At 44.2% G+C, this 229,265-nt stretch overlaps 4 protein-coding genes, 2 long non-coding RNA genes and 2 pseudogenes across 9 annotated transcripts; 3 read left to right on the plus strand and 5 right to left on the minus strand.

Annotated features, from left to right (window-relative positions):
* Window positions 1-277: 277 nt before the first annotated feature.
* Window positions 278-4,898, minus strand: LOC132215637 (uncharacterized). Its single transcript, XR_009448569.1, has 3 exons — window positions 4,598-4,898; window positions 2,361-2,861; window positions 278-586 (listed from the first exon to the last, which is right to left on the minus strand). It is a non-coding gene; the product is annotated as an uncharacterized LOC132215637 (long non-coding RNA).
* Window positions 4,899-11,936: 7,038 nt separating this feature from the next.
* On the plus strand, window positions 11,937-66,463 carry CMTM8 (CKLF like MARVEL transmembrane domain containing 8). The gene is made up of 4 exons (XM_059664149.1): window positions 11,937-12,689; window positions 63,335-63,508; window positions 64,042-64,158; window positions 66,009-66,463. Exons 1-4 carry the CDS (start codon window positions 12,543-12,545, stop codon window positions 66,090-66,092), a joined length of 522 nt encoding a protein of 173 aa, XP_059520132.1. The 5' UTR covers window positions 11,937-12,542; the 3' UTR covers window positions 66,093-66,463.
* A 7,846-nt stretch (window positions 66,464-74,309) lies between these two features.
* Window positions 74,310-112,720, plus strand: CMTM7 (CKLF like MARVEL transmembrane domain containing 7). Of its 3 annotated transcripts, XR_009448570.1 has the most exons (6): window positions 74,310-74,542; window positions 102,927-103,100; window positions 107,051-107,149; window positions 110,132-110,213; window positions 111,936-112,455; window positions 112,668-112,720. XR_009448570.1 is itself a non-coding variant. In XM_059664147.1 (5 exons), exons 1-5 carry the CDS (start codon window positions 74,381-74,383, stop codon window positions 111,947-111,949), a joined length of 531 nt encoding a protein of 176 aa, XP_059520130.1. In that variant the 5' UTR covers window positions 74,310-74,380; the 3' UTR covers window positions 111,950-112,524. The 3 variants fall into 3 exon arrangements, 2 of the variants coding, with proteins under 2 accessions (XP_059520130.1, XP_059520131.1); XM_059664147.1 differs by lacking the exon at window positions 112,668-112,720 and having other exon boundaries at window positions 111,936-112,524; XM_059664148.1 differs by lacking the exons at window positions 107,051-107,149; window positions 112,668-112,720 and having other exon boundaries at window positions 111,936-112,524.
* An 18,313-nt stretch (window positions 112,721-131,033) lies between these two features.
* Window positions 131,034-152,497, minus strand: CMTM6 (CKLF like MARVEL transmembrane domain containing 6). Its single transcript, XM_059664150.1, has 4 exons — window positions 152,264-152,497; window positions 140,708-140,884; window positions 135,925-136,023; window positions 131,034-133,196 (listed from the first exon to the last, which is right to left on the minus strand). Exons 1-4 carry the CDS (start codon window positions 152,399-152,401, stop codon window positions 133,059-133,061), a joined length of 552 nt encoding a protein of 183 aa, XP_059520133.1. The 5' UTR covers window positions 152,402-152,497; the 3' UTR covers window positions 131,034-133,058.
* On the minus strand, window positions 145,516-145,668 carry LOC132215950 (U2 spliceosomal RNA; annotated as a pseudogene).
* Window positions 152,498-159,103: 6,606 nt separating the features above from the next.
* Window positions 159,104-192,223, minus strand: DYNC1LI1 (dynein cytoplasmic 1 light intermediate chain 1). 2 transcript variants are annotated; one of them, XM_059664151.1, is made up of 14 exons: window positions 191,989-192,223; window positions 191,708-191,781; window positions 176,297-176,413; window positions 175,350-175,580; window positions 173,197-173,366; window positions 170,811-170,904; window positions 167,967-168,102; window positions 167,342-167,453; window positions 165,937-165,996; window positions 165,491-165,535; window positions 163,424-163,544; window positions 162,592-162,747; window positions 162,360-162,419; window positions 159,104-160,042 (listed from the first exon to the last, which is right to left on the minus strand). In XM_059664151.1, the coding sequence occupies exons 1-14, from the start codon at window positions 192,132-192,134 to the stop codon at window positions 159,930-159,932; spliced, it is 1,635 nt and encodes a 544-aa protein (XP_059520134.1). In that variant the 5' UTR covers window positions 192,135-192,223; the 3' UTR covers window positions 159,104-159,929. The 2 variants fall into 2 exon arrangements, with proteins under 2 accessions (XP_059520134.1, XP_059520136.1); XM_059664153.1 differs by lacking the exon at window positions 162,360-162,419 and having other exon boundaries at window positions 191,989-192,222.
* Window positions 192,224-192,333: 110 nt separating this feature from the next.
* Window positions 192,334-211,510, plus strand: LOC132215642 (uncharacterized). Its single transcript, XR_009448571.1, has 4 exons — window positions 192,334-192,887; window positions 201,572-201,749; window positions 207,507-207,628; window positions 210,777-211,510. It is a non-coding gene; the product is annotated as an uncharacterized LOC132215642 (long non-coding RNA).
* Window positions 203,199-204,616, minus strand: LOC132215334 (dynein light chain roadblock-type 1-like; annotated as a pseudogene).
* Window positions 211,511-229,265: the final 17,755 nt, after the last annotated feature.

Genomic DNA, 229,265 nt, shown 5'->3' on the forward strand with positions numbered 1-229,265 from the left:
ATATCCATCCTGTCACACAGAAACTCATCTGTCAACCTTAAGCCCTGCTAAAGGAAGACCTAAGGAACTGTGGCCTATTTTCATAGTTTCCATTGGCTGCTCATCTAAGCCAGACTTGGGGAGATGACGAAGTTCCTGGTTCATTCAGTCTTTCTATGTCATCTCTGCCATATTCCACCTGTCACTGATTGCTGCAGGCCGCCTACCTCCCACAGATTTAAGTTCTCTGGTTTTGAGTTTCAACATCTGCCTCAACCCATCTTAGGTAACCTGACTCTTTCCCAAGAAAAGAAAAAGGAGGGAGTTGGGGAGATTGAAAGGTGGCCAGGATAAGCCCAGGATTGGGGTGATGACGGGCACTGGGGGAGGGAGGGGCCCAGATCCTTTCCTGTGAAGCTAATTTGGAGGATAATAAAGCAATGCCCGCCCCCCCCCCCTTTGTGAGGGTCACCTTGTATAAAAGGACAATTGTTCCGCAGTTGCTTTCAGTTGTTTCCCTCTGATGCTATCTGGCCGAGAGAAAACAGGAGCCTGCTTGATGGGCGCAGTCCAGAGGCGGAGATCGTAAGTAAAGTGGAAACTTGCCCTGGGTTCAGACATTGGATGAAGAAAACATGGCGTTCTGTGCTGTGGACACAGAGGGGAGCTCCAGGAGGCCTCATCTTTATTCCACCTTCCCCTGCCTTCAGAAAGCAGCCTGGAGAGAGCGAGCCCCAGGCTGACCCCTAGGGGTGCGGCTCTGGACTGGGCAGGGGTAGAGAATTAGGCAGGCAGGCAGGCAGACAGTCCCAGAAACGATTCTTGTAAAGATACAAGAGGAACCGTTAGGGCTGCATTCTTGCCTGGAGCGATTTACCATCCGTAAGCCTAAGTCCAATAGCACAAATAGGATAACAGCTTTCTTGGAACTCGCCATCCTAACAGAGATAGAATGTTCAGCACTGATTCCTTCGTTTTGAAAGTGTTCTTTGCTAAGATACATTGCAGGAAACCTACTGTGGCCTACAAAGAATCACCTGGGGAACTTTCCCCAAAACAGCAATGGCAGGACGCCACCCCCTCCAGACCAACTAAACCATAGTCTCTGGGAGTGGAGCTTGGACTTTGATTGTTCTTTACGTTCCCTGGGTGATCTTAACGTGCAGCTAGAGTGGAGTGAGGACCCCTGAACTGTCATCTGGTCCTGACTGATTCTAGGGGAGTGATCCTTCCCAATCCCACAGGATGCGAGTGCACCTGCCATTGTCAATGGGGCGAGGAGGCAGTCAGAAAGTTTAAGCTACACTATTGGGCCCCCTGCCTGGGGATTTGGGTGATAGATGCAAATGCCATCTCAGTCTGGCTGCCCTTGTTATCCCAGGAGGTTATGTAGTGGGAACTTTTGGCCAACATCCCCCACCCCCCCCCGTCCCCCAGTAGACCAGGAACAGAGACAGCTGGTCTCCTGCAGGAAGGAAGAGAGGGGGCGCCACAGGACTTGGGACTTGGGGGTCTCAGATCTCCCATCTTGAGGCCATCCTTGGGCAGAGTGAGGGAGAGCCTCGGGAACCATCACCTTTGTCTCCAGAAGAGGGTCAACTTCCAGGTTGGAGTTTTATGCGACTGTCCCCTGCAGTCTGGAAGGTCTGATGTGGCCAATAACCCTTGACTATAGTTAAACCTTTTAGGAAAAACCTCTAAAACTCAGGTTAAACACAGCACTTCTGTGTCACCAGCAACTGACCTGCCTCCACTCCCATCCTCCACCGTTGAATTCATACAAACAAGAAGACACTTCACAGATTTCAAGAATGAGGACTTCTGGGTTCCCAGATGGGTTCTATGTGTAGAACAGTCAACAGCCTTGAATTTCTGCAGCTGTGGCTTTTAAAACCTTGGCCTTCTGTTGACTTTGGGGATATAATTGTTTGTCTTGTTTTCTTATCCACAAAATGGAACTCAGAGTACCAATGTGATCAGATTGCTTTGAGGAGTAACTAATGAAAGGGCTGTGAACCATGACAGAGACGTAGACATGCCTCTTATGAATGAGTCACTATAGAATGGTGAGAAAGAGACCTTTGGGAAAGGTTTGTTGAAGTTTTAGCCAAACTCTCAACCAAACTATGTGATCTCAAGCAAGTGACTGAACCCCCCTGACCCTCAGATTCCTCATTGCAGATCCCAGCTAAGGCTGCCCATTTGCAGAACTTCTGTGTGGGGCGAAGAAGATAATGCCTGAAGACACTGGATACAGGCACACCTGGCTTTACTGCACTTCACTTCACAGATGTTGATTTTTTTTTTTTTTGCAAAAAAATTGAAGGCAAGACCCTCCACCAGCAAAAGAAGATCTCAACTCACTTCACTGCGACACTCACTTTATTGCAGTGGCCTGGGACCGAGCCCGCAATATCTCTGAGGTATGCCTGTAGACAGTTGGTGCTCAAAGACATTGTGTCTCTTCCTCCACGACCTCTCTCTTTACCTAAGGTAAGTTAGTTAGGATGTAACTTCCCTTCCTTCCCCAAATGCCAGAGATGAAAGTCAGATAAAGGTTTCCTTCTCTCGTGTGTGACAAGCTGAGCATCAGGAGTCCAGACTGAAAGGTTAGTCCTACGGTGTTGAGCTCTCAGGTTCCTCCACACGCGGCTCCCATCCTATAGTTGAAGATGGTGATTTCTAGGAATGAAAGTGGGGCGACAGAGAGCAAACCTCTCCCCTTCGAGGGCATGATCTGGAAGTTCTACTCACATCCCGTGGGGCTGAATGTGAGCTGGAATGCAACGCCGGGGCCTGCGTTTGGGGTTGAAAGCCCAGCTCCACCATTGACTTTCTGTGTGGTCTTGGCCAAGTCACTCAATGGCTTTGTGCCTCCGTTTCTTATATTTCCTGAAGTGAATGTGAAAATTAAATGGATTAATATACCCAAAGCACTCAGGATAGTTACCTGGCACATAGGAGTGAAAGCTATTATTATTATTTTCATTTGTTTAGCCACATGGCCACACTGTGAGGGAGGCTGGCAAAGGTCCTTAACCAGCTGGCTGTGTGTCTGCCTAAAAGCTTATTGTTCAAGGAAGGAGGGGACAGGGGACCTTCAAAGACATGTCTCTATCATGTAAGACTTGCTAAAATCACTAAAAAGACTGCTGGAGAGGATTTTGATCTCTAATTTGGGTCTTAAAAAAACCTATGGAAAGTCCTCCTTGTGTGATGGGGTGGGTGTGATCCAACCCTAGAGATGGAGACAGTCATAAAAATAATGAAAATGTGGGCGGCTCCGTCTCAATTGCCCACACGACCTGTTTCAAGGCCCCACAAAACTCTAGTTTTATGAAAAGTACCACTTTTTTTTTTTTTTTTTTTTTTACCCCATTCTCTCCCCAGATCTTACTGAGGGCTCATCTGCCAGGCGAGGTGTCCATGGTGAATGCCATTGTTGCTGGCAGTGCCACAATTCTCTCAAGTTTATGATACATATGAGGCTCTCCCAGGCAAGCCTCCAGGATTCCTGACTCTGAAAGGTGTAGATCCCATGAAGACAGTCCACCTGCTCCTTCTCCATCAGCCCCCACCGATGAGTGAGCCAGGAGATCCAACTGGCTTTTCGGGTTACAGATTCGCCACCGCAAGGAAGGGAAGGAACTGGAGTGCAATCTGTCATCCAGTCATAAACCTGATGCTAATATGACTTCAGCTTATGCAAAGGAGGCTGTGCTACCCAAGCTCAAAGCCTGTCTCCCAACACCCAAAGCAAGTACATGCTGTGACCAAAGGAACAGGTACTTACCTTTGAGCAAAGTGGAGCTGACCACGGAAATTTAAAAAAACTAATAAATGAGGAGGTGACTTGGAGCATTATAAATAGGCGATAGAATTTCTCAAGCAACCCTACACTGAGTTTTACCTTTTGACTTTTTGCCAGCAACTCTTCAAGAATGCATCCTTAAATGTATCCTTTTGTACACATTTGGTGTTTTATTGGTGCTTCTTGGTCATGACTCTTTGGATAAAGATCCCTGTCACCTTTAAATTTCTCAGCTCCATCATCTCTCCTCAATCAAACTCATCTATAAACAAAACTCTCCAATTAATCCTTTCTAAGGCCAAAGTACTTGGTAAGCAAATATCCACTCCTTAAATTGCTGGCCTACTATGTCCCTCTTCGAGAATCTTCTGGGGAGGCACATGATGAATATAATTACTCTGTGTTTCATCTCTGCTGCCCATTTTTTCTTGTGCGCTTCTGATTTCATTTCAGAAAATTCTTGGCACTTCCTCGGAAGGACAGGTCTTTGCTCATCCAGTACCGTGGGCAGAGGAATTCACGAGTGGGTGCATAATTAACACTAATAAATAGAAGGTGTTGGCATTAGGGTCTTCAACTTCACCTCTGTTTCGAATTGTTACGTGAGCCTGGAATTTTCTGTCCTACAATTAAGCCTGTAGGTTTTGGCCCATGGAACTCCGGCAAGGCACCAATAATAAGCACAAGGTATTTTTGGCAGCGCTGCCTTCCCATTTCCCATCACTCTGCCCCGGAGGGGGCGGCGTGGGGGGGGGGTCCTCCTCCAAACTCAGCGGATATCCTCCCTGAAACCAGTGTCCATGTCACTTGGGCCTCACCCTCAGATACAGTCCATTCATGGGTTTCCATCTGCTTGTGATTTCTGTCATCTGCTTCCTGGTTTGAATGTGATACATGGGTCCCTGCAAGACGTGTTGCCGGAAAAGCTGCCCGTCCTTCAACAAACCTCAGTGACTTTCCACTCTGCAACCTGCGTGGGGGGGCCACTAAGCCGCCCTGCAGGAGAAAGTTCATGGCTACCTTCCTTCCCCACCTCCCAGTCCTCTTATTGACCTTTGGTTTTGTAGACTATCATATATATTATTAATTTAATTTTCTACAGGCTTTAAAAAAAATTGCTAGGGAAAAAAAATGTATGCAGACCAAGAGTCTCAAGTATATGACCCTACTTTACTCATCCCTTGAACAAAAATTACATATACGTAAAAGACACACACACACACACACACACACATTCCCGCACCCCTCCCATGTCTCAAACGGGGGAAGGTATGGTATAACCTCAACCTTCATAAATGCTCACTGATGGAATCTCTCCACATCTTCCCCTTTGCCAAGCACAGTTTATTTATTTATTTTTTTAAAAAAATATATTGTATTGATTTTTTACAGAGAGGAAGGGAGAGGGATAGAGAGTCAGAAACATCGATGAGAGAGACACATCGACCGGCTGCCTCCTGCACACCCCCCCACTGGGGATATGCCTGCAACCGAGGTACATGCCCTTGACCGGAATCGAACCTGGGACCCTTCAGTCCGCAGGCCTACGCTCTATCCACTGAGCCAAACCAGTTACGGCAACCAAGCACAGTTTAATAACCACACGGAGAAGGAGCAGCGAGGGCCCACTGCTTTCTATGCGAGATGACAAGGGAGGCTGAAACTCCCTCTGGCCACATCTCTCAGCCAACACACTGGGCCGGTGGTTCCTGATCAGAGGGGTGGTGTCCTTCCTCCTGGAAATTTATCCTCTGTCCCCGTATTCTTGGCTTTGTTAACTTTGAATGGCCCTTGAAATCAGTTTAAATGTCTTCTCTTAGAGGAAACTGGCCCTGGGCCTCCTTGCCACCCTCCCCCTGTGTGGGCTGGCCTGGCAGGGATCCCACCGATCAGTACTTTACTGGTCACTCCCCCACCCTCTTAATGACATATTCATTAAGGGAAGGGACAGTATCTTACTGAGCTGTGGGCTGCAGTAGTGCATGGTACATTGTAGGTATTAAATGTTTTTTGAGCCAATGAACACAGCTAAAAACTTTGGGGAGCCGAGACCGGTTTGGCTCAGTGGATAGAGCGTCGGCCTGCGGACTGAGGGGTCCTGGGTTCGATTCCGGTCAGGGGCATGTACCTGGGTTGCGGGCACATCCCCAGTGGGAGATGTGCAGGAGGCAGCTGATCGATGTTTCTCTCCCATCGATGTTTCTGACTGTCTATCTCTCTCCCTTCCTCTCTGTAAAAAAATCAATAAAATATATTTAAAAAAAAAAAAAAAAAAAAAAAAAAAAACTTTGGGGAGTCCATCTTTGAGATCCCTAAGGTTTTTTTAAAAAAATCAGCGACTTAATGGAACTATTTAGAGTTAAGGCAGTGCTTCACACAAAATAGGCTAATAATAAATACGTTACTACTTAGTTGTGATTATTATTACCTCTTCCAAGAACCCCTATCTATACATATAAAAGCCTAATATGCAAAGTGTCCCCTTGGGAGTTTGACCGACCCGGGAGTTTGATAGCTCGCTATGATGTGCACTGACCACCAGGGGGCAGCATGGAATGAAGGAAGGCCCCAGCCAGCAGCTGGCATCTGGCAGCCACTAGGGACCCTACTGGTGCACGAATTTCGTGCACTGGGCCTCTAGTTTCTAAATAAGCTGATTCCATATTTTCCCAGCCTTACCCTTCCTTGGCTTCAGAAAATCCTCTTCTGCCCTCAGTACCATTTCATTTATTTCACATTTTACTCACCCCCTCCTCAGTATTTCCTCCAGCTACTCTGCTCTTGAGTCATCCTCTCTACCTAAACTCTGTCCTCCCAGGCAGCTAGAGGGCCTCCAAGGGGAAGTCGGGGTCTGAGGGGGCTGGGAGGGAGAAGAGGGCCTATCCCTTTGCTTGGATCTAACAGTGCCAATTGACGGTTCTCAGATACATTTTGTTCAGCCCACAAAGGTGGCACATTCAGTGTTTTTAAAAGAATGGACCTTAGTTACCAATATTTAAAAATCCGTATCCCTGGCAATGCTAGGCCCAAATTCTCACATTGTAACAATGAGATGATTCATTGATTCCACTTCAGGGTATATATCTGAAGAGACCCAACACACTAATTCAAAAGAATATATGCACCCCTATGTTCACTGAAATATTATTTACAATAGCCAAGATATGGAAGCAAACCAAGTGCCCATTACTAGATGAGTGGATAAAAAAGTTGTGGTGATATACACAATGGAATATTACTTGGCCATAAAAAAGAATGAAATTTTACCATCTGTGACAGTATGGATGGACCTAGAAGGTATTATGCTAAGTGAAATAAGACAATTTGAGGAAGACAAATACCATATGATTTCACTTATATGTGGAATGTAAAGAACAAAATAAACAAACAAAATTGAAACAGACTCAGACACAGAGAGTGGACTGATGGTTGCCAGAGGGTAGGGGGTTTGGAGGACTGGGTGAAAAAGGTGAAGGGATTCAGAAATACAAATTGGTAGTTACAAAATAGTCATGAGGATGTATAGCATAGGGAATATAGTCAATAATATTGTAATAACTATGCCTGGTGCCAGGTGGGTACTGGAAATATCGGGGGACACACTTTATAAAGTATGTGATAGTCTAACCACTATGCTGTACACCCGAAACTAAAACACAATAATATTTTAAAATATATTTTTATTAATCTCAAAGAAGAATAGAAGGGAGAGAGAGATAGAAACATCAGTGATAAGAGAGAATCATTGATCAGCTGTCTCCTGCATGACCCCTACTGGGGATCGAGCCCACAACCCTGGGCATGTGCCCTGACGGGGAATCGAACCGTGACCTCCTGGTTCACTCAACCACTGAGCCACACCTGCTGGGCCAAAATAATATTGAAAAATAAAAATTCAACTGAGTGCATGTAAAGTTCTAATTGGTCTTTTTAAGTGATTAATGAATTGGGCAGTGTCTCATCTAGCAATTAGAAGGGTGCTTGGAGGAGTTGTACAAAATGGAAGGGTCTTATAGGCAGAAAGAGTGGGATAAGCAAGTTAAAAGAGTGGATTATTTCAGGCAAAGCCACCCTCCCTTAGGAGAAGAAGCGGGGGGGGGGGGGGAGGGCTGGGGGGGGCAGTTATCAGGCAAATTATCTCACTTGGACTGACCAGGAAATTCCAGACTAATTGGTTTTAAAATTCCACTCCTGGGAGAGGCTCTAACTGCAATTAAGTTAGGAATTAAGTCTTGATGGGGCTTAGCAAGGGTGATTCCATTTTGGGTCTGTTGTTTATTTTTAACAGCTCTTAATAAAATGCCCCTTCATTTTAGCCTATCTGTTCTCTCATCATGATTAAATTCAGGATATTTATTTTGGTAAGAATACTACAGAAGTGATGTTGTATCTTCCTCAGTGCATCATAGCAGGAGGTACATGCTGTCTGGTGATATTAATTTTGAAATCTGCTGGTGGCTCAGAAGTTTCTCCATTGCAAAATTACTTATGAATTAGGAAGGGAGAGTAGTATCTTCTAGGGAAATACTTCGAGATGAGATAAAGATCCCTCCGCCCCCCCCCCCCATTATACTGTCACTCACTAATTCTAATATCCATTGATGATTCTTGCCTGAAACAACCAGAGATAATTTTAAACTAGAATAATAATGAAGAGAAACATGATCGGCTAGTCTATGAAAAGTACTTCATAAATGAGAATGCCCCTTAATCCTCTCTTCCTCAGATAGCAGGTGGAAGTCACAGGGTGTCCACTTTTTTCAGTGAATTATTTATGAGCCCAGGTCCCCACCGAATGGCCTGGGTTCCAGGTGGTGATGTCCCCGCCTGCCCGCCTTCTCATCCATTTTTACAAGCCATATGCTTCCCACAAGTCTCAGCTCAAAGCTCTGTTCTGCATAAAGTCTTTTATGGAAGGGCAGGGTCTACCCTTATTTCCTTTGATATTTTTCTGCACTTAACAATAACGTTCGGGTCTCAGCACTCCCCGGTGGCAGTGGTAGGAAACAAAGAAAGGTGATTCATAGTTCCCCAAGAAATAGTAAAGAGAAGTGCATGAAAATTAATGGATTCTAAAGAAAAGAACAAGCTTTGTGGAAATCCAGAGGAAATCATAGAGAAAGTGGCTTTTGAAATGGGACTTGAAGGATGCAGAATTTGAGCTGTGGCTGAAGGTAGGAGGCGTTCTAGATTGAGAAGAGGTGATTGTGGGCACAAAATGGTCATACCTGCACAAACATGTGACAATGTACTGGGGGCTGGGCAGGCCTGGCAAGCATTCTAGGCTGGTTGAGTAAAGGGCTGGGAAGAGATTCAACCACTTTATAGAGGCTTTCACACTGCTAGTGTGGGATGTTAGCCCAGATTTGAGCCTGGGGTTTCAGGACAATAATTCTTGCAGGAAGATGGGGGGTGGGGGGTGGGGTGGGGAAGGTGGATTGGATGAATATGTCATTGGAGGAACGGATGCCAATCAGGAGTGTTCTGGACAGAATATGAGCATCTGAGTTTAGGTAGCTGTTAGAAAGGAGCAGCCAACTGGTCAACAACCAGTGTTCCACTGCTTCTTTGTAATTCTGAAATCTAAAATGTTGAAAACCACCCGGCTGGTGTAGCTCAGTGGTTGAGCATCTACCTATGAACCAGGAGGTCACGTTCAATTCCCGGTCAGGGCACATGCCCGGGTTGCAGGCTCCATCCCCAGTAGGGGGCCTACAGGAGACAACCGGTCAATGATTCTCTCTCATCACTGATGTCTCTAACTCTCCCTCTCCCTTCCTCTCTGAAATCAATAAAAATGTATTTTAAAAAATAAAAAGTTGAAAATTTTTGAATTTCCTCTTAAGTTTGCAGACAATTTATTCGGGAGGAAACCCTGAGCCCACCATGCTGGGAGGAAGCCTAAGCTTCGTGGAGAGAGGCCCAGGTGGAGGAGCGCTGAGGTGCCAGCATGCGAGTGAACAGAATGAGTGAAGCCTTTTGGAGTTTTCTGGGCCTGCCCACTGGGAAGCAGCTGCGTGAATGACTCCAACCAACACCACATGGAGCAGAAGAGCCGCCAGCCAAACTCTGCCCAAATTCCTGAGCCACAGACTCATGAACAGATAAACACCACTGTCATTTTACACCACTAATGTTTGAGGAGTGTTTATGAAATTGCAACAGATAAACACACACTTAACGTCATTCATATATTTTCATTGCACAAAGTCAGTGTATTTGATGAAAAGGCCACTCCAGCCCTTACCGAGGGTGTTGTGGGGCACATGGTGTATGTACAGTTTACCTTTCTAAAAAAAAAAAAAAAATCTGGCTGCAAGGGTTTTTTGAGGAGGAATTGTCCTTTGTATTACAGAAATAGAGTTGTCTAGACTTCCTCCCTGTCTTCCTGCATTCACAAAATGTCACGAGTGATGCCATAGACTCCTCCAGGCATTTCACACGTGTATCTCATATTTCCCCAGTGACATTATCGCTTTCTCGAAATCAATAACTCACTTCAGTGTGTATCACAGTCACTTGGGAGGGCTGGTTCAAACACAGCTTCCTGGACCCCCCCCCCCCCCCCCCCCCGCCCCCAGCTTCTGACTCAATGGGTCTGAAGTGAGGCTTGAGAACTTGCATTTCTGACAGTTTCCTAGGTGATGCTGCTGCCGCTGGTCCAGGGTCCATACTTGGAGAACCACTCCGCCTGGGGAGAGTGCCATGTTTTAATTTTTGTTGCATTTGCCCACCAGTGCAAGGTGCTTAACAAATGCTCATGGACAGAATTTCCCCAAACCTTTATCGTTGCACTGTGTTTGAAGCCTTAACTTTTATTCCTGAGGTCCTTCAGGTTGGCCCTAGACTGAAAAGAAACAAATTCCTTGTTTTCTCAGATGGCAGTTTTTGCTCTTCTTAGTTCAGCTGCTAGGACATTGTGAATAAAATGTTACTTCTGCCCTCTGTTTTTTTAGCCTGTGTTGGAACAGATCAGAGCAAATGCCTTCCTGTGAATCCAAAGCTATTCTCTATTCGCGACCAAGGATTGTGTCCTTTCCTTTCGGTGGTTTCCAAATAACATTTGTTCCTTGTCATCCTTTCACGAAACAGAAGGAGGGGCCACCCAGAACACGCTCTTTTTGATGAGAAGTCCATCTGTCAAAGCCGCATTTTACAGATGGTACCATTGAGGCCCAGAGAGGTGCAGCCACTTCCTCAGGGTCGCACAGCTGAGGAAGGCCAGTGCCTCAGCGCTGGAGCTCAGGTCGAATTGACCCTATAACCAGGTGCTCACTAAATAGGACTCTGGCATCTCCCTCGTCTCGGCTCCATGGTCCCTGACACAGCCACTAAGTGCTTTCTGAAACCCTGACTCCCTAATGCATCTACCCCACAGCAGCTCCTTGAGGAGGAAACTGATTCGTTGAATGAAATGGTTTGGCAACCCAGCCCGCATGGCTCAGTGGTTGAGCATTGACCTTTGAACCAAGAGGTCACTGTTGGCTTCCTGGTCAGGGCACATGCCCTGGTTTCCGACTCAGTCCCCATGTGAGCATGCAATGATTCTCTCTCATCATTGATGTTTCTCTCTTCCTTCCTCTCTTAAGTCAATAAAAATATATATTTAAAAAAAAAAAAAAGAAGAAGAAAATGGCTTGGCGGCCCTTTGCACCTTGGCGTGCAGAGGCGCATATTCTGATACTGAATACGAAAAGCACAGTCCGTGTGTCATAACATTCCCTTTGCACACCCACACTGTTTGAGCTCCCCCCCCCCACCCCCAAACATTTCCTTCCGAGAGTGACGGGAGACCCAAGTACGCCTCCTCCCCCATCTCCGCGCCAGGAGCGGTCCCCTCGGCTCCACGGATCCCCGCGACGGGGCCACTGCGTGCGCCCGGAGGTGTCTCGCCCTCCGAGCCCGGCGATTAGGTCGGTTCCTCACATTGTTCCCGGCAGGAGGGGCAGGAAATACCGCCGGTGGTGGCGGCGGCGACCGCGGCGGGCGGGGGAGAACCCCCGCCGTCGCCTGGGCCGTCCTGGTGGCCTCGCATCGATCCCGGGTCTAAGGTCCGGCCGGGTCGGAGTTCCCGCCGCTCGGTCAGCGTGCGAGTCACGCGCCCCCCCCACCCCCCCGCTCCGCGGGCTCAGTCTGGAGGCCTCGGTGTCCCCGTGGGGCTCCTGCAGCCCCGGCCGCCGTCAGGTGGAAGGAGACAGGTCAGCGGTGGCTGCCCGCCCGAGGGGGGCGGAGCCTGTCGGAGGCCAGCGCCGGGCCGGGGGGCAGCGGGCGGCCGGGACCCCGCACCCCGTCCTGCGCGCGGCCCGCCCCGCGACCCTGGGCACGACTCCGCGCCCTCCGAGCCGCGCCGTCCCGGGCAACAGGTGAAGACGCCCCGGCCCGCGGCTCCCCGGCGGGGCGGTCCCTCCCCGCGCGCCCGGCGCCCGCCCCTCTCCACGCCCCCTCCCCTCCTCCCGGCCTCCGCCGCCAGCCTGGGCCGCCCGGCGGCCTCCCCCAGCTCCGGCCCGTCCTTCTCCGCTCGCGCCCCCTCGCCGCCCGAGAGCCCGCACGCCGAGGAGCCGGGGGCGCCGCGCACCCGCTGGACACGCGCCGCCGCGGGACCCGCCCCGGTTGGCGCCCCTGCGCGCCCCCTCCCCCGCGCCCGCCGCGCGCCCCTCCCCCGCGCCCGGGTCCCGGGGGCTCCCGGCCGCGCGTCCAGCCCCCGACGCGCTGGGGGTCCCGGCGGAGGGGCCAGCCCGGCAGAGGCGCGACGATGGAGGAGCAGCCGCGCACCCGCCCGCACACCGTCACCACCACCGCCAGCTCCTTCGCCGAGAACTTCTCCACCAGCAGCAGCAGCTTCGCTTACGACCGGGAATTCCTCCGCACCGCGCCCGGGCTGCTCATCGTGGCGGAGATCGTGAGTCCGGGGCCCCGGGGTGGACGGGGGGCGGGGGGGGGGGGGGCGCAGAGGGACCGGCGCGCGCGCCTCGGCCGGGAGCCAGCGCAGGTCCGCGGACGGGCCTTTTCGCTCCGTCTCGCCTTCTTCCCAAAGTGTGAAACTCAGAGACCACCTCCCTGAGCGAGGTCCCGTCATCTTGGGGAAGAGGCTCGTGACCCTCAGGATGTCAGTCGGGGGAGAAACCCAGCTTGCGGGGGGCCGGGGGGGGGGGCCCTGTGGGTGATGGAGGCTCGTCCTGGGAGCTGGATGGTTGGTGAGCCGGGAGTTTATGTTAATGAGAGTCCCAGACACCTGGTGCCGCCCTTACCTGCTCTCCACGTGGGTGGCCTCCTCCCTAAAGCAAAGCTTTCCAAAGATGGGGGGAGAGGAGCGGATTCATCCCTTTCCCTAATTACCTCCCTGGTAATAAAGTTGCGGCGAGCCAGGAAAGGTTCACTGAATACAAGCTGAGGGCCTCAGCCGCCGAGGACCCAAGGGTCTCCCGCTTGGGGCCGTGGCACATCCTGGTTCGGGCTGAGAACATTCCTGGGGAGGAGGCTGGGCATGTGCATTCTCCCCTTCCTAGGAGGACAGGGAGGCTGAGAGGGTAAGTGATTTCCTGCGAAGTCCCAGCCAGTCCTTCACTGCCTTTCCATTGAGTCTTCGCCATGTGCCAGGGTCTCCTCAAGCTCTTTAGGTGCCTTCTGCCCTCACAACAACCCTACCCTGCGAAGGTGGCGTCACAGTTATTATCCCATTTTACAGGTGAAGAAACTGAGGCATAGAGAGGGGAAGTAAGTCACCCCCGCCCCTCCCAGGTGGAGGAGATGGAATTCAAACCCGGGCCTGACTTGCCAGGGGCCTGCCCTTCACTGGTAATGGGCATTCCATCCAGCTGCCTAATCAGTGCCCCTTCCGCCAGGTGTCCTTTCCTGTGAGCACTAGTGAAATGAAAATCTAGCCTACGTGGGGGTGGAGAATGGGAGTCAGGATGGTGCAGAAGTGACTGATGACTCTGAGAAACCTTCAGCAAAAGCTGTGTACATCAAATAGCTTACTTGCTCCTCCATTGTCTCAGACCCCTCCCCGGGTGTACTGGATCCCCCACCCCACAGCTGGTGTGGAAGGACTTCAGAAGACCCAATAAAAAGCTAAGGGATTGGAATCGCCTTGTAGGAGGGCCTGGCTTATAGGAATTCAACAAATATTTGCTGTGTGAATGAAGGAGTTGGCAGGCTCCCCTGCTCTTTCAAAGCAAACAGAAGCTAAAATGATAGAGATGGGGCTTTTACTGTGGGGTGGATTTCGACCCGGCATAAAGTAAAATGCTTCTTGGTTTCTGATTAATGATCCATAAGCTCTATGTTCCACACTTTTTCAGAAAATAGAAAAGTGAAGGAAACCATGTAAATGGCCCACTATCCCATCCCTACAAGTAATCACCGTTGATATATTGGCATGTATCCTTTTAGATTTCAATACATTTTTTGAAAAAGTCAAAAAACGTAAGAAACGTTACTCTTATGACTGCTACAGTTGAGTTTTAATTCTGGCCAGAACTATATATGCACATGTTTACAGAGCCAACTATTCCTATAGGCAGACATGTTTCCCCACCCGTCTCCATACTAGAGGTACGAACATTCAACTCTCTTAGAGCTCTAGATCAGTGGTGGGGAACCTTTTTTCTGCCAAAGGCTATTTAGGTATTTATAACATCATTCAAGGGCCATACAGAAGTACCAACTTAAAAATCGGCCTTCTGTATTTGGTCAGACATTTCATTAACTCACCGCTAATGCCTTGGCAGGTCCAGACCCAGTGATTTCTCGGGCCTTATACAGCCCCCTCTTTACCACCCCATTATACACTCCGCTCTTCCCCTGCATTTTGGGTTAGCTCAATAACAAGTGTTGACCTGAGGAGACTGAGCCACTGAGTAGTCTATGAGCACTTTTCCTTGCCTGCCCAATTTCTTGTTTTCCCTGGAGTTAGTCATTCTTTCTTCCCATTTGTTTTTCGTTCTCTGGATATTTAGTCACTAGTTTTGCCTTAGTTGTCTAAATTTCCTCTTAGAAAAACTGAGACATGTTCTGAGACAGAGCTGAGAGGTGTTCTGTCAGGGTCGTCCTCACAATGGAGGGAGCCTCTGAGCGGCTCCCAGCTCACCTGGGCACAGCTGATGGCTGGGGTCTCCTGCACCACCCTGGGCTGGATCCCCTGCTTCCCAGGAGCAGTGTCCTCCCTGTCTTGCCTTCCTTTTGGGGGGACACACAGACTCTAGTACAGGGGTGGGCAAACTTTTTGACTTGAGGGCCACAATGGGTTCTTAAACTGGACCGGAGGGCCAGAACAAAAGCATGGATGGAGTGTTTGTGTGAACTAATATAAATTCAAAGTAAACATCATTACATACAAGGGTACGGTCTTTTTTTTTTTTTTTTAGTTTTATTCATTTCAAACGGGCCGGATCCGGCCTGCGGGCCGTAGTTTGCCCACGGCTGCTCTAGTAGTTTCCTAAGAAGGGATGCATCTGTAAATTGAGATGTGTGTCTTTCAAAATGGCTTGATCCAACTGTAACATAATGAATAGTTTGGGTAAAGAATGTTAGATTAGAAATTGTTTTTTTCCTCCAGAATTTTTAAAGTATTTCTCTGTTGTCTTCTAGTTATTCTAGTTATTTTTTTAAAAAAATATTTATTTCAATTCTTTAAAAAATGTATTTTATAAGTGTTTGTTTGAGCTAAAACTGACAACAGTTGCCGGGAAAGATCTCGAATGCCCTGTTTATTCCAGTTCGTGATACCTTTTTTCTTCTGGAATCCTGTAGAATCTTCTTTCTTCTGTAATATCACAGTCGTGGGCCTTCATGTGAGTTTGTTTTCTTCCATTATACTAGGGAGCTGGTGTGTTCTCTCAATCAGGAAAACTTACGTATCTTTAAGGAGAACTTTAAAATTTGTTTTCTTTTTGGCTGGGTTATATGGAAGCTCTATTTTATTTTTAATTCTTTATTGTTGAAAGTATTACGTATGCCCCCTTTCCCCTCCCCCTCATTGTCTTCACCTAGCCTGCCCCTTTCCCCCCTCCCCCAAGGCCGTCCTCCACCCTGCCCCCCATTGTCTGTGTCCATTGGTTATGCTTATATACATACAAGTTCTTTGGTTGATTTCTTACCCCCTCAACATCTGCCTCCATCCTCCCCTGCCTTCCCTTAACATTTTAATTTTTATCTTTGCATTTTTTTCAGTGTTTTGTTGTTGTTTTTTCTGAAACCGCTTTTAAACTTTTTTTCTATATATATGTGTGTGTGTGTGTGTTTTATTTTTTTTTATGGATTAAAGACCTGCTGTGTTCACTTACCATATACCATGAGCATTTTTCAGGGCCCGAGATCTCTCCTGCTATTATAGTTTCCTGTCATAAGGAAGTACTGTTTTGATTTCCTCAGTTTTCCATTGTAAAACTGGCATGTTTCTAGGTTTTACTAGGATAGCCAGTGCTGTAGAAATCTTCCTTGTTTGTCCCTCTTTTTACATTTGTCCAATGGGGGGCAGGTTTCAAACTATTGCTGTCCCAGCCCAGAGATTAAGATAAACCCAGAAGAATGTTAACTTTTCTGCCTTGAAAAAAAACAAAATACTGAGACAAAGAACTACTAAGAACCTGACTTCCCCCACCTCATCCCAGGGGAAATGAAATAATAGAGAACAAAACACAATGTTTCCCCAGATTTGTTGTAAAAATGCTTGCCCTGGCTTTCTCACAGGGGCGAATGGTAGCAGCTAACCTACTAAAACACTCTAGGCCAGGGGTGGGCAAACTTTTTGACTCGAGGGCCACAATGGGTTCTTAAACTGGACCGGAGGGCCGGAACAAAAGCATGGATGGAGTGTTTGTGTGAACTAATAGAAATTCAAAGTAAACATCATTACATAAAAGGGTACGGTCTTTTTTTTTTTTTTTTTTAGTTTTATTCATTTCAAACAGATCAGGCCCGCAGGCCGTAGTTTGCCCACGGCTGCTCTAGGCTGTGCCAATATGACATCGTGTTGAAACCAAATTGTATTTGTTCCCTTTTCAAAATTTTATAACAAACTAAAAGCAATCCAGTACTTGACCTGTGATTTGTAGGATGCTGTGATCTCATAACAATCTCCAGTTTTTATCTGAGACTAAAAGTGATTTGTCAGAAGCTGAGTTAGTTGCACCCTTCTTGTTATTGATGACTTTAAAATGAATTATAGCATCTGTGTAATAATGTAAGATCACCTTTCATTATTGTCATGAGCTAACTTAGTTGAGGAAGACAGAACAGGGCTTTCTGACAGCTGGAATCTGAAGTACTCTATCCTGTTGAGTTCCTTTAAAAAAAAGGGGGGGGGGGGCCATAGTTCCCATTTCACAAAAACAATACCTAGTCTTTGCAGAAAAAATTAGAAAAATGCAGGTAAGAAAAAAAGATGTAATTCTAGTCTTCCTAGTGGTTCCTCATGGGCGTGGTACAACTCTTTGTCTGGGAGTGGGTGGTTTTTTTATTTGTTTATTTAATGGTTATTGTAATGCCATTTATGGAGTTGAGTGCCCTGGGGGCCAGGTATGCTAAATGTCCTGAAGCACCTGGGACAGTCCCCAACAATGAAGAATTGCTTCACCGGTTGACAACAGCACCATAGCTAAGGAACTCTTGAGTGAACCACTGTTTACCTCTTGGAGTAAACCATTCTAGAATTTCTCAAGTGGTTAGATGTTATTTATCTGTAATTTTTAAAATATGTATATTTTTTGATTTCAGAGAAGAAGGGAGAAGGAGAGAGAGTTGGAAAAATCAATGATGAGAGAGCATCACTGATCAGCTGCCTCCTGCATGCCCCACACTAGGGATTGAGCCTGCAACCTGGGCATGTGCCCTGACCAGGAATCAAACCATGACCTCCTGGTTCATAAGTCGATGCCTGACCACTGAGCCAGCCAGTCAGGCTTTATCTGTAATTTTTAAAATGCAGTCACCTGTAAACGACGTTTTGTTTACTGCTGTGTCCATCTGTGATAGGTGCCTTCCATTTGTCCCTCAGTCTGCTCTCCACCTTGCTCTCCACCCCAAAGGCACACATGCATGTGCTGTCGCAAGAATTTCCCTCTGATGTCCCCCCCAAAGGAGGCTGTAGGGTGAGGGAGAGCAGGTCCTGGGTATTCATTCCCTGAGTCCCCCCTGCTGGTGCAGCAGTCTGGCTGTGTCCCTCCGTGGAAGGCCGGCTGTCTGGCAGCCCTCTGATAACTACATTCCCAGGTGCTTAGGTACTGCGCTATCACTTGTGGTTTGCTAGCACCCTGCTTTATAAGTAACGCCTTTATTAAACTCCACTCAACTTACCCAGTCTGAACGTGCCCAGTTTCCTGTTGAGACCTGATAAATTGCCTTTCCTCATCGATGATTAATTTCTTATAATATACTTAACTAGAGGCCTGATGCACGAAATTAGTGCAAGAGGTACCGCCCTCGCAGCCCTCTCAGCCCCTGCTTTGTCCAGAAGGTTGTTCAGCTGTTCGGTATAATTAGCATATTAGCTCTTTCTTTCTTTCTTTTTTTTTTTTTATTTTATATTTTATTGATTTTTTACAGAGAGGAAGGGAGAGAGAGATAGAGAGTTAGAAACATCGATGAGAGAGAAACATCGATCAGCTGCCTCCTGCACATCTCCCACTGGGGATGTGCCCGCAACCCAGGTACATGCCCTTGACCGGAATTGAACCCGGGACCCTTCAGTCCGCAGGCCGGCGCTCTATCCACTGAGCCAAACCGGTTTCGGCGAGCTCTTTCTTATATAGGATAGCCACATAGTATTCCATAACTAGCCAGGCTCCTACTGTTCCCTTTGTGTTTCTTTCTTTCCTTTAACAATGTTGTAATAAACATCCTTTAAACAAAATCTTTCTGGGTGTTCTTTTATTTTTTATTGATTTCAGAGAGGAATGGGGAGAGAGAGAGAAATATCAGTGATGAAAGGGAATCATTGATTGGCTCCCTCCTGCATGCCCCACACTGGGGATCAAGCCCATATTTGTTGTTAGGATTTCGCCTTATATTTTAAAAATATATTTTTATTTCAGAGAGGAAGGGAGCTGGAGAGGGAGATAGAAACATCAATAATGATCAATAATGGGAGAGAATCCTTGATCGGCTGCCTCCTGCACACCCGCCACTGGGGATTGAGCCCGTAACCTGGGCATGTGCCTTGACCAGGAATTGAACTGTGACCTTCTTGTTCATAGGTCTACGCTTAACCACTGAACCAGGAGCATCTAGTGGTTTCTTTTCTGAGGACAGGAAGTATTAATTTGTGGTTTATCTTTTGCGGGGAGACAATGGGGATAGGGGAGCTGCATGGACTTTCCTCTGAGGTGTGCACACAGCTCGTTGAAATGCCTGGCAGTCTTGAATAGTCAGGGCTATTTCCAAAAGTAACTGCTGGAGGAATGGGGAGAGAATGATTAACTGGACAGCTTCTAAGCTTTTAAATTTGTTCCTTAGCAGATGACCCTTGGTCCATTCCTTCTCTCACTTCTGTTATCTCTAATCTGTGGAGTTTTCTTAGGGTCTGCTTGGAAATGCACTTTTCTGATAGATTGGCTATTTTCCTAAAGACTGGAAATCCCATTGCTTATTTAATCATTAGTTTGTTCTTGCATAGCTCCCAGGAATCCCTCGCTGCTCTAGGCTGCTGCTGCTGCTCTTTCCAGTGTCTGTGTGTGTGTGTGTGTACATTAATATGTGTTTTTATTAATTTCAGAGAGGAAGGGAGAGAAAGAGATATAGATAGAGAGAGAGAAACATCAGTGATGAGAGAGAATCATTTATCGGCTGCCTTCTGCATGCCCCACACTGGGGATCAAGCCTGTAACCGGGCATGTGCCCTGACTGGGAATCAAACCATGACCTCCTGGTTCATAGGTCAATGCTCAACCACTGAGCCATGCTATATATTTTTAAATAATTTGTGGGTGTTTTGGGGTGAGAATTTGGGAGTGTGAGGAAATGAACATATAGGCCTCATCAGCTACCTTGAATAGATGTTTAGCTGTTTTGTCATTCACTTATCAGTATTTTTAAAAATTCACTTGATGATGTCTCCTCCCCCCTCTTCCTCCTCCTTCTTCTCCTCCTCTTCTTCCTCCTTTTTGCTAAGATTTATGACTACAAGCTATTCCCAGGAAGGTGGCAGTACTTTTCCTTAGAGGAGTGTGTTACCATTAATTTTCATTTAAAACTAAATGAATTTTAATTTATTATTTCACTTGATATTAAGCCAGCTCAGGTTTGAGGGAATCCCTTTCATTTCCATTTCTAGTTGAGCTGTGATCTGAGGATACAGTTTCTGAATTATATATGAATGGGTCAACCACACCCTTGTGGAGTGCGAGGTGAAACAAATCCCATCTGATTGCTTCTCCCTCTTCCATGCCCACACATGAGATTCATGGTAACCACCCCAGTAGAATCTCCCTTCTGTGGGAAAGCAGGATATCCATTGTCTTAGTCAAGGTTCAGTTGCAAATGCAGCGTACACTCCAGCTAGTTTAGTCAGCAAGGGTCTTATTGTACATCATCGGATGGCTTCCAAAAATGTTGGTAGGGCTGGAGGGAGCAGGCTGGAGGGTGAGCTTCTTGCAAAATCTCCCAGAATCACACCATGGAACTGGCCTGTCACAGGCAAGAAAGCAAGGACACAAGATTTATTCTCACAACTGCTGGGTCCTGGATCTCCATTGCCTCCATTGTATGACACATGGCTCCAAACAGCTGCTCCCCTGACTTGTCTCACAAGACTATGAAGCTAGGGATGGGATAGTGGGATTTCAATTATAGCTTTTTCCTCTCTCTCTCTCTCTCTCTCTCTCTCTCTCTCTCTCTCTCTCTCACACACACACACACACACACACACACACACTGACTTTTTGACTGAGCCTGTGGGGGCAGCTTACACATATCTTCTAGCTCCATGATGTTGTCTTTTGCCTTCTGAGTCTTGGATGGGTGTGTCTGCCAGCACTACATCATGTGTGGCATCTGAGCTGTAGTCTGACTTCCAGCCTCTAGTGTGCAGTAAGGCATCCTGCAAGGAGAACAGAGCGGAATTGGAGGGGGGATCCACATGTAGCACTTACCACTGTCACGTTCATCAGATTTTCCTAGCATCACTGTGTCGAAAGTGGAAGACCTCCTGTGATGTGTCATACTTCTATGACATTCTAAGGATTGGCCCTTTTCCAGTCTAGACGTGCATTTGATTTCTAGCTATGTGGCTTTGCACAGCTGATGTCCTGTTCCCTGAACTCCCATTTGTAATAATGAGGAGGGTGATGACGACTTCACAGGTTAGCTGACGATAAAATGAGCTAAAACACATGTAAACCCTGTCCCGGGGATAAATACTAGTTTATTTCTTGGGTGAATGTGGATTTATTCTTCCCTTCTTCTCTCAGTAGGTCCAGACTTTGTAGATTAGTCCCATTGGGACAGGGCTGCATTTTGAATGAATGGCCATATCTTAGCTCTGCTGAGTTTTTATGCATCAGCAATGAGCATGAGTAGAATTTAGCCTCTGTTATATGTACTGGGGTTAGGGTTGGGATCATACTTATAACTAAAGAAAGTTTAAAGGCTACATCGAGAACTCCAAGACCTTCTTATTTTAACTTTTAACATGATTAGTTCATTTAGACTGTGGAAGATTAGTTGCCTGATCCTACCACACTTATGAATGATGCTGGCTTTGCAGGTGCAGTGGAAAGATTTCATTGGATTTATGTTCCTGTGTAGACTTTATCCAAAGAAGGTCTACAAAGCCAGGGGGTAGGTCAGTTTTCCAAAGGTTTGAGTTTAATGGTCTGTTTTGGAAAGCATGCAAAGTTCTGACCTTGCTTCTCATCTTGCCTTCCCTTGCCTTCATCTATCCAAAATCTAATTATAGGAGGTGGCACTTTCCAGAGGGACAATAATTCAGAGGTGAGAGATGTCTTTGTTGTTGATTTATAACCTGTCTTGTTTCCAGCAAGGACTTGAGGCAGAACAGAAATCTTTAAATTAAGGTTTTAAGAAACCTATATTAATCAAGGATTGACAGGCATCAAAGATCACTTTTGAAAAGAAAAACTCGATCTGAAACACTAAAGCACGAGCAGACTTGAAGGAGCGTCTTTTTTTTTTTTTTAAATATATTTTATTTATTTTTTTTTTTTACAGAGAGGAAGGGAGAGAGATAGAGAGTCAGAAACATCGATGAGAGAGAAACATCGATGAGCTGCCTCTTGCACATCCCCCACTGGGGATGTGCCCGCAACCCAGTTACATGCCCTTGACCGGAATCGAACCTGGGACCTTTCAGTCCGCAGGCCGACGCTCTATCCACTGAGCCAAACCGGTTTCGGCTTGAAGGAGCGTCTTGACTAAGATTCTTTAGAGACAGAAAGCCGGCTGGGTTGCCTGACCCTGCGCACGGCAGTCAAGAGGAGAAAATAGTGGGACTTGTGCTCATCTCCCTTCAGTTTTGTAGGTTTGCTTAGGAAGAGTCTGTGGGCTTTGAGGCTCTGACCTTCTGGTTTCACAGGCCCAGAAATTTCCTTAGAATTGGAGATATTTGAGGAGACCTGTAATAGCTATATTTAATATTCTACTAGCTCATACTTCAGAAATCATGTCTGTGGTTCCTTTAACTGTGACAAGAATCTTGAGTGGCTTTCTTCTTCGGTCACACTTCAAATCCCGAGCTTATGCTCACTGCCCTGGGAAGCTAATGTAGGATTTTTTAACTTCCTTTCTGCGGGTAGGTTGATTTAGTGAAAGACCAAAGCTCAGTTAACTAGTTCACTGGTTAATACCAGGCTAGCTTAGCTACTCACTGGCGGAAAGGGAGCTCAGATGGGAGTTGGCACTTGTGTTTCCTATTTCTCAAGATACTTGAAAAGGTTAAGCCACAGCCGTTGAGTTGCTGACCTGCATAACGAAGGAGTAGGAGTTGCCTTCTGCAGACTTGTGCCATGCCTCCAGAACTAGGATGTAATGTTCAATGTTTTCTGGCCATTGTTTAGCCTTGACTCATTTTGAACTTCACAGAATATAGAATCACATATTTTCATCTATGACTTGCTACTTTCATTCATCATGGAGGGTTTTCCATGTTGCCTAGTACGAGTTGCTCATTTATTGTTAAATATTCTTTAAAAATATTTTTTTAATCCTCACCGAAGGATATATTTTAGAAGAAAGGAGAGAAAGAGAGAGAGAGAGAGAGAGAGAGGGAGAAACATCAATCAGTTGGCTTCCCTATGCACCCCACCCAGGGTTTGAACCCACAACTTAGTTATGTGTCTGACTGGGAATTGAACCCACAACCTTTTGGTATACTGGACGACTCTCCAACCAACTGAGCCACACCCGGCTGGGGCTCATTAACTTTTAAAGTTGTATTGCATTCTGTTATATGAATGTGCCATAATTTGACCCTTCTCTGTTGATGGCCCCGTTTTGCCATGTTTTAGAATGATTAAGTTTTCCTTTTTGTATTTCTCATCCTTTTTGCCTTCTCTTATTAGTTTAGAAGTTATGCTCTGTCTATTCTTTTAGTGGATTCTCTGGCTATCTGAATTTAACATGCATACTTAATCTGTTGATACAAGTTAAAATTAGTCAACATTTTTATCCTATTCTGAAACAAAAACAAAGAACTCTGACTTTGATGACATCCCTCACTATTTATAATATCCTCTAGTTGTTTAGTTCTGTCTTCTCTTCCACCCCCCCTACAAGCTAGGCATTATAATTGTTGTACACAGTCAACAGTTTCGTTTTATCTACAGCCCACATAGTTTGCTCATTGTTCCTTCTTGTATCTCGGGCCCACCATCTGTTTTTGTTTTTTGAAGATCTTTTTCTCCTCATTCTTGAAAGGTAATTACACAGGCTATAGAATTCTAAGTTGACAGCTATTTTTGTCCCCATTCACTGAAGGTGTCATTCTTTTGTCTCACTGGTTTCCATGGTTGCAGTGGGAAGTTGGCAGTCAAATTGCAATTTGTCATTCCTTTTTAATTTAGCTGCTTTTGCTGTTAAAAAGGTCTTTTCTTTGTATACAGCAGTCTCATTATGATATGTTGGAGGATTTCTTTTTATATATCCTTGGGTTTAGTTGGGATTCTTGGACTCAATTATTGATCTTTCAGCAATATTGGAAAATTATCAGACATTATCTCTGGAAATGTTGGAAATATTGTCTTTCTCATTGTATTTCATCTTGTTCTGAAACTCTAATTAAATCTCTATTAGGTCTTTAGGCTATATTGTCCATGTCTTTTAAATTGATAGTTATAATAAATTGTTTATTTATTTATTGCTAGTATATTTTTCATTTTAATAATTATTTCACTAGCTGTTTAAGCCATACCTTCAATTTTTAACTTCAGTTCTCTTACACTTCTACAAATTCTTTAACTTTTTCTGATCTAATGTGCCCTTCTTAGCCTACATAGACTCAGGCCCAACCAAATGAGAGACTGATTGTATCTCTAAATTGAGATAGTTGTTCTCCTCTTGTATCCTCTGGACAGGGAGTTAATTTCTTACCTGCCCTCACTTTGAGGGATGGCCTTTTCCGATCTCAGTTTTATATGGGGGAGGGAAGGAGGTTCCTGTTAGACTTTTCACCTTGGATGGGCACCTGGCTTTACTTATCTTCCACCATCCAGCACATTAATGGAAGCTTGGCAAGGAATAGGAATAGCAATTTCTCAAAGAAAATATATGAAGAGCCAATAAGGACTTCATAGAGATGCTCTATATCATTGTCTTTTGGGAAATGCAAATCAAAAGCACAATGAGATACCATTTCACACCCAGTAGGATGGCTATAATTAAAAAGATGGACAATAACAAGTCTCGGTGAGGATGTAGAAATTGGAACCCTCATGTATTGCTGTTAGGATTGTAAAATGGTGCAGCCACTTTGGAAAACAATTTGGCAGTTCCTCAGAAGGAAAAACAAAGTTAGCATATGACCCACCAATTTCATTCCTAGGTATATCCCCCCCCCCCCAGTTTAATAAAACAAATGTTACACACACACACACACACACACACACAAACTGTACATGAATGTTTATAGCAGCATTATTCATAATAGCCAAAAGGTGGAAACAACTCAAATACCCATCAATTGATGAATGGGTAGACAAAACATGATATACCCATGCAATAAATTGCTATTTGGCAATAAAAAGGAATAAAGTACTGATGTGTCCTATAGCATGGATGACAGTTGAAAGCAATATGCTAAGAGAAAGAAGCCATATGTTATCGGATTCCATTTATATGAAGTGTCTAGAATAGGCAACTCCCTAGAAACAGAATGTAGATTAATGCTTGCCAGGGGCTGGGGGGAGAGAGAGGAATAGGAAGTGGCTGCTAATGGGCAGAGGGGTTTCCTTTGGAGGCAGTGAAATGTTCTGAAATTAGATAATGGTCATGGTTGCGTGGCTCTGTGAATATACTGAAAATCACTGAATTGTGCACTTTAAAAGGGTGAAGCTTATGACATATGAGTTAGATCTCAAAAAAGCTTTTTTAAAATGATGGGAGCTCTATATCCTCAAGAGGTTTAACAAACCCTCAGCTTGAAAACTGGCTTTGGTGTTCAGCTACTCCCCAGGATTCCTATTTTATTTCATTTTTGGCCTCTTAGGATTCCTTCTTTTCATGCCAGCTCAGCAAACTGTTTTAAACTGTTTTCTATTTTATCCATACTTATTTCATTTGGGAGAATACCCAGCCTGTCACATCGCCAGAAATTGACAGCAGAATCCTTTCAAGTTTTTAAATTTAAAAATGTTAAAGTTGCAAAGGAAAATGGAAAGAATGGTACCATGAACTCCCTCTTCATTCACTGTGATTTCTCAAATGTAAATATCCTGCTTCATCCTTCCACTCTCCCAATCTGTCTACGTAATATTTTTATGGAGCCATTCAGGAGTAGGTTACAAACACCATGAACCCCAAACACCCCAGGTACTTTAGCATACATCTCCCAAGGACGAGAATATTCTCCTATATAACCACAGTATAACCATAAGTTCAGCAAATTTATCCTTTATACTAATACAGGTCATACTTAGACTTTACCAGTAGTCCCAATAATATCCTTTCTATTCACTTTTTCCTGCCCAAGATCTAGTTCAGGGTCACGCATTGCATTTAGTTTTCACATCTCTGTAGTGTCCTATAAGCTAGGATAGTTCTCAGTTTTTCTTTGTCCTTCAAGATCTTGACAATTTTGAAGAATCCAGGGGAGTTATTTTGTGGAATGCTCCTCCACTTGGGCTTGCCTGATGTTCCCTCGTGAGTAGATTCAGCTTATGGTGTTGTCAGGAATACTACTGATGTGGTGTTCTTCTTAGTGTGGCATGTCAGGAGGCACGGATGGTGGCGTGTCTTGTGATTCGTGAATCTAACCCTATCCCTTTTCTGGAAGCTAAACATGGACAACTAAAGTCTGAGCAGAAATGACAGACTTTATAATCAAACAGATCTGGCTCTCAGTCCTGCTCTGGCTACTACTAGCTTTCTGATGATAGACAAAATAGTTAACATTTTTAAGCTGTCTGTAAAATATATCTAATAATACCTACATCTTGAGATTATTGAAAAATTAAATACAAATTTCTGTAAATTGTTTAGCACAGTGGCACAGTAAGAACTCATAACTTTTAAAAAATATATATTTTTATTGATTTCAGAGAGGAAGGGAGAGGAAGAGAAAGGTAGAAACATCAATGATGAGAGGGAATCATTGAGAGGCTGCCTCCTGCAGGTTGGACCGAGCCCGCAACCCAGGCATGTGCCCTTCACCAGAATCGAACCTGGGACCCTTCTGTCCACAGGCCGATGCTCTATCCACTGAGCCAAACCGGCTAGGGCAGAACTCATAACTCTTGTTTTAGGGGGTGGTGATCTTACCCAAGTGTCCTAGGGGCCTCTTGTCTCTTGAGGGTATTGGTGATATTGCTCAGAACCTCAGTAGCTCTGTATGAGGAGCCTAAAAGCCTCCCATATATTTCCACTAATTTGCAAAGAGCCAGTGTTCTCTTGGTCTCACCCACCTCCTCTACCCTTGCTATTGCCCATCCCCGGTGTCTACAAGTCCATTTGCCTGAGTGTTGGGTTAGTTTTAAGTGTTGACCAATGATGGGGGTAGAAGTTCTTGGCAGATGCACCCAGACCTCCCACACCATTCTCCTTCCCTTCTTGTATTGTTCTGTCACCTTCCTTCTTGGATTACTCATCCTCCTCACCTCCAAATCCTTCTCCCTCTATGATGCAGAGAAACTCCCTCCAGCTTCTATCTTCAAACTTGGATATCGTAACCCAGTGAGGGTCCCACAGCACCAAGGCTCCATGCTGAACCAAGGACCTACTCCTTAGAGGGCAAATGGTGTGATATAAGTAGAAACTTATTTTTCTAGAACGATTGTTTTGATTCTGTTCATTGTGCTACTTGTGCAAAGTGATGCCGTGGTATTTCTCTTATCTTTGTATCACCTTGTGAGGATAGCACGTAATTTGAACCTGTATGAGCAATATCTTGACGGAGTTACTGCCCTGCTGATAATTAGAGTATTGCTTTTGGCTAACCATGGGCTTTTATACAGACCTTTCACCTAAATTCCAGGGCTTAGCTGTAGTTGCATCACACAGGATCTTATTTTTTAGATGTGAGTATCAGCTGGGGCCCTGCCTAGTGCCGATGCCACATAGGTTGTGTTTCTGTAACCTGTCTCTTCGGTGGGTCCCATGAAATGAGCGTTGGATGTTGCATGTTCTGTGTCTTATGCCACCTCCCACTCTTCTCCAAGGAGCGGTTTGTCTGGGTGAACTTGTTTGGTGAGGCTACTAGACCTTCCATATGAAACTGAGGGATGTCTTTTTCACCTTCAATGTTTTTCATAAATGGGTGACACTTCCACGATACTGTTGTCCGTCCCTGTCTCATGAGAAGGCGTTTGATCTTAACCAGAAGGGGGAAGGGAAGAAAGAAAGAGACAGTGTTTGTGGTGGTAAAGGCCATTGGTGTCTAGGGAGGCTCACATACTGAGGCATCAGGCGAGGTGAGACCCCAGGGTTGTCGCTGCTGATGACTTACGAGCTTGGACAGGAAGTTCTCCAGGGAGTGGAGCTGCCCTGGACACTGTATTTGAGGGAGATGAGAGTTTTGGGGACTGTCTTGTGTTGCCCAAACTTGTAGGACTTTGACTATCTAGTCACTGTTCTCCTAAATTATGTTAGTTGTCCCAGTGAAAAGTCTTCGTTTCAGAGAAGCCTGTGAAACGGAAATGAGACTGGTCCCCGGACCAGTTCTGTTGGCCTGTGTAGTGCTGAAAATCAGAATTAGTTGTCAGTATGTAAAAGTCAGATATTCTAAGGGAATCTAGGTTTCCATGTAAAACTGGACAAATGCACAACATTGGGCCCACAGTCCCTCACGGCAGTAATTTACGGGAGCCAAGAAATAGCTGCCGTAAGCATGTGAGAGTGTAGGTCACAATGCATGTTGGACTCTTGTGTCAAAGACCAAAATAAGTGGCTTTAAACAAGGGAAACTTATTTTTCTCTCATTTGGCAGTCAGAGAAGTGGTTGCCCAGGACAGACATGACGGCTCCATGGTGCCGAAGGTCTAGCTGCTTCTGTCTTGTTTCGTCTGTCCTCTCTCTACACTGGGTTCCACCTGGTCCCAGATGCTGCCTTGTTTCCAACCATCATGTCTGCGCCAGTCTATAATAGGAAGGGCAAGTGGAGGAAGCACCGATTCAGGACCCAGCCTGGAAGTTGCAGGTATCATTTCGTCTCACATCCTATTGGCCAGAATGTGCTGGTGTGACCACATTTGGCTGCAGATGAGGCTGGGGATGCGTGGTCTCCATCTGTATGGCCATGTGGATAGCTAACATCCAGTTCTTATTAAAGGGAGAAGGTGAGAGTGGGCAGTATAAACAGCTAGTATTCTCTATTGTGAATGGCCTTGCACTCACCTGTTTGCTGCAGTCCTGGGCTCTCTCATCTTCTCACGACTGAGGCCAAGAGTCATTGCCTTTCACTCTCACCTCTACTTGCTGTTCCCCTTTGCAGCAAAACTTCTTGAAAGACTTGTCATTATTTCCTAATTCCTCTCATCCTATTCATTTTTGAACCCATTCCAGCCAGCCTGTCAGTCTGTGATTCTCGTGCTCACAACTGAAAACCTACATTTTGCCCCACCCTGTATATGGGTCTTCTTTGGATGCAGACTCTAATGTTGAAAAAAATTATAAGACAATCAAGAGGTATTTCAATATTGACTAAGTATTGATATTAAATAGCCTTTTTAGCTGTGATAATGGTGATTTGGTTATAGTAGAAAAAAAAAGTTCAAAAACATTCTATCCAGACCTAGCTGGCATGGCTCAGTGGTTGAACGTTGACCTATGAACCTGGAGGTCACGGTTCGATTCCCATTGTGGGCTCAATCCCCAGTGGGGGATGTGCAGGAGGCAGCCTATCAATTATTCTCTCTCACCATTGATGATTGATGTTTCTGTCTCTCTCTCCCCTGTTCCTTCCTCTCTGAAATCAATACAAAATATTTTTAAAAAACATTCTACCCACAGTGTTATTAATTCTCACCACCTCCAGCATTATCCTCTCGGCCAAACTAACATCCTCTCAACCGATATCCCTGTTTCTCCTCCCATTCTCCCAGTCCCCAGTCTGTTCTCAACAGGGCAGCCAGAGAGCCTGCTCAGATGTTACATATGCCTTTCCCCATCTCATTCGGAGTCAGAGCCAACGTCTGTTCGGTCTACATAACCCCATGTCCTGTTCCCCTCCTGGGTCAGCCACTCCAGCCACTCTGACTTCCTCATACCTGCCTTATTTTTCTCCACAACATTGATCTCCATCTGACAGTCTGACAAATGTATTCTTTTCTTTTCGGTCTGATACTCCCACTATAATGTGTGCTATGTGAGAGCAGAGACTGTATTGTTCATACCATATCCCCAGGATTAAAATAGCTCCTTGTACATAATGGGCACGAAATACATGTTTGTTAAAAGGAAAAAAATTTTCATGGGAGGAAGAGTGGGGTGGGAGGTGGCGTTAGGAGAAAAACAGTGACAAGGGTCCTTTGGATGTGGGAGGCAATAATGAAAAAAAGGTTGAGAAATAAAGCCTTGGGCAGCACATGGACCTTCAGGGCCTGCTCTGACTCTCTTTTTTTTTTATATAAGACTAGGGTCCCTTGGCCTGGCCTGCACCCTCTCGCAATCCAGGACCCCTCGGGGGATGTCGGATAGCTGGTTTCGGCCCGATCCCTGCAGGCCCAATCCAGACAGAAGGGAGCCCAATCCTGTGCATTGAGTATCTGTCCCCTGGTGGTCAATGAGTGTCATAGCGACCAGTCAACTGGTCGTTCGGTTATTCGGTTGCTTAGGGTCATGTATATAATATATATAAACATAAACATAAATATAAATATATATATGGATGCCACTATTGGGAGAAGATGGGTCCAGAAAACCTCTCTGTACTATTTTTTTTGCAACTTCTTACAAGCTATAATTAATTCAAAATAAAATGTTTTTTTTTTAAAAAGCAGGGACAGTTCAGACTGTATCCCTTTCTATGAAACTACAATAAAGGGATGAATGGTCGCCTCATGGGGATGGGCACCACTGGATCCAGAGAAAAGAATGAATCTGGAAGCCTTATTTCTTGAATTTTCCTTTTCCTGAAGGTCTGAGGGTACGTAGTACCTGCCTGGTGAATGGTGAGTTAAGGCAGTGGCCTGGGCACTATAAGGCCTGGGCCCCAAACCTTGCCTCCTTAAGCCCCAGTTCCTCTCGTGTGAATTTATTTTTTACAGGAGGAGGGGACCTTTACTGTTGTTTTAAATTACTTGGTGATCGAACATGGGTTGTAAACTGTCTTTTTAAAAAATCTTTTTTGTTGAAAATATTACATGTGTTCCCTTTTTCTCCCCATTGATCCTTTCTAGCCTTCACCACCCTCTTGTCTGTGTCCATGGGTTATGCATATATGCATACAACTTCTTTGGTTGATCTCTTCCCACCCACCCCCGCCTTCCCTCTGAGATTCGACAGTCGGTTCCGTGCTTCTATGTCTCTGGATCCGTTTTGTTCAGCAGTGTAAACTATGTCTTGGAAGTAGAAAAAAATGTTAGGTGAGATTATATCACCCCTCCATTGATCTATAGCTGTCCTTCTCTTCGATCTAGATTTACCTTGGGGTTTGATTTTTAACAACCATGATCTGGAAACGGGATGTTTCGTGTCTTTCAGGTGATGATTGGAGACCATATTCAGAAAAGCGTGAGCGTTCCTGAGGTTGGGTTTGAGTGTGGTAGAAATGCCTGTCTCTCTCATTCAACCCACGTCACCTTGGATAGTGGCCCCCTCCTGCTGTGGGGCAGCTTGAAATTGGAGATTTCCAAGAGGCCTTGAGCTCCTCTTACAGAGATGCCTTTACAGATAAGAAGGCTTGGGCTTAGAGACGGGGACACATTGTGAGTTTTTGAGAGTTGGGTGCAAATCCCAGGCTCCTGAGTCCCAGTCTAGAGCCCCTCCTGTTGCCCACACATTGCAACCTGGTATTTGTCTCTCTCTCTCTCTCTCTCTTTTTAATTTTTATTTGTATTCTATTTTCTATCTTTATTGTTGGAAGTATTATATATGTCCCTCTTTTCCCCCCATTGGCCTCTTCTAGCCCACCCCAGGCCTTCATCTTTTCTTAGGTAAACTTAATTACCAAACGGGCATGTGCTAGTTACTATGTCTGCGTGGTCAAAAGGCAAAATTATAAAAAGCGGTGCGCAGAAACCTTGCTACTCCACCTCTCCTTATCTTGCCCCAGCCATTATCTCTCACAGATTTCTTGTTGACCATTCTGTTGTTTCTCAGGCCAGGCTTTCTCCACCTCAGCCCTGTTGACATTGGGGGCTGGGTAATGCTTTGTTGTGGAGACTGTCAGCATTCCTGACTTCTAGGCACCAGACACCAGCAGCACCCCCAACCCAGCATGACCATCAGAAATGCTTCCTGGGGGACAAAATTGTCCTTGGGTGAGAACCACTGCTTTAGGCAAATAGAAGCAAATGTGACTATATATCTTTTCTTCCCACCTATTTTTTAACTTAGAAGTAGCAATCTATACACATAGCTCCTCTTCCTGATTTTATGTGTGTGTGTGTGTGTGTGTGTGTGTGTATATATGTTTTGTTTTGTTTTTTGTTTTTTTACTGATTATATATACAGAGTGGAGTAAAAATAGCTTTACAGCTGCAATACAAATAAATAATACAATAATAAATAAAAATACGAAGATTAAACTTTGTGTTTCACATACTCAACAACTGTAAAGCTACGTTCGCCCCACACTGTATATGTTTTATACTTTACATGGGTAGAGATCCCTGGATCCATGCACGGAGGTGGTCCTCACCTTGGCGGCTGCATAGCATCCCCTGGTGTGGAGGCACCACCATTGATTCAGCCAGTCCCCGTGTTGCCGGTCTGCTACCCTGTGCTCAGCCAGTCAGCATAATTCTGGATCCTTCTCCCCGGTGCAGGCGTATCTGCGGCACAGACCCCCAGAAGTGGAGTGGCTGGATCAAGGGTAAATACATCTCATTTTTGTGGTTGCTGCCAGATTCCCCCTCACGCGGGCTATGCCCTTTGGCATTCCCATCAGCAATGACGGGGAGGCCTGTTTTTCCACGCTTCGCCAGCCATGTTATGAAACCTCTGGGTTCTTGCCAGGTCCGTAGGTGAGAAATGCCGCATTTTCCTGATAGCATCGCACTTATTTTAATAGTCTGATTCATCTTGAACAAGGAGCTCAGTGAAACTTGGCTTTGCCTGCTCTCTCCTGAGTGCAAGTGTCCCGGGCTGGACTCGGCTGTTTCCAGGCCTTCGCTCTGGCTGCGCCTTCCACCAGGAATGCGCTTCCTCCTCACTTTCAGAATTTTCACGGTCCTTTGAAGCTTCCAAATGCCATCCCCTCCGAGAAACTTCCTGATTCTGCTTCCCACCCCCACTGTCCAGTCACTTCCTTCTCCGCATACTCGCCTTACTACAGCCGCTCTGTGATGACACCAGTCACGTAGTTGTCAGGTTGCCCAGGGTCACGTGGGAGTCCAGAGTCAGACAGGTCTGGCTTTGAACTCCAGCTTTGCCATTAACCATCTGCAGGTCTTTGGCCAAACTTCTTAGCGTCTCTGCGCCTCAGTTTTCTCGCCTGTGAAATGGGAACAATGCTTCCCTCACAAAACTATAGAGAAGAGTAACGAGAGACCCTGAACAAAGAGGGGGACAGCAGACAGGCGTTTACACTGCAGGTTCATTGGGGTCGGGAATGCTGACTATTCTTTAAGGAACTTCCTTGGGGCCTAGTATGATGGAGGAAGCCCACACCCAAATTTATCAATGTCCACCCACTGCTTAACCCCCTCTACGGATCCTCATGGCCTTCACGTGCGTTCCAGACCTCTCCCGTGGCCTCACAGGCCCTATGTGACTTGGGCCTGCCTTCCTTTCCAGCCTCATCTGCTGTCTGGTGGCTTGCCTACCCCTGAATCCTGCATCTCCCCAGCTCCACTGGACCTCCAAGTTCTAGAACGCCCCTTGCTGTCTCATCTCTGCTTTTTTACACGTGCTGTCCCTTTTGCCTGGAATCGTTTCCTTGCCTACCTCACCTGGCCTGTATCCTTTGGGCCTCTGCTAGATGTCACTTCCTTCAGGAAGCCATCCTTGATCTCCCACCCCCTGGTCTGGGTCGTGTGCCTTCCTCTGTACTTGAGGAACAATCAGGACTTCCTTCTCTTCAGGCTTCCACACAGCCTTACATTGCAATGTCTGGTTTACTTGCCTGAATCTCCCTAATTGTTTAGCACACGCCCTGCCCCCTGCCGGGAAAAGGGGGTATATTTCTCATCTAGTAAAGTGCATCTGTGATGAGTGCCTGATACAGTGAGGGGGGGGGCGGAGGACGGATGGACAGATGGATAATGGAAACATAAGATAGGCCATCATCACTTGTTCTGATTTGTCTTTATTCAAGCCAGCCCAGTTGGAACCTGTTTCCCCTTGGAGGGCTCTGGATTTCTTTGCCCCTCCCTGCTCCTGGCCCCATGACTGGCCAGGTGGCCCTGGAGAGATCACTTACTCTTCTGGAGCATTTATTAAATGACCTAGTGGGGCTGCAGGGTTGCTTAACTGAGGGCTCTGTTGACACTGTATCCCATGAGAGTACAACCCATAGGGTTGCATAATGTGCTGTGTTGCTCCAGATTTGAGGATCCATAGTCAGGCCCCCCTGCCTTACTCACCCAGGTTTTTCTCGGTAAGAAGAGTGCCTAATTCAACCACAGAGGCACAGGAGGGCGTGTGCACCTTATGGGTGCTTTAGTGAACTGTTGATCCTAGCCAGGAGAGGGCAGCAGAGCAGCCCTCTGTATTGTCCACGTTTTAATTATTATTATTTTTTAAAATATATTTTATTGATTTCAGAGAGGAAGGGAAAGGGAGAGATAGAAACATCAATGATGAGAATCATTGATCGGCTGCCTCCTGCACACCCCCTACTGGGGATCGAACCCACAACCCGGGCATGTGCCCTTGATCAGAATCGAACCCAGAACCCTTCATTCCACAGGCCAACGCTCTATCCACTGAGCCAGACCAGCCAGGGCTACGTTTTAATTATTTTAATAAACCATTAAGAGTTTACCTTTTCAACTCTCACCCCATGTGTTTGCTCCCAAAAGATGGCTGTTTTCCTGAAAGATTTGTGGTCTGGTCATTGCACAGAGAGAATACATTCCCCTATTGTGTGTTAGTGTAAAAAGATGGTTTTAGGAAAATTGCCCTCTACTTTTTTTATTTTAATCCTCACCCGAGGATATTTTTCCACTGATTTTTAGAGAGTGTGGAAGGAAAGGAGGGAGGGAGGGAGGGGAGTGGAAGGGAGGAGTTTAAATTCGTCTTAGGCTCACACCTCAAAGGATCCTGATATATTTCCATCTCGAACAGTTCGTGGACCTAGACATATAGTGGGAGGTGATAGAATGTGAAGGCAATGTTTCCAAGTGTAACTGTTTCTTCCTCTCCTTTTTGGAGGAGAGGTCAGAAGGGATATTGGTTTGAACTGATGCAAATACTGGCTTAGTTTACCCTGTATTTTGTAAACATGTTGGAGGACTTTGGCTTAACCTAGCCAGGATTCTATCTAGCTCAGCTATCCCATCAATGGAGGGAGATTTCCTTCCTACAGGAGTCATTGACTCAATGGGTAAAACATCATAAACTAGTGGAAAGGTAGTTTTATTTATTTGTTGTTGTTTTTTTAAATATATTTTTATTGATTTCAGAGAGGAAGGGAGAGGGAGAGATAGAAACATCAATGATGAGAATCATCAATTGGCTGCCCCCTGCATGCCCCCTACTGGGGATCGAGCCCTGACCTCGAATTGAACCAGTAACCTTTAGGTGTCTGGGACGACACCCATCCAATGGAGCCAAGCCAGCCAGGGCATATCATTGATAATATTTTTATAAAGAAGAAGAAAAGAAAAGAACATTCCTTTTCAGAAGGCGTTAATGTGAAGAAGCCAGGTGGTGTGCCAGAGAGCACTGGACTGAATGGCAAGAAGTTCCTAGTTTTGAGACTGTGACCAACTGTGTGACAGTGGGTATCATAGCACTACTGTTTTCGCATATGTGCAATGAAAGGCTTGCACTCTATAGTCATAAATATTCCTTCTGATGCTGAACATTTTGTAACAAAAATAGACTCAAATTCCTTATGGTGAAATGGAGTGGTCACTCATCCCTAATTTTTTTTCCTAAATAAGCAGAGCATAGTCTGTTCAGAGTCTAGATTTCCAGGTTTGACTTCTTACGTAAAAGATAAAATATAATCATATTTTAAAGATAAAAATAACACTTTGAAGTTAATTTTCTACTTGGAAAAAAAATGGTGCTGGAAAAGTACAAAATGGAATCGTCTGCCTTTGTTTGCTGTTCGGTTTATGGTGCCAAGTGCCTCTCGCAGGATGTTTCTGTTCCCTATACCTTAGCGTCACTTCTCTGTTCAAAGATAGTTTTAAGCCTGGTCGAGGGAGGATAAGATGAAACAAAGCCCCAGGAAAGCAGGCTGGCACCCTGACAAGCCATAGCATTGATGAGAGGTGGAAATAAGATAAGGAACCAGAAGCCCTTTTGAATTTAAAAGTACACTTGTGGGTGCTTGAAATCCCCTGGGCATTTCAAGCCCAGAGAGGAGATTATAGCAAATCTCAAAAGGCATTGGCCCTTAACCTTCTTTTGCAGGTCAGGAATCTGTTGAGAACTGAGGAAAGCCAAGGTCTCTCTTCTCATACACACACACAGACACACACACACACACACACACACACACACACACACACACACCACGTTTTGCCTGTAATTTTAGAATCTTTTGAGACCCCCAGATCACTAAGAGATTGACTCGCTGAGTTTCAACAAAGGAACCAGGGCATTTGGTGTAGAATCTTGTCTTTGAGGAAGGACCTCGTCTCTAGTTTTAATACCCAAGTGGCCCTATTGAACTACTCAACTAATTTTGTCTCTCTAACCTCCAACCTTTACAAACAACCACATGCCTAATTGTGCAGCTTTCTCCTTCTTTCAGCAAATTGTTCTTGATCGCTGTTACATGAACTTTAAACAAATGCCCAAATTGCACAACTCCAGAACCCAAACTAAACAAATGTAGGTTGTCAATAAGTGAAGTTTTTCTAAACAAAATCTTTGCCTTCTTATTCTATGTTGCCGATAGCCACTGGTTGCTGGGAAATGGAGGCCTTTTCTGACAAGACTTCTTCAAATTCTTTTAAGAGCACTTGTGTTAACAAGTTATAGAGATTACTGTAATCTTTGCTTGGAATTCGTTTATTGTGTGCATAAATCTTCATGTTCATTATCGTATCTATGATAAATTTTTAGAATTTGAGAGCTCTGATGCATCAAAAACTACTGATTTCAGCTCATTCTTAATTGGTGACAGAGTCAAAACATGTTTGATTGGATTCGGGGATTTTTTTAAAAAAAATTTTAATCTTATGCTTCCAAACACATAAACTAAGGTTACTTATCTTCAAATTTGAGGCAAAAAATATTTGGTTCTTAATACTTTTTTTCTCCCCTGTGTGATGTATTTATGAAGCATTCTGGCTTGATTACATAGTGATAGCAAGACTTACACCCAGCATTCTCTTTCCCCCAAATTTATTTTTATTTATTTATTTTGTTGTTCATCTTTATCTGAGGATATTTTTCCATTGATTTTTAGAGAGAGTGGGAGGGAAAGGGAGAGACTGAGAGAAGCATCAAGTGAGAGAGACACATCCATTGGTTGCCTTCTGCATGCACCCTGACCAGGGCCAGGAATCGAGCCTGCAACCAATGTATGTGCCCTTGACCGAAATCGAACCCAGGACCTTTCAGTCCGTGGGTCGACGCTCTACCCACTGAACCAAACCAGCTAGGGCCCTCCCAATTTTATTTTTGAAAAATTTTGAATCTATAAGAAAACCGAAAGAACTATTGTGACTTCTTCACTTACATTTTTAGACCCCTTTCATTGAAACTTGCTAGTTAACATTCTGCCATATTTGCTTTATTTCCGTGTGTGTGTGTGTGTGTGTGTGTGTGTGTGTGTGTGTGTATTATTTTAACTTTTCTGTTGTTGCTCATCACTATGAAGTTGCAGACATGTCTCTTACTCCCTAAATAAGTCGGTATGTATCTCCCAAAAACGAAGACACTCTCTTACGTAATTGCAATACCTTCATCACACAGAAGGAAGTGAGCATCGTCTCAACCCTGTGTGATGCAGTGCATATTCAGATTTCCCCAAATGTCTCCATGTCCTTTACCTCCACCTTTGGTTTAAGGGTCCAATCAGGATCAAGAAGTGGCATTCGGTTGCCATATCTCTTTAGTCACCTTTAATCTAGAAATTCCCCAGCCTTTTCTTGTCTTGTGACATCGACATTTAAGGAGTCCAGGCCAACATCCTGATCTGTCCATTTCCTCATGATGAGCTTCCTGTTAAACAACCCTGCAGGGAAACACCTAGGTGGCGCTGTAGGGTCTGCTCCTATCCCATCAGGAGGCACTTGAAAAAACGGGTGGTTCCCACATCAGGTTGCTAAGTTGGGGCAGTTGGTATCTGCCAGATCTTATGAAAAGAAACCCCGTTCCTTTGTAATAAGTCTACAGAGGCCCATTTTGAGACCTTGCGAATGTTCTTTTTCCCCAAAATGATTTTAGCATTTACTCATGTTCTTTTTAGCTTCATTTTGATTTGTTGTTGGAGGCGGCTCAGGGGAAAGCATATTACAGGAGAAGAGTATCCAGTGAGGTCTGTGTAGAACCATCCCTCTGGCTCCTTTATTTGTATAATTGCAAGAAATGAAGGATGTGAGCGCTCTGCATTTTCCCGACTGTGGTCCACTCGGTCTATATGAACAAAAGAAGCTTCGTTTTTCCCCCGGTCTCTCCATAGAGAGACCTTCAAGGCAAATGTTTGTCTGGGGTCAGTAGCCGACAGTGATTACTGAAGGTCTCGATGAGGTTATTAAGACGCCCGATGTCTGCCCCGGCGGCCCCCACAAGACAAATGAGGCGAATTCTTTCAGCCTGGTTACACGCTGGTGCTTCACGTTTTAGTTAATGGTTCAGAGCAGGAGCAAACGCCTGTTTCAGCAGCCCCCACTAGATAAACAGCCTCTGCAGTGTCATAGAGAAAAGGCAGCGGCGTGTACTGTGGACTTACAGAGACAGCGTTAAACTGGGTAAATAAAAGGCTTGACTCAAACTTAGGCGGAGAAATATTTCTGCATGGATGGGAAAACTCAAGTGAATTTTGTATTTCATCTCTCCCCATAGGGTAGTGAACTAAAACATTAGTTTTGGGCCAGTGGGTGAGAACCATTTAAGAAGGAAAAATGTTGGCAATTTAATCCTCCTTGAGAAGTGTTATATAGAGCATAATGTAATTTAGTAACCTCAAACATTATTTGTTTCAAACATGTTAAGTGTTCCTACAGCGCCATTTTAGCGTTGTAGCGTCGTGTAGCCCAATGCTTTATGGCAGCAGTCGCCAACCTTTCAGACCTCACGGACCACCAGTGGCCTGCAGACCACCGGTTGGCAACCTCTGCTTTATGGCAATAGTTCTCAACCAGGGAGTGATTTTGACCCACAGAAAACATGTTAACATTTTTGATTGTCACAGTGGTAGGGTGGTATTGGCATCTCATAAGCAGAAGCCAGGGCAGCTGCTAAACACCCTGCACTGTCTCCTGTCCATCCCACCTTCCCCCCACACCACCACCAATAACAAAGAAATACCCGGTCCGAAATGTCAATGGTGCCGACTTTGAAAAGCTCTTTTTTTACAGATGGTAAGAGTTCTTTTATCGACATGTGTTAGAAGTATATGAAGCACTGGGTATGTCAAGAAAATAAGACTGGCCCTAACCAGTTTAGCTCGGTGGATAGAGCAGCGGCCTGTGGACTGCAGGGTCCCAGGTTCGATTCCAGGCAAGGGCATTACCTTGGTTGCGGGCACATCCCCAGTAGGGGGTGTGCAGGAGGCAGCTGATAGGTGTTTCTCTCTCATCGATGTTTCTAACTATTCCTCTCCCTTCCTCTCTATAAAAAATCAATAAAATATATTTTTTTTAAAAAAAGAAAAGACTGCACTCATAGCACATCATCTTAGGAAAGCAGACCTGTTTGCCACCTTACCTGTGTGAGAGAAGGGGGTGCAGGAGGCTGTAAACAAGCTCCGTTTGGGCTGGAGCTTGCAGGACCAGTGGGCGTTACTAAGTGTGAAGGTTGAGAAATCACACGCCTCAGTTCACACAGCATTATCACTGGCCCATCCGAGGCCTCTTCTTGTTTCCCTACTTACCCCTCCTTTCCCTCCACATCATTAGCAACCACATTTATGGGTAAATGTCTTTGATTTTTCTTTTTTTTTTCTTTTTTTTAAAATATATTTTATTGATTTTTTACAGAGAGGAAGGGAGAGAGACAGAGAGTCAGAAACATCGATGAGAGAGAAACATCGATCAGCCGCCTCCTGCACATCCCCCACTGGGGATGTGCCCGCAACCCAGGTACATGCCCTTGACCGGAATCGAACCTGGGACCTTTCAGTCCGCAGGCCGACGCTCTATCCACTGAGCCAAACCGGTTTCGGCTGATTTTTCTTTTTTAAAATTTTTTTTTTTTTTATTGATTTCAGAGAGGGAGAAAGAGAAACATCAGTGATAAGCGAGGATCATTAATCCCCTGCCTTCTGCATGCCCCACACTGGGGATCAAGCCCAGGTATGTGCCCTGACCAGGAATTGAACTGGTGACCTTTGGTGCCCGGTACGACACCCTGCCAACGGAGCCACACCTGCCAGGGCTGTGATTATATTTTAATACTAGAGGCCCGATGCATGAAATTCGTGCAAGGGGCTCGGCTCTCACAGCCATGGTGCCTTAGCCCTTGCAGCCCCGGCTTCATCTGGAAGGTTGTCCAGCTGTTGGGTCTAATTAGCGTATTACACTTTTATTATTAGAGATGGGGAGCTAGAGAAAGTGGAGCTTAGTGAATTGTAATATATTATGTTAGAACCCATGGTGTAACCCTTTTATGAAAATACAGTGGTAGCTCCTTTAGCTGTTTCACAGTTTAGGTCACAGCAGTCCTAACAATTAGAGATGCTCCTTGCTCCGTATGCTGTCTGCTGGAAAGTTGTCCTCAGAAGTCTTTAATCAGCAATGGATAGATGCGAATGGCACCATCTGGGGGCAGCCCCTGCCTGTGGGTTACGGCATTAGGGGGTTGGGAGGATTCGTGGGTTTGCATGTTTCATGGGTAGAAACAGAGGTAGCTGGGTGCCCTGGGGAGTCCTTGTGTCTTGGTCATGTGCACTGAGTTGCTTAACTCTAGACAATCGTCTTTAACCCAATACTGGCGCACAGAAATGTCGAGGGGTGCAAACCATTGCCTGGGCCTCCCTCAGCTTCTCCTGGGGCCATAGACAGACCAGGTGCTGTGAGTTTAAACTTGGAAGGGCTCACGCATGCCTGAGCTGAAAACCAGTTTCTTCTTTTGCCCCCAGGCTGACTCATCTGCCCACAAAGTGTTCCAAACTTAGAGCATCTTAGTGTCTCATTTTGTCTCAAAGGCCAGCCCAGTGAAAGCCCAGCTGTGTTTTCACTAATGCAGCTAGTCTAACCACGCCTTTGGTCCATCAGGAAGGCCGGAGGTAGTGTTCAAATTCTGCACTAGCCTTGTCTCTGTTCTCCAGGCTTTGTAATTTCTCAAGTCCCAACAGGGAATAGGAGCTTTCTAGGCAATGGCTGCCTAGTGGGGCCTCTTTGAGTTTGTGATGGGAGAGTTTGTTCGCTCTGCTGGGCATCTAATGGCCGTGGTTAGTCACCCTTGACCATGCTTGGTCAGCCCTGCTTTCTGCAGGATCATTTGAGATTCTCACAGCCAGTCTTTGTTTTCCTAGCTCAGTCTTTTTTTAAAATATATTTTTATTGATTTTGGAGAGAAAGGGAGAGGGGGGGAGAGAGAGAGAGAGAGAGAGAGAGAGAGAAACATCAATGATGAGAGAGAATCATTGATCGGCTGCCTCCTGCACACCCCACTGATCCTGCAACTCAGGCATGTGCCTTGACTGGGAATTGAACCTTGACCTCCTGATTCATATTTGACGCTCAACCACTGAGCCATGCCGGCTGGGCCTTAGCTCAGTCTTTAGAAGAGAAAAAGAAAGCAAGCAAAGGGCATTTCAAAATAGGACTAAGAGAAAACAGGAGGAAATTTATCCACTCTAATTCTTACCATTTCAGTTACATGTTACAAAGGAGTAACGGAGATATAAATGGTTTTTTACATTTTGGGGGGAGGGGGGTGCCCAGCCAGCATGGCTCAGTGGTTTGAGCATCACTATGAACCAGGAGGTCACAGTTCAATTCCTGGTCAGGGCACATGCCTGGGTTGTGGGCTCTATCCCCAATGTGGGGCATGCAGGAGGTAGCCAATCAATTCTCTCCCATCATTAATGTTTCTCTCTCTCTCTCTCTCTCTCTCTCTCTCTCTCTCTCTCTCTCTCTCTCTCCCCCCCTTCCTCTCTGAAATCAATAAAAACATATCTTAAAAATATTTTGTGGGGAGGGTGTTCTCAATAACTCAAATATGTCAGAGCTAATATGTGGCCTTGAAGAAGCCACATCTGTACTCATCTGCGGGGGAGGGTTTGGGAGATGGCTTCATTGGAAGGAAGGCCCCTGAGTCCTGCCGTGGTGGTGGCCAGCAGAGGGATTTTGCAGGTACTGTTAGGCTGCAGTTTGCATTTACAGTCCAGCCGTGTTTTTCCTCCAAGAAAAAATACACCTGACTTGTGGATACGCTGTCTGCAGGCGCTTTAGAAATCTCCCACCAAGTAAATAACATCTTACTAGGAGGCCTTGTCCTTGCCTGCGAGGGCTGCCAAAGGAAGAAATGAGTCCAGTGGAAGCAGGCTGGACTTAAAAGCAGCCCTTCACCGCTTTTTTCTGGGGTTATTTTCCTGCAACACGAGGAAGGAATCCTACTGTTAGGGGCAGCACTGCAGTTGTGAGTGCATTTCCTCCTAGGGACCCGAGAATTCCACCGCCAGGGTCATCTGTTGGCAATCCTTCATCGCTAGCGGTGGGCACAGGCTGCGGGTGGTGCCAGGTTCCCGGCGTACCTCTGAACGGCTAAATAGTTTAGGAAATACTCTCACCTGTTGTATGGCATTGTTTTGCATACCAATACAAAGAATTATAAAATTTTAGAAAAAAAAATATATAGAAATTTGGAAATGCAGAACAAAATTTTTAAATGTTTAAACATCTGTGCTAATGGAACTATGATTGCTGCTTTTCATACTGGACATTTTGTAGAGCATGGGCGTGATGCTTTAACAATCCATGAAGATCATGATAGAGAAATGTAAACAGGTGGGCCTGTCTCTCAATAGTTGAACAAATAAACAGTGGTGCCATAGCCATACAGTGGGGTGCTGCACAGAAATATGAGCGAGTGATACACATATGATACATGCAACAATTCAGGTGAATGACAGGCATTATGTTGAATAAGAGAAGCCAGACACAAAACAGTATATACTGTGTCAGGGCTCAGCTAACCACAGTCTGCAGCCCAAACCAAGCCCACTGCCTGTTTTTGTATGACCCATAAACTAACAATGACTTAACTTTATATAGTTATATATATACAGTTAATTAAATATGTATATTTAATTAACTGTATATATATATATATATATATTTAATTGATTTCACAGAGGAAGGGAGAGGGAGAGAGAGATAGAAACATCAATGATGAGAAAGAATCATTGTTTGGCTGCCTCCTGCACACCCCCTACTGGGGATCAAGCCCACAACCCAGGCATGTGCCCTGACCGGGATCGAATGGTGACCTCCCGGTTCATAGGTTGACATGCAGCCATTGAGCTACACTGGCTGGGCTGTACCACAGCTTTTTTATCCACTCACTGATGGCGATATTGACAGCCTTTTACACAGATCTTGAATTATGGGTTCTCGTGAACGTAGCCTAACACTTTAGCTAAAGTGTCAGAAATTCCCACCACAGCTCTCTGGTTTCTCTGTTCAAACTTCCTGGCTTTTGAGGGCCACAGCGAGCCTTTGGTCATTTGCTCAGTAGGTGAGCTAAGTGCTATGTGGGAAACAAATGTAGTTAAACCACAGCTTCTGTTTTCTGAACTTTACAGTTCAGGGAAAAAGAGATGTGGACGCTGACCATGAAGCACAAGGCAAGGTGAAGAAAGTGCTAGAACAGAGGTATCTGGCCAGGTGCTCTGAGAGGACTCCCAGAGTGGAACCCCTGAGTACTATATGCAAAGTGAAGAGGGTTCCATGGCCAAGTAAGTTTGGAAAAAGTCAGGTTAGACAAGTATTTTTATTACTGTGAGGACTTCAGAGGCTTTAATGTAATGCATTTCATGAGATGGCTAGAGTCCAGCCTTTCCCAGACCAGTATGACCAGAAATCCTATATTCATGGAGTACCTCTGAGAACATACTTTGAAAAACATGACTTCTGGTCAACTATAACTAAAAAATAAGTTTTAAGAAATATGACTTTTCCAACAGGCCTGGCTCAGTGGTTGAGCATTGATCCATGAACGAGAAGGTCACGGTTTGATTCCTGGTCAGGGCACATGCCAGGGCTCCAGGCTTGATCCCCAGTGGGGGACGTGCAGAAGGCAGCCCATCAATGATTCTCTCTCATCATGGATGTTTCTATCTCTCCTTCACCCTTCCTCTCTGAAATCAATAAAAATATATTTTAAAAATATGACTTATGGAGGAGGTGCCATATTTTTTGATGGGTTGTGGTCTTAGAAATTAATTCCTAAATTATCTGGAGTTGACAACCTATACTTTATTCGTTTTAAGAAAGCAAACTACCTCTCACTCTCTTTTTTAACTATTTAGTTCTATGTTGAGAAACTTGACATTCCTTGAAATAACTAGACGTCCTCCAGTAAGTTACAAAAAGAAATCATCAAGATCCAAAATTTTACTCAGTTCTTGGTTTGAGTTTACTTTTTCACTTGCTCATCCATCCACAGGGTAAGCAGATTTCATAAAGTTTTGACCATTGCCTCTTTTTTTTTTAATTCCTCTGAGATTAAGTGAGACTTTTCCAGATGCCCAGTGTTTACACGTTGGGTCTTGAACCTCAACAGATGGATGACTCTTTTAGAACAGCTGAGACGATGGTTGACAGAAGGCATGACAAGAATGCGGCCTTCGTTATTAGAAGGTTTGTGGCTAAACCTGGAGGGCCGTATGGAGGGCCTTATGGAGATGTCAGATCATTTGTTGAGCTCTACGCTCCCTGAATATGAAATCAAAGCTGAATATAAAAGTGCTTGCCTGCTTGTTCGGGGGCTGTTTTTTTCCTAAGACAGCAGCAGTTTCCATTGAGATTTAAAGCGTATATTCAAGGGGAATGATGCTTGGGGTGAGGTGGGAAGGTGAGTTGAATGACTTGATTTGAAAGTAAATTTTTCAGTAAAGATTTTAGAAACCAGTGGGTTATATGGCAAGAGTACTCTTCGGGGCTAAGCTTCAATTCTTTTTCTTCTCAGTTATACAATATATAGACTGTTGCTATTTTTTCTTCTTTCAATGTGAAACATTTTCCATTTATAAATATTTCAAAGCTCAACACTCAGGTCAAATCCCCGACTAATCGTGAGCCCAGATTTGAAAATCTGTTTACCAGTATGGTAGATATTTTCCTGTGATAGGAGAAGGCTTGTGTATATAACTTATTTCTAAAAATGCAGGGCAGTTCTAACCGGTTGGGCTCAGTGGATAGAGTGTCAGCCTGCGGACCGAAGGGTCTCGGGTTCAATTCCAGTCAAGGACACGTACCTCGGTTGCAGGCTCCTCCCCAGCCCGGGCCCTGGTCAGGGCGTGTGCAGCAGGCAACCAATCGATGTATTTCACTCACATCGATATTTCTCTCTGTCTTTCCCTCTCTCTTCCCCTCTCTCTAAAAATCAATGGAAAAATATCCTCAGGTGAGGATTAAACACACACACACACAAAACAAATAAAAATGCAGGACATACTAGTGTGTGAAAATTGAATACCTGGCTTGCATATTACTGTCAGAGACCCCTAGGAAGGGGCTTGGGTCCTAAATGTGTACCTTTTCTAACCCTCCAGGGGTTGTGTACAAACAGCAGCAGAGGGACAGGGTGGAGCGCGTCTGCTATCTGCTTGTCACTCGAAAGCTGTGGGACCTGGCATAGTGACTGGCCTCTGGGCTTCTTTTCTCTTCTGAATTGATGTTGCTAATAGAATTGACCCCGTGGCTGTGCCGGGATTAAGCGTGTTGCTACACAGAGAGGCCTCCGAGTGCTGCTTGGCCCTTAGGGGCGGCTCAGTAAACGTTAGTTTACTTTTTATGTAAACACGTAAAATACAGATTAAGCCGTAATGGTGATTACTTCTCTAAAGTAAATTCTTCATGTCTGACTAGTCCATCTTACTCAAAGTGACATTTAGTAGGAAGATAAACGTCAATAGTGGATGAAAGACTGTACTGCTGAAGGGAAGGAGGTAAGACATGGTCATAACTTTGTCCGGGTATTTTTCTTTTTTGAATTCGCAGCCTGTTGGTGGGAAAGTAAATGAAAGTAAATGGAGGTCTAACCTCTATGAAGGGCAGTTTAGCAATAGCCATCCTAATGACTAATGCAGATATTCTTGGACCCAGTGGTTACACTTCTGTATAAATGTGCCCTACGGCGAATCCAAACACATACAAAGTGGTGTTTGGACCAGGTGATTCTTGTGTACAATAGCAGGAGACCGGAAACAAGCAAACATGTCTGCCCATAGGGAACTGGCAGAAACAGTGAACACTCAGGAATAGTGGTAGTTGAACAAGAAATAAGGATGCTCCGTAAGTACTTAGGAAAGATCCCCAAAATGGGTGAAGTCAGGACAGCAAGCATTTGTTCCTTGGCATTTGTTGTTTTTTTTCCTGGAGTTGGGGTGCAGTGCAGCCTAGGTGGTAGGTAAGTGAGGAAGGAGATGGGGTTTCCTTTCTCCCTTGAAACTTTATGAAAACTTAGTTTCTCTTCCCTCCCCGCCCCCCCCCCCCCCATCACATGGAAAACAGTAGCCACTTTATTTGACCTGTGATCTTATTTTACTTCCCATTCTTCACTTGGGGCATGACAGTCATTTCTTTAGCGGATAACAGCTTCCTTCCATCTCTACTCACCCCCCAAACTTAAGGTAAAGCATCTTTCTCTTCTTGGATGACCATCAGTGAGTTCTCCCGTGTCAGAAATTGCTTTGATCTTCACAAAACAGTGCTGGCTTCGGCTACAGACAGACCTTCTATTTCTAGGACTCCACAAAAAGACAGGGTTTCGACACCACGCCCACAGCAGAGGTGTCTTTTCTTGTTGGTGCAGGAGCCACACCAGCGTTGTTTCCCTGGGACACGTGGCACCATTGAAACTGCATCAGGGACCTGCTCGAGGCTTGGGTCATAGGCCGGCGCATTCACCCAAAAAGCTGCTGAAAATGGGAAAGCCGTAGCGGGGAGAGAGGGAAGAACACACAGCTGGCAAAACGCACCTGCCGTGTGCGTGTCTGCGTGTGAGGGCTCTTCTCTGGTCCCTCCGTGGAACCTGGGGAGGAAGAGGGAGCGGTGAGTCCTGACTTCGTCCGTGACACGTGGTGAGGAGGAAGGTGCCCCCCCTCCACCATCCCGGACCCCATTCGATAGGAAGGGAAATGGTGGCTGTAATCTGCTCCACCAGGAGCTGGCAAACTGCAGCCTGGGGCCAGATCTCGCACGCTGCCTGTTTTCTTCGGAAATTCTTGCTCAAACACAGCCATGCCCATTTGTGTACTTAATGGCTGCTTGTTTTACTTTCTCTATGTGTAAAAAATATATATATATATATATATATATATATATATATATATATATATATATATAATTGATTTTTTACAGAGAGGAAGGGAGAGGGATAGAGAGTCAGAAATATTGATGAGAGAGAAACATCCATCAGCTGCCTCCTGCACACCCCCTATTGGGGATGTGCCTGCAACCAAGGTACATGCCCTTGACCAAAATCGAACCTTGGACCTTTCAGTCCGCAGACTGACGCTCTATCCACTGAGCCAAACCGGTTAGGGCAAAAAATAAATATTTTTTTAAGTTACAGACAGCAGACCGGGACTTCATACTTGGTAACTTTTACCCAAAATGTAGTTCTGTAGCTTCTGCTCCTAATCATTATTCCACAGAAATGCTCCCTGTTGTTCCTGAACAAGGGACAGGTCATCCTAAGGCCTTCCTTGGAGGACTCCCGAGGCTTTGTGATGAAGCGCCCTGCTCGAGCTGGCCCAGAGCGGGGCCTGGTGCCCAGAGCGTCTGCAGTGCGACATCCCTTTCTGGCTCTCTAAGCATCACTCAGAAGAGGTGACCAGAGATCTTGGCACTGAAAACCAGGTGCAGATCCCGCCTCCACTTGTTGCTGGCTTCGGGCAAATGGCCAGCTTTGCCTCTGGTTTTCCATTTTTAAAATGTGGACAAAATGACCAACATTATCAAGTTTTCTCAGAGATGGGTGGTGACACTTAGGGAGCCTTCAAGGTGTGCTAGGGTTCCAGGAATGCTAGCAGTTTCTTTTTTCTCCCCTGTAAAATGATGCAGGCCAAGGCCAAGACAGAAGGGTTCTGCTAGTTGCTAACAGCCATGCAAAAAATCGGGTGGGAGCTGCAGTGAATGGTTTTGAAACTGCTGAAGTGACTTTGGGGGATTTCTGGTAAACCGACGTGGCTACGCCAGCCGGTGTTCCTACAACCAGTTGAGTTGCGTATCTTAACCTTCCGTTGGGAGCCTTGCCTTCATATTTATGTAGTTCTCAACGATCAGACTTTTAATTTAGCAGTAGTTTGCAGCGTGACCTATTGCGCCATTTACTTACTAGTAAGAACAATGAAGTCCGTTGTCGGGCTTCTGGTTGTGAAGCCATTTGCTTATAATGTGAAAACATTTTTCCAGCCTGGGAGTCGTTCCTGGTGAGTTCTGAAAACCTACTTTCACCCGCAAGCGCTTTCAAGCTATCCCCTGCAAAAAGCGTTCTCTGGGTCCCTCCTTCCAAAAGAGGATATGAACGTGTTATAAATAGTTGATGTACCTCTTTGCTAAAAATTCCTGCCTCCAGTGGGCAAGCCACCAGTTACCTTAGGCCTCCCCCCGCAGCCCCCCCCCCCCCCCCCGCTTATCCGCGGTTTTGTTTTCTGCAGTGATTAAATGGAATAGCCCAGAAATAAACAATGCATAGGTTCTAAATGGTGCGCCATCCGCATAGCATGATGAAGTCTTGTGTCCCCCGGCTCTATTCTACCTGGGTTGTGAATCATCCTTGGTCCAGCCTGTTAGTCATTTGGGAGCTGTGTTGATCATCAAATCAACTGTTGTGGTACCACAATGCTGTGTTCAAGTAACCCTTATTGCTTCATAATGGCCCCAAACTCATTCATGTGACTTTTAGTACAGCCTATTGTTATAGTTGTTCTGTTTCATCGTTACTAGTTGTTGTTGTTCATCTCTTACTGGGCCTAACTTACAAATTAAATTTTCTCATAGGTATGTCTATACAGGAGAAGACATAGTATATGTAGGGTCCGGTATTGTTCGGGGTTTCAGGCCTCCACTGCAGGTCTTGGAACATACGTCCTGCGGATAAGGGAGGGCTGCCGTAACCATCTCAGGATTAGAGGCTTGTTGTGGGATGTCCTCTCACGTGAAACCCTGTCGTGCCTCTTGGAGAGGGGTGAAGAAAGTAGCAGGCAATCTCATTTTCCTCATTTAGGGGATGATTTTACTGTTAAACTCATTTAAGGAAAACGGACGCTGGGGTCTCCTGGGGCCATCTTGCCCAAGAAGGGACTCGGTGAACTCTTCAAAATCTCAGCTCAGTGGGCAGCAGCGTCTCATTCCAGTTTTTGGGGGGAGTGTTGAACTATGACTGTCCCCAGCAGATCATTACGATGCCTATTTAAAGTGTGAAACAGACCCAGGAGTGCTTTGGTGTAACTGAGTTACAGGGGGGGAGAGTTCCAAGAAGAGAGATGCGTTGCTATTGGCAGGCTTCAAAGAGCCTCCAGATGGCCCGTTCTTCAGAGAAAAGACCACACTGAGCCACCATCGTTATGACTGCTCCTAGGACAGGGAGGGGACTTGTCTTTTCTTAACGCTCGGTGGCAGGGAAATATCACGGTAGGAGTCTACATTAATGAGTCTGGTTTCTTTACTCCTGGGCTTATCCAGCTTTTCAACCAAAGTATCCCAAACTTCTGAGGGTGAACTTACTTAGGGATCTGAGGATGAATCCTGAACCTGCCCAGGTGATATTTCGGAGGGGCGCGGGGGTAGGAGGCATGTTATGCTTTATTTTTTAAATTCCTGTAAGCTGTCTTCTCCTCGACAATATTTGTGGTTTTGACTTTCAGTGAAAAGACACTGTCTTAGTCTGCTCTGCCTGCTTAGAGTACTACCTACTGGGTGGCTTATTCACAGATACTCATTTCTCACAGTTCTGAAGCTGGAATTTACAAGGTCAAGGTACCCAGCAGATTCTAGTGAGAGCCCACTTTCTGGTTCACAGAGAGTCCTCTGTCCCCGTGTCCTCACACGGCAGGAGGGGAGAGGGAGCTTCCTGTGGTCTCTTTTATAGAAGAGCACTAATCCCATCCATGATGGTTCCACCCTCATGACCTAGTCACCTCCCAAGGACCCTCCTGCAAATACTATCGCATTGGGGATTAGGTTTCAACATGTGAATTTTGGAGGGACACAAACATTCAGTTTATAGCAAGCACTTTATCTGCAATACTAGCTACTTCTTCCCTATCTCGCCCCTAAATCTTTTAGTAAAATTGATGCTAAGATAATGTGGCTTCCCTTCCCCCGGCACACTTCTGGGGCCCCCTGCCAAGACCAGTCATACACTATACAGTATTCGTTCTCACGGCCGATAGTCACAAAGGAAGCCGCACGGGACCGAGTGGCAGGCTCTTCTGGATCGAGCATTCCAACCCACTAAGCAGAGGGCTGTTACTCTCCCAGGAGCAGTGGTGGTTAATGGCATCCATCAGGATGGAGGCTTTGCAGCACCCGAGAAATAAGCCGGCTGGGGACAGGTGGCTTAGAACCTTCTCTCGGGAACGTGGGTCTGCTCCCACGATGCAAAGGCAGCCAGGAGAGGTGCAAAGGCCCGCCTGGCAGGGCCCCCCACCTGCACTCTGCCCGTCCGCTGGCCTCCGAGGCAACAGCCCATTGAAACGGGCCTTCCTGATGCCTGGTTCCCCCCAGGCCACCATTGCCAAAGGAGATTTTAAAGATGTGCCAACTCTGAAACACTGATGCTAGAAATACCTGTTTCAAAAAATGCCTCTGCTTCTATCACACCTGCCCAGTGAATAAAACCCTTTCTGAACTCTTTCACTTGCCATTTCAAGTGCCCCACAATGCAGCTCCAACTACCCTTGTCCACCCCCACCCCCACCCCACCCTCAATCTCACTGCCATCCCAAGTGTTGCCAACCTCCTGATCTTTCTGCCCACGTCCTTAAAGCAGGAAGGTGCCAGGTCGCAGTGTCACCTGTCCCTGAAGTGGGGCTGCTCACATGGAGGCCCTGGTCTCCCTGAGGACATGAGGCCGCTCTGAGCCCCCCAGGTCACTTATTGCTTCTCCTGAATGAGCCTCAGCATTTCTTGAAATGATTGCACATTCTTGGCCCTCACATGGGCCGTGCTCCAGTGTTCTTTTCTGTTTGTTTAGCTCCCTGGCCACACTGAGCATCCATCAAGGGGAAGCGCTGTGTCATCTTCCTTGTATGCATCGGCCTTGTGCCATGCTTGTCCGTTTGGTTGTCCTGGTGTCTGGGGATCTTCGTGGGCCTCATTCGGCTGATGGAAGAATGAGAAAATGGAGCTTTACACAGATGTGCTATAATAAACGCATTCCAGGAAAACGAGTTTACATGGAAACTCAATTAGAAAGTGATTATTCTCCCAGAAAGAGTTTTTTGTTTTGTTTTTCCGCCCCAGATAGTTTTATGCATCTTCTTTTGAATAGTACTTTCCTGAGGCTTTTAAAATAAATTTTGATGTATAGCAACTTGATAACATCTTTTAGAAAAAATCTCTTAAAACGTTGGGGCTCACTTATATTTGAAAATGTAGCTTTCGATGCATTTTAAAAATATTTTAGAAGGAAAACATTGATGACTGTCACATTTTAAAATAAAACTCAATAATAAAAAGACTAACCAATTTAAAAAATGTACAAAGGGTCTGAATTGACATTTCTCCAAAGATATACAAATGGCCAATAAGCACATACAAAGATGCTGTATATATTTTTTAAATGTCTTTTAAAATTACATATATATATATAATTCCCAAGAGGGAAACATTTGAAGCACTTTCACCAAAGTGTTAACTAGCAGTCGTATTCTCTTGAGTGACAAAAGAGCATGAATGATTTGTTTTCTTAATGCTTTTCTGGATTTTCCAAGTTTTCTGTCACAAATATGCTGCTTTTACAATTAAAACCAACATTAGCAAACTTCCATAAGCTGTTGGAATGCACATGCTGAATCTGACAAATTGCTACCCAGAAAAACCCTGACGAAATCATTGGGGCTCACTTTGAGGCAAGTCCAAGCCGATAAAAGCCAGGCCAGTATGTCACCGGGACCATGTTTCAGCCAAAGGACTCAGCTGTCACAGATACCATCTGAGCCTTCATGCAGTCCATGATGGCGGCTCTGTTAGTTTCTCTTGGCAGAGCCAAGGCTTGTTGAGTTTCTGAATGCTGGTTGGAATATGAAGCGCATGGAAAGGGCTACATGGGTTCAAGCGCCAGCAAATCTCAGCTTCCGTCTGGGGTTGGCACGCCTCAGTCAAGCATCACACTATTCTCCGCTGAATACAGTCAAGCATGTCATTGTATTCACTAATGATGTCTTGGATACCCAAAGCAAAGGCAGCAAAGGCCAAAAATAGACAAATGGGACTACATCAAACTTTAAAACTTCTTCGCAGCAGAGGAAACAATCAGCAGGGTGAAAAGACAGCTTATAGAATGGGAGAAAGTATTTACAAATCAAATATCTGAAAAGAGGTCAATACCCAGACTCTATCATGAACTCTTACAACTCAACAACAAAATCCAGTTTAAAAATGGGCAGAGGACTTGGATAGACATTTCTCCAAAGAAGATATACTTAAGATGATGATGGAAGGAGACTTGACTTGGGCTGGTGAACACAAAATACAATATACAGGTGATGTATTATAGAATTGTACACCTGAAACCTATATAGTTTTATTAACCAATGTCACTCCAATAAATTCTACAAAAAAAAAGAAGCAAATTTCAAAAAAATATATACTTACTAGAGGCCCGGTGCACAAATTCTTGCATGGGTAGGGTCTGGCCGGCCCCCCAGATAGAAGCCGATCAAGCCGTGCTGGTGGGGGGTGGGGGGGAGGGGACGCAGAAGGTTGGCCAGCCAGCCTCGCCCCCGATTGGGGGGGGGGGGCGATCGGGCTGGCGGGTGCTGGGGGAGTCGCCCCCTGATCAGGCCAGTTGGCCAGCCGGCCAGCCACAGTGCACATCATAACGAACAGTCATTCAAGTCGTTCTGGCGTTCCAGTCACTTGGCTGTTATGTATATAGATGACCAGAAAGCATATGAAAAGATGCTCAACATCACTAATCCTTAGGACCATTCTGTTACGTTGGGGTCAGGTGTACTAGCTGACGAGTGGTAGGATTCTTTGGTGAGGTGCGCATCTCCCATCAGAAGCAGACAGCTTGCCCAAGGGAAAGTCTCCTTGAAAATGTAGAGGTCAGGCTCCCCTTACTCTAAGGCTTGAGACTCCTGAGCTTGTTTTTAGGGGCCAGATGGTTACCTTTCTCCATATCTGCAGCTGTGACTTCACTGACCATGGCCATCGGACCCCACTGAGCCTGGTCCAGCTGGTGCCCCCAGAGCAAAGGCTAATTGGGTGGAACAGATGTGTTGAAGGTTGCCTGTTCCCGGTGTGTCCTGGATTGACTGTCACGATTGATGCCCTCTTCCTAAATTTCCTTCTGTTTCCAACAAAAGACCTGATAACCCAGGAAACAGAATTAAGAACGGATACAACAAAGGAGTGTAGATTCCTAAGAGGCAAGCCTGTCTGCCAGGGCCCTTTCAGTTCTGTGGAAGCCAGGAGGCCTGCAAGCTGCGAGGTCAAAACTCTCACTTGACGATGAATCACAGTCGTATTTCCTGCACCCAGAGGCAGTTAAATACCCAGAGGAGGACAGAGGCCAGAAAACAGCAGCCCAGACGGAGAGCTGGTGAGCCTCCCACTTGGAGATCAATGATTCTCCACCCGAGGGTGTGGCTTTTCACACCTGACAGCCGTGGGGCAGGCGCTCAGCATCTTTGGCGGAGGGAAGCATTTCATAATCCTCCTTGTTTGATTTTTACTTTGGTTCTTTTGAGATTGACATTACACAGTGGTTTGTGACTTTCGATATTGCATCGTTTATTTTATTTTTTTAAAAAGTATTTGTATTGATTTCAGAGAGGAAGGGAGGGGGGAGAGAGATAGAAACATCAATGATGAGAGAGAATCATTGATTGGCTGCCTTCTGCACACCCCCCACTGGGGATCGAGCTTGCAACCTGGGCATGTGCCCTGACCAGAAAATGAACCGTGACCTCCTAGTTCATAGGTCGACACTCAACCACTGAGCCATGCCAATCGAGCTGATGTTACATTGTTTATAACAGACCTTTTGGTCTGATCTCCTCCATCCCTGATGCCTCAAGGTAGGAAGAGAAAGGTGGAGCTGTCCCAGGTAGAAAGAAGCAGGTTCACCTGGGAGCAGTCCCCGCAGGCGACCTGCGATAAAATGGAGTTGGCACACACCAAGGCTTGTGCATGTAAGATTTTTTTTCTGTGACCTCAGACGGAGCTGTGGACCTGTGGGCAGTGCTGAGAGGTGCTGTGGCAGATAGGAGACCTCTATCTGCTGTGAGCTGTGGCTCCACCCTCCTCATGGACCATGGCTTTGGACATGGCCTTTCACTGCTCTGAGCCACAATCTGTCTGTCTAAATGGGGATGTCTACATCATTCAGCTGTCGTGCGGCCAAATGAGATGAGAGTGATGTGACTGGTCATACCTTAGACAAACATGAATGGTGGTGCTTATAGGTAAGACAGTTACTGTCATTATGGGATCATGAGTCTCTGTCCCAGGTAGCAGTAGAAGACACTTTTATGGTGACTCTCACCTCCCCCTCATTCCTTTCTCATCCTTCCTATTACTTCTTTCCCAGACGCCTTCACTGGGCTGCTGCTCTCTAGCCTGTACATCCCTCTTTTGTTCCTTCGAAGGTATCCTTTTTCCTTCCCATCTTTGCCTTTTACACCCCCACCCCTCACCGAAACAGAAGGGAACCAGCATTCAAATACATTTGCTTAAAGAAGCAAGTAGGGCTGAGAGCCAGGCTAGCCTCTGACCTCAAAGGGCTCCATACAGAGGCCTCGGGCTGTCACTGAATCCAGCTCTTCACTCCAGGCGTGCTGTTGCCACACAATTTGTTCTATTTTCTTGAAGAGGCTAATCGACTTGGTTAGGACTGGCTGCTGCTTTGCTTCTCGGTATTTCACCGATTCATGGAGAATATTGAGATAATGTGTGTTCTTTGTGAGGCCTGAGAAGATCTTTGCTCTTGTCATTGTCATCCAAGATCCCTCTTAAGTCCCTGGTGCAGGGGGCCTCGGTGGCAGAGAGTGTCAGGAGGTGGGTTTCTCTAACTCCAGCTGCAGGGGGCTTATGAAAGCACGGAGCTGGGCCCCTTCCCAGGGAGGCGGGTTCGGCAGAGCTGGTGGGCCTGAGGGTCTGCATTTCTAACAGGCACCTGTGGATGCTGACCCTACTGCCCTGGGGACCACACCCTTAGAGAAGCAAGACTTGAGGGCAGAGGTTGGCAAATGATAGCCCACCGGCCAAATGCAGCCTGCCACCTTTTTTTTTGTAAATACGGCTTTTCAGTGGAGCAGCTACGCCTGTCCATTTGCATATTGCCTCTGTCTGCTTTCAGGCTGCCATGGCAGAATTGAGTAGTTGTGACACATGCCATATGGCCCTCAAAGCTGAAAGTATTGACAAGTTGGCCTTCTACAAAGCGTGCCAACTCTGCTCTGATGATTCCTCAGTACCCTGAGCTCAGTGGTTCTAATTATGGGCACAGACTCCCCCTTTCTCTCACTGGCTAAGTACTCTAGGACCCTCACTGCCAAGATGCCCACCCACTAAATCATGTCTCCTGAAAGGAAAAAAAGCATGAGACTTGAAGTCGCTCTTTGCAGGTCACAAATTACCTTTTAGACCCTGCAGCAACCTAGATGGTGTTGTACCCATCTTAGGGAGGTACAGACTGAGGCCCAGAAGGTGACTCTCGCCTAACCTGTGCTCCAAAAGCAAGTTCTTGACAAACCTAGGTCTTCTGTCCTTTCTATGTATCACAGTGCCCTCTGTATACAAGACCAAATGGGTGGGACTTGGTGTATTAGTCATCTGTTGCCGTGTAATAAATACGCCAAAACTTAAAACAGCAGTAAATATTTATTATCACTCACAATGTCTGTGAGCCAGGAATTCGGAGTCAACCTGGCTGGGCAGTTCTGGCTCAGGTGTTTTCCTGGCCATCAGTCAGATGTCCTCTGGGGCTGCAGTCACTGAAGGCTTGACTGGGACTGGAGGATCCACTTCCAAGGAGATCACCTACCTGGCTGGCTGTCGGTGGGATGGAGCCCTCAGTTCCTTGCCATGTGGGCCTCCCACAAGACCGATTGCAACTTCCCCAAAGCATGTGATCCGAGATCAAGATAGCCAGGGGGAAGCTGTATCCTTTTTATGACCTAGCCTCCCAAGTCACCTGCGTCATTTCTGCTAACTCTGTTCATCAGAACCAAGCCCCTATGTGCAAGAGAGGCCTGTATTCTGAGTGGTGTGTCAAAGAGGTGTAGCAATATTTTAAAAGCAGCCCAGTACGCAGATTTCCATTCCATGGCTTGCTGGGAATATTGGGGTCCTGATGTATTGTCCCAGTGCAGGCCTGGTTGGTCATAGAATGTGAGTTCCAAGCAAGCGCAAGGTTAAGTCACAAATTACTAGCATGACCCACACCTCGAGCTTTGTTCTGCTCTGAAGCACCCAAGGGCACTTGGGGAGTCAGGGAGGCCCAGAGGGGGCACCTACCTCAGGGCCTGTATGCAAGTGGGAAGCAGACCAAGTGGTTTGAAATCCCCCTGGTGGCTCAGGGATGCTCCTCCCAGATGCTGGCCCCCACTCCTATCTGAGAGCTGCTTGTCTAACGCCATCCTCCGCCCTTTCCCAGGTTGGTAGGAGGCCTAAAGGGGCTAAGCTCCTTTTAGAGAAAGCAGCAGAGCCCGAGCCTCCTCGGCCACCCTGATCGATCCTCCCCACAGTCCCTCCTGTGGAGGGTCAAACAGTCTTCAGTAGACACTTCACAGGGGCACACGGAGACCATGAACTTGTGGGTTAAATTCGCCCTTCCAAGTCTTTGTGTTAATGAATCCTTATCTCAGTCAGCCGATAGCAGATCTGTGTGATCTGTCAGATCTGTCTCCAGGCAACGTCTAGTCCTAACGGGTGAGAGTACCAGACGGAGTTTATCCTTCCACATCCTGCCACCTCTGTGGACTGAGCTATGAATGCAGGAGCTCATCCAGACAGAGGGTAAATTCTGATCTCCACTGAACAGGGACTGTAGCGCCTTAATCGTTCCTAAGCAGAGCTTGGCCACCCTCTAGTGGATACATGGAGAAGGTCGCCATGCTTGCTGAACAGAATCTGTTAGAGATTCCTGGGTGGAGGACTCCCCTTGCCTCCAGAAGGGAAGTGCCCGGCAGGTGTGGGGAGCCTCTGCTTAAGCATGCTGTGGCTCCCTAATGGTGCGGGGAAGGGAGACACACTTTTGTCCTGTCATCTTCTCTGGCTGGATGTATTAATAGTCTGGCTTAGCCCGGCCGGCATGGCTCAGTGGTTGACCGTCGACCTGTGAATTAAGAGGTCACTGTTCGATTCCTGTTCGGGGCACATGCCCAGGTTGTGGGCTCGATCCCCAGTAGGGGGCATACAGGAGGCAGCCAATCAATGATTCTCTCTAATCATTGATGTTTCTAACTCTCTCTCCCTCTCCCTTCCTTTCTGAAATAAATATGTATTAAAAAAAAAAAAAGATTTCAGAGCTTGAATATTTCTCCCAAGCCATTTAACTCACATTACCCAATGGGGTCTCTGTCTCAGAGTCTTAGCATTGCCTACACCACACACATTTTGCTAACTCCCAGTCACTCATTTAAATCTCAAACTTCCTCTGACCACACAGATTGGATGGGTCCTTATGCTTTACATTCTCATATCAGCCCCATTTCCTTTCATGGGACTTATCACAGTGTGTGGTGAGATACCCATTGATGTACCTTCTCCAGGGGCAGAGACCATGTCTATTTCCCCTCATGATTATCTACCTGTGAGGCTTTTGAATGAATGAATGAATGAATGCTGCCCAGGTGTGCTATATGACACACCTGTCAGGAGAACAGCAGCCAGGCATGGTCATGCTGTTGGGTTCCCGTGTCGCAGGGCACATAAGAATAAATCTACAACAGCTGATTTCCAATGCCACTTCATTGCACGGAATTAACGCAGTAAGTGATCAAAAGCCCAGTGAAGTATTTCAGAAGTGTGCTGAGCTCACACCTGGTACAGTGCAGCTGCCCTGGGCAATGCCAGCTGGCAACAGCTGGAGTGGTGCTCCTAGGGCAGCCTCGTTCATTGTCAGGAGTCACCTGTCTGTTTTCAAGACTGAAATACAGATGCAGTCATGGGGCTTGTGCCAGTCAAGGCTAACGCCAGGTAAATCGGCCTGCCCTGTGCTACAGCAGTGTTGCACTTCCTGCCCCACCAGCAGCGCCTAGAGAAGCCCCTGGCTCGTCGTAAACGCTCAGAAGATATTTGAACAAATGAGACCCTTCAGCACCGCCATCAGGCGGGTCCTCTCGGCAGCAGAATAGCTGTCACGCAGCTCACAGGCTGCACAGACTGGCTTTACAGGCGCCTTCACAGACAGACTTACTGTGTCTCCTGTATGATTGTTAAAAATCTAAGACATCTGTGTTTTAGTCCCTACGATGTCCGTGGGCCTGTGCATGCAAGGGGCAGAGGAGAGCTGTCAGAATCAGCTCGCCGAGTCTCCAGCGGGGACCATGGATGATTTTCCATTAAAAATGTTTCTTGTTATGTTCAGCTGGCGTGGCTCAGTTGAGTGTCAACCTATGAACCAAGAAGTCATGGTTCGATTCCCAGTCAGGGCACATGCCCAGGTTGCGGGCTCAATCCCCAGTGGGGGCCGTGCGGGAGGCAGCTGATTGATGATTCTCTTTCATCATTGATGTTTCTATTTCTCCCTCTCCCTTCTTCTCTGAAATCAATAAAAAATATATATATATATATTTTAAATGTTTCTTCTTAGAAAAACACAGATATTTGGTACCATTCAGGAGCAAGCAATCTCATTTCATAGCACCAGGCAGTAATGGAAATACTCTGTTTGTGATGACCCTGGGTCGTCAAAAGGGTGAGCTGTGTCAGGAACACTGTACTTAATTGTAAAAGGGAGATACAGAAAACGCATTCAGCAGAGCTCATTACCCTATTGTTCAGGAAGGAGGTTGGAGTAGAGACCTTGCAGCGCACTAAACAATAGAAATCTTTAGCTTGATAAAGGGTGTTCACCACCTACTCATAACAGACATCATACGAATGTAAAACATCCGAGTGAACAACGACATAGAGTAAAATAAGGGTGCTCTCTGTCACTGTGCTCTGGAAGATGGTTCTGGAGATTCTGGTTAAGGCAATCACACAAGAAAAGAAACAAGAGGTATAAATATTGGAAGGCGTCCAAAGCACCATTCATTATCACAGGCATCGTAGCCAGATAATGCTAGGGGATCAGCTGAGGTCAGTAGGGTGGTCAGATACCTGTAGAACAAAAAGGCTTTATAGCAGCAGCAGTTCTCACCCCCAAGCCTCCTTATGCCAGAGGTCTCCCGCCCCAGAGGCAGCCGCCTGAGACACCTCTGCTGTACTCCCATTCGTAGTAATGAGTAATATGTGTGCTGCCGCCATCCAATTCAATTTCACATGTTGACCAGTAACTTCCTGTGACTGGCTGTCTTCGCTTGGGCTGCCATGGCAAGATATTGTGGATTGGGTGGCTTAAATAGTAGGCATTTATTCCTCATAGTTCTGGAGGCTGGAGCCCAAGATCAAGGTGCCTTCAGGGTTGGTTTCTGGTGAGGCCTTTTCCTTGGGCTGCAGATAGCTGCCTTCTTGCTGTGTGCTCACATGACTTTTCCTTGGTGCATGCTGTGTGTTTGTGGGAATACAGGGAGGTAGGGAGTGGGGGGGGACTCCAGTCTCTCTTCCTGAAACTTATTAATCAGATATAAGACCTCCTGAGCCTGTACTCTTAACTTCTTACCTTATCTCTCCTGGTTTTTTGTTGTTTTTTTTTTCATCTTTTTGCTGTCTTTTCTAGAAGGTTTTCTCAATCTTATCATGTAACACTTCTATTGAGTTTTTAATATCTGCCATCCTATTTTTCATTTCAAAAGCAGATTTTGTTTTTGGAAGGACTAGTTGTGTCCTCCTGGAACCTCCTTTTGGTGTTCCACTATCGTAATGTCTTTTCTCCCTGCAGACACTGATTTTTTAAACGTTTTTTTGGCTCCCTCTTCAAAGTTACTTTCTTCTGGTTTGTGTCTTGGTCTCAGCTTTCCGCCCTGTTGTACAGGCTGTGCCCTCAAAACAGATCTGGTGACCTTGGTTGTCTGACTTTGTTTAAAGAGGATAAAGCTGTTCTTCCCGTTGAGGAGGATGGCATGCGAATCCACTTTCTAAATCTTTCTAGAGACCTGGGGGCCATTCCACTTTATCCTAATCTAATCTGTTAAAGTCCTGTCTGCTTCTGAAACTTGTCTTGAATTCACTCCCTTCCCAATAGTCACTGCCATGGAGTTGGTCTTGGATACAGTCGTCCTTGGATACCTGCAGGGGAGTGGTTCCAGGACCCCTGACGATACCAGAATCCAAGGATGCTCAAGTCCCTTATAGAAAGTCGGGCAGTATTTGCATACGAGCGACGCACATCCTCCCATACGCTTTAAATCATCTCTAGATGACTTCTAATGTCTAATACAATGTAAATGGTATGTAAATAATTATTATACTGTCTTGTTTAGGGAATAATGACAAGGGAAAAAGTCTGTAAGTGTTCAGTACAGATGCAACCATCATAGGTCTAACTACATGGCAGACGTCAGCAGCCACGTAACCTTTGGTTGAATCCACGGCGGTGGAACTGCGGACACAGATGGCCGACTGTGTATCATCTTCTGCCCCTCGGATTATCGTGACCGTCTCTGAACGTGTCCCCTCACACCTACCCTTTCTCCTCCATGTGTCCATTTCATAAGAGTGGCCTTATGAAAACGTAGCCTGATCTTACCATCATTGTCTTGCTCAAAACCTTCCCTCCGCCTTTGATAAAATACAGAATCCTTAAGTGTCCACGTGGCCTGACCCTCCCCAACCTTCCTAGCGTTTTGCACTGATGTCCTTCCTGACTGCACTTTCTTACATGCCCTAGAAGGCAGAAGCCCTTCCCCCTCCAGACCTTTGCCTGTGCTGTGCCGTCTGCCTAGGACAGTGGTTCTCAACCTTCTGGCCCTTTAAATACAGTTCCTCATGTTGTGACCCAGCCATAAAATTATTTTCGTTGCTACTTCATAACTGTAATGTTGCTACTGTTATGAATCGTAATGTAAATATCTGATATGCGGGATGGTCTTAGGCGACCCCTGTGAAATGGTCGTGCGACCGCCAAAGGGGTTGCGACCCACAGGTTGAGAACCGCTGGCCTAGGATGTTTCCTTCCCTCCAGCTTCGGGCTACTGTGCAGCATGGCCTCCCCTGAGATTCCCAGGCCTGCTACAAGGTCCTGCCTTCCTGCTACAGTCCCTTACCAGCCTCCTTTTCCCTTGATAGCATTTCTTTCATATCTGTATTTACCCAAATACTTCTCCCCACCGACTGTACTTAGTGTTTGTGCCCCATTCTGTCACGGGGGCCTGAGAGTGGGAAGCCAGGCACATTAGGGGCTCTCAGCTGCTGAACAAATGAGTGAAAGCTCCGCCCCTCGCGTTGTGATGAAAAGCACTCCAGTATCCTGTTCCCTGTAAAACAGAAATGCAGTCGTTTGTCCCGAGTCGCTCAGCAAGCTGGCTCTCGCAGCCGGAGCCCGCCCTGGGCCCCTGAGGCTTCTCCTGGGGATATGGTTTAGAATGATACTAACTTTCCCCTTTCTTTTTCTTATTATTTTGCTGTTTTTGTTTTGTCTTTTATTTTGGCGGTTGCTAACTTTTTCGTGGCTTAGGAATAAAGTCCTCCCGGTCCTTGGGAGGCGCTGGGTGTGAGAGGTGTCCCTCGCTCTGGCCTTCCTGAGTTCAGGACTAAGCATGCCTGGGATTTAGGTCAGGCTCTTTGCCTCAGTGAGGTCCCCCTGTAGGCAGCGGTGACGTGGATTTGGCTTTGGGTTTGGTCTTGCTCCTCAGCAGTGGTGAAGCGTTGACAACTGTCGCTGGATAGACCTGCGACTTATGTTAAAACGCTGAGTGCCGTGCCAGCCTCGCTTAGCCTCCCTCCCGAAGGCTCTCAGGCCGCCTGTGAGGAGGGCGGCCGTAGCAGGTGCTGAATCCTCAGTGGTTCACCCCCTGAGAGACGATTGGTCCAGGAACCTGCAGTCTTGTTCCCTGGACGGGTATCAGCCTGTGAGCCAATGTTAGCCACAGATGAGTGTTGTTTTGCCCCTCACGATGTTTTTGTTAAAATATATTTTTATTAATTTCACAGAGGAAGGGAAAGGGAGAGAGAGAGATAGAAACATCAGTGATGAGAGAGAATCATTGATTGGCTGCCTCCTGCACACCCCCTACAAGGGATCAAGCCCGCAATCCAGGCATGTGCCCTTGACCGAAATCGAACCCGTGACTCTCCAGTCTCCAGGCCAATGCTCTATTCACTGAGCCAAACCGGCTAGGGCCCCTCATGATGTTTTAAAACTCTTGTTAGTGCCAACATTTAAAAATCAAGATGATCCCCCTACCAGCGTGGCTTAGGTTGAGTGTCGACCTATGAACCAGGAGGTCACAATTCGATTCTCAGTCAGGGCACATGCCCAGGTTGCGGGCTCCATCCCCAGTGTGGGGCATGCAGGAGGCAGCCAGTCAGTGATTCTCTCTCCTCATTGATGTTTCTATCTCTTTCCCTCTCCCTTTCTCTCTGAAATCAATCAAAATATATTTTGAAAAATAAAAATCAAGGTGCACATGTAGAAACTTGAGTTTCTGGTTTTTTCCCTGGGGGTAGGGTGGGGATTAGGGGTTGGGAGCAAAACCAGCTCACAACAATTGGCTGAGAAGAAATTGCCCTTAAAACAAGACATAGTTTTTCTTGGTTTCATGGTCTCTGCCCAGCCTACTATGTTCATTTGTTTTACCTTCCTGGTCTTTGTAGGCATGTAAGTTTGTAATCCCTATTATATTTGTAAAAGTCACATATATGTGTGTATGGGGGTGAAAGATGTAACTGACACTCTGTAATGGTTTTTTTTCTCTGTCTTCTTCTTTTTCTTTACTTTCTCCTTCCTCCTCCCTCTCCCACTGCCTCCATCATTTCACAGATTCTGGGACTACTGGTATGGACACTTATCGCCGGAACGGAATACTTCCGGGTCCCTGCATTTGGCTGGGTCATGTTTGTAGCTGTATTTTACTGGGTCCTCACCGTCTTCTTCCTCATCGTCTACATAACGATGACCTACACCAGGATCCCCCAGGTGCCCTGGACAACCGTGGTAAGGAAGCCGGGCGTGCCTCGGGTCCATTGCCCACTAGGTAGGATGGAACGTAGTCCTCCTCTGGTCGATTTTGCATTTTTAAGAACTTGCAGTGGCTTGAGGAACTGACTCAAATGCCCCTCCCTGCCTAGAGCGAGGGGCCTACTTTGGGACAGTGCTCTCCCAGGGCAGGTGCTGCAGGTGGGGCTCCTGCTGGGGCCACGGGCTGAGGCCCTTCTCGCTGGTGGCATCTTCCTAGCCAATACGTCGCCATGGCTGAATTGAATGGAATGGGGGTCAAGAGCAAGTTGAAGGAGACTGGGTGTGTTGGGGGAAAAAGGAGGGGTGTCTGGTTGTGCTGTGAATGAGATGGTATCAAACCCTCCCCTCCCCAAAACATGGGGGAGCTACCTTCTCGGAGCCCTCATCCCCAAGTGTCCAGAGGAGCACCTGACCGCAGCCAGGGTGCAGTTCCGCCCAGTTCTGAGGTTCGGAGGTGCCCAGACCTCCCCACTCCAGCTCCCTAAACACTCCAGCGTCTGTCTCCCCAGGGTCTGTGCTTTAATGGCAGTGCCTTCATCCTGTACCTCTCGGCCGCTATTGTGGATGCATCGTCCGTCGCCCCGGAGAGGGACAGCCACAACTTCAATAGCTGGGCGGCCTCCTCGGTGAGTGAGCCCCTCATCCCTCTGGGAATCAGGAGGACAGAGCTGTGGGCCAGAAAAAGCCCCGCCTGCAGTAGGACACACTGGCAATTAGCTGATTGGTTTGCAAGCGTCATAAATTGGTGAGGCTGTGCTTGCGTGAAAGCCAAATAGCTGGAACCAAGTAAGTAGTTGAGGGAGAAAAAAGTACTTGAGGCATTCTAAGAATCATTCCACTGACTGCAGTTTACTAGTAAGTGGGGAGAGAGCTGCAGGAAATGAGCACGCTGTGATGCTCTGTTTGTTTTTAAGTAGAAATGTCTGTGGGTGCATTGAGGACGCTTAGAAAAATAAATATACACCAACAAAGAGGTTCCTTTCAGGAACTGTGATTTGGGTGATGAGTGTGGCATGAGGGGCTTCTGCTTTTTAATTAGTGCGCTTCTGTACAGTGTGCAGCTTTAAACCATTAAGTGTATAATATTTTTCTAATTTAAAAACTTCATTTTGAAAGTTTGTCTAATATTGATCTTAAAATATCCCATCCGCAAAAGAAGTGTTGGCAGGGGGAGCAGGGGAAGGCCAGAGTGGTCATGTTAAAGCGGATTGATGATACACGGGTGTTCATTATATTCTTTGCTTATATTTCAAAATTGCCATGTAAAGGTAGAAAGCGCGGGGGCACACGTGATTAAACGCCGAGCTGTGGCGGCCCTGGGCTCACAGCATGAGTCCACTGAACTGGGTGGAGGTTGCTCCTTGAGAGGGGCCTGCGTTTTCCGACTCACCATTCACACCACACACCTCACGGGGGGCTCATCACTCCCTCCTGCTGCCTGACTCATTTACGGTAGCTGAACCTGTGGCAGTCTGGGGGTAAGCCCTGGTCTAAAATTGCCTGTGCGGTAGTCCCCATTGTACGTGGTTTTGCTTTCTGCCCTGTGTTATACCCTCAGTCAACCACGGTCCAAAAAAAAATCTTAACTAGAAAATTCCAGAAATAAACAATTCGTATGTTTTAAATTGCACACCATTCTGAGTATCATGCTGAAATATTACACCATCCCACTCTCTCCTGCCCAGGATGTGAATCATCCCTTTCTCCCCTCATATGAGCTCCCTGCCCCTTAGCAGCCTTCTTGGTTAATCAGGTTATGAGAGAGAGAGAGAGAGAGGGAGAGAGAGATCACATTTGCGTAACTTTTATTACAGAATACTGTTGTAATTGTTCCTTTTTATGATCAGTTATTATTAACCTCTTACTGGACCTGATTTATAAATTAAACTTTGTTCTAGGTATATATGTGTAGGGAAAAACATAGCCTATATAGGGTTTGATGCCACCCACGGCTTCCAGCATCCCCTGGGGGTCTTGGAATGTACCCCCTGCAGAGAAGGGGGAACCACTGTACTAAATTGGACATACGGGTGCTTTCCTCAGATCCACACCACCATATTCGCCCCTATGTGAATCATACTATAACTAAACATCTGCTTTTTCATTAGTGCGCTTCTGTACAGTGTGCAGGTTTAAACCATTAAGTGTGTATTGTTTTTCTAATTTAAAAGCTTCATGTTGAAAGTTTGTCTAATATTGACCATAAAATATCCGCAAAAGAAGTGTTGGTGGAGGGAGCAGGGGAAGGCCAGAGTGATCATGGTAAAGCTGGTTGGAGCAAAACTATAAACTTTCCAGATATGCCCCCAAAAAATAAAAGAGATCCAGAAATCACTTCAGAAGGAAGGTCATTGAACCAAGAAAGCCTGGAGTCAAGGAATGCTGTGGGTACATGATTCAATGGAGGTGGCATGATAGCGTTTGCTGACTACAATGTGCCCTAAACCCCGTTTCTATTCTGCTTTGTTTTCTCCAGTTCTTCGCCTTCCTGGTCACCATCTGCTACGCTGGAAACACATATTTCAGTTTTATAGCTTGGAGATCCAGGACCGTCCAGTGATTAGCCATTTTGAGAATTATGGGGGGGGGGGGGGTGGTAAGGACTCCTCTCACTGTAAAAACAGCTGTAGGTATACTGTATATTTCCAGAGAATTGTATTTAACTAATGTTTTTATATACTTAGTTAAATTTTGCTCACGGTGGTTTGTTACAATGAAACTGGACCCCTATCTGCAAAGAGCGATAGGTCATAGGTTGTAATGACCTCTTCAGGGTCTTGTCAGATGTCTTCGTAGACATTATTATTATTATTTTCTTAGGTGATGTATACATGGATAACATGCTAATATGAAGAATGTGTCAAGTTTGTAAACCTTGAACTTTTAAAATGCCAGATTTTTTTCGATTAAATGTTTCAAAACCTTGGATAATGTTGTATTGATTTGAGGAAGGAGACCCAGGTGGGGTGCTCTCCTTCATCCTCTCAGGGCTGTCCAGGTGCGATATTGCTACGAGATACTTGTCCATGGCCACTAGGCTGGGGTGGCAGCAGAGAGCCATCTCCCCAATTCTGGGGATCATCGGTGTCCGTGATTCTCACGTGCTCATCACAGGCCCAGAGAGCATCTCAGGAGACACTGGACCTGGCGCTTGGTCAGGAGCCCGCCCTAAGGCGTGCTGCTGAGTCCAGTGGGTGATGTATGAGTGGTACTCTTTCTCCTGATACCTATTAAAATCAGTGCATACCATTAAAAGGATAAATACTCACGTGTATCTTCAGGTCCTCTTGCTGACCACAGTGACATATAGACCATCTTTTGTGGGAAATAACCAGACTGGAAATTCTCATCTCCAATCTCCAGCACTCCTGCTTTATTTTTTGCTTTTTTTAAATATACATATATATTTTTTTTTTATTGATTTCAGAGAGGAAGAGAGAGGGAGAGAGAGAGAAACATCAATGATGAGAGAGAATCATTGATCGGCTGCCTCCTGCACACCCCACAGTGGGATCAAGCCTGCAACTTGGGCATGTGCCCTTGACCGGAATCGAACCTGGGACTCTTCAGTCCACAGGTTGTGACACTCTATCCACTGAGCCAAACCGGCTATTTGTCACGTGGATATTCGGTATTATCCGCCGGCAAGGCAGATGTGCACTTAGAGGAAGTGCTTTTCGGCGGCACAGTTCCTACTGCTGCAGTGTATCTCGGGTGATTTTTCAACATGAGCTTCTTGTGAAAAACAAAAAACCACAGAAACGTTAGTCGAGTTGATGACAGTGGAGAGAGTTTCAGCCACGTTCTCGCTCTGCGCACAAGACGCTGTGACCTCTGCTCTTCTGCTCTCGGTTAACCGAGCTGTTGCTTTCTGTTTGTGTTATTTTTATATGGTTTCTTTTTAATTGATTTCAGAGAGGAAGGGAGAGGGAGATGGAAACATCAATGATGAGAGAGAATCATTCATCGACTGCCTCCTGCACACCCCACACGGAGGATCAAGCCCACAACGCAGGCATGTACCATGACCGGGAATCGAACCGGTGACCTCCTGGTTCCTGGGTCGATACTCAACCACTGAGCTATACCAGCCGGGCTGCTGTCAGTTGTTTGTTGTTTGTGTTGGTTTTCCTACTTACGTGATTCTAATTCCGCATCCAGGTTCCATTTACCCCCATAGAGGAGAGATGGGATTTCTTCCGTGTCTAATAACACCTATCCCAGGCTTTTGGAGGAAACAGTGAAAAGTGTTCTTGAGTTGTGGGTCCAAAGAGGTAGTGGGCAGGGGGCACCACACATGAGGTGGGAGTGGGAGGTGGTGGGGGCACAGGAGGCCACTTGGAGTGCAACATCGAGCAAGCCGTGAGGGTTGAGCTTTAGCGACGCAGACCCACAGGTGACCGGGGCTGCAATCCTTTTGGATCTGTATCCCCAGTCATCACTGGGACAGCCTCTGGTTCATTCATTCTGCAAGAAAAGCAGAAATAACTCATCAGAGTGTGTGTGCTCTGCTCTGTTCATCGTTCACACTCACCGAGGCATATTCATCTTCCCTGTGCTTTTGAAGTACTTAATTAAAAAAAAAATTTTATTGGGGTGACATTAGTCAACTTGAACATATAGCGTTCATGTGTGGATTACTAATTTACAAACTCTGTATATAGGACCATTGCAATCAAATCTCCATAAAAGGCAGAAAAACTGTAACCTACAAAGATCTGTTTCTGGAAAACAGTCATAAAGAAAGAAGCCTGCTTTTCTTTCTCTCCCCCCCCCCCTTCTTCTCCCCACGTGTGTGTGATTTCTATGATCATGCCTGCAACTTCTGGGGTAAAAAGTTCCATAAACCACTTTGAAATATCTTCCAAATGGACTACAACAGTAGGTCTTTCTTGAACCGGTAGCACCAGACACACCTGTTTCAGGAGGACAGTGACTCGCCTGTGTCCAGGCAGGGTCACTTGCTGTCTTGTCCTTATTTGTGGTTTTTAAGGAGCATGGCCCTTTGTGTTGTCCTGAAAGTTCACCAAAACACAAATCAAAACAAACAAAAAAACAGCATTTATTTTTAACTGAAAGGAAATTATCTCCTCTTTTGAATACTGACTTTGTTCAAAGAATAGTTTTTAAGTGTGGGTTTTTGGACAACAAACTGAGTCTCTATAGTTCAGACCAAGCTGTCAGTTTCTAACTGGGTTTGCATTAATTTTTCTCTTAAGAAGAAAAAACAAAAACCAAGCCACATGCAGCACAGCCAACATAACGACAGAAATAGGTTTCTGGGGTTTTTTAAAAAAAATGTGGTAACAGGGGTAGTAAGTATACTGGGCGCTTAAACTCTTCCCCGCCATCTGTGATTGCTGTCTGCGTGCACCAATCAGCCCTTCCAAACCAATCTGATGGAGTTGGGTGGGTTTTTAATTTGATGTACTTACCTACTCATGGCCGATCAATGAAATGCTTTAGGCAGTTCATCCCTCTCCATTGGTATTTCCAACTCATAGCCCCCAAAGATAAATATTTAGCCAATATTTGAAAACTACAAGAGAAGCCAGAGACAAAAAATTTTCAACATCAGTTATTTTTGTCTATTTTTTAATTGCTTCCTTCCTAGGGAAATCCCTTCAGGGTATCAGCACACTAAAGATTTTTAAATACAGCCCTGGCCGGTTTGGCTCAGTGGATAGAGTGTCGGCCTGCGAACTGAAGGGTCCCAGGTTTGATTCCGGTCAAGGGCACATGCCCGGGTTGTGGGCTCAATCCCCAGTGGGGGACTTGCAGGAGGCAGCCGATCCATGATTCTCTCTCATCGTGGATGTCTCTATCCTTCCTCTCTGAAATCAATAAAAATATATATTTTTAAAAAATAAATAAATACATAAAGTGTCTGCGAAGAACACAGACAATTAAAAACACCAACTAAAGATGCAGCCCTGGGTAGGAAAAAATTCATTCAGAGTTTATATTTCTGTCCCCTAGACAATTATTATTTTAGTTGAAAGATGATTTTTCACAGAAAAAAAAAAATAACCCAGGCATGTAATTGGGGGAAAGTGCTTGGCAACACAGAGGTGATGACTTTTCAGACACTTAGGCAATAGTGAGTGGCAAGAAGGTTGTTTACCGGGGAGACATTTCATTTAGAAGGTATGTTTTGAGTCAACATCCATGTCACAAGCAGATTTTTAAAATAGAACACTCAGAATAACAACACCCAGAACGGAGCAGGCTTTCTCACTGTCTCCCCCACATCTCTTCTCCCTTTTGTTATCTACCCTCTTTTTATTCGGGATCCACACCACCCACTTAAGCCCCAGCTACTTAGGGGAGCTAACTCCACTGTGACTCCTGGAATGGAGCATGCGGCTCTGCCTAAGTAATCCCATGCCCTGGCCATACTGATTGGTTCAGGGATGGGATGTGACCCAAGACTTGCTCTGGAGTTCTGGATAAAGGAGTTCTGTAGGACCTACTGTTATATAGGCAGGAAGTTGTTGGCAAAAACTATATTGTGACCACAAGGGGGAGCCAGTCATAGGATGAAGGTGACTGAAAGGAAAAGAGATGAAACTTCATCATGATTATATATGTCACTGAGCCACTGAATTAATTCAGCCCTGAATGCAGGCACACTCTGGACTTTGCAATTACATGAGCAAGTAATTGTATGCACTTTGGTAAAACTAATTTCTGTTACTTGCAACAGTATGTATCCTAACCAATACCCAGGGCATTCTGGCAAATGGCTTTCAAGCAAAGGCCTAAGATCTTGGTTCTGGTTTTCTTTCCAATAGTAAGCCACCATAGGGCCTTAGGCAGATGGCAGTAATGGCAGGACAAATCAACTGTAGCAACAGGCTCATTGTCAGTAGAGGGGTAGGAAAGGGAAAGTTTGAGAGGCCACTTGAGAGGGTGATTCAAGCCCTCCTGAGGCTGTTGTTTAAGGGTGGTCATAGCCTGGGAAGACCCTAGAAAGAGAAGCAGCCGGAAGGATGAGTTCTCAAAGGAGTTTTTCTTGACCTGAGTGTGAAGAAGGAACGGGAAACAATCTGGCCTCCAACTATTCGAACTTAACGAGAACTCCACCTTGTGTCTCAAAGACCAGTTGTCACTCTTGAAAAGTGGCTTCCCTCTCTGGAAGTGAGTTGGCCAAAGACATTGGCCCTATCAGAGTGAGGATCAAACCTAAACTACAAACAGAATAAAAGGGCTTAGAAATAAATCAAAGGCGGTCCTTTTTCCCTCCCCCAAATTAAAACTATAATGAGATGCTATGTCACACCCTCTAGAATGGCTTACATGGAAAAGACTGCAATACCCAAGAGCTGGCCGGGTGTGGGCCATCTGGCATTCCCCTACATTGCTGGTGGGACTGTGCTTGCTGTCTGATCTAGAGGTCTGATCGGTGGAGCCTTTGTACATGGCCCTTGTACTGCCAAGCATCTTGCTCAAGCTTTTAAGTGATCATGATGAAGTGATTAACACCAAGTGGCCATCATCAGTGATTATTTCCTATCTAGGCTGGTGGCACCTTGGCCAACAGCAGTCAGAGAAACCCAGCAAAGTCAACTCCAGGGGTCTCAGGAAATGACAGTGGTTCTTAGACTCCAGCATGCGTCTGAATCACGGGGGAGGTGGGCGGACAGCTTATCAAAACACTCTGCGGAGCCTAACCCCCAGAGTTTCTGATTCAGCGGGTCTGGGTGGGACCCAAGGATTTGCATTAACCGCAAGTTCCCAGGTGCTTCTGGCCCGGGGAGCATACATTGAAAATCAGTGATTTAGAAGATTTACTGGAGAATCGGATGAAGACCACTGGGCAGAGGAGAAATGATCCAGGGCTTGGTTTTTCCGCTTCCCTGAAGCCTTCACTGCAACAAAGACTCCCTGTCATCTCTGTTGTGGGGTTTTGACGCTTGGGACAAGTACGCGATGAAAATGTAAATCTACATGAAAAATGATCCACAATGCCAACGTCATGCCTGGGGGCACAGGGCTGGGAATGTTACAGAATGCCTGCATGTCTATTCCATGGTCCCAGCAGCCCCTAGGTGCAATTACCATTGTTTTATAGAGAAAGAAATGATTGTACTAGGCACTGTGACTACTGTCTAAAGAGAAGACAGATATCTAAGACCATTTTTTTTTTGTCATGAAAATTAACCATGTCTCAAACTCTGTCAATGACCGGTTTTCAAACTGGAGCATTCACCAGAATCCTTTGGGAGACTTGTCAAAACAGAGGTTGCATGAGTAGCTCCACATTCTAGAACAATCAAGACGGCCACACTGACGACAGTCTTCTGATGACAGTATAGCTCTGGCATCCAATGATCTCATAAGGGAGATTTTTTTTTTTAATGTTATCTCCAAATAAAGTTACAAGTTTGGCCACAGGGACACTCTGCTCAAAAAGAACACTGATAACATATCTTGTGTGGTTATTAAGAAATAACCCAGAAGGAGTGCAACATAATATGCTCCTTGGATAACTGACAGCTTCCAGTGGAGGTAAACATATGCTCAACTTGTGACCCAGGCAAATTTACTCATCGGTATTTACCCCCAAAGAAAGGAGAGTGTATGTCCACCAAAAAATCTTACCAGAAGTTCATCACAACTTTATTGGGTACAACAGGATGAATCTCAGATGCACTGTGTTGAGTGAAAGAAGCCAGGCACAAATGAGATTATTATGTATTACTTCAAGTATATTGCCCGACTGGCATGACTCAGTGGTTGAGCATCAACCGAGGAACCAGAAGGTCATGGTTCTATACCTGGTCAGGGCACATGCCCGGGGTTGCAGGTTTGATACTCACTGTGGGGCATGCAAGAGGCAGCTAATCAGTGTTTCTCATCATGGATATTTCTATTTCTCTCTCCCTCTCCCTTCATCTCTGAAATCAATTATATATAATTGATTCATGCACATTAAAAGGGAATTAATTAGAGGAAATATTTTAATATTGCTATTTGCCCTTTCTCTATAATAGAAGTGTCAGAGATGAAAGAAAATTAGTAGAATGTATATGAAAATCTTCCTCCTGTCAGAGTCTGAGGCACACCCCAGGACCCAGAGTCAAGTCCCCGCCCACCCACGTGCACCTCGAAATCATGTGAGACCCAGACCTGAACAGCCTCATCCCCATCAAGCCCCGCTGGGTCGGGGAGCACAGCCTCAGGTCCCCCATCCAGGGCGGGGGGCACGGCCTGAGGTCCCCATCAAGCCCCACTGGGGGTGAGGGGTGGGGGCGGCACAGCCTCAGGTCCCCAGCCCTGGCCTGCCACCTTGCAGCCTCAGGTCCCTGCTAATCACTCCTTACAGCTCATTACAGGAACCCCACCTCTACTGTGGGTACAGCCATCTTGTGGTGGTGTGATGGAGTGAGGGTCAATTTGCATATTACCTCTTTATTATATAGGATTGAGAAAGGGTTCTTGGGAGCTAACTGGACTCAAATTTAAAAAACAAAAACACAGAGCTTACCAACTACACAGGGGCCTCTCATGCAGACTACCTCAGCGAGAAGGCTACTCTTAGCTGCCTGCCTCCTGCACTGAACTGCCTTCCTACACCTGCACTGTGTGCTCACCACCTGTGCCAGCCCTTATAAAGAAGTTCCTGGCACCCTGGCCGGTGTGGCTCAGTTGGTTGAGCATCATTCAGTGCACCAGGAGGTTGCTGGTTTGATTCCTGATCAGAGCATATGCCCAGGTCACTTGGCATGCAGGAGGCAGCTTCTCTATGTGTTCCTCTCCCTTCCTCTCTCTCTCTCTCTCTCTCTCTAAAAATCAATAAATTTTTTTTTAAAGAAAAAAAAGAGTTCCTGGATTTGTTTTTCAACCAGTACGTCTGAGGTTTTCCTCATCAGCATCTTCGCCAACCAATCAGGCTCCATTCTGACCAGTCAGGACAGTGAGTACGTTTTGGACCAAACTGTGAGGCTGTGAAGTCCTCATTTGCATGAGCATGGACCAGTTGGGGACCCGGGTCCAGGTCCATATAAGTCATCTCCCTTCTGGCTCTGAAAGGGCACTTTCCCTTTCCACTAAAGATGGTGTTTACTTGGCTGGAGCTGAACTGAAGATGAAACACCTGGGGGGGGGGGGGGGGGACAGACCAGAGCACCCCTCAGGGCATCCAAACAGCCATGTGTTGACAACCTTGCTGTTCACAGCTTTGCTGCTTCATACTAGAGCTGTAACACCACTGAGCTGTTCCACAGCCATTCTGTTCTCACAATCCAGCATCCATTAAAGTTTCCTTTTTCACTGCACCCCAAATTGGGGATTGCTGCTGGCACTGAATTGGAAAAACTATAGTGCAGAAAAGCAGACTATTTTGGTTACCTGAGACTTAGCCGAAAAGGGGGTGCAGTGAAGGAAGGCAGACTGAGAAGGAGCACCAGGGTACTTTTTGGGGTATTGGCATGTTCTATTTGTTGATCTGGGTGGTAGTTACACCGGGGTAGACACACAGAAAAGGTAACGGAGCTGCACTCGAAAGGTTTGGCAAGTTATACTTAGAGTAGGTGCTCTCAGCACCCACATCTGCACCCACACACCATCGCAGGAAGCTCAGACCCAGCTGTGGCCGGCCTTGCCCACTTAGGAAAGACTTACAAGGCCTTTCGGGAAAGCGCCGGCCGGCCCCTCCCCGGCTTAGTCGGCCACAGCTGGACGAGCGCTTCCCGTGCGGGCGGGGAACGCGTGCGCCCCGCCCTCCCACCGCCCGGGACCGCACGCCCGGGACAGGCCCCGCCCCGGCCCCGCCCCGCCCCGGCCCGCCTTATCTGGCCCCTCGGCGGCGGCCCGGGGAGGCGGCCGGCGGGCAGTGGCCGCGCGATGTCGCACGGAGCCGGGCTGGTCCGCACCACGTGCAGCAGCGGCAGCGCGCTGGGACCCAGGGCCGGCGCGGGGCCGCAGGGCACGACGAGCGCCTCGGAGGGGCTGGTGGACCCGGTCTACCCCCGCACCCACGGGGCCCTGCTGAAGGTGGCGCAGATGGTAAAAGGCGGGGCCGCGGGGCCGGGGTCACCGGAGTGGCCCCGGGAGGGAGGAAGGGAGGGATCCGGGTCCCGGGAGGGGGCGCGACGGGTGGCTGGAGCCTGGAGCCGGGCGGGACACCCCGGAGCATCGCGCCGCGGGCCAGGGCGCCGCGGTCAGGTGGGAGGGAGCCTTCCTCCCGGAAAGTTGGCCGTGCAGCCCCCGCCCTGGAGCTCAGCGCCACCCCAGGCCCTTGCTTCCTTGGACCTATCTCCAGGTCCCAAGTTCTTCCAGCCGCCCCTGTGCGCGGCCTCCCCCGCCTCCAGATGGAAACACCGGGCAGAAGTTCCTTTGCTTCTTCCTCTCCTCCGGCCGCCGCTTCGAACCCGAGCCGCGGGGGCGGAAGAGTCGCCCAGGCCGCGGCGCTGAGGCTGCGAAACCCGACCTCCACCGCCGCGGCCTCCGCCTTCCTTCCACCCAGCGCGCCGGGCTCCCTCCCCACGCCGTGCGCACTCCGCCCTGGCAGGGTGGGGAAAGGACTGGGACCCTGGTCCCCTGCCCACGCACGTTCAGAGGGAGGGCCCAGATCTCAGGGGGCCGTGGAAGGCACATGATCAACAAGGAAGGCCTTTTGTGAGGAGTCCGTACTTATTTGGGGGGAGCGGCGTCCCTGATTGGGGGCCACCTGTGGAGCCACGCCGGACGAAGGTCGCTTGGGAGTGTGGCCAGCGCAGGGGCCTTGCACCGGGGCAGATGTTGCCCGGCCTGTACTCTGGTTCCCCATTCTTTTCTCCCTTCCACGTTTTTCTTCTTTAAAAAAGTTTCGTCTTAAACCCCCTTTCCCGTTCGCGGTGGTTTGAAACTGGGTTGGGCTGTGTGTGACTCCAGTCATTGAAAGGTTTGCAGCAAGAACGGTGAAGGGGGGCTGGGCGTTTTGCAGAGGGGAGTGGGGAAAGACACTGGGCCTGCTAAGGTGGGCCAGCCCAGGGAGCTGGACACGGGGTGAGAGCTGCCCTGCATTCATAGCACTTACTCTGGGATGTGTAGAGGGGGCTGTCATTTCCTGCTTGGGCCCTCTCTGAAGGGAAGGGGACTGAGTTCCGTTTTCTCTAAGAAGAAATGGACCAAAAATTAGGAAGTAGAGGCACGTTAGCCACTACTAACAAAAACCAAACCAAACAAAAAAATTGTATTAAGTAGTGTTGATTTTGAGCATGGCTTTTTGTTCAGATTAAGAGAGATCTGATCAGCCAAATAAAGGGGACCAGTTTACCTCCCATCCTTAAAAAATATGGGGGGAGCGTGGGGGAGACAGGCTCTACCTGAGCCCTGGAAGCATGAGTCAAATGATGGTGGACAAAGGTTGGGATCAGAGGCCTCCATGGTCTCTTGGCCTATGAGTTTGATGAACAAAGGTAATGGGGAGGAGAGGCTCTGGTTGGTGTGAGCCCGGTGGACAAAAACTGGAGAAGAGAAACCTCCATTTCATTTTAAGCTCCTCAGTAGCTCTCGCCTGTGGCCCTTGTGCCAGGTTGCAGGCGACATTGACGGGGCCTGTTCCAAAGAAGAGAACAAAGACTTGGGGAATTGCTTCTCTGTGTGCCCCTCACAAAACCATGCCCAGGGGGTTGTCATGCCTCTTCCTTCCCTGGGGAACTCCCTGTGGCTGCAGGTTGATTTGAGCAGATCCCCTGGGAGCGAATTGGCCCTTGCAGGATGGTCATATTACAACAGAGAGACTATTTAGGACTGTCTACTTGGGCCTCTTGTCTAACTCCTCCCCGTTCTCCTATCTTTCTGGGGTACCTGCTTAGGTGTTGGATGTTCTCTTGTCTTCTTGGTTGGAAAATGCATAACCCCAGTTTAACATTGGGGGAGAGCAGAAGCAGCTAAAATGCTGCCACCCTTTGGGCATGCTATGGGTCTCTCATTTTGACCATTGATATCTCACTTGTATCCTGAAGAGGCTGAACCTTCTCTCCTAAACTTCCTCTAAAGGGTCTTCATCGTGGTCTGTCAACATATTACCTTAAGAAATCATTGACACCAGGCTGGCATGGCTCCCGCGGTTGAGCGTTGACCTAAGAACCAGGAAGTCACAGTTCCATTCCTGGTCAGGGCACATGCCCGGGTTGCGGGCTTGGTCTCCAGTGTGGGACGTGCAGGAGGCAGCCAATCAGTGATTCTCAACATTGATGTTTCTATCTCTTTCTTCTTCTCCCTTCCTCTCTGATATATATATATTTTAAATCATTGAAAAGGCTCTTTGGAGAACAGCTTCCTTTCTTTGTGTTGGGCCTCTCCTGGGTCACCACTACCAGAAAATGAGAAGGTGAGAAAAAATAGGAAATGAGTTTCTATGTGAATGTTAGTACTTGACATGTCATTTCAGTGAATCCTCATAATCCTGTGCCCATGATGGACTAGTGCTTTGTGGTCTCCTCTTCAGACTAGAGATGCAGTCACAGTTGTTGGCTCAACTGCTTTGTTGTTGTCGTTGTATTTAGCTATATTTTTTGAGCCTACTATTCTCAATAAAGTGCTAGGAATTACATACTTACACCGTGTGTGTTATTGGATGTTTTTGAGAATCCAGTAAAGTAACATGTTTGACAAATGAGGAAACTGGCCGAAAGTTTGAGGTAGTGAAGTCACACAGCTGTTGGCAGCAGAGGGGGCGACAATCCAAGCTTGACTGATTCGTATCCCCAGAAGACTGCAGAGTTATTGCTTATTAACGTATCTAGGGAAATCAGAACCACAGTGAGATGCCACTCACTTCACACTGAATAGGGTGCTGACAGTAAAAAAGACATAATACCAAGCAGCAGGAATGTGGAGAATGGGAAGAAGTCAGAATCCTACACTGCCAATAGCCACTGTGGCAAACCGTCTTGGCAATTAGGTCCTCCGACTTTGAGTCAGAGAGTTGCCATATGATCCAATAATTTCACTCCTAGGTATAATCTACTTAGGAGAAATGAAAGCATGTCCACACAGAAATTATACAGAAAGGTTCATTGCAGCATCCTATATAATAAAAGGCTAATATGCAAATTGTCCCCTCAGGAGTTTGACTAACTGGGAGTTCAACCGCTCGCTATGATACGTGCTGATCACCAGGGAGCTGCGCAGAATGAAGGAAGGCCCTGGCCAGCAACCGGCGGCTGGGGGAAGGAAGGCGCCGATCAGCCCTGATTGCTGGCCAGGCCTAGGGACCCTACCTGTGCATGATTTTATGCACCAGGCCTCTAGTTATTCATATTAGCCAAAAGGTAGAAACAACCCAAATGTTTATAAACTGATGAATGGTTAAATTAAATGTGGTATGTTCATACAATGGAATGTTATTCAGCAGAAAATGGAGAGAAGTACTGACACATGCTACAACATGAGTGAACCTTCTGGTAATGCTGTTCCCTCATCCTTCAAATACCTCTTCCTCGGGGAACTCCCTGTGGCTGCCAGTTGATTTGAGGAAAAAGAGGATAGGATGGGATTTCTCCCCAACCAGCCCAGCCACTCTCACTGGCAGAAGCCATTAACAGACAAGCCTCCTTGTCCCACAGACAGTGGATCTGAGTCTGGAGGAAGAAGTATTACTGTGATTGCAGTGGAGGGAACAAGGGTAAGAGAGGCTGGGTGGGACTGGAGAAATATACAGGGACCAGACCATCCAAGGCCTGCCAGATCATGGTGAGGGTATGCCAGATCACACTGGGGAAGCATGATGTCAATCTCAACCCACCATTGGGGCCTCACTGCTCCCCTACGGGTCATTTTTGAACTTCGTTGAAAGTCTCTTTTGGTTGTCACAGGGATTAGGATCATATGAAATACAAATTTTATTCATTTCAGGATAGTAATGAGGGCATTGCAAAAACTTACTATCCTACAGAGGTGTTCTGTCTGAAAGGAGATCGAAGGAGGCTAGCTGGGCTGGGCGGAACCTGAGTGGGTGTGTGAGTCTGGGGAGAAGGCCAGGGTAATCATGGGAAATCATGGGCTACCCTCTGGCATTTACAGCTCAGTTCCCAGATGGAACTAGACTGTGGGTGATGTCAGCCTCTGGTCTAGCTGTGAGTAGACTTATGAGTGGAGAATGACCCAGCATAGCACAGAACGGTCCACTCGTCTAAGTTCTGTGTGAGGTCTGTGTAGCAGGGGAGCACCAGTTTGCTTCCCAAGTGCAATCTGCACACCCCCATCCTATTTCCTGGAAGCTGGAGAGTTAAGGGCAGCAAAGAACCTCACTGCCAACATTTGTTGACTCCAACCCAGTCTTTTTTTTTTTTTTTTTAATCCTCACCTGAGGATATTTTTCCATTGATTTTAGAGAGAAGGAGAGACAGAGAGAAACATCGATGTGAGAGAAACACAGCAATTGGTTGCCTCCTGCACGAACCCCAACCAGGGTCCGGGCCGAGGAAGAGCCTGCAACCGAGGTACCTGCCCTTGACCAGAATCAAGCCCAAGACCTTTCGGTCCACAGACCGGTGCTCTATCCACTGAGCCCAGTTGGCTAGAACAGTCCAGCCCTGTCTTGATCTAAAAACAAGAAACTACTTTCCATTAATGGTCAAACAAATAATAATAAAAACACTAAAACAAAATAAGTTATAGGCTTTATTCCTAATAACAAAAGTAATATCTGTTCATTGTAGAAACTTTGAGACACAAAGAAAATACTTTCCCACTCATTCCACTTAGATTAATATTTTAAAGTAAAATTTCACACTGTTTCATGGTAGACATATAATTTGAATGTTTTGGGTTTTTTATGTTTTTTATTACAAAATTAGGATACTATATATTTTGTAAAATGCTTTTTTCACTTAATATATAATGAACTAGAGGCCTGGTGTGCATACTCGTGCACCAGTGGGGTCCCTCAGCCTGGCCTGCACCCTCTCGCAATCTGGGACCACTCAGGGGATGTAGTAGTGCATGAAGTGGCAGGTGGCTTGGTAGTGCTGCCGCGGAGGCGAGAGAGGCTCGCACTGCCACAGCTGTGCTCGCCAGCCATGAGCTCGGCATCTGGCACCCGTTGGACAGCTGAGTGGCGCTCCCACTGTGGGAGCGCACTGACCACCAGGGGGCAGCTCCTGCATTGAGCATCTGCCCCCTGGTGGTCAGTGCGCATCATAGCTACCATCTGGTCACTTAGGCTTTTATATATATAGACTAGAGGCCCGGTGCACAAAAATTTGTGCACTGGGAGGGGGGAGTCCCTCAGCCCGGCCTGTGCCCTTTCGCAGTCTGGGACCCCTCGGGAGATAACGCCCTACTGGCTTAGGCCTGCTCCCGGGTGGCAGAGGGCAGGCCCAATCCCTAGGTGCAGCCCCTGGTCGGGCTCAGAGCAGGGCCGATTGGGGAGTTGCGGCGCTGCCCCCTGTCATGCACAGAGCAGGGCGATCGGGAGGTTGTGATGCCACCCTCAGTCACGCTCAGGGTAGGGCCGATTGGGGGGTTGGGGCACCGCCCCCTGTCACACTCAAGGCAGGGTCGATGGGGAGGTTGCGGCGCCACCCCCTGTCACACACAGAGCAGGGCCAATCAGGGGGTTGCGGCACTGCCCCCTGTCACTCACAGAGCAGGGCCCATCAGGGGGGTTGGGGCTCTGTACCCTGTCATGCACAGAGCAGGGCCAATCAGGGGGTTGGGGCACTGCCCCCTGTCACGCACAGAGCAGGACCCATCAGGGGGTTGGGTCGCCGCCCTCTATCACCCACAGAGCAGGGCTGATCAGGGGGTTGGGACGCCGCCACTCTCACACTCAGGGCAGGGCCGATGGGGAGGTTATGGCTCTACCCTGTCACACACAGAGCAGGGCCCGTGGCGGGGGGGGGAGGGGGTTGGGGTACCGCACCTTGTCACACACACAGCAGGGCTGATCAGGGGGTTGGGGCGCCGCACCCTGTCACACACAGAGCCGCAGGGCAATCAGGGGTTTGGGGAGCTCCCCCCATCAGGCACAGAGCAGGGCTGATCAGGGGGTTGGGGCGCCTTCCCCTGTCACGAACAGAGCAGGGTGGATAGGGAGGTTGTGGCCCCGCCCCCTGTCACACACAGAGCCGCAGGGCGATCAGGGGGTTTGGGCACTGCCCCCTGTCACGCTGATCCTGGTGCTGGGAGGCCTCGCGGCTCCGCTGATCCCGGTGCTGGGAGGCATATTACCCTTTTACTATATAGGGTAGAGGCCTGGTGCACGGGTGGGTGCTGGCTGGTTTGCCCTGAAGGGTGTCCTGGATCAGGGTGGGGGTCCCCACTGGGGTACCTAGCCAGCCTGGGTGAAGGGATGATGGCTGTTTGCAGCTGGTCACATATCCTTCAGGGTGGGGGTCCCCACTGGGGTGCCTGGCCAGCCTGGGTGAGGGGGTGATGGCTGTTTGCAGCTGGTCATACACCCTTCAGGGTGGGGGTCCCCACTGGGGTGCCTGGCCAGTCTGGGTGAGGGGCTGAGGGCTGTTTTCAGGCTGGGGGTGACTGAAGCTCCCAACCGCTCCTTTTTTTCTTTTCTTTTCTTTTTTTTTTTTTTATTCTGGGCCAGCTTTAGCTTTGAGGCTTGGCTCCAGCTCTTAAACCTCCGCTGCTGAAAGTAGGTTTCTGGCCTTTGCTTACAATGTTGCAATTCTGCTGGCTGAAGCCCGGGACTAAAGCAGGTTTCTGGGGTTTTGTTTAGCTTCTATATTTGTTACATAGTTGCTTAGAGTTGCAGCTCAGAAGCCTGCAGCGACAGGCGGGGAACGTTGGAGTCCTCCGTCACTGAAGCAAGCAAGCCTCATGTTAGTTTCAAGCTGCCTGGCTGCCGGCCGCCATCTTGGCTGGCAGTTAATTTGCATATTGCCCTGATTAGCCAATGGGAAGGGTAGCGGTCGTACGCCAATTACCATGTTTCTCTTTTATTAGATAGGATGTTTTCTTATGTCACTTAATGTTTGTCTGCAATTTGTTTTTTTATGTGTGTGTGTTTTTAATTGATTTCAGAGAGGAAGGGAGAGGGAGAGAGATAGAAACATCAATCATGAGAGAGAATCATTGATCAGCTACCTCCTGTATGCTTCCCACTGCGGATCGAACCCACAACCCAGGCATGTGCCCTGACCGGGAATCAAACCATGACCTCCTGATTCGCAGGTTGACACTCAACCACTAAGCCACCGCGGCAGGGCTGCAATTTGTTTTTAACAATGCTACTGTAGCCAGTAATGCATGTACCGTGGTCTGCGTGACCAGTCCCTTCCCCCCTATTGTGGCTCAAGGAGCTTCCAGTTCTGCCCACGTACAAACAAGGCTGTGATGAACCTCCTTGCAGAGAAGTCCTCGTGCACAAATCCATAAATACTTCCTCAGAGTAAATGGCTGTGACCTTTCACAGAGGGAGAAATGAAGGGCTTCTCGCCCTTCCGAGCAGGGTGACATTAAACAGTTGTCTAGACTCTTTAACACCTAGAAATTAATGGGTGTCCTTTTATCATCCAGACATTTCAAGGAGCCTAATGGGATAGTAATCATATTTTAAGTCGTAATAGTCTGTTTGATGTCCGATGACTTGAAAAAGGAACAATGACATTGATGGGCTAGAAAATTCCATGGTACTGTTACAAATGCACTTGTTTTTAAGTGGTGGCAACAGCTTGTGCATACACTGGAAGGATGAGAGTAGCACACAGCTGTGAGGCCTTATTTATTCCAGAGCCTGTGGATTTATTTTTTTTTTGTTTTCATTGTTGTTGATCCTCACCTGAGGATATTTTTCCTTTGATTTTTAGGGAGAGTGGAAGAGAGAGGGAGAGACAGAGAGAAACATCGATGTGAGAGAAACACATTGATTGGTTGCCTCCTGCATGCCCCAGGCCGGGGAGGAGCCTACAACCAAGGTACTTGCCCTTGACTGGAATCGGACCTGGCACCCTTTGGTCTGCAGGCTGACACTCTATCTGTTGAGCCAAACCAGCTAGGGGCAGCCTGTGGATTTCTTAACCACTGGCAAGAATTCCCCTCCAGAGCCCCCCCCCCCAAATAACCACCTGCCCCAGCTTGGAAACCACTGCCCAGAGGAGATGGTACTGAGAACTACACACCAGCTGAAGGGGCCACTAGGGTGGAGTGTAGGTGTGTGTGTGTGTGTGTGGTCCCACAAGTTTTCTGGCATTACCATGCGTCCTGGAGACCCTCCAGGGCCATCCCAGATCTCCCTGGGGGGCACTCCCTATGGGAGTCAGTGTGTGTATTTAAATTCCTGTGTCAGGGAAGGCCGCCCCCCTGCTCCCTTCCTCCCAGCCCTGGTCCCTGGCTGTCAGCACTGGCACTTCCTGCTCAGCGCCCCTGGACATCCATCTGTTTCCTCCCCCTGCCATCTGCCTGGCTGGGCTGGCCCAGGCGTGCCGCCCGCCGCCGGACAGCCTCCCTCTGACCTGCCGCCTGCCACATGCTCGCTTTCTTTGTCACCAGTTTGGCTCAGTGGTTCCCGCGCCCGCTGCTCACTCCCTGGCATTCCTCACCGCGGTCCTTAGCAACCCCTGGCATCAGCAGCCTGGCTCAGAGCCCAGCGCTGGCTCTTCCTGAGGGGAAAGGAGGACGGAGGGAAAGGAGGATGGGATGGGATCTCTCCCCACCCGGCCCATCCCACTCCTGCTGGCGGAAACCATGAACAGACAAGCTCTCAGCCTCCTGCAGAGAAAGCAGTTCCCCTGGTTTGTGTTTAAACCCAAGTGACATAGCTCTTCCTTTCCCTGGGGCAGCCACACTCTTATTTCTTTTCTTTCTTTCTTTTTTAAATTTAAATTTTAGATAGAGAAAGAGCAAAGTCATCTATGGAGTAGTTTATATAGCTTACCCACAGAAAGCATTGCTGGGAAACTTGAGAGGTCCTCCTCATTTTTAAAGATGGAGAAAATGATGTTCCTTCAGAAGGAATGGCAAGGAGAAATTAATGGGAGAAATTAATTCAGTGCTTTCAGGTACAAAGTAAATTGGAAACTTCTGGAAGCAGAGAGAATTGCTAAAGACAGTATGACTTCAATGTCGTTTTACTCACGTCTTCCTCTTAGATCAGTGGTTCTCAACCTTCTGGCCCTTTAAATACAGTTCCTCATGTTGTGACCCAACCATAAAATTATGTTCGTTGCTACTTCATAACTGTAATGTTGCTACTATTATGAATCGTAATGTAAATATCTGATATGCGGGATGGTCTTAGGCGACCCCTGTGAAAGGGTCGTTCGACCGCCAAAGAGGTTGAGACCCACAGGTTGAGAACCGCTGTCTTAGGTTTTCTTTATCTTCCTAAGAAGGCAGCAGCAATGCCAATATTGGGTTGTTTTTTTAAAAATATATATTTCTTTATTGATTTCAGAAAGAAAAGAATGGAGAGGGCGAGATAGAAACATCAATGATAAGAGAGAATCATTCATCGGCTGCCTCCTGCACGCCCCCCACTGGGGATCGAGCCTGCAACCCGGGCATGTGCCCTTGTCCAGAATCGAACCTGGGACCCTTGAGTCCGCAGGCCAACTCTCTATCCACTGAGCCAAACTGGCTAGGGCTATGCCAATACTGTTTATGAAGAAGTCTTTTTTGTTTTTAACGTTTCCTCTCAAATTATTAAAGTAGTACTTTAATAATAACATCTGTGGTTCATTGAGTTCGGTGATAGCCACTGGGCTAGGTGTGTCACCTCATTTGATCCTCATGATAGGTAGGTCCTACCACCACCTGCATTTTACTGAGGTGCAGAGAGGTTAGGTAACATGTCCAAAGACATAGGAAATAGTGTAGCTGGGTTTTGAACCAGGAAGTTTGAGTCCAGGTCTTGAGCTCATAGAAGGACAATCTGGGGTCATTTCTTTGTCATGATCAGTATGCCATGGGTATTTTCCCATGTCATTCAATCTTGTTTGAAAATGATGTTGTGATGACTGCACATGAGTCCATTACTCGGTTGTACCACAATTTATCCATTTGGCTCCCTGGTGGGCACGCGGTAGCAGATCTAAAAGGAGGTGCTATGAGATGTGACGGTTTCAGGTGCTGGTCACAGTTTCACCCAGAGATGAAGTCAGCTGGAGTGGGGAAAACCCCTCACTGGGTATTGAACAGACAGTGTGGCCTAGTGTTTTCTACAGCATTTTCACTTGTTATCCACAGGGCTGCCGGGAGGCTTAAGAAGAAACCATTGATACAGGGCTAGGCAAACGCAGGATTACAGTTGTTCATATGGAAGATAATATAATAATCAATAATAATACAAGAACAAACTATGTTTCCCATACTCACGACTATAAACTACTTTTGCCCACCCCTGTTCCATCCTCGGTGGTAAGTCATGAGTTCCTCCAGATAGAACTAAGGTTTGAGCGTCTGCTCTACTGTCAGGTGATTTTACGTGCAGTTTCCCTTTGTTTAACGCTTCTAGAGACTCTGTGTGTTATTTGTTTCCTCCTTCTTATGGCTGAACGGAAGCTGAGAGGTTTACAACTTGCCCAAGTTTCAAAATATCCATTAAATTCTGGAGCCAGCATTTGAACCTCAGTGAGGCCAAGGCCTCGCCTGTTCCCACCGTGGTGTGCCATCTCTCCACGTTTGGCGGGCAGGTTCTCAGGCTAGCCCACTGTGGCAGACACAGCCTAGGGTGACTCCCACTGAGTCACAACCTTGTGTAATTCCATCCTCTTGTGTGTGGGTAGGACCTGCGACTGGGCTTCTGACCAACAAAATATGACAATGATCATGGGATGTCATCTCATGGTTATGTTAGTTACTAGAAGCCCAGTGCACAAAATTTGTGCACGGGTAGGGTCCCTAGGCCTGGCCGACGATCAGGGCTGATCGAGGCCTTCCGGCTGCCAGCTGGGGTCTTCCTTCACTCTGCGCCGCCCCCTGGTGGTCAGCGCACATCATAGCAAGCGATCAAATTCTCAGATGGTCAAACTCCCAAGGGGACAATTTGTATATTAGCCTTTTATTATATAGGATATGCCAAGGTGAGGGGATGTTTCAGATGTAATTGAGATCCCAAATGTGTTGGTTCTGAGTCCATCAAAAGGAGATTATCTCCAGGCGGGCCTGACTTAGGTGAAAGTCCTTAGAAAAGGTACTGGGTCCTTCCCGGAGGGACAGATTCTCTTCCTGAGCCTGAAGAGGTAAACTGCCTTGTTGGGAGAGAGCCACATGCTAAGCATCTAAGGGTGATGTCTAGAGGCTCATCAAATGAGGTGACACACCTAGCCCAGTGGCTGTCACCTAACTCAATGAATCATAGATGCTATTATTATAATTATTATTATTAAAGAGCAGCCCTCGCTGACAGCCAGTAAGAAAATGGGAACCTCAGTCCTACAGCTGCAAGGAACTGAATTCCACCAACAACCCTGTGAACTTGGAGGAGGGCCCCAGCCTGGCCAACATCTTGACTGCAACCTTGTGAGACCCTGAGCAGAGGACGCCTGCCCAGGCTCCTAACCAGTGGAAACTGTGAGATGATGAATGTATGCTGTCTCAAGCAGCTTAGCAGTAGATACTTCATAGGCCCATAGAAGCCCATGTACCATCAGATCTGCACCCTTGTGGCTGCATCGACGAATGGAGTGCCTGCTTGAGTTCCTCGGGAGCCATCGGAATTGCTTCCCGTCTGCCTGGTCTCTGCTGGGGCTCTCAGCTGATGCACTCTGGGCACATACCTGACTACAGCCTCCTTCTACCTGCAGAACCGGTTTATCAGAATGTTTGTCCAGGCGCCCTGTGGACCTACAATGGCAGGCAGCCGCCTGGCAGACCTCACTAGCTTTTGATGTTACTTTTTGCTGTCCACTTCAACGGTCGTGTTATTTTTTTTCCAACTCCTATTTGAAATGAGGCGAGAAGAAAACAGATCAGTGTTTACCGAATGCAAACTAAAAGCACGAGGGAGAAAAATTACTTCTGTAACCTTTCGTGGGAGAATTACAAGCCTTGTCATGGCGGGCTAAGTTGGACCGTATTTGCTTTAACTCCTTGGGAGGACCTAACGCCGTAACCAGGGGAAACGTTTCCTGGAGAACAGGCATCTGACTTCAGAGATAGGGCCCTCATTGACACATAGTGTTGTGAATTTCACATGGGGGGGGGGGGGAGACACCTCTGACCCTTGTGTTTATAAAGTGACGTTGATTTTCCGAGGGTTCCCTGCGTGTCACCGTGATTGAGCAGTGTGTCCTGTTTGCCGGCTGTCACTTTGGGCAGAAGAAAAACTACGGCGTTACAGGCCTCCCCCTGGGCCCGATGGGCGTCTCCTTGCTGACAGCTAAGTCTACTGTCACAGTTCATGGTGACATCAATCCCGTGTTTACACATGTGGTCGTTACTTCAACATATAGTTGTCTAGATTATCTGGATGAGCCCCAAATCCAATGACAAGTGTTTCTGTAAGTGACACACAGAGGAGGAGAAGGCGATGGTGATGTGCAGATGTGACGGAGGTTGTACCACGAGCCCAGGATGCCAGGGCAGCCACCATCGGAAGCTGGAAGAAACAGCGACTGGATTGTCCCTAGAATCTCCAGAGAAAGTGCCATCCTGCTGATGCCTTGAGTTTAGCCCAGGGATTTTTAATTTCTGGCCTCCATCACTGTGAAAGAATAAGTGCTTTCTTATTCTAAGCTACCATGTTGGTGATCATTTGTCACAGCAGCTAGAGGAAACTAATACAGCCAATGAAGGACTTTCCATTGTGGTCAGATTCTAAAAATCTCCAGCAGCGTAGAATGTTTTCTCTTTTTAGAAGGGCTTCTTCATTTCCAGGAAAGAAGTTTCAGAGAGGTGACGGCCACCCTCTGCCACTGTGGGTGGCAAGTACATCTCAGTCTTTCTTATTTAAGTACATCTCTTGCTTTAATAGCTTATTCAAAGAGAGAGGCAAGATTGAATTTCTGCTGGAAAAAGCAGAAATGTAAAGACAGAAGCATAAAAACATGAGAACATCAAAGTCATTCTCAGACAGCAACTTAAAAGCAAACGATGAAAGTGCTTTGCAAAGAAGCCCTGCTTAGTCTGCTTATTCAATATAGTTGCTATTTTTCAGATGTTTGTAGAAGTGTCCGATGTCTCTAAATTATACATTTATGTGTATACACGCACACACTTTTGTGACTTTTCATTTATAAATCATTTCAGATTTGCTTGTGGGAACCGTACAAAGAACTCCCATATGCCCTTCCCCCGGGTTCTTCAATTGTTAACATTTACTGCATTTGTTGGCTCCTTTTCCACTTATATACACATTCTTTTTCTCAATGAACCACTTCAATGTGCTTTCCTAAGACGGACCTTCTCGGTCACACCCACAGAACAGGTCGCTAAATCAGGAAATTAGTGACACCGGTGCTATTATCTAACCTACCAGCCTTATTCAGATTTCACTGGTTGACCCACTAACGTCCTTTCTCTGGTCTAGGATTGCATGAGGCCACATGTTCAGTTGTCCTGTCTCTTTAATCTCTTTCAATCTGGAACAGCCTCTCAGTCTCTCTTGTCCTTCATGACCTTGACGTTTGAGAAGAGTCCAGGACAGAGCAGCCCCATATTGGACGTTAGAGTTAGTTTTGAGGACCCTTCTGACTCTCAGCCTATTGTAGCTACAGTGAGGCAACAGGAGACGTGTTGGGATCATGGCACACCTTATCTCAATGTTAGTGCTTTTGTATTCACAAAAGTCCCTTTTGCTAACTTCCTATCCGAAGTTAGTTAATAGTTCAAGTTGAGCTTAACAGCATGTCTTGGGACAATGGCTAAAAGTTATTGAGGCCATTTCACCTACCAAGTCTCTTCTATGAGCTTGACATGAATTACCTCATTGAATCCTCACAGCAAGCAGCCCCTATCATTTAGGGACTATTATTTTTCATCTTTTTTTGTCCAGCCTTAGAATTCACAATAATTATGCAGCCAGATGTTGCCATATGAGGTCAACTTGATGGCAGAGATATTTAGCTGTTACCCCAAAACTCATGCTCCCTCTTTCACAATGTGGGCTTGTTTCTGGTGACCGAGGCGCCGACAGACATTTCCTGCAGCCTCGGTATTTAAGTGAGGCCGTGCGACTGACTAGCTCTCGCCCGTGGAACGACTGTGGAAGTGATATTGCCACTTCCTGTCTGAGGCTTCTACGAGGCAGGATTCTCTACTCTTCTTCTGTCAGCTGTAGGCAGAGGACTCCAAGATCTTATTTTTTATATTTAAAGATCAGGAAACAAACAAACCCAGGTCTGAGAGCCTTCCCCGACACCCCTCCACCCTGACACCACCCCACACCCCATCCTGTGGGCAGATCTGATTTCTTCACAGCCCTTCTCTAGCGGAAGCCCTCTTGTTCACTACTTTATTACTCATTTGTGGTGGTCTTCACCACCAGGACCGGGATTACGGTAGGGCAGCGACCTTTCTCTGTCTTGGTCACCACAGGATGCCTGGTTCCTAAGGGGGTACCTGGGACACAGAAGGCCCTCCTAGCCCAACTGGAGTGGCTCAGTTGGTTGTTGACCCATGGACCCAAAGGTCACTGGTTCGATTCCTGGTCAGAGCACATGCCCAGGTTGTGGACTCGATCCCCAGTAGGGGGCGTACAGGAGGCAGTCGATTGATGTTTCTTTCCCTCTCCCGTCCTCTCTAAAATCAATAAAAACAGCCCTAGCTGGTTTGGCTCAGTGGATAGAGCCTCGGCCTGTGGACTGAACGGTCCCAGGTTTGATTCTGATCAAGGGCACATGCCTGGGTTGTGGGCTCGATCCTTGGTGGGGGGTGTGCAGGAGGCAGCCGATCAATGATGCTCTCTCATCAATGATGTTTCTATCTCTCTCTCTCCCTTCCTCTCTGAAAGCAATAAGAATATATTTTAAAAATAAATAAATAAAATCAATAAAAACCTTTTTTTAAAGGCACTCAATCTTTTTTTATGAATGAATGAAAGCATACTTTCTTTGCCAAAGCCTCTGGTAACAGCACTCCTTTCAAAAAAGTCTATCTGGGTGAAGTGCTTGGCCAGCTTGGATCTTCCTCAGAAGACTGTGTTGGAGGTGCCTGCTGGGGGGTGCCATGTGGGCCCAGCTGGGGAAGGGCCCCAGAATGTGCTATGGGGCCTGAGGCGTATCACTTCAAGTCTCCGGGCTGGGAAGCGGGGAGTCTTAAGGGCAGGTGGGCCCCCAAGAAGGAGAAGGTGGGATGCCCAACCGGAGTTTCTGACAAAGATGCGGTTTCTGCACCGGCTGCAGGCCTGAGAGCACCTTCCCTTTTTGTCCAGTTGAGCTAACAGGTTTCCATTGACTCACACCCGCAAAACATGGGTTCCTGCGCCAAGGTAAACAGGCAGGCCGAGGGATGAGAGCAGCGTCTGTCAGGTTGTCAAGCTGTCAGGACAGGGTTCCTCATTTCAAACAACACCAGAGAACACTGAATAGTGGCATCACTGTATTGGATGAAAGGCTAAAAGAATCCAGTGCCAGCTCACTTTCAGATTTCTGTTTCTGGCTCAGGAACTAACCCTTCAGTTGGGTCTTCGTCATGTCTCTTTGCCTGGCCAAGGCTTTTAAGTCACTTTGTCAGATATTTATTTAGTACCTACTCTGTCCCAGCCCTGTGCCAGGTGCTGGGGTACAGCGGTGAACAAGGCAGGTCCGGACACTCCCCTGTAGACTGAAAATCTGGACACTAAACAGGTGTGGTGTTTCATCACCTCTAAGGCACCATTGTTTAAGGCACTGCTGAGGGAGGGAGGGAGGGAGGGAGAGAGGGAGGGAGGGAAGGAAGGATGGAAGGAAGGAAGGAAGGAAGGAAGGAAGGAAGGAAGGAAGGAAAGAAGGAAGGAAAAAAAGGGAAGGAAATGCTTTTAATGATATCACAAATCTGTTTTACCATTTAGAGTTTTTATTTTATGATTATTGAAGAGGTCGTTCAGACTTAATTAAATGGATATATATATATATATACTCTTGTAAATATATATGGGAAAATTGGTGAAGGAAAATAAATTTGTTAAGATATTCTTAAAACTTTATACAGTCAGAGCCCTCCTAAATTACTTTTTTTTTTAATGTATTTTTACACAGTGTCCTCTCAGTTTATTAATTTTGTTAGTAGCATGTCTCTCAGTTTAGCTTTTCCAGGTCACGTAGCTAGAAAGAGGCGGTGGGGTTCCCACTGCTTGAGTGAGATCTAGGGGAAGTCACCAAACCTCTCTGAGCCTCAGTTTCCTCATCTGTGAGATGGGGATGATGCTATCATCTGGTCCCGAGGGTTACCAGGCAGATCCTATGTGAAGTGTTTGCGCTCTGAGTAAACATTCGTTATTACTTTGTTACCTCCAGTCAGTGTCCTAGTGAGAGCTCTCATCTTAAATATTTTCCTCAGACGTCAACTGAACTCCTTAATATTTATGGTAGTTGTATTGCCTACTAGGTCTTCATCCTCTTTTCCCCTTCGCATGTCTCCATCTTATTTCTATGTGCCTGCGCTGGTCCTTTTGATCGGAATATTAGATTGGCACAGGTCAGTGTCTGAATGAGGAGGGAACCCACCTTCAGCCAGGGGATAGCAGACATTTTATTTCGCTATCAAGTGTAGAGCACATAGTACGTGCCAGGCTCATATTTTTGACTAAGCAGAGAGGTATCGAGGGGTCGAGTTGTGTCTTGCCTCTGCTGCCCATCAGCTGAGTCACCCTGGATAAATCATGTCCCTTTTCTTGGTCTCAAATTTATCTCCAGTAAAGTAGGAGGGAAATTTTCAAGATCACTAACTGTTCTAATCGTTATATATCTACAGGGTGGGGCAAAAGTAGGTTTACAGTTATTCGTATGGAAAAATAATACAATAATTAGTAAGTAGTGATACAAAAATAAACTCTTGTGTTTCACGTACTCACAACTGTGAACCAACTTTTACCCCACCCTGTAAACGCTCGAACATACAGGATCAGAATATGAATTGCTTGGCAAGTTCCCTAAGCCTGGGCGCTAATGTAGATGAACTGTGTGTTTTGGGGGTGAGGGGCTGTGCCATTCCTACATCAGGGGCTTTTCTGGAAGGTTTTCCTGTTGGTATCAAGAAATTTCAGGACAGAGAAAGTCTGAGCTCTGAAAAAACCCTGTGGAAATGCCACCGTGAGGTTTTTACATCCTGCCGTGAGGGCTGGGACCTCTGCTCTTCATCTTATCTCCATGACCTCTCACTCTGTGGTTTGACAGTGTCATCAGACCATCTCTCTGCAGATGTCTTTTCTTTTTTTTTAGTTTTTCGGGAGTTTTAAAAAGGTGTTTCTTGATAACAGCTTTGTTGTGATATAAGTCACATACCATACAGTTCATCCCTTTAAAGTATACAGCTTAATGCTTTTGAACATATTCACAGAATATGTGCCACCATCACCACAATCAGTGCCCCAACTGGTGTCATCAGTTGATGACAGTTGTGTACATTTTGGCAAAAGCATAGAACCACATCCCCATCAACACGGTGTCAAACAGAACAGCCTCTCACCCCAAAGTCTCCTGTGCTCTCACTGTATAGTCAACTCCTGTCCTCACCTCATAGCTCCTTTGTCTTTCCATATAAATTTTAGGATCAGTTTATCTACCCAAAAAGCCTGCTGGGATTTGAATGGGATTATGTTGAATCTGTATATCAATTTGGGGAGAATTGACATGTTGACAATATTGCATCTTCCAATCCATGAACATGTTATACCTCTCCTTTGATTCAGGTCTTCTTCAATTTCTTCCACCAGTATCTTGTAGTTTTCAGCATTTAAAACTAATAGTTAGATGTAAACCTAATAAATAGTTCCCCGTTTTATGGCTGTTACTGGAAATAGTCTTATTTCCAGTATTTCATTTCAGTGTAATGTTAACATATGGAAATGCAATTGATTTCTGTATATTGATCTTGCAGTTATTGAACTCATTTATTAGTCCTTGGATCTATTTCTGTAGATTCTTTGGGATTTTCTTCATGGGTCATCATGTTGTCTACAAATAAAAACGTTTTGTTTCTTCCTTTTCAATCTCTATGCCTTTTATTTCTTTTTCTTACCTTATTGCAACTTCTGAGGATATCTTGAATAAGAGAGGGCATCCTTTCCTTGTGTCCTGTCTCGGAGGAAAGCTTGCAGGCTCACCACAAACGTGATGCTCGCTGGAGTTTTGTTTTGTAGGTGCCCTTTACCAGGTTAAGGACGTCCCCTGATCTCCTGGCGTGCTGAAAGTGTTTATCCTGAATGGGTGTTGAAGTTTATCAAACACTTTTTCTGCGTCGATTGAATATTTGATTTTTCTCCTTTGGTGTGTTAATGTGGTGCGTTCATTGATGTTGAAACGTGTTTCTGGAATAAAATTTAGTTACTTGTTGTGCATTTGCATTTTTTATATGTTGTTGGGTTCACTATGCTGATATTTTGTTGAGGGTTTTTGATAGCCTGGAAAGAGTTTATCCATAAGCTTGCTAAGGACCCAGCCCACTTCCAGTCCTTCCCCTCGAAGACAGTCACATACTAAGCGTCCAGTGTGGGTCATTCTGAACCCTCCTCTCTCCTCTCTCTTTCCTCTTCCTGTGGTGGCCGCTCATTTGGGCTTTACCTGTTCCTCACTTCTGCTCACATGTTAGGAAAGCAGGACGTTATGAAACTCAGTTCAGAATCAAGATGAAAGAAGAAGCATGTGAGTCCAGTGGCTGATCTGTCTTGCCTTTCTGAGGTCCTGCTGCGTGCTGTCCCTGGAGGACAGTGCGTTTGTGTGGGATTTACCTGAGTGGCCCAGTTAGCTCCCCACATGTGAGCAGGTGCAGGAGTGGAGGCATTGTTGAGGGCGAACCTTTTGTTCGTGTCTTCCCTGCCTCTTCCCAAGGCACCCAGACCAGGGCAGCAGCAGGGCTGCTTCTTGGGAACTGAAAGGCCCCTGTGTCTTACCACCAGGGGGCTGTTGCAGGCCAGTGAGGGGAAATGCAGGGAGCGCCTGCTCCAGCCTTACCAGGTTATTTTTAACAAGTGAAGGCCAAGGGGGCGGGAACTTTCTGAAGGAAGGTCTTTGTGTTTACTAGGCACTCAGGTGACTCGCAGGTGAAACAGCAAAGGAGAGTGCGGCCTCCGAGAAGGGCCTGCCCCATGCCTGCCTCCTGAAATGACTTCCCCGAACCTGGGCTCACAGGTCAGGTCACAGTGAGTGATCTTGCCTTTGTTTTTGTTTTGTTTTTGCCAAAATAAATGCAAATTTATTTGGAAAACTATCATAAGACTTGTTAATACCAGACTCACCTACTCTGATCATAATGATTAGGAGGCATTAAGTAACAATTGTTTCATCTCTCTTCACAATTTGTGTTTATTCCAAAGATTTCAATTCCTTTATTTATTTTATCTACGCGGTCCGTGTGAGTTTACAATCCTTCAATTAAGTAATTATACTAGGTACCCAACTCATGATTTACCTATTTAATGGATTGAAATTCTGATAATCTGGACTTTCGTAAAATGAACAGTTGAGCGTGATCGTGTCTGTGAACTGAGGACAAGGTAGGTGGAGGAGGGAGGAAGAATGGGGCGAGGTGTCCACCCCACAGCCCCAGGTCCTGTCTGTCCGAGGGGGGCAGTCCACCACGCTGGCTTTCTGCTCCCCAGAGGCTCAGGCAGCGAGAGGGCAGGGGGATAGGTCCTCCCTGGGGTCTGTGCTCCAGAACTGGGGCCTAGAGCAGGGGTGAGGCGCGGTGCATTTTTCTTCAGTCAGTGGTTTTTGTCTGTGGAAATGTGGGACCCATGGAATTGCCAGCTCCTCCTGAGCAAGCCGTGGGCAGTCTGGGGAATGAGGCAGCTGCTTCCCTGCTGAGCAAGGGGAGTTTCCTGTTGGCCCCACCAGCCGCAGAGACCGTGTGTGTGCCGTGTGTGTGTGTGTGTGTGTGTGTGTGTGTGTGTGTGTGTGTGTCGGGGGGTCTAGTCCCCACATTGCTGTGCAGCCTGGATCCCCGGAGGCTGCCATGGGACATCCATGCCACCTGCTGTCCTCTGCCTATTCCTCTCCTCTCCCACCCCTCCGGCCAGGACGTCTTATCCTCGTTATCTCGCTGGGACTGACACCGCCTCACCCTGACTGACTTTTGAGCCTCCTCCCCATCCCTGTCCATCGGGACATTAATTTTCTGAAAGTGCAGTTCTGCCTCAGGCTCTTTTCTGCTCAGTAACCTTCTCTCACTCCCCATTGCCCACCAATGATGCCTCCTTTCTCAGCCTGGAATCTGATGCCCCGCTGCTCCCTGCCATCTTTGATCCCATTGCGCCCCTTCATACACATGTAGGGTTTGCCTAAAATGGACAGCCCCCCGGTTCCCACATATGCCCTGTTTTTCCACCCCGGTGCCTTCTTTTGCAGTGTTCTCTCTGCTGTCCTCAATGTTGTAGCCAAATCAGCTCCTTTAATCCTCATATCCGCTCCGTGTGGTAGGTCTGTTATTTTCCCCATGATAAAGGTGAGGAAACGGAGGCCCGGGAGGCTAACGGGCCCACTAGTGGTTGTGTTTGTGACATGACTATTTGACCTGCAGGGGTTGCCAGCCATGCCTTATGCTCCCGTTCATCCTCACTTATTCTGATTGGAGGCCAACCTTCAGCCAGCGATCAGACTTCCTTCCTGACTCCTCACTGGGCACCGTATGGCAAGCACGCATCCTTCACCACTGTGGTTTTCATCAGTGACACATGCTTACAAGCCCTTAATGGTTCTTGTGTACTTGCTTTGTCATTTTTTATCCCTGACTAATTTCTTCTTCCCCAGCCTGGCACTGATTTGGCATCATGCTGCCTGGGTTTTCAATGAAGGCATCCCATACCCACATTCTCACATTCAACAGGCGCCAACTTCTGGCAAGTGCCCAGGGCTGGAAGCCAGGCCTCCTGCTGAGACTGGCCCTACAGCTTCTCCTTAGATTTATTTCCCCAGGACAGTGGCCAAAGTCCTGAGCAACCGTCACTACTTTTCACACATCAAGGTTTCCTTAGGATTGTCTTGGGCAAAAACGGAAACCGATGTTGCCTTATATCGCTAGTTTTAAGCACAGGACTGAGAACATGGTTGGTACTCAATAAATAATCATTGAATAAATAACTTTATTCTTCTTTCCACTTTATTTTTTTTTAATTTTTTAAAATTTATTTCAGAGAGGAAGGGAAAGAGAGAGAGCTAGAAACATCAATGATGAGAGAGAATCATTGATTGGCTGCCTCTTACATGCGCTCCACTGGGAACCAAGCCTGCAACCTGGGCATGTGCCCTGACCAGGAATCTAACTGTTGACCTCCTGGTTCATAGGTCAATGCTCAGACCCTGAGCCATGCTGGCCAGGCTCTTATTTCTACTTTAAAAACTAGGGTTGCCTGACTGGGAAACCAAGAAAATTCTGAAAACGGATCTATCGGTTAGGTTTTGCTGCATAACAAATAGTCACAAACCTTGGTGGCATACAACAATAAGTGTTTATTACTCACATGACTGAAGTCATCTGGGGTAGGCTCTGATAATCATGAACAAGGCTGGCTCCCATGTCTGGGGGTTGGCTTCTGTCTTCTGAGCTGGGCAGGAGTCAGCTGAGGTAGTTGGAGTCACTCAGCACTGGCTACATGTCTTTCATCCTTTTGGGACCAGGAGGCTCATGACCACATTCGGCAGTAAGAGCTCACCAAACGCGAAAGAGCCTACCTGTGCTGCAGCACTGTGGAGAGAGTTGCCGCATTTAATTTAAAGAAAACCAATATGTAGATATCGTTGGTAGTAGGATCTTCTTTTCAAATGAAATCTTACCAGGAAGCATCCATAAATGGCCCTCCCGAGCTGAGCTGCTCGGGTGTGGGGCTGAGAGAATGCCAAGGCAGCAGTTCTTGCCCTCCGTACCCCTCTACGTAAGGCAAGCTCGGAGCCCCCAGGCTCAGCAGGTTCCGCCCCATCAGCGAGTGCCTCCGGTCTGCCGATGAGCATCCACTCAGTGATACAGGATGGAGGCGGGGATTCTCAAGTCATCTCCGCCACAGCGGGTTTCGTTACAGAATATTCAGTCACAGCGTTCCCAGAGGCGACAGCTGCCTTTCCGCTGAGCCTGCCCCAAGTGCATCTCTGCTGAGGGGACATTTTTAAGACAGAGTCCCAGGTGCAGTCCCAGATGTTGTCTCTCTCTCACCTGGGCTCATCACTGCCCTCTGGACAGAACTCAGCCTCTCTGTGCGAAGAATGAAAACATGAAACCCAGAACAATTCATGTGCTACTTTCAAAACAGAGCAAGTGGGACCTTTTTTTGTTTTTGTTTCGGTGCCTGCTCCAGACACTATGGTTGCTAATCAAATTACCGCAAAACAGCCCTAGCCGGTTTGGCTCCGTGGATAGAGCATTGGCCTGCAGACTGATGGGTCCCAGTTTGATTTCGGTCAAGGGTGCGTGCCTCGGTTGCAGGTGCGATTCCTAGTCCTGATCGGGGCATATGCAGGAGGCAGCCAATCAGTGTGTCTCACATCGATGTTTCTCTCTCTCTGTTTCTCCCTCCCTTCCACTCTCTCTAAAACATCAATGGAAAAATATCCTCGGGTGAGGATTAAAATAAATAAGCAAGCAAGCATAAATAAAATGGATATTTTAGAGGATATGAAATGGAGAGTCTCAGACACATGCCTTCGGAAAAACAAACTTTTTAAAAAATTGAATGTATTGGGGTGACATTGGTTAATAAAATTACATAGGTTTCAGGAATACAGTTCTACAATACATCATCTAGGACAAACTTCGCTGAGAGACTGATTTCCCGTAAAATGCCTAATTCACAGAAGACCCAGACTTATCTCCTGGCCAGTGAACATCTGCCAAAAACCCTGCCTTGGAATCAGTGCCTAGCAACGTGTTTGTTGGTTAACTTGTTCACTACCCTTCTCCCCAACTCGCATGCAAGCTTGGCGAGTACAGGGACCCCGTGGGTTTCACTCTTACTCTGCTCCCTGCTGCCTGCCCTGCACATAGTAGGTACTCAGTTCAACATCGGGTGAATGAATCGTGCCCTCCTCTGCCACAGCTCCATGACACTGATGATCATCTGTTTTGGCAAGATTTCCTATGCGGGGAAACTCATATCTTCTTTGGATAGCCTTTTGGCAGCAAACATCAAAATCTTAAGTGTAAAAATGCTTTCACCCAGTAATTTCACTTCCAGGAATCTTCTAGAAGTGCTCATACAAAGAAGTACCTCCAAGAATCCATTAGCAAAATTGTCTGAATTTGTCAGAAACTGGGGATGGGATAAACGCTCATTAATAAGAAGCTGTCTAAAGCGGTGGTTCTCACCCAGAGGACCTTTGAAAAGATCCGGAGACATTTCTGGTTGTCGCTATTGGCTGCTAAAAGTCCTATAAGACGGCCCCAAATGTCACCAGTGCTGAGGCTGAGAAACCCCGGGTCAGATAAAGCTGCAGCCAATTAAAAGAAAAGGGTAGATCTGCATATATGTGCCATGAAAGATCCCCGAGACAGGTCCTTAAAAAAAATGCTATTTTACAACTTAATCTGTGATCTTTTTAACACAGGAGAACAAAAGAAGCGCATTTTCTAAACCACTAAATCATTCTCCTCCCCAGAAGCAACCACTGTCCGCAGCTTCTTCCGTGGCCTTCCGGTAATGTTCCCAGCGGGACACACACCGGCTCCGCTGTTTTCCTTTACTGCAGGTGACTCTGTCCATTCAGAAACCAGTACATTACCGGCTGCTCGAGGCCTGGACCCCAGGACCCCTGACAGAATGTTCCCTCCGTTATTCCCCCGCCTTCGGGTTTTCTTTCTTTTTAAAAAAAAATATATATATATTTTTGATTCCAGAGAGGAAGGGAGATGGGGAGAGAGATAGAAACATCAGTGATGAGAGAGAATCGTGGATCAGCTGCCTCCTGCACACCCCTCGCTGGGGATCGAGCCCACAACCCAGACATGTGCCCTTGACTGGAATCGAACCCGGCACCCTCCAGTCCGCAGGCTGATGCTCTATCCACTGAGCCAAACCAGCTAGGGCCTCCCTTGGGTTTTCTATGGCGTTTTTATGTTTGAATGCAGAACAGAAGTGTGTGCTGGGCGTGAGAGGGTGGGAAGAAGCCCGTGTAGCAAAAGTCTGGTGTTGGTGAGTGAGACGGGGGCCCGGAGGAAGTGAGCCAGGGTGAGGCTCTCTCCCCGTGGGTGTTGATGAGATGGCACCAGGGCTGTTTCCTGGTGGTGACTCGTGGGGGCTTTACCAGGAAGGCGGGGTAAATTTGCCTGCTCCCCAGGGCAGAATTCAGCCGAAGGTGGGGGCAGTGTGCACACCTCTTCCTGCCGGCCCGCTGCCAGGCAGAGTCACCTGTGGGCCTGCTTCCACCCCCATGCCCTTGCTGCCCCGACTCTCATCATTCACGTCTCTGACGTGGGAACACGCCTGGCTTTCCTCTCCCGGGCTTTGGCAGAAAAGCCTCTTGGGGTTGGGCCTGAGACCTTTTTGTTTGTTAATCCTCACCCGAGGATATTTTTCTATTGAGAGTGGGAGAGAGAAAGAAGGAGAGGGAGAGGGAGAGGGAGAGGGAGAGGGAGAGAGAGAGAGAGAGAGAGAGAGAGAGAGAGAGAGAGAGACATTGACGTGAGAGAGACACATCAATTGGTTGCCTCCCACACACACCCGACGGGGCCAGGGATTGAACCTGCAACCCAGGTACATCCGTTGGCTGGGAACCCGAGACCCTTTGGTGCGACCAGGCCCGGGCCGGCCTGAGACGTTCTGATGTTACCTTTCATCCGTTACTTCCCCTCCTCCTGCCTGTCTCTCTCACTGACACAGTATTCCAAGGTCAGACTGAAAAACGGGGAGACGATGGGGTCGGTGACGTGCCAGAATCCAGCCCAGGGCTCTTAAAACAAAAGGTGTCTGGTGCCAGCTTCAGCCAGACACAGGCATGCTCAGTGGACCAGACCAGGCAGGGGCATGGAGGGGTCAGGCCTGCTGAGGGCTCAGGCTGCAGGCGGCAGGGGCCCCGAGCCCACCCCTGGCCTCTGCTGTCCAGCTCAGAAGAAGGCATCTCCAGAACGTACCTCTTGAGTCTTCTCCAAAAGTTGTCCGGCCAGCCTTCAAAATTCCATGCTTTCCTCAGGCTGTCAGGGAGGGGGAGAACCCCCCTCTGCCCTCATTTAGACCTTACGGATGGGCCAGTCACAAAATAGTAAAATTGTCACAAAGAGAAACGCCAGTTTAGAACGTGCGCACGAGAGAATCACAATAGGATGCGCGGATCGCAAACTGAGGCTCAGTGATGGAACCTTTTTATAAAACTGAAGTGTTCTGCCCTGACCGGTTTGGCTCAGTGGATAGAGCGTCGCCCTGCGGACTGAAGGGTCCCAGGTTCGATTCCGGTCAAGGGCATGTACCTTGGTTGTGGGCACATCCCCAGTGGGGGGTGTGCAGGAGGCAGCTGATCGATGCTTCTCTCTCATCGATGTTTCTAACTCTCTAGCCCTCTCCCTTCCTCTCTGTAAAAAATCAATAAAATATATTTTTTTAAAAAAACAAAAACTGAAGTGTTCTGTGAGCCTTTGGCTCAGGATCTCTCAGCTCCAATCCCAAGGTGGTCTCTCTCGGCCCCGCTGGGGCAGGAGGCACCTGTCACGGGGGAGGCGTAGTTCCTGCACTCGGGGACATGAGGGAGGGTCGAGGTGCCCTCTGGCACCGGCTGCCTGTCAAGTAACCTTCATTCAAAGTCTTCAGTATGGCGTTGCGGAGTATTTTGGGGACACCACCCGGCCGAGAACCTGGCCAAGCTGTCTGGCGCCTGGCTGCGGAGTTAGGACCAGCTTGTCTGAGTTCCCGAGTTCTTAGGGGACAGTTGTGTCTCTCAGGTGTGTCGGCCGGCTTCATCTCCTGTGAAATTGAAACCCACGGCTACTTTCACAAAAATGATCTCTTTCTGGTAAGAATTCCAACCATGTGGTCAGAAGGGACACAGTTTGGAGCAAACGGGCTGGTTTCTAATCTGAGGCGATTGGCTGGTTTGTGAGACCCTCAGCTGAGGGTCCTTGCAACATTGCTTTGAATGGACATTTATGTTAGATCCTTTATTTTCAGTGCCCATGACAGTTCAACATAGAAGAACAAACCTTGATGAGCCCTGGCTTGTGTGGCTCAGTGGTTAGAGTGTTAGCCCGAGCACCTCAGGGTCCGGGGTTCAATACCCGGTCAAGGGCATGTACCAGGTTGCACGTTCGTTCCCCTGCCTGGCCAGGCATGTATGGGAGGCAACCAATCTGTGTGTCTCCCTCACCTTGGTGTTTCTATCTCTCTCCCCTCCCTTCCACTCTCTCTTAAAAAAAAATCAATGGAAAAAATATTCTTGGGTGAGGATTACCAACAAAACCTTGACGAAAGGAGCTGGGGGCACTCCTTCACTCCATCCTGAGGTCAGAACTCCTACTCATCCCTGAATTCAGACGTGTTTGTGGACTTGCTTTTCTAACAGGGAACAAGAGGCGGTCCTGAGAGGGTCAGCCGGGGGTCGGGGACCAACACCCCAGGGCCTTTCTCTCTGCCATTGCTTTGTCCCTTCTTATGCTTCTCCTTCCTGGTGGCCGCCTGGGCATGGATCTGACGGATTCTGGGCCTCCAGCCTCTGCAGAGGCCACCCACTGGCCTTAGAAGTTCCTGAAAAGATCGCTATCAATCAACTCTTCTTTTTTTTTCTTTTTTTTTGGTCAAGTGCACTAGCTGAGATGTTGGCTCTCTAAACTAGGAATGGGAGAACCCTTGGGCAAAAAGGAAGCTTCCAGCAGCTTGCCTGCATGCACAGCCTCTGCTGTCTAAATAAGACTTTCCAGCATTGGGCTTGCCTAAAGCAGAGGTTGTGGTAGGCGGACTCAGGCCCAGTGGGTGGACAGAGTTCAGGAAGTCTCGTTTCACGGCGAGTTGCCCAGGGAGGCTTGAGGGGCTGTGGTGGAGCAGCGATGTGCTCTCAGCCTGGGAGCTCGGGGGAGACCTGCCCAGGCCCCTTTTGGTCACTGGGAAACCCCACACATCTCTGTGTGACCACAAGGAAGAGCTACTGTCACGGATGAAAGGTTGTAAGAATTATTCTAATTCTTGCGTTAAATTCGGTGCAGGACTGCTTCTTCACCGGGAACGCACTGCCTGCCTCCTGGGTTGTGTGCATTATGTAAGCGGGCCTTGAACTTACCGCCCCGGCCCCGAGGGGGTCGGTGTCGGACTGAGAGGTAGAGGAGACCTGGGCGTGGGGACCCACGCAGCCGAGCACGGGCCAGCACGCACGCTCCTGAGGCAGGCAAGCCTCCCCTCGGCCGTGGAACAACCTCAAGGCGTGAATCATTGTGTTACCACGGCTGGCTGGCCGGCCGGAGAGGAACTGAGAACATGAAAATACGTTGCTCATTAGCAAAGGGGACCAGGCCAGTGTGGAGGGTCCCTTCTCGTCGGTCACGCTCTTCTGCATTGATCTGTTGAGCAGAGCCTTCTCCGTGTGCACCGTAGGCTGCAAGCCCAGGGGGCCCTTCTGGCCGCTGTGCCTGTCCCGAGGGCCTGGGGAGCGTGCTAGAATGAGGGGCTTCAGGAAGCAAGCGTTTTTAGCCTTGACCGCTTTACCGGCGTTAGATCCGTTTTTGTGGTTTGATTCTCTCTACAGGCTCCCATGTCCTCCAGCCGGTTCTCCACAGCAGCACAACCGTCTGGGCCACAAAGGAGACCGGGGACCCTCCTGTGCATTGTGGGCTGGTTGGCAGCACCCATGCCTGTACCACTCGATGCCGATAGCACCCCCCACCACGGCTGGGACCGCCAAAAATGTCTCCAGACATCGCCAAAGGACACACCCCGCTCCCCACTATGCACACACCCTCTGAGAATCACCCTTCTGTAGGGATGGGGCAACATAAAATAAATTTTGTCCTAAATTAGTTGTCCTTTTAGAACAGATCCTGCCCTAGCTGGTTTGGCTCAGTGGATGGAGCCTGCGGACTGAAGAGTCCCGGGTTCGATTCCGGTCAAGGGCATGTACCTCTGCTGCAGGCTCAAGCCCCGGTCCTGGTTGGGGCACATGCGGGAGGCAATATATCGATGTGTCTCCCATCGATGTTTCTCTCTCTGTCTCTCCCTCTCCCACTCTCTGGGGAAAAAAAAAAAAAAGAGGAAAAATATCTTCCGGTGAGCATCAACAATAAAAAGAGAGTTTACAGGCTTGTACCGCAGGAAATTATACTCATCCCGCCAATTTGTAGGGAAACATCCTGAATTGCAGCAGTTCCTCGATTTTCGGTGGTGGTTCGTGTTTCTGTTACGCTGTTGCCGTTTGGTCCCGGGCGCCCGTCCTGGTGGCATTTCTCTGAGGTGTCCGTGCTTATGTCTCAGGTCAGCCTGCTGATCGCCTTCATCTGCGTGAGGACCTCTCCGTGGATCAGCCAGAGCGCCTACAGATACTTCGAAGTGGTCACCATCTGCAACTTGATCATGATCCTCGCCTTCTACCTGGTCCACCTCTTCCGCCTCTACCGCGTGCTCACCTGCATCAGCTGGCCCCTGTCGGTAAGGGAGTGGCCTGGCCCTGCCCTCGGCCCAGAAGTCAGGATGTTAGCTGGGCACTGAGACCCCCTGGAGCCCTCTCGTCTGCCCACCCCACCTCTTGCACCATCCTTCGCTGCTTCAGCCCTGAATTTCCCACTGTTTGGTGGACATCTCTGCTTGTCTGATGTCCCGCTGCTTCTAACACTCACCTTCCAGCCACGGGAAAATTCTGCCTCTCACCCCAATGTTTATCCTCTTATGCGACAGATAATGGGCTGTGTGGGGGAGTTGGGAGGAGGAACATGGAAGGAAGAAGCTGACAAAGGTGATGGATATTTGTACCGTGGTGAGTACTGGATGATAACATTTGTCAGCTAAAATGGACCGGCAGAGTCCAAGGAAAGAGTTCAAAGTGGCCAGGGTTTTCTCTTCCCACTATATTATTTTTTAAAACAGCTTTATTGATAGATAGTTCACATGTCATACAGTTACCCATTTAAAGTATATAATTCAGTGGGTTTTAGTATATTCCCAGAGCTGTGCAACCATCTCCACAATCCATTTTAGAACATTTCCTCACCTCAGAAAGGAACTCCATGCCCTTTCACTGTCACCGTCAACCCCTCATCCCCTCCAGCCCTGACCAGCCACTAATGTACTTTCTGTCTCTCTAAATTTTCCTATTCTGGATATTTCAAGTAAATGGAATCATATATATGGTCTTCTGTGACTGGCTTCTTTCACTTAGCAGAGTGTCTTCGTGGTTTATCTGAGTTGTATTGTGTGTCAGTACTTTTTTTCGTTTTCATAATAGCCAAGTAGTGTTCCATTGAACGGATATACCACATCTGTTCATCCCTGATGGGCATGTGGGTTGTTTCTACCTTTTGGCTATTACAAATACTGCTGCTATGAGCATTCATGTGCAAGTTTTTTGTATGGACATGATTTCACTCCCTTGGGACTGTAACTCAGAGTGGAATTGCTAGGTCACCTGGTCACTATGTTTAATGGTCTGAGGACCTGCCAGACTGTTTTTCCAAAGTGGCACATCCGTTTACATTCCCATCAGCAATGTATTCGGGTTCCAGGTTTCTCTACATCCTGTCAGCACCGGCTATTTTCCGACTTTCTCCTTGCTTTAGGTTTACTGTGCTCGTCTTTTCCAGTGTCTTAAGGTGAAGGTTAGGTTATGAATATGAAACCTTTCTTCTTTTTCCATTTACAGCTATAGACACCTCTCTGAGCACCGCTTTCGTTGCTTCCCATAATTTGGGTGTATTGGGTGTTCATTTTCATTCATCTCCAAGTATTTTTCTAATTTCCCTTGTGATTTCCCCTTTGACCCATTAATTAGTTAGGGAATGTGTTAATTTCTACAAATTTGTGAGTTTCCCAAATTTCTATCTGCTATTGATTTCTAATTTTATTCTGTAGTAGTTGGAGAACACACCTCACATTATTTCAGTCCTTTTATATCTATTGGGGTTGTTTTTATGGTTTGGCATATGGTCTACGGTAGTGGTTCTCAGCCTTCTTAATGCCGTGACCCTTTAATACAGTTCCTCATGTTGTGGTGACGCCCAATTTCATTGTTACAAATTGAACATAATTAAAGCATAGTGATTCATCACAAAAACAATGTGTAATTATATATGTGTTTTCCGATGGTCTTAGGCGACCCCTGTGAAAGGGTCGTTCGACCCCCAAAGGGGTCGCGACCCACTGGTTGAGAACCGCTGGCCTACGGTCTGTGCTGAAGAATGTTTTATGTGCGTTTGAGAAGAACGTATATTCTACTGTTGTTGGGTAGAATGTTTCATAGGTGCCTGTTACGTCTAGTTGTTTGATAGTATTGTTTGAGCCTTCTGTTTCCTTGTTGATTTTCTCCCTAGTTGTTCTAAACATTATGTGGTATTGGAGCCTCCAGCTATTATTTTTGAATTATCTATTTCTCCCTTCATTTATTTGAGTTTTTGTTTCGTGTATTTTGTTGCTCTGTTATTAGGTGCATGCATGTTTATAATTGTTATATTCTCCTGACGAATTGACATGTCCATCGTTATAAAATGTCCCTTTTAATCTCTGGTAACGTTTTTTTGTTTTAAAATCTACTTTGTCTGATACAACTACAGCCACTCTAGCTTTCTTTTGGTTGCTATTTGAATGACACGTCTTTTCCATCCTTCTCCTTTCAACTTATTTGTGTCTTTGAATATAAAGTGTGTCTCCTATAGAAAGCATGTATTGTAGTTGGATTTTTTTTTTTTAAATCTAGTCTGACAGCCTCTGCTTCTTGGTTGAATTGTTTAATCATTCACATTTTAAGAGAAATTCCTTTTATGTTGCTAAGTTGTAAGGCCCCTTTCAAAGTTGTGGCACCTTTTTGCTGCTTTTGAGGGCAAGCTCCTCTGGGCTTCCCTGACACTCACAAGGAACAAGCAAAGGAGAGAATAAAGGGGGGGGGGGGTACTGAATGTTGGAAGGATTCATTCAGCCACACAGTTTTTTAGCCCAGAACATGTTGGCACCTTCCCTTAAGACTCTCTCTCTCTCAAGTCATTTTCCCCAGAGAATCTTGGCGTAGGGAACCTCCAGTTACTGATCTGCTCTTGGTCAAAATCTCTGTGGTCCACCTTGCGATACTCCTTTCTCGTCGCTCGGGGAGAAGTCAGGGTCTTCGATTTTGCACGGCTTTGACAGGAGCTGCAGCCTGAAAGTGGGATGCTTGCCCAACATTGAACAGCCGCCTGCCCTGATGGCCAGAACTTCACAAAGGAATCTTCTCTGAACTCTCGCTGGAGACTGCACATGCATACGCTCTGGGTTCAGAGTGAGCGTTACGAATGGCCTTGAACCCCAGTCCTGCTCTGACCTGGTATTTACTGGGGAGGAAGAAGGAGGAGGTGGAAGTGCGTCCATGCTGCTGAATGACACCCTAATCCTGAAGAGTGAGTGGACGGCAACGGACAGCCCTGCGGACCCACCCGGGGGGCGGAGCAAAGGCGGAGTCAGACCCACCAGGTGGCAGAGCAAAGGCGGAGTCAGTCCCACCAGGAGACTTACCCGCAGAGCTTGGCCTCGGGTGCACTTCTGGAGAGAAGAGAGGAGGGAAGACAAAATGCGGACGAAACCAGGCGGGCTGAGGAATGAGAATGCCCACGCCACCACACGCCCGGGCACTTGGCCGGGACCACACTCCAGCCTCTCACTCTGGGCCGGAGGGGGCCGAGCACCTGTCAAGTCCACAACTAAAAAACGGCTCACAGGGCAGGCAGCCACCAGAGCCAGCTCAGTGAGCCCAGAACATTCTCTGAGGCAGAAGTGAAAGGCACCCATCTATCTTTTTTTTAAAATATATTCCCATTGATCTCAGAGAGGAAGGGAGAGGGAGAGAGAGAAACATCAATGATGAGAGAGAACCATTGATCAGTTGCCTCCTGCACGCCCCCCACTGGGGATCGAGCCCACAACCTGGGCATGTGCCCCTGACCGGAACCGACCCCTCAGTCTGCAGGCCAGTGCTCTGTCCACTGAGAAACACCGGCCAGGCCAGGGCACCCATCTCTTTAAGGGGCCTCGCTTCTCGGGGCTGGAGCTTTGCTTAAACTCTCCAGCCTGGGTGCTGGGAGAAGCTCGGGGGCCGGAGGTCAAGGTACTGTCTACAGGTTGATCTCAGGAATGGAGCAGTTTTTGGTGGATTTCTGTCCTCACATGGGAAGTATCCTTTCTTCCTGTCCCCTTCCTTCCTCCCTGCCTGCCTGGCATCTTTTCTCTCTTGCTCGGCCCCATCCTGGCCAGCCTCACGCATCATCCTGGCCACCTTACGCTTCTGTTTGCTGTGATCTGCGCTGCTCCTGTCGGGGGTGCTACACTCCCTCCTCTTCTGTTCATCTCTCCTGACCCCCGGTTGCCTCTCGGCGCCAGGAGCGGACCTCCCACCCACGGCTCTGCTTTGTTTTTGCCCCCAGGAACTTCTGCACTATTTAATCGGCACCCTGCTCCTCCTCATCGCCTCCATCGTGGCCGCCTCCAAGAGTTACAGCCAGAGCGAGCTGGTAGCCGCCTCGGTGAGGATCTCCTCGGGGCGCCTTCGCAATGAGTCCATGCTTTCCGGGCTCGTTTTCTTCTTGACGGGACAGCGGAGGGATTGCTTTCTGGGGCCTTTCTTTCTCAGAATCGGTACCCACCTTGATCCAGCCAGCCCAGTCCCCAAAGAGGCTTAAACGGAGGGTCTCAGGGGGTGAATCATCAGGGCTGTTGGCAAACAAATCGCCGCAGCGGCCGGGGCCTCTCTCTTGCAGCCGCCACTTACATCGGGCGGCAAGTGGATTTGAAATCACGTGTCCGTTGTGGTCATTGGCTCGTGGCTGCCTCGGCCAATATTCTGGAGCCTCTTGGCCCCAAGGGAACAGCGCTGTGATCTGCTGGTGACGTCAGCCATCCGTCCCAGCTTTATCAGTCCTAACTTTTAGCCACATTCAGGCCAGGAAGGAATCCTCCTATTCCTTTCAAAGGTGAAATTGGCCCCTCTGATAGCCTGAACAGAGGTAGCATGGAAATGTACAAAACTGCAGTGCTGTGGGATCCACTTATACCTACCACACAAATACACACGCATAGATACATATGTGTATGCCATTATCTTAAGGATTTATAGACGGCTGTCGTATGATTTCTGATTTAGCGAATTCTGGTCTGTGGGCCAGTACCGATTTGCCTCACTAAGGAGCAAGACTTTTAAAATGAGTTTTAGGCAAAGCTGTCTGTGTGGCGCCACTCTTTCATGTGCAGACTTTACCAAAATCCCCGAGGCTTTGGGCCAAGAGTGGGTTCGCACCTGGAATTCTACCGAGGGGTGGAGCCTGCCCTCTAAAGGTCGGCATGGGGCAGAAGGTCACTCCTCCGGACACTCATGCCACCAACAGCCCTCCCTCCCTCCACCACCTTGCACCCCTCAGGACCCCCTCCCTGCAGGCTCCCAGGAGAGGTGTGGTTGCCACCCACAGGGTTCCACCTGCAGACAGGCCGGTGGAGGGGGCACGAAGAAAAGTTGTGCCCACTGTGCTCCAGGCCCACATGGGGAGAGGCCCACTGGGTTTTATGATTCAGGTGGCACAGAACGGTGTGAGCCCTGAAATCCCATTTATCATACACCGTCTCTGTGCCTGGGACCAGGCCTGGTTCCGTGGAGGAGCCGGAAGAAATAAAAAGATAGGGTCCTTGCTTATGGGAGAGTGGTGATCCAGCTCAGGAGTCAGGGCCAAGGCGCGTGGTACATTTCGCAAACCAGGCATTGCCATCCGGAAGGGCATTATGTGGCCATAATGAAGAAGCTGTTCCATTATGCAGTGCGGACAGTTGGAGACCAGGACGGTGTATAATGTGCTAATTGTGCAGAACAGACAATGAGAGGCCGGAACAGGCTCGAACAGGCTGATTATGTGGTGCAGACAGTCGGTACAAAAGGAGCCAAGGGAACGGAGCTGGGGGGAGGGGAGAGGGTGTGTAGGCCGGGGGGCGGGAGGGGGTGCAGCCCCTTATGCAAACCAGCAGCCAGGCTTGAAGAGAAAGCCCAGCCTTGGAGATCCTGCCCTTCCCCTGGGCCCCTCCTCCTGGACGGCAGCAGTGGTTTCCAAGGGCACCTGGTGGCAGCATAGTGAGCCTGGGGCTCTTTGCCAGCCTGAGGTCAGCGGGGCCACAGGTAGAGCAGAGTGTGGACTCTGGAGCCAGGCTCCCTGGGCTCCCGTCCCAGGTCTGGCCCTTGCTGTCTCTGTGGCCCTGGGCAATTCACTGACCCCCTGACCCTCCATTTCTTCAGCTGCAAAGTGAGGGGCTGAGAGGGTCACACCAGGACCCACCTGGCAGAGTTAGAAGACTGGTGGGCGCAGAGTACGTGCCCCATAAACTAGCTGCAGCTGCCAGATTTGTTCACAAGTAAGGAAAATGGCTTCAGGCTTCGCAGTTCCATGCCAGACACCAGAGTGTGTGCCTGCTTCTCGCTTGCCCGTTTGATGAGCCCCAGGCGAGGCCCTTTTCCTGTCTGGGCGCCCCGTCCCCCATCCACAGATGAGGAGGTTGGACGAGGTGAGGGCCCCACAGTTGAGCACTGGGTGGACCCTCAGAAACTAAAGGAGCGCTCACTGCCTGAACGTATTTTAGTCCACTATTATTTAAATACTAGAGGCCCAGTGCACGAATTCGTGCACAGATGGGCTCCGGCCGGCTCGCCCTATGGGGGCCATCGGGCCAGGCTGGTGGAGGGGAGGGGCCGTGGGCAGTTGGCTGGCCGGCCCCACCCCCTGGTCAAACTCCCAGTCAAGGGGACAATTTGCATATTAGCCTTTTATTCTATAGGATGTGCAAACGTAAGGCTAGATAGCAAAGCCTCAGCTCATGGCTCTCACCCAGCTATGAAGCCAGACAGAAACCATCATGAATGAAATGCAAACAGTGCTATCACACCAATACAATCCATTTGAACATTATACATTTTATTTTATTTTTTTTAAAATATATTTTATTGATTTTTTACAGAGAAGAAGGGAGAGAGATAGAGAGTTAGAAACATCGATGAGAGAGATCAATCAGCTGCCTCCTGCACACCCCCCAGGGGGGATGTGCCCGCAACCCAGGTACATGCCCTTGACCGGAATCGAACCTGGGACCTTTCAGTCCACAGGCCAACGCTCTATCCACTGAGCCAAACCGGTTCGGCCATTATACATTTTAAAACCCAAGTTAAAATGCACGATTCCACCTTTTTCTTTCTCGTTAGCCCAGGATAACTCAAGTACAGTGGCTTGGCCCAGCTCGGTTGAAACAAACCTGAACATGGGCGTGAAGTGGCCCCGAGTGAGGAGGACGGAGGGGTGGAGACCTGGGTCCCAGCCAGGAGCCCTGGGGACAGGGCCTCGTCTCTGCACCCGAGCCAGGACGCAGTGTTTGGGTCAGGTGATGCCCCGGGCTCCCTCCCCGCCACAGTCAGTGCAGGGACAGGCGCGGGGTGGGTGGCTGGCCCTTGAGCTTCCTCTCCCTTCTCTCCTGTGCAGATCTTTGGCTTCCTGGCCACCTTCCTCTGCCTGGCGAGCGTGTGGCTGTCCTACAAGATCTCTTGTGTGACCCAGTCCACAGGTGAGTGCTGGTTGTCCGAACACAGGTGATCTCCGTGAGCTCAGGGGCCGGAGCACAGCCTGTTCCAGGCCTCACAACAGATCACCGGCCGCTGTAGAGGAGGCCGCGAGGCACAGGCGCCCGGGACCTCTGCTCGGCCCCGTGCCCGCCACGCCCAGGAATGCCCTGACGTGCCAGCCGCTGATGGAGAAGCATTTTCTTTACAGGTTTCCTAATGACAGAGAGAAAATATGGGACATTTGGAAAATGCAAATAAGAACAAAATGTTTTTAATAAAAACCGTCTGTCCTCACACTATCCCGAAATAGCACGTGCTGGGTGTCCTTCCTTCCAGGATTCCCTCTCTCTGAGTAATATACGGAGATGGAGATGGAGAGAGAGAGAGAGAGAGAGAGAGAGAGAGAGAGAGCGCTGGAGATACATATGCATACATGTCGCTTTGATTAAAAGGATCAGAACGGTGTGGGTTATTTTGTAACCTGATCTTTTTCTCCTACTTAACCATCTAGCAGACACTTTCCCCATGTTGGTTGGTGCTCTTTTCTGTCATCCTTTTCTTTATTCTTTTTATTTTTTATTTGTTGTTAATCTTCACCTGAGGATATTTTTTCCGTTGATTTTTATAGAGAGTGGAAGGGAGGGAGGAGGAGGAGGAGGAGGAGGAGAGAGAGAGAGAGAGAGAGAGACATCGACATCAATGGGTTGCCTCCTGCATGTGCCCCAACTGGGGCTGGGGATCAAACCTACAACCCAGGGACATGCCCTTGAATGGGAACCAAACCCTGGACCTTTTGGTGAGTGGGCCAACACTACCCACTGAACAACACTGGCCAGGGCTTCTGTCCTTAATGGCTCCCTGGGGTCAAACTGACCCTATTGCATGTCTGTGCTACAGTTTACTTGTCTCCTGTGAGGGGCATTGTCTTTTGTTGTTGTTATATAATTCTTTGCTACTAAAAAACGCTCTAATGAACATCCTTATAAATATATCCCCCTACCATAACTAATATTTTTTATCTTAAGAATCGCTGAAAGCTTGAACACACTAATTTAATTAATCCTTTCTTTCTTTGATCTAGCACTTCCTTTCTTCGTTCTTTTTTAAAAAATGCATGAAAAACGTGGCAGCATTTACATTACATTTCCTGCAGAAAGAGCTTCCCTTTCCTCCCAGGGCCGCTGGCAAAAAGCTCACAGGAAGGGTGCCAGTCTCCAAAGACCACACAGTGCAGGGTGCCATGGAGGCGACACGCCCGGAATAGACAGATCCAGAGACAGAACGTAGCTCCGCGGTTGCTCACGGCTCAGGGGAGGTGGGACACAGGGCTGCCCGCCAACGGGCATGGGGTGTCTTGTTGAAGTGATGAAAATGTTCTAAAGTGGTCGTGCAGTTCTGCGGCTACAGTGCAGACCATGGGTGAATTCTGTGGGATCGGATGATCTCTCCATAAAGCTGTGGAAGGGCAAACATGAATGATGAAAACACTGTAGAAAATGTGGCACCCTGGGGTGGGAGGAATAGGGATGGGCATCCCCTCTGCACTGTGTAATTTTTTTTTTTTTTAGAGATGCATTTAAACAGTAAAATAATCCCAATGAAAGTTGGTGCTGGGTGGAGGAAGGCAGTGCACCGAGCGGAACGTGGGTCACCCAGCTGGTGTGTGACTTCTGGGCGGGCCCCGCCCTGGCCGGCCGGCCTCACATTGCCTTTTCCTCCCCAAGATGCAGCCGTCTGAGGACACCGCGGCCTCCGGCCCGCAGAAGGACCCGCCGGCCGGTGACCTCAGGAGAGACTTCCGAACCTGTGTTCCTGTGCCAAAGCCCTGCCTGGCTGGCGGGCACGGAGGGCCTTCTCCTCCCTCCTGGGCTCCCGGGCTGCTCCGGACTTCTCTCTCTCCGGCCTATTCACCTCGGAGAACATTCTCCTCGTCCGGGAAAGGAAACAGCCTCCAGGGAAATCTGGTCTCTGCCTCCTGCTCTTCAAACGGCCTCCGGGACTGGTGCCTGCACCTAACACAACGGAGAGGTCTCTGGGTGCCCCTGCACAAATCCCACTCCTCGCGGGAGTGGCGCTGCCTTAAGTCTCCCCTACAAACCAAGCCCTCTCCTAATTTATCAGCGTGGGCATCTGCTCTCTTCACATGCGGCCGGCTGTGGAAGAGAAGCACTCTGTGGTCAGCCTGGCGCCAAAGGCGAAATCTCAGTCTCCTTTCCCGGCTCTGCCTTCGTGAGCTGTGTGTGTGTGTGTGGATGTGTGGATGTGTGTGTGTGTGTGTGTGTAGGTTTTTTTTTAAATAAAATATTGACTTGACCAATTGCAGAAGGATTCCTATTAAACCAGAAGAAGTGTGTGTGCATGTGTGTGGATGTGTGTGTGTGTGTGTGTGTGTAGGTTTTTTTTTAAATAAAATATTGACTTGACCAATTGCAGAAGGATTCTTATTAAACCAGAAGAAGTGTGTGTGTGTGTGTGTGTGTGTGTGTAGGTTTTTTTTTTTTAAATAAAATATTGACTTGACCAATTGCAGAAGGATTCTTATTAAACCAGAAGAATAAGCTGTCAGGATGGCCACCAGTCTCTAAAGACCACACAGTGTAGGATTCCGTCAATGTGAACAGTTGTAAAACCAGGAGTGAAGTGAGGGGGCCCGCGAAGCTCAGGGAGAGATGCTCCCCAGGGACCACGCAGGTCGGGGGGTGGGCAGGGGGTGAGACCAGTAAAGGATGCAGCCCACAGTGGCCTCTCAAGATTTGCATATTTTCAAAGTAAATTGATTTCAAGGGTGAAAGTCAGTACTGTTCACGAAAGACATAAAGCAGGACTCAAAGCAACACGGGCAGCCTTAAAAAAGGACATTCTCGTTCCCGGGTTTCGGCACCAAAAAAAAAAAAAAGGACATTCTGACACACATTACCCCAGGGACGATCCTGGGAGACACTCTGTTAAGTGAAATAGCTCAGACACAAAGCAACAAATGCTGTCTGATTCCCTCCCATGAGGGACCTAGCGTAGTCAAGATTCAGAGACAGAACGTAGGATGGTGGTTGCCAGGCCTGAGGCGAGGGGAATGGGGATTAGTGTTTAATGGGGACCGTTTCCATTCAGGAAGATGAAAACATTCTGGAGATGGCCAGTGGTGATGGGGCACCATAATGTAAATGTCATTAATGCTACTGCACTGTATACCTAAAAAATGTTAAAATGGTAAATCTGTTGTGTATATATATTTTTATTGATTTCAAAGAGGATGGGAAAGAGAGAGAAACATCAGTGATGAGAGAGAATCATTGATCGGCTACCTCCAGCATGCCCCACACTGGGGATAGAGCCCACAACCTGGGCATGTGCCCTGACTGGGAATCGAACCGTGACCTCCTGGTTCATAGGTCGATGCTCAGCCACTGAGCCACACCATTGGACTCCAATGATTTTTAGAGGGGAAGGTAAAAACACTGATGTGAGAAAGACAAATCGATTGGTTGCCTCCCCCATGCACCCCGACTGGGGTGGGATCCAACCTGCAACCCAGGTACATGCCCTTGATCAGGAATTGAACCCGCAACCCTTAGCACCAGCTGACACGCTAACCACTGAGCAGGCTGTCCAGGGCTGCCTGCCCCTGTCTTTGAGGGCCTGAGAGGAAGCACCTGAACCCTGAGCGAACCGGCAGTGGAGTTGGAGACTCGAGGAGAAAGCCGAGTGGACGTGAGGTAAGTGACAGAGCTGGAATGTGAGTCCAGGTCAGGTGCCTCCTGGGCCCAGCCTGTGCCCACCCCACCTAGGGCCACTGGGATGTTAGGGCAGGGCTGGCGCTGCCTGGCTTCCTCCGTGGGCAGTTGGCCCTGGCCTGACGCACCCCTGGGCTGGGCCTCCAGCCGGGACCGGGATGCTCAGTGACCCAGAATGGCCCATGGCCTGGGCGCAGCCGCCCAGCCTCTTCCCAGCATGAAAAGCAAACTCGTGTCGCCAAGGAAACGCAGCTGGTTTGGGGCCCTCAGCAACCGCCACTTCCCTCTGTGTGGTGGTTTCTGACCTGCATCCTGTGAACGCGGTGCTTTGTGTTTCGGGGGGCTCACAGATACCTGGTCTTATGTGCACAACATCCGGCAACACCTGAAACGCGCACACTGCTGTCATCAGCAGCAAACGCTGACACTGGGAGCCGCACAGCGCCCTCACCTCGGGCAGCCCTGGGGGAACCCTGCTTGTGGCCCGTCAGCTGCTAAAACCCCTCCCAGGCCAGCTGGGACCTCTCCGTCCTCCACAATTAAGAAAAAGCAGCAGCTAACCGGTTTGGCTCAGTGGATAGAGCGTCGGCCTGCGGACTGAAGGGTCCCAGGTTCGATTTCGGTCAAGGGCATGTACCTTGGTTGCGGCAACATCCACAGTAGGAGGTGCACAGGAGGCAGCTGATCGATGTTTCTAACTCTCTATGCCTCTCCCTTCCTCTCTGTAAAAAATCAATAAAATATTTTTAAAAAGCCAAAACCGGTTTGGCTCAGTGGATAGAGCGTCTGCCTGCGGACTGAAAGGTCCCAGGTTCGATTCCGGTCAAGGGCATGTACCTGGGTTGCGGGCACATCCCCAGTGGGGGATGTGCAGGAGGCGGCTGATCGATGTTTCTCTCTCATCGATGTTTCTGATTCTCTATCTCTCTCCCTTCCTCTCTGTAAAAAATCAATAAAATATATTTAAAAAAATCAATAAAATATATTTTTAAAAAATATATTAAAAAAAAAAAAAGCAGCAGGATGAATCCAAAGACGCTACAGCCCCACTAGCTCCTTACTCCAAACTGGGCTTTTCCAACTAACCCACCGTTCTTATGAACTGGTTTTATAATAAGTAAATGTTGCAAATTGATAGTTGTACTGATATCCTCTTTCCTGTTTGATATCATGGAGTTTCACATATGATTCAGATTGAAAAGGGGGGTTTCTCTGCTCGGGAAAGACACACACTAGGAAGCCCCTGACTCGATGGAAGGAGCTGCAGGCGGGCTGCTGGGCAGGGGCATGGACAGGGCACCGCCCAGGTTAGAGCCGGCGGGACGGAGGGGCACCCTCAGGACGACTGCCCTGAGCATACCTGGTGCCTCCGCACCTTGCAAGGAGGTTGAAGCCACTTGTATCGTTTGGGTTTTATTACAATTTTCAGTGTACATAGAAAATCATGCACATTTTTAAAAAGACCACGATTAACCCCAGGTAGAGTTGTGCAGAAAAGGGATGTTGTGGTATGAAGTGTGCCATGTGGCTCACGTCTAGGCAGCGATGACAGCCAGAATAGGGCCACGCTGGATATTGGCCAGACCAACACGATGAAGAAACCTCGCTCCCACTCAGGGGTGCACCGGGAGGGGACGGCAGCGCACTGTTGCCGAGAGAAGGGAAAATTGGATTTTTAGGGTAAACATTTCCTGATTTTTAAGTGTTGCCGAATTAACTTTTTTAAAATATATTTTTATTTATTTCAGAGCGGGAGATAGAAACATCAATGATGATAGAGAATCATTGGCTGCCTCCTGCATGCCCCACGCTGGGGACTGAGCCTGCAACTCCGGCACACGAACCGGGACCTCCCGGTTCATAGGTCCACGCTCAACCACTGAGCCACGGCGGGGTCAAATACACCGTTTTAAGGTACACTCCCTCCAGGCCAGACCAAGCCTGTAGGGGGAGTACATGCAGCCAGAGGGCCCTCCGTTTGCAACTCTGCCGGCCTCAGGGAGGTGGGGCCGCGCAGGAGGAAGTCGGGGTCAAGGCCAGGAGCGCGCAGAGGCTTCGCTGGGCGGGCAGCTGCTTCCTCCCGAAACCCCAGGGCGGCGCGAGGGCCGGGGGCCCTCCCTGGGGAGCCCCCGGGGTCTCCTGCCAGCAGCCACGCCTGTTTGGGCGCTGCCACGGCTCCCAGCTGGGCTCAGCTTTCCTTTTGCAAAAACAAAACCCTAAGGCGCAGGTGGCGGCCGGTGGCGGCGTCCGCGCCCTCCCCTAGCGGCGCGCGCCCTCTTGTGGCCAGCGGGGTGCAGCGCCGCCCTTGGTCCCGGCGCAGGAGCAGGATTTGGAAAAGTGTTTGTCCAAAACCGGGGTTCAAAATTGATGCACCAACTTGTGCATCCTCTTTGACCTGAAGTGCACAGATGAGTCATCATCCTCGGTTCATGACGCTCTCACACTGTGATCGTTGGTCCACGCAAGGCCTCCTTCCTCCCTTCCTGTTTTTAATAATGCAGCCACCATGAAGCGTATCATGATGTAACCTCCATTTAACTGTAGCCACAAGCTCCCCGGTCTCCTCTGCCCATTTCTCCTCTCCAGAAAGAACCTCCAGAATCGCCCATTCACCACCTCTTTGCCTCTTTTTATGTAGTTCTATTGTAGGGACACGTGCTGCCTACAAAGTGCAGATGATAATTGTTTGTAATTGATTGAAAAGGACGCCACGCCTGTAGGCAATCTTTTGGGACTTTGCTTAGCATTATATTGCTGTAACACAGCAATTTCCAACATTTTTCATCTCATGGAAAACATACACTAATTCCTAAAATTCTGTGGCACACCAAAAAATATATATATATATTACTTTTTTGCTGGCCTGACAACAAAAAATTAGGTGTAATTTTGATTCATTCACACCAGACGGCTATTGTTGGCTGCTTTGGTAAAAAAAGCTTTATTGTTTCCATTTGGTCCCAATACTTGGGAGAGGGCTTCAGGGTGGTTAAAAGAATGGCTAGTGTTTGCGGGAGAAGCTCAGGCAAAAGCCAGGTGGACGCCAGGGGAATGCAGAGGGGCCCCTCAAAGGCCTCTGGGCTCCAAAGGCTCCTAGTTGTGATTGAGGGTGAGTCTCTTGAAGAGATACTCGCCCAGCCCAGCGTGGGGGCCGGCCAGCCTGCGGAGGTGAGCCAGCTGTAGCCCATCTCTTTGATGAGTTTCACCTCCTCACCCAGGAAGTGGTTCTCCAGGAAGTCACGGAGATGAGGGTCTGCGCGGGTAGGACCCAGGGCCTGCAGCTCCCAAAGGGCCTGGTTCAGTTCCTCTCCAGGCCAGGGCGGCTTCCATGGCGTCCTGAGTTTTGCCCACTCCTCTTGGGGGACTTCAGCACGTCCTGGAAGAGAATGCAACCACCGCGCTGGTTTTGCAACTTTAAGAGACGCTCAGCGCCCCAACTCTCGGAAGAAGTGGCCCACGCCCTGCAGAGGCACATCCCAGCATCCCAGCGGTGGAACTAGAAGCCCAGAGAGAGGTAGGTGCGGAGGCCCGCAGATGCAGGTTGGCCAGGCGGTTGACGGCAGCTCCACCTCAGCCGAGTAAATTCTGACGAATTTGGGAGCTCATGGTTGTTGGGCAATGAGTTAAGGTAGAAAAAAATGGCGTGTTGGTGGGTCTCGGAGGTGGTTCCGAAGGTGGTGACTGGCTAAGACGCTGAAGAGCCGTCAGAGGCTGGAAGAAGGGGTGTCCTGGGTCTGTTCTATCCAAACACTGTTTTTTGTGTGTGTTTTTTTTCTTTTTTAAATCTTTATTGTTGAGTATTACAGATGTCCCCCTTTTTTTCTCCCATTGCCCCCCTCCACCTGGTTCCCGCCCCACCCCAGGCCTTCACCACCCTATTGTCTGTGCCCACAGGTAAGTTCTTTGGTTAATCTCTTCCCACCCCACCCCCTTCCCTCTGAGATTCATCAGTCTGCTCCATGCTTCCATGCCTCTGATTGTGTTTTATTCAGCAGTCTATTTTGTTCATTGTATTTCTTGCTCGTTTATTTTGATTTTTAGATTCAATTGTTGATATGTATTTGTTGCCATTTTATTGTTCAGATATTTTATCTCTTCTTCCTCCTCTTTTTAAAGAACACCCTTTAACATTTCATGTAATACCGGTTTGGTGGTGATGAACTCTAGCTTTTTCTTGTCTGTGAAGCTCTTTATCTGACCTTCAATTTAAATGATAGCTTTGCTGGGTAGAGTAATCTTTGTTGTAGGTCCTTACGATTCATCACTTTGAATATTTCTTGCCACGCCATTCTGGCCTGCAAAGTTGCTGATGAGAAATCAGCTGACAGTCGAATGGGTGCTTCCTTGTAGGTAACTAACTGCTTTTCTCTTGCTGCTTTTAAGATACTCTCTTTGTCTTTAACCCTTGGCATTTTAATTATGATGTGTCTTGGTGTGGACCTCTTTGGGTTCCTCTTTTTGGCCCTTTGGGTGCTAGTGGCTCAACCACCCCAGTCACCTGAGCTGGGCACTCTAGTTGCGTCCCTGTGTGGGCTGAGAGCACAGTCTTTTTGTAGTTAAGCCTTGACTGTTGTTGGCATCACTGGGAGGAGTTGACCTCCAGGCCAGTTGGCTGTGAGGACCAGCTGCAAGTACAGTGGAAGAGCTGCGGTACAGGAGACATCCCTGTGGAGCAGGCCTTGCTTCGGTGGGGCTTTGGCTCTCGATGAGTGTGTCACTATGGATGTGCAGAGTTGTAATCTGGAATGGTCTGAATCTGTCCACCGGGTGCACTGGCTCTGGGGCCTCCCAGGAGGGGCAAAGTCAGCCACTGCCTGGGGCCACTCGACAGGAGCTGCGGAGAGGTCGGCAGCTGCTACTTGTATTGGGCTTGGAAGTGCTCAGGTGAAGCCCAGCTGTGAAGCAAGGCAGGCTGGTGCTAGTGCCAGGTCTTGGGCCTTTTACTGATAGGTTTGGGGCATGCTGACACCAGTTGCTGCTTGTTTGGGAGATTTTAGCAATGTCGGAAAGGCTGAGCCAGGACAGGCCATTCATATGGAAAAGCTGCTGCGGGACCATTGAGGGCACTGTGTCAGGTATTGTGTGTCTTAAAAATGTATTGCTGCACAGCTGTTGAAAATCACTGCTGTAACAGACACCCCCACCCCCTTTATGCAACACTTTACATCCTCTTGCCCTTGGCCTATCTCTTGATGCTGGAGCTTTCCTATGGACACTGCCAGGGAACCCACTCAGCACCCACACATGTGCCACCTGCAGCGTCTGCCCTGCAGGGTAATATTGGCCAACGGGACACAGCAATCAGTGAATTCACTTGTACTCCTTCATTCCCAGGACTGTCCCAAGGCTGATTTCATACAGCTTCTCCAAGGACAGCCTTGTGGGCCCAGGCAGATGATCTCTCAGTGAGTCATTCTTGCATCCCTGCTCTCTCTCCTTCCCAGCTATAGCTGTAGGGACATGCCAAAAACATGTGCAGCTGCCTGAACGGCCTCACTCACTTGGGTGACCTCAAAAGACTGCAATGAAAGAAAATGTCCCCAGTGGGAAAAGCACAGTCTTGGGGGAGTGGTGCATGGACAGAGGCTGGAAAGAGAAAGACCTGTAGGTTCCCTGGGGTAGCTGGGGCAGAAAGCCACCAGAGTCCTCAAATGAGCAAGTGACTTGAAAAAAACGTGCGTTTCCTACAAAATAAAAATCCTGGGTAAAGAGGCCACTGGATGCTGGTAAAAAAGTACCCCAGACCTGGCCACTGTGGCCCGGTGGTTGAGTGTTGACCTATGAACCATAGGAGGCCATGGTTTGATTCCTGGTCAGGGAACATGCCCAGGTTGCAGGCTCAATCCCCAGTGTGGGGCATGCAGGGGGCAGCCATCAGTGATTCTCTTTCATTATTGATATTTCTATCTCCCTTTTTTCTTCCTCTCTGAAATCAATATATATATATATATATATATATATATATATATATATATATATATATATATATATATATAATTTTTTTTTAAGGTACCCCATGCCCTGGCTGGTTTGGCTCAGTGGATAGAACGTCAGCCTGAGGACTGAGGGGGTCCTAGGTTCAATTCCGGTCAAGGGCACACGCCCAAGTTGCGGAATCGATCCCCAGCAGGGGGGCATGCAAGAGGCGGCCGATCAATGATCCTCTCTCATCATCGATGTTTCTATCTCTTGTCCCTCTCCCTTCCTCTCTGAAATCAGTAAAATATATTTAATAAATAGATAAATGTACCCCAGAAAAAACCCTGCCCAGATGCAGATATTTACAACTGAAAGCCAGGGGACTGATAGAATTAAAGGACTAGCCGGGGGCTGAGGGTGCACAGAACAGCAGAAGCAAAAATCTGGAGTGCATGTCACCACTCCCGAGAGGCAAAGACCTAAGTCTGAGATGATACCACTCGGCTGGACAAATTACAGCAATGGCACCAGCAGGGACAAGAATCAGGGATGGGACTGGGTCTCCAGATTCACCCCCTGGCCCCCCAGAAAGCCCCAAATTTTCCTACACTTACTAGATACTGGCTGTGGTTTTGTGTGTGGTGTGTGTGTCGGAGGGGGGGGGGGGCTGTTTTTGCTTGTTTGGGGGATTTTTGTCCTGGACTGTGTTTACTGCTTTTTCAAGAACCTACTCATGGGGCACATTCATTGCGACCCCTGTTGGTAGCTCACATAAGGGTCAGCCACAGGCAGAAACAAGAACGGGCATTTACCCATAAAGCTTGCCAAGCATAACAGTTGAAACAATTCCTCTTCCTGGGAGAGGAAGAAAAAGTCCACATCCTCCTCACACAGCATTTCCTGCAGCCAGGCAGCAGGGTGTGCTAGGCAAAGCTCCAGAACTTCCTGTACCTTGAACACAGCTGTCGGGCCAGTGGCAGCTGGGGGCTTTGCTGTGGGCGATGGAAGCTTAAACAAGAGCATGGCCACCCTCGGGGGTTTCCACGAATGTGCTGCCACCATCATGCCTGGCTCTTGGTTTGCAGCCTCGGTAGGGGATTGCTAACACTTTATTTTTGAGATCTCTTGTGGGGGCCGGGGGGGGGGGGGGGGGGGTGAGGAGAGGTGGGGAGGAGATCAGCCGGCCTTCACCTGACACAGGATACAGTACATATTCATGGCCCTGAAGTCTCTAGTGATAGAGCATCAGTGGTTTAGACACACCTGGTAGAATGTGAAATGCAGGTATTTCCACAGTGGCCCCATGACATGCCCCCAGGCGCCGCTGAGGCAAGACAGATGGGCCCTGACTGAGGACAAAATCCAAGTGACTTGCCCCCCCAGGAACCACCTTGGGAACTATGTCACAGCTCAAAGAAAGATTTCACCATCCATTAAGGACAAACATGGTAGTCGCCACCAACTGCAAAAAGTGGCCCCGCGCCAAAATCGGCTGCTTTATATATTGGCTGTTGGAGGCAGTGCACCCCAAGCCTGGGACTATTCCTGCAGCCTCCACCCCAGTCACGTGGCCACGCTTGAGTGAGCACCCCAGTGACCATCTTGGAAGCGGTTCAGGCAGTAGAAGAGGCCTTCCCCTACAGCTCGTCTCCAGATCTCCCGGAACCGCAAGGGACCATGACCGATGACACAGCTGACTGGGGCGTTTCCCAACCAAAGCTCCTCCACTTCTTCTGGGACTCGCAGTGTTTTAGTCTGAGGACTTCCTCGGGCTGTGAGAGGCAACTAGAGCTCCACCCGGAACTGTCTCCAGGTTGCCATTCTCACGGTGCAAGCCTGAACTGAACGCCATGGCTGGGACAAGCTCCGATCCTGAGAAGATGAGTCTTCAAATGAAGGACCAGAACCAGCCCTTAACCGTCTTCACCAACAGCCGGCTGCCCGCGCATGAGACAGAAACGGTGTGTCTCCCCTCATGAACTGCTGGTCTAACGAAGGTCTCACCTGCAGGAACCAGCTGACAAGAATCACCGATGAAAGAGCCCACACACTTCCGAGGTGAGCAGGTCCCCTGCAAGCTGCCACCATCCAGTGACGGCAACGGCCGGTGGCCCACAGCAGTGGTCCACTCCATGCAATGGACTGAACATGTGGGGCTTCTAGCCAGAGAGCACCACCCTGAGACTTACTGAATAATATCTGTACAGAGGCTCACATGCTGTCATTAATGGCCTATCTGTAATGGTCAGGACAAACAAGGTAGTCGCCACCAACTGCAAAAGGTGACCCCACGCCAAAATTGGCTGCTTTATATATTGGCTATTGGAGGCAGTACACCCCAATACTCTTTGGGCCACCCAGGACTGAACTAGTAAAGACACACCATATACTAGGATTGGGTACACCCCTCAGGGAAACGTAGAACTACTTAATTATAGACTCAAGAGTTGTATGATTATGGATCAGTCTTTCCTTCACAGCAAGTTAAATGAATAGAAATCCACCTACATATCTTCCAGTAAATCTCAGTATCAAATGCAAAAATAAAATCTTCAAAGAACCCAAAATGATGTACTATGAATGGAGACTTTTTGCAATGGCAGAGGCCAGATGACAATGGAATAATATCTTTGAAGTAACAGAGAAAAATAACTGCCGATCTAGAATTCTACATCTGGCTAATGGCAACTAATACTTGTCAGAAGAAAATGGAGTGCAAAAATAAGTAGAATGCAAGGAAGCGAAGAAAAAATATATTGGCAAATCTAAAAAAGCCATGACTGCACAAACAATAATAGCTAACTTGAGGGAGGTGTTAACACAAGATAAATTTATTTATTTATTTTTTTTTTTAAATATATTTTATTGATTTTTCACAGAGAAGACGGGAGAGGGATAGAGAGTCAGAAACATCGATGGGAGAGATCCATCAGCTGCATCCTGCACGCCCCCCACTGGGGATGTGCCCGCAACCAAGGTACATGCCCTTGACCGGAACCGAACCCGGGACCCCCCAGTCCGCAGGCCGACGCTCTATCCACTGAGCCAAACCGGTTCGGCTACACAAGATAAATTTAAATCACTGGGCAATAACAACACAGTAAAGGGTTAGGAGTACTGATTAACTTTGGGTTTTCTTTTCTATTTTTTAAATATTTTTCTATTGTTGATAATATTACAGCTCTCTCTCCCACTCCCCCCCGCCCTTGCTTCCCTACCCTCCTCCCAGCCCCTACCTCCTCCCTAGGTCTTCACTACCCTATCGCCCATATCCATGGGCTATGCATGTAAGTATACAGGTTCTTTGGTTTATCTCTTCTCGTCCCCCAAACCCACATCAAGGGATGTCAGTCTGTTCCATGCCTCGGGTCTTACTTTGTTGGTCAATTCATTTTGTTCATTAGATTCCACAAATAAGTGAGATCATGTGATATTTGTCTTTCTCAGTTTGGCTTATTTCACTTAGCATACTGTATTCCAGATCCAGCCATGTTGTCCCAAAGGCTAAGCGATCCCTCTTTTTTGCAGTTGCATAGTATTCCATAGTGTAAATGCCCCACAGCTTTCTTATCCATTCACCTGCTGAGGGGCACCTGGGCTGTTTCCAAATCTTAGAACTTTATAAGTTTTTATAAAGTCGAATATGCATGCTAAAAATGTAACAAGTATCACTGAAGAATCTTAGCTAATAAAGGTGTCAGGAATTACAGAATTATAAAGTCACCATTTTGTGACCTCTGATCAAATAACAGATTTAGACAAAAATCAATGAGTGGGACCTTTTAGCTAAACCATTGATGGGAAACTTTACAGCAGGAGGGATCAGGCTGCAGGACCTGAACTGACTAAGTGTGCATGAAGTGTGGTTCTTCTCAAGAGGACAAATGGCCTGATAAAGTACACAGCATCGCCGGCAAGAAAACCTTGAAGAAAGAAAAAAAAAAAAGACAAGCCCTAACTGGTTTTGCTCAGTGGATAGAGCATCGGCCTGCGGACTGAAGGGTCCCAGGTTCCATTCCAGTCAAGGGCATGTACCTTGGTTGCAGGCACATCCCCAGTGGGGAGTGTGCAGGAGGCAGCTGCTCGATGTTTCTCTCTCATCGATGTTTCTAACTCTCTATCCCTCTCCCTTCCTCTCTGTAAACGATCAATAAAATATATTAAGAAAAAAAAAAAAAAAAGACAAACCTGAATTTAATCAAGCCTTTTAGAGCTTTAGAGGGAATAATGGGACTTCACTAGAGGAACAAGTTAAATAACACGAGGACACAACAGATAAACCCCGTGAGATGGCTTACAGGAATCCATAGACAAACTGTTAACAGTGAACAAAAGATGCCAGCAACACTGCTGAATCCAAGATCAGTAAAAATCCATCACATTTGACTATTCTAATCAGAAGATGAAAATGTTTAATAAGGATCCCATTCCGGTAGCTATAAAAATAAAGTATCTGGGATACATATGACAAAAAGATGTACAGGACTTTTATAAAGAAAGCCATAAAACTTTACCAAAAAACAATAAAGACTGAAATCAGTGGAGATCCTATGTTAATGACTGTAAAGTTCAGTCATAAGTCATGTTTTCTCAAATTAATCTATAAATTCAGTGCAACTTGAAGAAAAAAAATCAGTAAGGGCATTTTATGGAACTTGCCAACCCCACCTTAAAAATGTACAGCTTCCTCTTGATTTCATTGTAAATGTAAAACTGCCCTAAAAAACAGTATTTAAAGTAAAAAAAAAAAAAAATCCAGGAATAGAACAAGCAATTTTGAACTTGCCCTAGTAGATTTTTTTTTTTTTTATCAAGTATAGAAAAATAGCCCAATAAAGCCAGCACCAGACCTATGCATACAAAAACTTGGTAAAAGATAGAGGCAACCCTGTCTATCAGAAGAGCAAGGAGTCACTTGCTGAAGCAATAAATGAGATGGTATGAGGAACTTACCCAGAAAAATTTAAGGTAGAATCAAGTACTTAGATATAAGATGCAAATCTTTCAACATTTTAGAAAACAGAGAACATCTCTGACCTTGAGGTAACCAGTGAAGCAAAGTTAAAATATAAATCACAAGACTGCGAGGAAGTATTTCCAAGGCATATTACTAACAAAGGATAATATCCATAATATGTTGAGGACTCTCAAATGCAGAAGACCTCAATACCAAAAAAAAAAAAAAAAAAAGACAAAGGATATAAACAAACAACTCACAGATGTGTGGAAGCCTAAAAGGTCAACATACAAATGAAAAGGCGATCAGGCTCACTGGAAATATAAAATAAAAGGAAAGACCACTTTAGTTCACATTGGCAAAAGTTGAACTAATATTAAGTACAAGAGAAGTGTGGGGGAATAGGCACTCGGCTACACTGCTGATGAGAGGATGAACTGGTTCTACCGCTTTGGAGACCCGTTTGGAAATATTTAGGTACGCTGAAATTGCACATACCCTCCGACCCACTAATTTTATTTTTGAGTACACACTCAACACATAAACCCTTGCACATGAGCATGAGATGTTGAAATGTTTGTTCACTGTAACATTGGTTGAAATGGTCAAAAAGAAAACCACATTAAAATTTTCCTATCGACAGGGCAACAAGAATTGTGGCATATTCGTACAACAGAATACCAAACAACACTTAAAAGGAATGAATTAGATTTACATGCATCAGATACATTTCAAAATACTTAGGGAAAAAGCAAGCTGTAAAAGGATACATACAGCACAACTACCACGTAATTTGTTTATAGACACACCTGTATATGAACCTTAAAGCAAATATAGCAAATGTTATGATTTACTAAAGCTGGTGGTGTTGCCCAGCTGGCGTGGCTCAGTGGTCGAGTCACGGTTCGATTCCTGTTCAGGGCACATGCCTGGGTTGTGGGCTCGATCCTCAGTAGGGGGCATACAGGCAGCAGCTGATCAATAATTCTCATTATGTTTCTCTCTCTCTCCTCTCCCTTCCTCTATGAAATCAATAAAAATATATATATATTTTTTAAATTAAAAAAGTAATGCTGGAGGAAAACCAAGATGGCGGCATAGGTTAACGCCGGAGTTTGCTGCTTTGAACAACTACTTCAAAAGTGAAACCAAAAAACGGAAGGGACATCACCCAGAACCACAGGAATGCTGGCTGAGTGGAAGTCCTACAACTAGGAGGAAAGAGAAACGCATACGGACACTCAGAGGAGGCGCAGTGCTGAAGTCAAATTCTGAGGTGCGGAGTGCGCGGAGCGGGCTGGCGGCGGAGGGCGTGGTTGTTGTTTTCAATCGGGAGGGAGTCGCAGACTCTGAGCACCAGATCCGGGCGAGTCTTTAGGGACCCAGACTCAAACGGGAGAAGCGGGACTGTCTGGCTTCGGTCAGAGCGAGTGCAGCTTTCTCTCCCAGCTTTGCAGCGGGTGCTGGGACTCAGAGAGGCAGAGCCCCTTGGGACAGGACTGAGAGCCGCCATAACTGCTCTCTCCGGCCCACCCTGTTGATCCTGTGCGACCCGCCCCGCCCAAGCCCTGCACTGAGACATTTGCCGGATAGCCTCAGGCAAAGGCTAGATTAGCACCTCCCTAGAGGAGAGAAGTTCTCTCACTGCTGACACAGCTGATTCTCATAGCCACTTGGCCTGGAGGTCAAACCCTCCCTGGAATTAGCTACAACAATCAAGGTTTAACTATAAGACTGCGAACAAAGACCACTAGGGGGTGCACCAAGGAAGCATAACAAAATGCGGAGACAAAGAAACAGGACAAAATTGTCAATGGAAGAAATAGAGTTCAGAACCACACTTTTAAGGTCTCTCAAGAACTGTTTAGAAGCTGCCGATAAACTTAATGAGATCTACACGAAAACTAATAAGACCCTCGATCTTATATTGGGGAACCAACTAGAAATTAAGCACACACGGACTGAAATAACGAATATTATACAGACGCCCGACAGCAGACCAGAGGAGCGCAAGAATCAAGTCAATGATTTGAAATGCGAGGAAGCAAAAAACACCCAACCGGAAAAGCAAAATGAAAAAAGAATCCAAAAATGCGAGGATAGTGTAAGGAGCCTCTGGGACAGCTTCAAGCGTACCAACATCAGAATTATAGGGGTGCCAGAAGATGAGAGAGAGCAAGATATTGAAAACCTATTTGAAGAAATAATGACAGAAAACTTCCCCCACCTGGTGAAAGAAATGGACTTACAGGTCCAAGAAGCGCGGAGAACCCCAAACAAAAGGAATCCAAAGAGGACCACACCAAGACACATCATAATTAAAATGCCAAGAGCAAAAGATAAAGAGAGAATCTTAAAAACAGCAAGAGAAAGAAACTCAGTTACCTACAAGGGAATACCCATACGACTGTCAGCTGATTTCTCAACAGAAACTTTGCAGGCCAGAAGGGAGTGGCAAGAAATATTCAAAGTGATGAATACCAAGAACCTACAACCAAGATTACTTTATCCAGCAAAGCTATCATTCAGAATTGAAGGTCAGATAAAGAGCTTCACAGATAAGGAAAAGCTAAAGGAGTTCATCACCACCAAACCAGGATTATATGAAATGCTGAAAGGTATCCTTTAAGAAGAGGAAGAGGAAGAAAAAGGTAAAGATACAAATTATGAACAACAAATATGCATCTATCAACAAGTGAATCTAAGAATCAAGTGAATAAATAATCTGATGAACAGAATGAACTGTTGATTATAATAGAATCAGGGACATAGAAAGGGAATGGACTGACTATTCTTGGGGGGGAAAGGGGTGTGGGAGATGTGGGAAGAGACTGGACAAAAATCGTGCACCTATGGATGAGGACAGTGGGTGGGGAGTGAGGGCGGAGGGTGGGGCGGGAACTGGGAGGAGGGGAGTTATGGGGGGGGAAAAAAGGAACAAATGTAATAATCTGAACAATAAAGATTTAATTAAAAAAAATAAATAAATAAATAAAATACATTTGTAAAAATCATGACTTTGAGGACACCAAAAAAAAAAAAAAAAAAAAAAAAAGTAATGCTGGGTGTATTTACAACAGAAATTATCCTCTGAGGTGCTTTCAGTGCCTGACCTATTTTTTGTTAATCCTCACCAGAGGGTATTTTTTCTTAGCTGTTTAGAGAGAGAACGCAGGGAGGGGTGTGGGAGGAGAGAGAGAAACATTGATGTGAAAGAGACACATCAATTAGTTGCCTCCTGCACATGCCCCCAGCAGGGTCAGGGATCAAACCTGTAACTCAGGTACATGACCTTGTCCAGGAATCAAACCCAAGACCGTTTGGTGTGTGGGCCAAAGCTCTAACCACTGAGCCCACCAGCCAGGGCAGTGCCTGACCTATTTTAAAAATTAAAAATAAAGGTAGCCAAATGCAAAGATATCAGAGGGAAAACAATACTTCCCACCTTTTAGTAAACCAACTTTTTATCATACACATTATTTGTAGAATTATAATTTCAGTACAAAATAAAATTTGGGCCCAGACAGGGTGGCTCAGTGGTTGATCATCAGCCTATGAACCAGGTTTGATTCCCGGTCAGGGCCTGGGTTGTGGGCTCAATCCCCAGTGTGGATGTATGCAGGAGGCAGCCAATCAATTATTCTCTCTCATCATTGATTTCTCTCTCTCTCCCCCCCTTCATCTCTGAAATCATCTCTGAAATCAATAAAAATATATTTAAAAAATAAAACTGAGTTTTTCTATTTTAAAATGTTTTGGGATAGTCAGGCCCACAAAAAAAATGACTTAAATTGGGAATTTTATTTCTCCTAGCTGGGGCACAATCCTTACATACCCTATGACAGACACTCTTGATCCCCAATCCAATGGCCCTTTCTCTTGCCTCCAGAACCAATTTTGTCCAGGTTCAAAGGGTTTCCACAACCTAAGGGGAGGAATCTTGATTCTTTTAAGGCAATTATAGTAATTCCATTCTCTCTGTGCATGGGACAACCCTCAACCAAACCACAACGGCCAGGGCAGGAATTCCATTTTCTGTGTCAAGAAGTGATTTAGAGCCGAAACCGGTTTGGCTCAGTGGATAGAGCGTCGGCCTGCGGACTGAAAGGTCCCAGGTTCGAATCCGGTCAAGGGCATGTACCTTGGTTGCGGGCACATTCCCAGTAGATGTGCAGGAGGCAGCTGATAGATGTTTCTCTCTCATCGATGTTTCTGACTGTCTCTCTCCCTTCCTCTCTATAAAAAGTCAGTAAAATATATTTTTTTTAAAAAAGAAGTGATTTAGAAATGGGCATTTAATGTCTTGTAGTAAGCAAGTAGGTAAAGTGCACCCAGGTGCCTCTGTGAAAAAGGAACACCTTGCCCTAACCGGTTTGGCTCAGTGGATAGAGCGTCGGCCTGTGGACTGAAGGGTCCCAGTTTCAATTCCGGTCAAGGGCATGTACCTTGGTTGCGGGCACATCCCCAGTAGGGGGTGTGCAGGAGGCAGCTGATTGATGTTTCTCTCTCATTGATGTTTCTAACTCTCTATCCCTCTGTAAAAAGCCAATAAAATATGTATTTTTTAAAAATTTAAAAAAAAAGTAAGGAACACCTTAGAGACACAGAATAATACACAATCTCTCCTCTTCTGGTCTTTGGACATTGTTGTGCACGTAGATGCCTGGAAATGTTGCCACAGCCTTGCTACACCAAAAAGGGTCCATCCTTGGGGGGTGGGAATGGCTGGGGAGAGGTCACTGGGGGGGGGGGAGGGGGCGGACATGTAACACTTTAAACAATAAAGAATTTAAATTAAAAAAAAAAAGTCCATCCTGAGGACCAAAACTCGCAGCAGATGGGTGGGCAGAAAAACATGGAAAGAACGAACCTGGGTCCCTGCGCACACCGCTGAGCTGCCGAACTCACCAGTCTCAGAATTGTCCTGCCCCGACTTCTTGTGAAATCTGTTTTTCTTACTGTTTAAGACCCATTTAATTGCTCTTTAAAAAAACAAAACACAAAACTCTGAAGAATGCACAAATTCTAGTGAGTTCTTGATGACTATAAAGACCTTGTTATTCTCAAACTGGAGGCAGAGATTTTGCAAACCACACAAATAGTTGTAGCTGTACAGGCGCACCCCAGTTCTGCTTCACGCTTTCCTAACCATCGAAGGGTCCGAAAGAGAATGTGCCGCTTTGCTTTTTTGCATTGGTAGCCATGCTGAGAAATGTGATGAGTCCGCATTTGCTTCTTTGGTAGGATTTAAAGGCTGTAACATTCCTTTATAACTCTTCACCCTTAGCTCCCTAAAACTCTTCTTTGAATGTGAATGTGTTTTCCAACTTTCCAACAAAGAGGCCAAGCCCATGGTAGGAACTGGGTGTGTTTCTTTTCTACTTGTGCCCCACCCCTGTGCAGACCCACTCACTTGTACCATGAGTATACAGGTGCCAACTCCTACAACTCTGGAGAAAGCTTTCTTCTAAATGCCACCCTTCTGTAATAATTAAACAAGTACAAAGTTAGGGACAATAAGATGGATTTATTTAAAAAGAAGACTACAAAATTTGACATGAAGAGAGATAAAAAAGACCTCAGAATTTCAATTGATAAATACAAAAATGATTGGCTATAAACAATGTAAAAATACATTTCCCAGTCCCAAAACAGAATATAAGTACAGCAATTATAAAATTGTTATGTTGTAAGCATTTCCCTTATGATTTTTAAAAAGCATTCTAAACAGTTTATTTGTATAAAATATAACAATTTTATCATAGGTGTTAATTATTTTAACCTTGAGTTTACTGAGTCTGCCTTTTCCTGTACGTAACCGTGGTTTTGGTCTCAAGTTCTCCTTGAACTTTTTATTTACCACAATGGTCTTTTTACTCCTAATTTCTTCTACAATAGAAGAAGGAGGCTAACCAGTCATAAGTCCCATAAAAATCAATGTGAGGGAAGGTTCCAGAGAGACCAAAAATGCCAGTGAATATATCATCCTTCTGAAAAGGCAAAGATTAAGTGGTCCCATGCCAAGAAAACAAATAGAAGTGAACCGTCAGAACAGCCAGGGCTTAAGCTCATGCCAGCTCTGTGTGTGAAGCCAGCTGAGGACAAGGCCACCAAACCCAATGCAGGGGTGGGGACCCCGAGGTAGTGCAGACGGTTTGCTGTCAACTCGAGCTGGACTGAGGTGATGTTTACAATGGCAACGGTACAGTAGTTTGATGTGAAATTCCAGAACTTGCCCACCATAAGCTGGCTATTTTTGAACCAGTCTTTATTCTTGAGCCCAAGCCCCGGCTATTTCTCCTCCCTTAGATGGCACGCCCAGTAACATCAGCACCCATGACTGGTTTCCTTATCTCCCAAGCAGGTGTTGGTGACATCGCCACTAGCACCAGCATCCAAACTCTGATTCAGATAGGTAAGTCCTGAGTCACCAAGCCAGAGCAGAAGCTGTGCCTGGCCGTCAGGACTAATGTTTGAGAACCACATGAGCCACGTTGATGTAGCTAAAACCTGTCTACAACAGGCAGATGAGAAGTTAAGAAAGGATGGGATCATTAAACTGCCTCACTGGAAACACGATTCCATTTTTCAGACAGAAAACCTAGGATGCCTAGCCGGGGGGACCTCCACCAAAGTCCTTCCGGACCTGACGCACTGCTCAGCACCTTAACAACAAAGTCTTGAGTCAAAAATCTAAGAGGAGGACAAGAAAGATCTAGTCTGGGACCCAACAGCCAACAATTCTTCCTGATTATCAGAACTGGTGATGAAGTGTCTCTTGAGAATAGTAAGACTACTCCCTACACCATCAACAGTATTAACCTGGGCAAGATTCTCTAGATCAGCCGTGGGCAAACTACGGCCTGCGGGCCGGATCCGGCCTGTTCGGCTGTTCTATCCGGCCCGCGGAGCCGAAAGAGCGGAGGGTTCTCTTGCTCTCCCCTCCGCTCCTTCACCAGCAGCAGTGTTAACATGGCAACGTCGGGAAACACGGCCGCAGCTCCTTCTTCTGAGTCCAGTTTAAGAACCCATTGTGGCCCTCGAGTCAAAAAGTTTGCCCACCCCTGCTCCAGATGTTCACTTTAAGGTCTCCTCCAAAGGGAAACTAGAGCAGTGCCTCTGTGGGAACAAAACCCTAAGGACCGTGTTAACACGCTAGGCAACAAAAGAGCCCAAGATCCTGGGCCCCCGAAAGGCACTGCCAACAAGGAAGAGCCAGAGGCCCACCGCTGCTTGACGGGGAAGCAGTGTGCAGACCATCCTGGTCCGGAGACAGAAACGCGAGCATCTCAAACAGATGGAAAATCACAGGCTGGGGTTTTAAAACGGAATCTGGCTCCACAGAACACACCGAGGAGGACCTGCAGAGCCGCTTCGATCTCAGTAGAAATAATCATGTGCCAATAGAACGAACCCTCTCTCACTCACAGTATGAACTCACCTCTGCAGACACTTGGTGAGTGGCTGAAGCCTGCTCTTATAATTTCACTGTATTGCACAAAAAGTACGCCTTTATCATCTTTGGTCCTTAGGTGTGGTATCAGTTTCTTCCATTTTTCTATGTGTTACATAAAAATCTTTTTTTTTCCCCGCTTGATATCAATAACCACCAAAGTGCAGTATAAATATTGGGTTATACATATAAAATACCAATATTTCCCATACGCTTTCTATTAGGCAACAAAAGAACTTATAACAATTGTCTTAAAATGTTACAATAGAATTTTAAGGCCAAGGAAGATACAGTAAAGCCTAAGTATTATATTTGAAGGAAAAAACCTAGACCAATATTTAAAATTTAAATATACATTAAATTTTATCGAATCATCAAAAAACAACCTCATAGTGAAGCAAATTAACTTAAAAATGAAATAATATCTAAATGGATTAACTTAATCATGCTGTTTATATAGCTATAAAGAATCATCTGAAAGCTAAGCCTAGTAACGACAGAATAATTTATCAGTGAGCTGTGATTTAAAGAAACGGCCCTCCCCACCCCACCCCCCCAAAATAATAGACTGCATAATACAAGTTTTAAATGTTATATAAAAAAAACAACCACCCTGGCCTAACTTGTGGTGACTAACATACTGTCCAATATCGACAACATTGCCTTCTGACGCTTCCCCTTGCTCTTCAAAAGTGGTTTAGTAATTACACAGATAGTACACGTGCTTCTGCCCGGGCTCAGGGACCACGCAGTCGCCGCCATCCGTAACGCCTGCTCCCTAGAGTCTTTAAGCATTAAGTGGTACGGTGAGGGCCTCTGCCCTAACAGTGGCCTCAGGTTTTCTCTTCTGGGACTCCTGTCGTTTCTCATACGCCATAATGGCAAAGTCAGCCAGGAACATAAAACTTGCTAGAAATCCAAACACCTGAGGAGGAAAAAGTGGCAAAAATTAGATGAGGAATTTTATAATATACTCTCTCATTTCCTACTTGGCTTTGAGAGAGTTTCATACGAGCAAGATGATTTCATCAATTTTATCTTAACTTCAGTGGTAAAGAAATGTTGAAGGTCACCAAAAAATGGAAAGAAGTTACCAAAAAAATAAAATAAAATTCCAGAATGATAGCTATTAGTCAAAAAATCACAAATGCCCTGTCTTACAAAGTACATGTTCACTTGTGGGGTGCCAATCTATGAAACTAAGGTTAATAGATGAAAAAAAAATCCTATAAAATGATATAAACACGGGATTATCAGTAATAGTTAAATGGACCCACAGATGAGATAAAGGACATATGTGAGTAGGCAGCTGAGACTAGGTAAAAATGGAAAAAGTTATTAATGACAAAAAAAACCCAGAAATTCTATTTTGAAGAAACAGAATTATCTAAAAAATATATTTTCCAGTTATGTGTCACACTCCAATGACACAGCACCACGATGCCACTATGTACTTCCTCTTCCTTAAAACACTTCCTCATTATTGTACTTCTCGGATCGACATTCCGAGAATTCTGTCAAGAGACAAAATTCAAATTTAGCTCTTCACTAGCAAAACCACGAGGGAAAATGGGAGCCAAGTGCTCTATAAGAACGAGAAAACTGGCACAGGTAATGGCTAACGTCCCTTCCAACCCTAGACCCCATCTCCATGTGCTCTTCTCGCCTGATGGCATCTGCCCCCTCACTGGACTGGCTGATGCAGGACTAAAGGTAGACAGATGTCACTTTGTCTGTGAGGCCATCCCTGATCCTGGAGAGCTCCTGTCCATGCAGGGCCCTCTATGCCGTAGCATCCAGGTAGGTGACCTTCAGCTCTTTTGCTGACATAATTCACATACACAAAATTTTTAATGGATTCCCTCATTCATTTAATTCTATAAAATGTTTCAGAATTTAAATAGTGCAAAAGGTAATTTTCAGCACATTATAATGAGTTTTTAAACTGCCAGTCACTCTTAATCCAATGAAATCTAAATAATGTAACAATCTGACATATCATCTAATTTAAACAAATAAGCTCATTTTTAATAGCTGGGAATTTTATGCCATGCTTTCCCCCCCTAAACTCAACTTTTCCTCAACTTCCATTTCACTTCCTCCACAGGATTTATAGTAACATATTTCTATACTTGAAAATATTTTCTTGACCATCCTATCATCTTCCTCCACTACAAAAATATGTATATAAACTGAAATTGGCCATAAGGCTCTATTAAAACATTTAGTTTTCTCTTTAATTGGCTCATGTCTTCATGGATAAATATTTTTTTTTAAAATATATTTTGTTGATTTTTTACAGAGAGGAAGGGAGAGGAATAGAGAGTTAGAAACATCGATCAGCTGCCTCCTGCACACTCCTTACTGGGGATGTGCCCGCAACCAAGGTACATGCCCTTGACCGGAATCGAACCTGGGACCCTTTAGTCCGCAGGCCGACGTTCCATCCACTGAGCCAAACCGGTCAGGGCATGGATAAATATTATTACTGCTAGAATGAGTCACAGTGCTGCAATAATTTTGTTTTGTTTTTACCCATGTAAAGTGCTAAGAAACCGTGAATAGGTAGATATAGCCATGCAATTCCTGAACTCCTTTTAAGTTCTATCATAAAAAGTAGTTTTAATTATCTATTAGCTGACTACTTAATTACAATTTCAGTTTTGTCATGAACAAAGTATTAATTGGAAACTGTTCTCATTCAGAGCTCTGGTACCAATTCAGGTCCATGATCCTTGAGCTGCAATTCTGAAATTCAAAAACAAAGCTCAACGTTTTCATGATTTGCTCAGCTCAAGATTAACACGGGGTAGAACTATTTACAATCTTTACCTGTTCCTTTTACTGTGAATATTCACATGCTTCAGAAATACTAATATGCTGGATTACAGGATATGTCTCAGGCCGTCTGAAGGTATTGTGGAATAAATAAACTTTATGTACAGCAATTCCTTTCTAAAGTCTAATAAAATATTCTGAATTCTAAAAATAATCTGCTTCCCTCTGCCAAGGATTTCATATAAAAATCTCATCTCTTTTATTAGACTCAACTTTTGGATTTCTCCTGTGCAGTCTCTACACCTGGCATGCAGATGTTTTTGTTGAACCAAAAAGTGGAGAATAAGATAATAAAGTTGATTCTACCACTTGCATTAGCAGTAACATTCATATGTGGAGTAAATGCGTTTTTTATTAACAAAACTCAAGTTCTAAAGACAGGTTCTAGGGCCAAAACCGGTTTGGCTCAGTGGATAGAGCGTCGGCCTGCGGACTGAAGGGTCCCGGGTTCGATTCCGGTCAAGGGCATGTACCTGGGTTGCGGGCACATCCCCAGTGGGAATGTGCAGGAGGCAGCTGATCGATGTTTCTCTCTCATCGATGTTTCTAGCTCTCTATCTCTCTCTCTTCCTCTCCGTAAAAACTCAATAAAATATATTAAAAAAAAAAAAAAAAAAAGACAGGTTCTAGGCTCTTCAGGCTGTCATATTTAAAGCTATCATTATTTACTGTTAGGTCTCCTATTCAAAATTACAATAAAAAATAAGTTAAAAGACAAACTACTCTACCATATTGTATAACCTGTCAAGTACTTTCCAGATTCCATATTTCTAATGAAATGAAAACAAGCAAAGATAAAAATACAAGGTACTTACAATTGCAGCAATTTCAGCTGAGGTTTGGTCATGCGTGGAAACGAAAATGATGGACGCCAACAAAAACACACATCCTATCCCCAGAGTAATGTAAAAGTCCTATACATATATATAAAACACATAAGGAATACAGTAAGGTTAGGGTGATAGAAACAAATATTTTAGTTTTTTACTCTCAAAAAAATTTAGAGATTTATTTTCTTTCACACAACCCGAATTTACATACTTTGAGATTTCTAACTTTTCAATAAACACCCTGTAAAGGAACATCATGTATGCTTTAGACAGGGCGTATTCAGAGAATACGTTACAAAATAATCTTTTTATGAAACAGTTCCCAATGGAGGGGTGTGTGCGTGTGTCCCTGAGTTTTACCTTGACCCCCTCGTAGGGATCGTGCAGGAGGCAGCCAATGGATGTTTCTCATCCATGGTTCTCTCTCTCTATTCCTTCCCTTCCTCTCTCTTTAAAATCAATTTTAAAAATTTGTCAAAGCCAAAGGACTTATTAAATCCTATATCTTACTTCCAGCAAAAGAAAGCATTTTTCTTTCCTTTCAACGTATTATGTGCTAGGACAGCCTGAGAGGACTTTGGTGCTTTGAAAGCACTTTGGAAAAAAGAGAATCAAAAGAACTACCCATCGTTAACTAAAATCATGTCAATCATAGGTTTTTTAGCCACTTAAACTTTCTGTAATAACATACTGTTTTCCATTATTCCAAGTGGGTAGGCAATCCAAAAGGAGCTTGTATGATGGGCTATCCACTACCATAAGAGCTTCCATATCTCATCACAATGACGCTTACAACAATGGGTTCTTCAGGGATTGCCAAGTGCTCTCTCAGCATCACCTCATAAGGCTCTCTCTCTCACATGCCAACTGAAAACTGCTTGACATACATACTTGATTCAGAGGAGAAACGTAAAGGATAACCACTCCAAAGTGCTTAAGTCTGATACTTTGAGTTTTCGGAAGGGCAATCTCCACTAAACCTAATATCGATAAAACTATCCAACAGAGAATTCCGATACCACTGTCAATTTGTTCACTTAACATTTATAAAAAATTAAAGAGGTTTTCTCTTTGCTTCTAAAAGAGGTGTTTTTCTGGGGCAGGGGGTAGAGGTGGGAACTAAGGGGTCAATGGGAGAAAAAGGGGGACATATGTAATACTTTAAACAATAAAGTATTTTTAAAAATAAGAGGTGTTTTTCTGCAGTTCTTTGTTACTTCTATCCCCTTGAATATTATTTCAAATCTACAAACATATATAAAACCCTATTCACTAATATTTGGATTACATTCAAGGAGGTATTTAAACAAGACAGTCATTTTGAGACAGAATAATGAACTATTCAATAAGCATGGGTTCTAGAGCCAGACTATCTAAGGTCAAATCCCAGTTACACTGCTTCCCAGCTATATGGCTTTGAATTAGTTACTTAACATCTGTGTGCCTTTGTTTTTTCATCTGCAAATGGAGGAAGTTACAGTATCTTCTTCAGTAGATGATTCTAAAGATTAGTGTTAATTCACTGGAAGTGCTTAGATCAGTGCCAGGCACATAGTGAATAGAAGCTGGCTATTGTTATTCTCCATAGAATCTGACCCACAATAGCATGGGATACAAAAAATTCTTTTTTGTAAAAGATTACCCTTCCACCCTTGACACCACCACCACCCACTCAAAATGTTTTCTCTAGAACAGAAAACCTCCCTTACATAAAAATATATTTAAAGCCCTGACCGGTTTGGCTCAGTGGCTAGAGTGTCGGCCTGTGGACTGAAGGGTCCCAGGTTCGATTCCGGTCGGGGGCATGTGCCTTGGTTGTGGGCATGTCCCCAGTGGGGGGTGTGCAGGGGACAGCTGATGGATGTTTCTCTTTCATGGATGTTTCTAACTCTCTATCCCTCTCCCTTCCTCTCTGTAAAAAAATCAATAAAACATATTTTAAAAAATATATATTTAAAATTTAAGTACATTAATATGCATACAGTAAAAGTGATTTTTAAACCATTGAAGCAAACATGAAATCCTTACATAGTTAGGTAAAAATCAGAATGTATATAACTCAATGATTACCTATTAAATTTTGGAAAAGAGAGAATCAAAAGAACTACCCATCATTAACTAAATAATCATGTCAAGAGTAGGTTTTTTAGCCACTTAAACTTTCTGTAATAACGTATTTTAAATTTTAAAAATCACCTATTAAAAGAAACAAAAGACCCAAAAGATAGTAAAATATTTACAAAAGCTGTTTTAAGATAAAACAATTGAATTTTTTATTTCCTAGTATTTTTAAGTCAGTATTTACTAGAAAATAACTTTTATAATCAGGTTTGATGTAATAAATAGTTTACATTTAGTTAAGTTAGATCATTACACTAAATGGAAAACATACTATTGTTTCTTGTCAAAAAGATTAATGTTCTTAAATACTACTGATATAGCACTAAAGTAAAAACTGACATTTCTAAAAAGATTCTTATGGATAGTGATACTGTTTTGCTGTTGAGAGATAAGAAATGAAAAAGATGTGGGGAGTGTGTTTATGTTTTTATTGATTATAGAGAGAAAGGGAGAGGGAGAGAGATAGAAAAATCAATGATGAGAAAATCATTGATCAGCTGCCTCCTGCACGCCCTCTACTGGCGATCGAGCTTGCAATGGGCCAGAGCACTTGACCAAGAATTGAACAGTGACCTCCTGGTTCATAGGTTGACACTCAACCACTGGGCTACACTGGTCGGGTGATGTTTTTAACCTTTAATGTTTAAAATATAGATTTATACAAAGAGCAAATCCATCAGCTCAGATATCAGTGAACTTTTCTCTTGTCCAACTCTCATATCTGCACTAAACATATCATAAACAAAAATTCTAAGGTATTCTCTGCATCCTCTTTTTAATATGTATTTCATGAAATGACTGGTGCGTTGTCATTGTTATATAGAAACTCCTGTGGTGATATCTGCCCTGAAAGCATCTAAAGTTCCTACAGCCACCCTGGACGGATAGTTCAGTTGGTTAGAGCACCTTCCCAATCCACCAAGGTGTGGGTTCTATCCCTAGTCAGAGTACATACAAGAATTAACCAATGAATTCATAAATAAGTGGAGCAACAAATCAACATTTCTCTCTCTCTCAAAAAAAAAAAAAAAAGTCAAAAGAAAAGTCTCATTAAAAAAAAAAAGTTGCCAAACCGGTTTGGCTCAGTGGGTAGAGCGTTGGCCTGCGGACTGAAAGGTCCCAGGTTCGATTCCGGTCAAGGGCATGTACCTTGGTTGCCGGCACATCCCCAGTGGGAGGTGTGCAGGAGGCAGCTGGTCGATGTTTCTCGCTCATCGATGTTTCTAACTCTCTATCCCTCTCCCTTCCTCCCTGTAAAAAATCAATAAAATATATAAAAAAAAAAAGAAAAAAAAAGTTGCTATGCTAGGTAGGGCCTTGGTTCTAGTAAGATTCTGCTTAGGCTACATAATGGAATGCAGAGTGTGAGAGCTTTACTGAGGTCAAATCTCAATTTATTTCTACTGTAGCTATGTAATTTTGGTCAAGTTGCTAAACCACCTGCACCTATTAGTAAGTTTCCTCAAAGTAAAATGGAGCATTAAGGTGTGAGGACTCTAAACCACGTAGCATAGAAAGTGCCTGGCACTGACAGCAGCTACTATCAGGTAAGATGACAAAACAATCATAGACTGGCCATACCAAGAACTGTGTGTAGGAGCTCATCAAAGACTTGCTGGATTTGACTCAGACTCTACCTGTAGTTTTTCAAAGTTATTTTTTAACTGTTTGGTACAACTTTATAAAAAAAATTAAATCTAAAATAATTATTTGAAAAGAAGGTAATAGACTCCTACAGCACAAAATATGAGATACAAAAAGGTATATAGAAAAAAATAAATATCTTAGGTGTATAATCAACATATGACCCAATGCTTGCTTCTCATTAATTTAAACAAAAACATAATCATACTGCTTTGTATTTATTCTGTTATCTCTTACCTTTAATAGTTACAAATTTATCCTAATTTTTATTTCTCTCAGAGATGTGAATTCTTTCATATGTACAATTAATTCTTAATGAACCACTACTGATGATTCAAATGCTATTGCAGAAGTAAATTACTCAATTCTTTCTTTCTTTAATGCAGTACCTATGAGAATTAGCTCATCTGTCATCTCACAAATCCTTATATTATACCAAAAAAAAAACACAGGGTCAGCAGACTAAGTCTTTAGAAAGTTCTGCATCTCTAATAAAAACCTTCTTAATTCACTTATAGACTTTTCCCCATAATAAAATCAAAAGAGCCTGGCGAGTGTGGCTCAGTGGTTGAGCGTTGACCCATGAACCAGGAGGTCACAGTTTGATTCTCAATCAAGGCACATGCCCAGGTTGTGGGCTCGAACCCCAGTAAGGAGTGTGCAAGAGGCAGCTGATCAATTCTCCAATTCTCTTTCATCATTATTATTTCTTTCTCTTTCTCTTTCTCTTTCTCTTTCTCTCTCTCTGAAATCAATAAAAATATTAATATTATATATATATATAATGTGAATTAGGTTAAACCACCAGTCATTGTAAACTATGGGTAGTGTTTGTCACTTTCATTCTAATTTCACTTTCCCCTCCTATCATCCCATTTGGCAGGGAAAACTGAGTTCTCATGTTACTGAGTTTTGGAAGCGTTACTACTTTGTAAAATAAAACTATACAAAGATTCCAAAACAGCTATGTTGTTAGTATAGAGATTATATATTTCATGCTTACCGAGGACTTGACTTTTCCAGCATCGACTCTGTCATAAACCGGAGTGCAGTACACTATCAGCATAAGGAGACAAAGGAGAAAGGCACTGCTGCTTACAAATTCAAAAAAGTAAAGTCCTCCGCACAAAGTGCACTGTGATACGACTTCTTCACAGATGAAGGCCAGCAAAGACAGCAACTGCAAAAGAAACAACATTTCACTTTAGGCAGTGGTTCTCAACCTTCCTAATGCCGCGACCCTTTAATACAGTTCCTCATGTTGTGGTGACCCCCAACCATCAAATTATTTTCGTTGCTATTTCATAACTGTAATTTTGCTACTGTTATGAATCATCATGTAAATATCTGATATGCAGGATGTATTTTCATTGTTTGCGACCCACAGGTTGAGAAACGCTGCTAGTGTTTTCAGAGAAACCTTCAGTGTTCAGAAAACACCATCTGTTCATTCAAATATTTATCAAGTGGAGACCATGGCAAACAAGCTTACTGCATGGCTGATCTACACAGAACTTAGTCTGGTTGCTTTGAAGGGAAGATCAGGCACATACCTGGGATGGATCCCTAGTCAGGGCACCTACGCAAGACAATGGATCGATGTTTTCTTTCTCACATGGATGTTTCTCTCTCCCTTCCATGTCCTCCAGTGAGGATTTTTTAAAAAAATTAAAACACACAGACGAGCCATTAAACTTGGGAGGCCAGCAAAGGCTTCCTGAAGGAAAGCTGAGACCTGAAGGGCAGTAGAGCTCATTTGAGGGGTCAAAGATAGCAGAGAAGTTCCAGGCAGAGAAGCAAGACATACAAAGGCTTAAGAGGTGAGAGAGCACGGCACCCTCCTTCCCCAATGCACACACATATATTCAACCACAACTCCGCTGTGAAAGCGAGTTGAGTCACCATGACTAAAGTGTCCAGTTTGAAGGAAGAAGATAGCAGCACAAAAATGATTAAATGAGACAAGAGGTAAGCAGAGGCCAGATCTAAATGTCCTCTTTAGTTTAAGGGATTTAAAGCAACGGATAACATGATCAGGTTCTTGCTTTTAGTAGTTCTCACTAGCTGCAATATGGAGATGGGACTGGAGACACGACAAAACTTGGACAGACATCTAGTCAGGAAACTCATGTGTGACATTCAGGAAAAGAGAGCACCCAGGGTAGCTAGCGGTAGTAATGGAGAAGAAGAATGGCTAATCGCTGAAAAATGCAGTCGAAGCCCTTATTAAACAGGATGAATAACAAGAGAGTAGGAAACAAGGTAATACTGAAATGTATGTACTAAAACATTTGAACTTAATACAAAACAGCACATTTATTCACCAATCATTTGAAGTGGGCCTTGTCTCTGAGCATGAGCCTACAAAATTGGAATTCCACATCATGTTTTTTGCATTAATCCCTTTCATCATTTATGACTACCACTCCCAGACTGATGGTATTTGAAGTGGAGCAAGATCTTGGACATTGATAATCAGAGTACAGAAGCTTTCCAGAGTTGGACCAGCCTTTCACAGTTGTCTTGCTCTTAATTCCACAGCAAATATTTTAGTAACTTATTTTTGTCTTTCCAAAGCATACTTTAAAATATACTTTTATTGATTTCAGAGAGAAAGGGAGAGAGAGAGAGAAACATCAATGATGAGAGAGAATCATTGACCAGCTGTCTCCTACTGGGGATCGAGACCGCAACCTGGGCATGTGCCCCTGACCAGAACTGAACCCAGGACACTTCAGTCTGACCATGAAAATTATACAGTACAAACCATTATGGGAATAACATTAAGTCAACTGATGGCAGAGGTTAAGAGTAAAGAGAGCCCCAGCCAACGTGGCTCAGCTGGTTGGGCATCGTCCGTGCACTGAAAGGTTGCCAGCTTGATTCCATCAGGGCGCATGCCGGGGTTGCGAGCTCCATACTCAGTTGGGGCGCATACAGGAGGCAGGTGATCAATGTTTCTCTCTCCCTCTCTCTTCGTCTCCCTAAACAAAATTTTTATAAAATAACAACACAGAGTGAAGAGTGATGCAGATGGGCTTACTGGCCATGGCTGCCCAGGATAGACAGGCATGGGTCAGAATGATTTCCTGCACTGAATGACGAATGGTTAACTCTGGTTGATTTGGCAACTCAATTAAATGGCAGTGGGTTTTAACAGTGCTCCCACTGTTGTACATTAGTATTAATATACTGATGCTTTCACTGCAGGAAGAAGAGTTTTGTTTTCTTTTTAAGAGGCAAGGCTGTTGGGAAGAGAATAAATTCCATTTTAATTATGCTGTGTATGAGGGCTCTGTACAAGAGCTAGGATATATAGCTCAGAGGAGAGGTGTGAGGTGGAGATAAAGATGTGGGGCCTTGGCCAGGTAGCTGAGTTGGTTAGAGTATCGTCCCAATACGCCAATGCTAAGGGCTCCATCCCTGGTCAGGGTACACACAAGAAGCAACCAATAATACATAAATAAGGGAAACGACAAATTGATCTCTCTCTCTTTTTCTCACTCTCAAAAAAAAAAAAAAAAAAAACGTAAGATGTGGGAGTCAGCCAGTGAGATCACCTAGAATTAGGAGAACTCTGAAGAACCCAAAGATTTAAGGGATATGCAGAGGGGGAGACTCCAACAAAGGAGGAGTAGTCCAAGAGGTAATAGACCAAGAAAAAATATTTCTTTGGAGAGAAAGGAATCCAGAGGGCTGAATGCTACTTAGGAGTCAGGTAAGAACAAAACTAAAACACTTACATTAGACTGAGCTGCAAGAAGGTTGCTGATGACATCAGCAAGACAACTTCAGTGTAGTCATACCGGGAAGCTTAGACTGCAGTACTGCATAGTGGGAAGTAAGGGAAAGTCAAGGCAGTGGGATACAGACAGCACAGGCAAGATGTGTGGTTTCAAGAGTGGCCAGATAGGGCAGTAGTAGATGAGGTCAAAGGGAAGGGAATTACAAGATGGGAGAGAACCGGGTGTGTTTAAATGCTTCTTCAGAAGAAATCAGTAAGATTGGTGTGTCTAAAGACAAGAAGAAAAGAGGCTCTTCAAAGGTAGGATTCAGAGCTCAGCTCCTCTCCAGAAATAAGAGGGAAGAAAGTGAAGGGAGTTTTACTTGGGCTGTTTGTGTGGGTTTTGAGGAAGCTGAGGGAGTTTCCTCCTGAGCTTTAAAACTATCAAAATAACTGATGACCCAAGTAGATGCCTATCGGGAAATGCCATCTCACCCAAGTCAGGCCAATAGAAGCATCCAGATGTATTAAGGCAACAAAACTACTACCAAAGTCAACAGATACATTTCATAGTGTATAATAAAACTTTTACCCTATAAAACATTTCCATACAAAAGAAGTCAATGGTACAGCTACTCTGGAAAACAGTTTAGCAGTTTCTTTAAAAAACAAAGCATGCAACTGCCATGAACCCAGCAATTGTATTTCTGCATTCTGCATCCAACCAAGAGAAATGAAAACTTATGTTCGTGCAAAAATTGATACATGAAGGTTCATAACAATTTTATTCACAATAGCCCCAAACTGGAAACAATCCAGATGTCCTTCAATGGTTAAGCAAACTGTGGTAGGTACATCCACACTACGGAATACTACTTAGCAACAAAAAGGAACAAGTTTGACATATGCCACAACCTAGATCAGTGGTCGGTAAACTCATTAATCAACAGAGCCAAATATCAATAGTACAACAATTGAAATTTCTTTTGAGAGCCAAATATTTTAAAATTAAACTATATAGGTAGGTACATTGTTATTAACTTATTTAGGGTACTCCTAAGGTTTAGGAAGAGCCACACTCAAGGGGCCAAAGAGCCGCATGTGGCTCGTGAGCCGCAGTTTGCCGACCAGGGACCTAGATGAATCTCCAGAGAATTATGCAAAGTGAAAAAAATCCAATTTCAAAAGGTTATAGACTGCATGATTCTGTTTATAGCATTCCTCAAAAAACAAAGATTATAGAAATGGAGAACAAATTAGTGGTGCCCAGGAGAGAGAAGGGTGGTGTAGCTAAAGCAGAAGCATGAGGGAACCCCGTGGTGATGGGCAGTTCTGGATCTTGATTGCAGCAGTGCTTACAGGAAGCTACACACAAGATAAAACTGCATGAGAGTAACGCGCGCACACACACACGCACACATACAGGAACTCCCTGTACAGTTTTTGCAAGTTCCTGTGAATCTATAGTTACTTCAAAATAAAAGGTTTTTTAAAAAGGTCAAATCTAAATTGGTATCTAAGCGTCTAAGGAAGCGGTTCTCAACCTGTGGGTCGCGACCCCTTTGGCAGTCGAATGACCCTTTCACAGGGGTCGCCTAAGACCATCCTGCATATCAGATATTTACATTACGATTCATAACAGTAGCAACATTACAGTTATGAAGTAGCAACAAAAAAAATTTTATGGTTGGGTCACAATATGAGGAACTGTATTTAAAAGGCCAGAAGGTTGAGAACCACTGGGCTAAGGGATTTCCCCCTTCTACTGAGCAATACAAAATTCATCTATCCCCACAACTTCAAAGGATCTACAGAAAGACAAAAATAGATCCTACTGCTATATTTCCTGTTGTGAGGCATAAAACCATCCAGTATATCCCAAACAACTTCCTTCACACAAATGTTAGGTGAGGTATTTCCAATCACTAAACCACAGGATATAAAGGCCACACCAAGACAAACACCAGAAGGTCATTGTGTAAAGGTACTTCCTTAGTCTCCTGTAATTAGTTACAGGATGAGTCTTTACATGTCTAGAGTATAATAAAATAATAATATTCCATATGCCCTACTCTTGCCTCTATCTTAGGAGTTTCTCTATGAGGAGTTTGCAAAATACACCTCAGTTGTATAAAAGCCAATTAATTATGAGAAGATAGCCTAAAACTTTAATTGGGGTTTTATTAAACTGATAAGAACAGATACTACACTTGATCTTAGCCAAAAGGCCAAGAAGCGATAATTGGGGTTTTAGAATAGCTAAAGCATGTTTATTACAATAACTAGATTATCAGGAACACTCATCTGTGCAGGCTGACCAAAAAAGAAATCTTTTCTGTAGTATCAATGCAGACTGCTGATCTAAGTCTTAGGAAGGAAAGGGCAGGATCCAGCTTGGCCAGAAGCAATCAGTGTCAAGTAATTACAAGTCCTATTCCAAACTTATTATCAGAAGTCTTTCTTACTAACCTTAAGCCTCAGAGCAGTATTAAGACGCGGGTTCTGCATGGGTGTCCTAAGAGACTGAAGGGGTACAACATCAAGTTTGGGCGTTGACTAGTGCCGGTTCCCATGTGAAGGCCAAGGAATTAGCACTATGAGCTATATTCAGTTTGAAATTTACTCCTGACTCCCCATCTCTAATGCTATTAAGCTTCCTTGATATCCCCCACAGCACTATATAGTCTGTAGTACAAAATAAAATGATCATTTCACAATATGTACAAATAATGAATCATTATGTTGGACACCTGAAGCAAATACAATGTTACATTTCAATTATAGCTCAATAAAAATATAAAAAATAAAGTGTATTTGAGTATTATGTATGCAGCACTATAATATGCATAGGAACATGTGATGACAGAGCAATCAGACCAATGTACAAGACAATAAGAACACGATATATTTTGTATCTCACAACTGAGTGTTCATTATATCTAAGTTCAGGAAATATCAGGAAAACGTTCACCTGGACTAAGAGTAGTTCAAGAAGGATGGGTAGAAAAGCAAGACTCAGACCAGAGCCAAGAGACACACAGGGTCCAGGAGGGGGATAAACAAGAACAGATTCAGGAAAGCAAGGATTTGCCCAGCCGGTGTGGCTCAGTGCTTGAGCATCGACCTAGGAACCAGGAGGTCACGGCTGATTCCCAGTCAGGGCACATGCCTGGGTTGTGGGCTCCATCCCCAGTAGGGGCAGTGCAGGAGGCAGCCAGTCGATCAATGATTCTCTCTCATCATGGATGTTTCTGTGTCTCTCTCCCTCTCCCTTCCTCTCTGATATCAATAAAAATATATTTTTTTAAAAAAAGAATTATTATGGCAAGCCCCAAAGGATAATAAGGCAACTGACCTAACTGGATGGGGAGTGTTGAGAAAAAAGGTTAAGGTGTTGGGTGTGGTTATGTGAAAATCATACCAGGGAGCATGGACTTCTAGATAAAGACAATGGGAGCTGCCTGCCTGGTTTAGCTGGATAGAAAACAAAAGGACCAGAGACTGGGCGGGGGCCTGAAGGAACAGCACAGTCCCAGAGTCCGAGGGAAAGCAAGGAACACCAGACAAGCAAGTCAACAGGACATTTTGCACTTCTTAGGAAAACTCCTTTGAAAAGCCGTGATGCCGGGTATTGTGAGAGTGTGAGAGGTGTAGTGTGGCTTGTTTTATTTTAGTCATATTTTTAGTTGGTGTTTTTTGTAAGCAGACAATTATTTTAATTTTTTTTAAAAAGTGAGAGTGAAGGGAAGGAAGAATTTCTAAAAGTGGGTCGTCACCAACACTAAATACCAAAGTGGTTAAGAACAGTAAAAAGAAATAAGGTCACTGAATTAGACAAGGAAATAGTGGTGAATGCAACCCATAAGTTAAAAGGCTCAATTAGTATTGTCTGGTGAATAGTTTTGCTCTGAACAAAGTATTGCTTACTAAATAGGAAGCTAACCCCCTAACGACAGGACACTAATGCTGCTCCTTCTAATGACATAAAATTTTACCCAAATATATTTAAGGGAATTATCAAGCTTTGGGAGTTGGGAGGGCCTTTGCAGAGCATGTAGTCTCCCACCCTCATGTTTACAAATGATGGAATTAATCTCTGACAGGTTAAGTTCCAAGTTGGCCAGGCACAGACGAGAACCCAGGTCTCCTGACTCCTACTCTGTACTTGTTCCCCCCATAAAACACTATTAAGTTCATTTAACGACTAAGTATGTTTGTGTGGGTTTTCCCTGTAAGGTTGGGTTTTTGAGGTTCCATAGTCTTGTGCATTTCCCCTTTTGCTGTTGAATCACACATTAAAACCAATTTCCCAGGGTCAGCACATCTGGGAAGTCTTGGTGACTAAAATATGGCCTTACAGTTCTAGTGATTTAAACATTCAGATAATTACTACCCTGTGCCTCTCTCCATTTCAATTTCACTACCTTTCCTGAAACTTCCAGTCTTCCTTAAAATTAACAGTCATTGCATTAAGTATTAATTCTCCATCACTTTGTTTAAAGTGGGTTACGAAAAAATTTATAAAAAGAGCTTTTTAATGTTTGCCACTAATTATAAAACTCCATGTACAAAATTATGTTAATTTGTGAATTAATGAACTTGTAGTCACATGCAAGGTTCAAGTATACAAATCTGTCAGCCTGAAGGTAAGCTAGGCTTCCCTCGCCTTCGGCCAGGTGGGGACACCCGGCCCAGGGCCCATAAGGCTCTTGAAATCATTAGGTCTGGCCCTGCCAAGGCAACCGACAGTGGGACTCGAAATTCAATAAATCTAGGGGTTTTATGCATAGCAACATAAATTTATATTACGTGAATTATATTAAGTGAATGATGTTAGAAATATCCAAATGGGCCCCAACTGTTTTGGCTCCGTGGATAGAGCGTCAGCCTGCGGACTGCAAGGTCCCAGGTTCGATTCCGGTCAAGGGCATATACCTTGGTTGCGGGCACATCCCCAGTAGGGAGTGTGCAGGAGGCAGCTGAATTGGTGTTTCTCTCTCATCAATGTTTCTAACTCTCTATCCCTCTCCCTTCCTCTCTGTAAAAAAATCAATAAAATATATTTTAAAAAAAGAAAAAGAAATATCCAAATGGCCCTTGGCAGAAAAAAGGTTCCCCTCCCCTGCCTTACGCAAACTTTTACTCTAACAAAGGTTCAAAGATAAAATTTGTTGACATTATGGATCTTCCTCAGGTAAAAATGGAGCATTTTAATTGAGTACATACCATTTTCACATTTAAATAATGAAAAGAGCACCAATATAAGATAAATTGCTTCTATTTAATAAATTTAAATCACTGGTGAATTCCCAATCAAACTGCTTGCTTGAAGAGTCATTATAATCACAGTACTGTGCAGCCCTCAGGACATTCAACTGGTACCATAAACACAATGTCAGCTTGTTGCAGAGAGAATATTACACATATTTAGATCACTGCACCAGCTAGCTAGACAGGAATTAGGTTGTCAAAGGCCAATTCACCCCTTAAAACAAAAACAAACTCCTTCAAAAGTAACAACCAAAACCTCACACAAAAAATACTAGTACATGGGCATAAGGATCAATCTAAGGGTAGAATAAACTGGTAATAAACTGAATGCATAAACTTATGTCTGCAATGACTCCTTATATTGAATTCCTAGCTGAACCTTTATTCTTCCTTCAGCTCTGGAGGATGCTTATGTTTTGAACAAGCCTTTGAAAAAATTAAGGTCATACCTGAATGATAGACAAAGCTGTACAACTCCAACTCAGAGTTACATGCATATAACTCAAGAGCTGGTCACACTCTTCTGTCTCTAAACTCCCCTTTTGTGTTTGCAGGCTCCACTCTCTACCCCTTTGGGGTTCAGTTCTGTACCAGCATGCCCCACAGAGCCTCAGAAATTTGTAAAAAACATCTGAAGCAGTGGAAAGAATCTCAAAGGAAATCCATTTCAATCTCCTAGGACTCTAATCTAGGATTCCTAAGTAAACAGGCTCTGGCTTTTAAGTTTTAAGCAAGGTTCCTTTCTCTTTGAGGTCTTTGAGAATCTGATAAGAAGTATGGGTTCAGAATCACATGCCCAAACACAAAAATGCACTACATTTTGACTAAAATGTCATAGGGCATGCAGGTCCCTTGTGAAAGTACCTCCTCTTCTGATTATGAATTTCTCCATTACAGTGCTTGGTTATTGGAACTCTGAAATTCTATTTCAATTTTTTTTTTTTTTCAATCCTCACCCGAGGATATTTTTCCATTAATTTTTAGAGAGAGTGGAAGAGAGAGGGAGACAGAGAGAAACAGCTATGTGAGAGAAACACATAGATTGGTTGCCTCCTGCACGTGCCCCCCCACCCCCCACCCCCAGCAGGGAAAGAGCCTGCAACTGAGGTACATGCCCTTGACTGGAATCGAACCTGGGAACCTTGGGTCCGTAGGCCGACGCTCTATCCACTGAGCCAAACTGGCTAGGGCATGAAATTCTATTTAATTTTTTAAAATAAATCATCCTATATAATAAAAGGCTCATATGCAAATTGTCCCCACGGGCGGGTGTTCCACCAACTGGGAGTTAGACCACCAGGGGCGGCACGGAACATGGTGGGCGTCGGTGCAGCCCTGGCAGCGGGTGGCAGTGGAAGCGCTGCCAGCCCCGATGGGCGCCGACGAGAGCGGGACCACAGTGGGATGGTGGAGCAGGTGAGCAGGCAGCGCCAGGCCAAGGCAGGTGCAAGTGGGGGCCCTGATCGCCCCGCCGGTCGTCCCACAGATTGGCCCCGATTGCTGGCCAGGCCTAGGACCCTACCTGTGCATGAATTCCGTGCACTGGACCTTTAGTCTAAAATAAAACAACCTAAACACAAAATTTGAGTTAAGGCAAATAAGACTGCCTGCTGCCCCAGGCTGGATGACAGTTTTAATTTACTTGGGACTTTCTGTGTGACTCCTATAATATACTGTTGGGAAGAAATAAGACATTATTAAAACAAAGCAGGAACAAAAAGACAACCATAAGAATGAAATTAAGAAATATTGTTTAAGATGTATATTAAAGAAAGCATTTTTACAATATTACAAGTTCCCCATAAACAAACTAATAGAGTTCTAAAGAGACCTTAGTTTTTATTCTTTTCCTCTTTCTCCTTATGGATGATGGAGAACACGCAGGAATCGTCTAACAACCTGGCAAGGCAAATTCATCTTGCCCTCTTCTGTTAAATCCAGGTTAAATCTATCACCAAAATTTCTAGCTGTATTCTATTCCGAAGATACACAACTATAGTTTGTTACACTATAAATACGGTAATGAAAAACTTTACTTGAGCTTTGTTATTTCCGATTAGGAAGGAAAAAAAATAAAGGCAACTGAAAACAGATTTAATAATGGGCAACAGATGAGTACCAATGATGTCTTTTAACCAGGAAGAATGCTTCAGATTAGTATTAATTCTTTTCTGCTCTAAAGAGTTCTACTCAAGTAGCTCTGCTGCACAGAAACAGCTGAAATCTGAAAGTCATGTGAGAGCTGACAAGAGGAAAGTAGAAGGAAGCACTTCTGGGTAGAAGGACTGAACAGCTGATGCAAGAAATAGGGAGCCCTGTGGCTTGAAGAACCTAAAAGGCCTACGAAGGAGGCTGGAGAGACAGCGCCAGAACCTCTACGGATCCACAGGCCAAGCTACCACTTGCCTAAGTCTAAGTGACTTCCCAATTACTGTAGTGCCCATTTCCTGCTATTCTATTCAATAAAAATAGGTCACCTGACTTCTAAGAACATAAGCTCTGGTTATCTGCGTTCTAAGAATTTAAGTTCCTCCCAAAGAAACGAATGGCTATTTTTACTTGGGATGGTTTTAGGAAAAACAACAACACACAAACCAACCTGTAAACATTCTAAGCAACCTGATTTTCTGTCTTGCAGAAAATGTTGCTCATCGTTGGTTAAAACAAGACACAGGAGCTCAAAGTATGTAAGCAGAATTAAAATTTAAATCGCAAAGGTGTTTTGATATTTTCGCTAATAGGTTTAAGGTACCTTCACTGCCCACAGTAAACTAAAATGCGATGAAATGGAAAACACCGTGCCCTCGTCCTGCTACCCGCCCTCAAACACAAAAAGCTGTCCTTTTGACTTTGTACTTCGCTCACACATGTCGCCCATGCAGAAGTCGTTCTTTCCCAATTAATAGCAAACCTTTGGCAGGCAGCTTACGGAACACACACATCCCAAAGCCAGTGCGTGGCCACCACATCAAACTGACCCCATGGGCTCGCCCCAGGAAACCGCAAGCACCAGGGAAAGATAAAAAAAGCACTTCGTAGTCTAAATACAGGTCCTTTGGGAGATAACGCAGAGGAACAACAGCGGGGAGGAGAGACGAAGGTGGCTACAGGGTAAATGAGATACGTCCAAGTGACGTCTATCACCAAAATTTCTAGCTGTATTCCATTCTGAACATACACAACTATAGTAACGAAAATTTTTACTTGAACTGTGCTATTTCTGATTAGGAAGAAAAAAAATAAAGGCAACTGAAAATAGATTTCATGGGCAGCAGATGAATATCGATGACGCCTTGTAAGCAGTAAGAACGCTTCCGATTAATATCAATTCTTTCCCGGACCCACCTAACTCGTTCAGCGGCCCTGCATCGCCGTCGGGGCCCATCTAGGGACCAGGGGCCGCCCAGCGGGGGAGGGGGAGTGGCGGCCGAAGGAATCGGGGTGTGGAAACGGCCGCTTCCTGAACCACCAGGATGAGAGGCGGCCGGGCCTCCCCAGCCCACAGGCCGAGGGCCCCGGACCGGGCCCCGCCCGCCCGGCTCGCCCACCCCGGCCGGGACTTACCAGCTGCAAGCCCTTGAGCACGCGCCGCGGCAGCCGGAGCCGGCCCAGGTTGCAGCAGGCGGCGAGGCCGCTCCGGGCGCCCCTGGCCGGGCCCGGGTCCTCCTCGGTGGTGGGGCGGTACACGGCTCCGTTCTCCATCGCCCAAGCCGGGGAACACAGCGACCACAGCGGTGGCGGTGCGGACTTCACCGACTCCAGGCGTCCCCGGGCGGAGCCGTCACTTCCTGGGCCTCAGCACATCCGGCGGGCTCCGCCCCGCACGCCCTGGCCCCGCCCCTTTCCCGGGACCCGCCCCTATCGCCGCTAGGTCTTTCCCACCTCATCAAGCGCCCGGTAAAGATCTGGGGATCCCCGGCTGGGTTGCTCAGCTGAGAGCATCGGCTCCACAGGCCAAGGTTGTAGGTTCGATCCCCAGCTGGGAATGTACAAGAATTAACCAATGACTGCGTAAATAAGTGGAACAAATCAATGTTTCTTTCTGTCTCTCCCTAAAATCAATTAAAAAATACAAATAAACAAAAGATCGGGGGAGAGAAATAAAAAGATCTTGGGAGGCTTTCACAGGAATAGCAGGTACACAGGTCCTAAGAACCAAATGAGCTTGGCTCATTCTGAAACCAAAGACTAAGCCAGGGAGAAGGAGAGGAGATGAAACTGGAGATGTGGGCAAAGGCCAGGTAATGTAGGGGCCTATCGGGGACCCTAAAGGGCAAGTGAAGAACTTGAATTTGAATTAAGTGAAGTGGGTTGTCTGGAAGGACTTTGAGGCATGTTACCTTCTGCATCTCTTAATTTATTTTAGGTTTATTCATCAACATCATTTAGTTTAATTTTTCTTGTTCAGCTGCTGCAGTCACATGTTAATTTTTTGTGAACTTATGGAAACTCATCAAGAAATGTAATTATATTTTAGCACCTGAAACTGATTAAATTACATGAGAGGCACACATATTTTCTCCACGTTAATATAACGTAGGTATTATCATTACTTCCATTTTACAGATGAAAAAAGTGAAGCCAAAAGTCTGAGGATCACATCCCAGATCAAACATCCAGGGGCAGTGGGGATGAAAGCCTAGGTGCTTGGAATCTTTGGTTAACAATTAAGCCACCAAACCTCAACTTCTAACTCATCCTTCCATTTGGGACTCAAAATCCATGGAAGAGGGGAGGGGTAACCGCTGCTACCTGCCTCCACATTTATCTTCTCTCCCAAACCTCCCTTTCTTCTTCCAGAAACAAAACAAAAAAGCTCTCAAATGAATAGAGACAAGTAGACATTACTTTGCAGGGATTGTCTACAGCCAGCCAAAACTATCCTCCTGTCTTTGATTATATGCATTCTAAATGTGCTGTGAGGCCAAGCTGCCACTGATTCTAATAAAATGAGGCCACTGTGTTTTCGCCAAGCCTACAAGGATTCACTGTCCTGTTGTTCTTCAAGTCATCACCATCCCAAATGAGACACTACTGATATCTGAAATTTACTTTGAAATTTATTTAAAAAAAATCAGATGGGTTGATGAATAGAGATAGATAAAAGGATAGACTTGTGGTAAAGCAATAGCTTTTCTGTGTGTTTGAACATTGTCAAAATAAAACATCCAAAGAAAGTTATAAAAAAAGAACACTTTGAGACAGAAGAGAAGATAAGCAAAGTCTCTCAACCCTCTTGGTTTGTTTAAGGTACACTAGGGCAATTCTTATAGGGGTCTCTGCTTTTGTTTGAATCATCTGGGAGTTTAACTAAAAAGATTCTTAGAAATCCAGCCTGGCCATTGTGGTTCGGTGGTTGAGCGTTGACCTATGAACCAGGAGGTCACAGTTCGATACCCGGTCAGGGCACATGCCCAGGTTGCTGGCTCGTTCCCCAGTGTGAGATGCAAAGGAGACAGCCAATCCATTTCTCTCTCTCTCTCTCTCCCTCTCTCTCATCATTGATGCTTCTCTCTCTCTCTCTCTCTCTCTCTCTCTCTCTCTCTCATCATTGATGCTTCTCTCTCTCTCTTCCTCCCTCTCTGAAATCAGTAAAAATATATTTTGAAAAAGATAGAAAGAAACCCAATTCCAAAGGGTCTGAATTTGGGTAGGGCTTGAAACTCTTGTAACAAGCTCTACAGATGATATTTGTGAGAAATCCATTCATATGGAGGAACACTCTATTTTAATGTGATCAGAATAAAAGCCAGTAGGTAGGAGACAGCAAATGTGCCATAACTCCCTTTGCCTTGATTGATTTGGGGTACCCAAAATTTAGACACTAATACCCCTCCTAGTTAAAAAAAAAGTATGCATCACTTATTTTTTTTAATAAAATAAAAGGCCAAATAAAGAATGTAGGGCTTCATGAACAAACACTTGTATCAAGGAGCCCTTTTGATGGATGTGTCCATGCAGAAAACTCATCTTCACTAATGAATAAACAACAATGAATAATTAAATGCTGGGACTTGCCACAGTGAAATCAGAAATCTTGTTTATGGAGAAAAGGTGTATCAAATAGAAGAAAGATTCACTTAAATTTTGAAGAACATTCATTTTTCTCCTTTAATATTAAATAACTAATATTATTAAATGCGAGAAAGAAATGTCACAAAAAGCTTAGGAAAATATATTATGATGAGATTTTATACAGTCAAAAAATAATTTGGTACTACTTTTTCAGTTGAGATTTTAATTTTTCAATGGCTCATACTCAAAAATTTTACTGGCTCTTAGCAATATTAGCACAGATAGGTAACAATGTGGATACAAAATTGGGTCCTAAAGACTGTCGTACAATGAGACCATAGAAACTCCCATAAAGGACTATGTCTCAAAATAGAAAGTGACATGTATCACAAGAGAGATACCAAGTAAACGTGTTGGGAATTCACTGCAGAGAGAAATGACTTAGGATAAGAGGATCAGCATGAGGAGGGAAGAGCTTCAAACTGGGAGTTGAAGGAATGGTTTGGACATGCAGAAATAGGAAGGGGTATTACAGGCAGAGGGACACCATGAAGGAAGGTACTGAAAGTGCATATAGGCACAGATTATGGAGATTATTATTAAGGACAAGTAGGGAAGATCTGCTTAGGGTCAAACTTTGGAAGGCTTTCCTTTGCAGTTGAACAGGGAGGGTTTTGTGTAGGAAAGTTAAATGGCCCAAGATCTTCCTTGGGGGTATTTTCCAGCAGACTTGTGTAGACTGATTACAAAGAGCCAGGTAGGGTTGTAAATATTCAGGAAAGGGGGCATAGGGGTTTAAATTCAGGCTTTAGTTATGGAAACAGAGGGGATGGTTCCAAGAAAAGCTGTGGGTGATAAAATTAGTGAGATTAGACTAGTTTGTTTTATCTGAATCACATGGCAGGCCTGTGAAACCATAGATTTCTGGATCTCACCCCCCCGAGTTTCTGACTCAATAGATCTCTGATGGAACCTGGAAAATTGCATTTCTAACAAGTTCCCAAGTGCTGCTGGGTTTGAGAACCACTGCTCTGCTATGACATAGGACATCGAAATAGTACTCAGTAATCCTTCACCTTAATCCCAGGTTTGAATCATATGTCTTAATAAAAGGAAGATGCAGAACTAAGATTAGGACTCACTGAGATGGCAGTGCCAGAGGGCTTCAAAGGGGAGTCCTCGGTAAATAATTTCAAATATGCGCCCAGAGCATTGGAGGAGATGAAGCATGTGGGACATACAAACGTGAAAGGGATGAATTTACAGAAAGAGGATTTAGGCTAGAACTTTGTGGGTGTGTGACAGAAGGTGAAGAGGGGACAGAGAAATGTGTGTTTAGAGGGCTGGAGAAGAAGCACACAAGGTAGCAGGCTTTTCAGTAGTCTACCAGTAATTACACTAATACATTTAGGGTGGATAGCTGAGTATTGGGGGGGGGGGGCAGGGGGAGGGTTCCATGGAAAGTAATCTCACAGAGCGATCTGATCATGAATTCCTAACTGGACAGGTCATGGTGGGTAGTCATGCCACAGGCATATAACCTTTTAGTAAAAGGTTTATCTTTGTCTTACCCAAACCATGCCCATTGTATCTGTGCACCTGGGTTAACACATCTTTGAAACAATCACCCTCAAGAGAGCATATCATCTTAAATAACCTGTAATCCAATCCCCACCTTACTTTCTCCCACTTTCATGTCATCTTCGTTGTCCCCTCAATTTCAAATGCATAACAGAAGCTGCAAAGTTGTTATTCTCCAAAGCATTTGAGATCTTGCTCCTGCCTATTTGGCCCAAATAAACTCATTTTCTCCACACTGGTTTGGATGTTGTTTTTTGTTTTTTAAAGATTTTTTAAAAATTGATTTTAAAAAAAATATATTTTATTGAGTTTTTACAGAGAGGAAAGGAGAGAGACAGAGAGCCAGAAACATCGATCAGCTGCCTCCTGCACACTCCCCACTGGGGATGTGCCCGCAACCAAGGCACATGCCCCTGACCGGAATCGAACCCGGGACCCTTCAGTCCGCAGGCCAACGCTCCATCCACTGAGCCAAACCGGTTTTGGCTAAAAATTGATTTTTGAGAGAGAGAGGAAGGGAGAGGGAGAGAAACATCAATGGGCTGCCTCTTACAGGACCCCTTATGGGGGTAGGAAAAATTAAGCCCAAAACCTGTGCATGTGCCCTGACCAGGAATCAAACCAGCAATCTTTCAAGTGCATGGGACTACACCAAACCACTGACAACTGAGCCACACCAGCCAGGGCAGGTTTGGACATTTTTTACATCGACAGTATGTCTGCCTCAATAATTTACTCATGGGACTAGTATTTAAATACTGGTATTGAAATTACCTGTATGTAAATTAAAATTCCTCCCCTGGTGGCAATAAACACATTTTTGTAACACTTTTCAGTTTAGAAAGCACCCCACATCCTCCATCTCATTTATGTTCACTTATAACTTCAGAGCTGAAGGAGAACACAGGATGTGTGATGTAAGGCAAAGAAAAAGTCTTGGTTTCTTTATCAACATTTCCAAACAACTCAGAGTGGACAAGGGTGCCAGAGAAACAAAGAGAACTTTGGCTCAGAATTTTTCCAGGGGTTACAGTTTACCAAAGCTCCTCTCCTAACTAAATTAGCCTTGAGGATAAGCAAACAAAATTATCACTCTCATTTCATTTATACCACCAGAGGGCCACAATGGCAAAGGAATGTTCATAACGCCTTTTGTTCTAGGGTTTCTGCACTCGATGCGCGTTCATTCCTGAGTAGTATTTGGGAGTAGGGAAAGACTATGAATCACTTAGTCTCCTTGCTTCTATGTTAGTTGTCCTTTAGTCCAGTCTCATTATGTGTGAGAGATGTAATGAAGAAAGGTGGGCTCTTCTGATTTCTTGGGGAAGTGAGGGTGGGGCCCAGTTTGGTATCTGGATGACAGGGAATCCTGTCACCAGGCAACCGTAACAAAAACCTTGTCATTTCTATATATAGAAAACAGTCTTCAATTTTCCCTCAGTTGATTAAATATTATTTTTTGAAATGTGAAACATTGACAAAGGTTCCAAAAGTGAAAAAACATACAAAGAGGTACACACAAAGAAAACTTACCTTACCTACGGCTTTGGACAGTGGTTCGTTGGTGGGTGAGAGTTCTGATGAGGCACACAGGGAACAACGGGGGTGCCAGTAATGTTTTTCTTGATCATGGTGTTGGTTATATGTGATCACTGTGTGGTATTTCAAGCTATACTCCTGTAACTTCTACTTCTCTGTAATGTATACTTCAAAAAAAAGCTTAAATTTCCTTGCAAAATTGGGACATAGGTTTTAGGCTTAAATATGGTAAACACAAGGTTTTACATTAGTTAAAATGGAATCTTATATAAGGAACAATTACAGTTATTTCAAGTAACAACTCAATTATTAATTTCAAGGATTTTCTAATACAACTCCAATGTCATACAGAAAAAATGAGTTGGTCTAAACATACAAACACAGCAGCCATAGCAAAGCAGAGCTCGATAAACAGTCTACAATTTTCTTTCCTTCATTAGTTTCACTTAATCAAGTACTAGTTTAGAAATATTGGTCTTTACACCACCATGATTGTACAACCCTTTCTGGACTAAAGATTTTATCAATAGCATTTTTCATCTCATGCTTATCATGCATATGTTTTCCCATGCCCTGAACAAACTAAATTTTTTCCACATTGAAACAAAATTATTACCCTCATATATTTTTAGCATTTATACTCAACTATTAGGAGCCAAATACTATTATAAAACTAAAAAGATTTTAAGGTTCTAATGAAAAGTATTATGTAAGCTGGTAGACGTTTTATCCTTCAACATTTTGTTGGGAAAAAAAATCTTTGGAATATGTATTTTAAAGTACTAACAAAGCCCAATTTAAAGTATAGTAACTACATTTTCCAATTATCTGAAATGACTCAATAGGTCAAACGTACAAGTGTTCTTTAGGTGAACTTCAATAAAATGAAGTTGTTCTTAAGAAGGTTCTAAAACAAGCATTGAAAACTAAATATTGAATAGAACTACTAACAGGTGTTCTGACCTCGAAGAGAGTAGCTATGTGTCAGTGCATTTGCCAAGCTTTTAAAAACAGCTTCTGTGCATTAATTAATGATAAAAGGCAGTATTTTTATCTACTAGGAATGCTGACACAGGATTCTGCAGATCAAGACATGTGGGGAAGATGTGTTGATCAAAGTAAACTCTCAATTTAAGCAAACTTACCAGGATACTGAATCTCATGTATTCAGTCTCTTAGAAACAGGTAGGAAAATCAGAATGCTTAATAATTCTATTTAGTCAAACACTTTAAAAAACAAATTTAAATATAAGAGAATGCAACAAGGTATTTGAACCTGAATGCAGAGAATAAATACTTTATTAACTGATTACAATTGAAAGTCACAAACAAAAAGGGGGTGTATTAAGGCAGAGCCATATATATATACATATATATATGACATACATATATATGACATATATATATAGACAAATCCAAAGACTGTTACCGCTTTACATTAATAACCTCTGCATTTTTCCTTTACACATTTAGGCAGTGTGCTTTCTTTTCTTCTCACAGAAATGAATCTTGACCAATATTTTAAATTCTATTTTGATAACAACTTATAGGATCATTGATTTAGACAATGACTAGTGTATCAAATGCTATCTGATAGTTTTCTCAGCAAATTCCATTTGTGGTGGTATATTTATGTTGGTGTGGAAAATTTGATAATCATCATCTTTTTTCCAGTAAAACTAACACATAATTTTAAAAAATGATTTGGGATAGTCTTAACTAAAATAAGCTTGGACTTCCAAGTCAGTCAAATGCCCAAAGCATGTTGTTTTCTGCCTTTCCCTAAACCTTCCTGTATGTTTTAAGTAGCTTTTAGAATATGATCACATGGTTTAATTTCAGATCTATAAATTTTGAGGTTTTCAAAATCCAAAACTTCCTTATGCAAAGTGGCAATGCAAACAGCAATCCTACATAGTGAAGAATCACTTTTCTTCTGTATAGCTTCCTTTTATAAAAATGGGCAACCACAAAAAAAGATAAGTTACTCCATCTGACAAAGCACTGCAGCTCCCTAATTCCGCTCTTGAAGGAAAAGGCAGAGGCAAGTTTACATTATCCCAGAAAACTGAATAAATGGCTTTATTTGGTATCTTCAAGAAGCTTCTCCTTCCGTAGGAGATGTTGGTGATGTAGGAGAAACTGTGACTGGTTTTCGTGTAATTCTGTCCAGTTCCGCATGAACATCTGATAGGACAGGCTTCTGGCCTACATTGAAGAAAAAGAAATGAGATTTAGATATAAGTAATAGTATCTTTTTAGCAATGTCTCTTCATTCAAGAAACTGCCAAAGGTTTCATTAATTTTATCTAGCATACTAAAGTAAAAAATATATATAAACAAAGCCACTTTAAAATGGAGTCAGAGCTGCGGTCCCAGAGGATGCCTCCAACCTTTGAAATGTTAAAATAGGGCAAAATAACCTCTGACTGGGCCTAAAGCAGCACTGTATCCCAAACAACTGTGTGCAAAGACAACAAGAAATCAGATTGTTATAGCTACAGACTGAAAATTAAAAACATTCTTTAGAATTAGCATCCCTATGTTAGCTTATCTGTACTTATAGAATTGCCTTCTTCTAGAAGCTGACATAATTGAGCAGTTGATGGAATTGTTCCCCTTCCCTTTCTCATAAATATTCCTGATTCCCCTGTCCTTTGTCTCCTAAAATTATTTAGGTTCCTGCCTGAATTAGTGCTTCCTGAACAGCTATTCTTTTGGACCTCAAATAAGTGCTATTGTCTCTCATTTGGTCTTTTATTTTTAGGTTAACATTAAGTGGCATAAACGTCCTAATTTAAAAATAAATTCCCTCATTTTATTTTTTTAAATTATTTTATTGATTTTTTACAGAGAGGAGGGGAGAGGGATAGAGAGTTAGAAACATCGATCAGCTGCCTCCTGCACACTCCCCACTGGGGATGTGCCCGCAACCAAGGTACATGCCCTTGACTGGAATCGAACCTGGGACCCTTCAGTCCGCAGGCCGATGCTCTATCCACTGAGCCAAACCGGTTATGGCAAATTCCCTCATTTTAAATTGTAGAGTCTGAATGGAAGTAAAAACTAGCACCTATCAGTTAATCTCATAAAGGTATTTTCAAAAAAGGCATAGAACAATAAGGACAGTAAAATAGAAAATAACAAAATTTTGGAATCCAGAAAGAAGATAGATTAGTGGTAACTAAATTAGCAGTACTGAGAGACTTAATCTACTACACTGTCCATAAGAAAAGCCAAACAGTAATTCAATTTATACCCAGAAACCTGTAAAAGGTTCAAAAACATGGTAGTTGCAGGCATTTGTGATAAGGGTGACAGGAGGTGGGATTAAAAAAGGAGAATGGGTTAAAAAGTCTGTTTAAAGAGCAACAAAATAAAAAGAAACTAAACTTGATCAAAATTAAAAACTTTTGTGCTACAAAGGACATGACTAAGAAAGTAAAAGGGCCCTGACCGGTTTGGCTCAGTGGACAGAGCGTCGGCCTGCGGACTCAAGGGTCCCAGGTTCGATTTTGGTCAAGGGCATGTACCTTGGTTGCAGGCACATCCCCAGTAGGGGGTGTGCAGAAGGCAGCTGATCGATGTTTCTCTCTCATCGATGTTTCTAACTCTCTATCCCTCTCCCCTCCTCTCTGTAAAAATATCAATAAAATATATTTAAAAACCAGTGATGGCGAACCTATGACACGCATGTCAGAGGTGACATGCAAACTCATTTTTTTGGTTGATTTTTCTTTGTTAAATGGCATTTAAATATACAAGATAAATATCAAAAATATAAATCTTTGTTTTACTATGGTTGCAAATATCAAAAATTTCTATATGTGACACAGCACCAGAGTTAAGTTAGGATTTTTCAAAATGCTGACACGCTGAGCTCAAAAGGTTCGCCGTCACTGTCCTAGACCCTGGAATCTTCAGAAACACTGGGACTGTTCTAATAAAAAAGATGGACAATAACAAATATTGAAGAGAATGTGGATAAATTGGGACCCTCATACCTTGCTTTGGGGAAATGTACATTCATAGCAGTATTATTCATAACTAGAGGCCCAATGCACAAAATTCGTGCATGGGTAGGGTGCCTAGGCCTGGTCGATGATCAGGGCGGATTTGTGGGGGGATCAGCAGGGTCCTCGGGGGGGGCCCCCCGCTGGCACCCGCCTTGGCTGGCCTGGGGCCTGCAGGCTGTGAACAGCTCCTACGTTGAGCGTCTGCCCCCTGGTGGTCAGTGCGCGTCATAGGGACCAGTGGTTCCACTGTTTGGTTGATTTGCATATTAGGCTTTTATTACATAGATAGCCCCAAAGTGGAAATAATATAAATGTCCATCAACTGATGAATGGATAAATAAAGTGTGACATATCCATACAATGGAATTTTATTCAGCAGTAAAAAAGAAATAAAATATTGAAATATTGAAACATAAAAGAACCTTGAAAACATTATGTTAAAGAAGCCATATTCATATGAAATCTCCTGATCAGCAAGTCCACAGAAACAGAAATCAGATTAGTGTTACCCAGGACTTGGGTCTCCAGGGGAGGGAAGGAGTAACTGCTAATAGGTTGGAGGTTTCTTTCTGGGGAGATGAAAATATTCTAAAATCAGATTATAGTGATGGTTTGCATAACTCTGTAACTATACGAACACTATTGAACTGTACACTTTAAATGAGTGAACTTCACTTCACGGTATGTAAATTATAGCTCCATAAAACTGTTTTATAAAAAAAAAAGCTCCAGTAACTATACCTGACTTTTTGGCAGATGGTGGTAAACCACTGCTTCCACCTCCAGCCCCAGTTCCAGGGCTGCCACCACCAACACTGGGGCCTCCCGGAGAACCAGTCTTTTTACTCAGCAAACTATTGAAGAAATTTGCCAGGACACCTTCACTTGTAGCTCCAGCTATAGAACAAAAAACAAAAACTTTCAATCAAAACATCAGGTTTTTCTATAAATTATTATTTTAGTAATCACACATAGAAAATGAATAATAGACTTGAAATTTAAGAGCTGTATGTTCCAAATTCAAGTCTAGTTTGATCTTAGAGGCTGGGTAACTTCTCTAATCTACTCATACAGAACAAAATATAAATAACCTTTAAAAATGCAAGATAATTATTTAAAAATTAGAATGTTATTTTAAAAAGGCCAAAGGCATATTAAACAGATATTAGTTGCTATATATCTCTGCTTTGAAAGGGGTTCTTTAAAAATATAATGTTGAAAAATATCTGCCTCAAGCACTATAAAGTTATCTAATTCTCCTATATGATTATGCATATAGTTTTTCATATTAATTGCAAGTAACCTATTATTATAAAAATATAAATTTTTTCAATGACCTACCATAGGAGAATGATTAAATAAACACAAAGCTATCATAAAGATTCCATCATAGAAATAACATATTAAGACTATACTGTAAAATGGTTTTCAGTCCAACTATGAGATTATATCTATAGAGACAAAGATTAGAAGCTATTGCACAAAAACCACTATGGTAAAAGGAGATTTTAGGTAGATTTCTTTCTACTGAAAACATACTGTATTGTTTTCTCGAAGAAAAAAAGAAATGTACCTTTCATGTTTGGATCAATTTTTTTTGACCCAGCAGGGATGGGTGACACGCTGGCAACATTGGATGACACTGATCTGTTTGGTGTTCGAGGGGAGCCTCCTGGGACTCTTGGTGAAGCATCCTATGTAATAGGAAAGCCATAATTATAAAAACTAGAAACTTTCAACTTCACAAAAGTTCTTATTATAAACTAGGGGCCCAATGCACGAAATTCGTGCAAGGGCCTTGGCCCCGGTCCCCGCCCACTACAGCTGCTGCGGCAGCCGGGGGCCTCTCCCGTGGCTCCCGCCCACTGTGGCTTTGTCCAGAAGGAAGAATATCCAGAAAGACATCTGGTCTAATTAGCAAATTATGCTTTTATTATTATAGAAGGTCGAAATTATTTTGCAACTGTACCCCATCTGTTCTTTTACACTGCAAACCACTGACAAAAACGTTTAGCAATCGTGTCCTCTCTTAAGGACAGAAAAAAGGCCTGTCTTTTTCTTTGCTGTGGCCTTCCACAATTTATAAAAGCACCTGTAATTAAATCCCAATGTTTTTAGCTCCTCTGATTCAAACAGCCCCTCTGTTCAAACTGCAAGACAAGATAAGCTACTCTCAAGGCTACATTCTTGCATTCCCCCTTCTCCTTGCTGTTTTTACAATTCAGGTATAATTCACACCAAGGAGTCTCTAGTTAATAGACAGTTCCCTCGCTCTCCTCCCCTTCAAACAAGCCTCTTTTGAACTCTTCATAACTTTTGCTCTAAGCATGCTTTACAACAGTAGTTCCCAACGTGGGGCACATGCTCTACAGGGGGACAATTTGATTGTTAAGGGGGGCAATTTGAGAATGAATTATTAACAGTGAATTTTTTGCATATCTTATGGTTCTAGGGGCCTCATATACAGTATATAAATATATATTGTGACATATTTATGCATTTCAGTTCTCTGTGTTTTGAAACTTTATTTGCTATTTTTTCATATCACTTCATATTATTATTATTTTTTTTTAACAATTTCTTAGTGATTTCTTCCTCAGTACTTCAACTGTCCTTTCATTCTTTTATTTTTTTCTTTCATGGGTGCCATGTTCTTTAAAAGCTTGTTTAGACCAAGTTAATGGCCTTTTAGGCTTCCTCCACGTGAACAGGAGTTCACTTTTTGAATAATAAGAATTATATGTCACGGGAGGTGGGGGGGGCAGCAGGAGTTTAGAGATGCTTAGGTGGGGCATGGCCAAAAAAAAAGGTTGAGAACCACCGTTTTACAGGCTTGGGGAAAAATCTGATAAGACACCTCCCTAAAACATCTGTCGCCATCTCCTAAAAAACAAACTATATTTTCAAGACAACCTCCTTGATGTCTGCTCAACTTCAACCCAAAATCCTCCTCCCTTTCTTGACACCTAGCAACAGCAGCCATTACTCTTTAAAAGGGGAAGGTGCTTTTTATTTCTTGCCCTGTATTGATTAGCAATGCACCAGGCCTTTCCCTTCTGGGAAAGTAAAATAAATTTCCTCTCTTCATCTCTTCTTTTGGTTGTAAATTCCTTCACTGGCCAAACCCTAACATCTTAATTATTAGAAAATACCAGAAACCCATCAAATTTTAGAATACTAATTTTCCCTTCAATGGAAAAAGAAAACGTATTGAGTACTGAAGGGTGGTTACTGGCATAAGTTTGAGAGTCAGACCTGGGTTCCAATGTAGACTTATATCCTACCAGCTGCATAATGTTAGGGAAGCCAATGTCCTTCAAAGCTTCCATTTCCCCCAGTACAAAATGGGGCTAATAATAGTTCCTGCCTCATAGGGCTGTTGTGAGGATTTATAAAATAACACATATAAATGGTTCAAAACTGATACATGATAAACACTGCAAAATAGATCTTAACCATTTAAGTCATCTAAAAGGGAGCAAAACTTGTCTTTAAAAAATCTCACAAATTCCAGAAGAATTCTTAATTCATGTTTATATTAAAGCACACCCATATGAGACATGTATGTGCTTTAAAAAATAAAGAACTAAGGCAGTATGCACTGCATTTTACTAGTTTTGTCAAAATCTGTAATACTGACCACAGGCCGCCCAGCTGCAGTTGGTGGTTGCTTTGCTAACAGGGTCTGAAAAACACAAAAGAATTCTAGGTTAGATACTCATATAACATGTACTAGTATGATTGTATCTTCTTCTACTTCTTTTTTTAATCCTCACCTGAGGATATTTTTTCATTGATTTTAGAGAGAGTGGAAGAGAGAGGGAAAGACAGAAGCATTGATGTGAGAGAAGCACATCTATTGGTTGCCTCCTGCACACCCCCTGACCAGGGCCCGGGCCGGGGAAGAGCCTGCAACCCAGGTACGTGCCCTTGAGCAGAATCAAACCCGGGACCCTTCAGTCCGCAGGCCAACGCTAATCCACTGAGCCAAACCGGCTAGGGCTGTAATGTATTTTTAAAGAAACTAAATAGAATAACAGTTTACCCAGTAACCACACTAAGTCTGTTTATGATGTTATTTCATACCTGTAGCTTCATAAGAAATACTTGGTCATCTTCTGCCATAATTTCCTTCTCATGCACAAACTGAAATGAGCAATGAGCAATGCATAAATGAGCAAGTCTAGAGGCAGTAGAAGCAGAGATATTTGCAACTTATTTTTCCTAATTATACAGCAGACAGAAGAGCCATCACATTCTTATTTCAGGGAAACCAGGAGCAGGTTGCTTTTCATGCACACATGGTCTATTTTCCACCAGTTGCCAGAGTGATCCTTTTAAAAGGTTAGATCAGATTACATCACTCCTCTACTCAAACACCCCCTCAAAGCACTTTCCATCCCACTAAGAATGAAATCCAAAGTCCTTTCTTCAGCCCCAGTGAGGCCCCAAAGACCTTAACTCTGCCTTTCATCTCCTAACCCCTTGGGCATTCCTGCCTCAGGCACGTGCACTTCCAGTTCCCTTTGCCTTCACCACTCTCCCCTCTTACCAGGACATTCCCTAACCATTTTAACAACAGCATGCCTCTGGTCCCTGTCCTCTGTTTCTCCCCTCTGCTTAACTTGCATAGCACTTCTGACCACTGGAGAGATGGCCCATGTATTGATTTACTGTTACATCACACCCTCCTAGTTAACACCTAGTGCCTAAGCAATGGCTCGATAAAAACAACTAAAACAAAGCCCAATTTGTTGGTAAAAAAAAAAAACTGGGGAAAACCATTGCTTTTTGATGTGTGCATTTCTTTAATAGACAGCCAAACCAAATACCACATCAACTGATTTCTCATTTGACATTACTTTTCTTTTTTTTTGATTACCCACAAACAGAAGACAGCTGCCGAACATAAATGGATTCTTAAGTAAGACTCTTAATGTATGTTAGAGCAAAATTACTTTTTCTTGAAACATACAAATTCAAAGTCAGTGAGAAGTACTATATACAACTTTTCAGAAATGTCTATAATACCTAACTACAGAACACCATGAACTGCTTAACATGAAATTAAGATATATGAAGAAAAAGTACCTTCTGGAATCCAATTTAACGGTCATAAGAGTGATATGTAATAGTCAAGACTAAATCTGAGCTCTAGGTTAGAAAGTTCACAGCTTCTACCTATTCAAACTATTCAAGATCTACATACTCACTCATACCAATCTGTGATTTCCATTAAAATATGAACTCTGAATATTTTCTAATATAAACATGCCAAAGGCTAAGTCATGACTCAGTAACTAAATAGCTGATTTATGTTCTGATAAAACAGACCTTTATTTTGAATGATACATTACCAACACCCAAATTACACTTGGAAACCCAAATTACACTTTTATCTTTCTACCTTACAATCTTAAAATTATGAACTTCCCCCTCAGTTTAAATGCAAAAGTATTGAGATTATGTGTGTAGATACTAAAACTGTTACCTTTCGAACAGGTGGTTTAGTTATAATGTCTTCAAAATTATCTTCTGCTTTTAATGTTTGAAAATTTTCGTGTAATATTCCTATTTTCTTATCATTATCCCACCCCGCTGGACTGGAAAGAAACACACATGAGAAATTTTCAAGCATTTATATAGTTATTCTTTTCATTTAAGCCATGATCAGATTAAAAAGAACATTTTATGAAAATAAATTTGACCAATTATGGAAAACCAATCAGCTTTTTAAATTATAGGGCTCAAGTTATAGTTTACTAAATCACCTCCCAATTTTATTCAGATAACTTTTTAAAATCATGTCTCAATTATATATTGGATGCTTTATGTTATACCATAACCAATTAAAGAGTAAGTAGATATACTGATATATACACTCAATAGATAGCAATAACATGGCCTTTTGAAGAGGGCTCAGGCCAGCAGTAAATCTAAAAGACAATGATAAATAGGTCAGGGCAGGTTATAAATAAAACAGTCTAGGGACAGATTCTCACCTACTCATCATGGAAAGGTCTCTACTGGTCTCACCTCAAAACTGAAAATTATGACTCACCATCAAACTGTAGCAACAATACGTGATAAAATAATATATTTAAGAGCATACTTACATGAATACTGCATCTTTTTCCACCACAACAGCAGGAATCTTATACGGAAATCCATATAGTTTCTGAACGATGTATTTATATACTAAATCTGTATTTTTGTTTTCTTTTACTGAAGTGTAAATAAGTGCTGCACCATCTGAATAGAACCATTAAAGAAATTTCTGGACAAATTCCACAAACAGGTCATAAAGTTCTTGTTCTCAGCCTAACATTCACAGCTACATGATTTATTCGTTTCAAAAATAATTTCTAAAGGTGTATTATATATGGTCATCAAAGATTTCAAAAGTATAAAATACTTAAATGCAGGCTAAAAGGCAAACAAAACATTTTATAATAAGCTATAATAAAATAAAACCAAAAGTCTCATTAAGCCAAAAAAGAAAAGGTAAATTTAGTAATACTGACACTACTACTACCTATATTTAAAGCACATGAAGAGGCAATTTCTTTTTAAAACTTCATGGAGGGGTATTATTTATCAACAACCGTTTTGTTTGCCTTTTCAACAAAAATGGTTTGCACAAGTACCTCTTATGATTTTTACTAGTTCCAAGGAATGAGGACTTTGGGGACAAAGCTCCAGAGACCCACAAAAAAGAGAAGATGAACCAATAGGTATTACCAGGAAGCTTTCAGAAATGATCCAAGGTAAAGTAGATTTCATGGCTAAAACTTGAGCTAAGACAATCTCACATGATATATTAACAAAAGCAGATCATAACTTTTACCCAAACAACATAAATCAAAAGAGGCCTGTGAAAAAAAGGGTCAGTGTGACTACTGACAATGTGGTCAGAGAGGCTATCAGAAATTCTATGACCACTGGCCATGATGTCCTGAAAGAGATGGTAACTTATGCCTGAGGAAATGCTGGGAATGGGCTGACTTCTGATCTCAGACATTCATATTTGCTAGGACATGAACTTGAAAGTGGTATTGCTAAATACTACTTAACATAAATCTTGGTAGAAATATCATAGTCTTAAGTAAAAGCTTAATTGTGTAAATTTTTCATTAATGATCTTCCTCATGTGAACCCATTTATAATTTGAAAGATGTCTACAGCTGAAAATTTTGCATTGCAATTAAAATTTTAAAAATAAAGATGATTTTGAACTGTTGCCCTCACTCACAGACACACACACACCTCACTATTAAAGTCAACTAGCTCTATCTACTAAAAGGTCTGTAATTATCTCGGTGGACAGCTTACTTCCTGATTACATTTCTGTATGTACATTTTCAAATAGAGCATTAATACATCTTAAAAGAGACTGTTCTCAAATTTTGTAATCTTCAAAGATAAAAAGGGCTTTATATTCCTACTTTAATTACTTTCACTTTTTGTTCTCTTTTTGAAGACTCTTTATATAGACTAATGCCCTTTAATTCAACCTGACTCAACCTTTATGTGACATGAGAAAGGGCCACGGAGAGAACAAAGTACTGAAGGAAAAAGGAAAGGGAAACTACCAGTGTTGAGTGATCTTATTCATTATTCAGCTAGGCTTTCTATTAAGTGGTCCTTAATAGAACGTCCATTAATGAAAATGAAAAACTACTGATACTATAAATACATGTATATTATTTATTATTCTTACCTACTCCTAATATCATTTCTTCACTTTTCAGACCCAAAAGCTTTGGTTGCAGAATGAAACCACAAACTATCTGGTGCACAACTCTCTCCCTTTGGTGCACTCAAGCTGTGGTGAAGTTTTTGACAGTAAATTCTCTTAAAAACATTCACTCCTAACCCTCACTTTATCCTCCTTTTAGTTGTACATGTTATTAATTGGCTCATCTAATCCTTGTAACCTAGACTAGACAAGATTCCTTATGATAGGTCTTCTAACCTTGTGATCATCAAAATCACCCAGAAAGCTTTTCAAAAGTATAGATTCTCGCCCTAACTGGTTTGGCTCAGTGGACAGAGCGCTGGCCTGCGGACTGAAGGGTCCCAGGTTCGATTCCGGTCAAGGGCATGTACCTTGGTTGCAGGCACATCCCCAGTAGGAGGTGTGCAGGAGGCAGCTGGTCGATGTTTCTCTCTCATCGATGTTTCTAATTCTCTATCCCTCTCTCTTCCTCTCTGTAAAAAATCAATAAAATATATTTTTAAAAAAAAAGTATAGATTCTCTAGCTGACCTTGTGATGTTCCCAATTAGTAAGTCTTTAGATGGCACAGCCAGATTTTGAAACCACTACTTTAGATTATATGTGGAGATAACATACCAAACATATTAAAAATAAGAACAAACGAACCTAAATGTTGATCTTGCCCCACCACCCACCCAATAAATGAATACCACTTGGGGGGGGGGGGGCAACTGGTTTCATTTATTCAGACTCTAAAACAGAATGTCAATAGTGTAATGGCCAGCTAAAAGATTATTAATTATACTAAAAGTATTGAATTATTCTATTTATAACTGGGAATTGAACTTTAAAAAAAGATAATAATACATACTAGGTTTCATAACAGTTTCATCTCAGCATTTTAGGATATAAACACATTGGTGGTATAAATACAACTTTTTAATCAGAATGATTACAATGCATACTCATTAAAACTTTCCAAATAAGACTAATATTTATTTTATTTTTCTTTAGTACTTTAAACACAGAAAATCAAATTCATATACTTTAATATTTGCTTTTATATCTCACAATACCCAGATATAAATGATTTGAGAACTAAAATGATATTTCCAGCCAGAGGCAGAAGGAACAAAGCTTATGGAATTTCTAAAGTCCCATCAATTTAATTCCTTGCCTTAAAAACAAACAGGTAAGGTACATTAAGGTACATTGCACTAATCAATGTATTAAAAGGATACACTGTAAACAAAACTTCCGGATATGTGACTGAATAAAATCAAAATGTTCATCTTTGTAGTCATGTTCTTTCTCCAATACACTAATGGCATCACACTGTTGGGTTAAAATAATTTAAAAAAACAATATGTTAACTTTAAATAATCAAGTTTAAATATAATGATTTAAACAGTTCAATTTTGGGTGGGGGAATATCATAAAACTACCACTTTGAACAGTAGGACCTAGAATAGAAATTACTCCTATTTGTCTAGAGACATTTAGTTGGAATCTTAAGACTAATAATTTTATTTCTTTAAAAAAAAGCACTGAATTCAAAGCCATACTGAATGTGGCGAAAACACTATAGAGAAAGTTTTAGTACAGAACAAGACAAGTTTATAATACTTGTTAATTCAACTACTTATGTCCTAGAACAAAGTTTTTAAGATCTAAAATCTATTCTAGTTCTATAAAACCCTATGTTCCCAGGGAGTCTGCATCTCTCACTATTTCCTCTTTGTTCCTCTGTTTATCTGATAACTCTGTTGACCTTCATTTCTCCTCTGGTGCCTTTTCACTCTCACTACAATTTCACCAATAGCAAAAAAAGGGGGGATTACAGGCTATTTTTTAAATGTTACCTGTACAATCAATGAAACAAATTCTAAATTCTACTTGCTACAGAAAAATGTTACAGAAAAAAAAGGCATGTTCAAATATTTCACCAAAACCTTTCTGAATTTAAGGTATAAAATCTAAAAATAAACACTCAATAATGCTCATTATACCTAATATTAGTTTGGGGTCAAATTTGACATGTAAAGAAATCTTTAAATGAAATAAGAGGATCTGGACCTAAGGCAAGAAGCTTAGTCTCTCTGAATCTCAATGTCTAGTTTTTAAGCCCAGTGGAACTACCATTCTTCATCCACTCCAGCACACACATTCTCCCATCCCCCTACATATTTTAAAAGCTCTTAAACTGAAGAACATCTGATGGTGCTTTAGATTCTGTGAAATATAGATGATCTCTTCTGGTTTGAAAGTTCTATGCATCTATGACATTATTTAATGATTTAGGTTCCTTTAAGCTTAACAGTTTTCTCCTTTGGAAATTTATGAAGCAAGTTGTTGTGTAATTGGCAGGAAAATATCTGCCAATAAACAACTCTTTGCCAAACAAAACAAAAACAAACCACACACAAAGAGGATCCTAGTGTGACAGTTTAAAAATAGTTTTAAAGAAAAGGTATAAGTAACAACTAAAGCAGGATCATCATTTGAAAAGCAGATAACAGACTTGATTTAAATGCTACCCTTCCCCAATTGTTATTGATAAATTTTGTAGTTTGTAAAGTAAAATGATAAATTTTTTTTATCATTTTTATCCCAAAGATGAATAAATTTCATACCCTCCTTCAATTATATTTGCAAATTTTATGTATTACAAAAAACATTAATAATTTTTGCCGAGGCCGGTTTGGCTCAGTGGATAGAGCGTCAGCCTGCGGACTGAGAGGTCCCGGGTTCGATTCCGGTCAAGGGCATGTACCTGGGTTGCGGGCACATCCCCGGTGGGGGATGTGCAAGAGGCAGCTGATTGATGTTTCTCTCTCATCGATGTTTCTAACTCTATCTCTCTCCCTTCCTCTCTGTGAAAAATCAATAAAATATATTAAAAAAAAACAAACATTAATAATTTTAGATCTCGAAAGGGTTTATTTGTTCTGTCATTTTCTTAACTATTCCATGACTTACAGACAATAAAGCCTTACTACTTAGGACCAGATGGTGAGAAGATAAACTTTATATATAAATAATTTTTAAAGGAAATTTGACTTTATTATAAAGTGTATATAATGACAGATTAAATGAACAGAATTTTGATTTTAGCAATCCTCTCAGAACCTCTTTAATAAATAAGTAAAAAGCCCCTGATAACTGCATATTAACTTTACATAATGAGTGCTTAAAAGCCTATTTTATTTTAGGTGTTAAAAGTAGATGTTTAAAAGTCTATTTTATTTTAAGTATATAATCTTCTGATATTAGGATATTAGTATTCCAATATTTAATGTGCAAATTTATAAAAATTAATAATTAACTTATCATCTTACCTGTGTTTATTTCTTTAAACTGATTGTATAATAAAGTCTAATTGGAATTTGGGAAATGATATTCAATCACAAAGAGAATATCCAAAGTAATGTTTTCTTTCAAAGAAACTATGATCAAGATCATAAAACCAGCATGTAAATATCATTCAATTATTTTAAACTATTATTTATATTTAAGAAAAATTATCTAGGAAAAATAATGTGTCAACTCCAAAAGGGGTCTGGGAAACAGAACAGTTGTTCATCCTGGGTTAATATCAGTAACAGAATCTCTAGGAAGCAAACTAACCTTTGTGCAAACTACTAGTACTGGAATGCCCAAGTTGTGTGTAAGTGTATCCGCACCCAGGGGTAAAACCACACTGTCGTCTTTGTCTTCCTGTGACATGGTATTTCTTCTCTGAGGAGAAGCTGGAAAATCTTCTCCTGGCTCTACGTATTCTTGAAAGTCTCTAATCACTGAAAATCAAAGTAAATAATTTAATACATAGTTTAGAAATTGCTTTATTTCAGCAGGTAGCTTTTTCTACCATAATCTAAATATATATTTTACTAGAGTTTATACTTGGTCTTGTGTAAAAGAAACAAAAAGGGTTTGTGAAAACTATTTCAAGGACAGTACAGAAACACTGATCCCACGTTAATTATTAGGAGGCAGAGTACAAGACTGAATGGCTCCAAAGAGTGGGATTCAACATAGGCATGGTTTAGTTTGTGCAAATTACTTTAGGAAAGTCACAATCTAGCTTTGTCTATCTTCTCTAATTCACGAGTACTGAAAAAGGATAAAAGAAAAATATATGTGTGAGGAAGGGGGAATTCCACAATTTAAATGACAATCCTAGATGATTTTCTAAATATTAGCTTCCTTCTCTAAACCCTTTATTCAGATCTTCTCCTTTTTACATAGGTGCAATCTTGGGCCACATTCATTCTTTAACCCTGGTGAGAATTAATGAGGTATTATCACCACTGATAAATTTTTACAACTCATTTGCAAGGTTGTCAAAATCTTCACTTAAAACAATGTGAATGTATCAAGAGCCTAAACAATATATACTTTGACTCAGTAATTATTCTTTGAGGAATTCTCAAAGAAACAACCAGTGATTCCTATATAAGACTGGGATTCCCATATAAGACTGCTTCTCATGTTTAAAAGCAAAACAAATCTGGAAACAAATTATCCACAACATAGGATTAAAACAGTATATGAGGGAATATTATACAGAGATATAAAGGAAGAAAGTATCTTAAACTTACATGGCGTCAAGGAAGAGGGAATCCTCAACACTTGAGCGCAGTTCCTCCAAGAAGAAAGGGACATGCATTTACCCTTAGCAACTTTGGTAGCTACTACCCTTCAAATCAAAGGCTGAAATCTAACAGTGCTTCTCAAGTTTTTAGCATGCACTCGAGTTTCTGATTTAGTAGTCTGGGGTGGGGCCTAAGAATGTGTATTTTCTGACTAGCTCCCGGCTGTACTGATACTGATGCTGGTAGTCCTGGGACCACTGCTGTAGTATAAATTTGGAGAGGGGGACAAAAACCCAAGGCAATGGCCAACAGGAAAGAAAGGTATAGATTAAGAACAGCTAGACATCTTTTTCAATGATTTAGGACATATATTCTCTTAAGTTTTCTGTTTCCTTGCATATAAATTACAGTAAGTGTCAATTCTCCCCAAAGTTATTATGAACTAACAATAACAAAGAAAAGCAGTATTCCATCTGTATATTTTCTTAAGCAAAGTACAACATTGACAAGTGAAGCACTATTGGTGAAATTCAGAACTGTGGCAACTGGTTTCAGTTGGAAATGACCCACATCATTTTCATAATTTCCATGAAAACTTCCAATTTACATGGGCATGTACAAACTATATTATGTACTTTGTGAATAAAACCAGCTTAACATCTTTATACAGGGTATCCCCCCAAAAAGATATATATTCACTTTGAATAATTGTAAAGGCAGTGTTTATTAAAATACATTTCATTTTCAAGATGTAATACAATCTACAGATATTGTGTATATACTTTTTTGGGGACACCCTATATTTAGGTTAACATCTTTTTGGACATATTTCATTTTGACAAGGTTGATAAGATTGTTCTGCTTATCAACAAGTGAACTGCTGAAAATGAGCAGCTGAAGATTCAGATTTTTTAAATCTTGAAAACAACTTTTAAAAATGAACACATATGGCCTTTTGGCAAAGGAGCTAAGGCACCTCTATGAAAGAGTCTGCCATTATGTAGATGTTTCCAATTTAAAACTATATTAAAATCTAGCATAGCATTTAAACTGAATTTCAAAAACAGAACTCACATTGTATTTCTTTCATTAAACTTTATTCAAAGTAAAAAATTCCCAACAATTATGATTGCCAGTTAGGAAATTTGTTTTTGAAATCTATATTAATATTTCTAGACTACTCACACTTTTGTTCCATTTCTTTCATTTCTTCAGGAGGAATTTTCAATTTGTCAATATGTTCTCTAACAACACTTGCCCATTTCTGTAAAGAATCCAAAGCAGTCCAAGGCTTTGACATATCAACAACCAGCATAATTAGAGTGTCCTTCAGAGAAATGGCATCCAGTGAAAATTTCAGGAGGCCCTTGTGATACAGATCTCCATCTAAGATCCACACATTACATCTTGTTTGATCTACAACAGACACAGGAAAGTTACCAAGGCAACAGGATTAAGTTATTTCATCATCCAACTAACAATACTTGGTATTTCAGATCATCTCCACAGGAGATGCCTCTTTTGACAAAGTTCAACTACTTAGGTCATATCTACCAATTTAGTAAAGGCCTATCAAATATTCAGGGAAATAATTTAACTGCCAACATGGAACACCAGCATCCTCTACTTCATATTTCTTAATCCCAAACCACAGACTGAATAACATGTTGCTATTCTTACCAGCAGCAGATAGAGCCATGCATATTCAAGATATTATATATAAAAATGAGAAGGCAAGTGATCTATAGAAGAAAAAAATGGTTGATCAGATAAGAAAAGCTGGGGAGATGACATTTTTATGTCAAAAAATGAAAAGGAGATAAAGGGGAGTCAGCAAACAATCATGGGATACTATTATTTCATCATCTGAGGGAAAATGAACTGAAAATTGATATTCTTCAATGAGAGCAAGAAAGCTGGTCTGCACACCAGAATACATTAGGATGTTTAAAAGTATCACTATATGAATCCCAATCCCAAACCAATAAACATATGCCTAAACATAACTATTTACCGATTGGCATGACATAGTAGGACTCTTAGTGAAAAATGGCACACTCAAGACTAATATGAGCAGCAGTGCACCTTGGAAAGACTTCAGAAAATTTAGTTTACAAATAGATGATATTCACCATCCCTGTCTTCATCATGAACATTTAAGTACAAATATTCCAATCCTCTTCCTTTCTTGTACTCCTCTATTCCCTGAATTTTTCTTATTAAGCTTGTTTTCCCAGCTCCATCTTCACCTGTAAAAAAAGAACAAATCTTTTAAATTATAATATGAAACACACACACATATGCTTTCTAGTGTAAAGTGAAAAACCTAATTGGAACTAGCTTCAATCGAAAGGGTAATTTGATGGAAAATAATCAGGAAACCATAGAGTTGAAGAGGCAGACGTTGCCTCCAGGATTTTCCCTCCCGGTGTCTCTGTTCCTCTTGTTAAGTCTCTGGTTCTATCCTGTTATAAATGGCTTCCTCTGTGGGTATTTTTCAGGAAGCTCAACTCATGTCATCACAGTTTAATCTACAAGGAACAAAATACTCTCAGTTTTCAGTTTGAAGAATATCAGGTAAACGCTCTTAAAAATATTAATAACAGCCCTAACCGGTTTGGCTCAGAGGATAGAGCATCAGCCTGGGGACTGAAGGGTCCCAGGTTCAATTCAGGTCAAGGGCATGTACATGTATGTTGGTTGCGGGCACATCCCCAGTAGGGGGTGTGCAGGAGGCAGCTGATTGATGTTTCTCTCTCATCGATGTTTCTAACTCTCTATCCTTCTTTCTCCCTTCCTCTCTGTAAAAAAATCAATAAAATATATTTTTTAAAATACTCATTTCTATTAAAAATATTAATAACAAAACACTCACATGATTTAAACTTGGCACAAGTTTTAAAAGTTTAAAACTAGGCTAGCTATCCAATGTTTTGGTGAGGATTTTTTTAAAATTGTGACTATTTAAATACTATATGTTACTGTTTCATAAACTTAGTTATTAGCAATATTATGTTAATAGTAGTTCCTTGGATCTAAGGACTTATTCCTGGAGATTCATGAGTTCTCTGAGAATTTAAAAATTGTTTTCATTTTCATGTTAAGTTTTTTAAAAATTATATATATCTTAGATCTTCTGAATGACCATCTTTATATTTAAATGCTGCAACAAGACTACAGTACCCACCTCTGCATTGGTATTTATAACCCTACTGTGCCAAGCTGAGACAGAACAAGCATGCCAAACTAAAAAAAAAGTGTCATAGAGCTGTCAGTTCTATATTCAGTTGTACTGGCCAGACTGGTTCTTTTTATAAACCATTTTCCAACACTTCATAGCAATAAATAGCTTTAAATAGACAATAAAGAACTTTTCATTAAATGAGTACTTATTTTTTTAGTACTATTATTGTAGTGTACTATTAAAACAGCCCATCAAAATAACAGATTGGGTGGAAAACAGTAATATGCATGATAATGACAATGATTCCTATGATGATCCATAATACTTAAAAATGAAAATAATAAAGTAAAATATGTAAGTATTTATGTCTACTATTAAACCCAAATGGCATTTAATTTCAGTAAACATATATATATTTCTTCTTCTTCTTTTTAATCCTCACCCAAGAAGTGAGGATATTTTTTCCGTCGACTTTTAGAGAGTGGAAGAGAACAGGGAGGGGAAGAGAGAAACATTGATATGGGATTGGTTACTTCCTGGTCTAGGGGCAGGGATAGAACCTGCAACCCAGGTACATACCCTTGACTGAGAATCAAACCTGTGACCATCCAGTGTGCAGGCTGACTCTCTAACCACTTAACAACACCGGCCAGGACAGTTCTATAGTTTTAATGGCATTTAATTTATAATTCATTTTAGTTTTATAATTGTTCAAGAACTATAAACAAAAAGAATTTAAAGAATTTATATCTATTCACTTCAATAGCATGAAAATTAGACAAAAATAATTTAAGTCACTGGGTAAGGAGGTCTATGAAAACCTTTTACAGGGAGTCTGACTAGGCAGAGTAGAGGCTCCTTATGGTAGTGAAACTATTCTGTATAAACCAGTGATGGTGATCCTTTTGAGCTCGGCGTGTCAGCATTTTGAAAAACCCTAACTTAACTCTGGTGCCGTGTCACATATAGAAATTTTTTGATATTTGCAACCATAGTAAAATAAAGACTTACATTTTTGATATTTATTTTATATATTTAAATGCCATTTAACAAAGAAAAATCAACCAAAAAAATGAGTTCGCGTGTCACCTCTGACACGCATGTCATAGGTTCGCCATCACTGGTATAAACTATAATGGTAACCAAATGTCATTATACATTTGTGAAAACCCATATAATGTACACCACCATGAGAGAGCCCTCTTGTAAACTATGGACTGCAGGTGATAACTGAAAGGTTAAAGTGGATAGGGTCTGTCTAACAATAACAAGTCAATGTCAGTTCATTGATTGTGATAAATGTGACACTGTGTGGGATGTCGATAATGGGGGAAGTTTTGCAAATGTGGGGACAGGGAATATTCAGAAACTCTCTGTGCTTCCCACTCAATTTTGCTGTGAACCTAAACCTGCTCTAAAAAATAAAGTTTATTAACTTAAAAAAGTACCTGAGTCTGTCCTAGAAAAAAAGAAGAATCAAGATTTTTCTTATGGCCGAAACCGGTTTGGCTCAGTGGATAGAGCGTCGGCCTGCGGACTGAAGGGTCCCAGGTTCGATTCCGGTCAAGGGCACGTACCTTGGTTGCGGGCACATCCCCAGTGGGGAGTGTGCAGGAGGCAGCTGGTCGATGTTTCTCTCTCATCGATGTTTCTAACTCTCTATCTCTCTCCTTTCCTCTCTGTAAAAACTCAATAAAATATATTTAATAAAAAAAAAAAAGATTTTTCTTATGGCAGGTTACTTTCCTGAAAGGAATCCTCTGAGTTAAAATGACACTAATTGAAAAAATGATTACCCCACAGAAATAATATTATGTACTGTAAGCAAAAATTTAGTGCCCAGACTTATGATAGAAGCTTACAACAACAATACAATGTTCAAAAAGAATTTTCTAAAGTATATATAGATCCATAAAAATAGGCAGTAATTACATGAAACTTCATTTAATTTGACACAAGAATAAAAACCGTAATATCAGCTAGAAATAATCACTGATAATTTGGTTATCTCTATTGGTGATACCATGAGTGATTCTTTAAATAACAAGTTTGCATCTTCCTTTTAGTTGATCTAATTCCAATTTTAAAGGTTTAATAGGCTCAGAACAGATTCTGAGCCCAAATTCACGACGTCAAAAATATTGTCAATCTTAACCACATGTGCTCACTATTTTAAGTTCTTGCAACCAGCACTAGAGCATAGATATTTCCTTTTTCTAAGGACTGAATATAAGATACTCTTGAGACCAGAGTGCTTGTTTTTCATCATTCATTTTACTGGACTTATGGTTCTCAAAAATGTATCAGACTCACCCGGGGGGCTGGTTAAAGCACACACACTGCTGGACCTCCCCTCCTGAGGTTCTGATTCAGTAAGCCAGGGGTGGGGCCTGAGAATCTCCATTTCTAACAACTTCCCAGTGTCGAGAACCAGTGCAATAGACTCACTACACTAAGCCAAGCAATAGGAATACAAATATCCTTATGTCAAAGTCACTGTCCTCTAGGAGCTCATAAATTTGAGAGAGAAAACAAACAGGATATGATTTCAAGATACTGTCATTAGGACCACACTAGAGATTAGTGACAAACTAGGAAGCCAGCCCTAAGGGAGTATTCTGGTTTTGCTTGGAACTCAGAAAAGGCTTTGAAGAGAAGGTAACACTTTAGCCAAATCTTGTACTGTAGTGGTAATGAGCCATGGAAGAGTTAGTCAAAGTAAGGAAAGCACATACAGAGGTTGGAGGCAAACAAGTGTCCTTCTAGAAAGGACAAATAATTTGCATGCACGAAATTTAAAATGTAAGGGGAAAAGCCAGAAAGTGAGAACAAATAGGGGATGCAGATCATGAAGGGCATGTTATGCCAAGCTGAGATGGTTAAACTTTATCCTGAAGATAATGGGAAGCCACTGGCAGTGTTTCGGTATTTTGGAAAGACCACTATGGCAAAAGTGTGAAAAACTGACTGACAAGGGTAGGTTTAGTAGTAAGGAGACTAGATAAGAGACTATTATTGGAGTCCTCCACGAAATGAGGTAGGTCTGAACTAAGGTATTAGCCTGGGAGTGGGGACAGCTGCACTCGAAGGCTGACTTGATTGGGAGTTAGCAGAGATGAGAAAGGCATAGAAGTCAGACAAGACTCTCCATTGTTACAACTTCAGTAACACTGCCCTCTCCTATTCTACCACTTACACTGATGAGGTCGAACCTAAGTCTTCCCTGCACATTGCTCTTTTATCCCCACCCCACATTTGTGTTCCCCAGCATTCCTTCTTCAGTCCTCTACTCTTCTCGCTGCACATGGAACTCCAGGAGGATCTCCATGCATGACTTCAATACCACCTATAACCTAGTGACCCACAGATTTCCTTCCAGGCCCAGCCTCTTCTGAACTGCTTGCTAGATGTAACTACTTGGGTGTCCCATAAATACCTCAAATCTCAACATGCACAAAAGCAGTATCATTATCTTGCCACCTTTCCCCAACACACTCACTTATACAATTATTAACATAAGACTCCAACCTCAAGGCCTTTATAGCCACTGTTTCCTCTACCTAGAACATGCTCTCTTCAGAAATCCATATGTTGCTTAACCTTCTTCCTACCTTCCCCCAACTATCATTCCTCAGGCAGGCTGTCCCTAACCACCTGATTTAAAATCACAACTGCCCAACATTCCTATATGCCTTCCTATATGTTTTACTTTTTTTCCATTGAGCTTATGAACATAATACGTATTTTACTTATGTATTTCCCCTACCCCCAAAAGCTCCAGAGGAACAGGTATTTTGTGTTTTCTTTGCTGCTGCAGCCCCAGTGCCCAGAGAGTGCCTGTGACTAAATCAGCTTTAGTGGCCAAACCATTTAAGAAAAAAAATCACTGAATTCCAAGTTATTTATAAAACAGCACATAGTGCCTAATAGTTTGAGGAGTTAAAAAAAAACAAAAACTACATATGTATTTCATTGTATGCAATTAATATACCTTTCAAGTGGCAAGTAGGGCAATGGAGCCTGAGTGATTTCAAACACTGATGAAAGAATTCATCAGCCAATTGTCAATCAACTATAAGAAAGCTTTAAAGCTTTATCTTCAGTTCCTTGGCCTTCAGCTGGCAGTGAAACAGACATACCAGCTTTGCATGTGCCAGCCAAATAGTTAATGATCTGTAAACATACACTTCCACAAATAGAGTTCCTACTTAAACAAGCTAATACGAAAGTCCTTCTATAAAGCAAATAACCCTTTAGTGATGATGTTAAAATTATTCTCTAAATATTTTTAAATGTTTTTACCTAAATTTACACTTATATTAAATTTTCTTAAAGAAGGATATCTTTAAAAAAAAATCAAAACATTTCATTAGATCAAATTCTATTCTAATAAAGCCATTTTCACGCCCTCATCCCAGTATTGGGAAACTTCCTATAAAGAACTAGGTAGCAAATATTTTAGTCTTTGCAGGTTACATAAGGTCTCTGTCACATATTCATCTTTGTGTTCTTCCTCCCCCCGCCCCCCCACCCCCGCAACTCTTAAAAATGTGAATAAACAAACCCCATTCTTAGCTTGCTGGCCACATAAAAATAGCATACAGGCCAAAGCCTGTCCCAGTAGATAGACCAAAGGAGGAAAGGCTTGTTAATCAGATTACAGTGAAATTCTCCATAGCAAATAAACCTGTATTCCAAATTATTTGTCTGAACCAAGTCCAAATTAGTCACTCTCTGTGAGCCAAGTATAAGATCCAAGTACTTCAGTTTTACCATAAAGCAACAACAGCCATCAAGTCTCACTTCTTCGCTCAAATTTGAAAGCCAAATTGATTACAAAAGAAAATCTCCTTAAACAGTCACCAAAACAGTGTAGGAGTAAAGGTGTGCTCATAATACTGTTTCATCTCCCCAACAGATCTCTAATTCAACAACAAGATGTAATGTCCATAAACTTTACAATGATAGTTATCAAACAGATTAAAAACAAGGAGATTAAGAAGATATAATTTCTAACTGCAGCATTGTACCATTATTCGAAGAACCTGGACAAGTCAGGTATTTCCATTTGTTCCCTCCACCCCTCTTCTAAATAAAGGTGGTAAGACCAGGCACTATGGAGATGGCTTTAAAGCTGTATAACTATTACTATTCATTACTTCTTGATCAATGATACATTAGAAATAAAATTCCTTTATAAATCAATGGTGTTTTAAAAAGACGTAAAAACATTAGCCATGTAAAAATGAGCAGTCAAAGCAAAAACACTTCAGTATACATTAATAATAGTTATCTTGAACACTTCAATGTATGCCACTGTTTGAAGTGTTTTACAAACATCTCATATAATCCTCATGATAATCCTAAAAGGTAAATATTATAGTCTGAAAGATTAAGCAACTTGCTAAAGAAAGGTTATGATCTGAATCCAGTAATGCTCCTAAACCCTATGACACTACCATTGTTCCTAGAGCAGCTTCTAGTCTTGACCAGCTCAATATTAGCAGGGATGACAAAAGGTAAAATTAAGCAGTACTCTGCCTTCCTTTTCTCCGTTTCCTCCCCTGTTGTCCTGAAGGCTAAAGTACTATACTCTTCTTGCTCCGCACAGGTTTGTGTGCCTGATGCCTGCATTCTACACAGAACTTTGATTCACATTTCCTTACCTCTGTTGGACACATTATGATTCATAGCATCTTGATAATCTTAATCAGAACAGAGGGAATTCTAGCCTGCCATATTCCTTCTTTATCCAAGTGAGATATCAACATTGTAAAGTTGACATTTTTTATTTGGCCTTGCATGATGTAAAGTAAATTATCCTATTTTATCTGAAAGCTCTGATGACAAAAGCTATGAGGGGTCTTCACTGGAACTACTTTTGAGCTCAGACCTTCTGCATGGCCTCCCATAGGTTATCTGGATGACCCAGGCAACATGGGGGCTTTGGTCTGCTCCCCATTTCACAAAGAGTGTCCCCTCCCTTGTCTCAGTCAGCAAGGCTGGGAGAAGCTGTTGTTAACTAGCTGCAGCATCTGCACCCAGTGGTTGCAGATAAACATTTATGCATGGCTGTTCAAGACTACATCCTTCCAATACGTTAAGGAGTGCCTATATAATGGAAAGTTAGACCAGTGGTTGGCAAACTGCGGCTCGCGAGCCACATGCGGCTCTTTGGCCACTTAAGTGTGGCTCTTTCACAAAATACCATGTGCGGGTGTGCACGTACAGTGCGATTGAAACTTCGTGGCCCATGCGCAGAAGTCAGTATTTTGTGGAAGAGCCACACTCAAGGGGCCAAAGAGCCGCAGTTTGCCGACCACTGAGTTAGACAAACCCAATTTTGAATCCTAGCTCAGCTAGGGCTCAAAATCCTCCTCTGTAAAACAGTGAACATGCTACATAATAAAACACTTATCAGAACACCCAAGTAACAGGAATACCAGTAATACATGTTTCCATCCCATTGGCTGGCCAAGGCCCTACCTTTGAATACTATCATTCAGCAATCCACATTACATAAAAAAATAAGAACTTGTACTTTCTCATTTCCCTCACGCTCACAGACTGACTAGACATGAACTGGAAACTACTGTTTAATTCAACAAACATTTACGAAGGTCAATAAATGCTAATCCCAATGGTTATTAACAGTTCCTATGCTCCCAAAGGTCAAAGTCACACTAAAGCAATAACGCTTAATCAACAAATTTGATACATATTCTACAATTAAATTGACTTAAAATTAAGTTGGCAATTTTTAACCTACCTACCAGATAGGCAAAGATTAAAATGAATAATGCTCAGCATTGCCAATTATGCTAGACAAACAAATACTCTCAAATACTGACGGTGGGAATGTAAATGGTACAATGTTCCCAGAAGACTGTTTGGTAATATATACTAGTATAACGGCTTAAAAGATATATACTTTTGACCTAGCAATTCAACTTACAGGAATTTATCCCAAAGAATACTGAGCAAACAGAAAATAAAGTATAACAATAAATAATCTACCAATCAATTATTATTATTCCCAAAGAATACTGAGCAAATAGAAAATAAAGTATAACAATAAATAATCTACCAATCAATTATTATTATGGTATAGCCATAGATGTTATTCAGCCAATGGAAGGGAGAAATCCATATCTACTGCCATTTAAAAACAACCCTGATTCATAAAATAAATTTTAAAAATCTGATTTCAAAACAGTATATAAGGTATCAATGAGCCTGTTTTGTTTAAATACACACATAGAAAAAATGAAGTGATTATCTCTAGATGGGATCATACATTATTTTGATTTCTTTGTCAAATTTTTCTCTATCTAGCAAAAAATATGTAACACTTATATAATTTAAAATAATGAGTCCTAATTTTGAGATGAAGATGTTTTAGACATACTTTCTTTTCATGCTTTTAATCCCACGAAGTCTGAAAGAACCTCAATGAGCATGTCAATAGGTTATTATTTGCCCACAATCCCCCAGCTTCAAATGGTAGGAAGGCTGACTACCAGACCTGGTAAATCTAGGTGAGGACTCCACCAAACCTGAGCTGCCATGGTCCTTTTCACCAAGTTTTTACTGCATCACGTTCCTTTGTCCACAGCCGCCAGTGTTTTCTCCTCCTTACTCTACTTAGCAAAATTTTATTCAGATACCACCATTTCATCAAAATAATATGTGACCCTTTTACCAATTATTTCATGCTGATATATTTGATTTTTACCATTTTGAATCTTTTCCCACAGGAGTTTATAAGCTCCTGGAGGGTAGGGGACCAAGTCCTAGCCCTACTTTTCCCCATATGACTCAGCAAAGTATTTTATGCACAGCACGTTCTGATGAATGTTTGATGAATAAATGAATAAAGAGGTAACCTGTGAGGTCTTTCTAACAGCCACTGTTCTGGTTTTACAAATAAAATAAAGCCCAAAAAGGTTAGTTCATGGTCACTCGCTAATTAATAAAAGATAGAGTCCCATGCTGAATTTGGGTCCTTTCTTTTTCCTAACTCAAAGCTCTTCTCAGTTTTGCATTTTCAAAGTTCTTTTGCTGACATTTTCTCATGTGGATTTCACACCAGCCGAATTACCACTCTACCTTGATGGTCTTTAATCCCAGCTTCTCAGAAGATTAACAGTTTCACACTGAACAATCTCATCTTTAGAGTCAGGCCTCACATAGAAAACCATCCACTTCTCCCCCTAGCTTATTTGGCTCAGTGGATAGAGCATGGGCCTTGGGACTGAAGGTCCTGGGTTCAATTCTGGTCAGGGCATATGCCTGGGTTGTAGGCTCAGTCCCCAGTAGGGGGCGTGCAGGAGGCAGCCAATCAATGCTTCTCTCTCATCATTGTTTCTGTTGCTCCCTCTCCCTTACTCTCTAAAATCAATAAAAAATATATATTTAAAAAAAAAGAAAAACATCCACTTCTCCACAAGTTACTTCTCTAAACAGATCTCTAGTTCCACCATGTATGTATATATTGAGGTTTCCTACTTGCAATACTTCAAGCATAATAGAAGCTAGTTTTATTCCTGAATAAGAAAGACCGTTTCAAACATACTTCCTGATGATGTTCAGCATTATGTGGGATTTCTTGGCTGCACACTATCCTGAACTAGTGCCTTCAGGGAAAAATCTAGAGACTCTAGATTTCTTCCCGGTGTGGAATCAAACAGCTCACAACTACAAGGAAATACTTTATTAATTAATATGTTAATTCTTCAAAATGTTTCTTTAAATATATTTAATAACTCAAAAGCTTTAGAATTTAAAAATATTTGACTGTCAGATCAGACATTAGCGATCACTAAATCCAAATATCTTTTTAAAGTCTTTATTGTTGAAAGTTTTACAGATTTACGGCCCGAACCAATATGCTCAATTAATATTTGACAAAGGAGGCAAGAACATACAATGGAGCCAAGATAGTCTCTTCAATAAATGGTGTTGGGAAAATTGGACAGATATATGCAAGAAAATGAAACTAGACCACCAACTTACACCATACACAAAAATAAACTCAAAATGGATAAAGGACTTAAATGTACGACAGGAAACCATAAAAATTCTAGAAGAATCCAAAGGCAACAAAATCTCAGACATATGCCGAAGCAATTTCTTCACTGATACAGCTCCTAGGGCACTTGAAACTAAAGAAAAAATGAACAAATGGGACTACATCAAAATAAAAAGCTTCTGCACAGCAAAAGAAACCATCAACAAAACAACGAGAAAACCCACTGTGTGGGAAAATAATATTTGCCAATGTCATATCTGATAAGGGCCTAATCTCCAAAATTTATAGGGAACTCATACAACTTAACAAAAGGAAGATAAACAATCCAATCAAAAAATGGGCAAAGGACCTAAATAGACACCTTTCAAAAGAGGACATTCAGAAAGCCAAGAGACATATGAAAACATGCTCAAAGTCACTAATCATCCGAGAGATGCAAATCAAAACAGCAATGAGGTACCATCTCACACCTGTCAGACTGGCTATCATCAACAAATCAACAAACGACAAGTGCTGGAGAGGATGTGGAGAAAAAGGAACACTTGTGCACTGCTGGTGGGAATGCAGACTGGTCCAGCCACTATGGAAGACAGTATGGAGTTTCCTTAAAAAACTGAAAATGGAACTCCCATTTGACCCTGTGATCCCACTTCTAGGAATATATCCCAAGAAACCAGAAACACCAATCAGAAAGGATATATGCACCCCTATGTTCATAGCAGCACAATTCACCATAGCTAAGATCTGGAAACAGCCTAAGTGCCCATCAGTAGATGAAGGATTAGAAAACTGTGGTACATCTACACGATGGAATACTATGCTGCTGTAAAAAGGAAGGAACTCTTACCATTTGCAACATCATGGATGGAACTGGAGAGCATTATGCTAAGTGAAATAAGCCAGTCAATAAAGGAAAAATACCACATGATCTCACTCATTCATGGACAATAGAGACCATTATAAACTTTTGAACAATAATAGATACAGAGGCAGAGCTGCCTCAAACAGATTGTCAAACTGCAGCGGGAAGGCCGGGGAGGGTTGGGGGGCAGGAGGTAGGGGGGTAAGAGATCAACTAAAGGACTTGTATGCATGCATATAAGCATAACCAATGGACATAAGACACTGGGGGATAGGGGAGGCTAGGGGACTGTCTAGGGCGAGGGGAAAAAAAATGGACACATATGTAATACCCTTTGTAATACTTTAAGCAATAAATAAAAAAAAAAGGGAAAAAAAGAAAAAAAAGAAAGTTTTACAGATTTAAATCCAAATATCTTAATTTACAGATGATAAAGATAAAATATACATGGTTTACCAAAGGGCCAGCTAGTTTTCATTAATCCATGCTACCTCAAATCAGAAAGTGATACTGATGACCTATCTATAAGCCAGGGGTCCGGGTCTCCATAAGTTATCTTAGTAGACAATGAATTCAATTAATCTAAAGCAAGGAGATTTTTTGCAATGAAACTGATACAACAGAAGAATCAGATTAAATTCCTTAATAACTGCTAAACACCTTCTTACGTTTCCTACAAAGAAAGCTCTCTTTTCCTCTAGGGAGCTAGTCCAGCGTATAGGTTAAGAATGCTGACTCTGGGTCCAGGTGCACAATTTAGAATTCTTCCGTTGCCTCTTTCTGGCTGTGTAGCCCTATGGCAATTTACTTAACAGCTCTGTGTCTACTTCGTGATGTTTAAAGGAATAATCAGAGTATGTAAACAATCATACATGGCTAGTACATGTAAGTATTCTATTAATGTTAGTCATTATTATAATTATTATTTCCCTTAGGGCGTTTTCTTATCAAAACATGGGAAAGTACCCAAGATATGAAGAAAGTGCTCTTAAAAGCAGCTATTAATATGTAATTACGATCACTGTAGTAAAATATTGATTAAACATGAAGGGTAAAATTGAAAAAATAGTCCCTAAAAGGACAATTTATGAGTCAAATCCTACTTAATAAACATGCACAAACACACACAAAACATGCAGAAGAAGTTTTGCCTTTGATGTTCAAAAACAAACTTTGCTGAAGCTCTTTCTCAATGGTTAAACACTAATGTCACAGTGTTTGGGAGTTTCGATAGGGGTCAGGCCTCGGTAGTTAAATGACTGCTTAACCACAAGTGCCACAGCCAGAGTGATGTCTCTTACTAAGCTACATCCTAGAATTCCACAAATATTTGGATTTTAATTTCACTCAAAGATAGCCCTTTTTTTAAGTCCTCACCTGAGGATATTTTTTCCATTGATTTTTAGAGAAAGTGGAAGGGAGGGAGAAAGCGGGGGAGAGAAACATCGATGTTAGAGAGACACATCCGTTGGTTGTCTCCCGTACACACCCTGACTGGGGGCCTGGGATCAAACCCGTAACCCAGGTACTACCCTTGACCAGAATCGAACCCGACACCCTTTGGTTCAAGGGCCAATGCTCTAACCACTGAACAACTGGCCAGGGCCAAAGACAGCCTTTTAAAGTTATGCAGTAGAAAGAGTACATAGCACTCTCCCTTGCAGGAACTTCTATCAAGTTGGAAAGTCATGCCAGAGTCACAGAACACAGGATCTCTATAGCTATGCGACCTGGGAACACTCACTTAAAAGGTCTCTAAAATTCATTACCTCATCCAAAAACTGGCACTAACGTCTATCTTCCAGGTTTGGGGGGAGGGGAGTGGATGTAGGGGGAACAAGGAGAATGAGGAGGTAAACTAAGATTTATATGAAAATGCTTCAAAAAAAAAAAAAGAAAAAGAAAATGCTTCGAGAACAGCTCACACATTGCCAATCCTGACCCTCTTCTCCCATAGGCAAGGAATGAGAGAGGAGGACAAGTAGCAAGCTACGGTTAAACTGCAATTTGTGTCTAGGATACATTAAGCTTTGATCATCATTCCTATTCTAGGTTGTTTCTGGAAATGTAAAACCTTGTTATAGTCTCAGATTTGTTTTTTAAATGTGGGACTCCAGATATCCCCATAATTCATGAAAGGCATATTAGGGTCAATCATCCTCCTGCCTAGCAGCTTCAAACTCATAACAAAGAAAACCACAATCCCTATTGATATACTTTTTCCCTCAACCAGCACAGACTGAATGCTGCCATAGTAAAATGTCTTTAAGAAATCTTTAGGGGTATGTTAGGAAATTAATCCTATTTCTACAATCAGTCTAAAAATCTATTAGCTTCTTCCAAAGCTAAAAAGACTTTGATGAAAATCCCAATAGTACTCAGATAAAAATTTTGCATTTCAAGCTCGTATGACTTGATATTAAATGGAGCTTTATAAACTATTAAGCTCATAAAAAAGGAAATTTAATCTATCCTAAGTATGGAGGAATGGAAGAGTCTGGGGCCTCTAAATACACTCAGTCCCATGCACTGACCCGGAGTCAAAAGAAGGGTGTTGTTTTTTTTTAAAGCATGCTTAAAAAAAAAACACAAAACATGGTGCAACTTCAGTGCAAATCAGAAACATCAAGAAATGAACAAAACTGTCACTTTTGTTTCATGACAAACAGAACCATCCAAGTAATATCTAATGCACAGGAATAACTGGGAGGAACTTATAAAATAAAAACAAAATTCAAGAATCTTATCTTTACAATGGAAATATTTGAAAAGAAGTCTTATTTAACTTTAATTAAATATAATTCACTTCAATGAAGTCATTGTCTTAAGTCCACTCTAATATACTAATCAATAGTAATTTAAATTAGTAAATTTCAAAATATTTTCTGGATTTTTTATTTAGTTTTGCTTTTGGATCCTAATCTATCCTTGCCATATAAATATCACTGATGCAGGCACTAATTCAATTTTTTTTAAAAAGAGTTCTGAGAAAATATTTTCTAATCCAGTTAAAACAAATCCACCATAAAAAGTCACTGTGCTGTTATAACTTGACCTGACCCTAGGAGGTAGGCACTATTATTCCTACAACATCCATTTCAAAGATGAAGAAACTGCCCTGGCCGGTTTGGCTCAGTGGATAGAGCGTCGGCCTGCGGACTGAAGGGTCCCGGGTTTGATTCCGGTCAAGGGCATGTACCTTGGTTGCGGGCACGTCCCCAGTGGGGGGTGTGCAGGAGGCAGCTGATGGATGTTTCTCTCTATCCCTCTCCCTTCCTCTCTGTAAAAAATCAATAAAATATATTTTTAAAAATAAATAAATAAAGATGAAGAAACTGAGGTTTATAGATGTAAAATCATGCTTAAGATCACTCAGCTAGTAAGGTAAAAACTAATTTTCCAACTAGCTACGTGTAACCTTTAAAAGAACAGAACTTCACTAATCACATTCTAGCGTGGCAGCAGTTCATGCGAAAGAAGTAATCTGCTTCCATCGAAGCACACCTATTAAAAGCAGACCCTGTCAAATAGGTTTGACCTGTTTCCTATTTTTAGATGTGCACAGCAAAAATATCTGGAGACATCAATAACCAAACTTTTAAAATTTAACCATCATCTTCTAAGCCAGAACCTCACATGTGAAAATAGGGAAGAAATATCGCATATGTAAATGACTCAGGAGCCACGCCTGTGAAAGCATGAAGCTGTGAATTGTTGTCCCTCGCTGTCCTCTACCCCACCCCCAGAATCAATCAAGAAACAAAATACATAACTTCCAGAGAACAAACAAGAGATACACAGAACAGGCAGGAGAATTGAGCCATTAGACCAGGCTCCTCGGTCCATCCCTTTGGCCCGAAGGGCTGAGCTCTAAAGGTGCTCTACTGCCATTTATAAATTTCACAATTGTGACGGTTAGAGAGGCGGCTGCAACATGAGCCCACATTGTCCGTGAAAAAAGCTGAAGGAGAACATTTTATCCCGACTCCCTGGTCCCATTTCTAGCTTCTCTGTCAATTATACAAAGAGGCGGCTATTAAAGATTAATGGCATGCATGCCATTTGCACTGGAGCTCTCTCCAGAACGAGCCTCCTGCTACCGATTTTTGTGATGAGAGGGAAAAGGTCCTTATTTTCTAGAAAAACCCCAAGCCACTGGAACCGCTCCGATAGGCTGCCGGCTTCTGTCCTTGCCAGAGGTGGCTGCTCGGGCCTCCCCCCATGCCGAGGAGGTGGAAGAGCTCGGGAAGGGCGGGTCCCCGCAGGTCCTGGGGCAGGGGTCCGGCTTCTCCGCTCCCCCCAGCTGTCAGCCACAGGTCGGCGGCGGGGCGGCGGGGCGGGGCCCGGGTCCACAGTCCGCACAAAGCGAGCCGGCGGGCGGCGGGCGGACCGGACCCGGCGGGATGGGGGCCGGCGGGGCAGGGCGGGGTGGAGCGAGGCGAGGAGGTGCAGGGGGGGACACTTACCCAGCAGCAGGACGTTCTTCCCCGCGGGGAGCTTGGATCGCGAGCGGGTGGAGACCTCGCTGAGGATGCAGGACCTAACGGGGAGCAAGGCGCACGCTGAGGCCGGGGGCTGAGGCCACCGCGCGGGAGGGAGGGATGGACACGGCCTCGGCGCGCCTGGGCGGGGGCTGCGGAGGACGCAGTGGCCTGGGCCCGGCGCCGAGCTCGGGCGGGCACGGATCCCCAGGCGCCCGCAGGGCCGGGAGTGCTAGCGGGGACCCAGGGAGGGGTGGGGTCGTTACCAAAGGTTCTGCCCGTCCTCGTCGTCGCCTGCTGCAGCGCCGCCGTTGCCCGAGGTTAGCTCGTTGGCCAAGGAGCCGCCCGTGTAAGTCGAGGCTAATCCCGGCGGAGAAGAGCCGAAGGAGCTGACTCGCCCCACAGCCGCCATTTTGGTCGGGAATCACACCACTCCCGGCAAAGCTGAATGAGCGAGGCGGCCGCGGCAGCGGCGGCGGGAACCCGGATATGGAGCGTTCGGCGCACGGGAGCGGGGCGTGGCCTGTGGGGGCGGAGTCCGAGCTCTGCAGGGACTGAAGGGAGGGTGCGAGCACGGACTGCGCGTGCGCCACAGGCTGGCGGGCGCAGAGGGGGATGTGCGTGCGCCTGCGCGTGCGCCGCGTACGGCCGAGGAGCCCGATCGGTGCTGCAGCCCGGCTCCGCTGAGCTCAGCACGTTGAACTGCTTCGCGCCTCCCCGCTCGCAGCCCAGGGCTGCATCAGGGCGGAGTGGGGTGTGTCAGGTGAACAGTGCTCCCTCCCATTCTTCAGTTGGGTCCACCAACCCCGCAGCCGGCGTGGGATTCCTGCGCTGCCATTGCCGTCCCACCGTTCAGGCTCAGCGCCTGGTTCCCAGCCTACACCAGGGCTTCACCGGCGCCTACCGGGAAACGGCCGCTCCGCTGCAAAAGAGGCCGCCGTGGTGTAGCCCGGGGTCTGCAGTGTTGTTTTGGCCCCCGGTTTCTGGGCTCTCCGCCTTCTCAGGTGGCAACGTGTTCCTCAAACCTTTGTCCCCCCATCAGGAGCAGATTCCCCCAGCTCCTAAGCAGCTGCATGACCAAAAAAAAAAGTGTTGGCGAGACTTGTTTTAATGGCCAGGATTTTTGCAGGAGACGCTCCTGATGAGATTTGAAAAGATCCACTAGGTGAGTTATTCTTCCATCCATCCAGTCAACAGACGTTTTATTCAACACTTACAATGGCAGGCGCAGTTGGTACCGGGAATACACAGATGGAAAAAAAAGTAACCTAAAACAGATGTAAAATAACCCCCTTTCGATCGAAACTTTACTGGTTAAAAATACTTGAATGTCGAGCCCCATGTCCAGAAAGAGTTGTCGGTCAAAGGCTCTATTCTAGGACACCTTGTCAGAGCAGTTGCTTAAAATAATCTGGCCTTTGTGCATTTTCACCGTCAACTTGCAATTGAAGATCACCTGGTAATATATGACCTCATCAGTTCCGTTAGGCTAGTGAGACAATCCACAGCTAGAGGCTGCTTGCTGTACATTAACACTGCGGTTAGCCTGAAAGGCTTTGGAAGCTGGCAAATCAGAGTTCAGGCTTAGCTCAATCAGTTACTGGCCATGTAACCTTAGACAAGTCCCTTAACCTCGCTGAGTCTCGGTTTCCTTAGCTGTACGATGGGGATAAGAAGGACCTAGAATTGTTAGGAAGATTAAGAGGATTCCGGTAAAATGGCTCAGACCAGTGACTGACACATTGTAAGTGTTCAATACATGTTTATGATTAATAACTGATGTGTACCTTTCAAACCAGTAATATCTGACCAAACCCTGGAACTGAAGGGCCCAATGAACTCCTGCAGCTAAAACGCTTCATTTTTTGTTTGTTTGTTTGTATGATTAGGAGAGGAACCAGAACCCTGTCTTGGAAACCCAGGCTTTCTATGGTGACAGGCAGGATGGGGACTCCCGGGGGGGGGGGAGCTAGGACTTGAAGTCACTGTTGTAAAGAACTGTATACTGCACTTGGCCCCTCAGAGTCCATGCACTGTGTATACTTTATTCCCTCAGTCATCTTTTTTCCTAAGCATTTCCCCCTCAATTTTGTTTACATACAGAGTTGTCAGTTCCATATCATATTTACTTATTCTGGGAAGTATTAATTTTATAACAGTGTCAGGCCGCTAATGCCCCATGACTTCTAGATGCCCAGCTACCTGCTTATATTGAGGTCAAAGTTGTATTCCTTGTGATTTTATAATATCCCTATCCAGCATTATTCCATTAAGACAGCTGGCAAGAGCCCAGCCAGCGTGGTTCAGTGGTTGAGCATCAACCTATGAACCAGGAGGTCACAGTTCAATTCCCGGGTACATGCCCAGGGTTATGGGCTCGATCCCCAGTGTGGGGCGTGCAGGAAGCAGCTGATCAATGATTCTCTCTCATCATTGATGTTTCTCTCTCTCTCTCTCTCTCTCTCTCTCTCTCTCTCTCTCTCTTCCTCTCTGAAATCAATAAAAATAATAATAAGTAAAAGAATAATCCATACTCTTACACTGAAAACAATCCCTCCATTTTTGCACTAAATTCCGTCTCCTGTCCTCAACTCAAGGACATTGCTCCAACAATTCTTCCCCTTCTTTCTCTATATAATCATTTATTGATCTCCACTGACTCATTTCCATTAGCATACAAATATGCTATTAATTCTCCCATCTTAAAAAAAATTTTTTTCTCTTAACCCTACTCCTTAACTAGTTACTGCTACATTTTCCCCACTCCCTTTAACAGCAGAACTTTTTAAAATAGTTGTCTTTATTGACTATCTTCAATTTTCTCCCCCCTTGCCCTTATCACCCACTTCAATCAGACTTTTCCCCTATGATGCCACAGAAACTGCCCTTATTCTTGTTGTCAGTGACCTCCTTGTTGCTAAATCTAATGGTAAATTCTCCATCCTTGTCTCTCTTGGCCTCTCAGCAGCACAAGATACTGTTGATCACCCCTTCTTCACTTGGCTTCCAGGTCACCATATTCTCTTGAAGTTCTCTTCCTGCCTCACTAGCTGCTCCTTCCCAGTCTCCTTCACCATTTCCTCATTTTCCTGATCAATTAAAGTTAAAGGACTCCAGGGCTCACTCAGCCTTTGTTCCTCTTCTGTATCTACATTTAATCCTTCGGTGACCTCATCTAGTCTTTTTTTTTTTTTAATATATTTTATTGATTTTTTTTTCTTTCTTTTTTTTTTTTTACAGAGAGGAAGGGAGAGGGATAGAGAGTTAGAAACATCGATCAGCTACCTCCTGTACAACCCCCATTGGGGATGTGCCTGCAACCAAGGTGCATGCCCTTGACCGGAATCGAACCTGGGACCCTTGAGTCTGCAGGCCAAGGCTCTATCCACTGAGCAAAACTGATTAGGGCTCATCTAGTCTTATTACTTTAAATTTCATCTCTATGATAAAACTCCCAAATTTATATTATTTTTTTATTAAATTTATAGGGGTGACACTAGTCAACAAAATTATAAGATTTCATGTGCACAGTTCTACAACACATCATCTGTACACTGTATTGTATGTTACCACCCCAAGTCAAGTCTCCGTCAAAACTCCCAAATTTATCTCTCCAGCCCAGAGCTCCATCTGGAACTCCAGATTAATACATCCAGCTGCTTATTCCACATCTCCACTTGGATGTCTCTTAGTGTCTCAAACTCGGCATGCTCCGAACTGAACTTCTTTTTATCCCCGCAAAAGCTCCTTTACCCACTGCCTTTCCCAGTAGGTAGCAACGCTATGTTGCGTGAGCATCTCTCTCACCTCCCACATAGAATCCATTTGGAATCCTATAGTCTCTACCTTCAAAATATACCCACAATCCAATTTTTTATCATTCATCCACTGATACCACCCGGGTCTGGGCTATCATTTCTTGCCTATATTACTGTAAAAGGCTCTTCAACATGGCAGCTAGAGGAATCTTTAAAAATATAATCCAGATCATGTAACTCCTCTATCCAGAACCTACAGTGGCTCCTCATTTTAATCAGAGTAAAAGCTAAAGTGCCCCATAGGCTGTACAGGATCTGGACCCAATGGCTCTCTGAATTTTTCTGCTCCACTTTCTCCCTCAATTTCTCCTATCCAGCCATATTGGCCCCGCTGTTGTTCTTTAAACATACAAATAGAGATTTTCTTTCTAGTGTTTTCTGTGAAGGGAAACACTCGTTTATTTCCTTTTCTTTTGGTTTTGGCTTTTCAGTGGGCATTTATATAAACTGCGATCGCCAGCATTTGGTGAAGCAAGTCTTACCTGAAAATCTGTTGAGCTAACTCCCTCTCCTCCTGCAATGTTTTTGCTCAGTTCTCAGCTTCTTGGTGAGGTCTAACCTGACCACTCCATTTAACACTCCAACTTGAACCTTTATCCCTGGAATTACAGATTCTTCATATCTTGCTTGCCTTTTTGTTTTCCATAACATTTATTGCCTTCTAACATGGTATAGAATTTACTTGTTTATTAGAATTTAAGCTCTGTGAGGGCTTCATTAATATACCCCAAGCGCTTTGTGCCTGGAACATAAGCAGGCATTTAGTAATGTTTTGTCGAAGGTATGAATGAATGAACAGACTTACTCCTTGTCACCAGGGTTCTAAAATTTCATAATGGTAATGATGAGTATGATGATTATGATGCATGTGCTTCTGTGTGTGTGTGTGTGTGTGTGTGTGTTTTAAAAGTGGGTACAAAAAAATTCTTCACTCCAACACCTGAAAGCTCTCATTTACAATATTTTAACTATTTTTTAATATAAATCCTTCTAAAATATACATTCTCTTGATACGTTAACAGGTGATATGAACACAGATTTTTTTATTGGAGGCTCTGGGTTTCCTTAGGTTTATTAATAATAGTATCTTGCTTTCATAAAGAAGTGCTTAGATCCTGCTGAGATGCCCAGCGGTGTACCCCAGATGTCTTTTTCAGTTTTGTGTCTGATTTAGCTGAGCCTCAGGGCCTGGAAGTGGGAAATGGAATGCTAGCCAGAAAAGACAGCTCCTCCTCTCTGCAGCTTTCTATCTGCTGGGAGTTACCTATTTCTCTCTCTCTCTCTCTCTCTCTCTCTCTCTCTCTCTCTCTCTCTCTCTCTCATCTTACGCATCAGCTTCCTGAAGGCCACACTTAGCCATTTCTTTATCTCAAGAAAAGTGATCATTTGACAGGCACAGAGCTCTGTAGAAAACTGGCGTGGGAGGGGAACTTTCTGGAGGGGTGAAATGGGGGGTAGAGACCACTTCCTCTTTCCATTGGGGATGTTTCCTTCTGTGTTTGAGAACTAGGACAAGGCAGCCACCCCCTGGAGCTGCTTCCTGTTGTACCAGCTCCCACAGGCCGCCTCCAGCAGATTTTCAGATAAGATTTGCTTCACCCACTGTGCCAAATGCTGGCAATCACAGTGGATATAAATGCCAGCTGAAAAGCCAAAACCAAAAGAAAAGGAAATAAGCAAGGAGTGTTTTCCCTTCATAGAAAACACTAGAAAGAAAATCTCTATTTGTAGGTCTAAGATGAAATTCACCCCCACCGCCTTCTTAAAAAATCAATCCCTGTGTATGCATATGTGTGCGTTTGTGTGCAAGCATACTTTAGGATTAAATTTTACAAAGAAAAAAATTTGTATTTGCTTAAATATACATCATTGAAAAATACACCCTGAATATTTTTTAACTTTCTAGATAAAGTAATACTTTGAATTGTCTTTTTATTTCAGGCTGAATCTACCACCATACTATAAATAATTCATTCCTAGGAAATAAGTGATGATTGGAAGGGTAACAACCTATAAATCAATTTACATTCACAGAAGCTTGAATAGACAACCAGGAAAATGCACAGGGAAAACAAAGAGACTATTTTATAGGCTAGAAGAATATTTATTCTTCATCAGTGTGTTTTAATTATCTACTTATACATTTTAAAATACAGAATAGATAGGATTTTTAGAATACTTGGTGTCATTGTTTTAATCTGTTCTTTACCACTAAAAAGAAGAAAGATAAAGGTTCGCTGATTAATGTATTGTTAGCTGGGTATGTATTTTTGGAGGATCTCATTTCCTTGTAATCAAATACTCTGAAGTTCAAATCCATTACCTTTTAAAAAAAACCTGTGACTTTAATGCACCTTACTTCTTAGATTTCCAGTGTTATACACTCTGCCAACCTCCTTACTTCCTAAAGGAGAAGATATCTAATAATTGATTTTATAAATTGAGATATGCCAATACTCGGTCATAAAAGTCATCCAGTTTTTCTGCTTTGGCAGCCCTATATGAGGCAAAGTAGAAAAAATAGGAACTTCCCTGGTATTTTTAGAAATGTGCTTTCTTTTGTAGCTGCAGGTGATTTCATATTTATAATAATTCAGTCTACTGTTAGTCTAGAGTTAATTATAGTTTCTTACCGCTTTTACTAAAAGTAAGCCTAGAATTATGAACTGCAGGAAATTATGAACTACTATATTCTGCACCAACAAAAACATTATGTTTTGTTTTTTTCTTCACATGGGAAAGAGTACAAAAGAGTTGCCCAGTGGGAAATTTCTTATAAGCAAAACGAATCAGTTATTTTACACCATATAAAATAAAAGAGTTGTTTATTTGAAGGTGTTTGAGCAGATTCTAATGATCTTAAACATTTTACTACTAGGAAACAAAAAGTTAGAGTTGCCTTGGAATGTAAAAATGAAATAGAAAAGCAGAGCATCCTTTCTAATCCTTCCTCAGTAAATCCCAGGGTTGTTTTGAGGAGTCAAGCTCATCTTATATTTCACTTCACCCTTTGTTAAATGCGCAACAGCCAGAAAACCTACTAGAATTTTCACCATGATATATTTGGATACATTGGCTCCCGTCTAAGAAGTATATTGGCTATATGATCTCATGGTTTTGAAATGTGTTTTAAATAGCAGCACTATTATATTGAGTGTGACATTTGAGACCCTGTCCACACTATCAGACCTAAGTATTAGATTAAACAATATTAATGAAAAATTGAGTGATCTAGACAACTAATTTGCATCATTTAGAGTAAATAAAATGTTTGGATTCAATGTTTGAAGTGAGGTACATGGGGTAATGGGTCCAGGCTCTAGAATCAGACCAATCTGAGTTCAAATCTAAATTCTGCCACTTAGTAACTTTGTGACCTTGGAGTTATTCAAATTCTGTAGGCTGACTATCTGTCAACGCTACTAGAGTTGTGAGGACTAAACAAAATCTGACATATAGTAAGGACCATATAAATGTTAGCGGAAATGTCTATTATTATTTGAGATAATCTTATACGGTGTTTTGTAGAGAAGCGTTTCTCAATTTTAAATGGTTTAAATGTACAAATGAATTCCATGGGAACTTTGTTAAAATGCTGATTCTAATTTAGTAGGACTGGGGGTGGGGCTTGAGAGTCTGCACCTCTAAAAGCTTCCAGGTGGGTTTTCATACTGCTGAGCGACAAACCGAGGTTATGCAGCAGAAAGAGCACAGGCTTTGGATTTATCCACCCATCGACTGGCATCCTGGCCCCAAACATGTTAGCAATGGGATTTCAGGAAGGTCAAGCTTCCTCATCTCTAAGATGGACATAATATGATGTATTTCTAATTAAATCAATTTTGTTAAATAAAAAATAGTGTACTCAAGCAGTACCTGACATATTGTTGGTGCTTTACAAATCTAAGTTCCATTTTTCTAAAAGAAATGATTCACCGGTCCATCCAATATGGGAGACCCTGATAGTATCCTTTCCTGAAAAAGATGAAAATTCTAATTTTCTTTAAAATTTTTTTACAATCCTATCATTATGAAAGCAACTTCATTGACTTAAAAGATTATTATAGCATGGCAAGCATTGGGGCACATATTAAAGAGATGCCCCAGGCAAGTGGTAGGCCTAAGTCAAAGGGGGTAGAATTTCTGCAAGTATATCGCTAATTGAGAAAAGAAATTAGCCCATGAAGCATTTTATTTTACTATTATTTTTGCCCTTTTTTAGTATGGAAAATTTCAAACATGCAGTACAATAGGGAGATGGTATAATGAACCCCACGTACCCGTCACTCAGCTCCAGTAGTTAACAGCACATGGCCGATCTTATGTTAGTTTGACTTCCACTATCACCCTCCTTCTCTGAATTATCTTAAAGCAAGTTCTAGGCATGGTATCATTTCATCCATAAACATTTCAATGCCTATATTTTAAAAATAAAGACTTTTTCTTTAAAAATATAACTATAATACCATTATTCTAGTCATTTCAAACACATATGCAACTGTTGAATTGATAGTATATATTTTAATTACCATCAATTTTTACTACAGGTAAAGAGATATACATATAACGTAGAATTCAAAATATCCCAATACTTAAGAACAAAGTAGATATACTTGTTCCCTAAACATTGCTGTTGTCCAAGAGAGCAGAACAGTTATCTCATCTGCAGGACTAACATTCTCAGCATCCCTCCTCTCACTGCTCCTACTGGCTCCTAATTGGCCTGCCAAGTCTAGGTGTCAGTTTCCTTTCCACATTGTCCTCTGTATCCTGAGCATTCCCTGCTTAATTCTCTCCAGCTGATAGGAGACTGCTTTTAACTTTTGCCAGGAGCAGGTCACTCCTGGCAAGCCGATCAGAGCTCCAAACTCTCACAAAGAGCTTAGAGTCCCAGGATCTCGTAAAACATTAGAGTTGGAAGGAACTTCATAGTTGAGCCCCTAGATATGAACACAGAGGCAGGAGTGTAAAATGATTTGTCCTGTCTCATGATTACCTAAAAACCTCTCAAAATAAGAACAAAGTATTTTACATCTAACCTGACCCTTCTATCATCATTAAATTGCAATCAAGGAGTTTTGTCTCTTATTTTACTATATTTGGTTAGTCTCTCTGACTACCTACTAAGGGTTAAAGTATTTTTTGTGTGTGTCTTAGACATTTTAAAATGAACGTGTTTAGAGCACACACAAAAAAGTTACTAAAGAATATGAAAGGTGCCCAGCCGGCATGGCTCGGAGGTTGAGGGTGGACCGATGAACCAGGGGGTCACGGCTTGATTCCCGGTCCAGGGCACATGCCTGGGTTGTGGGCTCAATCCCCAGTGTGGGGCGTGCAGGAGGCAGCTGATCAGTGATTCTCTCTCATCATTGATGTTTCTATCTCTCTTTCCCTCCCCCTTCCTCTTTGAAATAAAAAAAATGTATATTTTAAAAAATAAAACACACAAAACAATTGTATGTATAAACATACATCTGCAAAGAATGAAATTCACCTTTCAATAAAATTATATTTTAAAAGAAAAGCCTTTCATATTCTTTTTTAAAATATATATTTTTATTGATTTCAGAGAGGAAAGGATGGGGTGGTACTGCATTACAGTTATGAAGTAGCAACGAAAATAATTTTATGGTTGGGTCACAACATGAGGAACTATATTTAAAGGGCCAGAAGGTTGAAAACCACTGTCTTAGCTCATCATTTTCTTGAATATTTCTTACTGTAACAAAATTTTAAAATTTGTATTTATCAGAATTCTAGGGGAAAGGTTGGCTGAAAGCTAGAGAAACAGGTGGCTTCATAGGATTGTTCCTCTTGAGAGAAGCAGCCAGAGCTGGGGGACTGCCCACCCAGTACTCCATGTGTAGAGAGTGTAAGGATTTTTGAAAGAGGTGTGACCTGAGGAACGGATTGGGGCCTCAGGAGATGGAAGTGGCTGCATAATCTGTGATGTGATCCTTTCCTCTGTGTCTTAAAATCTTTAGTAAAAACAGAAAAGATCACATGCTTGGTCTCGTTGATATTTTTGCAGGAACCACTAAGAAGGTGGAGTTTTGTATCTAGACCTGACACGGAGACAACAGAACTGCTTGTTTGGGACCAGAATCCAAACAAGCACCAGGAAGTGGAGTCTAAAATCCTGGGCAGGTACTGGAGCTGCCCATCCTCATGAAGGGGAATTTAAGCCAAGTTTCTTCAAACCTTTAAGGGTAAGAAAGTCCTAAAGTGATATTTGTGTTTTCATTGATTGCCATCCAATATGCGTGCTCCCTATGTGGAGTACACATGGTCAAAAGAGTATTTTTTTCCCCAAAAAATTTCTCTTTATAAGTTTTCAGTTTGCTGAACCTTTGGCCTTCCTTGAAGTTAGAGTGTGATCTGACGGGCATGAGAAAAAATATCACTTTCAAATTATATCTGCAGTGGCTTGTAATAAGGGCAAAATTTCTCCATTAGATTCATTTCTTCAGGGCCCTCTAAACATATAATGAATTATGGTCTTATGTTTCCTGAAGAAATAATAAACTAGTATTAGATAACAAATTACTGTTGGTATAGATTAGTTTATCCATTTAACCTATCGCTCTCAAGGAGAAGACAGTGGTGGATAGCTTGGAGTTTAGGGTCAAACTATCTGGGTTGAATCCTCACTCCTCCACTTACTATCTGTGTAATTTGGGACCACTACTTAACGTTGATTTGTTGTTCCACTTATTTATGCATTTATTGGTTGATTCTTGTATGCGCAAAGTTGACATATTGGGATGATGCTCTAACCAACTGAGCTAAACCCCATTTTTTTCAGGGAATAAGTTTTTCAGCAGGCCTTTTTGCTCTATACCCATGGTAACTCTTCCTATGGGCCACTTTAGAATAACATGTTACATTCTCATCTTTTGATATACACATACTGTGCACATTAAACATTTAGAAGTATTCTTCCACAATGGACACTGCTCTCATAATTTTCTTTCAATACATAGCATTGTGATATGTATTTAATTTTCCCATTTTTTGTTAGGGGTATGCATACAGAGATATTTCTTTGTCGTCTTGATTATAAGAAAACTACCAAGAGTGATGTCACGTGGCAACTGACATTCAGCTATATTGACAGGGTTCACTGCAGAATATTACTTGACCTCTCTGAGCCTTAGTTTCCTCATCTATACATGGATGGGTTAAATACTTACAGGGCTGTTATGGATTGAGTAAGGCTAAGTCTATGGAAGGGCTTTGTAAGGTAGAAAGCATAATACAAATATTAATTATCAATCATCCCTGTTGTTTGGAAAATATTCTTAGGTCTCACAAAGCCCTAGTTTCATCCAGTCTTTTTTTTTTCAATTCAAATGAACATTTATTGATCCCATATTAAATGGGAAATAGTTAAGAAATGCCTTTCCCCTGTCTATGTACAATTCCCTTTACTCTGAATTTCTCCTCAACTGGGTAGGTATATTCCATGTTCTCTATAGTTTTCTACAATTACACAGTCTCCTATATTGTAATGATAGGCTTGTTCAGAAGCTCAGACTATTAGAAAGTGGTGGGCTGCAGAGTAATGATCACAGCTAATGGAGAATTTGCTTCATTTTAAACAAGCATTGAGAACGTGTGGCTTCCTGTGGAGGTGCTGGGCTGGTTTAGTGCTCTAGTCATGATGAACAGCAATGGCATCTGCAATAATCTTCACTCAAAAACTCTGTGTGAATTGAATTGCAATCGACTGTGGCCTCCGTGGCTTCTTCTACAAAGCTGGGGATGCTTGACTCCACATCAGAAGACAGTTCAAAAGCCTGTGTATTCTCCAGACACCTGTCAGCGAATTCTCATGGTCAGTGGTCAACCCTAGATCAGTGGTTGACAGTATGAAGTCAGTGGTTAACTCTAGGTCAATGATCTGTCCTAGAGGTAGTATAGGAAATCACAGACAAGGAGAACAGGGCAGAGAGGAGCAGGGCCTTCCTGAGCATGGTGGGCAGGAGGCTCCCGAAGGTGAGCAGGAAGGTAGATAGGCCCTGCATGTAATGCAGACACCTACTCCTCTCTTCATCTGTCCTAGTCTTAATCACTTTTCTTCCCTTCCTGCATAGAACCTCAAATGTCCTATTGCATTACCTTGAAAGCCCATCACAGAACAATGATTTGCTTTGCCAAGTCAAAGACAGCACCAAGTCATTGCATAATTCCCTCCAGCATTCAGAGTTCCTGAGCAGCTGCTCTGGGGGTGGATGAAAATAACCCACCATTTCAATTTTTTCTTCTTCTTCAAGTTTCAGCTATTTTTAGTTAAAGAAAAACAACCTTTTCCGAGGGCAACAAAGTGAACTGAAGGTCAGAAGGAAGCAGGCTATAGGCTTCTCATAAGCTCTTGCTCCAAAACCTGGACTTGAGGAAAGAAGGCCCTCCTAGGGTCTCAGGGGCAAATGGCCAGCAGAGGGGTGACTAGTGGGATGGGGTGGTGCTGCATCCCACTTGGTCACTGAATTGGTCTGCATGGACTCTAACGTGATTTCCACCTGCCAGTTGGTTGACATGATTAACACTATTATTCTTGGGGGACATTAAATTAAGGAATGACGTGTGGAGCCAAGAGAGTGGCTTATTCAGTTGGATTCTTTTCTTCTTCTTTTTTAAAATCTTCATTGTTGAAAGTATTACATATGTCCTCCTTTTTCCCCCATTGACCCCTTCTAGCCCTCCCTGCCCCCCGACCAGGTCTTCATCACCCTATTGTCTGTGTCCATGGGTTATGCATATATGTATACAAGTTCTTTGGTTGATATTCAGTTGGATTCTGAATCACAATACAGGAAATAGCCTTTATCTGGTGCAACTATAATTTCATTTTTCTTGGAGTAAATTCAAAGGAAGGTGAGGTCATTCTGGGGGTCAACTTCTCACACAGTACTCTGGGTCTTCAAGATGAAGTTGTGCATGAGGTTGGCGTACTGTATGGTGGTGGGATTGTCCATGGTCCTCTTAATGGGAATGCCTTCTGTGTTCACCACAGTGATTCCCTGCATTCCTTCTGGCTCTGACGTCGCTTCAGTGTCTCCTCCACCTCTGCCATTGCAGACCAATTGGCAAGCTCCCTGTGGCCAGCATAGCCGCTACCATTTCAATTTCTATAACCCATTTGGGAATGAGAATGTTATTTTTAGGGTACAATAATTTATTTATTTATTTTTAAATATATTTTATTGATTTTTTACGGAGAGGAAGGGAGAGGGATAGAGAGTTAGAAACATCGATGAAAGAGAAACATCGATCAGCTGCCTGCTGCATACCTCCTACTGGGGATGTGCCCGCAACCAAGGTACATGCCCTTGACCGGAATTGAACCTGGGACCCTTCAGTCCGCAGGCCTACGCTCTATCCACTGAGCCAAACCAGTTAGGGCAGGGTACAATAATTTAAAAGCTCACTTGCCTGGGGGGCAACGTCTTCATAGTTTTAGGGAAATAAAATGGGTTCTTGCTGGGGTCCAACCCCAGCAGGTCCAGGGGTCCCCAAAGGTGTGGACGGAGTCGGCGAGGAAGGAATGACACGGAGACAGCGTTCAGTTGATCAGCAGCCTAGCCAGGATCTCCAGCCAAGTTCTGGTCTCGATCTCCAAAGAGGTTCTGCTTTGGATCTCCAGGGAAGTTCTGTGGCCATGTTCCCTCACTAGGCTCTCCAGCCAGGCTCCGTCCAGGCTCTCCCTGTTCGGGCGCCAGATGCCGGGGTCCAGCCCCAGCGGGTCCAGGGGTCCCCAAAGGTGTGGACGGAGTCGGCGAAGAAGGAATGACACGGAGACAGTGTTCAGTTGATCAGCAGCCTAGCCAGGATCTCCAGCCAGGATCTCCAGCCAAGTTCTGGTCTGGATCTCCAGAGAGGTTCTGCTTAGGATCTCCAGCCAGGTTCTGTAGCCATGTTCCCTCGCTAGGTTCTCCAGCCAGGTTCTGTCTGAGATCTCCAGCCAGGTTCGGTCACCAGGTTTTAGTCAGGTTCTCTTGCCATATTTCTGTAGTCAGGCTCAGTCCAGGATCTTTTGCCATGTTCTCTCCAGCGAAGTTCTTCTGTCTGTAGGTTCTGTGTAGGTTCTGTCTTCTGAGTTCTGACTTCTAACTTCTGTGTCTTGCTGTCTTGTTACATCTGTATTTATACCAGTTGATTCAATCCTATCAATCTCTATTACAAAGGTTAGGGCGTTTCTTATCTCCATTCCAGGGAGTAAAGATTATGTAGCTTAAGCATGATTGTTCATAGTTAAAGTGATTAATTACCCGCCTGGCACTTAGTTGAGGGGTTTTATTCCCTCCCTAACTTCAGGGGAAAATCCCTACCTGGGGATTCAACCTTTCTCGGAGAGGTGACCTTGGTTAAAACACAGTGCCAAGAAGGTGAGCAAACATATTAAGAACCGTATGCCATATATGCCAGGTCCCTTGAAACAGCAAGGATGGACCGGCTCCCGGCAGGTTCTGTCTTTTTTTTTTTTTTTTTTTTGGCAACCAGTGACCAGAATGTATTCTTTCTTTGTAGTAACAGGAAACAATTCACTGCTTACTGGCACCAGGGGTTTTAACTGGTGCTAAGCACCTCCAACTTGGAGAGTTTCAAACCACTGGAATGTAGGGCATCTTCATGCTTTAGGACCGATACAGTAGATGAACTCAACATCCCTAATACCACCTTAGTTTGGAGGGAATGAAGGTGATGTCTTTTGTTCCAAATGGCCCAAGAACATTGTCAGATTCACAAGGAGTGAGGTTCTTTTAGCTGGATTCCCTCAAATGCAGAAGCAGACTCTGAGGCAAGGATTTTGGTGCCAGTAGTTTATTCAGGACCACATGAGGGAGTGGGTAAGGGAGAAGGGGAGAGTGGAGAGCCAGTAAAGCAGATGTTAAATAGCAAGTTTCAGTTGTGGGCAATTGGTGCTTAATCCTGCTGAGGACTCTCTGAGAGTCTGCAAGTACATGCCTCAAAACGGTCCCTCTGAGGGGTGAGTTGTGGTACTGATACACCAACTTCCCCTCCTCAATGATTGAAGGTTGCTCCTGGGACATTAACTGACACTTCTGGCCTGCCCTAAAGGGGACTGAACAGCCCCACCCTCCAAGGTCAGAGAATGTCCTCAAACAGAGGCATAGGAAGTCCTCCAGGTAGGCAAAGGACATGGGTGGGGCACTAACAGCGTCTGTTACAAGAGCCAAAGACAGACTTATAAACAACCATTGTGTTCCTCATTTAAAATATAGAGTCTGTCTTTTTGAAAGACCATTTTGCCTTCAAGATATGTTTGCCTTTAAGAAAGGTAGCAGAAAACCCAGCTGTAGCTACTGGCTGTGGAGCAAAAGCAAATTAGAACTGAAGCCTTCACCATTTGTCATTTCCATTCCCCTTCTCCAACTGTACTCAGAGTAAATGAGGTCACCCTCTCCCTGTAGAGTCAGCACAAGTGTGGGCAGAAGATGACGCCACTGACACTCAGCAGAAAACTGAGACGACAGTACTTGCAAGAAACAAGGAAGAACAGGGCTCAGGCTCCATCATCTATATCTAGATGATGCAAGACACTGTTGATTACCTATGATGGCCATGACAATTAAATCCAATGAGTACAAGATGTCTAGTATAGTGCCGGGTACCCACATTAGCGCTCTTGCAACAAATAAGAAGGTCCACACATGTTCTATTTTAATTCTTCTTCTAAGAAGAAAGAACACTTTTGCTTTCTTTTGGTTTATAAAAACAAGACATACTTCCGGTAATTGCAGAAAACTAAGAAAATACAGAAAATGGTAATGAAGGGGGGAAATCACCTGTAAGTCCATTTTCTGATCGTTTATAAGTATATAAACAAAAAAGACAAATTTATAAATATGTACATAAAATTCAGAATTTTCATAGTATAATCCCAGATTGGGATCAGTTGGGATCTTCTACATATATGATTTTCTAACCTGTTCTTCCTATAGCACACCATGTGTCAACCTAAATAAAGTAAACTGAGGAAAACTCAAGTGACCAGAAATTGAGTTGATTTGGGAATAGCAGAGGACTTGCAATTCAGGAAACACATGCTGTAGCAAGTTACAGGGTAAGCGTGGGAGTAGAGGGTAAGTGTGGGGGTAGAGGGCTGTGTTCATGGGCAAAGGGGACAGAGGGGAAATCCAGTCGGAGTCCAAGCAGTAAGTTCATTGGCTTGAGAATGAAGAAGGGTTTTTGGCAGATGTTCATTGGCCAGGAGATAAGTCTGGGTCTTCTGTAAATAAGGCATTTTACGGGAAATCGGTCTCTCAGCGAAGTTTGTTCTCCTAGATGATGTAATGTGGAATTGTATTCCTGAAACCTGAGATTCTCCATTTCATATCCTCTAGTTCCATTTTAGATGGAAATCCCTTCACAGGGGGCTCAAACATATTCTGCATGTCATTGACAATTCTTGAAAATGTTTCTGTCATCTCAATCATATGCCATCACCTGGATGTGCCATGGACTCCTTGGCCATTCTTCTGTGCCGGGAGCCGGTCCATCCTTGCTGTTTCAAGGGACCTGGCATATATGGCATACTTTTCTTAATATGTTTGCTCACCTTCTTGGCGCTGTGTTTTAACCAAAGTCACCTCTCCGAGAAAGGTTGAATCCCCAGGTAGGGATTTTCCCCTGAAGTTAGGGAGGGAATAAAACCCCTCAACTAAGTGCCAGGCGGGTAATTAATCCCTTTAACTACGAACAATCATGCTTAAACTACATAATCTTTTCTCCCTGGAATGGAGATAAGAAACGCCCTAACCTTTGTAATAGAGATTGATAGGATTGAATCAACTGGTATAAATACAGTTGTAACAAGACAGAAACAGACAGAATTTAGAACACAGAACTAGAGACAGAAGAACTTCGCTGGAGAGAGCATGCCGGAGGATCCTGGAGAGGGACTGGCCTCAGAGCCTAGAGACAGAGCCTAGCGGGAGAACATGGCAAGGGATCCTGGACTGAACCTGACTACAGAGATTGGCAGGAGAACCTGACTGGAACCTGGACACTGAACCTGACTGGAGAGCCTGGACAGAACCTGGCTGGAGAACCTAGCGAGGGAACATGGCTACAGAACCTCGCTGGAGATCCGAAGCAGAACCTCTCTGGAGATCCAGACCAGAACTTGGCTGGAGATCCTGGCTAGAGATCCTGGCTAGGCTGCTGATCAACTGAACACTGTCTCCGTGTCATTCCTTCTTCGCCGACTCCGTCCACACCTTTGGGGACCCCTGGACCTGCTGGGGTTGGACCCCGGCATATGGCGCCCGAACAGGGACCCCTAGGTAAGCGCCCCACACTCGGGACGGATAGGACTCCACCGTAGGAAGAGGGTGGATAGTCTGCGCCGACTCCGTCCACACCTTTGGGAACCCCTGGAACAGGATTCCCCTAGGTAAGCCCCCCTCCCCCATTGAGAACCCCCACACTCGGGACGGATCAGACTCCACCGTAGGAAGAGGGTGGATAGTCTTCGCCGAATCCGTCCACACCTTTGGGAACCCCTGGAACAGGATTCCCTTAGGTAAGCCCCCCCCATTGAGAACCCCACACTCGGGACGGATAGGACTCCACCAGGGTGCTACAGACCCCCCTATAGAGGATAAGTAGGGTAAGAAGGTGGATAGTACAGAACTTAGATTGAGAAGATGTGCCATACTGAGTCCAAAGAAAGAAGACTCTGTATTGATTCTTAGATTGAGAAGATGTGCCATACTGAGTCCAAAGAAAGAAGACTCTGTATTGATCTTTAGATTAAGAAGATGTGCCATACTGAGTCTAAAGAAAAAAGACTCCGTATTGATCTTTTAACATATATGCTTATTAGCAGAGGAATTAAGGTTACTCCCAGTCAGACAGAACATTTTATACAAGAAATGCGTCCATGCTTTTCTGAGGAAGGAAAGGTGCCGGAAAGGTAAATGTAGAGGCATGGGAGAAGGTAGGCCCAAGGAGCCTTATCCTTAACCTCACTGCAGCCTTTCCACCCCGGGAAAGTGCAGGATTGGCAAGCTCTCCCTGGGGTGATAGATCAGGACTCAGGTAATAGCAGAAAGCGCCAACCCTACTCTTAAAATGGATACAAGAGAGCGTTTCAGGTTTTTCTTTTTAATGCTTGCTTTTAAAAAATAAAAAAGGGGGAATTTGCCGGGAGCCGGTCCATCCTTGCTGTTTCAAGGGACCTGGCATATATGGCATACTTTTCTTAATATGTTTGCTCACCTTCTTGGCGCTGTGTTTTAACCAAAGTCACCTCTCCGAGAAAGGTTGAATCCCCAGGTAGGGATTTTCCCCTGAAGTTAGGGAGGGAATAAAACCCCTCAACTAAGTGCCAGGCGGGTAATTAATCCCTTTAACTACAAACAATCATGCTTAAACTACATAATCTTTTCTCCCTGGAATGGAGATAAGAAACGCCCTAACCTTTGTAATAGAGATTGATAGGATTGAATCAACTGGTATAAATACAGTTGTAACAAGACAGAAACAGACAGAATTTAGAACACAGAACTAGAGACAGAAGAACTTCGCTGGAGAGAGCATGCCGGAGGATCCTGGAGAGGGACTGGCCTCAGAGCCTAGAGACAGAGCCTAGCGGGAGAACATGGCAAGGGATCCTGGACTGAACCTGACTACAGAGATTGGCAGGAGAACCTGACTGGAACCTGGACACTGAACCTGACTGGAGAGCCTGGACAGAACCTGGCTGGAGAACCTAGCGAGGGAACATGGCTACAGAACCTCGCTGGAGATCCGAAGCAGAACCTCTCTGGAGATCCAGACCAGAACTTGGCTGGAGATCCTGGCTAGAGATCCTGGCTAGGCTGCTGATCAACTGAACACTGTCTCCGTGTCATTCCTTCTTCGCCGACTCCGTCCACACCTTTGGGGAACCCCTGGACCCGCTGGGGCAGGACCCCGGCACTTCTGCAAATTTGTGTTGAATACCTTTGTAAATTTGTGGTGAACACCTTTGTGGTGAACACCATGTGACCTCTGGGTATTTTGTCAAACTGTACTCTTGGGTGTGAAATTACAGAGTCAAAAGGGAATGAGACCAAAAGTCTGAGGACAGAGTTAAGGGGCTGCGTTCTACAGGCACTCCCTGGTGGAGATAACTCGTTGGTGTGCCAACATACAGGATCAGAGTCCTTGAACTTGCAGGAACCCCAGAGATGGTTTCCTCCCAAACCCCCTTTGTTGTTTTTCAGAGAAGGAAACTGCGTCTCAAAGAGATTTAGTCACTTGCAATTTTTGGCAATTATGTACCACTTCTCCTGGCACACATGTAAGCAAGCCCTTGACAAGCCTCTGAAAGAAGCACACATGGGCCAGACTCAGACTCAAGACTTGGGTTGTTTTTAGAAATTAAATTGCATCAGGACACAGAAGATGGAATGATCAGACAACTGGCTCCCCAACCAGAAGGGAGGCTATGTTCTTCTGATGGTGGGGGGCCTGAAAGGGCGCCTCCTTCCCCATCAGCTGACTACACATAAGATAAAATATATCTTCCTACGTTTGGAAGAACCATGAGGTTTGGTGGGGTGCCTAGGAGCAAAAATGAACCAGAGGGAATACAGCCCATTGGGTCAGACTGACTCAGTGAAAACTACACTGGGAAAGGCAAAGCACTTTTGTGAGGGCAGCTAGAACCTTTCTTGTTTGTTGAATGGAGACTTAGACTCCAGGTCTGATGTGTATTACAGACACTGTCACTTCCACTATGAGGCCCCTCCTCAAGCACTCTTTGAGTCTCCCTTGAAACAAAGGTATTTGGGAATAAATGACCTTTAACGCAATGAAAATCTTCCTCCTACGATCTCCGCTAATCTTTTTAGGTGTTAATATTTAGCATTACCTTCTACTATCCACGGGCCAGGAAATGCAGCTGGCTAGGCTTACCAGCAAAGCCTTTCTAATACTTCCTTTACTTCTTTCCCCTGCTGGACCCATGGAGATTTCTGTTCTTTCAAGGGGTCAGTTAGAAGTGACACCCCTTCTGAAGTAGAAGGAACACCCTTTAAAAGTCAAAGATTTGACAAAGGGCACAGAAACAGGTTTCAGAGGTGCAGTCTGCCACAGGATAACTAGCACTTCTGAAAGGCCTGTCACAGATGTTCCAGTGAGGAAGGAGGTCACGTCCGTCCTCTCGGCTTCCTCTCCAGAGGGCAGATCCTGGCTCAGCACGTCTGGGGCGGGGCCTGAGTTTCTACAAGTCTAAGATGCTTCCAGGAGATGCTGGCTGATGCCGATTTGGAGATCACACTCAGCAAGGAAATGTTGCTAAGTAGCAAGGGAGGCGTGGGGCAGACTGTGGACATCTTCCTGCCGCTCTGAAGGGCACCAGACACTTCAGTCTGTCTGGGCATTTCCTTGCAGCCAAGAGCCGGAGGTTTGGGGTCAGATGGAGTTGTGTGCTAATCTTTGCTCTCTAGCCACTGTATGGTCTTGGGCAAGTCATTTCACCCTCTGCGGCTGTCTCCTCATGAGTACAAAAGTGGGAGGGCATAATACCTGCCTCATTGGATTGTCCAGGAGACTTTGTGATTGTGTGTGAGTGATGGCCTAGCAGAGCACCTGGCACATCTAATAAATAAAACACTTCAGTATATGGTGCCACGTCTCCCCATTGCAAGGATGGAATTAGGAGTGGAAGCAAGAGCTCACCGTCTTCAGCAGGTCCAGCATTAACAAACAGCATGTTAGTGGGTGTGCTCCCCATGTTCAGACGGTTTCTCTGCTTCGATTTGAGCCACCCTTGGGCAAAATGAGGTAATGCTTTGGAGTCTGAGAGAGAAGGCCTTTTTCTCATTAGCTGCCACACCCTTACATAGTAAGGTGTCTTTCATAGACTGTTTTCTATTCTTAAGTTCAGATGACACCTTTGTCACAGATCCTTCTCAAATGGCAGAAAATGAAAACACTTCACAGTTCTTACGGGTTCAAGTCCATTTTCTTCTACACACACAAAAGCATTTTCTTTGGGTCCACGTGCCCCATTCCTATGCCTCTGGCTTACCCAGACTTTCTAATTAAGCTGCAGTACCTACCAATCCTTTAAAGGGCTTATTCTGTTTGCTTGAACTTTCAAAATTACTTCAAAAATAACTATAAACTGCCGAAACCTGTTTGGCTCAGTGGATAGAGCGTCAGCCTGCGGACTGAAGGGTCCCGGGTTCGATTCCGGTCAGGGGCATGTACCTGGGTTGCAGGCACATCCCCAGGGGGTGTGCAGGAGGCAGCTGATCGATGTTTCTCTCTCATCGATGTTTCTAACTCTCTATCTCTCTCCCTTCCTCTCTGTAAGAAATCAATAAAATATATATTTTTTTAAAAAGAGTTTAAAAAAAAATAACTATAAACTGCCTGCTGATAAGCAGGAGGTACAACTACCCAACTGTTTTTCTCTGGGTTTCTGCCTGTTTTAATGGCTACAGTTAACACCCACATGTTGTCTAAGAAGCCACCACCAGCAAAACCAGTTGTTTTGTGCCCGAGAACACCCTTCTGCTGGCCTGATTTTCTATGGTGACAGCAACATCCTGATTTCTGAAGGTAAAATTTCTGGCTCTGTCACTCAAGATACTTGGGAAGCAACAGCATGTATGGTTTAATTCATTAACTTATATCCCCAGATTTATTTCTCCTTACTCATAGTCCTGATTCATTTGAGCAGTGTAAAAAGGTGTATATCTTTTTCTTAATATATTTTTATTGATTTCAGAGAGGAAGGGAGAGGGGGAGAGAGAGAGATAGAAACATCAGTGATGAGAGAGAACCATTGATTGGCTGCCTCCTGCACACCCCACACTGGGGATTGAGCCCTAACCGGGAATCGAACTGTGACCCCCTGGTTGATAGGTGGATGCTCAACCACTGAGCCGCACTGGCCAGGCGGCAGTAGTAGTTTTGATAAATCATTTGAGGGTAAGTTGCGGACATCATGCAGCTTTACCCCTAAATACTTCAGTGTGTAGTTCCCAAGAACAAGGACATTACATCAAATAACCACAATAGAATAATCGCATTTCAGAAATATAGCATTGAAATAATTATGTCATCTGATATACAGCACATATTTAGACTTCCACATTGCCCCATTATATCCTTTACAGTAACCTTCCCCTCTTCTCATTCATGAACCAATCCATGACCACACACCTAGCTTTTTTAATCAGCAGCAATTCCTCAACTTTTCTTCTTTTTAAACTCTTTCATGAACATAACACTTTTGAGAAACACAGGCCAGTTGTTTTTTTGGTTGTCAAAGGAAGACACTTTTAATCCAATCACTCTATTGCCTTCATTTCCCCATTTTCAAGCCTGTACATGTATCCAAATCATATATGTATATATTCAAGGTACATTTCTGTTTCCTGCAGAGAGCTATTGATTGAGGCACCAAACATTCACTGAGTGCCTAAGCTTTTTGTGAAAAAGACAAACAAGTAATGCTTATTCGAGATGTTAATATATGATATTAGTTAAGTCTTCTGGTTACAAAAATACAGAAAGCTGCTCTAGCAAATGTAGGCAAAAATGGAAATTTATTGGAATGCAACTATTGAAAGAGTTAAACATCCAAGCCCTGGATAGGGCAGGACCAGGTGTTCATGGACCTTCCCCTTAGGGCGATGATGATGCCATTATGGTGTGAGTCAAGCCAACAAGTCCCAACTGCTCTGTCCCTCAGTTTAAGTTTCAAGTTTCTGGGGAGAGAACCTGATTGGCCCAACTTAGGTGAGGTGCCTATCCTTAGTCCAAAGAACCATGACCAGAGTGGTAGGTTCAAGTGGCTCACACATGACTAAGAGGGACCTGCCCCTATATATTTGAGTCTTCCCAGAAACTGGGAAATTTTGTGAATGGAGTAGACACTCTAGTTCAGTGATGGCGAACCTTTTGAGCTCAGCGTGTCAGCATTTTGGAAAACCCTAACTTAAATCTGGTGCCGTGTCACATATAGAAATTTTTTGATATTTGCAACCATAGTAAAACAAAGACTTATATTTTTGATATTTATTTTATATATTTAAATGCCATTTAACAAAGAAAAATCAACCAAAAAAATGAGTTTGCGTGTCACCTCTGACACGCGTGTCATAGGTTCGCCATCACTGCTCTAGTTAGTTTTTATATTATACTAGAGGCCCAGTGCATGAAATTCATGCACTCGGGGGGTCCCTCAGCCGGGCCTGTGCCCTCTCCCAGTCCCAGAGCCCTCGGGGGATGTCCAACCACCTCAGAGGTGGGAGAGGCTCCCGCCACCACCGCTGCACTTGCCAGCCATGAGCCCGGCTCAGGGCTTCTGGCTAAGTGGCACTCCTCCTGTGAGAGCACACTGACCACCAGGGGACAACTCCTGCATTGAGCGTCTGCCCCTAGTGGTCAGTGTGTGTCATAGTAACTGGTCGTTCTGTCGTAAGAGTCTATTTGCATATTAGCCTTTTATTATATAGGACTAGAGGCCTGGTGCATGAAATTCATGCATGGAGGGGGTCCTTCAGCCCAGCCTACACCCTCTCCAATCCGGGACCCCTCGGGGGATGTCCAACTGCCTCTCGCAATCCGGGACTGCTGGCTCCTAACCGTTCGTCTGCCTGATCACCCCTAATCCCTCTGCCTGCCTGCCTGATCACCCCTAACCCCTCTGCCTGCCTGCCTGATCATCCCTAACCACCTCTGCCTGCCTGATCACCCCTATCTGCTCCCCTGCTGGCCTGATCATCCCTAACCACCTCTGCCTCACCCAACACCCGGGTCGCAGGCACCCAGGACCCGGGCTTCCCTCCCTCTGGCCGGCCGCAGGCACCTAGGACCCAGGCTGGCTTCACCTGGGCTAGCCGCAGCCACAGGGGACTGTGGGTGGGCGGCTTTGCCTGGGCCGCAGCCGCAGGCACCCGGGACCGTGGGGCAGGTGGCTTGTCCCTCTCCCGGGCTGCAGCCTGGCTGGTCCCCATTCCTCTCTTACGAGCTCATTTGTGCCTGGCTGGTCCCCAATCCTCTCTCCCCAGTATTGAGTGTCTGAGCCGTGATGACATGAGGGTGTGATGACCATTTGCATATTAGCTCTTTATTATATAGGATAGCCCTCACGCTTAAATAGGTTCAAGGTTGATATTCAAAATATTTAACAGGATGTGAGGGCGATCTGGCTGCGACATCTGTCACCCCACTGATCGCCAGGGTTGATTCGGCTGATCTGGCTGGCTGGGCGGGTGTCCCCCTCCTCCCTCACCGATCCATGTGCGTCCCTCCCGAGGCTGCGCACTCAGTCGAAGAGGACGACCTCCCCCACACACACACACCCCCCACCCAGGAGAGAACCTGTCTTCGGTCAAGGGTATATGAGTGGCTGCGCTCCCCTGCTAGAACCTCCAAACAAGCTCTCAAAATATTTAACAATTGCCATGGCCCAGGTGCTAACGATTCAGAACTAATGTTGATTGTAGCCTAGGAACAGGGTCTAAGGCAGTGATGGCGAACCTTTTGAGCTCGGCGTGTCAGCATTTTGAAAAACCCTAACTTAACTCTGGTGTCGTGTCACAAATAGAAATGTTTTGATATTTGCGACCATAGTAAAACAAAGACTTATGTTTTTGATATTTATTTTATATATTTAAATGCCATTTAACAAAGAAAAATCAACCAAAAAAATGAGTTCGCATGTCACCTCTGACACGTGTGTCATAGATTCGCCATCACTGGTCTAAGAGGATCCCTGCTGGGCCAGGCATTATTTCACAGGGAGACATGAGACATCCTGTGGGAGAGGCCAGGGTGGCCTTGGAGAGGTGAGGCTTTGGGGAATTTTCCTAGAGTGTCAGGTGCCCTACAAGCCTACTCTGAGATGCATATTCATGCAGAAGTGATTTATTAAGGAAATGTTCCCAAGGAAGTAGAAAGTGGACGAAGCAGCCCTAGCTGGTTTGGCTCAGTGGATAGAGTGTCGGACTGCAGACTGAAGGGTCCCAGGTTCAATTCTGGTCAAGGGCACATGCCCAAGTTGCGAGCTTGATCCCCATTTGGGGGGTCGGGGACATGCAGGAGGCAGCCGATCAATGATTCTCTCTCATCATTGATATTCCTATCTCTCTCTCCCTTTCCCTTCCTCTCTGACATCAATAAAAATATATTTAAAAAACAAACAAACAAAAAATACAAGCTCAGCCCTAGCTGGTTTGGCTCAGTGGATAGAGCGTCAGCCTGCAGACCAAAGGGTCCTGGGTTCAATTCCGGTCAAGGGCATGTACCTTGATTGCAGGCTTCTCCCCAGCCCGGGCCCTAACTGGGGCACAGCACGTGCAGGAGGCAACCAATCAATGTGTTTCTCTCACATCCATGTTTCTATCTGTCTTTCCCTCTCTCTTCCACTCTCCCTAAAAATCAATGGAAAAATATCCTCGGGTGAGGATTAGCAACAACAATACAAGAAGCTCACACTATATATAACATTTAACAACTTCAAAAAGCCTTAAGTAGTAAGCCACTTGTAATGGCATAGACAGCAGATCCTACTATTTTCACTCCAATATCATTGGTCAAGAGTTGTTGACATGTCTCTGTCCATCTCAAGAGAGCAAACGCCTTGAAGGATGGGACTATGGACTCTTCCACTGGAGTAGACTCATGTATGGAAGAGATCCTTGCACAAATTAGGCTTTCATTGATCAGCAAGTGAATAAAGAGTAACACATCATGGTACAGACAAAAAAAAAAAAAAGGAAAATTAGCATGCTTTTTTTCTAAAACTCTTGTGTGTGATTTTATACACAAGTACCCAAACAGACAATTGTGCTTCTGTAGGGATTTTCTTTTTCAAATATTGATGAAAACAGTCTTCTGTGTGCTCTGTTTCTTTGTCCAGCTCTTTATCCAATAATAATTTATCTACCTATGTACAGTGACCTCGCTTCTAGGCATAAGGATGAATTTACCATAACTACTATTTTAGGTGATGTTTAAGTGCAATTTTTTTCTTGAGCTTCTTGTGGTTAAAACATCTTAATAACCAGACAGTCAGAATCTGAAGCAACTAAAAATCAGCACTTTACATAGTTTTTCATCCATCCCCACTTTCAGAAGGATAAAAAAAAAAAAATCCCAAACACATGAAAAACTATTTGCTTTGAAGGCACACAACAAAGAAACTGAAAGGAAAAAAAGCAAACATGCACCAAGCAAGAGAGAGGTTTCTGCTTATAATTTTTTTTAAATATTAAAAGATGAATTCATTATTATCCCACAGTCTCTTGAGTCAGAAAATCACGTGCCTGATTATTCTATAAAATTTAAATGGCAGCATCCTTGGAGAGATAGTTGCCTGGTAACTCAGAGCAGAGGATTGTCTTTAGAATCATTTGGAGTCATGTGTGTCTATTTTGGTTTTTCTGTTGAGTTCATTTCCTTCACTACAATGAAAAAACTGAACAATTTTGGGGTAAAAATTTCACTCACAAGGAAGACTCTTTTCCTTCAGAAGATATTTTCATTAGGAAGTAAAGCTGTCTTCATGCAGTTGAATTGCTCTATTTTCAGATTGTTGCATGACCATATAGGGGGAAATGTGGAAAAATGCATCTACAGATAAGAAAAGGAAAAATGCCAATGGAGAGGGGGTTGCAGATTGAAGTGTATAGTTTTGAGGCTGACAGCCAGACACCAACTTTCTAAGAGGAGAAACTAATTCAGCCTCTGACATAGGATGAAAGTGTAAATTAACCAGTTGAGAGATGCTTTGTTAGCTCCTACCCCTTGTTGATGCAAAGAGAGCTGTCCAGGTAGGCTTTTTCTCACCAAGCTCAGAAGCCCTGAATTCACCCTCTTCTGAATTCGTGATCTGTTCCTAGATCCTTTTTTTTTTTTTTTTTACTCTGCACATAGACAAAAGAAAATAAAGTAACTGTACTACTATGATTCTTTAGGTTATAAGCAAGAGAACCATGCCCAGCAAGCATGGCTCAGTGGTTGAGCGTCGACCCATGAACCAAGGGGTCACGTTTCAATTCCCAGTCCAGGCGCATGCTCGGCTTGCAGGCTCAATCCCCAGTGTGGGCATGCAGGAGGCAGCCGATCAAGGATTCTCTCTCATCATTGATGTTTCTATCTCTCTCTCCCTCTCCCTTCCTCTCTGAAATCAATTAAAAAAAACTATTTTAAACAAAGAGAACCTGAGTGAGAGACCTTACACAAAAGGGAAATTATTGGAAGGACTTGGAACACTGATAAAAGGCTAACCAAATAGGTACAAAATAGGCCTTTTCTTCCTAACTTCCTTCCTGGTCCTCTTCTCACACCTCCCTCTCAGCACTTTCCATCCTCCCTCATTTCCTGGCCTCCTCTTGCTCTGCCTTCTCCTCCTTGCCCTTCAAAACTCCCATCCCCTCACTCAACCCAACTCGATCTTAGGAACACAAGTTGGTTAAACTGATCCTCAGAAAGTTGTGTCAACAACTAACACACTATTACTACCAAAACACTGTTAGTCCAAGTAGTAGTCAGAGGTGGAATAATTGTCTAGGAAAGGCATTTGAGTCCCTATGGGGTCTTCTATAAAATTGCTCCAGTGACTCTGTGATGCATATATTTTGAGATAACGTAGGACTCTGTCTCAATTTTCTGGGTTTGTCCTTGTAGAGTAGAATCTGGTCCATCACATGTAGCAGGAGTGTTGTAGAAAAGGATCTATGGCTGGGTCCTTCTGGTCTCACCTTAGTCAAGTGCTGAGTCTTTCCTTTTTCCTCATCACCAGATCCTTCTCGACATCCAAGTTTTCACCTTCTGCTCTAGGCTATTGTGCTGGGTGTTGTCCCCATGGGTTCCTTCTTCCTGAATGATCAGTATGTTTTGTGTTGCCTGCTGCCATTAGCCCTCACTGATCCCCATTAGAAGGACCCTGACATTGATGTAGATTCCCCTTTCTTGTGGCTCCCCAGCAGTGAGGATGGCTGCCTGTAGTGGGAAGTTCAATTCTTGCAACTTCCTCCCCAAAGCACTGATGGTTCATAACCAGATGCCTGGGCTGGTGCTAGACCACTACTTCTTTTCATGTCTCAGAAACAATAACCTTTACACACACTTCTTGGATTCTCCTTTTAAAAAAAATCAGTTCCTGTGTATTTCTAGTAGGTATATTAAATTTTGTGTCCCTGTAAACATAACTCTCCCCAATTTTAAAACAGTTTAGATAATTATCAGACCTCACCTTCTAAACATCACGTCTTTATAAGAGAGAAAAGTCTGCAGCATTTCCTTCCTGAGGAAGGGGGGAAAGCAACAACAAAAACCCATGATTGTAATAAATATTGCAATAGCATAGTGGCAGCATTTAGGATTTTAAAAATTATATTTAGGTTATTTTGTGTCTGGCTTATTTCACTAAGTATAATGTCCTCAAGCTCCATGCCTTCTGTACCACGTGTCTGCATCTCCTTCCTGTTTAAGGCTGAAGAGTATTTCATGATATGTATATCCCATTTTCTGTTTATTCATCCATTGATGGACATTTGGGTTGTTTCACCTTTGGGCTAGTGTGAATAATCCTGCTGTGAGCATGGGTGTACATATATTTGTTCAAATGCATGTTTTCAATTCTTTTGGATATATACAAAAATGGGATTTCTGGTTCATGTGCTAATTCTATGATTGATTTTTTTTTTTTTTTTTTGAGGAGCCACCATACTGTTTTCACAGCAGCTTTACCATTTTACATTCTCACCAGCAATGCATAAGGATTCCAGTTTCTCCACATCCTCACCACTTACTATTTACTGATTGTTTTATTGCCATCATCATGGGTGTAAGTGGTGTGTCACTATAGTTTTGATTTGCCTTTCCCTAATGATTAGTGATGTCGAGCATCTTTTTAAGTGCTTATTGGCCATTTGTGTATCTTTTTTACAGAAATGTCTATCCGAGTCCTTTGACCATGTCTTAATCTAGTTGTTTGTTTATGCTGTTGAGTTGTAGGAGTTCCTTTACTTTTTCTGAATTGTCTTGGATAGTCTCTCTTATTAATTTATTAGGGAGAACTTTAAAAATTGACACATTATCATGCTAACAAAATAGAGACAACTTTGTTTACAACCATTCCTTACATATTGCTTACAGTATTCTGATGCAGTTCAAATGCATTCTAAACATTCACTGCTGATTTATACTGGAAATGACATACCCGTAATTTGTGATTTTAATGACATATCATTGTAATGACTTTAGAAAAGCTAGTTGGCGCACATGAAAGTGTTAACTTGAGTCAGTTGTGCCAGAGGATAATGCTTGATTTGTGCTAAGAGGTTTCATCTAAATATTTCTCCTAGTTGTCACTTAGCATGGATAATTGCTTACTAAGCTAGTCTCCTTGGATAAATTTCAGTTTTCCAGCATTTGATTTATCTTGACAATTGGGATTCTCCATGGAAACAGTGGAGCAAGATGCAACACCTTCCAAAAAACAAAAATAGCACTTTCTTAGTTGCCTGGCAGCAGTACTCTTTGATTTTATTCACAGGGAAATTTATTTTTGCTAATTGGTGGGACTTTGGCAGAGAAAGGGAAAGAGAATATAGTTCTCTCAACACTCAAGAATGGATAGGCCAGTTTAATCTTTTTTCAAAATACCCAAATGAGGTCTCCATAACCCTAAAGAGCATAGAAAACATATATATATATATATATATATATATATATATATATATATATATATATATATATATATTTTCCCAGATTGCGAGAGGGCATAGGCCAAGGGACCCCACTGGTGCACGTTTGGGGCCAGGGAGGGACACGGGAGGTTGGCCAGCCGGGGAGGGACCGAGGGAGGGCTCCAGGGCATGTCGGACCCATCACACTCAGTCCCGATAGGCTGGACCCCAGCAGCAAGCTAACTTACCGGTCGAAGCATCTGCCCCCTGGTGGTTAGTGCAGGTCATAGCAAGAGGTTGAGCGGCCTTAGCACATCTTTAGCATATTATGCTTTGATTGGTTGTATGAACGACCGGACAACTGGACACTTAGTATATTAGGCTTTTTTTTTATTAAATATATTTTATTGAATTTTTTACAGAGAGTAAGGGAGAGGGATAGAGAGTTAGAAACATCAATGAGAGAGAAACATCAATTAGCTGCCTCCTGCACACCTCCTACTGGGGATGTGCCCACAACCAAGGTACATGCCCTTGACCAGAATCGAACCTGGGACCTTTCAGTCCACAGGCTGGCGCTCTATCCACTGAGCCAAACCGGTTAGGGCTAGGCTTTTATTGTATAGGATATACTGTATACATACAGTATACTAATGCAGTATAGGATATATATACAGTATACTAATGCAGTATAGCAATAAAGCATATTAAATATAAAGGCAGAGTGAGTACGGTCAAAGAGGAAGCTTCATTAAGGATCTTTATTGACAAAAGGTCTTTGATTAAGGGACCCATTAGTTGAAGCTGCTGTGGTTCCTAAGCACTGTGGGTTTAAATTGCATTTATAAGGCTCAACAGTAGGTTTCGGTGTCAGTTTCATTTTATCCTTCATCCTGCTTGATCCCAGTGGTAGACAGTATTTTTTATTCACAATTCTTCCTTCCCTACCCTGAACATGTTTTGCTATGGATACAGCACACACTTCCCCACCTCATTCATATAGGCCTTAGTCTATAGAATGCAGGTGGATATAACATATGCCATGTCTGACTGCAGGTTTTATATGCATTTGTGAAATTTGACTTGATCTCCTGCATTTCTGCCATTTGCCATGAGGAGAGAATGCCCACTTAGACTGACTCCTGGAAGGAGAAACAAGAGGAGCAGACCAACATCTAAGGCCAAGGCAAACCTGGCCAACCTACATGCAGTGCACAGACCAGTGAGAGGAAAATAAATGTCTGTTGTTATAAATCACTGACATTTGGGTGTTATTTGCTATGTAACATTATGATCATGAAGAAATTAATTGTTCCTATAATGCCTACCATGAGCAATCATACGGACTTTGAAATGTGCACTCTGGGTTCCAATTAGTTGGTCCCCATCTTTCCAGTCATTAATCAGATGGAGCAAAGTTTGTGTAATAGACCTATTAGCGCTGAAACCTATATGTTCATGTTGACCACTGTTACCCCAATTTAATAAGTAAACATTTAAAAAAAATAGGAGACCTATTAGCTTGTCTTGAGAATACTAAGGATGTTCTTGAAGGTGGGATTTTTTTTTTTAAGTCTGTATTGATAAACTAGGGACAGATATCCCAGGAGTACTTTTTTTTTTTTTTAATATATTTTATTGAGTTTTTACAGAGAGGAAAGGAGAGAGATAGAGAGTTAGAAACATCGATGAGAGAGAAACATCGACCAGCTGCCTCCTGCACACTCCCCACTGGGGATGTGCCCGCAACCAAGGTACATGCCCTTGACCGGAATCGAACCTGGGACCTTTCAGTCCGCAGGCTGACGCTCTATCCACTGAGCCAAACCGGTTTCGGCCCAGGAGTACTATTACTAGAAAAATCAGTTTACAGAAGAACTTGTATGTTCTCAGTTATGGAAATTTTCAAACATGCATGCTGGCAGCTCCAGAATTTCTATAGAGGTGGGCTAAATAACAATCTGATTGGAAGGGAGGTGGGGTAAGCAAAAAGGCTTGCCATTGCATTTGCTTAAGCACTTCAGTATAATTGAAAAAACTCTCAGTTGGCCATATTAAAGAATTATTTGGAAATAAAAGAATTAGTTGGAGAGGAGCTGATGAAAATTATGTGGAATCCCAAAACCCCACACTCTCAGGTATTCCTTGGCCCATATAGTGCTTATATTAAGTGTTTCTATAAATAAACAGAGAGGGCTGGAAGGATAGACACCAAAATGTTCATGGAAGTCATAAATGAAAGTGAAATGCTGGGTCATCTTTACCCTCTTTTTTCCCCCTTCACCATTTATCCCTCCTATACTCTCTTCCACCTCCATCCCCGCCTCTGCAATCACCACATTTACCTTCTTCTTTGTATTTTCCATATTGTTTTCATCTTTTGCACTGAACCTATATCACTTCTCCCGCCCCGCCCCCCAAAAAGCTATTTTCCACAGAGAAAAAAAAAATCCTCTGACCTCAACTTTTCCCCACAGCTGATTTTAGTCATCTAAATGATGCCTCAAATCCCCCAAATTTCAGTTCTCCCATATGTCTCTCTCTTGCTGTTTCACTTCATTCCTTCTCTGCAGACAACCAAAGTAAAAGAAACCACAATAGGTGTCAAAAGGACCTTGGCCTGAGTGTTGAGATTGTAGGTCCAGCCCTCAACTTGTGTTTAGGACCTCAGCCTCCACATCTGAAAAGGGAGGGATTGGAAGAATTAGGGGTTACGAACTCAAATGCCCAGAGGAGCCAGGGAGGAACAAATGAAAGAGGCATGTGGTCTGGGGGGCCGTTGGAGGCATTGTTGGACTTGGGGACACCAGCCCAGTCTTCTGGAGGCACCACTGCAGGCCTGGGGTTGACAGATCTTTCGACTTGTTGACTGGCTGGATATCTGGCTTTTATATGAAATCTTCTGATTTTTTTAATGTTGGCAAAAAAGTTTTTTTAAACATGTCGTGAATTCCTTGCAGGCCAAATTGACCACACCGATGACGCTATCTGGCAGCTGGTGAGCCAGACTCTGGTTGGGATGCTCTCTAAGGCCCTAGTTTCACTCTAGGGGAGCCTACTCTGGCGCCTCCTAGTGAGCGGGGCTGTCATTCTTCCCTCCAAAGCATTGTGGAAAAGGGCTGTTACAATTAAACAGACCGATTAAGAGGTCATTTATTTGCATGCCGAAAAGTTTATCTTACTAAATGGCCTCTCGGATGTAATTAAAATACACCAAAACGTGATTTACGCACAGCTAATTGGAAATACAGGATTAGGAAAAGTGAGAACATTTATTATTGACCACATTCCAGACTCTGTTCTGTTTTAAAGCATTATTTCATTTAAGCCTCACTGTGATCCCATGAATTAAGTAGTATTACTATTCTGATTTTATTAGATGGGGGAATTGAAGCCCAGAGAGATCATGTAACTTGTACAAAATAACACAGCTAATTGGTGGTGGAGCTGGGGGTTCCAAAGCAGGCAGCCTTAATATAGAAGGGATGCTCTTAAAATAATTACCGTAAATTGAAATTAGGCTCTTCCCTTAAATCCTCGACAGAATGCAGAACTGGTCCCAATTTTGAAGCAAAAATTCCTGGTTAGAATTTTACAGGATTTTACTTTTTTTATTAAAATATCTGGCTACCTGAACAGGATAGGTATTGTCAGATTACACTTGCTCGCAGCAGGGTTTTGCAGCAACTGCTGGAAGAAAAATTGGGTCAAGAGAAGGAAACATGGGCAGAAGAGCTGAATAGCCAATGCCTAGGGCTGCCAGATTTAGCAAATTGAGGTGAGCTTGTTTCCATCTGCGAGAATATACTCAAAGCTATGGATTTCTAAAGCTTTTATTTTTTTAGACAGCACCAGGGGCCTGTTCCCCACCCCACCCCCATAGGTACAGTCTTCACAGAGAGAGCAATGATGTGTTATACCTGCACAGAGGCTCCAGTTTAAACAAGCTGCACAAAGCAGGAGCCAAACCCCTGTAGCGAGTTCCTGTCTCCATAACCAAGACCTCAGTGCGTGATGACCGTCTATGATGATCTAAGTCTTTAGTGATGTTGGGTTCTACCCTTCTTGTATTTCTGGATATTAAAAAACAGCCTGCAGACAAAAAGCATGAACTTGCCTGAGTTTGAATCAGTTCCACCCTTACTAGTTGTGACTTCTTTGTCCCTGAGACATATCGCATCTGCAAAACAGAGATCTTAATACAACCTGCATAATAGGCTTTTGGTGAAGAGTCCTGAGTTCATGCTGCATTTAAACAGTGCTTGGATCCGGCCAGCATGGCTCAGTGGTTGAGCGTCCACCTATGAACCAGGAGGTCACAGTTCTATTCCTGGTCAGGGCACATTCCTGGTTGCAGGCTTGATCCCCAGTGTGGGGTGTGCAGGAGGCAGCCAATCGATGATTCTCTCTCATCATTGATATTTCTATCTCTCTCTCCCTCTCCCTTCATCTCTAAAATCAATAAAAATATATTTTTTTAAATATATTTTATTGATTTTTTTTAAAGAAGAAGGGAGAGGGATAGAGAGTTAGAAACATTGATGAGAGAGAAACATCGATTGGCTGCCTCCCGCACACCCCCCACTGGGGATATGCCACAACCAAGGTACATGCCCCTGACCAGAACCGAACCCAGGACCCCTCAGTCTGCAGGCCGACACTCTATCCCCTGAGCCAAACCAGTCAGGGCAATAAAAATATATTTAAAAAAATAAAACAATGACTCTAACAAGAGACAAAGAAGGGCCCAGCAATTCCACTGCTGGGTATTTCTCTGAAGAAACCTGAAACATTAAGTTGAAAAGACATATACACCCCTATGTTCATTGCAGCATTATTTTTTTTAATATATTCTATTGATTTTTTACAGAGAGGAAGAGAGAGAGACAGAGAGTTAGAAACATCGATGAGAGAGAAACATCGATCAGCTGCCTCCAGCACACCTCCTACTGGGGATGTGCCCGCAACCCAGGTACATGCCCTTGACCGGAATCGAACCCGGGACCCTTCAGTCCCCAGGCTGACGCTCTATTCACTGTGCCAAACCAGTCAGGGCCATTGCAGCATTATTTACAGTAGTCAAGATATGAAAGCAACCTAAGTGACCATCAATAGATGAATGGATATATACAATGAAATGACACAGCCATTAAAAAAAAATGAAATCTTGCCATCTGCAACAACATGGATAAACCTAGAGGGTATTGTGCTAAGTGAAATAAATCAGACAGAGAAAGACAAATGCCATATGATTTCACTTATATGTGGAATCTAAAAAACAAAATAAACAAATAAGCAGAATAGAAACAGACTTACAGATACAGAAAACATTTTGACAGTTGCCAGATGGGAGGAGAGTTGGGGGATGAGTGGAAAGGTGAAGGGATTAGGAAGTTCAAATTGGTAGTTACAGAATAGTCATGGGGATGTAAAGTACAGCATAGGGAATATAGTCAATAATACAATAATTGTGTGTGGTGTCAGATAGGTAGTAGACTTATCAGGGTGATTATAAGTTATATAAATGTCTAATCACTGAATTGTACAGCTGAAACTAATATAATATTGTACATATTACAATGTGTAGTAATTCCAATACTAATTGGAAAAAATAAAAAATTATTAAAAAAATAAAAATAAATTGTCATTGCATATACCTTAGCCCAGTTAAGACTGCTCGATAATAATGATAATAACCAACATTACAGCCGAACCGGTTTGGCTCAGTGGATAGAGCGCCAGCCTGCAGACTCAAGGGTCCCAGGTTCGATTCCAGTCAAGGGCATGTACCTTGGTTGCGCACATCCCCACTGGGGGGCGTGCAGGAGGCAGCTGGTTGATCTCTCTCATCCATGTTTCTAACTCTCTATCCCTCTCCCTTCTCTGTAAAAAAATCAATAAAATATATTTTTTTAAAAAATAACCAACATTACAGAGTTCTTACTAAGTTCCAACCCATATCAAGTGCTTCACATGTATTAACTCATTTAAACAATTAGTTGGATATTACTATTACCACCCCTTCCCATTTTTCAGATGAGGAAACAGGCTTGGAAAGCTGAAGGTAAGGACATAAATAGCCAGGAAGAACTGATGCAGAGAGCCTCAATCAGTGGAGCCCCAATCGCTTGCTTCTGTAGCATTTTATTTCCAGAATTTCCCCTGAGTCACTAGCTTCACCACAAATCTGCACCCACTATCACCAGGACAACAAGAAACGGAAATCAAATGATGGGCTTAATAAAGACTCCGAAAACATTATTTTGTGTTTCCAAAGCTGTACTTCTTCCAATCTATGCCTGAGTGGGGAGGAAGAAATAGTGTTAACCTCTTCATTAGTCTATCCTCCCCGACCAGACTTATCCAGCCTCATAAACAATACATATAATTACACTGAACAATTGTGTGTTTATTTCAATGTCTAGACACAGAGCTTGCATTTGAAAACAAGAGAACAGAAAGGAGAATGCACCCTGCTGTTTTTTAATTCTTTGTGTCAAACTCTTTCTCAGCCTAAATGCCTCTCTTGTGATCAGAAGATATATATTCAGAGTATCAGGACTTTAAAAAAAAAACTTTTTGTAGAGGAATTGGTATTAACTTAGGAGTAAGACAATAATGTATTTAAACAGCTTCTAGTCTGAGTAGGAACAAGTTATTTTAAACCATAGAAGATTGAGAAAATAATGAAAGGATGCTAAAACTATGAGTGAAAATTGATGAGGAATAAGTTATTGATATAGTATCAGTCCCCACAAATTACATATTTATTGTAAAGGGGAAAATAGTCACTTGACAGTGGCAAGACCTGAAGACACCAACTTTACCAAATGATCCTAGTTAGTATCACCAGTATTGGGACAAACGGACATTAGGAAAACTGACATCAGGTGCTTCCTAAAATGATGTAATGCTTAATCTGAATCTAATCAAGAAGAAACGTCAAATAACTCAAATAAAGGACACTTGACAACATAATTGACCTATATTCTTCAAAGGTGTCAAAATGCCATGGAAGACTGAAGAACTCTTTTCAGATGGAAGAAGAGTGAAGTACAATTGAGTGCATTTTAGTATATTCACAGTTGTGCACCCATCGCCACTATCTGACTCCAGGATATTTTTATCTCCCTTAAGAGAAACCTCTATACCAGTGGTTCTCAACCTTCCTAATGCTGTGAACCTTTAATAGAGTTCCTCATGTTGTGGTGACCCCCAATTTCATTGTTACAAATTGAACATAATTAAAGCATAGTGATTAATCACAAAAACAATATGTAATTATAGATGTGTTTTCTGATGGTCTTAGGCGACCCCTGTGAAAGGGTCGTTTGACCCCCAAAGGGTCGCGACCCACAGGTTGAGAACCGCTGCTCTATGCCGTTAGCAGTCACTCGACATTTCCGCTCCCACCAGCCCTTGGCAACAACTAATCTACTTTCTGTATAGATGGATTTGCCTGTTCACGAGTCTCAGTATTGTCTTCTTTTTTATGGCCTAATGCAGTGATGGCGAACCTTTTGAGCTCGGCGTGTCAGCATTTTGAAAAACCCTAACTTAACTCTGGTGCCGTTTCATATATAGAAATTTTTTTATATTTGCAACCATAGTAAAACAAAGGCTTATATTTTTGATATTTATTTTATATATTTAAATGCCATTTAACAAAGAAAGATCAACCAAAAAAATGAGTTCGCGTGTCACCTCTGACACACTTGTCATAGGTTCGCCATCACTGGCCTAATGGCATTATATTATATGGCTATACCACATTTTGTTTATCCATTCATCAATTGACAAACATTTAGGTTGTTGGCATTTTTTGGGTATTATGAACAATGCTGCTGTGAGCATTTATGTATAAGTATTTGGGGTAACATGTTTTCAGTTCTCTTGGTTGTATATCTAGGAGTGGAACTGCTGGCTCATATGATAACTTTGTTTACATTTTTGAGGAACTGCCAAACTGCTTTTGACAGTGGCTGTACTACTTTACGTTTCCCCCAGCGATGTACATTTTAATTTCTTCACATCCTCACCAATATTTGCTATCGT

Source organism: Myotis daubentonii, chromosome 14 (assembly GCF_963259705.1).
Source record: "Myotis daubentonii chromosome 14, mMyoDau2.1, whole genome shotgun sequence".
Classification (NCBI taxonomy): domain Eukaryota; kingdom Metazoa; phylum Chordata; class Mammalia; order Chiroptera; family Vespertilionidae; genus Myotis; species Myotis daubentonii.

Coding starts and splice junctions, on each gene's coding strand:
- CMTM7 (XM_059664147.1), top strand. CDS start 74,381: ATGTCGCACGGAGCCGGGCTGGTCCGCACCACGTGCAGCAGCGGCAGC. Junction 74,543..102,926: donor TGCTGAAGGTGGCGCAGATG/GTAAAAGGCGGG, acceptor CTTATGTCTCAG/GTCAGCCTGCTGATCGCCTT. Junction 107,150..110,131: donor GCGAGCTGGTAGCCGCCTCG/GTGAGGATCTCC, acceptor TCTCCTGTGCAG/ATCTTTGGCTTCCTGGCCAC.
- DYNC1LI1 (XM_059664151.1), bottom strand. CDS start 192,134: ATGGCGGCTGTGGGGCGAGTCAGCTCCTTCGGCTCTTCTCCGCCGGGA. Junction 173,367..175,349: donor GAAAGAAATGGAACAAAAGT/GTGAGTAGTCTA, acceptor TTTGATTTTCAG/TGATTAGAGACTTTCAAGAA. Junction 165,536..165,936: donor TATTTCTTATGAAGCTACAG/GTATGAAATAAC, acceptor TGTGTTTTTCAG/ACCCTGTTAGCAAAGCAACC.
- CMTM6 (XM_059664150.1), bottom strand. CDS start 152,401: ATGGAGAACGGAGCCGTGTACCGCCCCACCACCGAGGAGGACCCGGGC. Junction 140,885..152,263: donor TGCTCAAGGGCTTGCAGCTG/GTAAGTCCCGGC, acceptor TTTCTTTTGCAG/TTGCTGTCTTTGCTGGCCTT. Junction 133,197..135,924: donor CAGCTGAAATTGCTGCAATT/GTAAGTACCTTG, acceptor TTTCCTCCTCAG/GTGTTTGGATTTCTAGCAAG.
- CMTM8 (XM_059664149.1), top strand. CDS start 12,543: ATGGAGGAGCAGCCGCGCACCCGCCCGCACACCGTCACCACCACCGCC. Junction 12,690..63,334: donor TGCTCATCGTGGCGGAGATC/GTGAGTCCGGGG, acceptor ATCATTTCACAG/ATTCTGGGACTACTGGTATG. Junction 63,509..64,041: donor AGGTGCCCTGGACAACCGTG/GTAAGGAAGCCG, acceptor CTGTCTCCCCAG/GGTCTGTGCTTTAATGGCAG.